At 47.6% G+C, this 288,358-nt stretch overlaps 2 protein-coding genes across 4 annotated transcripts; both read right to left on the bottom strand.

The window, feature by feature from the left end:
• Positions 1–58,184: 58,184 nt before the first annotated feature.
• On the bottom strand, positions 58,185–60,904 carry LOC125942564 (uncharacterized). The gene has a single exon (XM_049660747.1). It carries the CDS (start codon positions 60,487–60,489, stop codon positions 59,272–59,274), a length of 1,218 nt encoding a protein of 405 aa, XP_049516704.1. The 5' UTR covers positions 60,490–60,904; the 3' UTR covers positions 58,185–59,271.
• A 15,427-nt stretch (positions 60,905–76,331) lies between these two features.
• LOC119437625 (valine--tRNA ligase, mitochondrial-like) lies at positions 76,332–277,469 on the bottom strand. Of its 3 annotated transcripts, XM_037704619.2 has the most exons (25): positions 277,359–277,469; positions 273,191–273,230; positions 266,090–266,193; positions 264,926–265,032; positions 262,006–262,170; positions 254,493–254,574; positions 250,204–250,323; positions 236,086–236,194; positions 212,894–213,067; positions 203,158–203,282; positions 193,101–193,286; positions 177,596–177,672; positions 176,603–176,672; positions 170,324–170,426; positions 159,757–159,827; positions 159,335–159,460; positions 150,349–150,453; positions 146,045–146,204; positions 143,157–143,293; positions 130,796–130,951; positions 116,890–117,102; positions 114,074–114,182; positions 99,316–99,503; positions 89,806–89,943; positions 76,332–83,455 (listed from the first exon to the last, which is right to left on the bottom strand). In XM_037704619.2, the coding sequence occupies exons 1-25, from the start codon at positions 277,431–277,433 to the stop codon at positions 83,411–83,413; spliced, it is 2,985 nt and encodes a 994-aa protein (XP_037560547.1). In that variant the 5' UTR covers positions 277,434–277,469; the 3' UTR covers positions 76,332–83,410. The 3 variants fall into 3 exon arrangements, with proteins under 3 accessions (XP_037560547.1, XP_049516702.1, XP_049516703.1); XM_049660745.1 differs by lacking the exon at positions 130,796–130,951; XM_049660746.1 differs by lacking the exon at positions 266,090–266,193 and having other exon boundaries at positions 277,359–277,421.
• Between the last annotated feature and the right edge of the window lie 10,889 nt (positions 277,470–288,358).

Raw genomic sequence — 288,358 nt, 5'->3', positions numbered from 1 at the left:
TGTGCTTGCCGATTGCCTCTGCTGCTGAGCTAACAGCGATCGCAGATAGATATAGTAACGACAACGCAGCAATCGCATTTTGGCGGGTGATGGCTCCTGTGTGCAGTTAGGAAATTAAACTTCGAACGCAGGAAGGGGTTGCAACTATTTAGTGTGACGTGCTTGTGATGAAGAAATGCCATCGCACTGGGTTTAAAAAAGCGAGCGTTTCTCGGCGCTGACCGTGTTTGCGACACTGCAGATCCGATACATCACCTATGACAGAGCAGCCACCTCAAACAACAGCTGCGATACCTTTACGTTGACCCGCCGTGGTTGCTCAGTGGCTATGGTGTTGGGCTGCTGAGCACGAGGTCGCGGGATCGAATCCCGGCCACGGCGGCCGCATTTCGATGGGGGCGAAATGCGAAAACACCCGTGTACTTACATTTAGGTGCACGTTAAAGAACCCCAGGTGGTCCAAATTTCCGGAGTCTCCCACTACGGCGTGCCTCATAATCAGAACTGGTTTTGGCACGTAAAACCCCATAATTTAATTTAACCTTTACGTTGGAAAACACTACGCACTGCTCAGCACCGTCATCCACCACGGCGCATCGACGCCTTGCAAGCAGCTACAGTGTCGTTCCGATAATTATTTGCTCTGCGCTACGTCGCTACAATGCATACAATGAACCATGTTGTGGGGCCATCACAGCCTAAGAAGATAGATGCATGAGCCAGCGAAAGTCAATGCTTTGTTTTTGATAGTGCATGGTTCTGAGTTACAGTACATCGCTGATGACAGTGTGCTGTGTGTATTTTCTGTCGGCGGTCAAGATTGTTGATGCCTCTCAGTTCCGCACCAGGTCGCTGTTACCGGAAAATATGTTGGGCGTGGCCCAACCGTGGCGGGCGCACGCACAAGAGTTACATGCCTCGCGCGGGGCGTGACGTATGGTTTTGATTGACACGCGAACTCGGGCCAAACTCGTACATCACGAAACCCCCCTCGAGTTGAACTCGGGAACATGGTGGCGGCAGCAGCAGCCTATGTAAACGCATCCAGCGGCAGCAAGCGTCAATATGACCATCTGGACCCGTTCACCTACATGTCCGACGTAGAGTTTCAGCGTCATTTTTGCCTTTCCAAAACGTGATTGCGCTGGCTGTGTGACGAGATAGGCGAAGGCCGTCGTCTGCGGAGATAGGGTGGCGGGCAAATGATGCTTTCCCAGCGCAGACTGGTGTGACTAGGCTGTGGAGGAATAGTTCGTGCGATCGCTTCGGCTCTCTCCAGTTTCAAGCAAGCTCGTCCACCGCGCCCCAGCCCCAGGCCAGGTCCGGCGTCGTCATCGCAGTACTGGAGCACCTGCGAGCACCTGGGGCACCCGGACCAACCAACCTGCACAGGCGAAGTAGTCACATTATATTGGAAGACTCAGAATGGACGCCGGCTGCCTTCCGGTGCAACAGGTGCGGAAATCAGTTTTCGCAGGTACATGGTACCGCTGCACTGCACGGGCAGAGAGGCGAAGGAAGTTACTGCGCCAACACGGAGCGCCTCGGCCGTCCGAACGACCACTTCTCCAGGCGGCAAATTATTTGGCTCACGTACTGCGTGAGCAAAAGCGTAGACATATGGATGTTGAAAGAGACCGTAGACTTGTTTCTTCTATCGGAGCACGCCATCGCCGACTGGAGGAGCTACCCCCGTAAGGTCGCGAGGGACGAGCTGCTGGCGCGAGCTCCATTCGGTGGCCCCGGAAAGACAGCGCAAATTGACGAGTGCCTTCTTCGCGGCGAGCAAAAGTGCAATCGAGGCCGCCTAATGACGGGTGACAACGTTCCGCCGAGCCGCCAAAATTACGGTGGTGTTAAAGATGGTGGCCCATGGGACTTCGGCATGGTCTGCGCGACCTGAGGGGTGCTGCTACTTTTCAAGGTCGACCGACGAAAGGCGGCGACGCTAGGCGCCATTATTGCAGTCAATGTTCAACCGGGGACCATTATTCATAGTGACGAATTGGCCGCATACAACTGTATCCCAAATTCAGTGGATGCTAACGGGGCTATGCCTCAATCTGCATTGGGAGACAGTTAACCACAGCGTGCACTTTGTGGAAACCAACACGGGCGTTCACACGCAAAAAATAGAAAGTTATTGTCAAAAAGTGAAGCGCCACCTCGTCAGCACTGGGTACAGAGTAACTGCACTGATGCTGGAGTCCCACCTGGGATGAATGTGGTGGCACTCAACGGCCACGTGCGCTGCAAAGACCCTTTCTTGCGTTTGTTAGAAGCTACAGATCGCTGGGGCTACCCAGTATAAAACTCTTTCCTGCGGTTGTTAGAAGCCATCGCTCGGCGCTAGCCAGTATGAAGGTGCGTCACAATGTAAAAGAAAATAAAGCGTAGTTTTTTTACCCTTGCATGAGTGTTTTCCGACATTCCTGAGTGCTTACACGGTAAGCGCGCGGCAAACCACTTCTGCGCTAGCCGACGCTCCCTTCGTCTCGAAGCCTTACTTTAGCGCGAGCAACGAGCGATCTGTTGAAAGCCCAGTGTAAAAATCAGGCGCACAGGAAACTGTGCTCGGAAATGGGAGCGCAAGCACGTAGCGAGCCGCACCAATTCAATCCAGAGGAAGAAAGAGGAGGGCGAGCGTGCCCTCGTGGTATAACGCGAAACGATTAAACTACAAATTAGTCTAATACACATTCAGTGTACAATTTGTAAACTTTAAAACACCTATACCCTACGGTAATGTGACTAATATCATTGTACTAAATGCATTTATTTGATAACTTGCTTGTGCCTCTAATGCACTCGGTGGAATGACAAACAAGTGAAAGACTGCACGACCATGCACCGACCGTATGATCACGTGAGCCCCAGTTTGTCGACCGCCCATATGGCAACGCCCAAGGGATGATGGTCACTCAGAGTGAATCTAGATAAACCAAGGAAACTGGAGGTGTGCCGACGGATAAACTCTGTCTTCTTACCATTAGTTCTTTCATCTTGGGGCGTCGCCAGAGCTCGAGAAGATCCCGAGTTTCGCCAAACTCGGGGCATCCTGCATAGCACCCCAGCTTGCATAGACGCGTTCGCCACATTGCGCCCTCTTTTTGATATAACCGCCTATTTTACGGCACTTTGATCAGGACGCTCCCTTATAAATCCACACGGACGCTAGTGGAGTAGGCCTCGGCGCTATTCTTGCCCAGCGTAACTCTGGCTTCGAAGAGTACGTCGTCTCTTACGTCAGCCGCACTCTCACCAAAGCGGAAACGAACTATTCGGTCACCGAAAACGAATGCCTTGCAATCGTTTGGGCAATCACCAAATTTCGACCATGCGTATATGGCCGTCCATTTGACGTCGTGACCTCTGGTCGTCTAGCTCGTTGGGTGCTTCGTCTACAGGACTATGACATCCGTGTTGTCTACCGGTCAGGCCGGAAGCATTCGGATGCCGACGCTCTTTCGCGCTCACCACTCCTCGATGAGAATGGTGCTGCGTCTGTCTCCAGCTACGATTTTTCGTCTGTTACATACGCCGACATGCCATCTGAACAACGCCGGCATCCTTGGATAGCCTCTCCTCTGGAGTATTTATCTCAGCCGTCACCACGCACCACCGACCGCTCGCTTCGGCGCGCTGCTCGTCACATTACCATCCGTGATGGGGTTCTGTACCGTCGCAACTACCTATCTTATGGCCGTAAATGGTTGCTAGTGATTCCTCGCCTTTACGTTCAGACATCTGTGCCTCTTTTCATGCGGATCCGCAATGCCACCATGCTGGTGTACTAAAGACGTATGCATGCCTCCGGCTTCGATACTACTGGCGCGGAATGAACCGCTTCGTTCGGCAGTGCGTCCACTCGTGCTCCAAGTGCCAACGCCGCAAGAGCCCGCCTAACAAGATTACAGGGACGCTCGAACCATATTCTTGTCCCTACCGGCCTTTCGACCGTATCGACATTGATTTGTACGGCCCTCTACCGTACACCCCAGATGGCAACCGCTGGGTTATTGTCGCCATGGACCATCTCACGCGCTACGCCGAAACTTTAGCGCTTCCGGCGGCCACAGCACCTGAAGTCGGCTTGTTCATCCTTCGCAACCTTGTTCTTCGACACGGTGCGCCTCGCGAGCTACTGAGTGACCATGGTCGTTCATTCCTCTCCGAAGCGGTAGAAGCCCTCCTCCGCAAATGCAACATTGTCCATAGAACTACAAGCGCATATCATCCGCAAACCAATGGCATGACTGAACGCTTTAATCGTACTCTCGGCGACATGCTCGCCATGTGCGTTTCCGCTGACCACACTAACTGGGACCGCATCCTTCCCTTTGTTACGTATGCTTACAATAGCGCCACTCAGTCTACCACGGCATTCTCTCCCTTCTTTCTTCTTTATGGTCGCGAACCTTCGTCGTTCATGGACACGATTCTCTTGTATCGCCCCGACGCTTCAGAATTTACTTCTCTATCCGAAGCCGCCACTTATGCCGAAGAATGTCGTTAGATCGCCCGCTTACTTACCGCGCAAGATCAGGCCAGCCAGAAACATACTCGAGACGCAGGCTTGTCTTTTCCACCAAATTCACCTGGAACGCTGGTATGGCTCCGCCTTCCCTCCTCTACTCCCGGCCTTCCCACAAAGTTCAGCTCAAAGTACGACGGCATTTACCGGGTTCTACGACAGACGTCCCCGGTCAACTACGTCATTGAGCCTATTCACCCATCTACGGACCAACGGCGTCGCGGACGCGAAACTGTTCATATCGACCGACTGAAGCCGCACTACGACCAACCAGTGCTGCCTGTTCCATAGGTCGCCAGGATGGCTCCTTTTTCGCCGGGGAGTGATTGTAGTGACAAATACGGGTGCCAGCAGAAGACGAGGAAGACGTTTGGTGTTGTTGGTGCTCGCGCTCCCACCGTTTGGCCGTTGCCTGATTCTGCGCATTCATATAAACGCCGAGCGCATCTACCATTAAACGCGTACTACCACTACTACTAGTAACAATAATATTAGTAGTAGTATTAGTCGTAGTACGTGTGGGTTGACGAACATGGTGTCATTTGTGCTGGACAACATGCGACACGAAGTGAGAGCCACGCTACCTTTATTTGTGTTGGGCATTGTCATCGCTAATAATAATAATAATAATAATAATAATAATAATAATAATAATAATAATAATAATAATAATAATAAGCTCTTTTATTTTCTTTAAAGTAACGAGGACGTGGCTAGTGCCGCAGAGGTAAATAGAACTGAGATGCTAAATGAGAGGTACGTGGCGTTGGACACGGTGCGTGCGACGACCGCAGAAACATTTTCCGATTTCGTTTACACTTGCGTACAGTTCTGCATGGCGGATATGTTAGTTGGAAAGGACGCCGAAATTGGAGCGCGCGCCTACGAGTGGACTACGGGATTTGTGGGTGACCCCGTGCGTAATCTGTTTATGATTTTATTTGAACCGGATAGAACGTACCCTAACGATGACGGCTCCCATTCCCAAGACATGTCGATTATGGATTTACATCACCAGCGCGCCCTCACAACCACCTGAGCTATCTTCGGCAGCGTGGCTGACTGTACTGAAGAGAAGGACGCACTGAGGCTCGCGTGCTCGGACGGCGGGCGCGGACAAAGAGAAGCAAGACGACGAGGCAGAGTAAAACAGGCGTCCTGGCAGACGGCCGGCTGTCGGCTTCTCTCATTCATTACAATTTATAATAACACTTGTCATGGGGGCATTCCAGCAGAGAGATCAAGACCCCTTTGAGGACACAAAATAAACAAAACACGAACAGAAACACCACTGTTGTCTTTATTTTCATTTTTTGTGTACATGGGGGGCTGGTATCGTTATACCAGTCAATGACATCGGGGCCCCCTTTTTCAGAGCTTCTTTCTTGGTCTGCGTCCCCCCCCCCCAAAAAAAAAATCTTGTTTTCATTCATATAACAAATAACACTGCTAAAAAACAAATCATTATATCACATAGGCACTGATATGGCGATCAGTAGCAGCAGCAGCAGTAGTAGTAGTAGTAGTAGTAGTAGTAGTAGTAGTAGTAGTAGTAGTAGTAGTAGTAGTAGTAGAAGTAGTGGTAGTAGTTGCAGGTGTTAGAAGGACTTGCGAGGAGGAAATACATTTTGTTCATTTTGCAATACAATGAGGTTGTCATTGGGGGAGATATGGTGAATTAAAAAACCCCACTGTTCGAGAGCTCTCTAAGCTTAGAAAACAATAGATAACTCATATCAGTTAGATTAAACAAATAAATAATTATGAGTACGCGTGTGTACAAGGACATGTGGAAGATCACCTCCGCAGACGTCAAAGAGGTCGGCGGTAAGCTCGGAGAAATTGTTCAGCCCCCACTCGATGACGTAGCCTCCAAGACGGACTGTGGCAACAAGAGCACCTTTGATTTGATGCAAGAGGACGAGGACATTGCAATAGCTGTCCGCAATGTCATAATAATCAGAGCCAATATACACATACGTCGATCAAGTCAGACTCGATGATTGGGGACCTGTTGACCGAGCAGTGCGTCAAGACGTGCAAACACACCGCACACTCAGCGTATCCGGAACCATTACTCGACCCCAACCAAGAACGAAATGACGAAAAAATGGAACTCGTATCTTCAAACGATTACTTGGTAAACGCAGGGGGATGCCAATTGTGGGCTATCAATAGAGAAATGTACCATCGGCATATCAACACAGCACCCTTGTTCAAGGACGTGTACACACCTGAAGTTTTTACCGATGCCGTGAGTAAAACCATTCGTCCCTACGCCCCAACGCGATGCACGCTCATTATGGATCAGCTAGAAATGCTGCGTAGCAAGCACGCGCAGAAGTACGACACCGACGAGTTTGACGACGACCTTTACGAGTTCAACTATTACATGAACAACACCCGCACAAATCCATCTGGCTTTTAAAAGCGGCGTATTTCAAGACTGGCAAAAATAACAAGACTGTGGTGTATTTGTGGGACCTGGATATTCGTAGCGACGATAATTGTTACGAATATTCATATCAGAAACGCGTCGATCTCATGTCTTTCAACCACCACCAGCTTTAACATTTTTTTTCTGTCTTCGTTACAGCCGGTATACTTCTGTCGATGTACACACACACACACACACACACACACACACACACACACACACACACACACACACACACACACACACACACACACACACACACACACACACATATATATATATATATATATATATATATATATATATATATACATAGAATTTTGATTTTAGTGTTTATTTCTGTCAAACGAAAGGGGACGCGAAGGAAAAAGGCGATAGGCCTGACGGGGCGTTGGCTCCCTGTTACAGCGTGTTATATATAGTGCACTTCCCATCTATCACATATCTATGTGTCCCTGTAATACATATATCTACAAATATACATTACACAATAAAAAATATATGCACACATATTCCTACAAAAATGCACACATACATACACGCATATATACATATACTATATACAGATATATACAAGTGGAACAGCTTTTTATTTTTTTTCAAGGCTCATTCATGTCCTTCGGGAACGACACGTTGCCGAACTCGCTCGTTAACACGTCGCTCATCTTCAGGTACGGACGGATGAGTCGCCAACATTGGTGGCAACGATCGTCTCCGATGCAAGGAGCCTCGGGGTCCTGGCGAGTCACAACGGCGACACCAACTCCGGTAGCCACCATGTATTCATGCAACCCTATGTTTCGAATCGCCGACCTAGCCCTCCGCACAATGTTTGGACCGACGCCGTCGCCAAAGACATCGTGCGCGCGTTCAGACAGCGCATCGTGTTCTTGCATTCGTTCGAATGCGGCGACGATCTGCTGTCGATTGGAGAAGCCATCGATCGGGGACGTGAACACCCAGTGGCTGCCTCCGATCACGCAATCCGTGCCCTCACACACCGAACACAGAAACGTAAACGCCTGGTCCAACATAGAGCGGTTACACTTCGTTATGTAATTCAAGGTGTGCATGACTTCTCTCAAAGTGGGGGCCACGAACACGTGCGGCAGCGCCAAGTTGGTGTGCCACAAGCGTGCCACCAGCACAGGTAGCACCTGGACTCGTGCTCGAAGCACACGTACCTGAACTCGTACAATAAATCACGATCAAAGAAAGAGCGCGTTCCCCCTGGTTGAACACCTTCAGGTTCTCTTTCGGCCTCGGAAAAATACAACAAAGCCACTAAACCATACAACTCATAGGCGCCGACTATGGGGGGGGGGGGGGGCTCCGGGTCTCAAGCCCCCTCCGGAGATTTATGTTGGGAGAAAACTCAGCCCTCCTCCCCCCCCCCCCCCGCTCCTAAATTGTCATTACCAGGGTCCTGTTACCCAAATCGTTTGTGATTTCTTTTGAGTTGCCTCCACTTTTTCAATTAAAACGCTATTGTGGCTAAAAGCTAACTGCATCGTTGTTGACGCGGACGTGCACAGCTTATATTCATACTTTCGCTTTATATCTGAAGATCCTCACAATAGGAAAACAAGCCCATTAGAAGCACCAACGGCGGCTACCTCATCCCTATTCTTTCACCTCAACATGTTATTTTAATTTCCAGTATGAATACCATGCACAGGCCCATTATATTTCAATGTGTACACAGGAAAAGATTTAAAGAGAAAGAGTTGTCAACTAATAATTATTTCTAATGATATGGATAGCCTATGTCAAGACAATGAATATGTTGCTGTATGTTCAACTCGCTACAAATTGCTTAGCGCGCTTTTTTGACCCTGAAAAAGACCTGCAGACTTCAGTGACCCCTTCGGCAGAGTCTTTTATCAACGGTGTGTGAAATGAACGTGAATGATATGTGTCTCAGCATTGCTTCTCTTTCCAATGGGTAATGATAGCGACTCATTAAAAAAACTTATAATAATTTACAAAATTTATTGGGAATGGAAACATCGCAACGAGCCTGCAGAGGTCGTAAAAATATATAATTAACTTAGTAACCGAAGTGAGGCCAAGCCGGATTCACTCTAAATCAGAATAAATAGCAGTCATGCACAGCAGAGCTTTTACTAGGACTCAGAAAAAAAAAAAAGGAGGCTGCAGTTAGCAGTATTAGTGATAGCGAAGCATAAGACAATTACACATAGGAAAATTCTCCCCGTATAAATCCGTGTAAGAGCCGCACACCCAACATGAAAGCAAATATTTTTTTTTAAATCTAACCGAGAAGCAATCGCGTTCAGCGCTGATTCCGATCGCGAGCCACTGCGAATTTTCCCGCGCAGCGTACTTTCCACCCAGAGGTCGAAATTTAGTTCTGTTGCAGTTGTACACAAGTCTACAACGAACACGTAACCGCGAGAATTTTTCGAAATGGTGCCGTTATAGCGGAGTTACACGCGTTTGATGATCGAAAAACGGCCCTCGCTCGTTTCGCTCTTTCCATCGCTACTCTCCTCGTCGGCTGGTCTCTCCTCGTCGCCGAGTGCTCCTCCTAACGTGACGTGACATTCCTCGTTGCCAAGCAGCTTCTCAAAAGACTGTCTACTTCCGGGTAAGGCACGTCCGCTCTAGCGGCAAGTATAGCGACGGCGAACTGACTTCCAGTGCCGTAGAACGTCTGCCGCGCGAGAAGTGTCTAAAGTATACGGCAGTTCGGCCAGCGCACCGGTGCGCCCGCTTCACGATTCACGGGCCAATCGACGACGCGCGAAGCTGCGCGCCTCCGCCGCCGGCGACGAAAACAGCGGCTACAGCTTCTGTTTCAAGCAAAATTATTTCCGCTAGATAAAGCGATGCATAAATTGCACATTTTCTGAAAAACAATATCCGCTGTCAAACGTTTGACATCAACGAGAGCTCCGATACTTGTCGAGCTCAGCTGCCGTGCACGGCTACCGACGGGAGACGACCGGCTCGGCTGTGCTAGCATCGCAGCGGACGGCGCTCCTAATATGAGCGTATTTTAGCGGCGAAGCACCTTAGGGCCGAGCCTTGTCCCTCGTCGTCGTTCGTTGTCCGTAGCTCTGGTTTGCATGGAGACCGCTAGGGGTGCTGCGGTGCACAAAGGCGTTCGTTCCCGACGCGCGCTCTCTTTCTCTCTCGTCCGTCACTCTGGTTTGCATGGAGCACGCTACTGCGGTGCACAAGGGCGTTCGTTCCCTACGCGCGCTCTCTTTCTCTCTTCAGCCATGGATGATAACGGTCGCTTCTGATAACGGCGCGCCTGCTACGGATGAAAAGGCGAGATTGGCGGCTCAACTGCAAGCGGAGTCGAGGGCTCCCAAAGCTGCTGCAGCACGGCGACGCAGACAACAAGCGGACACGGAGTCTAGGGCGCGGGAGGCTGCAGAAAAACGGTAACTCCGGCAACAGGACCCGGAGCTGAGCGCTCGCGTCGCTGCAGCAGCACGGCAACGCCGGCAAGCGGACCCGGAGCTGAGGGCTCGCGAAGCTCGCGCTTGAATCGAGCATCGGTGCCACCAACCTCAAGTAGAGAACGCTTCCGGCGTTTTGCCGCCGCTTCCCGCGCTCTCACATGTACGGGCGATTCACGGTTACCCGAATGATCCCCCGGTGCTTCGCCCACTCATCATCATTCACTTCGCGGATATGCGGTGTTTTTTTTTTGTGTACAATTATTGCGGAGAGCGACAACAACGATAATATTGCGGCTCGTGAGCGTCGGTACTTCATTCCGAAGTGCCGTCCGCTTTAGCTCTGAAGGGAAGCGGAAAAGGCGTAGCGACGATATCGGCGCCGTCGAGCGATCAGCGGCGGTGAGGCTGCCGCGCAAATGAGTCCCGGTCTCATCCTCTCTATACGGCAAGGAAATCTCGCCGTTCGCGAGCAAAACCACTGTCGAACGGCGGCCCGCGAATGGCAAACGGTGTGCAGCGAGTTACCGTGCCGGTAACGTGGACTCAGCGCTTCTCGGCTACCCGCTGTTGCTGCGGTGCCAGCCCGTGTTCCTGCGAAGCGTGCCGCTACAGACCCTGTGTTGCGCGCTTGTCTAGAAAGGCCAACACTGTCGCACTCAGTTCGCACAGCTAATCAGACGCCAAGCACGACTGCGTTGGAACGCCAGCGATTTCGCACTTGCGTTGTGGGCTGTAATTACCCATTCGCAAGCGCGCACAAGCGAGCAACACGGCGAGGAAGAGCAGGGAGAGCGCGTACCTGCTAGCAGACTAACCGGAAGTCGTAGGTTCTTGCTCGACGAATCGACATCATCGACCCGGTTGACATCACCAGACGCACCCTGCTGACATCGTGACGGCCGCTGGGGATACCGGAAAGGCCAGGAAATGAGGACGGCATAGTTCTTTTATATTGTGGCGCTGCAGCGTTTGGCATCGTTGATGGTGACGGCATTCTGAACTCGATGCGCGTGTTTACTTGAAATGTTCAAAAAATATCTGAGGTGGTTTAGGGGTCCTTTAAGAAGACAGGAGAGGCGCCCCGCCCTGATCACTGAAGCGCAACAGCCTATTGCCACCGCGACTAAAGAAATAGTCCCGCAGACGCGACGCCGCCCTGCTCGAAGTGCGGCTGTCATGTCCTTCGTCGGCGGGGTCACCGGCCGTCCGGCTCATGACGTCAGTCTAGAGTGCACACCCATTGGCGGATGCTCGTGTGCATCCGCCTTTGAGGTGCAAATGCCGCTGCCTTCTAAAGTCTATAGATGGACTGTCCGATGGCGAGAGGAGGCGATTGCGGAGGTTTACGGCGGATTTGATGCTAGTAGTTGGAAAAATTAGATAAAATGGCCCGGTCCCATGTAAGGCTCGTCAAAATTGCGGCAAAAAAGTGTGACCATCACACGAGTCCCTACGTTGGTTATATCGCCTATATGAATTGCAGTGACATTTACTTACTAATTCAAATAACGACCATCCTGCAATGCACGGGTCATGTATACCTGTAAATATCTCGCTGGATTACCACGAGCAGTCGCTATCACAACGCTGGCATTATGAGGAACGCTGGCACTGGGGCCGAACGGTTCGTACAGGCATGCGATTCACCGCGACTCCGAAAATTAGATTCCTCATCATACCTGCATATATTTATGTCCACTACAGGACAGCCCAATTACTCCTGTCTCTTAACTTAGGCTATGCAATCTGCAACACTTGGGGCGCCGAAAAACAGCCTAAGAAGGAAGACAGTACGCATGAAGTTAGCAGCCATCCCTGCTCGCCCTTGATCATTGCACCCCCAATGATTACCAACAATTGGATACGGCACGCGGGCCGCGTAAGCGTCAACCGCGCACAGTCATTCGCAGCTGCGGCAGGGCTAGATGAGAAGACGCGTACGTGCTCTCCTCTTCACGCGCGCATTTGATCACGTGACCTCCAACTAACCCGAATATTGAGCGCGTGGGAAGATAATGTCCATCAAGCCGCCATCCTTTTCGGCTAAGTGTTACGGGCTTTTTCTCGCACCCACAGTGTATAGGTCGCTCACTCACATGACTTTTGGACTTAATACGGAATATCACGGCGACGTCGACAGCGAAAATTTGCCTGGAGGGTCATACAATTGCTGTCGCAGTAAAAGGTGAAATAGAAATCAGGCGTCGAGCTCGCTTCTACCACGGCTGCGGACGTTGCAATGTGCACCGGCTAGAAACACAGCATGAGCACTAACGACAAAACCAATAGTGGGCACCTCGCTTATCGGTACTTCGCCAGAACCCGCCTGACGCTCAAAAGGAAGCGTATTTTCCACCGTATAGGCACCAGCGGACGCATAACAGTAGGCGCGCGGGGAGACAGCGCATGCGAAGGGACCAGCAATCTCGGATGGCCCAAGCTTGAACTCGGCGCAGATTACCTCGAAAATAAAGTGCGTGACCCGCGTATGTATGGCAGAGAAAGGAAAAGTAGGAGTTGAGGACCCGTGTGTTCTCGCTGCTAGGTAAAAAAAGACTCCACGCCGCAATCAAGAAGGTTCCACAGCTCACGCGTTTCCATCAGCGAGTGACATGGACCGCCAGAGGTTCTATGAAGTATTTGGCACAGTGCTGTCTTTGTTAAACAACAGGTATCCACCTGATATGTGGCAGAATAAGTCCCACATTGAGCAGCTTGCCATAGGAAATTTTTGCGGTGATAGCGTCCTACGGTGACGACATTGAACCAGGACGCCTTATTTTGCACAGAGATATGTTTATTGACATTTTAAGCCAGCAAAGGTCGGCATGATTGCACACATCCGAGGACGTCGTACACATGCTTAAGGGGGAGGGGGGGGGAGTGCAAGGGCGAATACCTGCGAAACCTTTTGCCGGAAATGGCCAAGTTAAAAAAAAATGCGTTGACCATACCGGTCTTGTCGACCACATACGAGAGGTCCTTTTCTTGCCTTCGGCGACTAAACTGTATTTGCGGTCGATGACTGAACAAGCCCATTTGAACCATCTGGGAATTTTGCACGCCCACAAAGAACTCTCCCGCAAAATAAACTTGAATAATATTGCCGACGACTTCATTTGCCGATAAAATGCCCGAACGAACACTTTTTCAATGATGGTGAAATCATCGCATCAGACAACGAGCTGATGTATTTATTAGGAGAGAGAAAGGCACCAACTTACAAGTCAAAGCAAACCACCTGGCTTAGAAAACGACGCAAAAAGTTATGCAAAGGAACGAAAATGGGGTCCATAACAGCGCAAGCAGAGTGATCGCCATTTGGGTAAGAAAAGACGCGTGGTTGCGCTATTTATAAAACACCCTACTCTATCTATCCTTATTAATTTTTATTCATCATATGCTGCGTTTGCCGCTCAATAACACAATCCACGCTGTTCCTATATTCTTCCCGTATAAATTCGTGTAAAAGCCGCACCCCCAACTTGAAAGCAAATATGTATTAAAAATCCAACCGAGAAGCTTTTGCAAGGCCTTACATTGCTTTTTTCAGAGATGTATCCTTGTGCGACTTAATACGCACAAAACAAATATAACTCCGTAACGTGTTTAACTGAAGCCGCTTGTTGCATGGTTTAACCAAGAGACGATAGTCTCTCGGCGGTGTGAGGCGACTCAGGCGGTAAAACTGAATTCTCTCCTTCTCTGAGGTCTTGCAACTACTCATATAAGCTCGTCACTTCAGAGAACAATCTTTCGAGGTCACACGAAGTTTCCAGTGTAGCTGTTATTAAAGGTTGTATATATATATATATATATATATATATAGTGACTCTTCTACATATATAGTGACTCTTATACTATATATATATATATATATATATATATATAGTAGTAACTGGATTTTTCAATGGGCCAAGCGTATTTAGGGAAATCAGAAGCACAACTTCGCGGTTATCTAGGGTTTATTATTTTCCCAACAGTTTCGGTCGGTGGACCGACCTTTTTCAAGGGTCGGTGGAACTGTTGGGAAAATAATAAACCCTAGATAACCGCGAAGTTGTGCTTCTGATTTCCCCATATATATATATATATATATATATATATATATATATATATATATATATATATATATAGAAGAGTGACGGCAGCAACTACGTTGCTGCCGTCACTCTTCGTGTGAGCTGCCCGAGACTGGACTGGCCTTCCGAGACAAACTGCAATCAACCGCGATACAGCGCGCTTCAGAAGTGCCATCGAGTGTTCTGACTCATCTTTGTAATGTCATCATCATAATACCCGCCTTCTCCGTGTCCACCCCTCATGTAATGTCCTGTTGGGACCCTTGAGTTATTAATATATAAATAAAATAAATAAATAAAATAACAGTAACGGATTCTTTGTCATTGTGTTCAGCTCTCACTGCAAATGGTCGCTCACAAATTTCACGCACATTTCGATGTCATGTTCCTTCTAACTTAACACTAATAAGATTGGTATGGGTGCCTGGTCACAAAGGATTAGTTATTAAGGAATTAGCCGACAGCTTGGCGAGAGCTGCCCTTAGTGGTCCAATCCTTCCGATTCTTCCTGTATCAGCTTTCATAACCGCGGCTAGGTTCAGGAAACGGGCAGTCATGCAAGACTCCTCGGATCTGCCATTAACAAATTTAGCTGATTATCGACACCTCCCATTTCCTTGGAACAGACAATTCTGCCGTAATAGGAAACTTGAAGTCCATTTACCAAATTCGTATTCGAATTCCTACACTAAACTTTTATCTGCATTGATCTGGTCTGGCGCCCTCCTTCTTGTGTTCCTACTGTGGTGAAGACGAAACAATAGAACACTTCTTCCTGTCATGCTGCCGCTTTTCCTCATAAGAAAACACGATTTCGAAGAAAAATTTCACAGTGCTGGATTGAATATCACGATTCCCGATATTCTGTCTTTTGATGCCTCCTCTCTCGGACATTGTCATAGGGATGTTGGTGCAGCTGTTGTGGGGTATATCATTGAACCAGGACGATTTCCTTGCTAATTTTTAAATTTTTGTATGACTTCACTCCTTTAGCCATTCAAAATTTCTCAAAAGCGACCCTTTTTAGACTGCAAAATTTTTTCTTCAGTAACCCGATTATTGGCCAATCCCCCATAGTGGGTATATCAGCCACTCTCGAAGGCAAGCAAGCAACAACAAGGCGATCATGGCAACTGCAGCACTGCCTGACAGCTCCATGTGGAAGACCTGCGCGTCGCCTCCCGTCGTGACTAACCGCGATGAAGCGAGGACGTCGCGCAGAGGCGGCAGGAGTCGTCGATCGTCGCCGGTGAGCCGAGGAGACGCGCCCCGCAGCAGGCCTGGAGCTGGCCAGTCTCCCGTGCGCCGGGATCGGACCAGGCATCCCTCGGTTGCGACTACGCGGCTACAACACACCCGCGTACGGTGATGGGGTTCCGAAGGCTGCAGTAACCTGGGAGCTCCCTTGCGGACCTACGTACGACGCGAGCCCGGTGTTAGGGCACGGACCATGCTTTTACAATGACTGCGCCACGGCGAAAATGGCGACGACCGTGCCCTCGGATGACGCGGCTCCTGCGGAGGCTCGGCACGGACGCTCAAGTCCGTAACCAACCAGACTCCAACAGCGTGGCTACTGCCCAGGCAGATGTGACGCCGCGCTCAAGTATCGCGTTGCGTCGATTCCCGTTGCAGCGCATCATCGCGGCGTCGTAACGCCGGCTACACTGACGCGCAGTGTTAATTATGTAAATAAAGGTTGTACGTACACGCAGGTCGCCTCGTTTCCTTCACTCTGTAGACGAGGAGGAACGTATCCCACATTTTAAACTACGGTCGCAGGAATTGACCGAGTTCGCAGCGTAATTGCCGCGGTTGCAACAACCGCACTAATGGAGCGTGTAACGCTATCAGTCACGTCAGAGGCATCGCGAGTAGGCGCTCCCCGTTCCACTGCTAACATCAGAGGTGGCCCTTTAGCTCGATCGAAAGTACCAGCTTATTACCCCATTCGGAATTACCTATTACGTAATAACCTGTTGCTTCGCTCTAAATGATTGACACTAAGGCATAACACGAAGAACGCACATATGCAGTGTAAACTTTTTTTTTTTTTTTTTAGATTCTATCGGCTGCTCGCATATAACAGCGATGGAAGCGATGTCTCATGACGCCGCTGACGCGACCGATGGGGTACCACGTTCCGTTGAAAAAGAAACTGACTCGCCATCCTCGCCCTGCGAAAGTGGATGTCCAGCGAGCCCGTTCAAAACCACCAATACAAGTACTGAGGTAGGCTATGCAATGCTCTAGGGATTTAGAGTAATGCGAGTAATGGTAATTTAGAATAGCGGTGCTGCGACAACAACGAAAAGAGTCCCGGCGTCCAGGCCGCGGGAAGGACGCCTTCCCGCCTCCTCGGCGTAGCCAAGACCAGCTAAGCGCCATGTCGCCTTCGCGCGACGTCCTCGCCTCGCGCGTGGCCGTCTTGACTGTCTTGGCCATGTTTCGCGTCGAGCAGCCGTAGCCAGTTGCCATCGACGTACTCATTTTCTTCAGCTTCCTATTAGTCTGATTTGATCCCATGGACTGGCGCGCTGGCTCGCGGTGCGTGGTGATGATGATGATGCCTTACTTAATGGCCCAAACCCACTGCGGGAAATAGGCTACGAACCGGGTGGTAATATGGTTGATCTCTCTTTCATAGGTATCGGCAGAACATGACAGTGAAACGTGTCTTCACAGAATCTGTTTGTTGCATGTTTGCGTCGTGAACTCACGGTCCGCGGCAGCGAAATTCACACGATTTGCGGGTCGTCGACAGTGTTGTAGGTTTCCTTCGTGCCCGGCGTCCTGTTGGCGAGTCGCTTCGGCGAAGGTACTAGCATTTCAGTCCGGCTCCGTAGTGTCTTGGGCAGTCAGATGAGATGCGACTCGCTCAGCTTCCGGAATGCGAGTGGCAGAGTTCGCAGCGTGCGCCGCGAACACGCGAAGGCGTTCCGATTCACGCTGGCGTGTCTCTCGCCAGACCAAAGCGAGAATCGCTCGTCGACGTCGTTGCCTTTCAGAGCCGCTTAGCGCAGCAGTTTTCTTAGTTGATGCCATCACAATTAAGCGAAGCAGTAGGCGGCGTGTATATGAGCAGGCACTGCAGATGCATATTGAAGCTGCGCTCCGTAGGCGACGAGGCGTCGCAGGCTACTCGGACGCGAAAGACAAACAATATGCGGAAACTGCGTCGTCACCTCAGCAGAAGGCCTATACACAGCCTACACCAGGCTACACCTCGTTGGAGCCTGCGCTGCGCAGAGACTACCGAAGCGCTCACTGTCGGCGCTCGTTAGTGTCATGACGCAGTACTTCGCTTCACCGCTCCTATCATCGCTGTCATGAGAGAGCATATTTCGCGCCGACGTCACATACGTTACAGGAAGTTGATGGTGGACCCCGGCATAAAACACTTTCGTGTTAAGATCCGCGGAACCCATTTCACGATGAATGTCGACGCTAATACATTTAGCACTGAGTCAATACAACGACACAATGTATTGCCACCGTCGAAATGAGTTACGTGTTCGGTATTTACTGCAGCAGGATTCGTCTTTCGCGCTTCCTTAAGAACACTTGGCGCCATCTAGCGCCGCCGCCAAGAAGCCAGCACGTGACCTCCGGAAAGCATGGCGCGCAGGCGCGTGTGCACGCCGAGAATCGCGTCTTGCGGCAACCGCAAGCTCCTCTCTGGCGCTTCTTTCTAGACCCGCTGCGCTATCTATTGGCACTGCCGAGAAGTGCGCGCGCGGCCTCTTGGACAAGAAGCAAGGCGCACCGGAGCCTTCGAATGCTGATAATTGTTCCCTCGCTTTCCGTACAACCAGCGGCACCATACTCAGTGGCCCAAGTTGGCGAGAGGTTCATTGAAGAGGTGCACATTACGCAGTGCATTTGTGGTGCAGCCTGCTAATGCGTCGGGTTGCTGCTGTGCTTGAGGAACCCTTGCGACGTGAGTTCGACTCCACCCAGCGTCGAAGAAATTTAAGGGACATTTTTTCATCAATGTAAATCGCCACATTCCCACTGGCACATACGTAGTTACCCAAGTTGGCGTCAAAGACGTTCATTTAAGAGCGGCATACACCTGCTGGCACAAACCCAGGGAGCAAATTTGCACCAAAGAGAGCTTCATTTAAGACCTGCACATGTCCAGTGTTCTAAGTCAGCTTCCAAGAGTTTTTTCGAACAGCCGTGGCAACCAGTACCGCATCTAGAGTGACCCATGTCGGCTTGAAAGAGGGTCGTTTAAGAACGGCAGGTGTGTAATCAAATAACGTTAACGCATTAAAATAGCAAGGGAGGAAGCAAGCAAACAGACAAACTTGACACAGTGAGTGATGAGTGAGGCGAGCCGACCTTGTGCGAATGTATTACCTTTATTTACATATTTCACAAGAGCCTTCGTGCAGCCGGCACTAGAATGTCGTGGCGGTACGCGGCTATGGAGATCGCGCAGCGCTATGCAGGTCGTGGGGTAGACTTTTCCCGGTCTGCAACCAGGCGTCTAAGTCTCGTTGTTTGCGGATTTGAGTGCACGCCAACCGCGGCCACCACGTAGTCCGTGGACACGGGAGTGACCACGTCGGCCATGGCCAAGTTGTCGCGGCAGCATCGCCCCCTTGGCACCGGGGCAGCGTCGAACGCCGGTACGCACGGGAGGTCCCAGGATGCCGCCCTCAGACTCCCCGGATCGCGCGTGGTGGCCTTTGTGGCGGCGTTGTCGCAGCCGAGCCCTTACCGCTTCCGGCATCCGGAGCACTGGCCAGCTGCGGGAAGGACGCCCTCCCGCCTCCGCGCGACGTCCTCGCCTCGTCCGTGGCCGTCTTTGCCAAAGGCGACGCACCGATGTTCCGCGTCGAGCAGTCAGCTGCCGTTTCTTCAGCTTCCGATTAGTCTCCTCTGATTTCACGGACTGGCGCTCGGGCTCGCAGTGCGTGAAGAGCCGTCGTGGCGTCGAGCCTTCGGCGGCCGTGACTCTGTCATCCACTTTAATATTTCTTTATAAACTTCTCCTTCTGGATCACCGTAGACTGCGGAGCTTCGTATGCGAGGTTTCGATAGTACGACGGAATTAGTCCCCAGTGCTATACTCCGCCTTTTAACGCGATAGCGTGAAGGGCACCGTGTCGCAGAAAATACGGCGTCGGCAATGCCGCCCGCGGTCGACAAAATCAACCCCATCCACGCAGGCCCTCCAAATATGTTTTACCACTAAATTTGCTCACACTTTGTCCTGCATTCTTGACAAAGTTATTCCATGGAAGTTTGAGAGTGACAGCCCACAAACAATTGTCATGAAACAAAACACCGACAGCGCATGCCTTTTATGCTAAATCTTCTCAGGCTGAAATATTAAAGGTGCAAACAATAAAACAAGGCCGGCCCACGAGAGAGGCCGCGTTTCTACCAGAAAGCGCGCCTTCGTGCGTAGCGTCCACCACCAGCGTTTTCCGGTAAACATTAAAGCCCAGACCACACGTACGCTTGCGGACGCGCGTAAGCTCGCGTCTACGCGCCTTGCGGTTGCCGCGCCTAGCGAGGAATGGCGGTTTGCATCCACAAATACGCGCGACAGCGCGCGCTCACTGGCCTCACTTGTTTACACCTTGGCAGACGCCACTTCGTATTTCGTTGTTGGCAGTGCTTCAAAATGCTTCGATATTTATAAACGTAATTGTTATCTTTTTGTAGCTGTTAGATCAGCACGAGAAGTGAAGAAGAAGCACTTTCTAGCATGGTATATTTCTGCTTATCTGAGAGTTGAATGTACCGCGCCGTCGCTGCGTAGCCAGGCGCGCCGACGCGAGGCTAGGGTGGCTAGAAGGGGAGGTGTGAATACCGGCGGCGCTTTCCTGCAGGCGCGCGTGACCCCCTTGCGCACCGATGCCACCAGGGGAAATATGGCGCTACCGCTCGCGGCGCGGGAAGCATAGCCGCGCCGGCCTGCCGGCCTCGCCTCGCCTCCGTGCCTTCGCCGTCAGTTTTGGTCTCGTCGCCTGTTTTGTGGTGTTTCTCGCGATACATAGCGTGTTGCACAGCGTCGTCGTGGCATTGCCAATTGCCATCCTAGTATTATTCACGAGGCCTCTCACGCTAGCTCAATCTGATCACCACCGCCTTTTCTTCTTCTTCTTCTTTTTTTTTTTTTGTTTCCTTAGGTTTATCGTTCGTGACTTTATTAATGGAACTGTAGTCTTGATACCACGTCACATTCCTGCCCTCTCAGAAGATGCCGTGCCCACAGTACTTCCGAACTTGCCAAAATACATTAGAAGGACTCTGACGAAAGAAAGAAAAAGAAGAGATGTCTCACACGCTCCACGGGTCCCAGGTTCGGCACGCAAACCACTCCGGTATAGGCAGTTCCGCCTACTATGACCCTGTATGCCTGGACGACATATTCGACTCTCTGAGTACGAATAAAGTATTATTATTATTATCTTACAAAAGAAGCGGCGCTTGTCTATTGACAAGACGGTGGAATACATGCCCACCGGCAGACGTGGAGGCTGTAAATATACAGCGGGATGGAATGCCCAATCCAGTCGCAGAAGAATTGTTCATTATCGAGCTTAAGCGACCTTTGGAACTGTGGTCACTGCAAAAGTTTAAACAAAACATTGCTCGTTACTGGACTGCAGAGTTTGCATTGAACGAAATGCTGCGCCTGTTGTGTAACCAAAATGGTAGTGTTCTTCATTGGAGAAGGACTTGCCAGCTGTAGCATCTACTTGGCTGGGCAGCTTCACAACGAAACCTTTGTGGAATCTAAAGAACAAACAGAAGGGACCTTGGGGGCCTTTTATATCTATCAGTCTATCAGAACCATTCTACAAGCTGGTCAATTAATGCCCTTATTGAAAACAAACTCACTCGTTTAATTGCATGCCAAAGCTGTGGCAAAGTTTATGCAGTTGATCAATTGGTGATGTGCCGAAAATTGGTTGCCTAGAGCATTCTATCTGCTGCCCTGACAGCATCAGTTGTACGTTTTTATTAAGTAACAAGGATTCATTTTTTGCTTAAAGGTGTCATTCAGCAGGGCACTGAGAATAAACTAAAAGCACCGAAATATTGCGTGTTGTAGATCAAATTTTCCCATAGTTGTTTTCCTCACTTAAATAAACTATTTTATGACCACATCTGTTGCTGTCTGAAATCATAGTAAATTGCTTATTTGAGCGTCGAAAGGACATGCTACACGTCTTCAAGCGCTGGAACAAAGTGGTTTGTACGTCGAGAAGTAATCGGGTAATGACTGCAGTTTACAGGTCGTACGTACGGCACGCATAGGGTGATTACTGCTGACCTCGACGACGACGGTCGCATTTTGAGGGAGTCGAAATGCAAGGCACCTGTGTGCCGTAAGGTGTGAGTGCGCGTTAAAGAACCCGAAGTGGTCGAAATTATTCCAGAGCCCCCAGCCCCTATGATCCTGATCCGGAGGACAAAAAAAAAAAAAAAAAAAAAAAAAAAAAAAAAAAACCGCGTTTGAATCTATCGACGCAATGCGAACTGGGCCCGTAAAATCTCACAGGAGTAGTGATGTGGGCTGATAAAACGTTGATTTCATGGATAAAGACGTATATTCCATGACGCTGGCAGACAACGCGCGATACCCGAGGCTGGCGATGCGCTCATTTCGGTTGCGTGCCTTCCCGCGCCTCGGTCAACAGCGCCGCCCTGCGGCATCGGTGCGCTGAGGGGTCACGCTTGCGCCGCCGGTATTCACACCTCCCCTTCTAGCCACCCTAGCGAGGCAGCCCAGGCGCGCTATAATAGCTGATCAGCGAGATCGCGCCGCGTTTCGACGCGTACGAGCCGTGCAGCACCGTCTGCGCATGCGTGGGCGCGCGGACGCGAGCTCGCGCGCGTTTGCAAGCGTACGTGTGGTCTGGGCTTACATAAGCTGCAGTTGCCGGGAAGTTTGAGAAACAGCCAAGGATCTTTGAATGCTATTGCGCTATAGCGCAATAGCTATAGCGCTCCTTGCTTTTAAAGCCATGACTGACCGTAGGCATACGCAATGTCACAGCGACTGACGCCGAGGAGAACGACGGAGAGTCTAGTGTTGTTAATTGCGGCGTAACGCGGCATTCGCTCGCTAGCTTAATGAGACTAGTGCCACTAGGGCCCCCAACAACCCCGTCAGCGTAAGGAGCGGCTCTGCGGTTAACGAAATAGCGGATGTATAGGGTTTCCCTACTACTTTCTTAATGCTTTGCGCGATGAACTTCCAACTGGATTAGATGGGTTGGATTCTATTTGCCAATGTGGCCTGACCAAGCGCTGGACGCGGATAGAAACGGGACACAACTGAAATTTCCGGGAGATTTTGCTGTCAACCGTACAGCCGGAAGAAATGGTCCAAATCCGGGAGTCTCCCGGGTAATCCGGAAGACTTGGCAGGTATGATTGTTCCTCGGACAAGAACTAATTATGGCAGAGGGTAAAGACAGTATTATATTCCGAATTTGTTTAATGGACTCCCCACTTCAGTACTGGAGCAACGAAGTTTATCCGGCCTAAAGAACGCCTTAAAAAAAGGGTTACAAAAATAGATTACTCGTATGAAGCTAGCTTTTATTTGTGTCTGTGTGAGCATTGCGATTGGTTTAGACACTATACCTATATCTATTTCGTGCTTTTCCTTTAGAACATGTATTTGCTAATACAGTATATATTGCCGCCAGCATTGCGAGACAAAAGACGACCGCCACATCCTAACTGTGTTTCAAAGAGCCGCCACACCGCAAGCGTCAAGCAAAGCACCGCAAGACAACGCTGGGCCGGTGCCGACAGACCGGTGGCTCGTGCGCGCGACTCGTACGACTGGCACGCGACAGGAGGCGACAAAGAGGAAAACGAGGTTCGAAGACGTGAAGCTTACCCAAATGTGTTGCCAATAACATACTACACCAAGAAGTCAGGTTGCCCTCAATATTGTGTAGATTTCGTTTACTGACGGTGCAAACAATCTTAAAATTGTATGAATCACCTATTACAAGATTAGAATACATATTCATTTCCCAGCCTGCACTATTCTTCGGAATACACTGGCCTCGTTTTCATACACCCCAGGTGGTCTTCGTACAAACATTAATCAATCCCTTAAATGTACGTATCTGGGAGGTGCCGCCTATTTGTGATGTGCGAGAAAACCTACAAATCATATATGATGACATCTACCCAAACAACGCAAAACTCCTTTCTTATAATATATTAAACGGCCTATTACAAGACCATTTATTAAGTTTATCAATAAGTACGGTCATTGCGACAGACGCCTCACAGTGTGAAGAAAAATCTGGAATTGGCATTTTCTCTCCTGCTCTAAATTGGTCATTCGCAATCAGGATTCCGGACTTCTTTTCCGTATTTCTGGCTGAATTTCTAGCTGTAGTTCTAGCCCTACGCAAACTGAATTCATCAATATCAGCGGTAGTAATAATAACAGATTCTTTATCTTTATGCTCCTCGCTCACAGCAAATAGTGTCACTAACCTTTTACGTATATTTCATTTTCTAGTGCCTGCCCACATAAATTTAATTAGATTGCTTTGGGTGCCTGGACATAAAGGATTAGTCATGAACGAAATGGCTGACAGTCTCGCGAGAGCGGCCCTCAGTGGCCCTGTATTACGATTACTTCCTACAATAGCTTACCTAACGGCTACTAGATTCAGGAGATATTCAATTATTCAAGACTTCTTGAACCCGGCTGTAGCTAATTTCTCAGAATATCGACACCTCCTATTCCCTTGGCCCAAAAATTCCTTTCACACCAGAAAAACTGAAGTCATCTTTACCCGATTACGTTGTCGGATACCAATATTAAACTTCTATCGTCACAGGGCTGGTCTGGTGCCCTCCCCTCTGTGCCCATTCTGTGGAGAAGATGAAACAATAGATCATTTTTTCATATTCTGCCGACGTTTTTCTTCCTTAAGGAAAAATATTCTAGAATCAAAATTTACACAGCTTGGTTTAAGCTTTTCTATTCTAAACATCCTTTCTTTAGGAGCCTCCTCTCTTGGAAAGTGCCACAGGGATATTTGCTCAGCCGTGGAGGAATTTATAAATGCTTCAAATAGATTTTCTTGAATTCTTAAATATTTTATTTTGTTCATTTTCTCCATTTATCTTTAACGATTTTAATATTTAAAAAGATTGCCTAATCCCACCCAAATCTTGGCCAATCCCCCGCAGTGGGTATGCGCCATCAGATAAGGCATACCATACCATACCATGAAGCTCGAGGGACGCTTTTGTTGAGTGACAACCTTTAGTGGACGGGCACAAGTTCGCCCAGAATAAATTAGTTTTTATAGAAACGGCTGTCGAAACTGTTGGTTACAATATTCATGTAATAGTGCGACGCGTTTGACGATAACATGTAGCACCCTTTTCACTGTATTTTGTGCGTTTCTTGGTAATCTGTTTTGTACGTGTTATTGAAAATGGCGAAGAGCTTTAGTTTATATGTTGGAGCATTAGTTGTGCTCGAGAACCTGTTAATATGATTTTGCCGCGACTGTCAGGTCTCTGCCACACAAACCCTAGGAAGGCTTCGGCAGACCTCGCAAGAAATGCATGAACCTAAGAACTCGCAATAAAGGCTATTATTATTATTATTATTATTATTATTATTATTATTATTATTATTAGAGCGCCCTTTCACCTCCTCAACTCCTTGTTGCGGATATGCGACTTGCTTGGAGTAATAATAATAATAATAATAATAATAATAATAATAATAACAATAATTCAAGAAGAGAGAGGAACACACTGACCACACGGTCTGGAAAATTTTTCTCGTCTGCACGACGGCAATGAGGCCAAAGTTTCTACTTTGCTGGGATGGAGATTTAAATAACAATTAATTCTCCTCATATAAATTTTATATACGACAGAGCAGACTTTTCTGGGGGATCCAGGCAGTAAACCTTTTTTTGCGTTAAAGGCTACTTTCATTTTTTTTTCTTCTTGCGGAAAAATCTATTCCTCCGCTGCTATTGTCCGAGTGCATCACCATAATAGGGCAGGAAGGAGGATACACTTTTTATTTCCGCGTTTCGTTTAGTTCGTTTAGTTCCGCGTTTCATTTCCATCGAGGAACAAGTACCTCGAGCCCTGTATACCCCTGTTCGAAGCTATGTCGTGTTCCATCGCCTTCGTCCTCGTAAGCAAAATTCTTATTGCCATTTCTTTCTCTTAAATGCAACGAATGTCATATGATTTGGTTCAGTGGCTGTATAATGAAAGCGTGTCTGCGTTTTACATGTGTTTTGAACAGGGAATTGGAGTCGGCCCGTAGGCAAAACGTCTACAAGAGGTAAATAGTCCCCACCAGTTGCTTGGTACCTGTCGTAAGTTCCCGTGCCCCCCACCCCCCACGCGTCCCTGCTCAACATTCTTCCTTTGACAGCCGTCATGCATCGCCTTCGTGTTTGTGACTCACTTTGTCATCCGGCTCATTTGACGTCTGCATTTCGGCGGAGCTTGTGAGCGGTGCTGTGCATAAAGATAAACATTGCATGCCATCGAAGTTGGGAGCTTTGCATAAACATAAACACCGCACGCGACTCCACATTGTATTGGATGAAAATAAACACAATTTAATTAACAGCTTCTTTAAAGCTTCGCTCCCCATAGATGTCAGCATGCAAATTTCTTAACCGTCTCTGTCAGGTTCATAGTGGACTGCGGATCTTCGCATGCCAGGTCTCGATAGTGCGTCGGCCTTTGCCCCTCGCGCAGGTGATGTTGCCGTCTCTTCTCAATAAGTGTAGTCTTTCTCACACGGTCAGAGACACCCGGTAGGTGGCTATTTTTACAACCCAAGTTTAATACCGACTTTTACAACTACAGTTTAAGTATAGAAAGGTTATTGTAGAAGGTAATTTCATGCTGTGATTATGCGGCCTGCACACAAATCGCGGGTGGTACGGACACGTATTTTTGTGGAAGCATTACAGTAGACTGCCAAACTTAATAAATTCAAACACATAAAACGCACGCTAACTCTTTGTATCCCAGGTGCCACGTTTGTGGCAGTTTTGGTAATGTTTTTCTTATCTAGAAATTAAATCGCATAACCCTATAGTTCCTAGCTGCCACAAACGTGGAAGTCGATGCTTGCACTTGCGATTTGTAGATGTTGCTACGGGTACAACAGAAGGGCGTTTCTTGTCTCACAAACGTAGATTTCACTTGCGGCCGGCTGACACGGTTAGTGTGCGGCTTTTTCTTCCTTCTGTGTGTTTATTTCTTGTAATATAAAGTAGACAACACCGACATCTTCTATGAAGTCTGCGGAACACGCCCAGGTAGTTTTATTATTGTACCGCTGGTCGGTGCTTACTTTTCGTATAGTTTAAGCTTGCATACACGTTTGTGGCACTCAGGAGTCAGGACCATGAGGTCCCGTTTTGCGGATAAATAATAAGTGTAACGCTGTTTCCAGAGCTGTGCAATTATGTGTTTTTCATTCGTTTGCCGCAAAGTAACTTTCGCGCTTGTGATTAGCTGTCATTTTAGTTTACATTGATGTCTGAAAAAATATTTTTGATTATGCAGGCAGCGCTTAAAGATGAGCAAATCCTAGCAATTATCTTTGAGTTTGAATATGCAAGTTGGAAGCGACGACGAAAACTTGGAGGGAACTGATTGTGACGAAGGGTACTGTGATTGCGTCACTCTGTCGCAAAGACAGTAGCGCAGTGACAGCAAAAGCTCTACAGACCATGAGCAAGAAATGCAGGTAACATCGACTCGGAAGATAGGTAGGTAGGTAGTAAACTTCATTGAGGTCCTGAAGAAGTCCCCCCCCCCCCCCCCGTTTTTATGGAGGAAGGACCGCGGGCCACTCCCACGTCGGGACGGGACGGCCATGCCTCACCGCCGCACAAGCAAACCAAATATAGCACTTCGTAAAAACGGGCATCAGCATCAACTGCGGTGACGAATAGAGAATTCTAAGGCCAACAGATGTCTTGGAGAAACTTCTCAGTTTCTAGCATCCTAACATACGATTGGGATCCTCACTTTTGAGTCATACAGTTGCACTTGGTTTCACGGGCTCGCAAGACGGCATGCCAGAATCGCACACAGAATGTATTGATCGTTCACCCCCCATGGTTCCTTCAGCGGTATCTTCCCCAGAGGCGCCAGTCTCAGGTAACGCCGTAATGTCAAAGAGATGTCAACGCCGTAACCAGGTAGAGCTGTCTGTGAGGCATGATAAGTTGGCCCCTGGCCTGTAAAAGTGGCCCAAAAACAAAATCCACTACCCATGCGCAAGGAAGCTCATGCACAAGGCGCACCAAATTTGAAACTTTCGGTTTAGCTGTGCGTACATACTGAAAAGAGCAACTGCTTTGAAGTTTTCCACGCCTCCTGAGAGCCGCCAGATATCAAGAGCTGTTTTCATATTTTCATCTTCTCATATTCCTGGTTTCCACATATGTGGCAGTAATAAAACTTCTATAAGAGGTATATGCATTTTCGTGCGTTTTTTTTTTTTCTGGTTGATACTTGGACCAAAAACAGCAAAAAAGGGTTTTGGTGACGTGCACTGTGTTAACAAAGGGCTAAGCACGCTCCGCATCTGATCTGGCAAACAAATCTGGTAAACAAAACTTTTTATGCGACCCCGCGCCTCACTTCTTATTGAGCACGCCATAGTACACTCAGCATTCGCGATTTTTCAAGCTTACGGATAGCGGCAAGTGCGGTCGTCGCGAAGACTGGCTTTTGCGATTGATACCGAATGTCGCAGCACGTATACCTATAGTCCGTTGTCAATCACGGCGGCTAAACTTAGCGATAACTACATGGCGATAGCATGTCATATACGCAGAATGTGCCACGTAAGTTGGAAATCACTTACCGTAGAGGATTTGTTGTTCAATCCAACGAACAATGAACGGCTGTCCTCTTTTCGCGGTGGCGAAAGATAATTGACACACGCTCTCTTTTGCACGGTCTTGGGGCCTGCCGCCTGCCCGATCTCCGGTGCGATGCTGTTACGCGATGTTGTGCGGGCGCGCGGTAGGGCAACTCCAAATAAAAAAAAAAAAAAAGTAGTGCGCTGACCTCCGCACCCGTTTGTGCTCTGTATATCTGTTCTCTTACAAGAAAAACAGTGTGCTCTTTGCTCTGCGTGCATGAGCGATACATCACCATGTTCCGGACCAGCCACCTGCAGTTTAAGCAGCCGCATCAGCTCTCTGTTGCTGCAAGAGTAGTTCGGACATTCTCAAAAGGGCAGAGTGTAAGGAACATTTCACTCTCTCGCTGCGGACACAGTGAGCAATGCATTTCACTCCACCCGATATTTTGCCAGAGTACAAGAATGCCTTGAAGAGTAAATCGGTCTATTTACTCCTGCGATACTCTCCCTAGTTTTTAGAGTGTATGATACGGGTGCAACTGTTTTTGTGTAGCACATGCGAACGCCTTTATAAAAAATGGAGTCAACATTAACGTATTCAACAATTTTGAAAAGAAATATGTGCTTCACTCGATTAAGTGCTTTAGCTAAACTGGTCTCAAGCAGCGCGAAGTGGTCGCAATGGGAGGATCAATGCTCAATCAGTGCAATCAGATCAATGCAATCAGTGTAGGTGTAAGTTGGTTTGTATGGAACGGCATTTCAATCCGCACTTTCGGTGAGGCCCAATAAGTAATGCTATTGCATACTGGAATCGATTAGATAAGACTTTTGCATACATTTTGCCATCTATCGACGGAAAATTCGCCAGTGTACTGGGTCTATATCATTCTATAGTCCGTAAATTTTCGCTACCAGTGCCTTTCGGGATTAAGCTAATATGAATTTTGACAAATGATCGCCGTAAGCAATTTTCATGAAAAGAGGGCTTAATATAGACTTAAAGGCTCTATAATATTCTCCTCAAATTTCATCAGGAACTTTTGGACGCGGTAACTGATCAATGGCGAGTTCGATTTCTTGCTGGGTAAATGGTCCACTACTAACAGAACAATCCTCCTTTTAGAGAGGATTTACTACGGAGACGAAATGTATCAGAACATGGGAATTTCGCATATGAGTAGGGCTGGACAGCGTTGTAGAAAAACTTTGAATAATACCTGCCGTGTTTGTGACAAGCGCGCCATTAGAATAGATGTCGTTGAGATCATGTGAACGTGTGTGTGCTTCTCAGTTTCAGCGCCTTCCTCTAAATTTCGGGATCGGCTCACGTAAATGGCTACACGAAAATCCGTTAGGGGAAACTGGGTTGGATTCGCCAAGAATGCTTCGCATCAAATAGAACTGACGTGTTTCACAAACATATGTAAAACTTCTTGCGAGAAAAAATCACCGCCAATCCACTCCTGTGGAGGTGGTGGGTCAGTGAAGCTGTAGATATGTTGCGCCTAATGTAGGGCAACAGCTTGTCCAACACCAATCCCATGATGTGCGCCCATTAAGCACATTGTTTTTCAAAGTGTTACATGACACAAACACACGTTTCATTGCAGTTTGCAAAACCTTTATTTTAATTATTACCTTGAAATAACTGCTATAACTGCTTCGTGGTCGCTAAGACAAACACTGATGTTTTCCATTATTATTTGATAAATAGTTTTAGCCAAAGCTAAAACCATGCATGACGCGTGTACGGCAATAGGTTGACTTGTATCTCCGAGGCCAACCTCTTCCACAAAGTGGGTGAACCATTGCGTTGTTTCCGGTTTTGAGATGTCTACGTTAGTATCCGACGACGACCACCGGTGAGGGATTGGCGGCAACGTACGTTGATCAACACGGAAGTGCGCGCGCCTCGTCATCAATCACGTGGTTTGACGGCTTTTTTTATTTGTGTGTTTCGTATTGCAGCGAAAGTTGTGCTCTTTGTTCGCTTCACGCCTCTGCCTTTCGGGGGTATCAGCCATTGCTCCTGGCTTTGCACTGCTGGCGGGATCGGCCCACCTGGGATTTCCGTCAACGTGACGGACGCGAAAAAATCCCGAGATCCTAGCCATAGACACCTTCGCTATAAAAGCCGCCTTAGCACTACGCGAAACACCTGCTAGGTTTCTTGCCCTTTGAAGTGCGGATTTTCCTCTGTGTTTAGACTCGGTGCGTGATGACGACGCTTACTTTGTTTATTCTAAGGTGCCTTAAGTAAGTCCTGCCCATCCACACCGAACTACATTATTCTTCGGTCTTTCTCGTGACAAAACAGATTCCCATTTATGCACTCAAGCAGTAGCCTTTTAACCGCAAAATTGTTTAAGCATGCCGTAATTTGTGCCTGTGCCACGAAATTATCATCAGCATTGGCTCGAGCGTAGTCTTCTTCTTCCGCAGTGCAAGCCAGCCGTAATTTGTGCGTGTTCCACAAAGTTATCATCATCAGCATTGGCTCGAGCATGTCGTCTTCCGCAGTTTAAGCCAGCCGTAATTTGTGCGTGTGGCACGAAACTGCCGCGCAGTAGCCATTGCAACCAGGCGACGCCACACATGCAGACACGGCCGCCGAACTCCCGCCAGCTGCGCGCTACTGCGCATGCGCCGTGACGTCATCCTGGCTCGTCTGCGCTCGCGGCCCGAGATAAATAATTAAATAAAACAAAATGAACGTTCTTGACAAGGCAAGATCAGAGCTCGGGTACCCACGGTCCAAAGGAAAAAAAATTAAAAATTAGATTATGGGGTTTTACGTGCCAAAACCAGTTCTGATTATGAGGCACGCCGTAGTGGAGGACTCCGGAAATTTTGACCACCTGGGGTTCTTTAACGTGCACCTAAATCTAAGTACACGGGTGTTTTCGCATTTCGCCCCCATCGAAATGCGCGGTCCAAAGGAGAGCGTTATAACCACTGCGCTATACATCCACGCTTGCGGAACGTGCATTTATGGGAACCATGTGGTTGCATTGTATCGCCGATTGCAACACAACTTCCTTTGGGAGAGAGAAAGAGAAAATGAAAGCGAGAGAGAAAGAAAAAGAAAGAAGGAGAGCAAGAAAGGAAAAGAAAGCGAGAGAAAGAAAGAGAGAGAGATAACCTAGCACAACCAAGAGACGCAATCAATCGGCCAGCTTCCCTCAGTCGCTGTGTCTTGAGCTTTGCGCAGCCTAGTGCAAACTTTCGCCTTTTTTTTTAGTTCACCCCATCGTCTACTGTATTTAACAGCCATAACACCATACGAAGCGTTGCTGCGCGGAATGTCATAAACCTGAGCTGTTTCTTGCTAAGACCAAGACTTCATTCCTCCAGACATATGAACAATGCTCCACGCTCCGCTGACGAGCTTGGGGATCGGATTCCAGATTTTATCAGAGCAACCACGCCTTTTAAGCTAAGAAGCCAGCATACTCGCTGCCATAGTCGAACATGTCGGATACGTTGTTCCCGGCAGTGCTATGCCTGGCACTCCCCTCTCAACAAAGATGCTTCTTCAGCGAGCGTGCTGCTTGAACGACATTCGGCTCAACGCCTGTTCGACTTCTAAGCTGGTATAGGAGTCAAGCGCTGCAATCAAGATGGTTGACAGCACGTGTGTGGATGAATTTTACAGCTCGTAGGTGTGTGATGGTGCTTGGGTGTTTCCCTAGAAGGGGTGGCAAGTCCGCATTGCTGCAGCGGCTAAAAGCATGCCTGGCACCATGTTTGTCAAAGGTAAGCGCCCGAATAGACAACGGTGAGGAGGAGGAGGAGGAAAACATTTATTAAGAGATAAAAAAAAAGCAGGCGTCTTCCTGGTTGTGTTGGGAGGTGCCCTCAGTCCAGGGCTCCTGCGGCTCTTGCTGTCTCCCGGGCCCGCCGCACCAGTTGTTGCTGGTCACGAGGGTCCGAGCTAGTCAGCACGGCCTCCCACTGCTCGGGTGTGGGGTTGGCTATATGCGGGGCTACCTGTATATTGGGGCATGCCCATGTGGTGTGATATAGGGAAGCGTAGTCGTTACAAAGGGGGCATTTGTACGAGTACAGTGCAGGGTGTATTGCGTGTAATCTGCTTAAATGGGGGTATGTGTTGGTTTGTAATTGTCGCCATGCTACTGCGTCTTCGCGTGAGCGGGTCTTGTGCGGGGGTGGGTATTGTCGTCTGTTCAATCTGTGGTGTTCTAATATGGCATGGTATTGTAAAGGTACAGGCTTCATAGATGCGGCCGGAGGGTTCAGCGGAATCGCTGCGGCCCTGCTTCTGATGGGGAGGAATGCGGCACCTCCCATAGGTCAAGTGCCTGGCACCACCGCGGCGAGAGTTCAATGGAAGTTCACTGGCCCTGCTGCTGGCAATGAACGCTGTGAAGAAATTTCGGGAAAAGTTGCAGGATCTAGGGAACAAAGATGTTATCTAAACGCGGAGCATGGCGCTCACGCGGCTTTTTTCTTCGGTATCTTAAACATATAAATAAGGGCCATAAAATTCATTTTGTCGTGGCTCAGGACCTTTCTCTCGCCTGGATCCTGGCACAGAACTAGCCCTGACCTTTCGGACGCCGATTCTTTAACAGTAGCAAGTGATTGAGACGAGGCGGCCTGGGTCGTACGAACAACATGTATTTACATATTCCACAAGAGCGTCGGTGTAGCCGTAATTTTAGGTTGAGCGCTGCACGGCTATGGTGTTCCCAAAGAGCGATAAGTGGTCGTCTTGAATCTTCCTGCGCCGCAACGACAGTGCTTAGGTCTCCTCGGTTACGGACTTTAGACCATGAAGAGCGGCCGCCGCATAGTCCGAGAACATGCGGCGGCAAGTTCACCAGGGCCCAATTGTAGCCGCAGAATGACCCGAACCCTCCAGGCGCCGAGGCAGCATAATACGTTTGTTCACACGGGAGCTCCCAGGATGCAGCCGCCAGGAACACCGGAATACATGCCCACCGCGGGACTGTCACAGCCGAGGTCTTATTGGCGCGCTTCCACCGTCAGGAGGGCTAGCCAGTTCCAGACCAGCAGCTCCCAGGGTGCAGCCGTCAGAAGTGCCGGACTGCACGCGGTGGTCGTTGCGGTGGCGTAGTCGCAGGCGAGGCCTTCCTGGCGCGCTTCCCGTGTCGGGAGAACTGGTCAGTTCTAGACCGCCAGTCGCCAGTATGCAACCGTCAGGAGCCGCGGACTACATGTCCTCCGTGGGACTGTCGCAGCCGAGGCCTTCCTGGCGCGCTTCGGGAAGACTGGCCATTTCCAGACGGGGACCTCACAGAATGCAGCCGTGAAAAGCCCCGGAATACATGTTCTCCGTGGGACGTACTGTCGCAGCCGAGGCCTTCCTGGGGTGCTTCGGGAGGACTGGCCAGTTGCAGACCGGGACCTCCCGGGATGCAGCCGTGAAAAGCACCGGAATACATGCCCTCCGGGGGACTGTCGCAGCCGAGGCCTTCCTGGTGCGCTTCGGGCGTCGTGAAGACTGGCCAGTTCCAGACCGGGACCTCCCAGGATGCAGCCGTGAAAAGCCCCGGATAGCACGCGCTTGTCGTTGCGGTGGTATAGCCGCAGCCGAGGCCTTCCTGGCGCGCTTCGGGCGTCGTGAAGACTGGCCAGTTCCAGACCGGAACCTCACAGGATGCAGCCATGAAAAGCCCCGGAATACATGTCCTCCGTGGGACGTACTGTCGCAGCCGAGGCCTTCCTGGCGTGCTTCGGGAGGACTGGCCAGTTCCAGACCGGGACCTCCTGGGATGCAGCCGTGAAAAGCCCCAGAATACATGCCCTCGGTGGGACTGTCGCAGCCGAGGCCTTCCTGGCGCGCTTCGGGCGTCGTGAAGACTGCCCAGTTCCAGACCGGGACCTCCCAGGATGCATCCGTGAAAATCCCCGGACAGCACGCGGTTGTCGTTGCGGTGACGTAGACTCAGTCGAGGCTGTCGTAGGGTGCTCCCTGCGTCCGGAGGACTGGACCCTTCGAAGAACGGAGCTCCCAGGATGCAGCCGTCAGAAGTCCCAGACCGCACGCGGTGGTCGTTGCGGTGGCGTAGCCGCAGCCGATGCCTTCCTGGTGCGCAGCCGGCGTCGGGACGACTGACCAGTCCCAGGACGGGAGCTCCCACGGTGCAGCTGTCCAAACCCGGACTGCATGTGGTGGTCGTCGCGGTGGCATAATTACAGCAGAGGTCTCTCTGGGACGCTCCCGGCATCCGGGGGAATGGCCAATTCGAAGCCGGGAACTCGCAGGATGCAGCCGTCAAAACCCCCGGACTGCCCGTGGAAGTCACCGTGGCGGCATAGTCGCAGCTAAGGCCTTCCACAGGCGCTTCCGGCGCCCAGAGGACTGGCGAGAAGGACGCCAGCTGGGCTCCTCTGCGCACCCGTGACGAACGAGGGCCCCTGCCGCCTCTGCGTGACATCCTTGCTTTCTCCAAGGCAGTCTCGACGTGGGGCAAAGCGATGTTGTTCCGTGTTGAGACGAGACGCTGAGAGGCAGACGTGGGGTTCTTTTCTGAATCAACGCGACTGGTTCGAAAGCACGGACTCGCGCGCAAGCTCGTGGCGCATGAAGCTGATGATGATGATGCCTCAACACTTGGCACAACCCACTGAGGGAGATAGGCCACGAACCGGGTGGTATTGTGACAGAAGTTTAAAATAAGTTAATTTATAAATACATAAGTATAAGAATAAAAATAAATGACTAATTGAAAATGACAAATAAAGCAATAATAAAGGAATTAAGTAGTCTATACTAAGTTAGTCAGCCTTGCCTGAATAGGAATAGTAATATGAATTTAATAATAAATTAAATACAGCAAAGGAAATACGTAGATTTCGAATAATAATAATAATAATAATAATAATAATAATAATAATAATAATAATAATAATAATATAATTGTGGTTTTGTGACTTTATTTTTTGAATTTGCTAAAGCTATAATTTATTGAAGGATAAATAAATCAATTACGTAGAAATGGGAAACTATTAATAAGGCAATCTTTTTGTGTCACATAGAAAGTTATAAATGGCTCGGCAAACATTCCCGTGGCCATATCCTAACACCGTGGCTCCAAGTGGGAGTAAAACTCAACTGCTTAACGGCAGTCCTAGATTACGAAGTGGGATTTCTAAACATCGTTGTCGATGATTAGAAAACCGCCAACAGGATAATAAAAAGTGATCGATAGATTCTGGTTCATTGCAGAGGTAGCATAATGGTGATGCCGCCAGACTACATCTGTGCAAGTAAAAATTTAGTTGTGGAATACAGCAACGCAGTCTTGTAAATGTTACTTCGAATTGCCGGTTGGGACACCACTGTCGATTCCAAGAATAATTTAGATGTATAAAGTCTGTTGATTTTGCTAGTGCGAGGCTTTTCTTGTCTTCAGACAAAGAAAACTGCCTATATCTGGCTGCAGTGATATACGCAGTTGCCGGCAGCACAGATATCGCCGGACCCTTTAAAGAAGCTCGTGCTAAAGAATCAGCTATTTCATTAAGTTGGATGTCTCGGTGGCCTGGTACCCATAATAAATGAACTAACTTTAAGTGGGGAGGAGCTAATGTATAAAACGTGTTTAAAGCTGTCAAATTTGTAGATGCGTTAAGCGCGCTGCATACAGAAAGTGAATCTGTGACAATAATAACTTTTGTAACATGTAGCGGTAACTTTCGCAATGCAAGAATTATTGCCAGAAGTTCGGCCTGAAAAACTGATGTGTAATCTGGCAGGCGAAGTGAAAAAGACCAATCGAGGGATGGTGAGTATATTCCCACACCTGCCTTCTCTTTACATGAGGAAGCATCAGTCGCTATTACATTTATTGGGAAATGGGCCAAATAATCTTGCAAAAGGGCATTCAAATATGTTGCTGGCAGCAGTTTTGCGTTATTGGGGAAAATATCCGCAAATTCTAATTTAAAGGACAATGTGTACCTATCAAACGGAATGACTTCCCTAATGTGAACATTTAAAGGTGCTAATTCTGCCTGCACAAATACAACCTGTGGGGTATGTAACCGAGGCCACGTGATCTCAAAAAATGAATTTGGTTCACTAATGAATATATATTCTGTACGTCTAAGAGGCGATTCATAAGCCCTTAAGTAGGTTTGAACCGTAAGCATACAGAATCTCGTGTGAAGAGAAGGTAAGCGCGCTTCCTGGTATAACACATTATTAGCAGCGAATTTAGGCAGGCCTAAACAAATTCGAAGAGCTTCTCTCTCTAAAGGAACAAGTGGTCTTGTTTTATATTTTGCACCTCCGGAAAACAAAACACATCCAAATTCTATAATCGGTCATACATACATACGGTATATCATAATTAATGTGTCACTTCGCATACCAGAACGCCGGTTACTGATTCTACGTAATAAACCTACAGCTCGCGTTCCTTTCGTTGCAATATTTTCTATGTGAGAACGCCAGCTAAGTTTTTCATCATATGTGATACCCAGGTACTTAAGCGACTCTACTTGTGGAATTGTTCTCTGATCATATACTAGTGATAAATGTATCGGCCCGGAAAGCGGAAAGACAAGGACTGCACTTTTGTTTACGTTTAGAGACAGGTGAAGAGTGTGAAGCCACGTCTCTAGCATACTGAGGTACGTTTGCAAGGACAGGTAAAGGGAATTGATGTCTCTTGCTGTCGCGAAAAATGCGATGTCGTCTGCATAGACATAGAGATGAACTTCCCGGCTCAGTGGAATTGAACTCATCAAAAGGTTAAATAGGTCAGGAGACAGAACAGCCCCCTGGGGCACCCCTCTTGTCTGATCGAATTTTGTTGAAGAAACGCCGTTTTAAAAACAATAAAATTTTCTATTTCTTAAAAATGCAAAAATCCATGTCGTTATATATCTCGGAAAATTGTAGGACTGTAATCTGTCCAGTAGTAGTGGGTACTCGACACTGTCATAAGCTTTCGCCACGTCAAGAGTCACTAAAGCACTCAATTCTTTTCTATTTCTAGCAAGTTGGATACGGCTTTCCAAGTCTACATGCGCACACAAAATAGAGAGACCAGGCCGGAAACCTATTTGACTTGGGCTCAGTAACGAATTATTAGATATATGATCTATCATGCGATCATATAGAACTCTTTCAATAAGTTTTACCATATTTGAGGTAAGAGAAATAGGTCGAATATTGTCAAGATTGTAGCCAGCTCCTTGTTTTTTAAGTAGCGGAATTATTTTGGCTGTCCTCCATTCTTGAGGAATCCAAGCATTTTTTTAGAGAATAATTCACGGTGTTCAGAAGTTCCTCAGGAGACATTGCAAAAAAATTTTTAGCATGGCATTGGAAATGCCATCAGGACCTGGTGCTGAGTCAGGCAAAGATCTAACGATATTGGAAAGCTCCGACACTGTGACTTCCACAAAGTCATCCGCGATGGGAACGTGATGGATTAGTTCAACGCAAACGTGATGTTAAGCGTTGAGCTAATCCCTTTCTTATGAATTCTAATGAAGCAGATATCTCGCGTGGTGAAAGAATTATCGATGTAGTATTCGCTGATGTCGGTATGAACTTTCTATACCGAAGGAATCTGAACAGTGCTTTTTTGTTGTTAGGCTTAGAGAGGAATTCATGATGTTTTTTATCATATTCGTCTTTGGCATTCGATACAGTTCTCTTGAATGTGGCAGCTGCAAACTTATAATCACTCCAGTTACTCGGAGACTGATTGTAAAGTAGTTTTTTCCAAGCGGCTTTTCGTCTTCTATGATCCCGCGTGCACTCCGAATTCCACCAAGGAGAGTGAGTACGTTTATCTTTGTTAATATTGAACTGAGATCTTTTATATGAACTTTTTAATACTGCGCAAAGACTCATGGCTTTGATGTCATCCGGCACCGTTATCTGGGAGTTGAGGGTCGCTTTTAATACACTCTGAAATTTCTGGTAATTGACAAAAATTCGCGCCGGAGACTCTAAAGAAGTAAGAGGGCACAGAGTATCAAATCTAATGGGTAGATGGTCACTGTTTGAAGCAGAGTCGACTGTAGACCAGGAAGTGACGCACATCCCCGAACTGGCAAATGTTAGATCTAATGCTGATTTATAACGGCCTTGAATAAACGTAACTGTTTTCGTGTTTAAGCAACAAAAATTTTGATTAATTGCCCAGTCCGATAATTTTTTTCCACATGAGTCTGTTCGGAAACCCCAAGCCACATGGTGTGAATTAAAGTCTCCCGCTATCACAATTTCTTTCCTACAAGATTTGACAACGGTATTACGGTATCGAATATCTTGAACTCCTGCGGGAAAATATGTATTAACTAAAGAAAACGGAGAACAACCAGGAATAGTTACGTCTAATGCTAGTATCTCGCACTCCGTAGACATATACTGATAAGATATTGTTTCTTTGTGGCATATTTTATTTGTTATCAGGTAAGCGAGTCCTCCGCCTCTCGATGGACGGTCCAATCGAAATAAACGGTAGTTTCTTATGTGTCTCCTGCAAAAGAATAATGTCGGGAGAAAATTGAGAACAAAAATATGCTAAATCTGTGGATGCAGAAATAATGGAACGGCAGTTCCACTGTAATACTTTTAAAACACCTATGATGAATTAATGCCTACTGTAGAAATCACTTGCTCTAAGATAATGTCTTTTAAAAAATCTTTCTTCGAAAGACTGTCTTTACCGTGTTTAGCGGGTTTTGATTTATGGATAGAACTTGAAGAATTGGGGTTAGCATCGGATTTTGAAATGTTATCTTTAACAATTTTTTTTGGTTTTAGAGTGCGGAACAGAGGTGGATGAATTATCATTAGGTGATCTTGTGCGTTTAAGCGTCGGAAGATCCATTTCTACGTCCTGGTTGTTTTCCGACACTGATCCAGAGAAGCATCCGTTGTCGGTCTGCTGAGTTGAAGTTGATGGTCTTGTATTTTTAGTGCTTTCTGCAATGACTGGCGAGGGATATATTAGTTGCCCAGCGTTCGATGTAATGGGATTTGTAGGAATCTGTGAGCTAGTGTTAGGGCTCGCTACAGAACTGAAAAGCTGAATCATTTGTGATGTCATCACATGAGCTATAGTCTCCGATAGGTTTGAGGTATAGTCGTTCCATAGCTTTTGACAGCGCTTTTTCGACAGCTATCGCAATAGCATCGGAAAAGGTTGAGTCTGCAACCATTTGTTGACGGGCTGTCACTCCTGCATATCCCTTAGATCTTCCCTGGACCTCAGCAACAGCATCACGGCGTGAGCAACGTCTCCTTTCAATTACTTCCAGAATTTGAAGTTCCTGTGTTCTGGCAGGACAGTTCGAGTAGTTAGCGGGGTGACCACCACTACAGAGATAGGTTTGATGTTAGTCGTTCCATAGCTTTTGACAGCGCTTTTTCGACAGCTATCGCAATAGCATCGGAAAGGGTTGAGTCTGCAACCATTTGTTGACGGGCTGTCACTCCTGCATATCCCTTAGATCGTCCCTGGACCTCAGCAACAGCATCACGGCGTGAGCAACGTCTCCTTTCAATTACTTCCAGAATTTGAAGTTCCTGTGTTCTCGCAGGACAGTTCGAGTAGTTAGCGGGGTGACCACCACTACAGAGATAGGTTTGATGTTAGTCGTTCCATAGCTTTTGACAGCGCTTTTTCGACAGCTATCGCAATAGCATCGGAAAGGGTTGAGTCTGCAACGATTTGTTGACGGGCTGTCACTCCTGCATATCCCTTAGATCTTCCCTGGACCTCAGCAACAGCATCACGGCGTGAGCAACGTCTCCTTTCAATTACTTCCAGAATTTGAAGTTCCTGTGTTCTCGCAGGACACTTCGAGTAGTTAGCGGGGTGACCACCACTACGGAGACAGCATCTCTGCTTCGGATGAGCAATCAGTAAAATTGGGGTTGTCACCGCAATTACGGCAGCGTGGAGAAGATCTGCAGCCCCTCACGTTGTGACCAAATCGCCAACAGTTGGCGCATTGTAGAATACGTGGAGCCAGAGCTTCAACCTTATAAATTAGGGGCCAGACCTTTATCTCTGTTGGACGCATCGTCCCAGCACATGTAACTATCACTGACTCAGTCGGAATCTTCTTATTGTCAATTACTCAGCTACACCGGTAAACAGAGATGACACCAGCCACCGAAAACATCTCTAAAATTTCTTCAGGTGTCAAACTGACGTCTACACCGCAAACAATGCCTCTAGAGCATGCAAGATGCGGTGGGACAAACATCTCACCGGATGTGAAGCGAATGCTGAGCAATTCAGCAGTTCCTTGGCACAGTTGTGGTCTGGCGAGCAACATAATATACCTCCCCTGCCGAACTGGCGGACCTCAGTGATCTGTCGGAAGTGAGTTGACGCCTTCTGCAATTCCACCTGAATCGTCTTCGGGTTCTTCATATTGATTATGCCCCCGTCGCTAGGCACCATGGCCACGGGAACGTTGCCGGTTCCACTGCGGAGAAAAAACTCAAGCGGTAGCTCCTGGGGAGCTACCGGGGCTGACCACGGGGAAGCCCCGAGGCCAGGTGATGAGACAGACATCAAGTAGGGCTGACTGACTCAAAAACACATAAGAATAATTAACACGTAGAGAAAAATAGTAACGTAAAATAACAATGTGAACAAAGAAAATACCACCCGATACTTGACCCAAGCCCCCAAAGCAGGAGATGCTACTATAAACAGCGATCGAACGCAGGGGGACCGAACCCCGGAGCAAGCGTGCACTGGTTGCTCCAGGGCGCTCAAAACATGGCGGCCAATTTCAGTTTCGTTTAGTTTTCCTTCTACGATGGCGCATACCCACTGCGGGGGATTGGCCAAGATTCGGATGGTCTTGTTTTGTCTTGCCTCCAAATATTGGCTCATACCTACTACAGGGGTATTGGCCAACAAGCAGGTGGTTTCACGTATGTTTATTAAAATGTTTATTATTATTAGAAAGGAAAAACTAAATTTGTATAGCATAGCGTGGGTTAAAGTTACTGTATCGCGTCTTACTGTATCGTGGGTACGGCGGAACCGACAGTGGCATGTGGCTGACCACTCATCTGTTTTGCACTGCACAGGTTGGTGCCTGTACGGTTTTTACCGTTTCAATCCGTAGTGATGTTCGTGGTATTGTGGTTCTGCCGTGCCCCCAACAGTGCCTTGGTATCATGTACGACTGTTTTCTTGTCTGTAAACTGTTAATTTGTATTGACGTAGAAGAGAATCCAGGCCCTACTCAAAAGGAGATGTTCGAGGAATTGCTGGAAGGCCAAAAGGCCATCACTAAAGAATTACAAGAAATTAAAGCTTTGGTCACTAACAACGTAAAACTGATTAATGACCTTCAGAATACGACTGAGATTAGGAGTATACGCTAAATTCATCGCCTGCTAGTCAAGATGAGCAGGTTCAGACCGCTCTTAAGACATTTGAACATGTCGTAAAGTTTCAAGCAATGAAACTCACTGACCTAGCAGACAAAAATAGAAGGTCAAACCTAATTATACACGGATTGCCTGAAAGTCCTGAGGAAACAGAAGCTGATCTCAAGGAAAAAGTTGTTTCTGGCATTTTTAAAGATACACTGAGCGCGAGCTGCGGGACTCCCGATAGGACGCATTCATAGAATCGGTAGGCAGCGCGGTAAACGACCTGTAATTGTTTATCTGCAAGATTTCAATGAAAAAAAGGAAATATTCAATAATGTGAGGAAACTGAAAGGATGTTCTATATTTATTCAGAATGATTATTCGCAGGGTACGTTAAAAAAACGAAAGCTACTCTGGGAAAGTGCTAAGGATGAAAAAGCGCATGGCAAAAAAAGATAACTTTGCTCCATGATAGGCTTAAAGTGGATGGTGAAATCTTCCTGTGGGGACGAGACTAGCGGTAAACGTGTAAAAACAGCAAAACAAGGTAAAGGGTCGCAAACAGGCAATCAACGTAGCCAATCTCAAGCATGACAGGGATGCTCGGTATCAAATAGGCAACTGCGCATTATCAACATAAACGCACGTAGTATACGCAATAAAATTGATTCGTTAGAAATTGCTTTAGTTCAACATGATCCACATATCACATTCATTACCGAGACGTGGCTCCGCGATAAGATAGATGAAGACATTTTCCCTGTTGAGTACAAAGTATATCGTAAAGATAGAGCTTCAAGAGGAGGAGGTGTTGCTGTACTTATTAAAAACAACGTTGAATCTTCCTTATTGGGCGATATTACTGATATTGAGGGCTCATGTATCAAGCTCTCATGCTGGGGTCATCAATTTATCTTGTATGCGTTATATAGACCCCCTGATCTAGCTCCAGATTACTTCAGGAAATTAGAAGATCATATGTCGCAATATTTGAAATCTAAAATCTTAATCATTGGTGATCTTAACCTGCCCGGTGTTGAGTGGGACGGACTACAGGCCCTTGAAAGTTATAACAGACACGTTAACGTAGTTTCTAACATTATGCTAGCACACAACCTAATGCAAGTTGTTCGTGAGCCAACCCGAGAACAGGGAGCATGTAAATCGGTTTTAGATTTATTGTTTCTTCCGAGAAATTTTTCTAATTTTACTGTCTCTGTAGAGCAGGGACTGTTCGACCATCATCTTGTTAGTGTTTCTTGTCGCTTAACTCTCACAGTAAGCAAACGAAATCATTCTCCTTCGTTAAGGATTATTCACCTGCTGATGACGCAAGCATTTTAGAATACATGGATAGTTGCCTATTTAATTTCAATTACAGTGATGTCGATGTTCTTTGGTGTCAATTTAGAGATATGTGCCTTCGTTGTTTAGATTCATTTGTGCCGAATAAAGGAAAAAGAATTCATAAGCAGACGCCCTGGATGACGCATAACCTTTCAACTGAAACGCAAGCTTAAGCGATTAAATTTAAGGTGACATGCGCCGTCACCTTCAGTGATTGCACTGCGCGAGCAGGTAGCGCATGCTCTACGAGCATCTAAAGATAATTATTTTCAAACGTTATTGCCAAACTTCATAAAACATGACCCAACAAAGTTCTGGACTTTCATAAGTGAGCAAAAGAAACCTGTCACACAGCTTAAATTTCATGATCAGATGATTTCAGACTCAAGAAAAATTGCGCAACATTTTAACACATATTTTCATAGTGTGTTTTCACAAGCTATCATGTGCCAATCCACGACTTCTGCTTCAACATACGACGTATCATTTATTTCCTATCCAGGCATATTATCGCTTTTCATAAATCTGAATGTCAAAAAGTCTTCTGGTTGTGATAATATTCCTAACTCTTTTCTCAAGCGATATGCTGAAACTGTCGCGAAATTTCTTGTTATATTATTCAGTACGTCGCTGGCAACTGGCAAATTACCCGATGACTGGAAGACAGCCCGAATTGTTCCTGTATTTAAGAAAGGAGACCGTCTTCTGGTACAAAATTATCGTCCTATTTCCATAATATCGTCGTGTTGTAAATTAATTGAACATATTATCGCTAAACAAATTAATCAGTTTCTCGAGAAAAACTAAACTTTAACGCCTCACCAACATGCTTTCAGAAAAGGATGCTCAACAGTAAGCCAGCTAATTACGGTGATTCACTCACTAGCCTCTGCTCTTGACACTAACGGAAAAGTAGACATGATTCTTCTAGATTTTAGCAAAGCATTCGACCGTGTTCCTCATGATTTACTCGTAACAAAATTAAGTAATACAATGCTTCCACCTATCTTTATACATTGGATTACCGATTACTTGAGAAATCGTAAACAGTATGTGGTGATCGATGGGCAACAGTCGGACTGTCTACCGGTGACATCGGGAGTACCGCAAGGTAGTGTACTCGGACCGTTACTTTTCCTTTTGTACATTAATGATATTGTAAATGCAGTTGACTCCAGCATTAACATCAGACTATTTGCTGACGATTGTATTTTGTACAGAGATATAACTTCCCATAACGATCAACTTGAACTTAACAACTTAAAGAACATTTCAGATTGGTGCAACATGTGGGGTATGCTCCTGAATACGGAAAAAAGTGTCATCTTACGAATTACACGCAGAAAGAACCCACTAAAGCACACTTATAAACTAGGTTCGTCCGTCTTACAAGAGTTTACTCACTACAAATACTTGGGAGTCACCATTCCTAACAATTTGTCATGGAACATTCATATTGACAACGTATGTGCATCAGCCTTTTATTGCGATAGCAATTGTATGGACACTTCAACCGGATTTCTGCCGTCGGCGTCGCCGTTGTCGTCGCTGTCACCGTGAGGTTCCGTATAGATAAAATCTTCGCCGCGCGCCGTATGCCCGAGCGGAAGCGTGCGGGGACGCGCGCTATAACGGAGAGCGAACGCACTCAATCTCCCACGCGCAAGCAAGGAAGCGGAAAGCCAGCGCCGGAGGGAGCGGGGGGGGGGGGCACTTTTACTCTGCCAACAACCGCGTTCGTCGCTCGCCCGCACAGTCTCTTATCTCTCCCACGCGCAAGCAAGGAAGCGGGAAGCCAGCGCCGGAGGGAGCAGGGGGGGGGGCGCACTTCTACTCTGCCAACAACCGCGCTCGTCGCTCGACCGCACCGTCTCTTATCTCCCCACTGCTCTGACCTTTATGCACTGTGCATTCGCCGCTCAGTTTCCGTTGAAGCGATAGACCGCACGTACCTTTGCCCGCTGCGGCGTATATGCGCTTGCTGTCAGCGTTTTGACAGTCGTTGTCTGCAGTCATTCAGTGTGATCTATTCGTGTTTGTTTGCGCGCGCTCACACCACAGTTAGTAATAGTCGGGCCACATTTTGCAACGCACGCTACGCATGCAATGCTGCCCGGATCGGCAGTGCAGCGCTACAGGTGTGTCCCTTCGCACGCGCTGTCCACGGGAAGCGCTTCTCATCAACACCACCGTTTCATACGCGCCTTCTCGTGGTCATCGAGTCTCTCTTCATGTCGGTCTACTTACGCCGCAGCACACCTGCTTACTTAATCAGCTCATGTTTACTACAATTCATATTGCTACCAAAGCCGCTCACGTTACTTCGTATGACATTGCTGTGTTGCTATCGCATTCATTGCTTCGCCCTTAGGGCGAAACTGTGACATTTCGTAAACTATGTCTACTCCGACACAAATTAAGAAACGCCCCGGCTAGTGTAAAACTTTTGTGCTACATATCCTTTATTCGGCCCATACTTCAGTAGGCATGTGTAGTCTGGGATCCCTATACTGAAGTTAACATTAACAAGCTCGAAAGAATACAGAGAAAATCAGTTCGATTTATTTTATCCAAATTTTCGCAGTTTGATTCTCCCACGGAACTTATGCTAACAAATGATATAGTTACTAGCTTTACGAAGAAAAAAATTGCGCCTTGACTTTCTCTCGGCAATTATTAGCAATAAATTAATTATTGAGCCATCAATATATATATATATATATATATATATATATATATATATTAAACCTTTAACAACTAGACACACCCGGCACCACCAACCCCACACTTTAAACCCCTATTTTGCACGAACTGAGGTGTTCAAATATTCCTTTTTTCCACGAACTATTAATGACTGGAACTTGATGCCGTCCCCAATTGTACCTACTACTGATTGACATGTGCTTTTTCTTTTTCTTTTGTTTATTCAAATGCTTACGTACACACCCTGCTTTGACCTGTGCAAGGTCTGCAGTATTGTACAAATAATAATAATAGTATCGCGTCTTCGTCTTCGGTGTTCGCAGTTCAGGTCATTCGATACTCGGTTCTTGGCCAATCCCCCTGAGTGGGTATGCAGCACTACCATCAAGGCTCTACATCGACACGATGGCCATCTCTACTTGCGTACTCCCACTGAACATATTACAACTCAAGCAGACCGTGCCGTTGGTATGGTGCGCCGGATCAGTCACCGTCTGTCTGGAGCATAGGTCGGCGCACTCACTCAGGAGTGCACTCACTCACACTCACTCGCACTCATTTCAAAGGCGTGAGTGCGAGGGCGAGTGAGTACCCCTGAGTGTGAGTGCAGGTGAGTGCGAGTGCGAGTGAGTGCCAGTGAGTGTGAGTGCAGGTGAGTGCGAGTGCGAGTGAGTGCAGGTGAGTGCCTGTGAGTGTGAGTGGAGGTGATTGCGAGTGCGAGTGAGTGCCAGTGAGTGTGAGTGCAGGTTAGTGTGAGTGCGAGTGAGTGCAGGTGAGTGCCTGTGAGTGTGAGTGCAGGTGAGTGCGAGTGCGAGTGAGTGCCTGTGAGTGTGAGTGGAGGTGAGTGCGAGTGAGTGCCACTGAGTGTGAGTGCGAGTGAGTGCCAGTAAGTGTGAGTGCAGGTGAATGCGAGTGAGTACCAGTGATTGTGAGTGCAGGTGAGTGCGAGTGAGTGCAGGTGAGTGCCTGTGAATGTGAGTGCAGGTGAGTGCGAGTGAGTGCCTGTGAGTGTGAGTGGAGGTGAGTGCGAGTGAGTGCCACGGAGTGTGAGTGCAGGTGAGTGCGAGTGCGAGCGAGTGCCAGTGAGTGTGAGTGCAGGTGAGTGCCTGTGAGTGTGAGTGGAGGTTAGTGCGAGTGCGAGTGAGTGCCAGTGAGTGTGAGTGCAGGTGAGTGCGAGTGCGAGTGAGTGCCAGTAAGTGTGAGTGCAGGTGAGTGCGAGTGAGTACCAGTGATTGTGAGTGCAGGTGAGTGCGAGTGAGTGCAGGTGAGTGCCTGTGAGTGAGTGCAGGTGAGTGCGAGTGCGAGTGAGTGCAAGTGAGTTTGAGTGGAGGTGAGTGCGAGTGCGAGTGAGTGCCACTGAGTGTGAGTGCAGGTGAGTGCGAGTGCGAGCGAGTGCCAGTGAGTGTGAGCGCAGGTGAGTGCCTGTGAGTGTGAGTGGAGGTGAGTGCGAGTGAGTGCCAGTGAGTGTGAGTGCCAGTGAGTGTGAGTGCAGGTGAGTGCGAGTGCGAGTGAGTGCAGGTGAGTGCCTGTGAGTGTGAGTGCAGGTGAGTGCAAGTGAGTGCCTGTGAGTGGAGGTGAGTGCGAGTGCGAGTGAGTGCCACTGAGTGTGAGTGCAGGTGAGTGCGAGTGAGTGCCACTGAGTGTGAGTGCAGGTGAGTGCGAGTGCGAGCGAGTGCGAGTGAGTGCAGGTGAATGCCTGTGAGTGTGAGTGCAGGTGAGTGCGAGTGAGTGCCAGTGAGTGTGAGTGCAGGTGAGTGCGAGTGAGTGCAGGTGAGTGCCTGTGAGTGTGAGTGCAGGTGAGTGCGAGTGAGTGCAGGTGAGTGCCTGTGAGTGGAGGTGAGTGCGAGTGCGAGTGAGTGCCACTGAGTGTGAGTGCAGGTGAGTGCGAGTGCGAGCGAGTGCCAGTGAGTGTGAGTGCAGGTGAGTGCCTGTGAGTGTGAGTGGAGGTGAGTGCGAGTGCGAGTGAGTGCCAGTGAGTGTGAGTGCAGGTGAGTGCGAGTGCGAGTGAGTGCTTGTGAGTGTGAGTGGAGGTGAGTGCGAGTGCGAACGAGTGCCATTGAGTGTGAGTGCAGGTGAGTGTGAGTGAGTGTCAGTGAGTGTGAGTGGAGGTGAGTGCCAGTGAGTGCCAGTGAGTGCGAGTGTGAGTGAGTGCCAGTGAGTGTGAGTGCGAGTGAGTGCCGGTGAGTGTGAGTGAGTGCCAGTGAGTGTGAGTGAGTGAAGGTGAGTGCCAGTGAGTGTGAGTGGAGGTGAGAGCCAATGAGTGTGAGTGGAAGTGAGTGTGAACGTGGTGAGTGCTTGTGAGTGTGAGTGTAGATAAGTGTGAACGTGACTGAGTGCTGTGAGTGTGAACGGGGTGTGTGCTTCTGAGTGTGTAGAGGTGAGTGTGAACGTGAGTGTGAGTGCAGGTGAGTGTGAACATGAGTGAGTGGTTGTGAGTGGAAGTGAGTGTGAACGTGGTGAGTGCTTGAACGATAAGCAGAGGTGATGTCGGTTCACCTTGCTTGCGGAAAAATGGAGGCACGTTGTGTGTACAAGCTCATTAGCGGTGATGACTTATCGCACTAGCAGATTGTGCACGCCAACATAGAAACCACTCACTAAGGTCGTAATAATCCAAGGATCAGGCATGAGTGAGACAATACATAATGAGATAAGCGGATATATTATATTGCGATAGCAATTATATGGACACTCCAAGAGAACTGCCGTGGTCGTGGACGTCGTTGTGAGGTTACGTATAAAGTCCAAACACGGTAAAATCGTCGCAGCGTGCCGGCGGTACGCTGCGTGTGCAAGCTTGCGAGGGTCAGCCGACACTTGTTGCTCAATTTCGCGCGCGCGAGGGAAAAGGCGGGGCGGAAGCGCGCTGCTTCTGTCGCGCGTCAGGAATTGGGGGGGGGGGGGGGTCGTCTTGCTCCGGCGGCGGCCGCGTGGGTGTCGTATCTCGAAAGCAGTCTGCGACGTGGAAAAAGGGCGCGCGCGCGCGCCTCCTCTTCAAAGCGATTTGCGACGTGCACAATGTTTAACTAGAGCCGGTTACTTCGTATGCGCCGTGTTTTCGACGTTTAGTTCGCTTTGAAGCGAGAGGCGGCACGAAAGTCCATTCGCTCGTGGCTATTGACCCTTTTTGCGGAGCAGTTTGTTTTAGAGAAACGAGATGGCGCTCACCGCGGCGCGCCATACCTCTCCTCAGCGACCGCGCACGAATACGAAACCATTACCGCTTCTACCTTGCTTCTGTGCGATCAGCTGTCGGAAATGCAACTGAGTTTTCGCTAACACACTGTGCTCCAATCATGCTAGATTGAATCATGTGGATTGAAGACGTCTGCAGTAGTTGGCTGCAAAAATAGTGACTGGCATGTTAAGAAATAGAATGAATCTGTGTGGCCAAGTTCGCGGACCGCTGCTGCAACTGTCCGAACGTGTTACCGGCATTTCGTAATGTACGGCTTTCCTCGAGGATACAGAAATTTGCTCATCCGCCAGCCTTGTATCGCTAACCTTCAAAGAAAGGGCTTCATCCCCAGACCGTCGGCAAGAGTGAGTACCACTCGTTAAACAATGACAAAGGGTGTAGCGCAGCTTCCTGTCATAGTAAGTTTCGCGCACGTTATCTATACACATCTGTCCCAAATGGCAGGAAAACTTACGCCCACTCTATCGCGAACGTATCAAAAATAAGTGAATGGACGCACACTTGAATATATGCGCACTGTATACGCACAATAAATGACGGACTACACCTATGGCGCACGATTGGTGGAAGCTGTATGTTTCGTGACGGTCCACAAGAGTAAGCGAGTTACTAGCTGTAATATATACATTTGCTACAAGCTACCCAATGTACAAAACAGCTACGTTTCAAGCCTTTTGCGCAACAAGAACAAATATATCGGAACTGAGCACACCCGTGAGCAATTAGGCAGAAAATAATCAGACAGTGGCCGCACCGAGGAACTGCACTGAGTCAGAAACTGACAAGCCACTGCTTCAAAATATTTGCCGAATAAAGAACAAAACACACTAATCCTGAATGAATTCATAATCGGAAAGCTTGGATAGCTTGGAATACATATTTAGCCCCGCTTTTAGAGCAAGCACCATATATGCTTCTTGCGCCGTTTGGACATAGCTTAATCAGCTCCAAAACCACTTTTGCATGTTCTATGAAGCTGTGATCAAAGCTTCGCGTCGTCCACCTAGTCACCGTCTACGATATCTCTACGGCGTCACCACGTGATCAAACATGGCAGCGCCTACGGGATCGCCGCGAAAAGGGTCAATAGCTGCGCCTCCTTACTCCAGCGTTCTGACAGCGAGTTTCCGCGGTCATCGAGCGAGATGCGTTCATGCTTACCTGTTCGCGCGTGACACCGTGCTTGTCTATTTAGTTAGTAGGCGAATGTGTACAAGTTATTACAGCCCATTAAACTACTATCTTTGCTTCGTATAGCTCTCTACTAATTTGCTATCGCCATCGAAGCTTCGCCTTTCGGGCGAAACTGCGAAATTTGCTTTAATACACCAGGGAATATGTATGGGCTAAAGAGCTGATGGCACCCATATCCAAATCACGACCGGTAAATTTTGCCATGACTTCCACTGAGTGAAGACGTTTAATACCGTGTGATTTGCTACAGCTTCGCTGGTCATCCACCTTCAGATGGTGGAATGGCTCCTCATTTTCTTCCTGCTTCCCTCTTAAACGTACACGTACAGGCTCCTTATATAAACAGACAGAGCGGAAGAGGGACTAGCCAAGTTAGCACAGAGTAACAGACACGCACGCTCGCATACACGGAGAAAAAGCGAAGACGCAATGATAGATACCGCCTTGTTCTCCCTTTTGTGTTTGTTTCGGCGTTAAGTGGTTGACTAAGTATACGGACAGTCAATCTCTCCCTCTATTTCCCACTCTCTTGGCTCAATCCGACCGAAGGACCATGGGCGGCAAGCATGCACACGTCTAATGTCAATGACAGAGAGATGGACAGAGAGAGTTTGGGGCTGACGCCAATGTTTATGTCACCATGAATAAATTGAAACGAAAACTTCAGTCGGTGCTAGTTTTGCTCTACTTTGCAGTGTTAATAAACCAGCTCTCTTTAATAATTTAGTCAATGAATCCGTTAATTTGTATTTATTAAAACATAACCTTATTGCCTTCCTCTGCAGCCCTTCCATTCTTGCAATGAGTTATATTGTGTTTAGAAACCAAACAATACTGGCGTGCTCCAGCACTGTTCGAACAAGCATTTTGTAGGCCAGCAAATTTTATCTGGGGCCGCAAGACGAAGGTGTCTTCTCAGAAAGAAGAGTCGGTTTAGTGCTCAGCATGTACATTGATTTCCACTTGAGGTTATTTTGTAAACATGGCTTTCCCATCGGAGAGCGTATGTTAAAGTGACACCTAAATATTTACGCTGAAGTGCACAAGTGAGAGGCGTGCCTTTAATAATCTAAGTAAACTCAGATATCTGTTTCTTTCTTACTGTTAGCGTTACAGATTTTTGGATATTTAGAGTCATCTGCCACTACTGACACCAAGGCAGAATTTTGTATATGGTGATTATCACTTTGATTAATTTCACAGTACAAAATATAATAGTCAGCAAATAGATGGATGTTACCACGTAATCGGGAAGGCAAATCTTTTATGTATATAAAAAATAAAGCTGGGTCCAAAACACTGCCTTGGCGCACTTCCTATGCAACAGGTGCTAAATTGGAAGCTTCGGTATTAATATACACGAATTGTGAGCGGTATAGATCGGCACAGTGACTCATGAGTGCACTCACTCACACTCGCACTCATTTCAAAGGGGTGAGTGCGAGTGAGTGTGAGTGGAGGTGAGTGCCAGTGAGTGCCAGTGAATGTGAGTGCAAGTGAGTGCGAGCGAGTGCCAGTGAGTGTGAGTGCAGGTGAGTGCGAGTGAGTGCGAGTGCAGGTGAGTGCGAGTGAGTGCCAGTGAGTGTGAGTGCAAGTGAATGCGAGTGCGTGCGAGTGCCAGTGAGTGTGAGTGCAGGTGAGTGCGAGTGAGTGCTATAGTGATTGTGAGTGCAGGTGAGTGCGAGTGAGTGCCGGTGAGTGTGAGTGCAAGTGAATGCGAGTGCGTGCGAGTGCCAGTGAGTGTGAGTGCAGGTGAGTGCGAGTGAGTGCTATAGTGATTGTGAGTGCAGGTGAGTGCGAGTGAGTGCCGGTGAGTGTGAGTGCAAGTGAATGCGAGTGCGAGCGAGTACCAGTCAGTGTGAGTGCCAGTGAGTGTGAGTGCAGGTGAGTGCGAGTGAGTGCTAGTGATTGTGAGTGCAGGTGAGTGCCGGTGAGCGTGAGTGCAGGTGAGTGCCAGTGCGAGTGAGTGCGAGTGCGAGTGAGTGCCTGTGAGTGTGAGTGGAGATGAGTGCGAGTGAGTGTCTGAGTGTGAGTGGAGGTGAGTGCGAGTGCGAGTGAGCGCCAGTGAGTGTGAGTGGAAGTGAGTGCGAGTGAGTGCTGTGAGTGTGAGTGGAGGTGAGTGTGAACGTGAGTGAGTGCGGGGCCTGGAAAAAATTATGGTGAGTGAGTGTGAGTGAGTGTTCTCCCACACTGCCGACATATGGTCTGGAGTAGGCAGGGATACTTTACTGATCACATATCGGATGTATGTTCAGCCTATATTGGAATTCAGCTGCGTATTATTTCCCGGTGGCCCCACCTTTAAAATTACACCTAGTGTGCTGTTAGGAAGAGAAGCTCGCGCGTATGCCTCGGCCTACTTATATATTTTTTGCCAACACTGTTATCCACCCTAGATGGTAGAGTGTGCATCCGTTCCGTTCCAACATTTTACAAAAAGTTATGTTTTTTTGAAGCGAACTATAAAATAAGTTAGTGCAAGACGGGAAATTGGAGATCACAGGGAGAGGCCTTCATCATGCAGTGGACATAAATAGGCTGATGATGATAATAAAATAAGTACTTATCACTGAATCGTCGGCATTTTTTGACGTATCGTTTGTGACACAGCCCTTAGGTAATATCTGCGCAAACACAGTTACAACCCTTGAATGTGCGCAAACGTCAAGTTTCCCCCTTTAAATGATGGTTTACCGGACCTCAAAATTAAGCTCGAGGGTATCTTTCCAAATCATTCTAAAGCATTGCCGACTAATTAATGTATTACAAATCAACCTCAGCCAGCTAACTACTGATGTATAATAGCTACTGACGCTTCTCCGTGCAATGAGAAGGCAATAGTGGGAATCTTCTCTGAAGCTCTTGAATGGCCTTACTCCCCTCGCCTTCCCGCCTTCACACTTATATTTACAGCAGAATTACTATTAAATTAGCATTACGAGTACTTCTCCAAAGGGTCTCATTAGCACTTGTGATTACTGACTCGCTTTCTGTGTGCGCAAAACTTATTGCATCCTGAAATCCAAGAATTCTGCGAGAATTTGGTTCAACGGTTCGTCTGCACTTACGGCCGCGGGAAGTTCATGTGATTTGGTTACCAGGTCATCATTTGGACTTGAATAAAATGGCTGATTCACTTGCAGGAGCATCCGCAATATCTGTGCAATTTCTGTTCAGCCAACTTAGGATTACGTAAGCGCGGCTGGGTGCAGAAATTCCTCCGTATCTCAAAATTCCCCCAAATCCCCTCTAACATCGTTTCCTCACTTCTATCATCAGCGTTTCTTATCAAATAATAAGTGCTGCCCTTCAAACAATTTGAAGTTTCCTTAGAAAACTGAGATCCTGTATTCGGCAGTTAAATTTTGCTTCCGCAGGTCTGGCATATCCGCTGTATGTTATTTTTGTAATATACCTGTATCTATTGAGCATTTATTTTCTCTCCTGCCGATGAGTTTCAAGGCCGAAACACTTTTAGGAGTATCAATTCGACAGCCCGAGTTACCACTCACTTCGCCAGCCGTTCTCTCCCTTGGGGCGTCTTCGCTGGAATTCAGCTACAGGGATGCTTTCGCGCAATTAGCAATTTTATTTGGAGCACAAAACGATTAGCTTGTTCAATTTCTTAAATTACCAATAACGTCCGTTATTTCTTGATGCTAAAATATTTTATCTATCTCAGAATTCTTTACAGCCCTACTTCTCATTTCTAAATTATATTCATTTTTGTTTAACCCACGTTCTGATATACAGTTTTATTTCGGTTACAATTGTAATAAAAAAAACTCCGCAGAAACCATGCAACTAAAAATGTCTGAGCAAATGCGATTAGCAAGCAAAGCAGCGAAACAATTTATTGCCACCGCTGAAACGCGTCATGTATTAGGCGATTCCTGCAGCCGGGCTCATCTGTCGCGTATGTACTGAACACGCTGCGCTACGTAGCGGTGCCACCGTGAAGTGCGTGGCGCGCCTTCGAGATACGTTGCGCGCCGGTGCTTGCGAACGCCGAGACGCGTCATGTATGAAGCGTGTCCTGCAGCCGGGCTCATCTGTCGCGTATGTACTGAACACGCTGCGTTACCTAGCGGTGACGCCGCGAAGTGCGTGGCGCGCCGGTGCTTGCGAACGCTGAGAGACGCATCATGTATGAGGCGTGTCCTGCAGCCGGGCTCATCTGTCGCGTATGCACTGAACACGCTGCGCTACCTAGCGGTGACGCCGCGAAGTGCGTGGCGCGCCTTCGAGATGCGTGGCGCGCCGGTGCTTGCGAACGCTGAGAGACGCGTCATGTATGAGGCGTGTCCTGCAGCCGGGCTCATCTGTCGCCTATGTACTGAACACACTGCGTTACCTAGCGGTGACGCCGCGAAGTGCGTGGCGCGCCGGTGCTTGCGAACGCTGAGAGACGCATCATGTATGAGGCGTGTCCTGCAGCCGGGCTCATCTGTCGCCTATGTACTGAACACACTGCGTTACCTAGCGGTGACGCCGCGAAGTGCGTGGCGCGCCGGTGCTTGCGAACGCTGAGAGACGCGTCATGTATGAGGCGTGTCCTGCAGCCGGGCTCATCTGTCGCCTATGTACTGAACACGCTGCGCTACCTAGCGGTGCCGCAGCGAAGTGCGTGACGCGCCGGTGCTTGCAAACGCTGAGAGACGCGTCATGTATGAGGCGTGTCCTTCAGCCGGGCTCATCTGTCGCGTATGTACCCTAGCAAAAATTCTAATAGAAGTTTGTATTAGTCTAATACAGTTTTGTATTAGTTGTATCAGTTTTGTATTAGACCAATAGAAATTTCTATTAGTCGTACTGATTCACCTATAAGATCAATAGGCCCTGTATTAGTCTTATGCAAACAGTGTTGCGTGTCTACTAGTATCTCTGTTAGACTAATAGGTCCTATTAGTCTTATGCAGATTGTTGCTGGTCTGATACAACATGTATTGCTGGATTCCACAGATCGTGTTTGCTGGTGAAAGTTGATGAAAAAATAGACTAGCGGACCCCTTGCTTGCATGGAGAGGTGTTTCTATTTAATCACTGAATAATTAAAAATCAGGCCTGCTGTATAAATGTGCAGCAGACTGCGTTCGCACGTTTGCATTAGTTTCAGCGCACTAAGCTAGTGAAACTGGACATCTCTCGGCGACATACACAAAAGCGACGTGCGCCAACATGGTCTTGCCAATTTTGCTTCACTGAACCTCGTCGCGATGAGTCGTTGAGGAAACAGCTAGTGTTTACAGCACGGCGAATACTTCCCCATGAAAAAAAAAAACAAAAAAAAAACGAATTACCAGCTGTAATCTGCAAGGCAGAATCGCGCTGCCCGGTCAGCTTACGAACGACGGTTTACGAACACAGAACACCCATGGCAATAGCAGCAACCGTATTTGTTTGCGGCTGAAGTTTCGTTAGTGTCGTATTTTCTGTTGAAGTGCGCAAAAAGTACATGTAAAAACTTTTAACCTAAATTACTGACTTGATACCGCATATAAAAGGCCGTAATATTTATTGACATCAAAGAGCAGTATCGCAGAGAAGGGAACACGGCGGTTGGGAAGGACCGCCGTGTTCCCTGCGACCGTAGTCAGGCGTAGTTGCGCACAGCACGTTTGCAATGGCGGCCGCCATGTCAAGGCGAGGCGTCACGCGAGGCGTGCGTGTTAGTGAATGAACGATGTGTTTTTAAGGAACCCGTGGTGTTAGCGCCTGCGCAATCTCATTCGTGCAGTAATATATTTGGATAGTTTTATCTATGGCTGCTGTTGTGACTTCAAAACAACCCAAGGCAACTGTTTTACCCCTGTCCTTCGCGGCTTTGTGGATCTATCAGCGTGCATCGATGTGCAGCGTTTTCCCCGGCGCCGATTTGCCATTTCGAGGTAATTATACTTCTTATTTATGCCTCTGTAGTACAGTATAAAGCGTTTTCTTCTTTTTTTTAAAATCCTGACGGTGGACGTAAGTACAGTGCTGTCGGGCCGATAGCTGTGTGCGTTGCAGCAATAACATGCCTGTTTCCGACAACGCTGTGCAAGATTTCTGTCTAGAGTTCCTTATATCTGTCTACAGTTTCGATGGAACATACATCTTATGTTGATCTTGTGTGCTTTGTAATTGTCCTGTCACGTCAGGTAACGTCATTGTTTGTTATAAATATTTTGAGCTAGCATATATCAACTGTCCTAAAATATTGCCGAGCCGCATTTATTCTAATTTGGAAGCAAATATTGCCAGCTTAAACGTTTCGTGGTAGAACTAGCACCCCTGCTTTCAACTGTTTCTATATGTGTGTATTTTTGTACCCAGGTTTTTTTAACCACTTCATCAAAAGGACGTCCTCTGGTCGAAGTCAACGAAAAGCTCTCTCAATCAAGATTGCTGACCTGACGAAGGTCTCGAAAGAGGAATCTGTAAAAAGATATGCTGTGCTAATAAATGCTTCTAGAAATTTTACCTGTTTTATTGCGATAGCAATTATATGGACACTTCAACCGGATTTCTGCCGTCGCCGTCGCCGTGAGGTTCCGTATAGATAAAATCTTCGCCGCGCGCCGTATGCCCCAGCGGAAGCGTGCGGGGACGCGCGCTATCACGGAGAGCGAACGCACTCAATCTCCCACGCGCAAGCAAGGAAGCGGAAAGCCAGCGCCGGAGGGAGCAGGGGGGGGGGGGGGGGGGCACTTCTCTGCCAACAACCGCGCTCGTCGCTCGTCCGAACAGTCTCTTATCTCTCCCACGCGCAAGCAAGGAAGCGGGAAGCCAGCGCCGGAGGGAGCGGGGGGGGGGGGGGGGGGGCACTTCTACGCTGCCAACAACCGCGCTCGTCGTTCGTTCGACCGCACCGCCTCTTATCTCCACACGGCTCTGACCTTTATGCGCCGCTCAGTTTCCGTTGAAGCGATAGACCGTACGTACCTTCGCCCGCGCTGCCAGCGTTTTGACAGTCGTTGGCTGCAGTCATTCAGTGTGATCTATTCATGTTTGTTTGTGCGCGCTCACACCACGCTTGTTCATTCAGTTAGTAATAGTCGGGCCACATTTTCCAACGCACGCTACACATGCAATGCTGCCCAGATCGGCAGTGCAGCACTACAGCTGTGTCCCTTCGCACGCGCTGCCCACGGTAAGCGCTTCTCATCAACACCACCGTTTCACACGCGCCTTCTCGTGGTCATCGAGTCTCTCTTCATGTCGGTCTACTTACGCCGCAGCACACCTGCTTACTTAATCAGCTCATGTTTACTACAATTCACATTGCTACCAAGGCCGCTCACCTTACTTCCTATGACATTGCTGTGTTGCTATCGCATTCATTGCTTCACCCTTAAGGCGAAACTGTGACATTTTTCGTTATCTGGTGCATTGCAACATTTTCTTTCACAGCAATAGACTTATTAGACTAACACTAATAGGCCTATTAGACTAATACACTAATAGGCCTATTAGACTAATACACTAATAGACCTACTAGACTAATACACTAATAGACCTACTAGACTAATAGGCCTATTAGACTAATACACCAATGTCTATTAGACTAATACACTAATAGACTGTATTAGTGTCAATAACCTAATAGGCTATTAGTTTTTGTATTAGAATTTTTGCTAGGGTACTGAACACGCTGCGCTACCTAGCGGTGACGCCGCGAAGTGCGTGGCGCGCCTTCGAGATGCGTGGCGCGCCGGTGCTTGCGAACGCTGAGAGACGCGTCATGTATGAGGCGTGTCCTGCAGCCGGGCTCATCTGTCGCCTATCTACTGAACCATATATAGCCTCCTCGATAACTCTGTGCCTGTCAAGACGCCGAGACAACAATAGGGATGCGCCGTCGGCAGAGTTGCAAACCGTTGCCGCGCATTTCGCTGAGGGCGCCACCGACGTAGACTGCCGCCGCGGCTCCCGTCTGCACGGCGGCCGCGACTGTTTTGAATAACGTTCCACTGTGTGACCAGAGGCTTGTTTATAACGCTGCAGAGCACTATAGTAGTGTCTCGAATGCAGTCTGTGAAAGTTCGAGCGCGCTTGCAACGCTCGAACTTAGCGTCAATGCGGATTGCGCTTTGTACGTAGCATGAAAAAAAAAAAAAAACGCGAGTTTGTTCATTGCTGTTGCAGCGCATAGTACGCCATTGGTTATCGTAGTAAAGTGCAGAAAATACGGATGTCGGCAAGCGTTCTTACAGATATATCTTGCCAAGAACTGCTTGCGAGGCTGCTCTATTTAAGCTGGAATATTCTTATAGTGAGCCGTCCTTCAGGCCTCGGCACACGTTAGTAGCATACTATTCTTTATGACTTTCAGACAAGTTTTCCCCAGTTCTTTTGCATCAGATGAGCGCTGTGGCCGACGTGAGTATTCATACCCAGGAAAGTTTGCACCTTCTACCACGTCCGTGTGCCTTGGCGGCCAGGAAAAATAGAAACAAATATTTAAGGACCAAGAAAAAGCGCCGCATGCCTTGAATAACCAAGATGCGAGCAAATATTTTATTGCAAGCGCTTTGTTGGACAATGCATACAGTTCAGATGTACAAAATCCCAAGGGCTTCTTTACAATTTAACATATTTTCTATTTAGCGGTTTCGAAGAAAAACCCTTGTAGATGTCATTCTTGTCGGTGGCTGCACTAGCATAATTCACAAGCAGTGGTTTGATAAATTTAAAACACACAAACTCAACTAAGTCCTTGTGGTGCTGGCTGTCAGTGGTCCTGCACTGTAGAAGGCCTGACTTAATTACTGCCGGTACTGCCACATTCAGCAGAGTCTTCAAGGGCTTGTCCAATGTTGGATGTTCCCGCAAGGCAATATGCACGAACATTCTCAGCCCCTCGAGAACATATAATACTTCATCAGACGGATACAAAAGCCCACCTCTGTCCTGATGTCTTGTGAATTGCTGGAGAGGTTGGCCAGTGAGAGGCTTTGTCATCAGAGAGCAACAGTCCTGGCACTCCACGTGCTCTCTGACCACACGGGCTATATAGCCACCAACGTAGACAGTCGCAGACACTTGTAGGTTCGGATAGGTGGGCACTGCATTTCGCTTCAAGCGGTCCAGCTCTTTTAGAGCAACAGGTCATAACACCGAACAGTGCACGGGTAGTGCGGCTGGTAGTGTGGCTACTGGAGCTGACAGAGCGTCGACATGACCAGGCTCTTGCTTGTGCAAAACATTGCTGTTCTGTGAATGAGTAGCAATTCCAGTCTTGAGGAGTTTTTCTAGCCCTGAAATGGCTGAACGTACATCCAATTGGTCATTGCACCCAAGTGACCTTCTCAATGTCCCAAACAATGACTCAATAGGGTCACTGCTGAACTTTCGTGTAAGCACAAAGCAGAAATCCTCTGATTTAAGCAAGTAGCGTATGCATGCTACAGTGGAGTATGTGGTGAGGAGCAATGCTTCGCAAGTTTCTTTTGTTAGGAACCCACGGGGCGAAGTAGAATTTTTCTTGAGCTCCTCGATATACAATGGCAAAGTCACCTCCAACCATTCAAGACGACTATCATAAGCATCATCATAGTGCCTAATATCAGGGCAGTTCTGGTGAATGTACTGCTGTCTGTTGCTGTTGTCGTGTAGAAGAAACCATCGGTAAATGTTCTTCATAAATAAAATTGATGGCCCTGCAGCAGCGAAGTGAGGGTGGCAGCTGTGACCTGCTTGCTCCTTCAGGAATTCAAGTGCCGACGTCACATCTGGAGCCAGCACTTCAACAGCTCGCTTCACATTCATCTTTTCAATATTGCTAGGAAACACGTGTTTCCTGCTCAAATTTCTCACAGGCTTTACTATCCATGCCTTTTGCATCTCGTAGAGCTTCTTTAAATAAAATGATGAAATTTCACCATTCTTCCCAAAATCTCTTGTCAAAAACTGAGACCTTATGTTCTTCAACACGTGACAATAATCAAAGCTTAAAAACAGAAGCCTGTCAGTATCATTTGGATGTTCAATTCTGTATGTTAAAAAACCACCACACAAGTCTCTCATTGCACTCACATTAACCTTGTGGTTGTCAGTGACCAAACGGACAACTTTGAAACCTGTGTCTTCAACCTTCCTCATAACATAGCGAACCAATTCTGACAGCTGGAGGCCATTCAACCCTTTGGTAAAAAAATAAGAAACTGGTATTCTGTATGCTGTGGAGAGTCCATTGATCAAAAAACAAAGCAAGGAATTTGCCAGCACGGGCTCACTTGGACTCAGATCATTGGCTATTCCCATGTCTACTTGGCCAACAAAGCAGTCTCGCTGCTTATTATACTGCAGCTTTGGCTTAATCCTCATCTCGTCAACTATAAGAGAGCAAACCCTGGACTGTGGTGCTTCGAGCTTGTCACTTTCTGCCTTCAATCGTGCTTTTATCAAGTCATTGAAGCCGGCTTCTCCACAACTGCTACCAATGAAATTTTGCAGTGTGTTTCTGCTGGGTAATTTAAGTAGATGTTCCTGTCTAGCATGCTCGTAAGCTTTGCTTGACAGATGTCGAAGCACTATGCAATGTCTCACGACATCTTCTGTCCACGTTGGATTCTTCCGCTGAAAATTTGTAATTTGGTCCCATAGAAAGACAGCCGCCAGATCTTTTTGTTTTGCTTGCTCTCTGATGTAGGTGATGTCACCGAAATTGCAATCTTCCGTAACCTTTTTGAGTTCCTTTTTATAGGAGTCCACTGTCCTTTGCAGTCCTTCTATTCGCCTCTTCAAGTCCCTTTCTTTTCGTCGCCATTTTGCCCTCTCTGTTTAAGGAAACTAATACGAGCAACATCAACTTGTGTAGCCTGGTCTGCAACTGTTGCACGGTGACAAAATGCTTCGTTGTGGGGAGTGTGAGGGATCTGCAATGCACATCCTCGTTCAACCTCAAGAGGTGGGCTGCCTTCATTTTCGCTTGGTAGCTCTTCTGCTGACATCCGCTTCTCAGAATCAATAGTTGGAAATGTGCCCTTTCTACGTTTCTTGGGAGGTTCATTCTGGCTGTTCTGACTGGGTACACACGACCTTTTCCTTATGCTTACAGAGTTTCTTTCCTTGAGTATTGGCAGCTGCAGATAAGCCGGGTACTCAGGAAATACTGTCGGTACAGTACCCTTCTTGAGGCAACGCCGCTTGCCCTCTGTGAAGTCAGCCTCTTTGAAATGGCGGCTGCATACCCTTGAATAATTCGACGTACTGTTCGGTATCCAGTCATCCCTTCGGATTGCCTTAATCCACTTCTCTCGGAGAGCTTCATCCGCAGGGATTTCATGAAAGGATACGCCAGGTTCCTTGTTTTTTGAAGCTGATCGGCAGCACGGCACGCAGCAGTACGCCATTGAGTCCTGCAGGTAGAATATAGAGTTACAACCTCTTGCCAACACCCGCTGCCATAAAGTATTAATACCCACCGATAAAGATTAGCACTCAACTTATATTCGATGAAGAAAAGGTAGTGCACGCTGCTACAGACTATGTTTAACTAAAATCAACCTTCAACGAATAGTACTTACCGAGCGTTAACTAAGTAAACAGAACGACTGAACTTGGGAGCACGTGTGACGCGATTCGCATTTAACAGCAAAAGCGATACAGAGAGAAATTAAAGCCTGGCCAAGCAAAGTCCTGCTATTAATGAGCGGGATCAATTTCTGTCACTATATGCTTAGCGCACAGTTAAATGTATCCACGTGAACAATTTGACGGTACTTACCCGCACACGATGTCTGGAAACCGGCGTAGCCTCTTCGGAACTTTTTTTTTTTTTTCACTGAACTGCTTGCAGAAGGACGCACGTCAAAAGCATCGTGCAATCACGGTCACTCAACGTTCAGCTCAGGTCGACGATCGCAGCACCAAGCAGGCTTAAAATACGTGGGCCGTGCAGCACGACAAAAATCGACAAAAGCAACGCACACGACGACTTGCGATCTCAGCGAAGGCTACGGAGAGACGGAGACGCGGGCGCGCGGTAGGAGCTAGTCTACGTCGGTGGCGCCATCTCTCGGCGGAAACGACATTAGGGAGAGGAAAAAGCGACGGCCGCGCGAGCGCCGTTTGACAGGCACAGTTTATCGAGGAGGCTATGACTGAACACGCTGCGCTATCTAGCGGTGACGCCGCGAAGTGCGTGGCGCGCCGGTGCTTGCGAACGCTGAGATACGCATAATGTATGCATGAGGCGTGTCCTGCAGCCGGGCTCATCTGTCACGTATGTATTGAACACGCTGCGCTACCTAGCGGTGCCGCCGCGAAGTGCGTGACGCGCTGGTGCTTGCAAACGCTGAGAGACACGTCATGTATGAGGCGTGTCCTGCAGGCGGGCTCATCTATCGCATATGTACTGAACACGCTGCGCTACCTAGTGGAGCCACCGTGAAGTGCGTGGAGCGCCTTCGAGATGCGTGGCGCGCCGGTCCTTGCGAACGCTGGGACGCGTCATGTATGAGGCGTGTCCTGCAGCCGGGCTCATCTGTCGCGTATGTCTGGCTCCGCGTTCCCTCCTCTACCTGCCACCTTTTCGCCGTCCCGCACCGCCATGTACTATTCCTTGGCGCACCCTGGACAACAGTCCTATTTGCTACTTCTGTTGCCTACCTAGTCATGTAGCACGTTTCTACCGTCGTCGTGACTTGCGCCCTAATGCGGGCGAAGACAATCAGGACTACTTTCGTTCCTAGCCACCGCACCCGATCTCCTCCCACTCAACGATGGACACCTGCTCACCGAATCCCCGTGGCTACGACAGACGTCGGTTGCCCTCACCACGTCGCCGTTCACTTTCCCCAATGGTTCGTCTCTCCCCCCCCACCAGTCCAAGCGGAAAACTAGCCCTCGCGGTTCCGGAGGCAAGAACTGCGCTCGTGTTGAGAACTTCAAGGCCTCGATTTCTACCTGCGAACGAAATAACCGTGAATATCGAAGGTGTTACGGTGTAAGCACTCGTCGATACTGGAGCTGCTGTGTCTGTTCTTAGTGGAGAACTGTGCCGCAAGTTAAAGAGCCGGCAGACCCCACGCCCTGTGGGAATCGATGTTATGCGAAGCAGTGTGCAGGGAGCCTACCAAGTTAACGTAACGACCATGAGAGCACCAAGACGTAGGCTGCTCTTTCATGAACTACATGACACGAGTCCTTAGGAGTCTCTTTAACCACACCTAAGAGACCTTAGGGCGAAAGCCTTAGTCATACTCATGACTATGACTTCTACCACCATCATTTAGTGTTTCCTTCACTTAGTACCCCCATCCGAACCCATTCAGTGTTTTTGAGTGTTAATGTGTTTTCACTAAGTCATTGTCATTTTTGCTCAGTCATGACTATGACTTCGACCAACAACGTTAGCCTTTTCCTTCACCTAGTACCCCATCCGAACCCATTCCAGTGGTTTTTGAGGGTTAATATTTTTTTCGCTGTCATTGTCATTTTTGCTGAGTCATCCTCATAACTATGAGTTCAACCATCATCCTTTAGTGTTTCCTTCCCTTAGTACCCAGGGCCGAACCCATTTTAGTGATGTTTTAATGTTAATATTTTTTTCCTGAGTAATTGTCATTTTTGCTGAGTCATGCTCATGACTGACTTCTACCATCATGCTTTAGTGTTTCCTTCACTTAGTACCCTCGTCAGAACCCATTTCAGTGGCTTTTGGGTGTTATCTTTTTCGCTGGGTCATTGTCACGACCTCCTTGACATGCAAGTCATGACCTATCACTTGTTTTTCATACACTCCTGTCATACTATACCAATTTTGGTACCTACCAACTTAACCAAACGACCATGAGAGCACCAAGACGTAGGCGGCTGTTTCATGCCCTACATGACACGCATGTCATGACATATCATTTGTTCGTCATATACTCTTGTCATGGTATGCCAATTTTGGTACATACCAAGTTAACGAAAGGATCATGAGAGCACAAAGTCGTAGGCAACTAGATAGATAGATACTGTCAAAGTAGCAAATGTTCGCCAAGAAATGCTTTCATTTAAAAATATAACGATACCCGCTTTCCGACGTCTCCCTGCGTACCGCAACCCCGCACCACATTCAACGTTCAGTGGCATGCACAGCTCGCCTTGTCATTCAGGACATTTTGTACGTAGTCGAATTTGTCGTTTTTTCACCATGTTCTCGCGACATTATTTTGGGTTGGGACTTTCTCGCTACTAACCATGCCGTTGTTGACTGTGCGCGTGCCAAACTTGAGTTGTCGCCGATGTGTGACGCCGCATCTGACAAGCGGCCTTTTTCTCGAGTGGTCGTCGCCGCGGACACTGATATCCCTCCTTGTCTTCTGTTTTTGTGCCACTTTCTTGCGGCTCTGCTTCCTCTTCCACCATCCTGTTTGCACCTTCCGAAGCCTTCTCTCGCAAAACTTCCTGCTCCCTTTTGCAGTTTTCACGGTCGAAAACTCTTGCAGCGCCATTTATGTCACGAATCGGTTCTCTTCCATGGCCACGTTATTCCGTGGTGAATGTATAGGTCGGCTTGAGGATATTGATTCCGCATACTCTACTCAACTACCTGATGACATGATAGGTCTTCGCGTCGACAGCATTAGTCGTGCTACCACCGCCGATTCGTCCTCCTTAGAGGCATTCCTTCCGTCAATTGATTCCACACTCCCGCCTGCCCAGCGTACCTACCTAATTCTTGGAGCTGCTCGCCCGCTTTTGGACGTCGTTCGATCATAAGCACTCTTCCTTGGACCGCACATCCGCCATCGTTCACCACATTGACACTGGCACCCATGCACCGCTGTGCCAGCGTCCATACCGAGTTTCTCACGCTGAATGCCATGTCATTGACGAACAAGTCAACGACATGCTTCATCGTGACGTAATACAGCCCTCACATAGCCCTTGGGCCTCCCCAGTTGTGCTGGTGAAGAAAAAGGACGGTAGCATTAGATTTTGTGTTGATTATAGGCGCCTTAACAAGATCACATGAAAAGATGTTTATCTGCTGCCCAGAATCGACGTCGCTCTTGATTGCTCGCAAGGAGCAGAGTTCTCCTCTTTGGACCTTCAATCTGGGTACTGCCAGGTCCCTATGAATGAAACTGACCATCCCAAAACTGCGTTTGTAACCCCAGACGGTTTATACGAGTTTAACGTGATGCCAATCGGCCTTTGTAATGCGCCTGCCACCTTCGAACGTCTCATGGACAACATTCTTAGAGGCCTCAAATGGCACACGGAGGAGTACGCCGAGGAATTGGCCCGATAAAACTGGAACGAGGTGTGTGACCGGATCCAGGGCACCTTGAGCAACTGCCGGACGTGGGCGATCCTAAAGATGCTGCTAGCCAAGACGGAATTGAAGGACGTCACAGGACAACACATCCAGAGGTCGGATCACGGTACGGAGGAAAACGTCCTGGAAGGCGTCACCGAAAAGTACCTGTGCACTCAACACCAACAGCCCCCGGTCACCCTACCAGAGTACAGGGGCCAACCCAACCTGGAGCTGGACCACCCTTTCACCGAGGCGGAGATCCTGTCCGCGCTGGGAAAATTAATGAGGAGTACGACGCCATTGAAAGACAGAATAAATAATACGCTCCGAAACCTGGACGACGGGGCCCCAAAACAACTCCCAAAATACATAAACGAATGCTAGCAAAGCAGAAAGATCCCTGCTGCATGGAAACATACGCACGTGACCATGATACCGAAACATATTAAAACCATCAATCTACAAAACCTGCGCCCGATCTCCCTCAAGTCGTGTATAGGCAAGCTATTTGTACACATGGTTTACGACTTTCCCCGCACCTGGAGAGAAAGGGATTCCTGGCAAGCACCATGTACAGCTTTCGACCCCACCTGTCCCCCCGATGCAGTAACTCCTACAACTAAATACAACTGAAGGAATGCGTGAAAAACAACCTGAGCACAAAACACAAGAGCTCAATCCTGGCCCTGGACGTCAAGGGAGTGTTCGACAACTATCCTACTCTCATTTCCTTTACAGCCTGGACAAGACAAACTGCGGCCAGAAAACTTACAACTATGTCGGGAACTCCTGGCGGACCGGACGGCCATGGTGGGACTAACCTACCTGAGAATGGGAAAGCTCAGAGTCCCGCAGAAAGGAACCCCTCAGGCGCTGCTATTCAACCTTGCGATGAGGGACTTGCCGCTGCTCCTGAGGGAAATCAACTGCATGCGTTATACGCACACGACATAACCATCTGGACCAAGCCTTTCCCCAGGAGAGCAGCAAGACCCGCTGCAAGAGGTGAGCCACAAGACCGAGAGCTACCTGCGTGAGCGAGACCTCGCCTGCACCCCGGAGAAGTCCGAGATTGCTTGCTTGCCTTCAAGAGTGACTCATAGCCACTATGGGCCAAGAATCGGGTGATTTAAGAAAAACTTATTGGAGTCTAAAAATATTCACTTGAGAAATTTTGAATGGCTAACGGAATGAAGTCAGATAAAATTTAAAAATTTAGCAAGGAAATCGTGCTAATTCAATTATATACCCCACAACAGCTGCACCAACACCCCTATGACAATGGCCCAGAGAAGAGGCACCAAAAGATAGAATATCGTGAATCGTAATATTCAATCCAGCACTGTGAATTTTTTTCTTCCAGAGCGTGTTTTCTCAATGAGAAAAAAAAGGTGGCAAGACAGAAAGTGCTCTACTGTTTCGTCTTCACCACAGTATGAGCACAAGGAGGAGGGCGCCAGACCAGATCGATGCAGATAATAGTTTAATGTCGAAATTCGACATCTGAATTTGGTAAAGAGGACTTCAAGTTTTCTATTACAGCCAAATTTCTGTTCCAAGGAAATAGGAGGTGTCGATAATCAGTAAAATATATTAATGGCTAGGTTCCAGGAGTCATGCATGACTGCCCGTCTCCTGAACCTAGCAGCGGTAATGAAAGCCGATACAGGAAGAATTGGAAGGATTGGACCACTAAGGGCAGCTCTCGCCAAGCTGTCGGCTAATTCATTGATAACTAATCCTGTGTGACCAAGCACCCATACCAATTTAATTAGTGTTAAGTTGGAAGGTATAAGACATTGAAATGTACGTGAAATTTGTGAGCCATTATTTGCAGTGAGAGCTGAACATAATGACAAAGAATCTGTTACTATTACAACTTCCGAGATTGACGAGTGCACTTTTTGTAGAGCCAATGCAACCGCCAGAAACTCAGCTAGAAATACTGGTATGCAGTCTGGAAGTGTTAAAGAGAACGACCAGACAAAAGCGGAAGAGAACATTCCAATTCCAAATTTTTCTTCTGATTGTGATGCATCTGTCGCTATGACGGCTTTTATTTTTTACTCCAATAAGTCATTTTGTAATAGTCCATTCAATATATTGCAAAAGAGGAGTTTTGCGTTGTTTGGATAGATATCGTAAAAAATAATTTTTAGATTCTCTCTCTCAGTGCAAATAGGAGGGATCTCACGTAATCGTAGATCGTAGGAGGAGTGTGGAACCGAGGCCAGGAAGATTTTAAAAAATATTGCAGGCTGAGAAATTAAAATTATTTGTAATTTTATAGAGAATTCATACATCTTTAAGAATGTTTGGACCGTTTATAACCGAAATCTGCACAAAAGAGTCGGTAAATGCGTTTCTCGCTATAATAGGTTGGCAACTTAGGCAAACCAAGGCACAGGCGTAAAGCTTCCCGTTCCAGAAGACCAAGGGAATGTAATATGCCGGCGCACCTGAATATAGACTACATCTAAATTCCAAAATTGGCCGTATAAACATTTTATAAATTTTCACAAGAGAGTCTCTCCGCATTCCTGATCAACTGTTGCAAAGCCTTCATAGCATTCCAATCGCTCGCACTCCTTTATTTATGTTTCAATGTGCATGCGCCAACTTATATTATGCCCAAGTATTTTACCAAGTCCACCTGAGGTATGTTCTACAGGCAGTAGGTTAGGTTTATATGCATTGGATCTATTAAAGGAAAAACTACGGTATAATCGAGCATTTTCTGACGTTAACAGAGAGGCGAATATTCTGTGACCACTTTTCTATGGCACACAGGTAGGTTTACAAACGATTATTTAAAGAGTGGATGTCATTGTAAGATGCAAAAAACGCAATGTCATCTCCGTATACATATGTGTATATGTCAATGATTATGACAAGGTATATAGCTTAGTAATATATCAAATAGTAAAGGTGACGTGACAGCTCCTTGTGGAACCCCATGCGATTGTCGACGTCTATTTGACGAACATCCTTTGCTGGTGTTAAGGGGGAGGACGAGAGGACATCCTCCACTTCTTTCTGGGGTTTTAGCTCCCCTTAAGGGGAAGGAATTGTAGTATCAGCAAATGCCACGAGCGCATGCGTGGATGCCCGAGTGACATGACGTCACGCCACAGTTGACTACTTAAACGTCTAACTCAATAAAGCTGTGTTCATTCCTGTTTCGGCGTCTGTTACTTCAAAAACCAGTTCTGATTACGAGGCACGCTGTAGTGGAGAGCTCTGGATTAATTTTGACCACCTGGGGTTCTTGCAACAGTCGATCAGGAATGCGAAGAGACTCTCTTGTGATAATTTATGAAATGTCTATACGGCCAATTTTGGAATTTGGAAGTAGTCTATCTTCAGGTGTGCTGGCGTACACTACAATGCAAGCACACAGGCGTTGCATTTCGCCTCCATCTAAATGCAGCTGCCGCAGCCATGATTTGATCCCGCGACCTCGTGCTCAGCAGCGTAACGCCTTAGCTAAGTCACCACAGCAGGTCATCCTCCACTGGAGATGCTGGACCCCGAACTGGCGCTGAATGGCGTAAGAATACCCGAGATCCAAGTCCTATGGCTCACTTTGCAAAAGGACGGAGCGGTAATGGCTACAATCAAGCAACTCAACAAGACCGTCGCGCAGGTCGTCCAACTAATACAGATCGGTTGCGAACCGTAGACACGTCCTTAAGGAGCAGATACGCTGAGGATAGTGCAGGCCCTGGTTACCAGTAGGTTGACCTAAGCACGCCTTACATGAGGCTCATACCAGCGAGTGTGACAAGCTGGATGCCCTGATACGAAAAGCGCACAAGACCGCGTTAGGGTTACCCCAGACGGCGTCCACGGAAAAGCTACCGAGCCTCGGTATCCACACAGAACACGTGGGAAGAACTGGCGGAAGCTCATAAAACGAGCCAACTCGAGATACTCAAGCTGACCAAGCAGGGAAGAGACACCCTGAGAAGACTGGGATACCGAGTAGAAGACGATGACAAAGGCAAGAATATCGCTGCAGCTACGCTTCTAAAATGAAGAAAAGTGTGGAATTGGAATATTTTCTCATATTCTTGATTGGTCGTTCTCTCTTCACCTCCCAGACTTCGTACCTATTTTTCTAGCAGGATTCTTCGCTGTAGTTCTAGCCCTCCGTAAACTAAATACATCAACACGTTCCACAGTGGTCGTCACAGATTCTTTATCTCTGTGCTCCTCCCTCACGGCTTCCGATAATTCCACGGTATTGGGAGCTTTCAGATCGTTAGTGCCCCCTCACTTAGCTTTGTTTACATTGGTTTGGGTACCAGGGGATAAGGGCCTATTTCTAAACAAAATGGCAGATTCGTTGGCGAAAGCGTCTGAATGTCCCGGTCATTCAAATCCTACCGCTTTCAGCTTTCATCATAGGGGCTAGATATCGAAGACAAATGACGCTGCGTTAATTTCACGCCCCTTCTTTAACAAACTCCTCAGATTTTCAGCACTTGTCACATTATTGAAACTCTGTCACATTATTGGAACTCTGTAAACTCTGTCAAACGCGATCACATAAAGTCGCAATCACTAGAATACGCTGCCGAATTCCATTTCTAAATTTTTACCTACACAAACAGAGCTGGTCTGGTTCCCTCACCGAACGGTCCCTTTAGCGGGCAACATGAAACGTTAGATAATTTCCCCCTCATTGTCTGTCAAAGATATGCTCAATTGCAAAAAACCTTAAAAACACCGTTCCGACTTTTTAGGTTAGAATGAAATGTTCAAAATTTACTATCTTTGGGGGCCTCGACCCTTGAGCACAGCGACAGGAAGGTTGACAATGCCATCCAGGATTTCATTGCAGGGTCAGAAAGATTTATACTATAAAATCAGAGCTCAAGGTTCCGTTATGTTTTCACTAAATCAATGATCACCTGTTTATTTTTTAATTTTCATTTATTTCTTTATCCTATTAAAATCATGTTTTATAATCTACCTATTAATTCTCATATACGTACGTATTCCCAAATTTATGTTTGCAGCATTTTATAATTCTCCTTTCTCATTGTTATGTCGAACTACCGGTTCTTGTCCAAACCCCCAGAGTGGGTATGCGCCACTTCCATCCAGGCTCTACATCTACGAAACATCGAAGTCGCAACATGCATCCCGCGTAACACAAGGAAAAAAAAAGAATGAGAATCAGGACGCTCAGAAAAGCATACGAAAACGGTGAGCATGTCCGCCGCGCGGACGCTGCAAAAGTACCCTCTAGAGGGGTGGAAGTGCATGCAGTCAGCGTGACGAACGGCGGCGAATTGCTCGCGGCCGCGTTGGTTGCCACCTGGGACACGGACTCGGCCGAAGAGATGCCCTCGAGGCTACCACAGTGAGGGGAAAAGAACAAGTAGTGGTGATAACAGACTCGCAAGCGTCATGTGGGCACTACCAACTTGGAACGATAAGTGCTCCGGCTTTAGACGCACTCAACATAACCAAGGACCTCTCGGACATATACATAATCTGGACTCCGGGGCACGAGTTCCTGGCCGGGGAACACGGCAGCACACTCCGGGCTATCTTGCCATAGGTCCTCGCCACGGAGGACCCGGACGAAGGCGTACCCAGACGATACACCGAAATTGTGGCACATTACAGACTCGCCAGAAGAAGGTATCCTCCACCGCACCCCATATTGAAGAGAGAGCCCTCCATGCAATGGAAGATTGTAGCCCTCCATACATGTCGCATGTGGAAATGTGTTTGTTTGTAACCCTCCATGCAATGGAGAGTTGTAGCCTCTCCATACATTGTGTGGAACAGTACTGTTCCACGTGATGTATCCGACGTGCCATGACTACGCCTGCAAGAAATGTTCAGCGCCGTGCACTCTTCGCCATATGGTATGGGAGTGTGCGCACAACATGACACTGGCCCAGATCCCCAAAACCCCTACTCTGGCGCAGTGGGAGGACCTGCTGACCAGCTCGTGCCCTAAGGACCAGCTTCGACTGGTGGACAGAGCGCGACGGGCGGCGAGGGACCACGGCGTCCAGGACACCGCCCATCTGGGGACAACCTCGTCGTTTGCGCTTTCAATAAAGTTTATTCTCTCATGCTGCCTGAGTACCAAAAAAATCAAATCAATCTTGGTTTCGCGAGAAAAAAATATATATCTACACGAAAACAAATATAGAAGCACCCAGTCAGACACAAGTGCTTTTTGCGAATTTTGCCAAATCTGCATTTTGATTAGCTCCCAAAATAAAAGCGTTGTGGCTGCGGCTCTAAAAATATTTAGCGAAAAAATGTGTTAATAGCATTGATTCTAATTAGAGTATAACCGCTATAATGTGGAGAAAAAATTGCGAAAACGGATCGTTGCACAATATTGATCGAAGTACAGATTTTTTCCCTCCGTATTTGTGAGCAGCATTGATTACAAATTTTGTCAGCCTGTTGCCATGAAAGTAGTTGAAATTTAGACAAATATATCTGCCCTATGCGGCACTAAAATTTCACGAGAAGCACTGAAGTTTAATTAGGGAGCGGTAGCTTCACAATCTTTCGTTTTTAAAGGCCATGCACTATTTTTAAGATTTCCCAAATTAACTATATTAAGTTGAACTAATGTAATCTGGAAAAAAGTAAGTTGCAGATCTTTTTCCGGAATTACAATGCGAGAAATGTGTCCGACTCAATGTGACCGACATGCAGAGTTTGTGCGTGCTCGTGGTTGCAGATTGGATTTTTTTTCATGTTTTTTGGCGACCAGGAAATGCTGCAGCATGGTTTGAAAAGCGAGGATTTATAAAACAGAAAATTTGGGGGGTTAAACACTCATTGCATTCATGGAGGACAGGAATCGTGCACGGGCGCAGCGACAGAACGGTGCGGGGCATTGTCACATGGCTTGGAGTGCTTGCCCTGGATATTGGGCCGTTAGGAGCATGTCCTGCCTGACGTTCATTAAAACAGAATGAATAGGATGCCAGAACAAATTTTTAAGTTGTAAACAGAATAGTAACATGATCGATGAGCGAGCGCGCACTGAACTTGCAGTGAGCCAGGCACCACACTGGGGCGCGCATTGCGCACTATAGTGAGGAATAGTCCATTCGATGCAATGAAATTTTTAAGCTCTCAGTGCAGTATCGCCGTGAGATTGTGGGTACTGCACGAGGGGTGCACACGATTACATTACGTGAGCTCAAGGTAAAGCTATAAGTTACGTAGCGTCGTGCTTAACTTTCACTCTGCGAAAATATGTACTTTTGTCTGCCCAGAGAGTATCGCTGGCACAAAAAAAAGGAAGGCGATTTAACCTCTCATTGAAGTCGGTCTAAGACGATGTCTTACTGAGCGAGTTGGGGGTCCGAATGCGACGAAGTCACTGCGCACGGCACTCTATCGCGTCGCACCTCGCATGAAAAAAGTAGGAGTGTGAATTGTTTAATTTTTGTAGCGAGAGCTACATTGGCCACATTCTCGCCGTTTCGCTGTGGTCGGTGGCCGCATCACGAGCTGAGCCGTTGCCTAGCAATCGCTGCAGCTGGCAGCGCCGTGCCATCTGGCATGACGTCAGAGGAGCAGCCAGTGAAACCACGAGCTGAGCCGTTGCATCGCCTGAGGAGCCGGCATTGCATCGTATATATAGAAGGGGCGGCTTGGTGGGATTCGTCAGCAGATATGGAAAGTGAGTCGGAGAGATTGAAAGAAGCCAAGTTTCGTCGTCGGAACAAATCCAAGAGGAGGCAGCGAGTCGAGGAGATAGAGGAAGAACGAGCTGCGCGCTTTGAGAAGCATCGTAAGTACGAAGCGGCCAGGCGAGTGCATTCAGATGAGCATGGTTTGCCTAGTTAGGCATCTCGTGCCAGGACCGCGGATTAACGACGGAATGAAACACCAAGCTAAACAATAACATTAACCGTACTTCTCGCTACGCACACCCAGGCATAACTGAGTTAGGCCACAGCCAATTTTTTTTACTGCCATATCTTCGGGATCGGCCCACATCCTTGGACTGCACTAGTTTCTGGATTGGCCTACATTTTTAGACAGCACATACCAACGAGAATGGTCTGCATTTTAGAGCGCAGCTCTTAGGCGCCCGTTCCAGGGTTGAGCGTCGGCGTCCCTCAGCGTAACCATGCGAACGCGCTCGTGCCACTGCTTACGCATTCTTCCACAGCTGGCTCCGATGCCGCTCATCATGCCTGCGTTCTCATACTGCACCTCCCTCTGCGATGGCTCCGAGAGCATTGGCCCAAAGGGGATGCCAATCAATCATCATCATCACTGCGAGTCGGTGCGGTGATTTCAGTCTCAAATTATTTGCCTCAATAAATCGCGAAATGAAAACACGTATACAGCAGCGCTCAAATTTCACATTTGGGAATATCGTAATCGTCGGCCATTTTTTTTTAAACTGCACTATCTTCAGGATAGGCCCCCATTGTTAGGCTGTATAATCTCCGGGATAGGCCCACGAAAACGCCTAGAAACCCAGACACCCGATACGGAAAAGTGGAGGTAACTTGCTAAGAAAGAGTTGTTTTGAAAATGCAAATGTCGATACTCGTCTGTAGTGACAACTTCAAAAGAAATGTGTAGGTGCGCCCTCAGTGATGGCACTTACCAGAATCTGCCCATTGCGTTATGACATAGGAAGAAAAAAAAACTAACCAATCCTTCCCCTACCAGAAAATGGGGGTAAGCGACGCTTGTCCTGGGTGCACCTAAACTAACATGAAGCGATGCAGAGAACGACGTCAATGACGGTATGCCCGCAGTCCGCTTGCGTTCGATGTCTCGAGTTTGCTCGAGCAGCATTCACCCACCATTGCCACTTGCGATTCTTTGAAATTAAATTGCTTCAAAGTTAAAACTGTTCGTTACGTAAGACAATGAATACCCTCATACCCTCTTAAGCAATGGCTCATACTCCCGCAAACGCGGCCTCCCCATTACGACTACAGAAGCAAAATTCTATGCTGGAATGATGAGCGGCCACGCAGCCAGCTGTGGAAGACGACGACGAACACGGGAGAAGTGGCACGAGCACGTGCCGAGCACGAGCGCAAACGAGCCAGCTGCGGAAGACGACGACCATGCTCGAGCCAATGCTGATGATAATGGTTTTTGCGTACACGAACGCCACCTAAATATGTGCCTTACAACAAACTTTGCTTGAAAATCACTAGTGGCTGGAGGCATTGCTCCTATGCATGCACATGTCCCGTCCTTCGGTAACGGCACAGGAAACCATTTTATCAACATGTGTTCCATGAGGTTAGAAAAACAAGAATATTTCAGTGTGAAATGGTTCCTTTCTCCACTGCATGGGCGTTTGAAAAGTGTGTGCGCTAGAATTACAGGTGTTGCCAACAACAAGCAGCACGATAATCTCTGAGGTGGTGCCCCCTCAGTTAGTACACGTAAGTAGAAACCCTTAACACAAATCTGCTGAACTTTGATGTCTTCTTTCTGTGGTTTTGCATGTCAAAACCAGTTCTGATTATGAGGCACGTCGTAGTGGAGGGGTCTGGATTAATTCTGACCACCTGGCGTTCTTTAACTTGCAGTCGGCCAGCCCTCTGCCTGGAATACAATCTTCGAATTTCTGGTCGAATGGACGCCAATAAACTCACTGCGAGACGATCTTCTGGAAGTTCACAACAGCAATGTTTATAATATAGGCACCGGGAGGTTAATTTGATTGTATCGACAACAGTGCACAAACTATTCCTTTATACGTCGTTCACGATGCGCACCGCAACGTGGTGTTGGCTCACTGCAAGTTGTGCTGCGCACTCCCTCATTGATCAAGCTACGGCCGTGCGTTCGGCGCAGAAAATTTTTTAAATTATGTGCTTTTACGTGCCAATACCATGATCTGATTATGAGGCATGCCATAGTGGGGGACTCCGGAAATCTGGACCACCTGGGCTTCTTTATTGTGCACCTAAATGCAAGTACACGGGTGTTTTCGCATCTCGCCCCCATCGAAATGCGGCCGCCGTTCTCACATCTGCTCCACTTCGTTACTAATGAACTGCAGGCAGGATGTGTGCTTAGAGGCCCGATATGAAGAGCAAGCGCTCCACACAATGTGGCAATGCCCCCCTGTTCTTTTGCTGCGCCGATGCACAAATTTTGTGATTCCTCTCAAAAACGCGCAGAGTGTTTCCCCCCCAAATTTTCTCTTTCGTCAGTCGTTGCTTGTTGAACCATTCTGCAGCATTTTTGCGTCGAAAAAAAAAAAACGAATTACAACCACGAGCATGCGCAGACCCGTTATCGCAGTGGCGTTACCGTTTATTCGGTCACATTTATTGCTTTGTAATTACGAAACAAAAGAAATGATGTAACATGTTTGTTCCAGATTGCATTAGTTGAAGTCGAGACTTAATCTGGGAAATTTCAAATAAAACCGAACATTTTTAATGTACCGCTAAATTATTAAATAGACCTAAACTTAAGCGCTGCTCGTGAATTTTTGAATTTCTACTGCAGCCTGAGGGAAAGATATTTGCCTCAAATTTCAATGACTTTCATGGCAGAAGGCTGCCAAAAGTTTAAAACTGTGCTCTGCCCAGATAGGGAGAAAACAAAAATCAGGACTTTGGCCAATATTTTGCAATAATTTTTTTTTCTCCCCAACATTTCTTGCAGATAGTATGTGGCAAACATTTCTCATGTACACAGAACCAAATTATGGTCTAAACCCTCTAAACTTAAAAAAAATCCTGGCAAGTGCCAGAGCAGCCTAATTAATTTACCATAACACTTGTTTCTACGAACTAGGCTTGGTTTCAATACGCACAAGGTGGCTGTGTCATTACATCACGATGCACTGGCTTGCTCAGTCCGTGTGATCGCTGTGGCTCCCATACGCAAACCCAGTCAGAAAACACATGTCCAGCACTTTAAAATTTTTTTTAATGAGCAACACCATATCACACCTAGCCCTATAGATACATGAGGTCAGCCAAATTTGCTGTCTCTAGATGCCAAGATGATGTCAATGACACCAGGTCTGGCATTTTGAGAATCTGATTTGGACCAACCTCATTATCAAACTAAAGTATCTTTCACAACCTTCATACTTGCCAACTGCAATCCTTTTACGTGGTAGAAGCATGTCTACAACTTTGAAAATACCATGTAACACTACTCCTTTAATGAAGTAATTAACAATGGCAGAACAATTAAGGAATGTTGCTGAAGCCAACGTTTCAACAAGGAGACTTCGTCTTCCTGAGGGCTGTCATGACCAAGACAAGTCCACTTGTCGATACGTTGGCTTCAGCGACATTCCTTGTGCTACCAGTGTTAATCACTTCAAGCCTCCACCTTCCTATCAACCTCTGCCTTGTTTTGTGCTCCTTTAATGAAATGTTCCAGTCCAGGGTTTTTTTATAGCTTTGAGGACTTGGCGGTAGACCAAGGAGTCCCCTTCATGGGTCGGTAAGTGAGTCCACCATCTTTGTATAAGGGGGGCGCTGAACCAAGAACCTGAAAATTTGCTAAACAAATGGAACATCAACACGATGCCACTCTGTCATTTCTGCATCCTGGAGATGCTTTCCCGGTGCTTTGTGGGGCCTACAAATGGTGTCGAATTTTCTATTAATAATAATAAAAAAAGCAGAGAGTGTATTTTGTTATATGCAGTCACATGCCTTGTTTACAGCTCACCTAACACCATACTTAAGGTGTGGCATAAACAATTTGAAATAATTTCACTGTGCCTCATGGCAAATTTTATAATGCCACGTTGCAAATTAATTACAAAACAAAAGAAAACATCATACAGCCAGTATGCCCCCTTATAACCGTGCAAGAAAGCCTCTAGTGGACATTTCACAAAACTGCTGCGAGAAGTCTGTGATAACACAAGTGGCACAAATTACCGAGAGCGCAATAAGTGCTATCAGTAAATGTATTTCCTCACTTAAAAATAATTTCAGCTGTATCAGCAAATTACCCTCCTAAAATTACAAAAAAGAAACTCTTACAGTAAGGAGGCTCAGCAAGTCACAAAAAACGCAGAGACGGGTGGGGCCACCTCCTTGAAGTTCCCGCATCAGCTCGTCGTGATGTCATGGATCTTGACGCAGCCTGCCTAGTTAATTTTTCAGTAGTAAAGAAGAACCTAGATCGTATTCTAAAAGAGCCGAAAAATTGCCTTAGCAAGTTTCAAGAGCTTTTGCTAAGCTAAGACCCAAGTACCAGACGATACTTTGAAATATGTGATGTCACACAGATTTAGTGTTTCTCTTTAGTCTCTTTAACATCACAGAGGTGGACAGAGCTTCACTAGAACGCCGTTATCGCATTCTGCTGTCCACAACCAATGAACTACAAACATTCAAATGGACATATCTGAGAGCAATTAACAATCTTAATCTTGAACATTTAACAATAACGTACATATCACAGGTTCTTACAACATTTGGTACGTTTGCATACACAAACAATGTGTGCGTTTGACAAAAAGTACATGTGGGCAGCTTGTACTTACAAAAGCTGTCTCTGTACTAATCAAAGACACTGTTTAAAGAATTCTGCCAATGACTCCATGGGACTAATCACAGTATCTAATGAGGCAAGATTAATCAACCAACATCACAGCTCCCGAATCTAGTGGAAAAGTTCCAATTAGAAAGCCATAGAATTTTCTTGCAAACATGTGATGAGGTTTGATAAGTTCCCATCTATTGCGTTACATTTTTGCATTAAAAAAGTGTACGAGATATGGAAAAGCAAGAACATGACTATGCCATGACAATGACATGACCGCAGTGCTCTCAAGACATACAACCTGGCATGTTGCCGCTGCGAAAATGAACAGGCAGCGACGCAGATGCTCGCTGCGGCATTCACGGTGGCAATCGGTTTCTACTAGTGCAGTATAGACTTGTGTAAGGGACGCACCCATGTAAGGGCCACACCCGCAACTTAGCAGCCCAAAATGTGGGGGGGAAAAATTTCCAACGAAGAAGCAATCGTGTTTGGTGCTCCAATTCCGTGCGCACATCGGCAAACTTTCGTGCGGTGTGCACTTCCGTGTGCCACTAATAGATGGCTAGAGCCAGGGTGTGCACAAGTCACTGGCTGCACCCGCACCAGTTTGACCAAAAGGTTCGGTCCTGTGAAAGGGCTGCACCTCGTCAAAATTGCAAAAAAGAAAACCGTACACCTTACACGAGTCTATACAGTATACACTGCATATGACTTCATGCCATCGCTTTTTGTTGTATAAAATTAACACCAATTATGGCTGGCTGAAGTAAAGCATTGACTTTGAATGACTGTCGTGCTAACTGTTCTTGTAATCCTATCTGATAATTTAGGTTTTCATATTGCAATTCCCTAAGAAAAATATTCATAGTGTTAATAAGAATTGAATGGGGCATTTCACCAAATCTCTGGGGTCCCGGAGAGTGTATGCATGCGCTTTAGCTGGTGAGTGTCACTTCTATGTGCTCAATGGCGACTGATGCTGCCTGTTAGAGGAAGAGGGAAAGTCAAAGATACAAGAAAGGGAAGGTTCTCTGCAGATGTTGCAGACTGTAGAAGGTCGACACAACCCACTGCTCAACTGTGCATATTGGAGAAGGGAGTTGCTATTTTTTTTGCATAGATTGCAGCTACAGAGTGCACCACGTGACCAGCTTTGGCGCTCTTTAGTCTCGGTTCAAGAGGTGCTTCGGCACAAGTGGATGTCTTCAGAAGCTGTCGCGTGCAAACAGCTGAAATGAAGCGTGAAAACCTAAGCAACGTTAGAGTGTAACCAAGCCTGAGCCATTTACGGCAGTCAACGCATAATTCCTAGACAGCTTTGTCCCGTAATACCATAATACAATCTTAGTATTAGGCTGCCTGATCATTGCAGCTTGCTTTCTGGATCAGCCAATAAGCCTGCAGCTGATGCAGAATGTACTTGCTCCCATAGAGTCATCAGCAACATACTTTAATTTGAAAGGTAGCATAATTGCACCAACATATATTAAAACCATGGCTGAAGTTGTGTGGCACACCCTGTATGCACAGACACTGCACCAACTATGGTGAAATACAGTAGACCTCCTGTTTAGTGGCACCTCCCGAACCATTTGCAAATAAGATTTTAACAAGAGTGCAACAACCATGTTGCCAGCGAAGCAAGCAGTGACACTAAAGGCTCACATCGAGGCTTATGTGGCAGAAAGCACATCCCCCTGGGCACCTCCAAAGCCATGAGCAAAAGATGGCCGGTGGAAACACACTGGCCCCAAAGAGGTTGGTCATCAGTAGTGCCTTGGAAACATCCTTTCCTTTTTATAGCAACATTTCTTACAAGTTGCCCAAAGATTTCAATATGACATTCAGGGTTACTTTAAAACACAAAACAATTATACTATTATTCATAAAACCACAGACAATGGCCACATGGACAGACAGAAGATGATACACGAGCGCCAACTACCACCAAACGTTTTTCAACAACCTGTGTGGAGAAATCACTTGTTGCCATGTGATATGTAAATCACCCCCTCAGCAAGGTTGTGGAGTATAAATATTGGTTGGGGAAGAATAAAGAAAAGATACTTTTGCAGGTAGTGTGCATGCATGACCTTTTTTTCCCCATCTGTGTCTCCATGCACTATGGTTTCCTAAATATGCCTTACCATCAAGCTTGAGCATTGGACAATTCTGCAAGCAAAAGCATTACACCATGACTAAGCACTCTTCTCTACAAGTACTCCAGCAAAGAAATTCAACTGCCTTTGGCCAAAAGAAAGCAACATAAACATCTAGTATAGTGCAGTACAGTTAGGTATAATAGCAACACTGATAAAATATCTAGTACAGTGCAATACAGTTATAGTAACCACACTTATAACAATTATTAGTTGTAACAATGCCTTTATAGGTTTAGGCTGCATCATATACTGAGAGTGCATAATGTCAGCCCACATCATATAATTTTTGGTGGTGGATGTCAGGGTCCATGTGATAATCATTGATAGATTACTGAATGAAAATTCACTGAATAAAAACATGAACAGGCATGTTGTAATCGTAAAGTTCAAGGCTGTCACTACAAAAAGCTCGAGCACATTTGCTAGTACTAGTACCAGCTTAAAACATCAGTTTCATACAGAAAATCTGTGGTAAAATACTGCACTAGTGTTCCTGTTCAAATTGTTTCGCACTGGGAAATTGCAGTGTAAAACAATTTTAACTCAAATAGCTATGCATCTTGAGTGCATATTTCTAGAAATTGCTGTTTGTTGTGAAGCTTTCACCCAATGGGGTATGAATACAAACTGACTAGCTTCAATTTTAGAATTACACAATGAACTAATGCTGTTATTGAAAAAGTTCATTGCTGACTGGGTCTGGCAACGCCACAGCACTGAGTGCGCTCAGTGCATATAATGTACAGCACTACTTCACGAGGTGTGGCTTTTATGTGGACAGGGCCATAGAAACAACTGCAGTAAAGCAGAAGAGCCTGAAAAATCAGCAGAAGCCACTACCGACTGTGACATCCTCAATGAGGCAATGGGTGTGTTGGGTGCCATCGGAGTTACGTACGACGACTACATCTCCGTGGATGATGTCGTGACGTCAGAGCACTATAGCATGGCTGAGATTGCGGCAGGCTCCGTTGTTATTGACAATGCCCATACCAGTGATGGTAATGACAAATGCGCCTACAAGAGGATCTTGCAGATTCAGACTCTGGAGACAGCATGGGCTCTGGACTTCCTGTGGAGGTATGTTGCCCCTCAATGTGACACGGACAGCAACACGGCCGTCCAAGTGCTCGAGAAATACCAGGTGTTGACAAATGAACAAAGGAAACAGGCTTAGTTCTCAATTTTTTAGGCGTTGAAAGGAAAGTGTGAAGAAATACACAGCTTCAAGTTGATACTAGCCTCATTCATTTAGGAGCCCTCCTCACTGTTGCCGTTTTCCTGGCTGTTACATTTTTTTCTGCGCGCCCTTGAAAAACATCAATGGGGCTTGAATGTAATTAGGGTTGCTGGCACTAAGATTTCTCAAGTTAGTTCCGGCTTTTGTTCTTTTCCGTGTTGGCTATTCTTAGTGTGGTAATACGATTCTTACAGGAATCACTGGACCAGAATGGGTTCATTCATTCAAACAGTTCCAAGTTTACTAGTGAGACTACATGAATTTTCATTTTCTTCCATCAGACTGTAAATACCAATAAACATGTTTAAAAAAAACTTCATCGTTGTGATTTCAAGCGCTGAAACTACCGTAAATGATACAGCCTGTGGTTTATCATTAACACAATCCACAACATACCGTATTTACACGATTGTAGGTCGACCCATTTTTTCAAATTTGGCAATCCAATGTTGGGGGGTCGACTTAGAATCGAAACCGAACCGTGTACCGCTAGTAACAGCAAGAGAAACAAGAAATCAGGGGCGCTACGGCGTGGTTACAACTTTACACCTACGTTTTTATGGTTACGGTAGAAGCGTAGCGTAATAATTTACTGTATTGCATACATTTTGATTGCGCGCACCACAAGCGCACGGCTCTTGTGGGAGCATCGATCATGGAAGAGTCGCCGTTTAGGGGGTATTGGAAGATGGCGGAAGAGCCGCCGTTTGGGGGGTATTGGTAGCTGGCGGAAGAGCCGCCGCTGGGGGGTATTGGTAGTTGGTGGAAGAGCCGTCGTTTGGGGGGTATTAGTAGTTGGCGGAAGAGCTTTTTGTTGAGATAAGATTGTTTTCGACGGCCGCGCGCATCTGTCACTTCTGCTGTTGTACTGAATCGTCGCGCCTGTCATGAGTGCCAAGAACTTTCGGCGCTTGTTCTCGGCAGCGTTCAAACGGGCTGCTATCCTCCATGTTGAGGAAACTAACAACTGCGCAGCGGGACGCAAGTCTGGAGTCAGTGAACGTGTGGTGCGGCAGTGGCGGCTTCAGTGCGAGAAAATTTGGCCTCTCTGGCTACTGTGTGTGGGTGGGTGGGTCCTCTGCGTGGGAGCTGTACCGCGCGATGTCGTGGTGCGGTCGTTTGCGAAGTGTGGACTAACTTTTGATGACGACGTGCTGTGGGACCGCAGCAGCTATGACGGCAGCAGTACCAGTGAGGTCAACTCTAGTGATGATGAGTAGTCTTTGCAACCCCATCAATAAATTTCCCACTCGCGTGGTTTCCCCCCCCCCCCCCCATCCCCAATTTTTTTTTTGAGACATGCACATTTGGGGGGGGGTCGACCTACATTCGAGTCGACTTACAATCGTGTAAATACGGTAAACATGAAAATGTCCGTTGGGTTTCTGTGATTTAAGAGGCACGAATTTGGCCGTGTCTGATTAATTTATTTGCAACGATGATTAAAGCTCCATCTGCTCTGCTAATGTACATGCTTCCTCGTTTTTGTTTGTATAAGTTCTGCAACAAAAATGCAATGAAAAGCCCTACCTATTCCCTTCATTTTGCACAACTGTTCCATATTATTTTGCTGGTAACAGAGTCTTCAAGCAATGAAATCAGGACCACAAACTGGGTGCCTCTTTTCGACTTTTTTTTTTGCCAATAATCACTACCTTTTGATCTTTTCAGAGAGCACTACATTCAAACAAAGATTTTCGAAAGCAGACAAGAACAACAAGTAATGTCTGGCAATGTTTGCTGAAAATACACTCCTGGATATAAGAAGCCTAGTTATAACTGGCAGATTTGCTGAATCATTTTTTTTTCATGACCATCATCATACACAAACAGTATATTATGTTGAACACTCCCTGCAGAGCTTGTTCCCCTCTTCTGGGGAAAACTGACCTTATTTAATTAAACAGCCACCTTATGAGATCACATGGTTGTTGCGAAAGAAGGCAAAGGAGCACTTATGTTTATGGGGACACACTTAGGTGAACAAAGCACCGGGATCACATTTATCCGTAAGGATTGTCCGCCTTGCCATCCTTGGGCTTCATGAACACACAGAAGGACAGCTGCGTCGGTGGAATGTTAAGGTTCCTGCAGCCTTTTGATTTCTTTCTTCATGTCGGCAATCTGCAATAAAACAGAAAAGGCAAGTTCAAGCAAAGCAAAGATTATCACTCAGAGGAAAAACGTGAATGACTTTCTTCTTTTGCTTCCCGGACTGAAATATTCCGCAAACAATACTAAAGGCGCTTAAATTGTTGCAACATTTTGCACAAGTTGAGGAAATATTCAACTTTTGACCAGATTAGGCTTTGTGCAAAATGCGAAACGAAGTAATCGAATTATTAGTTTTTTTTGCTAAATAAAAGTATATTTGCACAATAACCATTTTCGAAGGGACCCATGCCTCTCTCCCGTCTCCCTTCCACCCTTCCGACTTCGGCCCAGTCGACATGTGTTTCAGAGGAGTGGAAAGGTGACAGGAGAGAGGCACGCGAGGCCGGCGATGCACAGCAACACAGGCATGCCAAGCGGTGTGCACGGCACCAAGGAGGGTGTGATGAAGATGTCAGACGGGTGCGGCAGTTTGCATCTTTTTTTTATTTTTAATAACATTCAATGCGTTAACATTCTTAGGGTACTTCACGCACGTTCTGGAGACAATCCATCCATGTAGACATGTATGTAGGTATGTGTATGTTTGTCTCTATTGTAATGAAGAAAAGGGAGCAAGCAGTAGTGGGGCGCTCTCATAGATGCAGGGCGTGAGCGCAGATCATGAGTTGTTGGCGCCGAGACTGTTGCTCTCTTGTGACTGTGCTGGTTTTTCGCCTGCCGCTTGCCATCAGTAAATCCCCTTGTCAAAGTGGCGGAGGTGCGGGGTACCCTCTTCAAACCTGGGGCGCTATAACGTAAAATGATTCCAAACTGTTTTGATCCCAAACTCCTGACGTCAAATTTACCTAACCACCGACACAAGCATCAGGCAGTGACCCGCAGTGTTGTCTGAACAACCCAATCAAACACTCTCGTCGTTTATAGGAGGCCACCTTTGTTTGCTTTCAAAACCAATAATACTGTCTACACTCAGCCGTTTTTCTTATCTAATTGGCTGACAAGAGGCGAGGAGCACGCTCTAGTGGAGAGGGTTTCGATGGGGCTGAGCCAGCACAATGAAAATAGATAACCGCATGAAGAGGGTGGTGCCGGATTCTCCGATTGGTCCGCTTCGCCTTCCTTTGCTTGCCGTGGCTGATCGAAAATCGCGGCGGCGTGCAATGGAAGGATAAGAATGCCGCTAAAATGGATCCTCAGCAAGGAAGATTTGGCAAAACGATGTCGTATGCATGCCAAAAGGGCTTGATAACGTTTTACTGCCACACAAAAAGGTTTATCGTGCGCAAATAAATACATGCTCACCGGCAGGTGCGAGTAGCGCGGGCCTGAGCGATCGGCGGGCAGCCATCTTCTATTCCCTTCGAAACGCGGCATTCTGTGACTATTCAGAAAAATTTACAGTTTTGTTCGGCATATTAATGCATTTTTTTCGCGTACATGTCACTTTGACGTGGTAAGTTTTCGCGGTTTCGTGAGGTCGCGTGACAGACAGGTGAAGTGGGCGTAGCCAGAAAACATTGGAATAATAGCAGAGGGCTAATGGTGAAAAGGCATCAAATCAGGAATGATTATTTTTCTTTTGTACAGTTTAATCATGCATAATCAGTGTGTACATGTTATATCAGATGGGGAGCTATCGCGGTTTTCGTGACGTCGCGTGACAAACAGGTAAAGTTGGGAGTGGTCCGAAAATGTTTTGACCAATCGTGGAGGCTGATTGCAGAAATTGGAATCAAAACAGTTTGAAATCATTTTTCGTTATAGCGCCCCTGGAACTCCAAAGCCAGACGTTGCCCACCGCCACTCCGACAATGCCTGATGACGCCACCCAGCAAGGCGCGGCCCAATCTCCGTCGGTCATCGTGTCAAGCGTGCTGTGCACCGCGATCCCGCTTTTAGCGGCACCAATGACCATGACGTTGAAGATTGGCTATCGTCATTTGAAAGGGTGAGTGCGCACAACAAGTGGGATGTCGCTACGAAACTACGCAACGTCCTGTTCTACCTAGCAAACGTCGCAAACCTCTGGTTTCGTAACCATGAGTCTTACTTCGCCACTTGGACTACTTTCAAGACGAGCTTCGCAGAAGTGTTCTGTCACCCCGCAGTGCGCAATCTTCGTGCTGAACAACGTCTACACGGGCGTGCGCAGCAGCAGGGCGAGAACTTCACAAGCTATATTGAAGACGTCAATGACTTGTGCAAGCACATGAATTTTTCTACGATTGAGCAAGACAGGATAAAGCACGTTTCATGTTTAGGAAAAAAATAACAGTGCTCGGTAGACAAAGAGCCAAAGAAGATACACGACACTGGCGCTGACTCACAACTGAATCTTATTTCAAGGAAAATTCACATTTATACACCATGGCCGACAGGGCGACGAAAAGTGATTGTACATGCGCGGCAGTAACCGTTCAAGTGACGTGTCGAACCACACGAGGCATAAACCACAGCATCATCAAAACAAATTAAAAAAAAACAAAAACAAAAAAAACAACAGAAGACTATCTTTGTCAAACTCGAGCTACCATGAAAAACTGACTCGCAAAAATCTTACTCTTTATTACTAAGAGCAACAGACGGCTCACTAATACATCTTTCCCCTTCCCTATTGATATGATAGGCTTCTATAAGCTCCCTAGTAGTTTGATCTTTATGCCAGAACAAACAATCTGTATTTCTTTCTATCGGTCAGCACACACACTCTACAATGAGCCTGCAAGTGCAAACCCCCCGTACTTTTTAATAATGACAAGTGCTCCGTTAATCTGATGTTCACACATTGGCCGGTCTGGCCCACATAAACCTTCCCGCATGACAGTGGTAAAATGTACAGGATAGCAGATCTGCATCGCACGTATATATTTCTTAACTTCTCAGAACAAAAACTACATTCTCTACCATGGCCCGACAATTTTTTATGCAAACGGGAACCTATCGTGACCAGTTTGTTGGGGGCGGACAAGACCACACGCACCCCATACCTACTAGCCATGTTCTTCAAGCAATGCGAAAACTTGTGCAAATATGGCACCACAACCGGTCTTTTCTCATTCCGCGCAGGATCTTTTGATTTGTTTTTCGCCCTATCACGTCACCAGAACGGTTACTGCCACGTGTGTACAATCGCTTTTCGTTGCCCTGTCGACCATGGTGTATAAATGTGAATTTTCCTTGAAATATAATTCAGTTGCGAGTCAGTGCCAGTGTCGTGTTTCTTCCTTGTGTCTTTGTTTACCGAGAGCTGTTATTTTTAACACGAAAGTGTTTTATGCCGGGGTCCACCAAGACTTCACTGACGTATTTCCGTCACGGAAATACATCATAGAACATAATACAAAGAAAGAAACCAGAAGAAAAAGTTCCACAAACATGCAAAATTTGGAAATCGAACCCACGACCTCTCGGTCCGCGACGATAGATCGCCGAGCGTTTAACCCATTGCGCCACAAACGCATTTGCAGAGAGCTACACAGACGCGCCTTATATATCTAACACTCCTCCGTGTACCCGCGCTCTTGCTCGGGGCGGTGCCGCCGCCTACGAGCAGAAAAGAGAAGTACTGCATTATGACACTAACGCGCACCGACAGTGAACGCTTCGGTGGTCTCAGCACTACGACGCCTCGATGCCAGCATTCGAAGGGACGCTGGCATCAAGAAGCACTACCAACGCCACCTAGGTGGCGTTCACCGTACTCAGCACAGCGGAGCGTGGCCTCCGCAATTAGCTCTGAAAATGTTTCTGAAGTTGATCGCAGAGGCTGCAATTACGACGCGCTGTACGCGCTGATTTGACTCGGTGACGATTCAGTTACGTGCTTTGTCTTGCGCGTTGTATTAGTGTGTCAGTTACGTGCTTCGTCTTTCGCGTTGTGCTAGCGTGTGCAGCGTAGTGCAGCTTCCATATGCACGACGGTTGCTCATGGTCATCGACGTTGGTAGTCGTGATGGAGGAGACGTGCCACCAGGCGTCAGCGTGGGTGCATCAACGCCTAAGGGCGCTTTAGCCACAAAACACCAATAGACATTATATATCAATGTGCAATAAACATTACACTACTTCTGTGAAGACACGTTTCACTTTCGTGTTCTATACCGATTCCTATATAAGAGGGATCAACCACATTTTTTTCCTAAACATGAATTCCCACCAACTCGCCTAAGTTTCTCTTCTAGTACAGGATAAAGCACATCATAGACGACAACGCCTTTCAGATGTTGCAGGCCAAGGACCCACGCACCGTGTCTGAATTCGTGAGCTTGTGCCAGAGCTTCGACAAACTACGTAAGCAGCACGTCCTAGCTATTAGAAGTTTGATGTCAACAGAAGATTCCCTCGCTGCGTTGACCATCGACGGCGGCCCCACAGATTAAAGAGCTTGTGCATGAGGAAGTCGCTCGAGAGCTTTACTTTTTTCCAACCGCGCAAGTGCCTACGCCCTGCCCTGTCTGACTCCAACCATCCAACAGGTGGTACAGGAGCAGGTCACCGAGGCATTGCCGTCTGCCTGTCAGCCGACTGCTGTCACCGCGCCGCTATCATTTTCGGTGCTGTCTGCTGCTCCGCCGACTCCTGTCGCCGCGCCTCTGATGTATGCGAATGCCGTCAATAAGCCACCTCCTCTGCCCGTACCGACTCCTCAACAACCAATTCGACCGCCAGCTACGCCGCTTTTCAGGGCGCTGCCACAGTATGCAAATCCTTGGCGCACTGCAGACAACCGCCTGATGTGCTACGCTTGCGGAATCCCGGGTCATGTTGCGCGCTTCTGTCGCCGACGCTTCGCGGCGACCACGGGTACACCGAGATGTCCTGACTACTCCTTCCGACCGCCCTATTGCATGCAGCGAGAACGAGAGCCTGAAGCATACGCCCATGATCCCCAGCCCACTCCCGATGCCCAACCTTTTGTTTCTCGTCGGTCACCCTCAACACGCCGCCGTTCTCTTTCGCCTATGCGCTGGTGGTGGTAGTGCTGGCGAGACAGAAATCGCCACACATCTCCGCTCGTTTACGCAGAATTCTACGCTGCCTTCCAAACGCAACCCTTCACTTTGGGGCTTGCCGGCTCACCACCCTCGGCCATGCCATCTCCAAAGATGGAATTCTCCCTGACCCGGACAAACTAATTGCTGTTGCCAAGTTTCCGAAGCCTTCTACCATCAAAGAACTTCGAAGCTTTATTGGCTTGGCCTCCTATTTTTATCGCTTCATCCGAAATTTCGCCTAAATCATAGCACTGCTTACGAAGCTCCTCACCGGCCCCAGCGACCTTTCCCACTGGACACTGGCCTGCGACGACGCATTTGCGACACTGCGCCGCCTACTTACTTCGGCCCCCGTGCTACTCCATTATGAGCCTGCTGCGCCAACCAAAATACATACTGACGCCAGTGGTATCGGTCTTGGTGCAGTTCTCGAGCAACGCAAGCCCGGCTTCCCTGAGTATGTTGTGGCCTATGCAAGTCGCGCCCTCAACCCCTCAAAAAAGGCTGGAGCGAATTATTCGGTCACCGGAAAAGAGTGCCTCGCGATTGTATGGGTGTTAGGAAAATTTCGCCCCTATTTGTACGGTAGACCTCTCGATGTTGTAACTGACCATCATGCACTCTGCTGGCTGGCTTCCCTCAAAGATCCCTCTGGTCGTCTCGGTCGATGGGTTTTTCGTATTCAAGAATTCGATATTTGCGTCGTTTACCGATCCGGGCACAAGCATTCCGACGCAGGTACACTCTCTCGTTCACCCGTGAAATCTGACGCAGGGCCCCCTTCCGGGGTCTACTTTTCCCTGGGTGCTCTCACCATCACCGACATGCCTTCGGAACAGCGCAAGGACCCATGGATCGCATCCCTCTTTAAAGTTCTCTGCGCCTCTTCATCTGCTAGCCAACCCAATGTCCTTCGTCGCCAAGCCATGCATTTTGCAATATGCTACGCACTTTTATACCGCCGCAACTACCAGGAGGATGGACGTAAATGGCTGCTGGTCATATCCAAGCACTTGCGACCTGATGTGTGCGCACATTTCGTGCTGATCTGCAACATGCCCACGCTAACCAATAACACGGCATGGGAGCATTGTAGTAAAAGGTTTATTTCACCACAGAACAAATGCAAAAGTTGGTGGTACATCGGCTGCTCATTGTTATATCCGATATATTGTTAAAACCAGAATCGTTGCAAGAGGGCTTGACTGTAGACGCTTTCAGCACCATACCTCGAAGAATAAAGATAAAAAAAATAAATGTTTGGTGTAAGGCACAATTCTCCTAAGGAGGTTCCGAGTTTCTGCTGTAGAGCCGTGAACTGGCTCGTACCATCTGACACTCAGGGAACAGCACCCGAGGGCTCACCTGCTCTGTGTGTCGGGCCTGCTCTGCAGTAGAGTTCTGGAACCTGTATCTCGGGTGCGACTGGCGCTGTTCCAAGGAGTTGAGCCTGTAGAGGAGCTGCTTGAGGCGCTGCTGCACCGCCGCCTGAACTGCTGCTCTCTGCACCCAAAAGAGGTCACACATTGCCCTTGTCACCACCATAGTTTTACTGATGTTTATTTTTATTATACCTGCTAGCTGCCCCACTTAACCCTTTTTCACTTCCGCATTGTTTTCCTGGAAAACTGCAAAGACTTGCTAAACTTTCTTTTACTTCCTCAAAGTTTTAACATGTACATATGCTCACCGAAAAAAAAAATGCTTCAGACAGAAAACATATCATACGGTCACAGTTTGGTGATGTACTGAACGTTAGTGCCGAAAGATTATGTTCTCCGGGAACATTTGAACCAATAAAAAAGATGTGTAACTGCATTGGGCCATTTATTTGTGTTCTCGATCGCGAACATTGTAGCCGGGAAATCACGCGTAAAGGGATCATATCAACAAGGTTCTACTGCCTTCGCTCAAAACATGACAGCAAAAAAAAAGTTTTATTGAAAAATAATAAGCATGAGTGCCCAATCTCAGCAGTAGGCAGTGGGATGAACAGACATGCACGGCTTGTTCACGGTGATTAAACCAATTAAAATTGTGGCACGGACAAGTAGGACTCATCCTCGGCATTATTGGTACAATTTGACAGGATGAGTACAGCTCGGGCTTGGGGGTTAATGGGTGAAGAGGAAACTTGTAGTACTTTACCTTATGAGAGCTCCTATCTAAATACATGGGTACAAAGAAGGAATTTTGTTCAGCATTCACTGCACCAATTTTGATGGTGTTTGTTGCATATAAAAGTAAAAGGCAAAATGCAGTGGCTGCAGGAAGCAAATTTTTAATTTGGCCATCAGTTTTTTCTTAAGCATTGTTGAAAAATAAAAAAGAAAACTCAAGTACCAACTCAGTAATACTAAATAACAATATCACACATCTGTCAAGTGCATCTATTGAGACATCTAAAGCAGACAAAATTGTGGTATTACACATTGCTCCAAATTGCACCACTACTTTGTATGACTTTTGCAAAACTCTTGTAAGAACTGTAAAAATTTCACATAAGCTGTAAATTTACATATCACATTTCTCTGCTTTAGCTCATCTAACGTCTTGCAGTTCAAAGAACTATGATATCTGTTTTCAAGGCAGAGATTTGTAAACTCTGTGGTTAAATTTTATAAACTTGTAAATTTCTGCCAATGTTTTTATAAAGTACGGTTTCCTAAATCAAAATATGCCTTCTTACAGTTGCTAGAATTTACCTTTCTCTTGAATGCGACAAATTTTATTCAAATCGATCCAGTGGTTGTGTAATGGGAGCATTTCTGCATTTAACACGAAATATTTGATACAGAAATCGGGGTTGGTACCAAGCTAAAGCTTTCAGTTTCTCTTAACCCTTTAGGGATGCTAAAAATATGAGAAAAGAAAAAGAATTTGCAAACTTGCAAAAAAGACGGCATTTATTTTTGCCTGAAAATGAGTCTGATGATCACATAAAGCTAGATCACGCAGAAAATATTTGTCAGAAAGCTGAAGTTCACTAAGAAAAAAAGAAATGTTTACACTGCAAGGAAGGTGAGCTTCACTGCACACAAGTGAGTCTATGCTTCTAACTTTACTCTTGAACCTTGCGTCATTTGATGTTATTTACAACAAGCACAAACTAAAGCATGCCATATGGAAGAGCAGAGCAACACGTGAGCTCTAATTGCCTTCAGGCCTGCTCAAAAAACTAAAAAAGCACTGGACAAGCTGGTGTGGTAATTAGTTTTTTTGTTTAAGTTTTCGCTTGACGAGCTGAGCCCGTCTTCTGACCTTAAAGGGTTAAGCCACAGCAGTGAGCTACTGACTGTAGCCTTTTGTATACTGTTTATAATGCCTGCTCTGTCACTTTACAATGCATGGGAGCCAGCGATCAAATGCAGGGGTGCCACAGTCCCGAAACATTTTATACCAGTTGCTGCTAGAGCACGGACAAATTATGCAATGCCTTGCTGCCACTGCCACTGATTGCCTTTCCATCTACTGGAAAGGCAATCAAGCGCAGTGACACACGACAAAGGAGTATCTCCCTCCTGGCAAAGTTCCATTGCGGGAAAGAAGATCGGGCATCTACTTTTCGAGCGGAAAGGTGTACTCTCGCATACAGCATGCACAACTCATCAATAGGAAAAAACCTGTTACATAACTAAGGTGCCCGGTAAGTATTTGTTTCACCTTGGAAAATGTTTTAAACTTTAGCGGTAATGCGATTTGTCGAAAAGAGGATTGACTCTAGCTATACTCTTAAACGCCCGCACCATGTCGCTAGCGTCGTCATGTTGAATTCCAAATACAGTGTAGACCGCTTATAACGTAAGTCACCGGAGTGGCGAATATCCACACTATAAGCGGTACCGGACTACAGTAAAAGCTCGATGATACGAATCTCACGGGGTCCCGAAAAATATTCGTATTAGCCGAAATTCGTATCATCGAAACACAATTAAAACTACTGTCGAATCTCGATAATTCGAACTCGAAGGGGCCCGAAAATTTGTTCGAATTAAAAGGACGTATTTTTGAAGTATTCGTGCACCATAGCACGATGCACGAACGGTGCGAGTCGTGAAATATCGCGGCGCGCAAGCGCATAGCAAGCGCGGGCCACGAAACTGCCCACGCCGACTAATGGTCGCTTCCCGATAACGACAGAAAACGAAGCTTCAGGGAGCGAGCGGGCGGCGCCGGCACACGGGTGCGCGCGGAGACCGTCGAAGGTGAGGGAGGAGGGCGGCAGGGAAGCGGATATGGCCGCGCCAACTCCGCCGCTTCGGTGGCTCCCCTCGCCCTTCCTCTCAACTCCCTCGTAGCTCTCTCACCTTCGACTCCGTGCGCACCACATCTCCGTGCGCGCCCGCCGCCGTGCTGGCGCCAGCTTAGTTTCGTTTTCTGCCGTTATCGGGAAGCGAGCGTTTGCACGCTTGGCAGTTTCGTTGGCCCGACTGTGCCTCCGCCGCTGCTTCCCTCTGCGCTGCTGCCGCAGCGTGCAAGGTCAACATGTGACTAGAAAATAGAGGAGAAGGGTTCACTGCCATTTTATCCGCGTGGCTGAGACGTCGGCGCTAGTGTGTGCTAGAATACGGTTGTCTAGAACACTCTAGTCGGCACGTACACGCTTGTTCCGGCGCGATGCAGAAACGGCGACCTTGCAATTTGAGAGAGGGGGAAATTTCCGCCACGGTTTTTTTTTTCCCTGTTCCTTCGCGCGCGGCATTGAGGGGTCTCTCCTGAGCTTTTGCTCTATGGCGGTGTCGGAGCAATGCCGGTCGGAGGCGCCGCCGTGTTATTTTGTTATTTGGCGCTGCTAACAGCATTGTCGGTACGCGGTATGTTCGAAGTAAGCGTGTTCGAATTAACGAGATTCGACTGTAGCTAAATTAAAGAGTCAGAGGTGAACTCACTCAGGCACATGTACGTAAAAAGCATTTATTTCTTGAAGCGCCACCGCTTCAAACTCTTCTCGCCCAGTCGCGGAGTCCGCGCTGTCCGGCGCCGTGCCTCCGCACCAAAAGAGAAGGAGAAAAAGCGCGTGACTGTGCGCTGTTCTCTTTCGCGGCCGTCGGTGGGGCGGCGTTAATTCGTATCAACCGACGCAGGCTGAAAATCGATTCGTAACAACCGTTCTCTAGCACGTTGCAAAGTAATGGGGCTCGGCCGGGACCACAGAAAAATTCGTATCATCCGGAAATTCGTATTAGCCGTGATCGTATCATCGAGCTTTTACTGTATAACCAAAGCAACAATTTTCAAGGCCCGCACATATGCAAAACGTATGCACCGAGCTGCCACGCATATGCGACAGTCGAGGAATGCGGCTAGAACGTTTGCATTCAATTTACAGTCGAATCTCATTAATTCGAACCAAATCACGCGGCGGCGCCTCCGACCGGCATTGCTCCGGCACCGCCATAGAGTAAAAGCTTAGGAGAGACCCCTCAATGTCGCACGCGAACGAAGAAAAAAAAAAAAAAAAAACGAGGCGGAAATTTCACCCTCTCTCAAATGGCAAGGTCGCCGGTTCAGCGTTGCGCCGGAACATGCGTGTACATGCCGACGTCTCAGCCACGCTACCGTAGCCACGTGTAGAAAATGACAGTGAACCCTTCTCCTTTATGCTTCCTTGGACGCTGCGGCTATGGCGCAGAGGGAAGCAGCGGCTACGGTGGCTACAGAGGCGCTGTCCCAGGCCAGCCAACGAAACTGCCCGCTTCCCGATAACGGCAGAAAACGAAACTTCGGCGAACTGGCGCCGGGCCGGTTGGAGAGACGGCGCGTGCACGGCGCCGGGCGTGCACGGTGACAGTCGAAAGCGAGGGAGCTACGAGGGAGGGCGAGGGGAGCCACCGAAGCGGCAGAGTTGTCGAGGCGAAATCCACTTCCCTGCCGCCATCCTCCCCACATTCCATGGTCTCCGCGTGCGCCCTTCCCCGTGATGCGCCGGCGCCGCCCGCTCCCTGAAGTTTCGTTTACTGCCGTTATCGTGAAGCGAGCGTTGGCAGTTTCGTGGTGCTCGCTCGCTATGCCGCGCCGTGATATTTCACGACTCGCACTCAAGATTCTGGTTTCAGCCTCCCTGGCTGTTTGTTCGCACCACGTGCCCTTCTCCACTTCGTCTCTCTTTCTTCCTCGAGCACTCCTTGGGGCACCCGTTTGAGGGAAGCGTTCGCCGTCTCCGCGGACTTCCGTACTCCCAGGCAGCCGCACTGTAACCAGTATTTTGTTTCCCGCATCTGCACTATAAGCGATACGTGTATACATGGAGTGCTATGGGAAAATTAACGGGAGTCTGAAAAGACCGCACTATATCCGGTCCTGCACTATAAGCGGTTATGTTATAAGTGGTCTATACTGTATGCGCATTATAAGCCATCAAAAATGGGAAAAATGTTTTTAGGTTCTACAATCACTAAATGTAATTTACATGCACAGCTTGTAAATGTTTTCTCTCTTGCTGCTTTAAAGGCACGTACATACTAGCAGCAAAGACGCGCGCGGCACAAATGCGTTGCGAAGGTCACACTGACCTGCGTTTTGCGGGACGCGGCAGTCACATGACACCACCCGACGTCCTGTTTTGCCACGTTCCCTTCCGAGACTTCTCGTGAAAGCACGCAGCTCCTTATCCTTAAAATCAACGTTGGATTTATCATACAAGCACGCATATGCGCGTACAGTTTCCAAAAATGCTTCCATTGTGATGCAACTTCTTTCTCGACATCTGGACAGTGGTATGGGAAGGCTTAAATAAAACGACCACATTGACTGGACATGGCCTCTGAGATTTTACGGCGTGCGCGCGGCACCACTGTTCAATCTCAGAGCCCATACATTATGATTCTTTGCTTGTGCGACAGGTGGCGCCACAACTGCGCGGCTCGCTTCTGATTGATGCTCATGTTCTTGCACCTATTCGAGCGTTTGGCGCGCGTTGCTGCCGCTTTTCGTGAATCTTGCCGCACATGACAGCATCGCTCACCGCGCGCGTTTTTGTCGCTTGTGCGGACGTACCTTAACAAGCCGCGCTTTTTCTTTCTTTTTTTTGTGGCATTCATTTGAGGAGCCACCTCAAGAAGTTAGTGCGCTGCAGTGTGTCATCGGCCCAACTCAGTAGCGCACCCAGGATCTCTGCCAGGGGGGGGTTGACAGTTTGCCAATACCATCTAAACAGCACTAATTTCGATTTCTTCACGGGAAATTGTCAAAAAATGCGCTTTTTGCGAGTGTGCAGACGATTGCGCGTCTTACATCTTAGTTGCAGTACTCAAATGCGTAAGGAAAGAAAAGTGGTTAAACAAAAGGGGGGGTTAAGTCGGCCTCAGGGGGGGGTTACAACCCCCGAATCCCCCCCCGTCGGTGCGCCACTGGCCCAACTCCATTCTGCAAAGGGTCCCACGAAGTTACAAAAGGGGTTTCCTGCAAAGGACTTTACTTTTGCCCGTGTGTCAGCAGTATTAATCGGGCCCCATAAGCTATGGTCAACTAGTACGGGGAAACTAGTGTCCTTTAAGTTATCTCCTGCTTTGGTGTCATTGGGCAGGCATTGAAGGAATAGAGGGGAGAATGTCCCCACCGATTTCAAGCACACGTGTTTTTTTTTGTGGTGAATCGTGACAAAAAACAGGAGCACTGCAATAGCGATCCCATCTGGGTGGGCCGCTTCAAGTAGTTTGAAAAGACCGGGGCAGTGGAAACACAGTCATAAATTGGTCCCGCTGTAACAGATTTGCTATGTCAAGAGCTGCTTATGGCAGCTCCAGCTGCCAAAAGAAATGATGTGGTTTTCATAACACCCTTTCCCTTGAGCTGTGCAACTGCTTGGACTGCACTGCTCTCAGTTCACAAATTAAAGTATTAGGTTCCCGAAGCAACATACAGGCTACAGGAGAAATGCCACAGTTGGGGTGTTCTGGATGAAATTTTACCACCCAGTGGTTCTTCGCATATGTTTTTGCACCACCTCCTGGAATACAGGAGTCAAACCCACATGGGTCCGTCCACAAGTTTTTGGAAGTATTGCGGGATAGGAATGCTGAATGACACTTTCTATCATCTTGTTCTCCCAGGCATTTTGATCTCAGTCTGCTCTTCCATGACCACCAGTGCTCTTGTTCCTTCATTAGAAATTGCCCAATAATGGATACCAAGATAAGAGCACACCAGCTTTTATGCATTTTTTATTGTCGTGCAGCTACAGTGGCTAGGAATAACTATTGTAACCTTGTGTTCAACACAACAACATCACGCCTGTTCAGCAGCAACGGCAGGTGTCACAGCTCTTGAGGACGCCTGCTACATCATTCATCATAGTACAGCCAAACATCATTATAAGTAGGCTGATATTGGCAACAAACATTTTAGATTTACTTCATTATATATCACATTATGTTATATATACGTGTTTGTTATACCGTGGTTCAACTGTAGTGCAAACCAGCAGTTTGTTTAAATCATTCACTGCCTCATCAAACACCCATTTTGCAGACTGTAAGAATAATCGAGTGACTTTTGACAATGACGGGATTCTTTTTTACCCCCTTACGAAATACATTTTGCATTGAAACATAACAGCTGCTGTACTGTTGACTTTCATTACATCAACCTCGGTTGTTTTTTTATTTAATTATTTATTTAAAAAGACCACACAGGCCTACGAAGTGGCATAGGGTGAGGGGGGCATATGCTACAATTTATCACAAAATACAATCGGTAAAAAGATATTGATGCATACATGGATTCAAAAATTGGCACAAAATGAAGAAATTTGTCCTGCTATTTAACTGGACTGTTTGAAGGTGCCGACAGGTTCCTGTACTTTTCTATTTGGAAAAAAGCTTGTTATTTCAAAATTTATATTTCAGACTTGAAACAAATCAGACTAGAAGAAACTACTCGGAACCAGAGCTCACCAATACAAATAAGCCCTTTCCAAGCAACCTTCCTTGCAGGTGACAGCTACAATATTATAATCCCTTCTGAGCCACATAACGTTAATCAAGCTATTAAAAAAAACTGGTATAATATACAATTATGAGCCCTACAGTGTTTGGCTGTTGGTTCTCTTCCTCTAGCTGGAAAATTTTATATACTAATCATGTGGATAATTAGAGAAGATTACTTAAACAAGTTTAAATAAGTTAGTAATTCTTCAATTCAAAGCGAGACTTCCAATGGGAGAGTTGTTATTGCATACTGGAACATCCCATTCAGTCATTTACAGTCAATTACAATTCCTATGTAATTATCTTCTGTAGCAATGAAGAAATGACCATAGCTACGATGGCTGAACAAGCCAAGGTTCGACAAAAAAAAAAGGCTTATCGCCATCATTATACTGCAGTCACGATAATAACGATCGAGAAACTCATAAAACGGTATTTTAAAAGGGCCAAGGCATGCTCATCTAACTATTCTCACTTTATGATTGCGACTGAGAGTAGAGGGGCTGATATCATTAAAAACACAGAAAAAAAACTGAGCTCTCAGTGCGCATTTTAATCTGAACCTTCAATTTGAAATCGCTACCTCTAAGCCCCTCCCACCGGCAGTAACCAACATTCTGGCATGCCTTGTGTGTCAAGAAGTCTGAGGCCTCCGCTGCCGTAGTCTGCTCCAAACATTTCAAAACCACATGCGCACCTTGCTAAACACTCTCCTTTTTCTGCATGCTCTGGCACTAAATAGAGCAGCAAGGCTGTCACCGTTGCAATGTGCCCACAATTTTTTCACTTCCATGGTAAGAAATGGCACAAACCTGAGAGCACGAACAGAAACAATATCTTGGGCCGACTGCAGAGATGGGGCCGTATTCTGTAACGCTTCGGTTTTCGAAGGATTCGGTTTGCGTGCAGCGATTGGTCGCCGCCTGGGTGACGCCATCGCCTCAGGGCGCGAACGCATTTTCTTATGACGTCACGCACATGTCAATCACGCGGAAACCGAATTTGTCGTCTGCTACGAAGCGAAGCCGCGCGCGCTGCTTCAGTCTGATCCGAAGTGCGGTGTGCCGTGTGCAGAGCCTGTGCATGCCGTGTGCACGGGCGAGATCGCGGCACTCGGAGCAAAATGACGGCGTGTGCGGTGCCTGTGGCGCCTGTTATCGTGCTTTTAGCTAGCCTCTGTGATATACAGCGACAACCTCGACGTCGACAAGACGCCTTTGAGATGACAGACGAGGGATTCCAGCGACAATTCAGATTCTCAAAAGAGACAGCGCTCCGACTGTGCGAGGAACTTGGATGTGTATTTTGGCCGCAACGCGAAGTTAGCGTACGACGTCCCTCCCACCTAGCGGCATAAATGGGTCAACCGAAGTAAACAAAATTCGTTAAGTCACTCACTGCCAGTACAACTCACACACGTTTCATGATGAAAAACGTAAACCTCATCAATACCATGAACAAATTATTTTTATTTACCAAGAAGCGCTCGTAAATTGCTATATTTTTACTCGGTTTGTGACGTTCACTGCCACAAAAAGAAACCTTCGCGCCAATTGGTCTCTGTCCTTTCACTTGTTTTCATTACGTCAACGGACCGCCCCAATGTGACGCCACCGCCAAACCGAATCCTTCGAAAACCGAAGCGTTACAGAATACGGCCCATGCTCGACGTATTTCCAGCTCCTGAAATTGCTTACGACGCATGTGGCCAGCATAAGCATGGCCTTCAAGATTGTTGCTTGTTACCCACCTGGAGCCCTCGCTGAGGCGGGGATTTCAAAGCTACCATTACAAATATGCTACTGCACCGAATGGGCCCACATTTTGCCAGCTTGCTGTAGGACACGTACAGTTTTAACAAGCAATGTATGACTCAGGCTCGGAAATTTGGTGCCACAGACCCTTTTAGCAACCGAATAGATCAAATGAAAAAAATTTTAACACTCACATCAGTCTCAATATAGATGTCCGCATTGGAGTCCACCATGGCCTGTGTCCAGTGGGCCTCACTCGGTGGCTCCCATGACAGAGTGGTACTGCTCAACACCGTGAGTTCTTGCAACTTTGCCAAGTGGCACACAGTTGGAGCTAGCTGACGCACAAAGTCAGCATTTTCATCCTCCATCTTCACAAGCGCTGTGTGCACAGAAAATGGAATGCATATAGCATGGAAAAACGAAAGGAGGATTTGTGGCACAGGCGGGGCATTGACTTTTGGTTAAACGCCAACATTTCCCCCAAAAGCCTTGTAATCTCAGAGTAGCCCGACAAAAATTGGGTAGCAAATGATCCTATCCAATGTGCACGCGCTACTATAATAATGGAGCGGAGTCTATCATGCTGCAAGGTTAGCAGAAAGTGGGTTACTTCCCAAATTAATATTTTGAGAAGCGTTGTGTCGTCCAGCTGAAGTGCCTTTTCTTTAAAGCCTAGGACACTATATAACCTCAACAAACCTTCGTGGTGTTTTCTATTTTCTCATGATATTTCATACTGCATCTTTAGATTTGACCAAAGAAACACCTTTAATTTTACCTTTGCAGTCAATTTTGGTGACTTGTAAACATAAGGCAAAAAAAAAAATCAAAAAATCCTTACTAGGCAAACCTAATGGTCCTATTACTTGCTTAACCTTAGCGGTCATTCCAGTCAGGAACTATTCCATGCATTTTGGACAAAACACAGGAAAGGCACTCGTGTGAACAAATGCATAGTAAATGCATCTGACAGTGTTCTTTATTTCTGAGGCTCTGGCAGAGTACAGTGCCCAGCCAGTATTGTGTTGTGGGTAGTGATCACAGGAACAGTTTTAGCTAGGGTCTTAATTATCACTTTCTTCTTCAATAATGTCATTTAGAGACCTTTGCTGGCCATCTTAAGGCAGAACACATTCCTCCTCAGCACTGAAATCACCTTCAGGGTCATTAAACTCGCATGAGTTCTTTCTGTAAAATGTGCCCAATGAAAATGTTGCTGTCAAACGAAAAGCGCGTATGAATTTCTCGAAGTGTACCGATAATTGCTGCAGTCATATGCAGATGCTGCTAAGAGCTTTCATCAATAGTTGAAAAAGTTCACAATAGCCCCTTCAATGACCACAAAGAAAAACACTAGCGCGTGCATTTTTTGGGCACTTTTTGAAATATGATCAAAACTGACAGTTTCACATCAGAAGGGGCCCCAACACATGATCAGAAAGGGTCAAAGGAGCCCACATGCAACATGCCTTAAAGAAACATATGTGACACCAATGACACTGTCACAGAGTGAGGCTGTCGCGACTGGACAAAAAATCTCCATAATGGTACAGTTTATGTTCGTGCGGTATCGAAAATTACTGGGTAAAAAGAACATGCCATTATGTTTGACAGTAATTTTCTTCCGGATGAACTATACTGAAATGAAACTATGATACAAAACAGGTTTTATTACTGGTTACACTAAGGATGCCAACTCCTTTTTCTATCATAACCAGCAGGTGACCGGGTGCAGGCGGCTGCTCGCACTAAATGAGCAGCAACAGGCTTACTGCACCAGGAAATGTTTAAGCTTGAAATCACTTCCCCGGACGACATAAGTTGAATGTCATTTCACTCAGGTAGGGGGCACAATGCTTGTCGCTACAGTGAGCCATTGTGACCAGTCATGACTGTCATAGTACCGAGAGGCATCGTTCAGTGTCGGTTATCAGAAACGGATAAGAAACCGCCAGCGCGTATAAGAAGATGCGCTGTTCCAAATAAAGAATTCTCTGTTCCTGAGCTTGCTGGTCTACTTGCTTGTCACACTGCCCGCCTGTGAGCATCCCCCTCCGCACGGTACACGACACATGGCGACAAGGATGGGATCGACGCAGGTGGTTTCCCAGGACGGCGGCGGCTGCTGACAACAAGCAGGGCAGGCAACCAGGCCAGGGCGGCGGAACCTCGAGGAAATGGCCAAACATATCAAAGGTGGGAAGAATCAATTGTTTCCGAAAGTTTTGACTCGTACGTGGAACGGTTCAAGTTGTATGTGGAGGCAAATGAAGTAGCCAACAGCAAGAAATTAGCCATATTCTTGATGGTCGTAGGACCGAAATCGTACAAAATACTGCAAAACCTGCTCGTAGCCTATGCGCCGTCCAGTAAAACGTACGATGAGGCAAAAGCAGTTCTGAAGAACCATTACAGCCCTCGGAAAGCCATCATAGCAGAAAGATGCAGAATCAACCACTGCGTACAGTTTGACCATGAAAGCGTGGCAGAATTCATACTCCAGCTGAAGAATTCAGCCAGAAGTTGCGCATTCGGTAATTTTCTTGACCAAGCCTTGAAGGACAGGCTCGTAGCGGGGCTGCAGTGCGCAGACACCCAGCGCGAGCTGTTTGCGGCAGATGCCGGGGTTCGGACCTTTGAAGGGGCTTGCAAAATTGCTCTGAACCGCGAAATGGCATCAAAGCAGTCGCAACAAATTAAGTACAACGAAGCAGGTCATCAGGCGGACCTCACAGCTGAAAACAGGCAAATAGGCAAGCTCTCAGGCCAACAACAACACCTCGTCACAGAGAACCGCAGGCGATGAGTCGGGACGGAACCGATAGAATGTTTCCAATGTGGAAAAAAAAAACACTCGGAAAGAATCTGTCGATACCGCAGGTACAAGTGCCACAACTGTGGCATGCAAGGTCATCTCAGGAGATGTGCAGGCGGGGAACCGAACTACGCAACGAATTACATTGGGTGGACGATTTCTAGATTTGTCTTATCGCCAGCAACAACTCGGCGTATTATGTTATCGTGGATGTAGAGAGCCACAACGTGACTATGCAAATAGACACTGGCGCCTCAGTGACGGTGAAGCCAAAGGCAATGTATCAGCAGAACTGGGCGCACCTGAAGGCGTTGAATTATCCGTTAAAAACATACACGGGCGAGGTCGTCCCAGTTCTTGGTTCGGTCGACATGCGAGTAAAATACAAGCAGACTTGCATCCTTCCCGTGATAATAGTCGATGATGAAGGAAAGCAGTGGTCGTGCCTGCTGGAATGAAACTGGCTGAGTCGACTAAGGTTAAATTGGAACGAAGTCGCTGTCATAGGCGAAGTAGACATGGTAACTGAGCTGAAACAGAAATTTGCATCTGTTTTTTCCAAGCAGCTAGGAGCAATTTCCGGGTTCTAAGCACAAATACTCAAAAACCGGACAGCAAACCCGTGTTCTGCAAAGCACGTAATGTAGCCTACCTTTCGTTCTTGTTGAACCAGTGCGAAATAAGCTGGATACTTAGGAGGAAGCCGGCGTCGTGAAGAGGGTAACATGGATATGACCACGGCTGGTACGAATTTCGGTGCGATACGAATTTGTAACATTCCCCGGCCGAAATACATTGCTCTCAATACGACAAAAATCGGCAGTTACGAGCGCGTTGCCGCGCCACTGCGGATGATACGAACACGTGAGCAACAGCGGCGGCAGCGGAGAGCCAGCGGAGCGACCAGCACAGACAAGCCGGCACAGCGGGATCTGGGCGGGATCCATATTCGCCAAGCAACCAGCCATGTCACGCGGCTGCGCAATCTCTCATTGGTCCCCATGTCGAGCGGGCCGGACCAAATCACAGTCTAGCTGATGCTTTCACCAGAGAGAAAGACGATGAGGACCGCTGCAGCAACCACGACCGTGGCAGCAGCCACCACGGCTAAAATGCTCCCGCCGCTCGACGTGCTGAGGCGTTCAGCGGGGTGCGAAAACATTCGTGAACTCACGTGCGCGCACTTTTACACCTTCCAGAAGGCGATCGTTGAAGATATGGGCAAGAAGAAAACACACACGGATAGTAGAACCCCGTTGATACGTTTTTCAAGAGACCGAACCCCCCCCCCCCCCAAAAAAAAACACCGTTTCGATCGAAAGGTGAAGCAACGATTGCGATAACAAATTAGTAAACAGCTGCATGAAGTAAGGAGATAGTAGTTTTATTGGCCGCATAAACTTGTAAGCAAAGGCGTATTAATTAAATTACGGGGTCCCGCGCGCACAGGTAAACATCAACCCATCTCGCTCGATGATAACGCTGGAGTAAAGGGCCATTTATAGTTCGACCTATAACGCGCGCGCACGCTACATCATGTTGGCGAAAACGAGGGCGCACCGGTGCAGCCAACGTTACTGGCGGCGTCCGACGCGACCAGCGCCAAGACAGCTCCTGACCCATTCACGCGTCGGGGGCGACGGCACCGTCAACCCACAATGCATCGCGTGCGAAGAAAGAAATGCGCCCACGCCGCTTCGCCGACGTTCGCAGACAGCTGTTCAAAGCGGCGCGCGGGTTGAGGATGGTTCTGCTCATGCTCCGAAGATAGCAGCCGACGGCACACGCGTTGAAGCGGGGATGGGATCTCGGCTGGCGCAGCGCAACTGGCGAAGCATGACTAACCGTAAATGCCGCTCGCCCGCGCGCCGATGTCATGGGCCTCAGCGCAGCAGCAGCACTGTCTCTCGCATCAACGCGAATTAAACGTCGAAAGCACAGAGCATATTAAGCTATCCGGCACTAGGCGCACTTTGTCGACATCGCAGATCATTTTGAAGATGAGGCTCGCGCGGGCTCGCACTTTGCGCACGTCGCAGATCGCTTTCAAGATACGGCCATGTGATGCGGTGGCCGCGCCGTATCGGCAATGTGCCGGCCGCTTGTTGCAACGTACAAGCTGGCTGCACTGCTAAATTTACATGACTGCCACATTCAAACGCAACGCAAGATACAGGAAAATTACAGATTGGCGACGTATAAAGGGGAACTTAATACATGGAAGTCAATGTAGGATTTAGGTCGGGACGGCGAAAACGTGACATAGCAGCCGCGAAAACGCAGCAGTGAGGAATGTATCAACAGGGTTCCATTATTAGGAATTTTTTCTGGTAAAGATTAATTCATTGTTTCTTGATTTTGTGTATGTTTTGACGATACGAATTTTGGGTGATACGAATATTTCACGCGACCCCGCGAGATTCGTATCACCAAGGTTCTACTGTATCTGGGTTAAAGAAGTTTCACCGATAGCTGAACAGCCGTCTTTTAATGATTTTCACGGATTACCAGCCGTTACTCGGCATTCTAGGTGCCTGCAAGCCGATACCATCTTTGGCCGCTGCGCGCATGCAACGATGGGCGCTTATTTTGGCGAAATATCGTTACCAGCTTAGGCATCGGAAAGGGTCCCAAATGGAAGTGCCCAATGCATTATCCGGATTGCCACTTCCGAGTCAAGCAAAGGATGAAGAAGCCGACTGTTTGGCAGTTTTTGAAACGACGCCGCTGTCGGCCAGAGATGTCGCCAAGGCTACCAGACAGGACAAAGTGCTGTGCAAGGTACGGAACTTACTCTTATCAGGTGGCCACTGCAAGTAGAAGCCAAGTTACGGCCATACCACACCAGACGAATGGAACTATCGCTAGAGCAAGGATGCGTGACATGGGGTAGCAGGGTAGTTGTTCCACCGAAACTGCCAAACTGCAAGAATCTGTGTTGGCCTTACTGCATGCTGCACACCCTGGTAAAGTGTGAATGAAGATGTTAGCTCGAGGCCTAGTGTGGTGGCCTGGGCTTGACGCGGCCATTAAAACCGTTGTGAAAAGTTGCAAAATCTGCCAGGCAACGCATAGTAGCGCGCCCCGCACCCTTTTGGAACCCTGGCCATTTTTCGCTCGCTGCTGGCAAAGAGTACACATGGATTTTTTCGAGTGCGAAGGCGCTTCATTCTTGTTTGTGTGTCGACTCCTATTCGAAGTGAATTGATGTCTTTCACACGAAATCGACCACCACCTTGAACACCATTGAACAGCTTCGTACCCTCTTTGCTGTGTACTGGTTGCCGGAACAACTAGTGTCAGATAATGATCTCCAGTTTGCGGTGCAAGAGTTGTACGATTTTCTCGAGTCATGGGCAGTGCGTCACACATACAGCCCACCTTATCACCTGCAGTCTAATGGAGCAGCTGAGAGGTGTGTGCAAACAGTAAAAAAAAAAAAAAATCTTGTGCATGCGACTCCTCCATGATAACGCTTCCGGCAGCCACAGGACGCTATGAGAACGCCTAGACCATTTTTTGCTTGCATATCGGACAACTCCATGTGCAGTAACGTGCCGGTCACCAGCCGAACTGTTTCTAAAAAGGGTGCCGCGTCCAAAGCTGTCGCTGCTAAAGTCATCATTTCACGAAGACATGCTAAAGGGGCAACAAAAGTCCAAGGCTCAATGTGACCGAGGTCGCTCTGTATTTCGCTCCTTCACGGGAGGGGACCGCGCGTCTACATTGAAACAGTCAGAGGGGAGAAAATAGTGTGGACTGAAGGCCGAATAGTGAAGGTCATTAGCCCTGTGACATACTTGGTGGAGACAATGGGCAAAGTGCATTTCGTTCATTTTGATTATCTGCGTCTTGCCAATTATTCCCAACATGCAGATACGTCTACCCCATGTCAGTCATCCCAGCCAGCCACTCCAGAGCACCTGCCGTACGCGGGCACCCAGACAGTCCCGGCGGGTGTACCCGGGAGCACGACGGGTATGCCCGAGTGGGACCAGCCCATGGAGGGAGACAGTCAGCCAACGGGTGAACGAGACCATCGTCAAATAAATCCTGAGAATGAGGCAACTGTTCAGCCCATGACCCCCACACCAGCACGGCCCCCATGCCAGGCACCCGTCCAGCCCACGCCACCCCAGTCCCCTGCCGTAGCACCGTATAGACCACTTATAATGCAACCGCTTATAGTGCAGGACCGGATATTGTACGGTCTTTTCTGACTGCCGTTAATTTTCCCATAGCACTCCATGTATATGCATACTACTTACAGTGCAGCCGCGTGAGACGAAATACTGGTTAGTATAATGCGGCTTCCGCGGGAAAATCTCGCCGACAAGGGCGGCAGCGAGCACGCTTCTCAACAAGGTGCGTACTCCTGGCCGGCGTATGCATTATTCAATGCAATAAAACTCTCATTAATTCGGACTTATTTGGCCGCACATCGGTTAATTCGGACAACTTTTGGAGCTTGCTGAGCGAGGAGCGCCGCAAATGTGCGACGCAAAAGAGCAAGAACGGCGCAACCGAAACGAAGCGGCGGAGTCTGCATCGCCGCAACCATCAGTTGAAATCGTACGTGAATAACAGCAACGCCAGAATGCTTCGAGCCTATTTGTGTCTCTAAAGCCTGTGTTCTGCGTTTACCGCCGCGCATAACACCGCGTTGGCCGCATGCTTTCGTAACTGCGTAGTCGTCATCCACGATCGTGACGATAGCGGCCGCGGTTTTCTCCGCAGCGGTTGTGGCGAACAGTAGTTTCGTTTTTACTCGGAACGCGCGACGGCCGCGTGCCCAAAAAACTGCGTAGTCGCCATCGATCGCATGGATAGCGACCGCGGTTTCGACGGCCAGTTGTTGCAGCGACTGGACGACTTGGTGCGTGCGTCGGGCGCATGACTTCAGCACCACAAAGTCGCCGTTCATAATTGCGTCGATAGCGGTCACGGTTTGTTCCGCAGCGGTTGCGGCAAGCAGTTTCGTTTTGCAAAGCTGTCGAGCTTGAAGAGCACCGACTACATCGAGGTTATGTTTTCACCAGCTTACTGGCGAAAACGTAATCACGATGTGCGTGCGATATTACAAAGCGTGTCTACATCCTTGGTCTACATGTTTTGCATACTTGAAAATTGTTGCTTTGGTTATAGTGCGATACCGTTTATAGTGCAGATATTCGCGACTCCGGCGACTTACGTTATAAGCGGTCTACACTGTATGTAGAAGTTCACGACAGCGGCAACAACCTGTTCGTTACGAGTCGGACGACTTTTGTGAAGGAACTTAACTTGTGAGGGAAGGAATGTGATAGCGCAGACAGGCGTTGTTCGGGGTCAGTTATCAGAAGCAGATAAGCAACCGCCAGCGTGTATAAGACAACGCACTGTTCCGAATAAAGCATTCTATGTTTCTGAGCTTGCTGGTCTACTTGCTCGTCACACTGTGCGCCTGCACGCCTCACCTTCCGCACAGTACATGACAATGACCATTTCCTGTTACTTTGCACAGTTCCCACGTAATCTCACACTAGATGCAAGCTACGACTGCTGGTCTACAGCACAGCTGCGCTGCCCGCTAGTAGCTACCATACCTAAATACACCAAACTGTGGTTGAAACTCTCCATAGAAAAGGTGATCTGTGTGAAAGTGGGCTGACTCAGGCTGGTTGGTACAAGTTGTAGCTATAGCAGTACATGAGACAGGATGAAGAGATGGATGGGTTTCAGTACTTTGTTTCCTTCCATTCACCCTGTCCCATGCACTGTTACTCTATTTAGCTACTTATCTCTGTGTTCTAATGTGAATGTGCCACATTGGTGCTACAGTTCATACCAATTGCTGTGTCTCACAACAGCCAGCTCTGCGAAACCATAGGCACCTTTGCACTGTAAGACATATACATGGCCTATGTGGCTTCCCCAGCTACTCCAGTGAGAAGCTTGGCTGTACAGTAAAACCCTGCTAACTCGAAGCTGTAAAAACCGGGGAAAATTCCGAGATAAACAGAGTTTCCAGACGAGCGAAATCCCAGAAGCAGAAGCCCGCTGTCCGCACATGAACCACATTGAAGCCTTTCCAATATGTCGTCAGTAATATTCTCGGTCACCTTCGCCTGCATTGGCCCCGGACACATCAGCGTCTACACACAATGGCGTTACTGGCAGTGTGCCAAGACAGCGTGCTTGGCACAGAGTAAAAACAGTTGATTCTAATGCAATATTTGAAGACAGTCATCCGAGCATAACTGCTTCCAGACATCCAAAAAGCTGATGCTGCTACTTTCTGCATCGTAATAAATTTCGAACAATTTCACTTCAAAAACAAAGTGGACTGTGGAAGAGCGCAAATGTCAGCAGACATTCACGAGTGATGCGGCATTTACACCTCACTGACACGCGAGCATGAAGCCAGCGTCCTTACCAAGCGGTGATCTTGTTGAAACACGGTGAACTCGCGTGCTGGCTCCTTTTGGGCGCAGTGCAAGGGTTAATCGCACCTGCTCAAAAGTGCCGATCATCTTGCTTTAGGTCACAATTAATACGCCCTGACCACACTCATGCGTCACAGAAAGCGTCCCAAATAAGAGGGAGAAAACAAAAAAACTTCGGCCCCCAGCTCACCACTGCCATGCAAGACCACAACAAAGTGGCAGCGATCAGTTGAGCAAGTGCGTGTGAGCAGTGATAGAGAGAAAGGGGAGAAGATAAACAGGGGAGCGTAGCGCGGCACCTAGAGCTGCAATGAGGTGAAAAGCAGGTGCAAGTGACATTGCTGACGCTGCCCCATTGCCTTTTCACTGGTATTTTCAAAGTCAAGATTTCAAGATATCCAGAGTTCGGTGCAAAACCTTTTCGAGATAAGGGGTGAAAAACACATTGGTTGATACTGCGGCGGGAAAAAAATTTCAACTTATTTTATCTCGACTATACTTCGAGATAACAGAGTTTGAGTTAATGAGGGCTTACTCTATGCCTATAATCATACACATTTTCTGACAGTTTGCAGAGAATGCACTCTGCAATGTACAGGGAGGCCACCCCTCTCACCTTGAGACCACGTCAGCCCCTGCAAGCTGGTGCTAGTTTCCAGTTTTTCTTGGGAAAAAGTAAAGGTGCTAATGCCTGCTGATGCCTGCAACATGCATCACCACCTTGAACAGGGAGAGGCACTACTACAGTTGCTGATCTAGAATTCAGACTTAGCGAGGGCCATTATTCTGACTGAGCCAAAAGTAGGAACAATCGGGAGTCCGAAATGATGATTCGCCAGACAGTTGCTTTATTCTACAAGTGACCAAAAAATCCGGAAAATCTGGCTATGTTCCACAAGTGGCTAAAAAATGAAAAGAGCAGGATTCACAAGAACATCCAACCCAAAATTCAGGGAAAATTCAAGCATTTCCAGGCTGCTGAAGGCCAAAATTCAAGGAGGTTGATACACATAAACTAAAAAAAAACATTCAAATCCCCTCCTTAGTTTCAATTTTTAACAGCTAAGCAGCCACTGAATTGCCCACACGCTTAAGCTCTTCAGGCGGCTTTTCAAAGTCGACTTTCCCATTGTAACGATGTCAATCATCTTGCGGCACATCACACACTTTGCTCAATGAGGGTTAGCAGTGTCTGGCTTCACCCAAAGATACTCATTATGTAAAGCCAAATGGCTGAAACTTACTTTCCTCTGGGCCTCAAAACCAGAGCCTTGATGGTTGCAAATGTAAAGCAACTAACAAAACAACAAAAATGATGGTATGGCTTGGTCGATTGAACTGGCAGCATCTAGCACCCCAATGGCAATGGCAATTTAAACAAGCCTGTCGCCAGTAGCTCTATACATGCTAGACTGCAATTGCTAAGCCAAAATTTCAAAAACGAATTGCAGTGCAGCCCACTTATAGCGAAATAGCTGTTTTCACTGCCTTTTCAGTCCAGTTTTAACGACGTAAATAAGTGCAACTCAGCAGATATAGCGAACCATTTTTTCGAGAAAAGCAAAAAATCCTTTCATCAAACATTCTTTTGAGCTTTCACGTGAATCAACAAGGCCGAAAAACCGTCAATTCTTGGATCATGGCAGCTTCCGCAAGCATCGCTTTGCCTTTCGCCAAACTTGGCTCCTTGCGAAAGCTTGCTTCATAGCATCACACAGCCGGCGTTGCACGGTTGCAGTCTTCAAACCAGCGCTTCCTTTTTTTCTTTTTTAATGCCAGGCAGGACGACCACTGGGTACATGAGCTGGTTTAACGCCCTCCAGAAAGGTTGCCAGTTTCGTCCCATTTCTCGTCGCACTGCGTAGTCCCCCGTTTGTTTGACAAGAAAACTCTCCTCAACTGACAGCCACCCCACACTTTGGGCTGCCCCAGCCCAGTTCCACTTGTGGTGCCTCATCGTGGTAGAAAAGCGAAGAAGCGCAAAGTGCTGCGGTTGCTCGACAGTTGTAGCGCACACCATGTCAACGCACATCTAAGCACTGTCGAGGTCCTTTTCCTGCCTCCCAACACAACCGCCAAGCTACAGCCGATGGACCAGGGAATGTTCGCCAACTTTAAAGTCTTATCACCGCCATGTCATCGAGCTCCTGCTCATTGACATCTAAACAGCTGACAACTCAGCTGACTTGAAGGTGCTGCTGAAGGCAATATTTTTTGCAAGTGGAGCCTGGAGGGACGTGAAGTCACAGACAATACTTCACTACTTCCAGAAAGCAGGTTTCTCGCGGGGCAGCAGCGCTGCCGGAGATGAAATAGCAGCAGTTGACATCGGTCCTGCAGCAGTTGGGGCAGCTTTGGGAGTCTGCGGGCAATGCAAACCTTGTAACATGCAGCTTGGATAATATGAACTTTGTCCTAGCGGATGAAGACCTTGTTGCAATTGAGGAGCTGACCACCGAAGAACTCACAAGTGTTCCTCAAAAGGAAACGATCGCCGATCACAGTGCCTCGGACCCCAAAGGTGATACTATTGGTGTACCTCAGCCAGTGACCTCTGGAGCAGCTGTCAATGCTGTCGACACGTTACATATGTACAGTCGACGTCCGATTTCCCGGACCCTCAAGGGACCGCGAAAACGTCCGGAAAATCAGGCAGTCCGGAAAAACGAATGCACGTGAAAACGCACCTTTTTGGTAGGTATTTTTCGCTGACGGAGAGGGTCACGGCCGGAGTACAAGATTCTCATTGCTATTCAGCCAATGCATCATTTAGGTGGCTCTGAAAAGAGCCGTTCATAAAAAAAAAAAAAGTACGACGTGGCCGGCGCTACCTCATAGGTCAGCACTTGGGCGCAAAGAAGTCGCTTATTTTCTTTTGCACGGTCCGCTTGCCCGCGATCATGTCTGCCTCAATTTCAGTCAACGTCATGTTGCCGCTGTACACCGATGACAGTGTCATCAGTGCTCGCGTCAACTCCGAGCTCGTTGGCTGTGTAGGAGCTGGCTCTTCGTTCTCGGTGTCGGAGTCGTCGGAATCCTCCGTAACTTGACGAATGATTTCGTTATCGGTCAACTCCGCACATAGCTCGAGGTCTTTGTCAGCGTCGGCGAAGCCCTCAAAGGTTATCCCGGCTGGAATCGACACGCCGGCAGCGCGCAGATCGTCGAAGGCAACGTCCGCGGATGGCAGTTCGTTCAAAGGCGCGGAACAAGACGAGGGAGCAGTCAGTGCCATCGCTGCAAACGGCGAATCCGCTCGACGAAAAGCGCAGCACGAAACAGCTAGGAACTCGGTGGATGCTGAAGGTCGGGAAACGTGATCACTGAAGATAGCGCGCAGCAGCAAACGATCAACCGCAGACACGACCGCAGAGCTGACAAAACAACACGTGAACGAACACAGTGAGGTTTGGCTTGGCTAAGCTACGGCTGGCAACGGATTGACACGTGCGGTTTCGAGGTTACGGCAGCCGCGGCGCGGTACGGCGGTGCTGCTGGCCACACCTGCGATGCGAGTATGGTGGGTTCGAGGATAAGAAAACAACCAAAATGGCGGCGTCGGTGGTGACTTTGGGTCGACGGCTAACAGTAAAAAGTCCGGGAAATCGGATGGCGAAGGCTATAAGCGTCCGGAATTTCGGACTTTTTAATACATTGACTCTATGGGGAACTTGACGGTGCCACAGATGAGTCCGGGAAATCAGGCATGTCCGGAATTTCGGGCGTCCGGGAAATCGGACGTCGACTGTACCTGATTTCTGAACTGGGCGTTTGCGCTCAGTTGGACAGTGTTGAGGCCACTGTTCTGAAATGCGTGCAGGGGACCCTCAACCACTTTGTTCAGAGGGTGTAAAATTTTCAACTTGGTCTACTTGATGCTTGAATTTTTTTAGAGCCCAGATATAGCGAAAAAGAGGTTATACCGTCAAACCTCGATATAACAAAGTTGTATTTGCAGCGAAAAACTTCGTTATATCAAGAATTTCAATATACAGTAACTGACGGATTTTTCGGACTCCAAAAATTCGGACTTCATAGATGTACCGTCAGGATTCCCATAGAGCTAACGCATTTTCGCGACCGATTTTTTGGACGAATCTAGGTGCCAATGTTTGATTTTCCGGACTAAATCGCTCGCTGCGAGCCACGCTCTCTGATCTTCAGGGCTGCCATGTTGGATTTTCCGCTGGCTTGGCCGGGCTTGGGTTCCAGTGCCCCCCTGTATAGCCTTGTATATGCCCCCCTGTATAGATTAGTAGACGCATGCTATCCTCCCGTCTCTGAGGCCATGCCCGCTCTTCCTTGGCTGACAAAACGTTCCAACAAGTGGCACTTGCTTTTTTTTAAATTTTTTTCGGTCAGCTCAGCACTATCGTCATAATCACTTAAGCGGAACCCAGTTTTTTTTTTTGTTGTTCTTTTTTAAGTTTCGGTTGCGCCGTACGCCATGTGCGGGTGAAAGCTTGCGAGGGTCAGCCGGCAACCGCAATTTAATCTCACGCACACGAGAGGAAGGCGGCCGGAGGCGCACGGACTTCGATCGCTCGCGGGGCACGGGGAGAAGGTGACGGAGACGGTGGGGAGTTGCACTCAGCTCTTGCGGCTGCTGCCGACGGAGCTGCTGCGCAGCCACCGTATCTTCAAAGCGATCTGCCACATGGCCGAAGTGTGCGCCCGCGGGGGACTCATCTTCAAAGCGATCTGCGATGGGTACAAATGGCGTGCGCCGAGTGCCAGTAGCTTCATATGCGCTGTTCTTTTTTCTCTTTTTTTCAACGTTCGCGTTGAAGCGAGAGAATAGACAGCGCGAAGGTCAGTTTGCCCGCGGTCATCGAGCGAGATGTGTTCATGTAACCTGTGCGCGCGTGACACCGTGCTTATTTAGTTAGTAAGCGAATATTTACAACTTTATACTGTCGATAAAACTAACATCCTTACTTCGTATGGCCATCTATTAATTTGCTAACGCAATCGATGCTCCACCTTTTGGGCGAAACTGCGACATTTTTCTTAAGCCGCTCTAAGCCTCATAATTTTTTCTCTGGGGCGGCCTCCCTGAGAGGGGGCAACGGAGCTTCTCAGGACCTTCATTAAAGTTCTTTTTCTGTCTGTCTGGGGGAGGGGGGGGGGTCGGGGGCGAGTTTTTCGGACTGGTCGGTTTTTCGGACTGCTCGATTTTTCGGACTGTTTTTCAGTCCCCGCAAAGTCCGGAAAATCGGTCGGCTACTCTATCGAGGTTTCGTTAATTCACTAGAACTAAAATGGGGAAATAAAAACAGTTCATTACATCGTGAATTTCGTTAAATCGAGGTTCGTTATACCGAGGTTTGACTGTAGCGAAGTAATTGCCGATTCCCGCCGACTTCGTTATAACAGGGCTACACTGTATATAGATCATTTCCCGATAGACACGGCATAGCACGGCAAAGGCAAACACACAGACGACACGGGCAGCACAGCATCCCATGTCATCGATGCGCCTACCTTTACATGCGTCTGTTATTTGCGGCAATTATGTCTTTGAGTACACACCAACTAGACCAAGACGCAGTTCTCTTGTGGGTGTGTGCATGCACACCGTTGTGTGTCTGTGTTGCCACAGGCAGATCTAGTTGTCAATGCAAACACAGCCTTTGTTTGGTACAGGACATAAGTTAGGACCAAGTTAGAAGAAGGTCACGCTGGTGCCCAAAAGCATCCCCTGCTTACCTCTGGGCTGTTTCAGCCCACATGTCAGCCTGGCACTGCGTAGTGACGAAACAATGGACAGGGCTCGCTGCATGCGACGCTCCAAGTCTTCGGCCCTCCACGAACACCACTGCACATAAAGAGAAGCAGGCAGCAGAACAGAGCAAGGCTTGACAGCGGGCTAGTTGATATTCCAGCAATAGTAGACTTGAGGCATAAAGAGAAAAAAAGTGGGAACAAAAAGACGGCACCTAAACCCCTTTGAGCTTGAAAATGTGTTGTGTAATGGCACCAGTGCGAGTTTTAAATGAACATACCACAGCAAGAATTTTCCAAAGTGATGCTTCAATAGCAAGGTTACAGGTGTTCGATAAATGACTACACGGCTGCTGTGATTTCTCACTCACCTTCACTGCCTTCAACATCGGTGCTCTCTCCTCCTCACCACGTACCCTCACCAGTGCAGGTAAAGCTACGCGTCACATCAACACACCACAAGAAAGGCTCTGCCCATGTTCACCCCTAATAGCCCTCGGCACAACACCGACAGAATGGAAGCTCCACAGAAGGATGAGTGGCACACAATGAGCGAGCCCTACTCCCTTCCCAGAACCCACAATCGGCTCCTCATGTTGGCACCATCGTCCCTCGTCAGTTGACCGATCAACAGCTTTCACCCTGGTGATGTCACGCACAGGACCTTGATGGTGTCATGACGTGAAAAAGGGACCAGAAAAGCCCAGCTCTTGCAGCTTTACAACATTTGCAAACCTTTATGGTCTCAAGAAAGTCAATCAACCATTAAGAAAGAAGTGGTCTCATTGCTTTAAAGGCAGACTCAAAGGGACTCTAAAGCGTATGTCATACCTCCACCTTTCAATGTGCACATTGAAGCAAGCTGCTGAAAAGGCTTCCACAGCCATCGGCAGATGACACTCCACAAGAGAACAGTTGGCCGAGTGTAAAAGGGACAGAAAAAAAAAATTGTGTGCAAAGGGGTCACCTGGAGAGAAAGGCATTAAAGGGAGAGAGCACCTGATGCTTGCATTTAACTATGTGCAAAGCGAATGCATTGCGCAGTGCCAAAGTCGGTGCGCCAGTCTATTTTACTCTGCGGATGTAACATTTTTCAATTGTTTGTTGCTGAATATCAGATCGTATATATGCACAGATATCTGGGCCTTATTTCCTAGAAGTCTACTGCAATATGAACAAATTAAAATTTTTTTATGAATGTGCGAACAAGCGTTGATCAGATGAAAGCAAGGAATCGGCTAACCTCCTAAGCCCATTAAAAATTCCCTTCTTGTTTTCACCAATGTGGAGACATTACATTTTAATTTGAATCCTAATATGAGTGCAGATTCTGATCAGCCCTTTAACGATCCCTAAGAACAGGGCTTCAATTGTGGCCCCTGAGGACTGCTCTTTGCAACCAAGTAAAACATCATTTGAAATTCTTATTCTGCATTTTTACATAAAAGGGTTCCACAGCGTTAGATCGGCTAATCAGGAAAATTGTGAGTAGCATGACATAAAGACCTGCCTTCTTGACCTTTCATGTTGTCAGATATTCTAAATAAACAGGAAAGTGCGCCGATAAAAACAGTACAAGAAAAAAATTGGCTGAGGTTTAACTCTTGCAAACCTAGTTATCGCGAGAGAAAGGTCTGTTTGGCTTGGTTTTGCAAAGACTATGCACACAGTGTTTCATTAGTGCATGCTTCCGTGCTGGCGGTCTAATCTGGCCTCCCTTTGCTCCGGTGTTTCAGCAGCCAACTTTGCCTTTGCTTGAGATTTTGCAGCCTGCCGTCTAGCTATATCTACTGGATGACTGGGTTCAGCCTGTCGCTTGCACTGAAGTGCACGCACTGACGGCCCAGCCGGCGCACCATACATGCTGAGACTAAGCGACCAAGTGCCAGCAAAGCAGCCGTTAACAGCAGCGGAGAGAATCCAAGCAAGCGCAGCTGTGACGCCTCTCCACAGCGGATCACATGGCGTGACGTCACACCTGCCACACTTGCGCTCCAGCGGCTCAAGGTCATAGCGACGCGATGAATGACCTTGCAAGACATAGCGTAGTACAGCTTTCGCTCTAAAAGACTTTGTTGACAGCAGACACAAACGGCAGCATACCCTCCATATCGTATCCTAGAGAGCACGTGAAACAAGTGTTTCACATGCTATAAATTTTTGTATATATCCGAGTTTGATATATCCGGGATCAACTGCAATATATTTAGTGTTTTCTAGAGCATGAGCTGGTTTTGATAACAGTCGATGAAACCAATCAGAAAGAAACTCTGTGTAATCCCTTGTTTTGAGCTGTACCACACCCTTCCAAAGCTCTCTTAGCCAAATAATGCACTGTTAGCATGCGTAGCTAATGTGACAAAGACAAAAAAAAAATTCTGTATATATTCCTTTATAATGTTTGTTGATTACTAGCACATTGATGCAATTATACTATGGTGCACAATAAACTTCAGTAACCTACTTTTATACTTTCTATGAGTCAGTTATTTTTTTTCTGCCTTGGAAACCTGCTTTTTATAAGGTTATTCACAATCAGTAATAAATAAATAAGCATTTTGGATAAGAAACGTCTTAATAAAACACGACGGCTAAGGGGATATAATTAAAAAATTATGCAGAAACCATCAGCGGTGAATGTCAACTAGCCCGGCGAACGCACGAACGAGTGACTGAGCAGTTCCCCCTCCCTCGCACCCCTTCTTGCAACTCTACGGTCTGTCTACAGCTGACATTAAAACAAAAGTATGGATAAGGACAGGCTTCTTTTTTCCCCTTATTTTCTAGCTCAGTGCACCTACCTGTTCACTTGTGGGGTAAGGAGCCGTGCAGATGCTGGGAAAGGGTCCCCCCTTGTCAAAGCGGGCAGACAGACGCTGGTGGACTTCTTCGCAGAGGAAGGGCGCCGCGGGGGCCATGAGGCGCAGTGTGGTGCTCAGAGCCACCCAGAGGACGCTGCACGTCCGCTCCAACTCTGCAGTGCGGCTCTCCCAAACCGCTGCCTTCATGCTCTCCTGCAAGTTGGGAGGTGGGGGGGGCCAGAGCTGACAAGGCAGAAGAACCGTCTCCGCACCACAGTTCGAAAAGGTCGATCAAGAAAGTGACAAGCTTCCCTGAGCAGCGTAGCTTGGAAAACAGTGGCACATTAGAACACCACAGGATAGCCAAATGTACAGATGTGTTACGATTAAATTGCGAGGTTTAATGTCTCAAAACAGCACAGCGGGTTATGAGGGACACCCTAGTGGAGGGCTCAGTAATTAATTTTGACCACCTGAGATTCTTTATTGTGCACCCAAATCACGGCACATGAGCGTTTTTGCATTCTGCCGCTATTGGAATGCGGGTGCAGTGGCCGGGAATTGAACCCATGACCTTGTGTTCGGCAGCGCAATGCCATGCGCTGCCGAACACAAGGTCATGATACTATAGATACTATAGTTACGTGCAAGGTATGCTCCTCCCCTTTGAAGAGCGAAATTTGGGGAAAAAGTTTCACAAGCGTACCTGCACGCTGGTTAATTTTTGCAAACCGCTATTAGATGGCACTAGTAACTGCCCTGCTGACAATGGCATCACCATCAACATCACAGTGTCCTGCTGGATCATGCAGCATAGATACAGCGCGCTTCAACATTCACGTGCTGTCCTGCGGCTCCTTGTTTAGCTGCACTGTGCTTTTGGGCATATGAAGAGTGAATCGCTGAAAAAAGTGTGCTCGTGGATACTCAAAAAGTATGCTCGCAGTTTGGTTCGAGATTGTCGTCAAGAGCTTCAAGGTGACCGAAATCTCAAACAGAATGAACAGCACAGAGGATGACCAACTTTGGGAGGGTGCAGAAGATGCGACTTTATCAAATGATGAGAGCAGCAGAAGCCACGAGGGTGATTGATTAAAAGTTGTCAAAGTCGGTCGCCAGCAATATTCGAGCATGCTTGCTGCAATATTTATATTTAAAGATTGTTCATTCAGTTTTAACACTTGGGAGTCAATTTTTCTAGAACTCGACTTGGGACGAACATGTTGAATATTGGTGCAAGAAGGCATCTTCTGCTGCTGGTATTGTTGCACAAATGTGATAATTTCTTCCTACTAAAATCAAAGTTTTGCTGTACAACTTGGTGTTCTCACTGTTTAAATACTGTAGCATTATCTGGAGCACCACGGATATTACAAATTTGTCTAGAGTGCATTTGGTTAAAATATAGCAGTTCACAGTATAGCAAATGTGCCTTTTTCTTGACCAACAAAATATATTTTTCTAAAATTTTGTATTTTTCCTGTGTCTGCATTGCATAACTACAGGTTAATATCGAATAATAAATCCTTTCCGAAGTGTAACCATTCCATTGCTATCTCGCTGGCACAAATAAAATACCTGCATCCAGGAAATAAGAAAAAGAAAAAATGGCATGTTCCCACCCCCCAGGTGTATTACAGCAAGGAATCCTTGGCTTACACAGTGCCCGCTCTCCTTAGCATACTAGTCAAACATTACGTTGATCCTTTATGCAGCACGAACACTGCAATTAAAATGATCTGCCAGAACATCAGTCCACCTCAATAAAGGTGCATGTGGCATTTGTATGGCAATGGTTGTCTAATATGCAACATAATGTATGTGCCTTCTATTGGTCACTCTTAAAAACATTTTATTATGGTTTTACGTGCCAAAACCACGATCTGATTATGAGGCATGCAGTAAAGAGGGTCTCTCCTCTTCCTACGATGATACGTGGTTCTCACCCCCACCTCGGCGTCCGGAACGCACCGTCAGAGACGGTCTGCACAGGTGGCTCAATGGGTGAGATCGGCTCGAAGAAGGCAGACGCTGATGTATCAACAACGAAAACTTGTATTTATAACGATTCTTCAAAGCTTGGTTGCAATGATACGTTGGTTACAGAGAGTTACTCAGGTTTGGACTACATAGGGCAACCCTATCTCGGCCGAGCCGATGGTGCTTAGCACCCGAAGTCAGGTCCACAACCACTCTAGTTGATTGGAGCGCTGCGGCCTCATTTTCTAGGCCCAACGCTCCGCCCCGAAATGTTTGCTGACAAATCGCTGTTGGTGTGTTTTGTGACTGGACAATCAGTTCACCAATCCTTGGGTTTGTTAGAATTTCCATACGTGATTGGCCGGTCCGTCAACCAACCATTTTAGAACACTTTTTTAGCACAGTTCACTGTGTAGAATCCTCACCCAAAGTATACAATATACAGCAACAAAGGGGAGAGGGTCACGCTGCCCACATTTGTCTAAAGTTCCAAGAAACTGCATGCCAGCGCAGCTGGTGCAACTAAGTAACAACAAGCAAAACACATGTACAAAACCTGGACGCGAGGAAGCACAGGAATCATGGCGCCAGTCCTCAAACACGTGCGCGAAGTGACCAGATTCCCAGGAGTCAAGGGCCATGTGGCATCATAAACAACTACTTGTTTTCGAGTAAAGTTGTCAGTGAGTTGTGCGGGATAACTGTTTTCCAGCCAAACGCCGACCCCGTGTCTCGACCTCAAGACGAAGTAAACATCTTCTCGGCGCCTACGGTCCAAGACACAACTGATAGGCTCTCCTGCCGCTCAGAAACCACACGCCGGTGTGCGCGGTAGCGCTCCCATAGAAAGTAAAGGTGGCCGCGCATCCGGTCGGCGTCGCGCAATTCAAACTGTCCGTGTCGAGACCCGAACCGCGCCTATTCCAAGGCTACGGCACCAGAACACCAGTGCGGAAGTCGGACACGAGACGGGGTTGTTTGTCGCCCTTTAGGGGAGGCCGCCCGTTTAACTAATCGGTGCAACCTCAAGTTGTGAATCTGTTAACAACCACGCGTTTACCGCGCGCGAGGAGCACGCCTGCGGCGGTTCCGAGAAAGCGCACCGCAAAAAAGGGGGTTCGAGGCCCCTCGTCACTGTAAAGCGCGACCGCTAATGTGGCGCCAGTGGTCTTCTCTGCTCCCCGAGCTCTGCGGTAGTTGGGAGTCAAACATGCGTGTTTCTTCCACTTGCCCGCAAGATAACGCTCTGTGTCAGCCTTCGACTCCCATTACTCAAGTGCCGTCGGTGCGCAATGTGCACGTCGAGACGAAAGCCCACTGCCCAGATGGCCCACGCTGCGCTTTTCAATTTGTTTTACTGCTGTTCGTGGCGGTCGGCCTACACATGCCGTAGTGGGGGACTCTGGAATAATTTGAACCACCAGGGGTTCTTTAACGTTCACCTAAATCAAAGTAAACAGGAGTGTTTGCATTCTGCCCCCATCGAAATGCGGCTGCCGTGGCCGGGATTCGATTTCGCAACCTCATGCTTAGCAGCCCAACACCACAGCCACTAAGCAACGACGACGAGTTCAGTCACTTTTGTTAGGATTTCTACTTTTCTAGTGTTCTTTTTATTGCACAAATACCATGTGTGCAGCACTCATGTACGTTTTGTAAATTTATTCGTTGATTTATACAATGCCAAGTAGGCTACTGTCGAATCTTGATAATTTGATTTCGAAGGGGCCCGAAAATTTGTTCGAATTAAAAGAAGGACTTATTCTTGGAAGTATTCATGCACCATAGCACAATGTGCGAACGGTGCGAGTCGTGAAATATTACAGTGCACAAGCACACAGTGAGCGAGGACCACGAAACTGTCCACGCCGGCCAACGCTCACTTCCTGATAACGGCAGAAAACGAAACTTCAGGGAGCGGGCTAAGCTGGCACCGGCATGGCGACGGACGCACGTGGAGACCGTCGAAGGTGTGGGTGGAGGGCGGCAGGGAAGCGGATTTGGCCTCGGCAACTCCGCCGCTTCACGCCTCCCCTTGTCCTCCCTCTCAACTCTCTTGTAGCTTCCACCGGTCCAGCGCCAGCTTAGCCTGCTCCCTGAAGTTTCGTTTTCTGCTGTTATCGGGAAGCGAGCGTTGGCCGGCGTGGGCAGTTTCGTTGGCTAGACTGAGCCCTCACCGCTGCTTCCCCCTGCGCTGCCGCCGCAGCGTTCAAGGTGAACACGTGACCAGGAAATAGAGGAAGCATAAAGGAGAAGGGTTCACTGCCATTTTCACCGCGTGGCGGAGACGTCGGCACGTATGGGCGTGTTCCGGCGCGACACAGAAACAGCGACCTTGAAATTTGAGAGGGTCAAATTTCCACCGCGGTCTTTTTTTTTTTTTTTTTTCATCGCGCGCAGCCTTGAGCGGTCTCTCTCCTAAGATTTTGCTCTGTGGTGGGGTCAGAGCAATGCTGGTCAGAGGCGCCGTGACGTGAATTGGCGTGCTGGTGGGAGCATTGCTAGAACGCAGCACATTCGAATTAACCGTCGCAAGCGCTTGCTCATTCGAATTACTGGGCATATTCGCCCATTTAAATACGCATAACTTTGACGGGACCACAGTATCAGTTCAAATAAACCAGACGTTCGAATTAACAAGTCGACTTTATTGCTATTTTTGGTGTTTCTTCGAATAACACAAAATATAGCAATAGCATACTTAGCAAAGTATAAATCAAAGAATAAGTTTACAAAACGTACATGAATACTGAACACATGTTATTCGTGCAATACAGTAGAACCCCGCTGTTGCGTTGTTCCCAGGACCGTAAAAAAAAACGTAAGAGCCAGGAAACGCAAGAGCCGGGAAACAGGAAAAATTGAGAAATGGGAGTATTGGTGAACTGCACACAATACAGTAGAACCCCGCTGTTACGTTGGAGTAGTGTTAAACTGCACACAATATTTTTCATTCTTACCTGTGAAAAAAAAGCAGTTTCGCCTGACAGTCGAAGTATCGATTGCGATCGTCCGTATAAACTTGTAAACATTCGCTTCTTAACTAATTAACAAGCATGGTGCGAGCGCCCACAGGCAAACATGAACACATCACACTCAATGATCGCAGACACGCGCTGTCAAACGCTGGCGTGAGGAATTTAAGCGCTGCCGCAGAAGCGAGCGAAGTGACTTTCGTGCTGTTGTCTATCACTTCAACGAAAACTGAGCACTGAGAACACGCAGCACGCACAAAGCTACGAGCCGCCGAAGCACCTACACTGTAGACTCTGCCCCCACGCAGATCGCTTTCAAGATACGGCCCGCACGACCGCGCGCCGCCGCGCACTACCAGAGCACAACGCTGCCCGCTATCCCTCCCCCCTCGCCGGTGCCTCGAGCGCAATGTATAAAGGCGCACTTCCTCCCTGCTTTTCTTTCTTTCGCGCGGGAGATTTAGACGCGGTCGTCGCCTCCCCTCACATGCTTTCACTCGCACATACAACATACGGCGTGCGGCGACGGCGTTAACGCCCTTGGACTTTATACGGAACATCTATGAGCCAAAACCCATCTTAGGGCTGCAACGCGTCATAGACACCATCTTTAGATAGCAAATGCGGATCTCAAGGGCCATACTTTTGCTGGCGGAAACCAAAAACACGTAATAAGTGTCGCCCCCGCCACTTTGGGCGGCCAATGCCATCGTCAAGTAACCAAGCTAAGCGACATGAAAAGTCAAAATGGCCACTCGGGCCGGCACAGGGGGGCAGTTCGCAACGTATGATGCGGGAACGCTCCCACAGTTGCGACGTAACAGTGGGGTTAGGGTGGCTAGAATGGGAGGGTGTGAATACCGGCGGGACTTTCCAGCGGGCGCGCGTGACCCCCTTGTGCACCGATGCCACCAGGGGAAATATGGCGCTACCGCTCGTGACGCAGTAAGCATAGCCGTGCCGGCCTGCCGGCCTCGCCTCGCCTCCGTGCCTTCGCCGTCAGTTTTGGTCTCGTCGCCTATTTTGGGGTGTTTCTAGCGATACATAGCGTGTTGCACAGCATCGTCGTGGCATTGCAAATTGCCATCCCAGTATTATTCACGCTAGCCTTTCACGCTAGCTCAATCTGATCACCACTGTCTCTTTTTTTTTTCCTTAGGTTTATCGTTCGCGACTTTATTAATAGAACTGCAGTCTTGATACCACATCGCATTCCTGCCCTCTCAGAAGATGCCGCACCCACAGCACTTCTGAACTTGCCAAAATACATTAGCAGGACTCTGACGAAAGAAAGAAAAAGAAGAGATGTCTCACACGCTCCACAGGTCCCAGGTTCAGCACGTTAACCACTCCGGTATAGACAGTTCCGCCTTCTGTGACGCTGTATGCCTGGACTACATATTGTTGAAGAGACCAGCCGCCGCGCAAAAGACGATGAAGTGTGTCGCTCTCGGTGCGAGCGTTGTGGGCCTGGCTGTCTGGCTTCAGTGTAAATAGCCTGTAAATAGCCTCTTTCGTCTGTGTCCTTTCACACGTAACATTCTGGTGGAGGTTAGCGGTCCCCGTCCTCACTACGGAACTCCGAAGTGGTCGGAAACATCAGGAAACAAGTGGATTGCCGTCGCTGCGGACTACACGACCCGCTACGCTGTAACACGCGCTCTTCCGACCAGTTGCGCTACTGACGTCGCGGACTTCCTCCTACACGATATCATTTTGATGTATGGTGCTCCGCGTCAAATGCTCACCGACCGTGGCCATACGTTCTTGTCCAAAGTCATTGACGACATCATGCGTGCCTGCTCAATACAGCACAAAATTACCACCTCCTACCACCCACAAACGAACGGCCTCACTGAGCGTTTGAACCGCACGCTTACAGTCATGCTATCGAAGTACGTTTCCGCCGACCACTGTGACTGGGACCTGGCTCTACCTTACATTACCTTTGCATACAACTCTTCCCGTCTCGAAACTGCTGGCTTTTCCCCGTTTTACCTCTTGTATGGCCGAGAACCGACGCTACCCCTGGACACTGTGCTTCCGTTCCCCACAGCTTCAACTAGTGATTATGCCCGTGATGCAATCGCCCATGCTGACCATGCTCGCCAACTTGCGCGTGCTCATCTGCAAGTGTCTCAAGACAAGCAGAAGCAACGCTACGACCTCCGTCACCGTGATGTGCATTTTACGCCCGGCACCCTCGTGTTGCTTTGGTCACCATCGCGTAAAGTTGGCCTTTGTGAAAAACTGCTCTCCTGTTACACAGGCCCATATCGCGTGCTCCGCCAAGTGACCGATGTCACCTACGAAATCGTTCTAGCCATGCCCACTACATCCTCCGCTGTGACAACCAGTGATATTGCCCACGTCGCCCGGCTCAAACCCTACACCTCTCCAAGCACCTTGGATATTTAACAGCACCGTGACGGCGCTTTTGCCGCCGGGGGGGTAGTATTACGATAGCATCAAAAGATGTTGAAGAGACGAGCCGCCGCGCAAAAGACGATGAAGTGTGTCTGTGCTCTCGGTGCGAGCGATTGTGGGCCTGGCTGTCTGGCTTCAGTGTAAATAGCCTGTAAATAGCCTCTTTCGTCTGTGTCCTTTCACACGTAACAATATTCGACTCTCTGAGTACGAATAGAGTATTATTATTATCTTACAGTTAAACCTGGATATAACGAAATTGACAAATTCCCGAAAAACTTCGTTATAAAGAGGATTTCGTTATATGCAGGTTCGGCGCGAAAATTCGAAAAGGAAACGCTTACCATATTTTACTCGATTCTAACGGGCCCTCGATTGTAACGCGCACCCGTTTTCCGTTTTCGTCGAAGCACTCATCCTTGGAATGTCACAATAGGTACTGGATGCGTGGACGCGTGTCGTTTCGCACAAGCGCGGGGCATCAGAAACCAAGAGCGAGCGTCACGATGGCATCATAGCGTCGTATAGTGTTACAGTAGAACCCCGCTGTTACGTCCTCGGGTGCTGCGTTTTCCCGGCTGTTACGTCGTTTTCGGCCGGTCCTGGCACAGCTCCCATAGAACCCAATGCATTCGTAACCCCGCTGTTGCGTCGCATCTGTGGGACCGTTCCCGCATCGTACGTTGCGAACTGCCACCCCGCGCCGGCCCGAGCAGCCATTTTGACTTTTCATATCGCTTGGCTTGGTGTCTTGACGATAGCACCGGCCGCCCGAACTGCCGGGGGCGACAACTATGACGTATTTTCGGTTTCTGCCAGCAAAAGTATGGACCTTGAGATCCGTATTTACTATCTAAAGATGGTGTCTATGACGCGTTGTGGCTCTAAAATTGGTTTTGGCTCATAGATGTTTCGTATAAAGTCCAAGGGCGATAACGCGGTCGCCACGCGCCGTATGCTGTATGTGCAAGTGAAAAAATGCGAGGGGAGCCGATGACCGCGTCTAAATCTCGCACGCGCCTTCTTCGGTTGCGCGAGGCACCGGCGAGAGAGCGAGGGGGGGGGGGGGTAGCAGGCGGCGTTGTACTGTATTCTGGCATCAACTGCGTACTGCGCGGCGGCAGGCGGTCGTGTGGGCCGTATCCTGAAAGCGATCTGCATTGGGGCAGAGTCTAGGCAGTGTAGGTGCGTCGGCGGCTCGTAGCTTTGTGCGTGCTGTGCGTTCTCGGCGCTCAGTTTGCGTTGAAGTGATAGACAACAGCACGAAGGTCACTTCGCTCGCTTCTGCAGCGGCGCTTCCACACGCCGCCAGCGTTTGACAGCGCGTGTCCGCGGTCATCGAGTGTGATGTGTCACAGCGTCTGCCAGCACGTCGGCAACATCAACTGGAAAAGGGGAGTACCGGCTTGGCAGGCGAGGCCAGCTGCAGCAAGCGGCAGGATCAGGTTTGAATGAAAGGAGGGGGAAAGGTCACGCCTGCGGCGGCGAGATCGCCGGGTCGAGGGATGCAGGCCCACCTCGCATACGCTCGCACGCACGCACATGTGCGCTCACTTCGCAGTCCGTCGCGGCGGTGAAGGTGCTTCCGGCTTTCCGGCTGTTGCTCAAGCAAAAATGACAAAATTTGGGGCGAAATCTCTAGGTTGTCGGCGGGGAACATTAGTTATATCGAGGGGGTCTCCCGCTGCCACTTCGTTACGTAGAGGTCTCAAATACATGTGCTTCTATGGAGTAACGACGGGGAATAGAAAAACTTCGTTATATCCAGGAATTCGTTATATGGAGGTTCGTTATAAGCAGGTTTAACTGTACAAGAGAAGCGGCGCATGTCTATTGACAAGACGGGGGAATGCATGCCCACCGGCAGACGTGGAGGCTGCAAATATACAGCGGGATGGAATGCCCAATCCAGTCACAGAAGAATTGTTCATTTTCCAGCTTAAACTACCTTTGGAACTGTGGTCAATGCAAAAGTTTAAACAAAACATTGCTCGTTACCGGACTGCAGAGTTTGCAATGAACGAAATGCCACGCCTGTTATGTTAACCAATATGGTAGTGTTCATCATTGGAGAAGGACTTGCCAGCTGAAGCATCTACTTGGCGGGGCAGCTTCACAACGAAACCATTGTGGAATCTAAAGAACAAACAGGAGGGACCATGGGGGCCTTTTATATCCATCATAACCATTCTACAAGCTGGTCAATGCCCTTGAAAACAAACTCACTCGTTTGCATGCCAAAGCTGTGGCAGAGTTTATGCAGTCGATCAATTGGTGATGTGCCAAAAATTGGTTGTCTAGAGCAGGGGTTCTCAAGTACGTTCATCCCAGGGAACCCTGCTAAGCTCCATAAAGTGACAAGGAACCCCCTCCCCCCCCCCCCCCCCCCCGAATTAACCGAATGTCGAATTATCGAGGGAGGGTATCAAGAAAACAATAAAGAAATGCTTAACTACGTCAACACCCTTTTATTACTCAATGAATCATCAAATCTTGTTTCTATTTAGCACAAGACCAGTGCGGAAGCTGAAATTCTCGTCATCTCACGACTGATTAGCACTAGCAGCAGCGAAGGCCTCGCGACATCCTTCATGGCGCGTCTTCAACTGAGACGCGCTTTGCACCAATGGGCGCACATCCCGATTATTTTTTCGCCACTCAGCGGCTCACCAACAAATTGTCCGTCCATCGCGATGTAGCCAGTGCTGCTCATCTTCAACAGCTTGGCACTGAGTCAAAGCGAAACTACTGCTTGCCGCAACTGCTGCGGACGAAACTGCGGCCGCTATCGGCGCGATCATGGACGGCGACCTTCAGGTTCAGAAAGCAAGCGGCCGACGCACGCACCAAGTCAAAACGAAACTACCGTTCGCTGCAAGAAGTGCGGATGAAACTGCGGTCGCTATCGATGCTGCCATGGGAGGCGACTACGCAGTTGAGAAGGCAGGCAGCCAACACGCGCACCGAGTGAAAACGAAACTACTATTTGCCGCAACCGCTGCGGACAAAACTGCGGTGGTTATCAACGCAATCATAGATGGCGACTACGCACTTATGGAGGCACGCGGCTAGCCACCAACGCGGTGTTACGCGCGGCGATAAACGCAAGAATAAAGGCTTGTTCTGTGATAAAGGCTTTAAAGGCACAATTAGGCCCGAATCGCTTCGGCGTTGCTGTGAGTCACGTGCCGCGTATGATTGCCGCTGAGGACCACGGCGATGCGGACTGCGCCGCTTTGTTTCGGTTGGACACTACGCCATTCTTGCTCTTCTGCGGTGCGCATTTTTTTTATTCCTCCAACGTATATGTCAGTGCGCACGCTACCAGCACCAACCCCATAGGAGAAAGGTGGTAAGCTACGGCCTCCGAGATTCAAGTGCGAAAGCTTAGGCGCGCTGCCCGTTCTCAGAGGTTGGGTGGCTAAAAGCTGTCTGCGTATTTATTGCACAGTTCACGCATTGCTGTTACGCACTGTGATGTGCTTTTTGACACTGAGGCATGGGTAATGGAGGTTCTATGGATTGAGCCCACCTCGTGTCCGCCGTTTTAGACACTTGTCGAGAGCGGGACCAGGGAAAATTTATCAGTGTCTCGCGGAACCCCGAGCAGGGGCCTGCGGAACCCGTAGGTTCCACGGAAGCCACTTTGAGAACCCATGGTCTAGAGCATTCTGCTGCTATGACAGCGTCAGTTGTATGTTTTTATTGTGTAAAAAGGATTCATTTTTTGCTTAAAGGTGTCATTCAGCAGGGCACTGAGAATAAACTAAAAGCACTGAAATCTTGAGTGTTGTAGATCAAATTTTTCTATAGTTGTTTTCCTCACTTAAATAAACAATTTTACGACCAGATATGTTGCTGTCTGCAATCATAGGAAATTGCTTATTTGAGCGTCTAAAGGACATGCTGCAAGCGCTGGCACAAAGTGGTTTGTACGTCGAGAAGTAATCAGGTAATGTTTACCTGATTTACAGGTCGTATGTACGGCACGCATTGGGCGATTACTGCTGACCTCGAGGACGACGGTCACATTTTGAGGGAGTCGAAATGCAAGGAACCCGTGTGCCGTAAGGTGTCAGTGCGCGTTAAAGAAACCGAAGTGGTCAAAATTGTTCCAGTCCCCAGCCCCTATGATCCTGATCCGGAGGAAAAAAAAAAGCGCCTGAATCTATTGACGCAATGCGACATGAGTCCGTAAAATCTCACAGGAGTAATGATGTGGGCTGATAAATCGTTGATTTCATAATAAAGACGTATTCCATGACGCTCACAGAAAGCGCGCGATACCCGAGGCTGGCGATGCACTCATTTTGGTTGCGTGCCTTCCCGCGCCTTAAGGTCCCTGTATTTTTATCGCGCCTTGGTTAACAGTGCCGCCCTGCGGCATCGGTGCACTGAGGGGTCATGCTTGCGCCGCCGGTATTCACACCTCCCCATTCTAGCCACCCTAGCGGGGTTACCAATGCATTGTGTTCTATGGGAGCTGTGCCTGAACCGGCCGAAAACAACGTAACAGCCAGAAAAACGCAGCACCTGGGAACGTAACGGCGGGGTTCTACTGTAAAAAAGAACACTGTAAAAGTTGAAAAATTTGCATAGCAAAGAAAAATCACAAGAAAAAACTTTTTTTTTGTAATTTTTCTTAGCTGTGAATATTTTTTGAACGTTTATTACGTTGTGTTAGGAAAGATGCTGTTTGCTGCACATGCTGTTGACTAAAAAAAGGGCAGAACCTTCATCAAGCTGTCTCACCTTTTTTTCCTTTCTCCTCTTTTCACATTGAAAATAAAAGTGATTTATTGAACTTTCTCTGTGTAATGCCGATAACCTGCTGCTTATCTACCAACATTATACGGTCACTTGTGCAGTGAAATAGGGTATTGAGAGCCGTGAAAATTTAAGCTGAATGGAGCTGCGTATTTCCCTGTATAGTGATTCTTCTGTGTTCTATCACCTACATTTGTGTGCATGAGATGTCATACAGTAGAGCCCACTTATAACAATATTCAAGCACCACGAAAATTCCATTGTTATAACCGGTTTGCTTGAAAAAAATCAGAATAGGGGAATGGCAGAGCTGTTGTGTTGACTCGTTTAACTCTGCTTCCGGCATGCTCCGATTGCGTGTAACAAGTCGTGGCTGTTGGCGTTCAAGAATGGCACTGCTATAACAACTGCAAAGGAGGGTCAAGGGTGGCAAGTGATATGCGAGCTCTGCCGAGGCACCCTTTTGGTGGCCTCAAAAGGGGCCTTTTAAAAAATGCGAGAAGGTTGTCGCAGCAGCCTCTCATCTTGAGAAATCCAGAAGAAATGTTGGGGCGAGATCGCCCTTTGCATCTCGCCACGTACTTCTCACTGGCTTGCACGAGAAAACTCCATGTCTGTCAGCTTTGCTTGGTTTACGCGAAGGTCCCTCGTGAAAATGAAGCCCCAGAGGAACAGAATTATCTGCAGGGGAGACGACAACGTTGAGGCAGTCTGCCCTACCGTGTCATCGCTGCCGTCGTCGCCATCACTGTTGCTGTCGCTATCCGATGCAAGCACGTTCGCGATGATTGCCTCATCGGTTAGAGGTACTTCGTTTCCCAAGTCTATAGCAGTGCGCACTTTCTTTTCACCGGCAACGTCGTGCATTGCTGATGATCAGCGGGCAGATCAGCCATCTTCCGTTTCAGTGGCGAAACTATGTGGCCCGGAATGACTTCGATGCAACCAACAAAGACGAGCACGCGCGACTCATTCCATCGGCAGAACTGCGGAGAATGAGGGGTAAGCGAGCAATCTGAAAGCAGCTCAGCGCTATCAGCGTAGCAGGCGTGGTCCATTCGTGTTTCAGAGGGTGGCGCAGCATAGAGCTATGCGTGCAGCCCATTCGAGTATAGAGGGGTGGAAAGGCGACGGGAGAAAGGCCCGGGAGACTGGTGATGCGGAGAAGGCTGGAAAACAGCACGCGGCGGTGTGCAGCGACTAGAATTTTTGTTTTTCTTTTCAAGGATTTTGCATTCTGTTCCCTTTCAGCACGGACACCAAGCAGCCAGACTTCATCGTTATAACTGATAATGAGGCATGGGGGCATTGTAGTAAGCATAAATTTCACCACAGAAAACATACAAAAGTTGACGGTGCAGCAGCTTCTCACTGTTATAACCGATATATTGTTAAAACCAGTATCCTTAAAAGTGGGTTTGACTGTAGTTCCTTCTGCTTCAATCTCTGTGACATGCAGAGAATTGATCTAGAGCGAGAATGGTGGCCTAAGTGTTACAGGCCCCTTTAAAGTACATCAGCGGAAGGGTGACCATGTGAGAAAGCACACGTCTCCTTTGAGATAAAACTGATCTCGGTTCAGAGGAGTGTGAAGTGCTCCTGCTACAGGAGCATCAACCGCAATCACCTCCTGTTACTCCTTGTTTTACGTGTATCATGCTTGAACTCTCATGTTTCCCATCTTTGCGGCAGTGCACATACACGCACTGTATTAGATGAAGAGACATGCCCGCACGAGGCTATGGGCCGAACCTCACCAGATATACATCGCAGAGCTGCTGAACAACAAAAGTCTGGATGGCCGCAGCGAAGTGGTGCAGTGTCCCGGTAGACAGAGAGTCGTTACAGGTGCCAACGAAACGTGAAAGGCAGCTCAGAAGCCAGCGGTCCGTCAGGCTCAGTTGAGACTCAATCTGAAATGGAAGGGCTTGCAGTTAACCACAATCCCTAGGGCATACTTAACACATCTTCCAAGATTCTATTCAAGGTTTGAGGCTTGCCCAATTGATTTGTGGCTATGAACACAACAGTGAGGAGATAGATACAATGCGACAGTTGTACTGGTCCCATCCTTCCCCAATGTCCTGTCTGTGCACTGCCTTCCTTTGTAAGAACCCCCTCCCATTGAAAAAAAAATGAAGAAAAAAAGGCTTTTTTGAATAAATACTATAACTGCAACCATACAAAGTGACCACAAACGTAATGTAAAGGGCAAACTTTGACAGCCCAGGAAAAAGAAAACTGGCACATGAAGAAAAGGATGCTTAGTTATTGACCCTTTTCACGGAGCAGTTTCTCCTTGAGAAACGAAATGGCGCTTTTGGTGGCGCGCCATATGTTGCCTCAGCAAAAGCGCACAAATACGAAATAACCGCTTCTGCCTTGTTTCTGTGCCATCAGCTGTCGGAAATGCAACTGCGTTTTCGCTCACGCACTGTGCTCCATTCATGCCGCAAAATGTGGAGCGGTAGATTGAAGACGTGTGCCGTAGTTTGCTGCAAAAATAGTGACTGGCATATTAAGGAATAGAATGAATATGTGTGACCAAGTTCACGGACCGTTGCTACATACGGACAGCCTCTGTTGCCAGCCCTTCTCATTGTACAACTTTCCTCATGCATAAAAAAAAATTCAGTTATCCGCCACCGTTGTATCGCTGACCTCCAAAGAAAAGACTTCAACCCCGGGACGTCGGCAAGAGTACAGCTCGTTAAACAAATTGAGTAGTGCTGCTTCCTGGTATATAGTAAGTTTCGTGCATGTTTTCTACACACATCTACCCCTACTTGCATGCAAACTTACGCACACTCTATCGCCAACGTATTAAGGATATGTAAAGGGGTGCACACTTGAAGCAGCGTGCCAGATCATGGGTGACAACGACTACACCGACATCACACCAATGGTTGAAGGTTAATGTTTCCTGGCGGTCCACAGGAGTAAGCGAGCTACTAGCGATACTACATATTTGCTATATGCTATTACAAAGTACAGAACAGCTACGTTCCAAGCCTTGCGTGCAGCAAGAACAAATCTATTTCAACTGAGCACACCGGCTAGCGATTAGGCAGAAAATAATCAGATAGAGACCGCACCGACAAACTTCACTGAGTCAGAAACGTCACAAGCCACTGCTTCAAAGTATTTGGTAAATAAAGAACGAAAAGCAAAACACACTGAGCCTGATTCAATTCTTAAGCAGAAAGCTGGGATAGCTTGGAATATTTTTGGCCTCGCTTTTAGAACAAGCACCATATACACTGTGCACACAGTTTGGACAAAGCTTAATGAGCTCTGAAAGGGCTTTTACATGTCCTCTGAAGCTCTGGCCAAAGCTTCGTGACGTCCACCCAGTCAGCGTCTACGATATCTCCCGAAACAGAGGTTTAGTGGGCCGCGCCAGGCGTCATGTAGATCCATTGTAAACACGGAGGCAACGGAGGCAGCTGAGGCAAGCAATGGAAGCGTCACCACGTGATCAACCATGGCAGCGCCCACGGGATCACCGCGAAAAGGGTCAATAAAACATGCACAGCAATTAACTTTTTTAAAACAATATTCATTGCACTGGCGTACTGCAACCTTAAAGGACAACTGCAACTAAATTTTGAACCATGTAATGCAAGATGACTAGTTTCAGATAGTGAATCCCAGAAGCAAATAAAATAGAATCAAATACCAAATAGTTTTCAAATGAAGAACAGCCTTTTTCATGATTAACATTAAACAATATTCACATCCTAGCAATCCCAACGTTAGCAAGTTTCTGTCATTGCTCAGTAAATAGTGCAGCATGCTTTATTAAAAGCACGAACGAAGCATTTGAAACGAATAAGCAGTTTGATTGCATACTCATGACACTTTGGACTGCACATGTACATGCCTATTATATACAGTTTAGAAAGACGGCCTTGTGAGCCCACAGGAATCTGTATATGCCTGCGAGTCAAAGCAGAAAATGTGCAGCTGCAGTGATGACAGAGCGAAAAATGTACCATTTCATTAGTTGAAATGATCACTACGGATGGCGAGAATACTAGTACTATATCAAATCATTTTACAATGAAGCAGACTCAAAATTTATTCCGAAGTGAGCACAGAGGTTCAGCATACATAAATAGCAACAAACAACACCCAATGCCAATGCCCAATGCCATGTCTAAAATGAGTACTGACACAACATCTTCTACTTTTTACTTCTAGCGTTAAATAAGGGTCCTTGGCCTAGAAACTCTAGAGAAAATACTGGCATGCCTTAGACCGTCCTAAACGCTACAATAGCTTTTCCATGAACCAGTTTCAGTTTCGTTTCATAGGAGGCAACTGTGTCGTGACATCCTGACGCAGGAGATGGTCACGTGGGAGTAGGACATAGCGGCGTTTCGGCACTCGCTTTGGCTCACTCAGTCGTCCGCTATGCTGCTACTTGTTCTGAGGCCTGACGCAGCCGAAAAGCAGATCACTGAGTGAGCCAGAACCATCACTGGTTTGCTTATAGGCCTCTACAGAAGCAGGCAAGTAAAGCTAGAAGACAGCAGAGAAACAGAGCGGGCCTCTCATGCTTGCACAGCTCCTCATCTGCTCACACTTGTCCGTACATTACTGAAAGAAATGCCCCACAGACTGTGCAAGTACCACATCTTCTATCTGCTGGAACTTTGCTCCCAAGCCATTGGCAACAGCCTACCATCAGAGCCTGCATCACTGCCATTATCGTCGTCACAAGGATACAGAACAAGTTGCCATCCATAGTTCTCCATACATAGTTCCATGCGGGCCGATGACAATGACGGGCTGCTTATATTACAAAAGCTTAAGCATAAGATGTGCGTTTGGCTCCCACTTGTGGCAAGTTGTCTTTTTGTCCCCTTTCGTTTCCTTTTTTTTTTTTCTTGATAATTCTGCATATAAATTAAAACCAACAGTTTTTTCTGCCTTTTACTTTCCCTGGCTTCATAAAAAAGATTTACAACACGTGGTTTTGGGGGGAACGTGTTTGGTGTGTCTTCATCTAGCTGCCCCCTTTGCCCCTGGTTCACGCTCAAGTATTCATGCAGTCTGGAGCTTTCTGCCCACAAGTGTGAGTTTGCACAGACAAACTTGGTATGCATGGTTGCCCGCAAACCCAAACATTACTTCACCAGCTGTCAGTCTAACCCGTACAGGATATTAAGCCTAATCGGTGCTGCTTTGTCAGGCATCAGCAACTAAAGTTATGGTTTGGATGATGCCTTGCATGAATTTACCATGACTCTCCCAATTTCAGAACCTTTCACGGGTGACAAATGACGCTGAACTCAACAAGGAAAAGGCCCCTGCTTTTTAAGCAGAAGGCACACGGTCCGATTCAGCGTCCAATACGATGTCCGACGTGCTGGAACCAAGGCGTTTTGAGGTGCTGACGTTCCCCCTCTCCAGAGGTGGCGGCAGCAAGCCGGTTTATTGTAGTTTTTTTTTTGCCAGCTGCAATTTGTTTCTGACACGAAATAGTTACCAATTCAGTAAAATATCTCAAATGTGTCTTGAAATCTCGAAAATATCTCGAAATCAGCGGTGCTTCATTGGCCGTCAGTGACTAAAGTTAGTTTGGTGCCATATAGACAGATCTATTTGCAACCGCCGTGCGACTGTAAGAAGCTGAAAAAGCTGCCTCTCAAGTGAAAGCAAGTGCATGGGATGGCAACAAAGTTGTTCACAGTCACCATCTTTGCGACACACCGTACGGCAGTGTCACAGTCCCGATGCTGTCCGTCGATGCAAACCACTCTCTTTTCTTTTTGGAGCTTCGAGCAACCCGTCACAGGACTACCTTTGGATGTACACGGCAGGCACGAAAGTGGCATGACCCGGTTGCATGAATTTGCGCGGACGGCGGATGACTGAAGAGAAGTGAGGGGGGGGGGGGGGGGGGAGTCATCGCGCGAACTTGCCGTGGCCCTCCAGATTTCAGAATCTTTTACAGATGGCAAATCACACCAAACCTGACAATGAAGTGGTGTGGCCAGTGCCTGCTCTTTACCGTCAGCCCCGACTACGCGCAGAACGGTGATCGAGTCACCTGATGCAACGGTCCTTTCGTCTGTCGCACAAATTGGCCTTCCAATAACGCACCTGCCATAAAGTTGGGATAGCCCGTCTGTATTTTGGCGAAAAACTGGAAAGCAAAGCTTTTTATGCAATAAATAAAGGACTGCCACAAAACACTGGTCCACTACTAAACTGAGAACCTCATTCGAATTCAGTACTTCAGAACGACACAAATATATTAGTTTCAGAGGAAGAAAGCACTTGATTCTATTTAAAAGAAATTATATTGATCCAAAAAATATATTTTCCAGACCTCCTTCACATACTATAACTGAGCTGCAATAAGTGCTGGCATACTAATTTGGCGTTCCCTTTAATAAAAGGTCGTTTTGTATATCTCGATTTGCACATACCTAAATTACTGATAGCTAGCTGCATTCTTGTTATGCAATGCTAAGATACTCCCAAGCATGTGCACCACCGAATTTTCTTGCCCAAAATTTTATAGCATTAAATTTTGTGAAACATTACCTGATATTTGATTCAATATTCAGCTTCTTTATCTTGATTTGATTCGAAATCTACTACAGTAAAACCTCGTTAATTCGGAAAATCGGTTAATTCGGACTCATACTCTGATCCTGGCCGGCGTATGCCTTATTCAATGCAATCAAACTCTTGTTAACTCGGACTTATTTGGCAGCACATCGGTTAATTCGGACAACTTTCAGAGCTCAGCGAGCGAGGAGCGCCGCAAAAGACCACAAACGGCGCTAGCGCCCAACTGAAACGAAACGGCTGAGTCCGCGTCGCCATAGTCATCAGCGGAAATCGTACGGGAATGACAGCAACGCCGGAACACTTCGTGTCTATTTGTGTCTTTAAAGCCTGCATTCTTGGGTTTACCGCCGCGCAGAACACCCCGATGGCCACGGGCTTTCATAATTGCGTAGTCGACTCGTCATCCATGATCGCGTCGATTGCGGCTGAGGTGTTCTCCGCAGCGGTTGCAGCAAACAGTAGTTTTTTTACCCGGTAAGCGTGTCGGCCGCGTGCCTAAAAAACTGCGTAGTCGCCATCGATTATGGCATAGATAGCGACCGCGGATTCGTCCGCAGTTGTTGCAGTGAATGGTAGTTAATTTGTCCAGACTCGGTGCCTGCGTCGGGTGCATGCCTTCAGCACCACGAATAGTTGCCAATCATAATCGCGTCGATAGTGGCCACGGTTTTCTCCGCAACGGTTGTGGCAAACAGTTGTTTCGTTTTGACTCGGTGCAAAGCTGTGGAGGTTGAAGAGCACTGGATACATCTTGATTATGTTTTCGCGAGCTCACTGGCAAAAACAGCAAGTGCACGCCGTGGCCGTGCTACGAAACTCGCGAGGCCTCGATCGCCGCTGCGAGAGCCAATCAGTCACGAGATGATGAGAATTTCAGCTTCCGCTCTGCTTTAGTGCAAAATACAGTAGAACCTCGCTGTTACGTTTTTCACGGGACCGTAAAAAAAGAACGTAAGAGCCGGGAAACGCAAGCGCCGGGAAACAGGAAAAATTGAGAAATGGGAGTAGTGTTGAACTACACAGAATATTATTTTAATTCTTACGTGTGAGAAAAAGTAGTTTCGCCCGACAGCCGAAGTATCGATTGCGATGAGCTATACAAAGTAAGAATAGTAGTTTTATCGTCCGTATAAACTTGTAAACATTCGCTTGTTAACTAATTAGCAAACATGGTGTCAGCGCCCACAGGCAAACATGAACACATCTCACTCGATGAGCGCGGACACATGCAGTTAAGCGCCGCTGCAGAAGCGAGCGAAGTGACCTTCGTGCTGTTTATCGCTTCAACGCAAACTGAGCGCCGAGAACACGCAGCACGCACAAAGCTACGAGCCGCGACGCACCTGCACTGCGTAGACTCTGCCCCCACGCAGATCGCTTTTAAGATACGGCCCGCGCGACCGTGCCATAGAATAAAGACCGCGCGCCGCCGCGCAGTACGATGCCAGAGCACAACGCTGCCCGCTATCCCGCCCCCCTCGCTCCCTCGCTGCTTTTCTTTCTTTCGTGCGCGAGACGCGGTCGTCGGCTCCCCTCGCACGCTTTCACTCGCACATACAGCATACGGCGCGCGCCGTATGCTGCATGGGCGAGTGAAAGCGTGCGAGGGGAGCTGACGACCGCGTCTAGCGCACGAAAGAAAGCATGCGGCGCGCGTCGGCGGCGTTATCGCCCTTGGACTTTATACGGAACATCTATGAGCCAAAACCAACTTTAGGGCCGCAACGCGTCATAGACACCATCTTTAGATAGCAAATGCGGATCTCAAAGGCCATACTTTTGCTGGCGGAAACCGAAAATACGTAATAACTGTCGCCCCCCACACTTTGGGCGGCCAATGCCATCGTCAAGCAACCAAGCCAAGCAACATGAAAAGTCAAAATGGCCGCTCGGGCCGGCGCGGTGTGGCAGTTCGCAACGTATGATGCGGGAACGGTCCCACAGTTGCGACGTAACAGCGGGGTTACCAGTGCATTGGGTTCTATGGGAGCTGTGCCGGGACCGGCCGAAAACGACGTAACAGCCGGGAAAACGCAGCACCCAGGAACGTAACAGCGGGGTTCTACTGTAGCAACAGGAGTTGCTCACCCATTCATTAAATAAAAGTGCGTTGACGTAGTAAGCATTTGCTTATTGTTTTCTGGATGCCCTCGATGATTTCGGTTAATTCGGACATTTTTTTTCGGTCCCGTGAAATCCAAATTAACGAGGTTTTACTGTATTCAGTATTCGCACACCCCTGCTTTCAGTATTAGGGGCGAGCTCCACCACTGAAAAAGCTGGTGCCACCACTGGCGTGACGTGGTATGAGGGATCACGTGGATATAGCGGTCACGTCATCTACTTCGGAAGCGCCAAAGCGAGCTGAAAACAAAAGTTTAGTCCCACCTGCACTATGGTTTCGATTCAGAGGGAATGTTTTCCCGCTTAGGGTGTCTGCTGGACAACACTTCAAAGCACTATAATAGGTAGTGGCTGCCTTTGAAGGTGTCTGACATGGCAGGCTACTGCTCAGTACCAAAGTGCCGGACCCGAACGCAACGGAGCCCGGTGTCAGCCTTCACACGTACCCGCAGGCCAAGAAGTTGCGTGTAGCTTGGATTGCAAAACTTAGAACCAGCAAGCAGCCATCAGCTACAACTCGGGTGTCTAGCAAGCACTTCCGCGAGGAAGATTTCTGCTACGGCGTTGAGGGAGCGATGTTCGGTGAGCAGCAGAAAGCGTGCAATGAGAAGCTCGCCCGCGCACACTGCCTGGTTAACGTGAAGATTTGGTCTATGAAGTTGTTGATGCTAGATACTGGCAAGTTCACCAGAAGGGAAAGGGAACTGTAAGAAGCACATTCAAAAAAGGCACGGCAAATGCTCATGTTTGTGTAAGCACCAAAACATGAATGTACAGTGCAGTCCACATATAACGATACCACATACAGTAGAACCCCGCTGTTACGTTCCTGGGTGCTGCGTTTTCCCGGCTGTTACGTCGTTTTCGGCCGGTCCCGGCACAGCTCCCATAGAACCCAATGCATTGGTAACCCCGCTGTTACGTCGCAACTGTGGGACCGTTCCCGCATCATACGTTGCGAACTGCCACACCGCGCCGGCCCGAGCGGCCATTTTGACTTTTCATGTCGCTTGGCTTGGTTGTTTGACGATGGCATTGGCCGCCCAAAGTGCTGGGGGCGACATTTATTACGTATTTTCGGTTTCCGCCAGCAAAAGTATGGCCTTTGATATCCGCTTTTGCTATCTAAAGATGATGTCTATGACGCGTTGCGGCCCTAAAATTGGTTTTGGCTCATAGATGTTCCGTATAAAGTCCAAGGGCGATAACGCCGTCGCCGCGCGCCGTATGCTTTCTTTCGCGCGCGAGACGCAGTCGTCGGCTCCCCTCGCACGCTTTCACTCGCACATACAGCATACGTCGCCGCGCGCCGTATGCTGTATGTGCGAGTGAAAGCGTGCGAGGGAAGCCGCGCGGCCGTATGCTGAATGTGCGAGTGAAAGCGTGCTAGGGGAGCCGACGACCGCGTCTCGCGCGCGAAAGAAAAGCAGAGAGGAAGCGCGCCTCCTTCCGTTGCGCTCGAGGCACCAGCGAGGGAGCGAGGGGGGGGGGGGGGGGGGGGGTAGCGGGCAGCGTTGTGCTCTGGCATCATACTGCGCGCCGGCGCGCGCGCGGTCCCGCGGGCCCTATCTTGAAAGCGATCTGCGTGGGGGTAGATTCTACGCAGTGTAGGTGCGTCGGCGGCTCGTGGCTTTGTGCGTGCTGCGTGTTCTCGGCGCTCAGTTAGGGTTGAAGCGATAGACAACAGCACGAAGGTCACTTCGCTCGCTTCTGCAGCGGCGCTTAACTGCGCGTGTCCGCGCTCATCGAGTGTGATGTGTTCATGTTTGCCTGTGGGCGCTGACACTATGTTTGTTAATTAGTTAATAACCGAATGTTTACAAGTTTATACAGACGATAAAACTACTATTCTTACTTTGTATAGCTCACCGCAATCGATACTTCGGCTGTCGGGCGAAACTACTTTTTGTCGCACGTAAGAATTAAAATAATATTGTGTGCAGTTCAATACTACTCCCATTTCTCAATTTTTCCTGTTTCCTGGCTCTTGCGTTTCCCGGCTCTTACGTTTTTTTTTTTACGGTCCCGTGAAAAACGTAACAGCGGGGTTCTACTGTATAACGATATATCGGTTATAACAATGAGCTGAACTAAGAGTATCAACTTATGCATTAGGGCTATGAGAAAAAAACCCATATATAACGATATGTTATTCACCGCATATCGGATATAACGATTGAAATTTTGCTTCTGGGCGGCGTTTTTCATGCAGAATAATCATGAAAATTGCGTTCCTACGTTCCCCTTAACCGAGACGGGGCGAAAAGTTTGCCTACGCGAGTTCGTATCTGCTGCCATTACCGCGCAGCGCATCCCTCCTGCGCGCAAATTGCGAAAGCCACGGAGAGCATCGCAAGTTGGTGCAGCGTGCACAAGATGGCGCCAGCTGCTTCACCCCCGCGTCACCGGCGATCGCGCAAGGAGAGGGCGGAAGAAAGGCGATAAGCGAAGGCGACGCCTCCTCTGGCGAGGGGCGCCTAGGCTCCCTGCCGCACTCTCTCTCAACGGAAGCAGCGGCAGGTGCGCCCCTTGAGACGAAACTGATTTTGCAAGAGGGGGGAGAATGCATGGATGGGAGAAAGTGATAAGCAAGCGGCGCCTGCGCGGCCTGCGCTCCCTTTACAATCTCCCTCTCTCAGCTAGCGTGGAAATGCACCGCGGAAGCAGCGGGAGGTGCACCGACAAAGCGCAAAGCTGCGTATCTCGAGACGAAGCTACGAATTTTGCAAGACTCGAAGTACGAGCTTGCGCAGTGGATGATATCGACGATTATGAAAACCGGGAGCGCCACGATGATGAAGGCTAGAAGCAGTGTCTATGCCGATCAACGGAAAAGGCGGGCTTCGTGCGCCACGACGAAACCCCTATGGGCGAAAGCAACACGGTACTGTCCGAACTCTGGGAGCAGGTCGCTACTGACGATGAAATAGGTGGTGCTTCGATGGAGGAGCTTCTGAGTGCAAATAGTGCTGCCTCGTTCAGCGAAGAAAACTCTGACGGGGCGATCGTTGTCGCGACAGACGGCAGCGTTGTTTGACAGAGGCGACGACAGCAGCAGCAGTGACGACGAGCTTGACAATGGCCCGTCTTTGACACCGACCTTGAGATTTAACCAAAGTGCAACGTCATCGATCGAGTCGCTCTTTGAATTCATGCACGCTAAATTATAGCCGCCAGTGTTCGCGCAGCAGATTTACGTGATGCACACGGCGGTTGCGAATCCGAAACTTCTGCGAAGGCAAGTGCAGATTTCTATTTCAGCGTGCCTAACGATTGAGACGCTATTTAGAGGTACAAATAAAAGTTTTATTTTTCACGGCCTACTTTCTACAACGTTAATTTTTTTTTAATCGCAAGTGGAAGTTTCGGTTTCGGGGCTGCAAAGTTATATTCGGAATTTTTTTTCTCGGCAGTCCAGATATAGCGATGATCGGTTATAACGATAGGATTACTCGTTTTTATCGATATCGTTATAAGTGGACTGCACTGTACAGGATTAACAAAAAGAAGCCGAAGGGAAACTCCTCGCTGAGAAGACCGATAAACATACAGTGCGACACAACTTGAGAAATAACAATATTCAAATGTCCAAGAATTTAGAAGAAAAAAAAAAATGAATCATCACGATAGCACATCACGAGTAGCCGTATAGCGTCGAAGCCCCTAGTTGTAACTAAATTATGTTTTAGCAGCTCTGATAGTGTCCACGCAACAATGGTGGCTTGTGTACTGCCAAAAGTTCATATGCTATGGCCTAAAGCTCCCGTTACGGTGCGCAAACGCACTCACATGCAGACGCGCAGTCGGTCGCTGCAAACCCGTGCGATCACTGCATTGAAGCTTCATTCTGTTTTACTCCATTTGGTTATACAGACAGCGCACTTTAAGAACATATTTCACATAGTCAGCTCTCAGCGACTGCCTATACCTTTCACCCAAGAAGCTGGTTCGGGAGACTCCATCATGGCGACCGCGTGCAATGGGCATTCACTGTACATATTCGGTAAAGAGATAGCGCCTGTGAGCTATACTGCACTTTCTGTTTGGCCGAGTTTATTATTTTGACAGTAAGAAACTTCCCTCTTTCGGAGAGTACTTACAGAAATGGCCAGGAGGGCTCCCATGTGCTGTTCTTATTGAGCGCTGACAGCCAAACCTATAAGGAACACGCCGTGTTTTCCCGCATATTACGCAAGCGAGGCGCTTCCAAAGATGCCGACTCCATAAGTCCTCGCTCCCAATATTCACACACCCCTAGTTTTACATCAGGGGTCGACGCAATTATTTCTACAAGATGCTTTTAATGACTATTTCAAATTTGGCAATGATGGAGTGGTGCATAGCATCGCTATAAAGACCATTCTAATCCGCTGAAGTCCGCACGAAGGATGATGACTGATGCACAGAAGAAGGCACTGAAGGAGGGTATATTGGCTTAAGGTTGTTGAAGCGACCTGAAGGATGATGGGCTGATGTTATGACAGGGGTTCGAGGTGCTGCGTGATAAAATTTATGAGAGAAAGGCGAAGACAAGCTACTTTGGGATGAGATGAAAGAGTGGGAAGGTTAGCACGTGATTTCATGGCAGTAACGCTTGAATGATAGGTAGGAATAATCACAGAAAATGAACCGAACGGCGTAGTTGTGAAGTGATTATAAGGATTTTATCAGGTTAGGTTACGAGGATGGCATCCTAAGCTAGCTGCAAGACTTGACGAGGTGGCTAGCCAAGGCAGAAATCCTCACAATTGCTGTGAAGATGCTAAAAGAATGCAGAATATTGAACAACATAGTGCACGGAGGATGATATGCTGTAGTTCACAGACCACGATAAAAGGCTGTCTGAAGTGACGATGATAGACATTAAGTGTGCATAAACTTATATATTCTGTGAAGGTAAATTCTATAAGTTTCCCCTTTCTTTTCTTTCTTTTCGAAATGTAAAACCCAGAAGCCCGCAAATTTCGGTATGAAATCGGGTGTGTGTTCAATTTGGGTAAACATTATTTCATTACTTTCAACCCATAAAAACTGGGTACACGTTAGATTTGCGGGGGAATATACATCCAGTTTTTATGGCCACCTTGTTCAAGGTGCACCCATTGCCAGAGTTTATCTCAAAGATTATTTATAAGCAGCATGCACAAACCAAAACATAAAACCAAGACTGCCAGATCAGACATACGTACAAGGACACCTGCTTTATCTGTATGGCATTCCTTTGGTCTTTCACATCATTTTCATTGTTTCCGTTTAAACTTAGACAACAGTAACTAAAATCTAATCACTTTTTAAATTAAGGACATTTTGGTACATCATAGCTCTTCAAAGACGGTGAGCAGCGTGCCATACGACAATAAATCTTTTATGACCTGCGAAAAATACCACACTGGCTCTCTCACATACCTCGGACAGGGGAATAAACTGCGGAGAGTTGCCAAGCTTCTCAGCTGCCGACAGGAAGAAACGCGTTGCTTGCCAGAACTTGTTGCAGAAGTGAAGCCAGTAGACAGCATCCTTCATTTGAAAGTTGACGTTGGTTGCTGCACGCAACAAGATAATCAGTTTCACAATCTTACACACACACAAGTTGAGAGCTTAGCTAGTTTACTACAACAAGGTTCACAGGACTGTGTGCCCCTGTCACTGGACACTGTCAGCACTCCATTTTCCATAGTGCTGATAAGTGTTAATTGCAACATAATGCATTTTTTCCATGATTTTGAAGACATTTCTCGAAAGTGGTGCAAAGCAAGAGATGTCTGCTAAACTACTGCTCGGCTTGAATTCTATAATTGGGACATCTGCTATAACGTGATTACTACTAAGTTCAATAAGTTTCCTAATTTACAAACATCACTCTGCAACTTGCCTTGCAAGTAGTGGCAGCCTCTTCAAGTCATCCAGCTGATGTAACAAAAATTTTAATACAATAGACATCCTTTGACCTTGAAAGGACCAATGAAATTGATCATATTATCCGCCGTATCAAATTAAAAGAAATGGCTGAAACACATTGAAACTCGCCGCTGATTAATTTAGCAATATAATCATACATAGTTAATTGCCATTTCCACTTGAAACGTGCTTGAAAAAGCTTGTTGCACAAGGGATGTGCTTCAACGGATCCTCAGGACTAGCCTCATTCGTACAGAAAAATGCCGTGGCGTTCAGCCTGGCCTCAACATCTGCTGTACTCACACACATGATAGTGTTATTCACGCAGTTATCACCACAGTCACCATCGCTCTTGGGTTGGTTGCTGTTGTGCCGCTGGTCACGGAGCACAATACAGCGGAACCCCATTGATATTGATACATTCCTCGCTGCTTCGTTTTCCCGGCTCCTACGTCGCGGTTTCGCGGTCCCGACCTAAATCCCATTGACTTCCATGTACAGTCGAATCCCCCTACAACGAAATTTCCGCCCCAACGAAGATTTTCCTATTTCCCTTCAGCTGCCCATAGACAGCAATACAAAAAAAGTCTCTTCATAACGAAGGTGTTTTATTTGGTATTTCCGCTTCAACAAACTTTTCTAGAACGAAACTCGGACTGAATTGAAATTGGAACTGCCAAGTAGTCAAATTAAAAGGCCCTTCCAAAGCTATGACAATCATATGTCTGCTTGAACGAGGTTTTCGGAACGAAATGAAATTCAAAGTACTGGTTTACGCCATTGCAATCCGTAGGCACGCGTGGTCATCACGCGCCTGCGTGAGACTGCACGGGATCACCACAATCGCTGCCGTTTTCTGTGGTGTATGTCGGGTCGAAATGGCTTCTCCAACGAAGAAGCGTAAAAGGAGAAGACACATATGATCGCCGAGGGCAGAAAGCAGGAAAAAATGTGGGCAGCTTGAACTAGTGGTGCAAGGCTAGAGCAAACAGCGGAGCTGGTGATCGACCTAGCTTCTTCCAGGTTTTACTAGGCTTGGCTAAGTTTCGGTAGGAAATGCTAAATGCATACGTGAATATCTTGGGAAATATCTACAAAGATTCCACAGCTACATTGGTTCTCCACAAGAAAAGCAGAAACTTACCTATCAAGAAAGGGGTCAGGCAAGGAGACACAATCTCTCCAATGCTATTCACTGCATGCTTAAAAGTAGTATTGAAGCTCTTAGACTGGGAAGGCATAGGAGTGAGGATCAACGGCGAATATCTCGGCAACCTTCGATTTGCAGATGACATTGTCCTGTTCAACAACAACTGGGACGAATTATAACAAATGACTGAGGACCTTAACCGAGAAAGTACAAGAGTGGGGTTGAAGATCAATATGCCGAAGACAAAGACAATGTTGAATAGCCTGGCAAGGGAAGAATTCAGGATCGCCAGTCAGCCTCTAGAGTCTGCAAAGGAGTACGTTTATCTAGGTCAATTACACACAGCGGACCCTGCTCATGAGAAGGAAACTTACAGAAGAATAAAATTGGGTTGGAGTGCATATGGCACGCATTGCCAAATCCTGACTGGGAGCTACCACTGTCGTTGAAAAGAAAAGTGTACAATCATTGCATTCTATCGGTGCTAACATATGGGGCTGAAACTTGGATGTTAACAAAGAAGCTCGAGAACAAGTTAACAACAGCACAAAGAGCGATGGAACAGAAAATGTTAGGCCTAACGTTAAGGGACAGGAAGAGAGCGGTGTGGATCAGAGAACAAACTGGGATAGCCGATATTGTAATGGACATTAGGAGAAAAAAATGAAGCTGGGCAGGCCATGTAATGCGTAGCATGGATAACCGGTGGACTATTAGAGTTACAGAATGGGTACCAAGTGAAGGAAAGTGCAGTCGAGGACAGCAGAAAACTTGGTGGGGTGATGAAGTTAGGAAATTTGCAGGCGCAAGTTGGAATCAGCTAGCGCAAGACAGGGTCAATTGGAGATTGCAGGGAAAGGCCTTCGTCTTGCAGTCGACATAAAAATAGGCTGATGATGCTGATGCTGATGAAGTTCGAATTATCCACCGAGGTTCAAGTTCAGAATCGAAATAACGAAAATTCTTGCCCATAAAAATGCATGCCGGCAGGGACCTTCAGTTGGGATTAAATTAACCAAACTATCGAATTATCCAGAGACAAATAAAGATAAGCATACTGTATTCACCATAGGAGCGCTAATAAGTCTGCTGTGCACAGCCCGTTATAGCTTTACGTTTGAATTGTTCTGAAATTCAAACAATACACTGAATCTCTCTTCTCTTTCATAACTTTAGTTCTAAGCTGTCATGAAAGGCAGCTAAACACAACTCTTCAACCAAATCAGTAACACTCAAATGGGCTTACCTGTGACGTCGTACAAGAGCAGAGCCAGGCGCAGCGCATCACTGCCACACTTAGTGATGCCATTGGGGAATGCCTGCCGCTGACTTTTTAATGCTGTGCGCAGTTCCTCTTCACCAATGTAGCCTTGCCGGTGCAGTTCATTAGTTGTTGCCTCCATGTCCTGCAAGCAGTGAATTATGTGCAGGACGTATCCATTAGAAATGCAAGCAAACGTCAAGAAACTGTTTTACAGTGCCAGAAAGTCCCTTTTAACAAAGCAGCAGCCCTAAATTTCGCAAAGTTACTTCTTTAAATATGAAGGAGTTCTTACAGGCAAATTTGACGTGTCAATACAGTCAAATCCCCTTACAACGAACGCCACTAGAATAAAATTTCCACAGCAATGAATATTTTCCGTTTCTCCGTCAGCTGCCCATAAAAAATAATACAAAAATAGTATCTTCATAACGAAAGCATTTTACTCGGTATTTCCACTTCAACGAACTTTTCGAGAACGAAACTGGGACTGAACTGAAATCGCAATTGCTGAGTAGTAAAATTAGAAAGCCCTTCCAAAGCTGTGATGATCACATGTCCGCTTGAACGAGGTTTTCGTGAACAAAATCAAATTCAAAGTACTGATTTACGCCACTGCAATCCATAGCCACGCGTGGTCATTACCCACCTGCGTGAGACTATGGCAACGAAGAAGCGTAAATTGCTATCTCACGAGGAGAAGGCACATATGATCGGCAAGGCAGAATGCGGCAGGAAAAAATTTAGCAGTTTCGCCTGAAAGGTGAAGCATCAATTGCGATAGCAGATTAGTAGACAGCTATACGAACTATGGACAGTAGTTTTATCAACCGTATAAACTTGTAAACATTCGCTTACTAAATAAATTACCAAGCACGGTGTCGCGCGTGCACAGGTAAACATGAACACATCCCGCTCGATGGCCACGCAAACTCGGTGTCAATGCACTGGAGTGAGAAGGCGCAGCAATAGCAGCGAGCGAATTGACCTAAAAGCCGTCTCTCGCTTCAACGCAAACTTAATGTCAAAAGCACCACGCACACGACTCTACCGGCACTAGTTGCAATTTGCCCACATCGCAGATCGCTTTGAAGATAAATCCCCCGCAGGCGCGCACTTTGTGCCCATCGCACATTGCTTTCAAGATACGGTGGTCGCACCACAGCCGCTGTTGTCAACATGATGCCAACGTCTCGTCGTCTGGGAAAAATGACAAGCCGCTAGACATACTGACTCTGGCGACTGCTTTGAAAGTAATGGATCCTTTTGACCTCATCTTAAATGCAATCGGAGCCCACGACAATGACATTGCGATGGCTCTTTTAACGGAGTGTGAGACTCGCTTAACGCCTTTGCTTGCCGTGAAGCGTAAGAAATCCAGGCTGACTGACTTCTGGAAATAAAACTTCCGGTAAGTGCAAGCTTGCCGACTTTGTCATAAATATGAAGTGAAATTCTAATAATTCCAACCGCTTCATTGCGGCGGTGCATGTGCCGCAAGCAAAATGATTGTTTCACGATCGGCCGGGTACGCGCATTGGGTTAGGCGTCGGCTGCAATGTACGAAAAATGCTGTAACAGCTGCGTGAAATGCATTCTCTCGTGTAGTTGACACTTTATTGACCGCCTACAGTAGATAAGATGTACTACATCCACTGCCATGGCTGTGAGTGGCGGCACTGGCTAACCCTCCCTGGGAGAGCTCTAGTAGGCATACATAAATGCCCCAGAAAGTGGATGGGCAAACAGCTCCATGGTAGCTCAACTGTAAGAGCCTCGCACATGTACTACGATAATTTGCACGCGAAAGCATTTGCTATGGTTAATTCAAACATACCGTGCATGGTAGCTCAACTGTAAGAGCCTCGCACATGTAATACGATAATTTGCATGCGAAAGCATTTGCTATGGTTAATTCAAACATACCGTGGACCGACAATGCTCTCACCAGCGCGCCAAATAACGCGGCACCGCCTCCAACCGGCATTGCTCAGACACCACCATAGAGCAAAAGCTTAGGAGAAACCCCTTAATGCAGCGGCGGAGGCCCATCCGCCAACGAAACTGCCCACGCCGGCAAACACTCGCTTCCCGATAACGGCAGAAAACACAACTTCAGGGAGCGGGCTAATCTGCGCCGGGCCGGCTGTATCGACGGTGCCAGCATGGCGGCGGGCGTGCACGAGACAGTCGAAGGTGAGGGAGCTGCGAGAGAGTTGAGAAAGAGGGTGAGGGGAGCCACCGAAGCCACTGCCACCAAAGCGGTGGAGTTGCCGAGGACAAATCCGCTTCCCTGCCGCCCTCCTCCCACACCTTCGACGGTCTCCATGCGCGCGCACCGTCGCCATGCGGGCACCGTCCGCTCTCAGAAGTTTCGTTTTGTGCCATTACCTGGAACCGAGCGTTGGCCGGCATCGGTGGTTGTGCTCGCTATGCGCTTGTGCACCGAGATATTTCATGACTCACACTGTTCGTGCATCGTGCTATGGTGCTCGAATACTTCAAAAATACCTCCTTCCTTTAATTCGAACTTCGTTTAATTTGAACAAATTTTCGGGCCCCTTTGAGTTCGAATTATCGAGATTCGACTGTACAAATAATTTCCCTTATGCTGTCCTTGGTGTCATTGCTTGTTGGCTTCTTTTGATAAGAATTCATGGATTTCCTCATTCGTACACTTACAATACCTCATTTGTACACATACATTTGAAAATAGTAAAATAGCCTTGTTCTTAGCTGCCATTTCTTGCAGCTAAGCAGTTGCTGAGTAGGACGCATGCTTCAAGCTCTGAGTGGCTTGTCAAAGTTGACTTTGCCATTGTAATGATGTCAACCAGCTTCTAGCATGATGGCTAGTAGTGTGCGACTTCAGCCAAAGATACTCGTCACATTTTAGCCAAATGGCTGAAACTTACTTTCTGCCAGGTATATCTAGAGCCTAGAGCCACGGGATGAACAAACTATCAAAACAACAAAAATAGTGGTATGGCTTGGTCGCTTGATCTGGTCGCAGAATCCGAAACTTTCGTTCGGGACTGGTGCAAACAGAAGGAGAGGATTTTTACCAGCAAAGCAATGTGGAACGGTTTCAGTGGACCGAAGCGGGACGTAATCTGCGATGATCCACTTCGGCGATACGATCGCCTTGGCCCTATCTTGAAAGCAATCTGCGATAGTGAAAGTCCGCCGCGCGCAGTGTTTTCGCCGCTTATAGGTCACGTTGAAGCGAGAGGCATGATAGCACGAAGGTCAATTCGCTCGCCGCGCTTCGTCACTCGAGTGTTTTGACAGTTCGTTTCCACGGTCAACGAGCGAGATGTGTTCATGTTTACTTGTGCGCGCGTGACACCGTGCTTGTTCATTTATTTAGTAAGCGAATACGGAACCTAGAGCACGGTGACAGCAACGGCAGAAATGTGCCTGGAGTGTCCATTATCGCAATAAAATAGTTGTATTGGTTATAGTGCAGTACCGCTTATAGTGCGGATATTCGCGACTGCGGCGACTTACGTTATAAGCGGTCTACACTGTAATCGGCGGAGCAAGCCGCGTGCGGTGCGGCGGGACGGAACGCAGACTGAGTGTGTGTGCGTGCGCCGAGGATTTTTTGTGAAATAAAGAACTTACTTGACAAGACATTTGGGGTGGTATTCTTGGGCGATCACTTTCAAGGATACAATTACTTTTGCAAGATTTCGCGTAACTAGCACCAGACACCAATGCACATACTAGACAAGCAAAATCTTGCGAAAGTAATAGCCCCCTCGAAAGTGATCGCCAAAGCATACCATTCCTGCCTAGCACACCAAGAGAAGCCCCTTGAGAGACGAACACTCAACGCCGGCATTTTTAAGTCCCAATGTCTGAGAGAGGCATCTAGAGGCCTTAACAAAGTAGTGATTCACCTGGTTTGTGATAAGGAGTGAAAACTGCACAGTTAAGACACAGTTACAAGCAAATGCACATTTTTCTCTGTCTCTAGCTACTGTAAGAAAGTAATAATGGCGCCCCTTCAGTCTTGCAGTGACAAAGTTTAACATACAATTATAGCCTTAAAAATTAAAGGATAAATGTAGCCCACAATATATAGAGATATCAGGCGGTACAAGTTGTTGCTAACCGTATTATACCACTTAGAAAGCACAACAAAATGTGCTAGCTCAGTAGCATGATTGTAGCAGTAGCGTGCCTGTCAAGAGAAACTGTGAGAGGACATTGCAGTGCAGACACTGCAACTCGCCATTCAACTCGTTAAGCAAACCTTGATCAAATGATAGCAAAACATGCACCTGCAGAGACTTTCCATGGATAATGTCTAGTGGATCAAGCACATTGCCAAGAGATTTGGACATCTTACGCCCTTCTGCGTCCCGGATCATGCCATGCAGCAGCACCTGTAAAAGAAAGAGAAATAACAATGCATAAATGTCCTGCAATTAACCTGTAAGTATGAATGATCTGCAAGCAGCAACTTAAACTCTCTCCCGGAACCAATGCATTTTGCCGGTTATAAATTTAGTTTAAAAAAATTTTAATGAAAATTAAATTCAGGGGTTCTACATGCCAAAAGCACTATGTATCTGATTATGAGGCACGCCACAGTGCAGGACACCGAATTAATTTTTATCACCTGGGATTCTTTAACGTGCACCTAAACCTAAGCACATCAGCGTTTAATTTCGCCCCGTCGAAATGCGGCTGGGATCGCAACTACGGCCATGAGCTCAGCCGCCCAGTGCCATAGGCCACTAAGCTACTGCAGCGGGTGGAAAAAAAAAATTCAGTTTTAAGACACTTCTTTCTCCTTCAGCAATGATTATAATCATGCAATACTGGTGCACGATAAGAGTGGCGTAGAATCAAGACGAAGGAATCACTACATTGTGCCAGCCCTGTATACATTTGCAAACTCCGTTGTACCTCTAGACATAAACTCTTGACTTGCACAGAAAAAAAAAAGCTCCAGATACAGGAACCCAAGTTAATCTGAAGCATCTCAAAGGTACTCTGAAACACTTTCTCTAGAAATTGAGCAATGTGTTAAAATGAGTGTGATGCCTTTGAAGGACATATAAATGAAAAATATTTTTCGAAAGGACCTTATAAGAGCGCAGATATAATGATCGCAACATTTACTTTCCTCGTTCCCCTCAACTTCCTCTCAGCTGGTGGAGAGCAGAAACAATTAACTGCCTATCACCTGCTTTTTTAACCTTCTTCTCACAGTATGCTTATGGTAAACCTACTAGCTTGGCATCTCACAAGTGCTAGAGGGTGATAAAGGAGCAGGGACAGGAAAGGCAGCACACTAAAGAGAAACAATAAATCAGTTGAGACTGACAAAGTATTCTTCCAAAACTCTATAATTGTTGATTTTGTGGTAATAGGTTGACTATTAAATGAGAAACTCAAGGTCAAAGCGCTATTTCTTGAGTTTCGCACCAAAACTACATTGTTACTGCATCACTGTGACACCATGTATTTCAAAGTAGTACAATGGTATCTCATTATTTCAAATCCACTTAATTAGAGCTTCCAATTTATCTGGACTGGTGCTGTGGTCCTGTCAAAATTATGTGTATTTCAATGTTGGAAAACATCCGGTGATTTCAACATGTAAGTGTTTGCGATGGTTATTTCAAACACAATGTACCACTGACCATGCTCTCCGCAGTGCAAACTCATGCAGTGGCACCTCCGACCCAGCAGATCAGCTGCATGCCGGCTGCTGCTGGTCTCTTAAAGCAAGTACACTCGAACCTTGTTATAACGAAGTTGAAGGGGAGCTGAAATTACTTCATTATATACGTTACTTTGTTATATTCATTACTGCCATTTACTGCAATACAGTATAGACCACTTATAACGTAACCGCTTATAGTGCAGGACCAGATATAGTAAGGTCTTTTCAGACTCCCGTTAACTTTCCCATAGCACTCCATGTATACACGTATCGCTTATAGTGCAGTTGTGGGAAAAGAAATACCGGTTACAGTGCGGCTGCCCGGGAGTACTGAAGTCAGCTGAGACGGCGAACGCTCCCCTCAAACGGGCGCCCCAAGGAGTGCTCGAGGAAGAGAGACGAAGTGGAGGAGAAGGACACGTGGTGCTAACGAACAGCCAGTGAGGCTGAAACGAGAATCTTGAGTGCGAGTCGAGAAATATCACGGTGCGCATAGCGAGCGAGGGCCACGAAACTGCCGCCACCCAACGCTCGCTTCACGATAACGGCAGTAAAGAAACTTCAGGGAGCGGGTGGCGCCGGCACAGCACGGCGAAGGGCGCACGCGGAGACTGTGGAATGTGAGGGAGGAGGGCGGCAGGGATGCGGATTTAGCCTCGGCAACTCCGCCGCTTCGGTGGTTCCCCTCGCCCTCCCTCGTAGCTCCCTCACTTTCAACTGTCACCATGCACGCCCGCCGCCGTGCAGGCGACGCCGCTCCAGCCGGCCAGGCGCCAGCTCCCCGAAGTTTCGTTTTCTGCCATTATCGCGAAGCGGGCGTTTGCCGGCGTGCAGTTTCGTTGGCCGGCCTGGGACAGTTTCGTTGACTGGCCTGCTTCCCTCTGCGCCGTAGCCGCAGCGTGCAAGGTCAACACGTGACTAGAAAGTAGAGGAAGCATAAAGGAGAAAGCAGGGTTCACTGCCATTTTCTACATGTGGCTACAGTAGCATGGCTGAGACGTCGGCACGTACACGCATGTTCCGGCGCAACGCAGAATCGGCGACCTTGCCATTTGAGAGAGGGTGAAATTTCCGCCGCGTTTCTTTTTCTTTCTTTTTTTTCTTTCTTTCGTGCACAACATTGAGGGGTGTCTCCTAAGCTTTTACTCTATGGTGGTGCCGGAGCAATGCCGGTCGGAGGCGCCGTCGCGTGATTTGGCTTAACGAGATTCGACTGTAAATTGAATGCAAACATTCTAGCCGCATTCCTCGACTGTCGCATACGCGTGGCGGCTCGGTGCACATGTTTTGCATATGTGCGGGCATTGAAAATTGTTGCTTTGGTTATAGTGCGGTACCGCTTATAGTGTGGATATTCGCGACTCCGGCGACTTACGTTATAAGCGGTCTACACTGCACATGGCCAATGGGGTGCACAAACGTAAACAAGGTAATAAGAAGATGGCTTTGCAGCCTACGGAACCGCTACACGGCCATGCATGCGATGAAATTTGAATTAAACTAATCTTCGGTGCATGCAACATGCGACTTTGCACCTTACGCGACAGCCTTTAAAGAGCTGCCTTCTGTTATGTTGTGATGGTCTTTCGTGTCCGCTTTAGACTTAGATCATCGCAGTCGAGCAGCACGTGGCACACAACACAGCGCTCCGCAATGTGATCGAGGAGGTAAGCAAACTTAGCCACACCGGCTTGGCACAACCAGCTCGTGACCTCTGAGATTGCACCGATGCCAATGTGACCTCGGAGGCCACGCCCAGCTGCCAGTCCGCGCAGCACACCACAGGGAAAGGTAGAAGCGAATGCACGGCCAGGGCGTGACCCACGAGATTGCGCCAGGGAGGTCCCCGAAGCAAGGCCCAGTTGCGGCTGCTTGTGCAGCGCACCGTAGAGCACTAACTTTTGCACCACAGCGTGTAGCCGCACAGCATGGTACAATTTGTGCAGGTTTGCGCGTGACCCCCCCGAGATTGTAGCCGGGTTGATCTCGGAGGCCACAGCCAGCTGCTGTGGCCTCCGAAGTGTGAGTACACTGATCTTTCGTATCTGTGGCCTGCTGTGGCCACCGAAGAAGTGAGTACACTGATCTTTCGTATCCCCGCGCATAGCCGTGCAGTGTGGCGCAGCTCACACAGCCAGGCACGCGCAACTGAGAGAGGTAAGTGGAGAAGTGTGATAGTGAGCTGCGGCTTGAGCGCAGCGGTGAGAACGACCAGTGTCGCTCGACGATCTATAGACAAACTGGCGCAGCGAATGAGTGCCGAACCCTGCGGAAAGCGATGTAACTTGCGTGCAATGGGTGGGTATTTTTTTGGTTTCAGAGTTGAATTTAGTTCGCTATACCATTGGCAGAACAATTTCACTTCGTTAAAACAAGGTTTTAAATACATGGATCTCTATGGGGATTTCAAGGGGAACTTCATTTACTTTGTTATATTGATTATTTTGGTATATCACGTTTCGTTATAACGAGGTCCGAGTGCACTGTATTTTGGTGCACCAAAAACTAAAAGAATTTAACAGTAAAGTCGGGGTGCAGGTTTTATTTCAATTTTGCTTTGAGGTGTGCCTTAGCAGCAGACAAAATATTGCTTATAAGGGTGGCTTCAGGGTACCGGCGGCAGCCGTAAAGCGACACTTTGAATCTTGTCACTCATGTGTTACAGTCGAATCTCGATAATTCGAACTCGAAGGAGCCCGAAAATTTGTTCGAATTAAAAGAAGTTCGAATTAACGGAAGGACGTATTTTTGAAGTATTCGAGCACCATAGCAAGATGAACGAACGGTGCGAGTCGTGAAATTTCGTACCGCGCAAGCGTATAGCGAGTTGCGCCCACACCGGCCAACGCTCGGTTCCCAATAACGGCAGAAAACGAAACTTCAGGGAGCGGACAGCGCCTACATGACGACGAGCACGCGCGCGAAGGTGAGGCAGGAGGGCGACAGGAAAGCGGATTTGGCCTCGGCAACTCCGCTGCTTCGGTGGCAGTGGCTTCGGTGGCTCCCCTCGCCCTCTCTCTCTTGATTGGTTCATCTCACGGCACGCGGCATTTGCCGCTGAAATGGGTCTAGAACCCATATCGCGCGGCACACCGCAAAACCTCCGATTCCTGCCGCTTTTGCCGCCCACGGCATGACGTGTTGCCGCTAGCGTGGCCGTACCCTTAGGCCGCTCCCTGAAGTTTCGTTTTCTGCTGTTATCGGGAAGCGAGTGTTTGCCGGCGTGGGCAGTTCGTTGGCCGGACTGGGCCTCCGCCGCTGCAAGAAGGGGTCTCTCTAAGCTTTTGCTCTATGATGGTGTCGGAGCAATGCCGGTCGGAGGCGCCGCCGCGTTATCCAGCGCGCTGCTGAGAGCATTGTCGGTGCACGGTATGTTCGAATTAACCGTCGCAAATGCTTTCGCGTTCGAATTACCGAGCGCTTTCGCCCATTGAAATACACATAACTTTGACGGGACAAGAGCGTCAGTTCGAATGAACCGGCAGTTCGAATTAAGCGTGTTCGAATTAACGAGATTCGACTGTAGCTCAGTGCACATGCGCCGCCTAACACAGTGCAGCACACAGTGCAGTCCTCCATTCAATGAGCTTCTTTTAATTTGAGCTCTGTTTCATTGGAACAAATTTCCGGGCCCCTTTGAGTTCAAATTTATAGAGTTTTGAGTATTTTCTCGTACTTGGGCTGTTGTGGCTCAGTAAAGGTTGTTCAAAACTGCCAAGTTCAGTGTTTGGCTCTTGTCGAACACACTGTAATCCATGTTTATCAGTAAAACACTAACCAGACATGAGCAGAAAAGCTGTGACGTCCCAGCAAGCTGGTGCGAGAAGTTCAAGGTGGTGTCGCAACCTGTCTTTTTTTGTTTCTGTGCTTACAAAATCTCTTCCCATGGCAAGAGTGGCTTTTTTTTTTTTTTTGCTATTGTGGAAGAGTAATTAATTTACCAATGCAGCTCAAATATTCTTTCACTTTAGTGACCCTCTAAAAGGGCCCTGAAAAACTTTGCTAACTACCGTATTTACACGATTGTAAGTCGACTCGAATGTAGGTCGACCCCCCCAAAATTGCATGTCTCAAAAAAAAAATGGGGGGGGGAGGGGGGTAGAAAAACCACGCGAGTGCATTTCACACAAGGGAAATTTATTGATAGGGTTGCTAAGACTACTCATCGTCACTAGAGTTGACCTCACTGGTACTGCTGCAGTCATAGCTGATGCGGTCCAAAAGCACATCGTCATCAAAAGTGAGTCCACACTTCGCGAACGACCGCACCACGACATCGCGCGGTACAGACCCCCACGCAGAGAGGACCCACCCGCACACAGTAGCCAGAGAGGCCAAATTTTCTCGCGCTGAAGCCGCCACTGCCGCACCACACGTTCACTGACTCCAGACTTGCGTCCCGCTGCGCAGTTGATAGTTTCCTCAACATGGAGGATAGCAGCCCGTTTGAACGCTGCTGAGAACGAGCGCCGAAAGTTCTTGGCACTCATGACAGGCGCGACGATTCAGCACAACAGCAGAAGTGACAGATGCGAGCGGCCGTCGAAAACAATCGTATCTCAAAGAAAAGCTCTTCCGCCAACTACTAATACCCCCCAAACGACGGCTCTTCCGCCAACTACCAATACCCCCTAACGGCGGCTCTTCCGCCAGCTACCAATACCCCCCAAACGGCGGCTCTTCCACCAACTACCAATACCCCCTAAACGGCAGCTCTTCCATGATCGATGCTCCCACAAGAGCCGTGCGCTCGTGGTGCGCGCAATCAAAATGTATGCAATACAGTAAATTATTACGCTACGCTTCTACCGTAACCATAAAAACGTAGGTGCAAAGTTGTAACCACGCCGTAGCGCCCCTGATTTCTCGTTTCTCTTGCCGTTACTAGCGGTAAACGGTTCGGTTTCGATTCTAAGTCGACCCCCCAATATTGGATTGCCAAATTTGAAAAAATGGGTCGACCTACAATCGTGTAAATACGGTAATAATAAACTGAGATCACTATTAAATTACGTCGCCTCACGAAATTGCTGCAGCAAGGTTATTTTGAATCCGTCAAGCACAGGCGAAGTTAGACGTAGTCATCGGAACAATCAGTGGTTTTTCCTCTTCGCACTAATGCGCTGGAAGCTTCAGAGGGGAGATGGCACGGGGGCACAAGGAAGCAATGCCCTGGTGGCCCTGCCCAAAGGTTGAATGCGAGACAGCTCGTGACGGCCCCCTGTGGCAGCTGCAGTATCTGTGCTACGCTTTTCATTGCAGAGGCCAAGCGCAGCAGACGCAGTAATGTGCAACTGCCATGTGTAGACCTGCAGTGCAAAGGTGAAATGGCTTTTCTGTCTTTTTGAGATCGCAGACATATATATTTCTCATTTATTTAACTCAAATCAGCAATAATTGTATTACTGAGAAATCAGCCAATAGCTGCTGTGGGTCCAGCTGCTTGCAATGACACTGCATGACGACAGCGCGAAGGAGAGAGCGATTTTTCACTGCTTTTGACATGATTGTAAATTCCCTGCTGCATGCAGTGCAATAATATTTGGCTCACATGTTCAAAGCAACCTCTACGACAGATCGGCAACATTTTCTTACTATGTTCAAAAAGTGTTTCAGGGCCCTTTAACAACCACCACTTCGCCATTTCACAAAACACCTGGAAGGGTGTGCATGCATGTGCCAAATAGCGTCTATGGGATGTCGTGCTAGCTAGAAAATTAGCACTGACATAGCCTATATTTTAAAAAACTAAGAAAGAGAGGTTTTAAAACCAGCACGAAAGAGCAAGCTATCTATAGCAGAACCTCGAGCATATTTTCCTGTTTATTGTTTTCCCAGCTCTTACAGCCTGAAACTCCGAACGCATTCGGTTGTTCCCATAGGGTCATATGTCCTAGCATCTTAGCCTCCCACTTGTTACGTTTCCCTTCCCGGTTGTTACATCCAAACACTGATGGTACACAACCAACCATAAGGTGCATTTCCTCACTACATCATGAAACCATATTTCTGGTGTAACTGTGCAACATCACTTTCCGACGTTGGAGAGGCAAGGACAAGCACTTGCAGCGTGCAATTCCAGCAGAAATAATGAAGTGTAATACAGTAATAGCTCGTTAATTTGCACCTCATTAATTCAACCTTTTCGATAATTCGAACCACTGTCGTGGTACGGCCACGCAGTATAGGCGTCTATGGGTAAACCAGCTCGTTATTTTGCACGCACATCGGTTCCTCCATCATTAATTCTAACTGCGCACCGCCGAACTGAGCACCGCCAATCAGTGATCAAAAAACAAAGGAACCCGTCCTCCATGGGAACCAGCAATAACTGGTTATGACGATAGTGCTGACCGAAAATAAAAAGAAAACAGAACAAGTGCCGTCCCCTGGAGCGTTTTGTCAGCCAAAGAAGGGCAGGCATGGCCTCCTAGACGAGAAAATAGCGTGCTCGCTCCCATTCTTGGAGGCCATAGAGCAGGCCACTGGAAGCCAAGCCTGGCCAAGCCAGCGAACAATCCAACATGGCGACCTCCACGATCGGGTAGCGTGGCAAGCGGGGCTCGGAACGAGCAATTTAATCTGGAAAATTGAACTTTGAGGCCCAAATTCGTCCGTAAAATCGGTTGCAAAATTGCATTAGCCCTATGGGAACCCTGACAGAGCATTTATGAAGTCCGGAATATCCATCAAATCTGAAAAATCCGTCGGTGACTGTAATGGAGGTGCTCGGTGTCAGGCACCTATTTAACTTCAAGGAGGGTGAAGATGAAGCTATGAGTCACGTTCGCGCTTTGGAAGACTGATGGCCAGCGCTTTCAAAAAAGAGACGCAAAAAATGATCACAGATTATTTTGGTCAACAAATATTGTGAGTTACAAGTGCTTTCTAGCAACCCGGTCTCAATTCTGGCTGTTTTTCAATGACTTTCGTTTGTTCGAATTCGTTTTAATTCAAACTCGTTAAGCATCCCTGTGAAATATGAATTAACGAGCTTTTACTGTACATTGAAAACGCCGCCGAGTCGGCCTAACAAGTGCAGAATGCTCGAAGATGTTACGGTACGTATAGGAGCCCATTTTTAAAAGTTGTAGATATATTTTTTAGTCTTCCATTTTTTTTTCATTAAAAAGAGTCCTACATGTCAAGCCCTAAAAAAATAAAAATACTAGCAAGCCTCAGAACAGCCTAAATATTTTAATATAGCAACTGTCAGTCTCTAAGTTGCCATATACACCCATCTAGTACCAATGCACTAAAATTCATCAATAGAACCACACAAACACATATACAAAAAAGGTGCTGAAGCAGCATACTAATAACAAAATGGCAGGACAACTCGCTGTCAACAGCACAGTCCATCATCCCGTCATTCGTGCAGTCATCCTGTTTCAATCCTCTTGTCTTCCAGTTCACATGCACCGATCGTCCCAAGTATACATGATCTTGAAGCATTACAAAAAAGGTACTGCTCATTGCGTAGTGTTCCCATGGAATTCTTATCTCAATTATTTTAGTGTTCTCGTTATTGTTTTACCAGTTTGAGTTGTGTAAAAGTACGGCGCCATGTTGTCATGAACAGTAAGCCTTACCTTCGTAAAGGGCAGCTGTCCGGTCAGTTCTTTGCCAAGCATGACCATGCGTGCCACCCAAAAGAACAGGATGTCTTGTCCGGTCTCCATCAGGGACAGCGGGTAGAAATTGCGCAGAGACCGAGTCTGTAATAATTGCCAAAATTGTATATATTTTTTTATTAAATGCCCAGTACCCATACCATGAAAATACTGAAGCATTAAGGCAACCCTTCCAGAAAAGGCTAAGCAGTTCATTTTTACAACACCCGATTTCCCTTTGATGAAGAATTTCTAAACGACATGGCATAATTTTATGGGCACAGTGGTTTATCTCAATACACAGTCGCATCTCCAGGGGTCCTAGCAGCCCATTTTAGGAGCTTTCGACCAACTCTTTCTAGGACCCATTCTCGTAGTACACCATTACGAGAGGTGCTTACGTTATGTGGCCATCCAAACACGGAGAAGGGAAAGAGGGCCGAAGAAAACCACGTATCCAGGACATCTTCATCTGAAAGACAGAGAGAGACAGAAGCAGTGAGCTACACATGAAGCTGCGGTGCAAAGTTTTTGTCAAAGTAATTGACAGTGGTCGAACTAGGCATGGCCTAGGCAGGAGGCAACGCTTCCCGGAGGGGACTTGTCTTTTTCAGGGCCTTGATAAAGTGCCCTTCTCAAAATTCCAGCTGCAGCCTCAGACATGGCTTGTTCGACTGCCTTCAAGTAGTCACTATCTTCCCATAAACTTCTGCCTTGCTTAGTTTTTGTGAAACCCAAGCAAGCCACACCCCACGTGTGACCTTGGCTGTCTATGATAGGTTCTGTGGAGCTCCTGTGGCACTCCTAGTGTTACAAACTTCCAGAGAGTAAGGGCAATGTTCCAATCACTATTCATAGTTTCTGAGCAATTAAGGACAAAACAGGAACCCAATATGTGGTACTGCTGATTAGCCCCACACAACCCTAAACATCCTTCTATATCAATGAAAATTAAAACAACTTGGATAAATCTTTACTTCTGGCCATGGAAAGTACAATCGTACCAAGAACATTAAAATATTGTTTGAGTTATTAATGCGAAGCCTTCTCTGCTTCATTCTAGGCACTTTGCAGTGGGTCGGTAAGTTCTTGTCTCCCCTCGTTTTAATAAAAAGAAAATTAATATGCGACCAATGGTGCAATCCAAACTCTGCCATCGAGCACAGCAGCACAGTGCTGTAACCATTAGGTCCCGATCACACGCATACATCTCTCATTCCAAAGCCAGCCAGCTCTTTGAAACTTTTGGCACTTGCGTCCCGTGCCACTTTCTCGTCTTCTTTCCTCGTGATAGCTCGCACATTGGTGCACTGTGTCAGACTGCACTGGCTTCGGGATTGGCCCACCTTCCCCAGTACTTTCCTCGTAGCAGCTAACGCTACACAGAAAATGTGCGACATTGTACCGCTTTCATGATCAACCCCCGTTGCTCACGTTTTAACAAATGTCATCGTCATGTCACCACATGACGTAGACATAGTATGTATGATTGTACACCATTACAGATCAGGTCCCAAACCGTGCGTCTCTAGCTAAATATTTATACAGAGCCCAACCATTGTCAAGTATAATTTTGCGTCAACAGCCGCAGCAAATATCATGCAGTTGCCATCATACGATTGTCATCAGCATGGTCGTCGTTGTAACTACCCGATTTACACAAACACGTTGGCTCACCTGGAAACCCTTTGCAGAACGAACCTCCCTATAACGAATTCCTGGATATAACGAAGTTTTTCTATTCCCCACCATTACTCCATAGAAGCACATGTATTTGAGACCTCTACGTAACGAAATGGCAGTGGGAGACCCCCTCGATATAACGAATTTTCCCCTCCAACAACCTAGAGATTTTGCCCCAAATTTTGTCAATTTTGCGCGAGCAGCAACCGGAAGCACCTTCTCCGCCGCGACGGAATGCGAAGCGCGCGTTCGTGTGCGTGCGTGTGCGAGGCGGGCCTGCATCCTTCGACCCGGCTATCTTGCCGCCGCGGGCGTGACCTTTCCCCCTCCCTTCATTCAAACCTGATCCTGCAGCTGGCCTAGCCCGCCAAGCCGGCACTCTCTCCTTTTCCAGTTGGTGTTGCCGACGCGCTGGTACACGCTGTGACACATCACACTCGATGAGCGCGTTGCTGTCACACGCTGGCGGCGTGTGGAAGCGCCGCTGGAGAAGCGAGCAAAGTGACCTTCGTGCTGTTGTCTATCGCTTCAACGCAAACTGAGCACTGAGAACACACAGCACGCACAAAGCTACGAGCCGGCAACGCACCTGCACTGCTAGACTCTGCCCCAACGCAGATCGCTCTCAAGATACGGCCCGCGCGACCGCGCACCGCCGCGCAGTACGCAGTTGATGCCAGAGTACAGTACAACGCCGCCTCGCTATCCCTACCCCCTTGCTCCCTCGCCGGTGCCTCGAGCGCAACGGAAGAAGGCGCGCTTCCCCCCTGCTTTTCTTGCGCACGCGAGATTTAGACGCGGTCGTCGGATCCCCTCGCACGTTTTTAATCGCACATACAGCATACGGCGCACAGCGACTGCGTTATCGTCCTTGGACTTTATGCGGAATGTCTATGAGCCAAAACCAATTTTAGGGCCACAACGCGTCATAGACACCATCTTTATATAGCAAATAGGGATCTCAAGGGCCATACTATTGCTGGCGGAAACCGAAAATACGTCATAGTTATCGCCCCCGGCACTTTGGGTGGCCAATGCCATCGTCAAGCCACCAAGCCAAGCGACATGAAAAGTCAAAATGGCCGCTCGGGCTGGCGCGGGGTGGCAGTTCGCAACGTATGATGCGGGAACGGTGACACGGTCCCACAGTTGCGACGTAACAGCGGGGTTAGCAATGCATTGGGTTCTATGGGAGCTGTGCTGTAACAGCCGGGAACGTTACAGCGGGGTTCTACTGTACCACGCTTCAATGAAGCGGCGCTGGTTTTGCTGAGTAATAGATCACTATACAAATACGCACTTACGCATCGGGGAAACCTGCACAACTAAACCGCACAGCCACCATGTCTGCCGCTGTGTTCCCTGTCAATGTTTTGAAAAAGTTTTGATTTGCCTTTTTGGTATTGCCATCGTGGTGCCTTTGGATCACCTTTGCAATCGCACGGTTGTGCGAGAGAGACGAAATATTTTTGACGCTTTAGAAAAAAGAAAGAAAACAGCTCATAGTGCATATTTTGGACAACTTTACTGCAGTATCACATTTATTTCTTTGTTGGTAGCAGCGGTGCACATCAGGAGACGCAAATTTGTACTTGGCGCTTAGCACGTACTACCGTTTAGTGTACAGTGAAATCTCGATATATCAACGAACTTCAGGGGACCGCAGTATATGGTTCGTTATTCTGAAAAGGCATTATAGTGAAAGCCCCGATATTAAACATTCCGCCCATTAACTCATCAGTTCATAAGTACCGAAGTACCACCGATAGTAGCACCGACATAAGTACCACCGAAGCACCGCGTAATAAGTGACGTGCTCAAAACAGACACTGACACCGAGAAAACTACCGACAAAAAGGAAGCTCCATGTCACCTCCAAAGCACAATGTTTCTTGTTTGTTTATTTTCACAATCCTTGCTGTGGGCACCGCAACTGTCTCGCTCATGGCGGGCACCTTAACTATATGAAAGCGCAAGCGCGCGTAACTGACACTGCCCGGAAAGTACAAAGTGTGACCGTATGGCAATCCCGCAAGTACAGAGGTTACATTTCTCTGCGCGCATAGCTACTGCAGCCGCAGAAGGAAGAGATGCGGCTCCGTTGCTAGGCGACACTTGTCTGGGCGGAACATGCGCTCGCAAAACCTGATGAGTCATCGCCTCAGCTAGTGTTCGAACGGTCCTGCGCGCGACAATCACCACTTCGGGACCTTCTCAGCAAGAACGGCTTCCCAGACTGTTCAGCTGACCCACTGTTAGCCTGTCTCGGAACGAAAAAGCGCAAGTCGAGAACGAAAGTATTTTGCAGTGATGCCCGACCCGATGTGTGCCTTCGGCCACGCTGGTCCCGCTGCTCTACTGAGCTGTGCTGTTGGAATATCCGTCCACGTGGGGCCTTCGGGCACACTGCGCCGCTGTAGAGCGCAAGGGCTCCGCTGGCATGGAATGTTCATGCACCTACTATTATAGGCACCGGGCGGCCGTTGTAAGGCGCCAGCGGCGCGCCAGCGATATGCTGGGGAGCAGCGCCGCGAGCGGCAGCTGTCGGAGCACTGGCATGTGAAGCAGACGACGGGACAAAGGCGCTCGGTGCTTCCAGTGATTTGGCACTGCGGGTTTTAAGGGCTGACGCACCGGAAAATGCATTTTCGTGTGTCTGCTTTTGAGAAAGGTCGTCACTTGTACGAGGCAGATCACATTCGTGGCATCAAGTAGTATATAAAGCAGAAAACGAGCGCAAATTGTGATGCAAATGCACCACGCGAACGGAGCTCCGCGGCGAGCTAAGACGTGGAACTCCAGCAGTTATATTGCAGATGTTATTTTGCTGTGCGCGTTAACATTCTCGCGTATTTAATCATGTAAATAGGCGAAGAACGCAAAAACTATGGACAGAAAAAAAAGGAGACATATGTCTTCCTTATTCTGTTTCTTGAGCTGCTTCGCCGATCGCACATGTGTCAGTAAGCTCCCGTTCTCTGTCCGTTGTAGTTCTTTTATCTTTGCAATGATTCCCCATTCTTAATTGCTTATAAACTAGCCCAATCTTCAGTCACGGCTCATTTTATATAGCTTAGCGCGACGGGAGCCGTCGGTGGCGGTGAGTGTGAACACGCCACTGCGTTGGCGTTCGCCGTTGATGCACAGCACAGTCATGTGCCGGACGCAACCAGAGTTGGGAATTGCTAGAAAGGAAAATGTACATTAAAAGGAAGACTGATACACTGATGCGACGGCAAAATGACTACAAATCTGAGTGTTCACCTTCGGTGCCAACACTCCGGAGCCGTTACACTGCGGAGGCGAAGACACGCAAGTGGGACACGAAGCTCTTGCGTATGAACGGCTCTTTTATTAACGTTAGAACTAGACCATAGCAAATCAGCATCGGAAATGTAGAGTGCCCAGCGATTGAAGCGCTGGGAGCGCGCGGCTGCCGCCGTTTTTTTTTTTTTTTTTTCTTTTCGCGCCACAGGTGAGCGCCGTGGGACCAAATGCAGTCATAATGCGTTACGAAGGTTCTCGCTTTCACTATACACCACAATGCATCAGTTTGGCGTCCCCAGCGCCTACAATCAGTGCAAAAAGCGCTGGCGACCATGCGATTCGAGTATCACGTTTCAATTGCTGAGCACTGTACACGCTGTTGCCTACACACCGCACATATACAGACTTTCCGCCTGAAAAACGCGATGTCGCAATGAACAACGTTGAATTGAATGGCCTAACCAGCTTCAGTCATGTTTCAGTAACAGTTGGTGCACCTAAAAACGCAACATGTTTGATCAGACTTGGTTTCACGGCAGCGCCTGCTGCGCGCGGCCCGGCCGCCACATGCCATTAATTCACGCGCCGTCGCACGAAGGCGCCACCGGTCCAAATTCATCCCGCGCCCGGTGCCTATATGCTTGTTGGTGCCACAAGGGATAAGTATGAAGAAATACACAACTCTCATCCAAAACAAAATACGACAAAATACGAACACGGATTCATGGGCGCACTAATATGGTCGCGCATTATTGCATGCGAATGCAGCGGTACGGAGGCTGGAAGGGTGTGAGGCTCGGCAACTGCAGGAACTCCCGATATCCTGAGGATGAAGTTTACGAAGCCCAGGCTACTTATTTAGCTGCCACTTTGCTCTGAAAGTGGCCTGAACACCAACCCTTCGTGGTTGTGCTCAGTGTGTTGGAGCAGCATGGGTGCAGTTTGAGGCATTTTTATGTTTTTACACAGCTTGGAACAGCAAGTCGCAAATGTAACACTTTGGGGCAATACCGTATTTACTAGGTTCTAATGCGCCCTCGATTGTAACGCGCACCTGTATTCCGTGACCAAAAAAAACAACAACAACAAAGATCCTTTGCAGTACCGCGCACCTCATGCTCTCATATAGAAATACAACTTTCTCTCATTTGGAAAAACCATGATTTACTCCCGGTGCACTAAAGTTGCAATGAATAAAAGAAGCCACAGTTTCGCCTGAATGGCAAAGCATCAATTGCGATAGCAGTTTTATCACTGTATAAAACTTGCAAACATTCACTTACTAAATAAATTAACAAGCACAGTGTCACGTGCGCACAAGCAAACATGAACACTTCTAGCTCGTTGACCGCGGAAACTTGCTGTCAAAACGCTGGAGTGACGAAACGCGGCAAGCGAATTGACCTTCGTGCTAGCATGCCTCTCGCTTCAACGCGACTCAGCGAAAACACAGCGCACGGCAGTCTCTCCAAGTCGCAGATCGCTTTCAAGATAGGGTCAAGGCGATCGTATCGCCGAAGTGGATCGTTGCAAAATACGTCCTGCTTCGGTGCAATGAAAACCTTCCACATCGCTTTGCTGGCGAAAATCCTCTCCTTTTTGCACCAGTCCCGCATGCAACTTTCCAATTCTCCGAACGCCCGTGATGAGGCCCACTTTCTGTCCATCTCCGCACACATGATCCCTTTCCTTCTAAATGCCGCATTATGATGAACTCAGCACTTTATAATAATAGAGCAGACGCGGAAAACGGGAAGACTAATGCCTAAGCACGTCTACTGCAGCACATGGAGGGAGCTACGGCAGCTAGGCTAGAGTGTAGCTAAGTTCGCTACACTCTAGCCAGGCTGTAGCTATATGGTAACGCAGATTTAGGGCCGTACTCGATTCTATTACGCACGCAATTTTTGGACCTGTATTATCGGAAAAAAAAAGTGCGCGCTAGATTCGAGTAAATACGGTAGGTCATGGGTTCTCAGTGGGTTCCGCAGGCCCTTGCTCGGGGTTCCGCGAGCCACTGATAAATTTTCCGTTGTTCCGCATCACCAAGTGGCTAAAACGGCGAAAACGAGGTGCGCTCGATCCGCAGAACCTCCATTACCCATGCCCGAGAGTCAAAAAGCACATCACAGCGTGCAATGGCAACGCGCGAACTGTGCAGTAAATCCGCAAGCAGCTTGTAGCCATCCAACCTCCGAAAACGGGGAGCGCGCCTAAGCTTTAGCACTTTAATCTTGGAGTCCGTAATTTACCAACATGTGCATCTCTCCCGTTTGTAAATAGCGTAGGTGCTGATTGCGTGCACACTGACGTATATGTTGGAGGAATTAAAAAATGAAGAAAAAAAAATGCGCGGAGCGTCGCAAATACGAGCCGCAGAAGAGCAAGAACGGCGCTAGCGTCCAACCGAAACGAAGCGGCGCAGTCCGCATCGCCATGGTCCTCAGCGGCAATCGGGCGCGGCACTTGATTGACAGCAACGCCGGAGCGCTTCGTGCCTAATTGTGCCCTTAGAGACTTTATTCTTGCGTTTATCGCCGCGTGTAACACCGCATTGGCGGCATGCCGCATGCCTTCATAAATGCATAGTCGCCATCCATAATCGCGTCGATAACCACCGCAGTTTCGTCCGCAGCAGTGGCGGCAAACAGTAGTTTCGTTTTCACTCGGTGCGCGCGTCGGCTGCGTGCCTTCACAAATGCGTAGTCGCCATCCATGGTAGCGTCGATAGCGACCGCGGTTTTGTCCGCACTTCTTGCAGCGAACAGTAGTTTCGTTTTGACTTGGTGCTCGAGTTGGCCGCCTACCTTCTGAACCGCAAGGTCGCCGTCCATGATCGCGCCGATAGCGGCCGCGGTTGCGTCCGCAGCGGTTGCGGCAAGAAGTAGTTTTGCTTCGACTCAGTGCAAAGCTGTCGAAGATTAAGAGCACCGGCTACATCGCGATGGACGGACAATCTGTTGGCGAGCAGCTGACTGGCGAAAAAATAATCGAGATGTACGTGCGCGAGGCCTTCGCCGCTGCTAGCGCTTATCAGTCATGAAATGAGAATTTCAGCTTCTGCACTGGTCTTGTAGTGGACGGGATTTGCTGATTCACTGCGTAAATAAAAGCGTGTTGACATAGTTAAGCATTTGTTTATTGTTTTCTTGATACCCACGATAATTCGACATTCGGTTATTTAGGACATTGTAATTCGGTTAATTCAAGGGGGGGGGGGGAGAGGTTCCTTGGCGCTTCATGAAGCTTAGCAGGGTTCCCTGGAGCGAACATGCTTGAGAACCCCTGCGGTAGGTGATACTTGAAATGATTCTAAAAAGTGATGCCATCATTTTTTCATAGTACTCGAATACTGTGCGAATATAAATTGCACATTACATTTTTAACCAATGATCATAGTGCCACACTTCGACATCACGTCCATGACACGAAGTGAACGAAATCACCACATCATATGCTGCTATCAGTGCTGTCCAACAAGCTTTCTCGGGAGCAACCCAGGGCCCCTTTAAGGCACGTGACTTCGCGGCAAATCATCTAATGCAGATTGTGCAAAGCTGCCGCTAGAAGTGTGCCATGCTGCGAACAAGGAAGATAAAGAAATAAAAAAATTAAGCAGAGTTCACAAAACATAAACTTGGCATGATAACTGGGCTTCGGTGTGGGAGAAGGCAGGGAAGGACTGTCACTTGTGGACGGTAGTCGAGGGAAAGTGACAGAGTGTCTATGTTGGCAATGAAGCTTGCCTCTTGGCAATGTGGCAGTGCGGTATTTCAATTTTTCTTATCTCTCTAACAATCCGAAAAATTCTTCTGGTAAAACGCTTCCCAGCCATAGACGGTGTTTTATACCTTCCAGTGTATAACCAACATTACCGATGGGGCCTGGTGAGGGGCCTTTTAATGCAAGCAAGTGATGGAGGTAACTCTTAATAAGCAGAGCAGTGAAGCAGTTGTAACCCTATGTGGCCTAAGCAAACTCTCTGCATGAACACAAGAACAAAATTCACAGGGTCCCTTATGTTATCCCTAAGACGACTTGAAGGCGAAAGCCCAAGTGCCGATGCATTAATTAGCCAGAGTAATTAGGTGCATTAATTAGCCACTTTAATCACAGAGTCAACCACCTTAACTCGCTGAGTCATCCACTTTAATCACTTTGTCATCCCTCTTAATTACTTTGATTCCACCTAATTCGCTATGCTGTGGTGCAACAGCCAAAATAGGATTTGGAGCAATTTTCGGAGCAGGAAAATCTTGCTTTTGGAGCAGGAAAATCCAAATTTGGAGCAGGTTAAGGAGAAAAAAACACAGTTTTGGAGCACTAAATCCCAAATTTGGAGCAGCTTCACAAACACTTACTCATAAGACGCCATAAAATTTGCCCCGCATAATAAACGCACCCCCCAACTTTGCACTGGATTTCTGGGGAAAAAAAAAGTGAGTTCATTACACAAGTATATATGGTAATTCACATTAGCAGTGTACGTGAGGGCAGGGGCGCGATCGGAAATCGTTGTTCGGAGCGCGCGTTCAGTTTCGCCGCGCACGGCTGACGTAGGCCGCGCCCGGCGAAATTGAACGTGCGCTCCGAACAACAACCTCGATCGCGCCCCAGCAGTGCACTGCACGCAACTTTTCCCGCCGAACACGTGGAAAGTACACATGTAGTTCTTGGCGAGTGGTTACCTTTTGTTTTTTTTTTTTGTTTTTTTTCTGACGATATGTCGCGATGTTTCGGCAGTAGTCGAAACATGCAGCGACTGCTTGACAATCTTTTGGCGATTCGGCGGTGTACAGCGAAAATCGGCACCGTTTCATTACCGCGGTGCCTGTTGCCACGTGGAACCGAACCCTTACTAGTTTTGTGCATTGCATCGCCTACAAAGCTCAAGCCGTCAGTGCCAGGTGGATTGCTGTACTGCACAAGTGAATTTCCCGTGGAGTATTCGCACCTGCTCCGCTCGTGACTGCGTGCACAGATACGGCGAGGATCTTGTTGAGCCAATGCGGCAATTGTGAACTACTTTCGTTGCTGCAAGCAACGCGCACTCCGCGTCTTCGCGAGATTTTACTTCATATACAACACACCGTACTGCAACCAGCAGCGAAAATATTCTTCGGCGCCCACCATCAAACACGCCAACGTCTCGTCTGGGCACTTTGAAACTCATCTGCGCTACTGGTACTGTAATGGTGTGTCAAGCTGCAAGTTGCCAACGCGGCCTTTATTTCCCGCTAAAACTAGTGTAACCGAGAAATTTTGTGGCCAGTTGGGCGTTTTGGCGCAGCGTGGCGCAAAAATACGAAATTGTATCAAAATGGTGCAATTGGCGCAGCTGTTGCACCCCTCTAACTTTGCTTTGATTCCTCTTAATTTGCTTCGTCCTCCTTCTTAATTCGTTTCGTCCTTCTTTTAATTGGTTTAGTAATGCACTTTAATTTGCTTTGATTCCTCATATTTCACTTTCATTCCACTTAAATTTCACTGATTCATCTAAATTAAGTTTCATTCCTCTTAAATCGCTTTGTCCTCCTTCCTAATTCGCTTTGATTCTGCTGAGTTTGCTTTCATTACTCTTTAATTTGTTTTGATTCCACTTAAGACACATTGAGCCATCTTAATTCATTTGAATTCCTCTTAAATCACTTTGTCCTCCTTCCTAACTCACTTCAATTCCTCTTAATTCACTTTGTCATTCTTCTTAACTCGCTTTGTCATTCACTCATGCCGAGTCATGCTTTGGCCCGTTTTAACTGCCTTTAACTCGCCCGAGTCATCCACTTAATTCACTTAGTCATCCCTCATAATTTGCTTAGTCATTCACTTAATTCACTTTATCATCCATCTTGCTTGCTTACTAGGGTATGAGTGCTTACGGGGGTATGAGCCATTAATCATGATAGTTTTTGTAGCTTTCATGTAGTTGACACGTTTTTGCTCAAGGATTTTGAAGGTCGACTGAACGCCGAGATATTAAGGCTTTCGCCTTAAATAACAGTCTCGTGAAGTAGCTACCTTGTCGCAGGTGGAGCACATCCTCCCGCTCAACTCCCAGCTTTACAGCTGCTTTGGCAGCTGCCTCCTGCGCAGTGGCCGCGCTCACCCACACGTCCTCGCTCTGCACAAGTGGAATGCCCGACACACTCTCAGATGACCAAAACCTCCTACAGTTTAAGGACAGGGTTCTCAGAGGCGTAATGTCATGCTGATACACTGACAACCCATGCAACCAAAGGCAGACATCAGCGAGAAAATGGCCACAATCACCTCATACATGCACAAAATGTTATCGCAGCGTGTGTGATGTGTTATGCACTATGTAGCACAAAGAGTCACATTCCATAAATAAATTGGGGAAAGCAGGCCTCCATCATTTCCACATTCCCCCAAGGAGCATGATGGACTAAGCAAGCTAAGCAAAGAATCCACAACTACAATAGAACCATGTTGATATGTTCTTTAGAAGAGCACACGAAAAGAAATTATGATCTGGGAAAACATCACATATGATAATACACTTGGAGCAGCACTACAGATATGGGAAAAGGCTACTCTCCCACAAAACCTTACTTGGAATTGAATAACTATTGACAACCTGTTCTGCAAAGTTCGTTATCGCTGTCTAACGGTTCAATTGCCAGCTGAACACTTTTATGGAGCGATTGTAACTAGGAATCATACTAGGTGAAGCTTATAATTTCCGTGTTTGTGCTCGGGTAGAACCGTCAATAACAACATCCTCTTTTTGAGCACTCGCAGCCTTTTTTCAGTTTTCACACAGTTTTGTATATCAAGTACTGGCAAACATTATTGAAGGTACGAGAGAATGTCCACAAACGTGGGTGCGGGATGATCCCTCATATCTTCATCTTTCTATCTCCTCTTAGCTTTCGGCTTTGTAAGACATGTTGAGATAGTAACTGGTCATGACCTTCTGCACTGCTTAGCAGTTTCTGCAAATCGACTGTTTTCAGTGGAGAAATGCAGTGATCATCGCAGGCACTGGCACCGGATGATGCTGCATTGGTGGTACACAGCCACAGTTTTCGAACATAACAATCGGAAAGAGAAACATAAAAAACAGAAACTTAATACACATGACCTTGTGAACACTAAATGAGACTTGTGCTTCAGAAGATAAGAGCTGGGAAAATGTAACAGAAACACATATCAACAACTTTCATTCACTACCTGCTGCATCATGAAAACAATGAAAACAAAATGCACATCAATTACAGTAGACTTCTGTTAATTCAACTCCTGTTAATTTGATTTTTCAGTTAATTTAGGTTCCGACCGAAGGCCCCAGCTCGCACCCATGCATTTCTATGGGCCCAAACTTTCATTATATCATCCTAAAATTGGCCTTCACTAGATAATTCAAACTTGACCAGTCAGCATGAATATGCCTGACCCCTATGGTGACCTCACTAACGACCCCTTGAGTGGCAGCATCGGCCTTGGCTGAGCCTAGGGGATAGTGAATGCATTGAACAAACGTTAAAAAATCCCCCGTCGAAAACGCCTCTTTTCAACCTGCCCTAGGATGATTTTCAATCAATAGCTATAGCTTACAATGTCTGATTATGGTATAGTTGCCCGATTCTAATGCTAAGCTTTTTCCCCCCAAGAAAATTTAACCAAAAATTGCCCTCGTGGCATTTGAAAGCTTTAGAGCATAACACAGAAGTACTGTGGCACAGGTGACTTTAAAAAAAACTGTGCGGCGAAGCTGACATAGGAAACCGGCCACCCTTGTGCAACACATATTAGACTCTAGCTCATTTTTTCTTGCTAAGATATTGCTTGCGCGTTTGATTTCTACTTTGTTTTGCTGCTTTAGAATCATTTCTATGTTAATTTTCTACTTTGGACACATAAAAAGTCGAGAATTTGATAAATCAGCACACATAAATCGACATTTGATTCGGGGGCGTGTTAGAATCTGGCAACTACTACTGATATAACGACCACTTTTCGCAGAACTATTGTATTTGTTATAAATGAGTTCGACTGTATTATTGAATATATGTAGGGATGGGCGAATATTGAAATTGAGGTTCGAAGCGAATAGCGATTTGGTCGAATAATTTCGAATCGAATAGCTTGAATAGTATATATCATATATTACAGTAAAACCTAGTTAATTCGAATTTCACGGGACCACAAAAAAATGTCCGAATTAACCGAATGCCGAATTATCAGGGTATCCAAAAAACAATAAGCAATTGCTTACTACATCAGCATGATTTTATTAGTGTAATAGATGAGCAAATCCTTTTGCTATTTTGCACAAAAACAGTGTGGAAGCTGCAATTCTCGTCATCTCGTGACTGATTGGCTCTCGCAGCGGCGATTGAGGCCTCGCGACTTCCTTCGCAGCACGGCCACAGTGCGCGCCATAATTTGCGACACGTTTTTCACTACCGCGCGCACATCCCGATCATTTTTTCGCCAGTACACTGACCACCAATAGATCGCACATTCATCGCAATGAAGCCAGTGCTCTTCATCCTCAACAGCTTTGCACTGAGTCAAACCGAAACAACTGTTTGTCGCAACCGCTATCGACGCGATTATAAACGGCGACTTTGCGGTGCTTAAGACACGCGGCCGACGCACGCACCGAGTCAAAACGAAACTACCTTTCGCTGAAACAACTGCAGACGAAGTCACGGTCGCTATCTATGCGATCATGGATGACCACTATGCAGCTTTTGGGCACACGGTCGACGTGCGTATTAAGTCAAAACGAAACTACTTTTTGCCGCGGAAGAAACCGCGGCAGCTATCGACGCGATCCATGGATGGCAACTATGAAATCCCGCGGCCAACGCAAGGTTATGCGCGGTGGTAAGCGCAATAAAGGCACGAGGCGTTCCGTCGCTGCTGTCACTCACATAAGATTTCTGCTGATGACTATGGCGATGCAGACTCCACCGCTTCGTTTTGGTTGTACGCTAACGCCGTTTCTGCTCTTTTGCATCGCACATTTTCGGCTCTTTAATGCAAAAATGTATAGCCTTCAAGATTTATGGTTGATGTATGGCTGCCATGACGTAAAGCATAGCCTCCGAGATGTGTACTGGCCATCCGCAGTTTCTGGCTACCTATTCGAGAGTGAGGAATAATTCGAAAATATCGAATGCCTGAATTCGAATCGAAGCGAATAACGAATATAGAATTATTCGATCGAATATTCGAAAATACTGAATATTCGCCCATCCCTAAATATATGTGAATGTTTCATTACAACACAAGTTGGTATGTTGCCCTGAGTCATATTTATGAGAACTTCTGGTAATTCAAAGAAAATATTGGGGTCCCCTCGAGTTTGAATTATCGAGAAACTACTGTATAAGCATACATTTGTTACACACTGATATCATTTAGAAACATTTCATCTTTACATTGCTACATCTGATAATTCGTTATATCCATGTTCATTTAAGGGGGGACGCGGGTTCTAGAATGGTAAAAAACCGCCGAAAAATTGATTTTTGGAAAAACGCATTTTAGGAATGTTTGGGCCTTCAAACAGCTGCCCTCAAATTATTAACCCTGATTTCGATCAGTAAATAGGAAAAGATCGGCTTTCAAAACGCCACGGGAGACGCGAAATGACCTGCGGCAGGCAAAATTTGGTCAAACTTCCCGCGCGCACCGCGGGCGCAGCCGCCAACCGACCGCCGCCATCTTGGGCTTGTTTTGTAGCTGTTTTCTTTGTGAGCATTTTGGGCCAGCTCAAAATGGTGCCGCTAAAGCTGAACGACCGCTCTCGCTGCTTTTCCGAAGGGTGGTTCCGGGCCTCTGATTGGGCGGAGCACGCGCGCACAAGGCGAGCCCCCCGTCTCGCGCCTCCCATTGGCTGGCGCGCCCACCGAGGTGGCCATTTTGCTTTTTTTTTTTTTGCATGCGCCGCCGTATCTCCCCGGTTTCTCGCGGTCGTCTGCTACGCTTGTGTTCACGCGGCTCGCGCACCGTCTTTTCGTCTCGCGCTCGCCTGAAGATAACGCGTTAATCCAATGCCTCCTATAAAGTCTTTATAGGAGGCGTTGGTTAATCTTACGGAAAGAAATGAAAGCGTCCATCGAACGCACGGCTGAAGATCGCGGACGAAGGCGCGCTACCCGAACGGCCGGAACCACCGTGTCCGAAGCGGCGCATCTAACATCGCCGTTCATTCTACTGGGCATAGCTCAGATGACATCAGATGACACCCATCTGATGTCATCGGATCGTCAGCCAGCGCGTCCAGCAGCACCCAAGACTGTGTTGATATGGCATACTATTCAGCGCAAGATCACGTTGATACGGCGTACTATTCAGCGCGCTGCCCGAACGGTTGGCACGAGCGGAACGGCCGGAACCACCTGTTGCGTCCGAAGCGGCACATAAACATCGCCGTTGATTCTACTGGGCATAGCTGTGGCCCATCTGATGTCATCGGATCGTCAACCAGCGTATCCAGCGGTACCCGGCTTACTATTCAGTGGGCGAGTAGGCTGAGCACGCGACAAGTGCGGCGATCTTGAAGGAATGTCTGGCATCATAGTGCGCAACGAAGCGGAGCGGAAATTCAAGCTGCTAGTCGCAAAAGCTTCGGAAGTCGCAAAATGAGCATCTAGACAGTAGTGATACCAAGGTTAGGCTTTCAAAACGGCACAAGCCAGCAAAGAACCCTGCATATACAGCCCTGGCATGCTGTAGAGCGAAGTGTTGTTGAATGACAGTAATCAATTTTGGTCATTCAATAAATATTCCATAAATGCGTGATTTTGACTTGAACATTGTGTAAGCTTATTTGTCTATGGAAAGGCTACTTTATTATACAATTTTTGTATTCATTTAGCTTGCAGGCCACTGGAATGGGCACATGAAGTGGTAAATGTAGTTTCTCATGCTGGTTTAGGGGCAGTACATGGCTTTATGACAAGCTCTTCCCAGTTTTCTGGCAGGGTACAGTCATATATTTAGTATAGTTATTCTCGTGAAGAATAGAGCTACGAAATGATGTCATTAATATTGCTGTAGCTGGATTCTATAAAAGGTTGCAGCTGTCTAAACTTCAAATGCGTTTTTCTCAGTTCGATGTTTTTACACACCGCACTCAGTCTTACGGGGCTTTTTTCTATGATGTTGTGGAGTGACAATAACAAGTTTTGTATCTGCGCATTCGTAATGAAATAATCTAGGGGGTGATGCTATTTATGTTACTCTAGCATCATTCTATAAATTACAATCAAAAGTAACAATGAGTGAAAATAAGAAAAATATATTCACAGTCAATGTTGGTCTCCTTTCTTACCTTTACAATGATTTCAAACAAATAAAAATAGCATCACCCCCTAGAGCAAGTCTTTGGCATTAAAGTCATGCTCTTACTTTTTGTCTTTGACAACGATAAATTGCCAAAAAGCCCCGTAAGAAGTACTCATGAATTAAAGAGAAACTGAGACATCCACCCAAATGTAGCAATTCGCTACTATGGAAACCCAACCGGGTTCCTCGAAAGAAAACCTCGCAGTTGAAGAAAAATTCGTCCTGGTCCGGGACTCGAACCCGGGACCACCGCCTTCAACTGCGAGGTTTTCTTTCGAGGAACCCGGTTGGGTTTCCATAGTAGCGAATTGCTACATTTGGGTGGATGTCTCAGTTTCTCTTTAATTACTTATCTCCACCTAGCGGATTTCCGCTGAACTATTACATCATATACTTGCCTTTGCTTCGAGTTCAGGCGGTGGTCCCGGGTTCGAGTCCCGGACCAGGACGAATTTTTCTTCAACTGCGAGGTTTTCTTTCGAGGAACCCGGTTGGGTTTCCATAGTAGCGAATTGCTACATTTGGGTGGATGTCTCAGTTTCTCTTTAATTACTTATCTCCACCTAGCGGATTTCCGCTGAACTATTACATCAAGTACTCATGAAATTTATTTTCAGATTTTAATACTTTCTGAACTAGTGTAGCTATCAAAAAACTAATTATAGATTTGAAATCAGTGCGAAAAATTGATCTAAACAGTGAAGTTTAGTTCAGATAAAACCAAAAGTAAAGAAAAGGTTTTTAGAACCCACGTCCCCCCTTAATCAAAGTTCGACTGTAGTACGTAAAGATAGACAGACTTCCATAAGAAGGCTTACATAATTTTGCACTGTGGCACGTGCATGGCTGCAAACTAATTCTAGCAGGTGGCAACAGCTATCACAGTGGCTTGTTCAATATATGTGGCTAGGCAACAAAAGTAAATGAAAATGAGAATGAAAAGCAGAACAGCATCCCCTTCCATGTGCTTACGTCAGCATTGAGCACTCTGTAGGCTGGAATCTGGTGGCCCCACCACAATTGACGAGAGATGCACCAGTCCCTGCAGTTGAAGCCAATAACACTGTCAAAACAGGACCAATACCCGTAACAGCAGCACAGCATCCATAGTTTAACAAACATTTTTTGGGCTAGGTGATTCATCTCTTGCTAAAGACAATTAAAAAGCATCAAGAAAAGAACAAAGACATGAAAGACCAGACATAAGACCAGCTCTGCAAGGAGCTCTCCTGCCCTCACATTTTCTTTTCTTTCTTTGTGCTCTTTCACCATTTATGTTGAAGTCAAGCACCATCACAAGAAAGAAGCTGTTTGTTCATCCAAACAAGACTGAGGTTCAAGATGAACACTTAAAGTGATGAACAGCAGTTAAACGAGGGATGTCAAAGGCTGAAGACGTTTCGACACAGGAGCTTCTCTTCGTCAAAGATGAGTCCTCTTGTCGAAAGCTTGGCTACAACTTGAGACATTCCTCGCTTGACAAGTGCTCATCACTGTACAGTCATGAAAGACAAAAACATGCACATAAAAGATCTCACACAATAAAAAGGAAAATTACAAGTTTGCTTTGACCCTGTAATGCCTGAAACCTCATTCCACATCAAGAAAGATGAGAACAATCTGTTCACCTTTATTTCTGGCCATGCAGAGTAAATTTGCCAAAAAACAATAAAATGTTACTTGAGTAAAATCTTTGTTCGACTATCCAGAACTAAAACCTCGCTCCCGTGTATCAAAAATCATACTAATGTCAGGTGTTAATTTTCCCCTGCTTAAATAGGAATTTATCAAACTCAGCGTAGCATAATTGATACACTTGGCATTACACGGTTAAATGGACAAAGGAAGCGTATGAAGGCCATAGTCTTACTTGATTACAAAAACATTAATTGAGTGTACTGACTCAATAACATGCCTGTGCTGATGACTGTATAAAGAGATACCTCGATGCAGAGGCCAACTCACTCGGTTCTTGTGAGCCACTCCACCCAGGCTTTCCGGCAGTGGTCAGGCTCAAAGACCAGCTCTCCACTCTCTACTGCCTGCAGTGTTTGATAACAACATTAGTTTGCAATCAGGCATTATTCTATAAATGGAAGGTACATGCATACCCTACCAAAGGATTTGGTGGTTTCAAATCTTTATCAACATTCAAAACTGACCAATCATTGCTTCTTGAAGTGCGAAACGTTGAAGAAAACCTACTGCAACAACAAGTATCAGAGAAAGAAAACAACTACCGAGGGAATTAACTTCTGCTTCACATAAATGATGGTGCACCAAAGTGCAGCTGCTGATAATTCTTCTGACACTAAGAGAACCATGAAAATGCAACTGTGCAATCAGGAAAAACAAATTTTATTAGTACCTCTGAAGCTCATTAGAGCGACACTAAAAAGAAAATTGCATTGAGCTGTATTAGTACAGTCGAACCCACTTATAACAATATTCAAGTGCGATGAAAATTCTGTTGTTATAACTGATAATTGTTGTAACCGGGTTGCACGAAAAAAATCAAAATCGGAGGATGGCAGAGCTGTTATGAGAAAACTATAATGGCAGGGAGTAGGTGACTGCCCCTCCCCACCACCTTCCTCCATCCGGTTGCTGATTGCATTGACTCGTTTAACTGTTTAACTCTGCTTTCTGCGCGCTCCAATCGCATGTAAGAAGCCACGGCTATCTGCATTCAAGAATGGCACTGTTATAAGAGCTGAAAAGCGGGGTCACGGGCGGCGACTGACATGCGAGCTCAGCCGAGGCATCGGTTTGATGGCGTCAAAAGGGGCCTTTTAAAAAATGCGAGAAGCAGCTTGAGAAATCCAGAAGAAACGCTGGGGCATAGATCAACACAAGCATCTCACCACTAACTTCTCACTGGCCTGCATAATAAAACCCCATGTCCGTTAGCTTTGCTTGCGCTACACGATGCTTGCCGACACCTTTCTCTATCCATGCGCTCCACGTAGTGCAGCAGAATGTCCCTCGCGAAAACGAAGCCCCGGAGCGACTGAATCATCTGCAGGGCCTGCGAGGACAACGAGCCTGCCCTACCGCGTCATTGCCGCCGTCGTCAATGTCGTTATCCGATGTAGGCACATTCGCAACGATCGCCGCATTGGTTAGAAGCAGTGCGCTTTTGTTTCACCGGCAACATCATGCAATGCTGGTGATCAGCGAGTGGCAGCGAGTCAAATGAGGCTAAGAAACCATGTGGCCAGGAACGACTTCGATGCAGCCAACAAAGGCGAGCATGAGCACCTTAAACCGTTGCCTACACTGCGCAGTATGACGGGCCAGCCGGCCATCGAGCTATCTGGGAGCAACGCCCAGCGCTATCAGCCCAATTAGAGTTGCTGTATATGCTCCCAGGATGTGGTAATGCCTGCATACGGCAGGCATTACCAAATCCTGACTGAGAGCTTACCACTGTCGTTGAAAAGGAAAGTGTACAATCATTGCATTCTACCAGTGCTAACATATGGGGCAGAAATTTGGAGGTTGACAAAGAAGCTCGAGAACAAGTTAAGGACTGCCCAAAGAGCGATGGATCGAAAAATGTTAGGCCTAACGTTACGAGACAGGAAGAGAGCGGTGTGGATCAGAGAGCAAACGGGGATAGCCGATATTCTAGTTGACATTAGGAGAAAAAAATGGAGCTGGGCAGGCCACGTAATGCATAGGATGGATAACCAGTGGCACGGGCGTAGCCAGAAATTTTTTTCGGGGGGGGGGGGGGGGGGGATTCACTGGTCCGACCGGGGGGGGGGGGGGGGGGCAAGCGTCTGCTTTCTTCTACGTGACGTGATCGATAATAAGTATTGGTAGTTTCAGCGGACTCTATACAGTCGCCGACCGTTTATTCGGACTCGACGGGAACCGCGAAAAAATCCGAATAATCGAGAGTCCGAAAAAAAGGATTCGCCAGAAAAAAGTACCTTTATGGTTCCAGTGGACGGAAAAAATTGTCAATGCGCGACTGTACAGATGCACGCTTACGCGCGATCAGGTCAGCCTTATTTCCGACAGTGTCTGGCTATCGCTATAGACAGTCTTGTAATTGCCGCGTCTCGTCGGCGCAGATGGCACGGGAGGCGTCGGAGCCATTTCGCACTACGCGACGACTGGACGAGATTGAACAAGCAAACCAGGCCTAACACACTAAGGCTTCCATGGGTTCTCAAAGTGGGTTCCGCAGGCCCCTGCTCGGGGTTTCGCGAGCCACTGATAAATTTTCCCTGGTCCCGCTCTCGACAAGTGTCTAAAACGGCGAACACGAGGTGCGCTTGATCCAAAGAACCTCCATTACCCATGCCTGAGTGTCAAAAAGCACATCTCAGTGCGTAACAGCAACGTGCGAACCGCGCAATTAATACGCAAGCAGCTTGTAGCCACCCAACCTCTCAGAACGGGCAGCGCGCCTAAGCTTTCGCACTTGAATCTCGGAGGCCGTAACTTACCACCATGCGCCTTTCTCCTATTTGTAGATAGGGTAGGTGCCGATAGCGTGCGCACTGACCTATACGTTGGAGGAAAAAAAAACGTGGAGCACCACAAATGCGCGCCGCAGAAGAGCAAGAACGGCGTAGCGTCCAACCGAAATGAAGCGGCGCAGTCCGCATCGCCGTGGTCCTCAGCGGCAATCGTACGCGGCACGTGACTGACAGCAACGCCGAAGTGCTTCGTGCTTAATTGTGCCTTTAAAGCTTTCTTGCGTTTATCGCCGCGAGTAACACCGCGTTGGCGGCTAGCCGCGTGCCTCCGTAAGTGCGTAGTCGCTATCTCTGATCGCGTCGATAACCACCACAGTTTCGTCCGCAGCGGTTGCGGCAAATAGTAGTTTCGTTTTCACTCGATGGGCGCATCAGCTGCGTGCCTTCACAACTGCGTAGTCGCCTCCCATGGCAGCGTCGACAGCGACCGCAGTTTCGTCCCCACTTCTTGCAGTGAAAAGTAGTTTCGTTTTGACTTGGTGCGTGCGTCAGCCGCCTGCCTTCTGAACCACAAGGTCGCCGTCCATGATCGCGTCGAAAGCGGCCGCGGTTTCGTCCGCAGCGGTTGCTGCAAGCAGTAGTTTCGCTTTGACTCAGTGCAAAGCTCTCGAAGATAAAAAGCACCGGCTACATCGTGATGGACGGACAATTTGTTGGCGAGCAGCTGAGTGGTGAAAAAATAATCGGGATGTGCGCCCGTTGGTGCAAAGAGCGTCTCAGATAATAACGCACGCCGCGAAGGATGTCGCGAGGCCTTCGCCGCTGCTAGTGCTAATCAGTCATGAGATAAAGAGAATTTCAGCTTCCGCACTGGTCTTGTGCTAAATAGAAACAAGATTTGACGATTCATTGAGTAAATAAAATCATGTTGACGTAGTGAAGCATTTGTTTGTTTTCTTGATACCCTCGATAATTCGACATTCGGTTAATTCGGGGGGGGGGGGGGGGGTTCCTTGGCACTTTATGGAGCTTAGCAGGGTTCCCTGGGATGAACGTACTTGAAAACCCCTGCACTGAGCAAAAGAGCGAGACTTGAAAGGTAGCTGTTGACAAGGCCTAGGTCACGTAACAACTGACAACGCAAAGGCCGAGCACCGACTTCCAAGCACACTGGCTTGGCTTGGCCTGGCCTGCTGTTTGGCCGCGGTATACAGTCAATGGATACTGGACTGGCTACATCCGAAACACGACAACCAATAGGTGCAGCCAACAAAAGTATAGCCTTCGAGATCGGCAACTGACACTTGTAGGTGCTGCGTGGATTTAGACACCAGCAATCCAACCATAGCAAGCGCGCCCTTTCAGTGCTGGCAACCTAGCAAAATGTAAACATCGCGGCCAGCTTGTCGTGACCGTATCGTGGCGTTCGACGTCGCATCTGACCGGCCGCCGGAGTCCGAAAAATCGAACGGCGCGCTGTAGAGCGTCCGAACTATCGGTCGTGGTTATACATTACTTCAATGGGACGAGTGGCGGTGCCGCGAAGGTGTCCGAATAAACGAGCATGTCCGAATTTTCAGCGTCCAAATAAACGGTCGGCGACTGTACATGTATATAAAACAACATGGGACCCACCCCCCCCCCTCACGTGTGCGTGTGAAGAAATTAAGCCAAAAGTAAAGTAAGCGCAGTAAAACACAGTAAGTACGACAGGTACAGTGGGCGTTTGGAGCAACGGCCTCTCGTCGCAGTATTGAATGGACCAGTCTTCGAAAACGCATCATTGAGATGACCCGCCCGATCGGAGAAGAAGTTGTGAATCGTTAATCTCCGTTAAGCGTAGATGGCATCGTCCTCGTCGGGGCGAAGTGCGTTTCACAAGTCAAGGACGGCTATATACGTGAAAATGCACATGTGACCAGGCTATACTTACTCCCATAGGAATAGCTTGTTCGCTGCATCTTTGCACTAGAAAACTTAGATACGTGCAAGAACGAGTAATGCTTTTTTAGATGCGAAGGAGCTTATGGTCGGGGCTATGTCACTCGCTCCCTCCCTCCCTCCATCCATCCGCCGTGCGGCGTCCACACCCGCACTGCGCACGCGCATCCTCTTCCCCTCCTCTCCTCTCGGCATTCCTCCTTTCCTCTCCAACGCTCCTCGCCTCTGCGCATACGCATCCTCCTCCCCCTCCTCTCCTTGTCTTATCTCCTCTCCGACGCTCCTCTCCTCTCCGGATTGCGCAACGAATGGCAACACTTGAGGCTCCGCGCGCGATAATGCGAAGCAGCTTAGGTTAGAGGTGCGACGGTAGGCGCTGCATACTCCGCTGGGGGGCGCCAGTATAGCTCGCGGTATAATGACGCGCATGTCCTTTGCGCGCAAAATCTTTTCCACGCATGTCCAAGTTGTTCACATTTGTTTGGTACCGCCGCGGCTGCCGCGGCCGCTTTTGTCCACATCCATCTAGTCTGCGCACGTTTGTCGGCTTGGTCGCGCTCATTATCGCATTATTTCGAGCGGTATGTTCATTCATTCACACACCCGTCATCAAAAGTGATCATTTTGCGCAATTTCGCATGTCATCTGCGACCTTCGGTAAATTCCTAGTTGGCGTTCCGTAATTCTCCTCACACGGGCGCGGTAGCGCTGAGTCACAGGTTTGTGCCTAGGCGTGATTATATTTCTTTAATAGCTTTTATTTACAAGTTGTAATAACATTTCATCATTTCGTATTATTGTCGGTGCCTCCAGGACACCAAAGCGGCAACGGCAACACCAAAGCTAAAACCCGGGCTGGCCCTTGAAAGGCTCACCGAAGCCTGCGCGTCCTAAGTGAGACCTACGCTCCCAATCTATCGTCGCAACGAGAAAAGCACCCCGCGACTTCTGCAACATATCCTGCACGTGCGAGGAGAATTATGGAGCGCCAACAAGTAATCCGTCTAACTATTACCTGCCATGGAAGGGGAAGAAGAAATGGCTTTTATACTTCTACCTACTTGTTTTCTAAAAATGGACAATGAATAAACGGAAGACGCGGACACCTCGGAAAACGGTGGTGATGGGTTCGCCTGGCTTTGCTAAAGTGTTATACCCCTGTCACACGGGCACTCGAAGTCTTTTGAGCAAAAAGACTTCTCCCAAAAAAGAGCTTCACCCGCAGACACACGACAGGGCACAATGTCTTTTTCAGAACTGGTCTTTTCTGGAAGAGGAGTTCGCCGATCTCCTCGTCGCAGTTTTGCCCAAAAGGCGGAGCATCGATTGCGATATCAAATTAATAGACAGCGATACGAAGTAAGGATGCTAGTTTTAACGGCCGTATAAAGTTGTAAATATGCGCTTACTAACTAATAAGCACGGTGTCATGCACGCACAAGTTACATGAACACATCTCGCTCGATGACCACGGGCAAATTGACCTTCGCGCTGTCTATTCTCTCGCTTCAACGCGAGTGTCGAAAAAAAAGGAAAAAAAACGGTGCATACGAAGCTACTGGCACTCTGCGCACGCCCTTTGTACCCATCGCAGATCGCGGGCGCACACTTCGGCCACATAGCAGATCTCTTTCAAGATACGGTGCCTGCGCGGCAGCTCCGTCAGCAACAGCCGCAAGAGCTGAATGCAACTCCCCACCGTCTCCGCCGCCTTCTCCCCGTGCCCCGCGAGCGAACGAACTCCGCGCGCGCCTCCGGCCGCCTTCCTCTCTCGCGTGCGTGAGATTAAATTGCAGTTGCCGGCTGACCCTCGCAAGCTTTCACCTGCACACAGCATACGGCGCAAACGAAACTTGAAAAACAAACCAAAAAAAACGGATTCCGCTTAAATGATATGATGATAGTGCCGAGCTGACCGAAAAAAAAAGCAAGTGCCGCTTTTTGGAACGTTTTGTCGGCCAAGGAAGAGCGGGCATGGCCTCGGAGACGAGAGGATAGTGTGCGTCTACAAATCTTGAAGGCTATACAGGGGGGCACTGGAAGCCAAGCCAGGCCAAGCCAGCGGAAAATCCAACATGGCGGCCTTCAACATCGGGTAGCGTGGCTCGGAGCGGGCGATTTAGTCCGGAAAATCGAACAATGGCACCTAGGATTCGTCCGAAAATTCGGTCGCGAAAATGCGTTAGCGCTATGGGAATCCTGCCGGTACATCTATGAAGTCCGGAATATCCAACAAGTCCGAAAAATCCGTCGGCTACTGTACTAAATAAATTAACAAGCACGGTGTCACGCGCGCACAAGCAAACATGAACACTTCTCGCTCGTTGACCGCGGAAACTCGCTGTCAAAACGCTGGAGTGACGAAGCGCGGCAAGCGAATTGACCTTCGTGCTAGCATGCCTCGCTTCAACACGACTCGGCGAAAACACAGCGCACGGCAGACTCTCCAAGTGGCAGATCGCTTTCATGATAGGGCCAAGGCGATCGTATCGCCGAAGTGGATCGTCGCAAAATGCACCCTGCTTCATTGCACTAAAACCCTTCCGCGTTGCTTTGTTGGTGAAAATACTCTCCTCTTTGTGCCAGTCCCGCACGCAAGTATCGGATTCTGCGAACGCCCGTGATGAGGCCCGATTTCCGTCCATCTACAAACACATGATCACTTTCCTTCTAAATGCGGCATTATGATGAACTCGGCACTTTATAGTGATAGAGCAGACGCGGAAAACGGGAAGGCTAATGCCTTAGCATGTGCACTGCAGCACATGGAGGATGCTACGGCAGCTAGGCTAGAGTGTAGCTAGGCACGTGCGAGGCGGCTATTTTGAAATACTGGCGGCTATATGGTAACGCAGATTTAGGGTCGTACTCGATTCTAATGTGCACGCAATTTGTGGACCTGTATTATCGGGAAAAAAAGTGCGCGTTAGATTCGAGGAAATACGGTATGCACAGCTGTAGCAGCCCTGAAATCGGCGCATGAAGTAGACGGTTCTGGCCACAGCAACCGCATTCAATGAAGGTTGCTGAATGCAAAAGCGCCTGTGTACAGTCAACTTTTGTTAATTAGACACTGATGGAACCGACAAAACTGATAAAAATATCCAGCGGGTTGAACTAAACAAGATGCAGAAATAATGCCAATACACACTGCCAATTCATTTAGCAGTATTTGCCCAAGTCTAACATGCCCCCAAATCAAACGTGCACCCGCTGTGTCCAAAGCAGAAAAACTAACGCAGAAATGAGATTAAAGCTCCTAAGAAATGTAGAAATCTAATGCATACACAAATTTTTAGCAGCAAAAATGGGCAAGCATCTAATATGTGTTGCACAATGGTAACCAGCTTTCTGAAGTCAGCTTTACCGCACAGTTTTTTAATGTCAGCTGTGCCGCAGTACACTTGTGTTATTCGGTAAAGCATACAAATGCCATGAGGGCGGTTTTGATTTCGTACCCGGTTGCACTGCATAGGCAATTTCTGGCCCAATTTTCTTGGTAAAAAAAAGAATAATAAGGTGCGCATTAGAATTGGTTAAATACTATAAGCAGGCGTTGTGAGCTACGGTTATTGCTTGAAAATCTTCCTGGGGTAGTCCTAAATTAGACGTTTTCGACAGGAGATGACGTGTGTTGAACACATTCACTGTCCCTTAAGCTACGCCGAGACCAATGCTGCCACTAAAGGGGTCGCTATTGGGGTCACCATAGGGAGCAGGCGTGTGCATGCTGACAGGTCAATGCTTGTAGATGCCAACACAACTGGTGCCAATCATGAAAAATCTTGCGAAACTTATCGCATGCCCAAAAATGACTGACCGAGAATACAGCCCGTGCAAATGAGTTTGAGGGGGGACGCGGGGATCAGACCGCGAAAATCGCGAGAAAAATGGATTTTTGGATACCACACATTTCGGTATCTGCAACGCCTAATCTACGCTGTATCAAAATAATTTGGATGAAAACGCACTAAAAGTGTCCAAAAAAAATTAATTTGTCAGTGCGCAGGGTGAGAAAACAGCTTTAAATCGCGCAAAATCACCACAGTTCACGGAGCCATATTTCATACTTCCTACCCCCGAGTGCCGCCTTCTTGGTATCGTTCGAAAGCTCAAAGTTTCGCCGTTCCGCTTTTCAATTCGTCGGCCGTTGCGATCTTGTAACAAACACCAAATACGCATTTGGTGCCATAGCACAGCGTCGCCCCGCCACCCTCCCTCCCTCCCTCCCTCCCTCCCTCCCTCCCATATCCCCAGGGCCTTTCGCGCGACGGTCGCATTTGCTTTCCGCCGTGCGTTCGCTCTCCGCGATAGCGCGCGTCCCCCACGCGCTTTCACTCATGCATACGGCGCATGGCGACGATTTTATCGCCCTTGGAATCTATACAGAACCTCACGGCGACGACGACGGCAGAAATCCGGTTGAAGTATCCATATAATTGCTATCGCAATAAAAAAAAAAGTTCCCAAAACCCAATGAATGCTCTCAACAGCTACTCTGACTTCTCCAGTATTATCTGGGCGAGTTTACCGAACATTTCCAAACCATTCGGTGTAGTCTTGCTACACATCCATTAAATTATAACAAATAGATGTATATTGCAATTTTGTAAAACATGCATTGTCTTTATCATTTCTCAAGTCTGCAATATTAAAAGTTAACACAGCGAACACTCACAACAGCTGCTCAGGCTTCTGCAGTATTAGCTGCGTTGATTCATCTAACATCTCCAAAACATTCAGCATACCGTATTTTCCGGTGCATAAGACGCATTTTTTTTTCATTTTTCGTTGGTGCGTCTGATAGAACGGCGCGACCTATGTATGTACTTTTTTTTCCAGAAAAACTGTCGTCAAAATCGGATCCGATGTTATGGCCACGCGAACTGCGCTGGTTGAATTTTTTTGCTACGGGGTCTGTGCGCGCTATCAAGGTGCCTGGTTCTTGTGATCGAGTTCCCGAGCGCCGTTCGAGAAGGATGGAGCAGCAATGCAAGCGGCGGTAGGCAGACCGCGAGTCGATCGACCGCAAAGTCGTCACAGCTGCAGATCACTGTCAAGATACGGCGCGCGCCGCTGCGCAAACTACGCAGTTGCTACGAGAGTACAGGCAGCCCCTCCTCCCTCCCTTGTGCGCGATTCGGCTCACCGTCGCACGCTTTCACTCGCACATACAGCACACAGTGCGCGGGGACGATGTTATCACCATTGGACTTTATATGGAACATCGCGGCAACCACAACGGCAGAAATGCCCCTGGAGTGGAAATACATGGCACCCATACGCTTGCGCGTGACCCACGTTCACACAGCGAAATGTCACTGTAACTTTTTTAAATCGCTTACCGAAAGAACAGGTGCGTCTTATATACCGGTGCGACTTATAGAACGGAAAATACAGTAATGTTATTGCACTTATATTATCATAAATATATTACAACAAACCTCCACCCAAAGGCACTGAGCATCAGTGGTAAAGTTGCTTGACTGTAGCTCTCTTTAGCTTCACTAACTTCACCTCGCGCAAGAGTGAAAGCGGGACAAGGCAGACCGACGGGCAAGGAGTGAAACGAATGATAGGGTGAGGAAAGCAGCGTAAACACAGCCAGCCAAGCCAGCACCGAAGCGCGGCACAGGGTCTCTCGCTCCGTTTGCGGTTTGACGCAGTGAAGCCTTTTATTTTTTCTGTACGGTTACCGAACCATATGTGTGCTCGCGACAGCGTATTTTTTCTGAAATGGGGAGTTTGTCAGATCGACGCCCATCTACCACAGAAAGGAGGTCGCAATGTCGATATTAGAGTGCATTGCTCACGAAATTCAAGGATTTTCAAGGAAGGAAAAAAATTCCAGTACTTTCAAGGGCCTTGACAACGCACTTTTCAATTTCAAGGGTTTTCAAGGATTTCAAGGACCTGTACGCACCCTGTACTTCAGTGTTTGTCGAGTGCGTTGAGTGTACGCAGCGTGAGCGGAGTCACCCCTGGTTTACTGTCACCTGCACATCGTCTGCGCTGCTGCCCCAGCCTACGAAAGAGCCACCCCTGGCAATAAAGATGCCTGTGGCCAGTGCGGCGAAGCGACTTCGGTGGCCGCCTATGTCCGGCTCGCAACGCTTGGCGGCTGGGAAAAAAGCCGGCAGTCACCAACGGCTACTGCGGCTCTCCTCAGCAGGGCGCGTCGGCGTGAGCGACGCTTGCTCGTGCAGACTTCTGCTTCGCCGTTTCCGGAGTCCTGGGCAGGAGTCGTGCCGTCGAATCTGCAGAGCTGGTGCTGTGACCAACGGAAGGCATCGGTGAACCCCAGAGACAATGTCGGCTTGCATGTTATGGAAAGCGTGTGGACATTTCCTCGGTGTGGCCCCTACTGCATGTACTACCTCTTGTTCGCGAAGCACGCGTTGACGTTAGACAGTGCTGACATGTTTCGCCAGAGTATGCAGTGACTTAAGGTTGGGGGGATGTGGGGATGCGCGACTCTCATGCGTCCCCTGATGTTGTTTTCCCCGCATGGCTCCCGTAATCCGGCTTCGTCGCGTAACTTTACGGCGGCGGAGTTACAGCGTATTACGAGAGATGGCGCTAGTGTTGCGCTGCTAACGCCACCTGGCGGCGGGGGGTTAGGCGGGCGCAAAAGAGAGAACGCGGTTCCTCTTCGGGTTGGGATCGGTGGGCGATGCGGTCGTCCCGCGCGTGGCTAGGAGCACGGCACCGGTATGGACGAAGACGGATCGTTCGAACTCGCCAGCGTTCGCGTGATCAAACACAAGTACGACTAGGCGATGGTGTCACAGCATGGGGCGAACATATTCAATCGCTATCCGGTCGCGGTGAGTTGGACTTCCTTGATTTGTCGCACACATGTGAATGCTCTATTCGTAGTAATTCGGCTAGCATGCATTAGTGTATGAAAGGTGCAATAAATGCCCGTTTCATTGTCATGAGTAAGACGCCGGCGGCGACATAAAAGAAGAAAAGGACGAAGTAAACGGAGCGTTCTGAACGGCGCGAGCGCGCGAGGCGCGTGACCCGAGGTATGGTCGAGGGAGAAGCGGCACTGAGCGAGCATTATCGACGTGGCTCCGGGCCAGGAAGGTCGCATCGCCAGCTCCGCTCTGGCGACGGGAGACTTGGGGGTCTGGCCGAGTCCGTGACGCGGGCGGTCCAAGGTGTGGCCGTCGACCTCGGCAAGTTCGAGTGAGGCTCCTGGACTGGCTGCAGCCTCTCACGGCAGGACCGGGCACCCCAGAGAGTATCCCTCTTCCGCGGCAGACCGGCACGTTCGATGATCCCCGGAACGCCACGTCGGCACTCGGGAAAGGAGCTGGACGGAAGCGGTGGCCGAGCACGTCGCTAGGCCTAACCCGTCAAGCCTTCCTGCCATGTCAGCAACAGCGACCGGGTTACCCAGGCTCCCGAGACGAGCGAGTTGAAGGACCGACTTCTATGCAGCAACGTTTATGCGAAGATCGGCGAAACGACCACATGGAAAAAGATTCTACGAGATTCCGGCCGGGAAGATACGAGCAACCACAGCGACGAACCGAGTGAGAGGTCCATGCTTGTATGGAGATATCAGTAGGCCAGAGTTGCCAGACTTTGATGTAGAAAACTGCCCAGAACTATCGTGGATAGGAATTTAGGGCATGTTTATCGCTTTATCAAGTTGTATATTTGTTGGTAGTTTTTCATTTAGTGTGTGTTAGTTTGAGTGAGCTTTATGTCGAGTTTTGAGTTTCCGTGTAATTAAAGCCTGCTTGCTGTGTTGCCATGCGTTTCCCAATCTCATCCCTCATAACACCCGCACGCCCCCGAGATCAGTGACACAACAAAAAACACCACACACAGCATGGGTCGAACATATTCGCTCGCTATCCGGTCGCGGTGAGTTGGAGTTCCTTGATTTGTCGCACACATGTGAATGTTCTATACGTAGTAATTTGGCTAGCATGCATTAGTGTATGAAAGCTGCAATAAATGCCCTTTTGATTGTTTACACTACTGTGTTGTCGTTCCTTTGTGCTAAGAGCCCGAGTGAGACCCCACAGCGATTATGTTCGAATTAACCGTCGCAAATGTCTTCCCCGTTCAAATTACCGAGCGTTCTCGCAGATTGGAATACACATACGAGGGCGGTCCAATAAGTACTTAGCCTCACCGTGACAGCACGACGCTATCGCATAAGACATATACTGACGTTGAGTACGCTCTCTTACAGGGGACACATGCAAAGGTCCAGTCGAATCGGGTTCGCGGTTTTGTTTTTGGCCGCTTGAGAAAGAGGGAGCGGGTGATTTTTCATGTGTCCGTTAAAAAAATGGAAAAAGAGCAATATCGGTCGGTGATTCGATTCTTGTTTTTGGAAGGGAAATTGCGCAGCGAAATCAAAGAGTGACTGGATGCCGTCTACGGTGAGTCTTCTCCTTCGATGGCAACCGTCAAAAATCGGTTCAACGAGTTTAAACGTGGTCGCACGTCAGTTTTTGATGAGCCTCGCCCAGGGGCCCCGCAAACGGCTACCACGGCCGATAACGTGGCAAAAATCCACGACCTCATATTGGCAGACCGCCGACTGAGGGTGCGCGAGATAGCTGAGACAGAAGGCATCTCAAAAGACCGCGTGGGTCATATCCTGCATGACATTTTGGGCATGAGAAAGCTGTCGGCGCGATGGGTGCCGCGTTTGCTCACTCCGGACAACAAGCGCGTCCGTGTTTGAAGCTGTTTAAGGGGGGACACGGGTTGTGGCGACCAAAAATCGCGAAAAAACTCAATTTTTTTTAATTGCATTGTTGGAATGTACAGCTATTATTGCACCTATATTGTTAATTTCATACCGATAATGTCAATATTTTAGCCGCAATGATGCCTTACACGACATGTACTAGCTGAATTTCAGGCTAAACTGACGCTGTAACGGCACATTTTCCGAAACGCGCGCCTGCTCTTCCACGTGTGCTAGCGCGGCCATCTTGGTCTCATTTGAAAGAGCCGCTTTTTGCCTTCAAATTCCCGCCAGAACGGGCCCCATTCAGATATTGGCCACTTAAAAACTGCGCGCCAAAAAAAGGTACTAAAACGCTCTCCTATTCGGCACTTGGCGCACGTGACTTGAGCTTGCCTCCCAATTGGCGGAACGGCATGGTCATCGTCTGCTGCGCGCTTGGAGACGCGCATTGAGACGCGCCATCTTGCCCCAGTGTCAGCGAGAAAGCGTGCCGCGTTGTCGAAAATGGTGCGCAAATTTCGCACGCGGCACAAGTTTGGTGCTAAAAAAGTGCGACGGACGCTCATCGAAAACTGCAAAATGCGCTGCTCGATGCCTCAAAACGACCAGGACGCCACAACCTCAGCGTTTGATGCCCAAATCGTCGATGCAGCAACGGTAGGCCTAACAGCCGCAGCGGCTGCTGCGATTCAGAGTCCGTCTGCCGCCAAGCCTTCGACCTTCACTCGCGGCAAGATACGATCTACCGGCAACCCTCCGAGCTGAAGGAGGAAGCGGCGAAAGCCAAAGCGAATCTATCGGCGTTATCTTCCGCTCCAGCGACGGAGAGGAAACGCGAGTTCGTGGGTGACAGTACCGACGATGCACTTCGCCCGGCTGATGGGACTACGTTTACGATTGTGGATTTGAGTGCAGTGAACACTTTATTAACGTTTGCGACGTGCAAAAACTGCAGTGGTGCTTTCGAAATCATCCGAGACGAGCGGGAATACGAACTCGCTGTGAAGCTGCGTTTTATGTGAGCAAACTGTGGAGAGACTCGGTGTGGAGCTCGCCGCGCGTTGATAGTGCCGAGCGAATGAACCCCTTTGCTGTGAACGTTTTGGCTACGCGTGCCATGCAGACAACGGGCAACCGACAGACCGCGTTCAATGACATTTTCTCGTTGATGGACATCAGCCGTCGGGCTCTTCACACGAAACCGTGGCAGAGCTACGTGAAGGCGAAGCTGACGCCCGCGGCCGATCGCGCGGCACGTAATCTGACGAGCGACTGCGCGCGGTCGATTCGCGAACTTTACGCCGAACTGAACGTGGGCAAAGCAACGGAAACTTGCGCCAGTCCCCGAAAAAGCGGCACACAGGGGCTGGAAGTCAGCAGGACTACATGTCTGGTGCCTACTGAGCTGTTCCAGCTGTAAATTTGCAAATAAAAAGGTTTTGCATGTTTTCTCACTTTTCTCAAAACTTGTTTTTGGGTGACTTCACCAGATTGTCGGAGTGATATCTCATGATCTAGAACAGCTAGAGCAATAATTCTTTCCTTAGCAGAAAGCCTAATCTGCATATTACAAAGTGCTGAGAGCAGAATTTCAAATTTCTGCACATGTATATTTTTATTTTATTAATTTTCTTTTGTTGTGGTAGCCATAGGACAAGGAAATAAATTTGATCACCTGCAGAATGGCTAATTATTATTTAATTTGAAAACTTTTTTGCAGCATTGCATTTATTGCATATTATAGTATCTAGCTATGAAATAATATTCACTTTCTACTGAGCAGTTTTTTTTTCATTGTCTCCGGAAACAATAGAGCGACAGATTTGTGTATCTTCTGAACAAATGGACCTACAAGAAAAATTATTGCATATTTGAAATCAGCACGAAAAACTAAGCAAGCCTGATTATTTTCATCAGAATTGGCCATAAGATGCAGGACATAATCTCCCCAACCCATGTCCCCCCTTAAACGGGAAGTTATAGGTTCTTGTTCGACCAATGGGCATCATCGACCCGGTTGACATCACCAGATGCACCCTGGTGACATAGTGACGACCGCTGGGGATACCGGAAAGGCCAAGAGAGGAGGACGGCATTGCTTTTTTTATTTTGTGGCGCGCCCTGCGATGCGTAGCACTGCCACGTTCGGCATCGTTGATCGTGACGGCATTCTGAACTTTATGCGCGTGTTTACTTTAAACGCTCAAAAAATATCTGAGGTGGTTTAGGGGCCCTTTAACACCACAAAGCCAGTAAGAGTCAATTTCGCCTGCACCTACTGCTTGGATAGGAGGGCACCACAACTGTTCCCAGTAGACATTGTGTTAAACAAGGGCATGTCTCTCTCCAGCATGCCTCAAAGTTTAGTCACCTGCAGCGCCTCCTGTGCGAGCCGTTCAAATCTGAGGAAGAACTGTGGCTTGAGCCGGAAGTCGAGCAGGTCCCCCGAGCGGCTGCAGACAGGCACTGCAGTTGCGTGCGGCAGGCGACTGCGGTGTGCCCCAATCTGCTGCAGTCGTTCACGGATGGCATCTCGCACTTCAAACCGCGACAGGCCCTGTGCACAAGTCAGAGAAAGAGGGAGGCCATTGGTTTTGGCCCACTTGGACAACTACAAGGAGGAACTTCACACGAGCTGAAGATGGCAAAACACAATAGATAGAGAAACAGTAAATATAGTGACTGCAGGCCAGAATGCATAATCGCAATACAAATGCACAATCTAACAAAAAGAAGATTCAGATACCCAAATCTCATGATGTCCTTGTACATCTTGCAAGTAGCATGATGGTTCAATTATAAAAGCAGGAATGACACAATATGGTTATATGAGTTTACGCAGTAATACATGTAACTGCAAACTCAAGCAACATTGCTTGTGTACTGTTGGGCATGGTTTATGCCTCGTGATATGTCTGCACACTTGAATAGCTGCGGACGTGCAAAAACTGCAGTAAGGATACAAAGTCTGCAACATATTGAACGTTTATTGGCTTCTGTGCAGGAAAAATTATACATCAGAAAAAGGAGATAAAACAGTTTAAATGATGCTTATTGCCCATTAACACTTTGATCAGAAATTGATGATGCTGTTTATTCCTAGTAAAAGCATTAAATATGCTACTCTAGAAAATTAATTATGATACAGTGTAGACCGCGTATAACGTAAGTCGCCGGAGTCGCGAATATCCGCACTATAACCAAAGCAACAATTTTCAAGGCCCGCACATATGCAAAACATGTGCACCGAGCCGCCACGCGTATGCGACAGTCGAGGAATGCGGCTAGAACGTTTGCATTCAATTGACAGTCGAATCTCGTTAATTCGAAATAATTCACGCGGCGGCACCTCCTACCGACATTGCAAGAACTTAGGAAAGACCCCTCGATGTCGCGCGCGAACATAAAAAAAAAAAACGCGGCGGAAATTTCACCCTCTTTCAAATGGCAAGCTCACCGATTCTGCGTTGCGCCGGAACATGCGTGTACGTGCCGACGTCTCAGCCACGCTACCGTAGCCACGCGTAGAAAATGGCAGTGAACCCTTCTTTCTCCTTTATGCTTCCTCTACTTTCTAGTCACGTGTTGACCTTGCACGCTGCGGCTACGGTGCCGAGGGAAGCAGCGGCGCTGTCCCAGGCCGGCCCAACGAAATTCCCCCACGCCGGCAAACGCCCGCTTCCCGATAACGGCAGACAACAAAACTTCGAGGAGCTGGCGCCGGACCGGCTGGAGTGGCGGCGCCTGCATAGCGGCGGGCGCACACGGTGACAGTCGAAAGTGAGGGAGCTACGAGGGAGGGCGAGGGCAGCCACTGAAGCGGCGGAGTTGCCGAGGCGAAATCTGCATCCCTACCGCCCTCCTCCCTCACATTCCACGGTCTCCGCGTGCGCCCTTTGCCGTGCTGTGCCGGCGCCGCCCGCTCCCTGAAGTTTCTTTACTGCCGTTATCGTGAAGCGAGCGTTGGGTTGCGTTGGCAGTTTCGTGGCCCTCGCTCGCTATGCGCGCCGTGATATTTCACGACTCGCACTCAAGATTCTGGTTTCAGCCTCACTGGCTGTACGTTTGCACCACGTGCTCTTCTCCTCCACTTCGTCTCTCTTTATTCTTCGAGCACTCCCTGGGGTGCCCATTTGAGGGGAGCGTTCGCCGTCTCCGATGACTTCCGTACTCCCAGGCAGCGGCACTGTAACCGGTATTTCGTTTCCCGCAACTGCACTATAAGCGATACATGTATACATGGAGTGCTATGGGAGAACTAATGGGAGTCCGAAAAGACCGCACTATATCCGGTCCTGCACTATAAGCGGTTACGTTACAAGTGGTCTATACTGTATATAGATTGCACGTTCACTTTCCAAGCTTGATAAGCAATAGCATCTCCCAGCAGAAGTAATAAAATTTTGAAATGAGACGCATAATTCCCCGGGAAAAATATACATGAAAGCCGGCATGAACAGACTGCAAATAAATAGTTGCATGTATATCCTGGGGTTGAAACGTCAGATACTATGCTGTCATGCTACTTCCCCCCGATACAGCATTTGACCGTAGTTGCATACCGTATATACTCGTGTAAGGGCCTCACCCCTACTTTGAAAGGAGAAATTTCAAAAAAAATGTTCGAAAAGTCCCGCCAGAACGGTGTAGTTAGTTCAATCGAAGCTAGATGGCGCTGCCAGTTTTCTGCTTCCGCCGGTCAAGCCGTTGAGCTGGTTGAGCCAATGCCTCCTAGGAGGCGTTGGTTAAGCGTTGGCGTACGGCGCCATGATTGCTTTGTGTGGTGCATCATTCGCATCGTGTCGCCGGCGAACTGGTGTCACTCCGTCAGTAGTAGTGAGCCCTGTTTGAGCCAGCGCAGGTGACGGAAGATTGGCCAGCATTTGAGATCGTTCACTGCTTCATTTAAACTGCAAGTGACTGAATATGCCGAGGAGCACGGCAAGCGAGAAGCTGGACGCAAGTACGACGTAGACGAGAAGCGCGTGCGTTACTGGATAAAGCAGAAAGATGCCCTCGCCGCTACCAACAGGAGCCGAAAGGCGTTTCGTGGCAAGAAGTGCAAATACCCGGAACTCGAAGGCGAACTCGTCAAATATGTCATCGACACTCGAAATGACGGCTACACTGTATCAACTGACATGGTACGCGTGAAAGCCCTGAACATCGCTCGCCACATGGAAATACCCAAGGCACAATTCAAGGCAAGTCGGGGGTGGGCTACGCGGTTTATGAACCGGAACCAGCTCTCTATCCGCCGCAGAACGACGATTTGTCAAAAACTTCCAAGTGAATACGAAAGCCATGTGGTTAAATTCCATCGCTTTGTGAATGCTCTCAGGAAGGTATATGAGTACGACCTCTACCAAATTGGAAATGCGGACCAGACTCCTGTGTGGTTCGAGGCACCTGAAAGCACCACAGTGGATTTAAGGGGCGCGAAAAGTGTGTCTGTGCGCACGAACGGCGCAGAACGTCAAAGATGCACTGTGATGCTGTGCATCATGGCAGATGGCAGAAAACTTCCGCCGTATGTCGTGTTTAAAAGAAAGACTCTCCCAAAAGAAAAGTTCCCTCAGGGAATCATCGTACGTGCCCAGGAAAAAGGTTGGATGGGTGAGGAACTCGTCGTAGACTGGATCAAGACCGTATGGGCAAACAGACCTGGAAGTCTGTTACAACGGAAAGCCCTCCTTGTTCTGGACAGTTTCAGGGGCCACTTGACTGACCGCGTCAAGGACCGACTCGCCACGACTCGCACGGACTTGGCCGTTATTCCTGGAGGGCTAACGAGTGTGCTGCAGCCGCTTGACGTCTGCATTAACCGTCCTTTCAAAACGGAATTTCGCCGATGCTACTCGGAATGGATGGCTGGAGGCCATCATGAGAAGACCCCTACAGGACGGCTGAAGCGGGCATCACTCCAACAAGTGTGTGCGTGGAGTTTGAGTGCGTGGCGTGCCGTGTCATTGGAAACAGTTGCGAAAAGCTTCAAGGTGAGTGGAATTTTGAACAGCATGGACGGTACTGAGGATGATCGTCTCTGGGGGGATGCAGACGCCGAGGCAAGCTCTTCAGAGGGTGTGGACAGCGATAGCGACATGGAATCGTAATAAAAACATTCCTGGCATATCATTTGTGACTCTCTTGCACACTTCTACTGCTGTGGAAACAGTATAGACCTTTGGCGAGCTGTCGTCGGCTTGATTCGTGTAAGGGCCGCACCAAGCAAAAATTTTGAGAAAAAAAAGTGTGGCCCTTACACGAGTATATACGGTATTCTTTAAATTGCTCCGTAAGCATGAGACATAGTCATGATACATATGGCCGTAAAAGCATACTGCGCTGCAACTGTGGAATTTTTGTATATCGCAAGTAGCATTTACACAACAAGCCAGAAAATTGGGACGACATCCGAAGGCCATGTCTTCTCGTGAAGGATGACCTCATGGCATTTACAACTTGCATCGCATGACTAACCAAAGGCACACAGAAGTACGTACTATCAGCACCCGAAGCCAACGTGAAAGAAATATCGCTTGATTAGCAAAATAGCGTGTCAACAAATGCATAGAAATCACAGAACTAAATGTGAACTAATAGTTTTTATCTGGCTTGTTCACATGTCTGTGCTGATGGTAAGTACCACTTGCGCAATCCCCCGCACCACTCAAATAGTTGCAGTTTTCAGGATTTGTTAAATGACTGACGTTTCCAACCAACTATAAGCAAAACAAAATGTGAAATAGCTCTCAGCACAATTTTAACGGATCTTCTTCCTTTCCTTTCTCTTTATTTTTTTATGTTGGCAAGCCAAAATCAATCGGTATGACGTGCAACCAATTGGTCGGTCGCAGTCGCAGAGCGGGTGGGTTCGATGTCTGCGATTGCAATTTCCATCGCATACCAGAAATTCCCCTTTCGGAACGACGAAAATCGCACCATGTGAAACGGGTGTTACAGTCCTCAACTTTGAGAGCTCCTTCTGTATATGGTATTTCACACCTGAATGTACATATGGTATCTGTAAAAAATAAATTGTGTTGACTGTTCGTAAGCAATTGCATTTTAGAGCTGGAATATCACAGTACAGCTGCCAACCAATAATTCGGAGACGCCTGATTATTTGAACAGCTCCACAGCACCACCACTGGCCCCATAGACTATAAAGATGATCGAAAGTGCAGACGCCTTACAGTGTGTCATGCGATAATTCGAACTCCGATTGCACGACCGGGTGCTAATTTGGCCACCATGTCCAGCAAAAATAGCAATATTTTGGTACTGATAGGTCGGTGGTCATTTCGTCGGTGCCTCCTTGAAACCGAAAGTAGTGAAACCCACTTGATCTAGTAGCCGCTCACCGCGCCCACACCACAGGACAAGCCAGGCCAAGCAACTAAGTTGTAAAGGCTACACTTGTGATTTGTCGTGCGAATTCCGTTCAGCGCATCCAGTGTTAAATAGCAACGTGTTAAATAGCAACAGTCCCAGGCAACTTTTTCAAGCAGTTTCAAGTGGCACCAATCCCACCCTCGATGGCTGTGCCAACAAGGCCAGAGAGGAAAAGTGCCGGACAATGACTGTTGCGATGAAATACAGTCAACAGCCGATTTTTCGGATATGCTTGATAATTCGGACGATTTCGTGGCACCGCATGTATCCCATAGAGCCAATGTATAAGCACGTCTGAAATTTCGTACACTGAAACCATTTGCCGCCCCATTTTCCAGACCTTTTGCAGTGACCGCGAGTCTAAAACGACATTAATCATAGCCACCACCACCACCACCATTTTAATGATCTCACAACTTCAAACCAGCGCTCTCCCCTGCCGATCCACTGCAGCCGCAGCAACCTTAGACCTAGCTGCTTAGACGTTCGCTGTTGTGTTCTTCACTGAAACAATTCGCTGTTATCAGCAATGATGCTGACTCCGCCTTTGTCATCTTGGCGGACGACTTTGAAGCCAGGGGATCAAGATTTGGTCAATGCATTGACTACACTTTCGTCCTTTTGTAGCAACAGTACGACAATGGTCAAGATACGGGCCACGATCTTGTAGCAATGCCTTCCACTCGATTTTATGTCCCTCTTATCATCTGCTGATATCATCTTATCATATGCTAACAGGATGATCCCATTGATAATGCGGGCAGAGCACCGCTCTGACCACTGATTGACGAAGAGCAAAAACTGTGAAAAAGAACAGCATAGGAAAAGGCACCAGAACAAAATCGCGGCTACAGACTGTCTAGGCCAAAGGCAAGTGTAAATAAGTGCAGCAAAGCGTTGAAAACTTTGGCTGTATTATCGCCTAATCATTTTCGAAAGTAATTTCACTTTTGAATATTTTCCCATGATTAGTAATGGACAAGTCGACGAACGACATCGTTTCCGGCACTGTAATAAGGCAGCGAGCTTGGCCTTGTGCCAAGAATGCCGTCGCTTATAAACGCTGATGCATCTTGTGCTAGTCACACGAAATTGCCAGTATCCCCGAAAGTGATAGGGCACACCTTTTTGTCCAGTTGTGAAATAAAGTCACTTATTTTCTGGTGAATACAGCATTTTGGACTCAAGATTATTCAGAATTTTCGGAGGAAGTCCTAATTATTGGTCAGCGACTGTAATGTCTACTTCACAGAGCTTCATGACCTGGATCTAGAATTTTTGAATCGTATGAAAATACCATTGCAAAAGTTTGCTTCCGATTCTTGGCACTGCTCTGTTAACAAATACACCCCGTAGCTTGCAACCTACAGGTCAATTTCGCTACCCAATGCTTTCACTGCTGCTCCTATTCAGCTTTGTGTGAACTGCACCATTGTTTCTTTGCTTCACATTATTATTATTTTTTTCCTATGGCCTCCCATTCTAGACACAGTGAATGAATGCATGTCAGCATACTGTCATTTCTAGTCACGTGATTAAGTGCTGCTCAATGCTAAGGCCTAAGGTTGATCAAGCCAACCTGACCAATAGATACACTCATGGATGTACAACAAGGTACCTTGACAAGAAGCACACTAACAGTTTGGCTGTAGTGTGCATTCACATGAGGCTGGTGGGGCGTACATAACAGGCAACTCCCAGCCCTGCCACCTTTCTATTAGATGTAGTTTGAGGAATGTTGTATGTTAGCTTGCCAAAGTTACTATAGTCATGCCACGGGTTCCTCAAGTCCAGAGGATAAGAAGCCAGTCTAAAGCAGATGACAAAACAAAGAGCCCATGCCTCACTTCACCCCTCCCCCCCTTCCCCCGGTCCCTAACTTTTGCATCTGCACAGACTAGATAATCAAGCCACAATATGTATGCCATGATGATGCTGAGTCATGCGACATCTGGCTTGTCTGTCAATTTAAATGGCCCCCTAAAGAACCTCTGACAATTCAAAAAAAATTGCATGCTCCTCTTCGGGCCCTTCCGGTTCCTTCTTCGCACGTGACTGCAACAGGGACACCCACAATGATGTTGCCAGAGCAAGAACTGTTGACTGATTCATATTGGAGGGACATCAGTTTTGACTGATTTGCTAGCACACCTTGGAAATGCAGTCGCAAGCCTGCTTTTCCTTGTTATCTCCCTTCCCTGCCATGCACAGACAAGTGATTTCTCTTCGTGTAGAGTGTTTCGCGCTGCGGGTGTGGTGGCAACAGTGTGAGGCTGAAAAGTGCAGAGCAAGGTCATGGTAACTGGAAATGTTTTCAAACAAGAGCACTAATGTGGTGTTTGATACTGACATAATGTCCATGTGCCTCCTAGAGAAGCACGTAGCAATGAGGAGGGGGTGCCCACAAGGAAACTAGCGAAAACAAACGAGAAACTGCTTGCTCACTTTCAAGCTCAGAGTGGTTTAGGAGCTGACAATAACTGGCAGAACCCACCTGGTGTAAAGATGACCCTTTGAATTTCTGGACCGAAACAGGAAAGGTAAATTTCCAGAGGCTCTACAATTAGTCCATAAAGTATATGGCCATTCCAGCAATGCAACTAACCAATGTTTTTGAAGGCTGGCAACATTCTCACAGTCAAATGATGGAAGGAGACCCCTGTGCAGGTGCAGAAGCTGCTTTCCTTGCGCAAAATTTGCGAGTATGTAATCTTACATTAAACTTTACAGCAGATTCAGTATTTTACATGCGAACTACTCTTGAATTTGAGAACTAATCCATCAATTGCTCGTCTTTTTGAAGCTCACAATTTCAAACTAACTTGCTGCATTGACTACAGTAACCTCACGCAGTGTTTATTGCTATTAAAGATGTACAGTGGAATCTCGATGATACGATCACGGCTAATACGAATTTCCGGATCATACGTTTTTCTGTGGTCCCAGCCGAGCCCCATTACTTTGCAACATACTAGAGAATGGTTATTACGAATCGATTTTCGACCTGCGTCGGTTGATACGAATAAACGCCATCCGACCGCCAGCCACGAAAGAGAACAGCGCGCAGTCATGCACTTTCTCCCGTTCTCTTTTGGTGCGGAGGAGCTTCTCCCGTTCTCTTTTGGTGCGGAGGCGCTTCTCCCGTTCTCTTTTGGTGCGGAGGCGCTTCTCCCGTTCTCTTTTGGTGCGGAGGCGCAGATGCGGGGCTGGACGACGCAGCGCTGGACAGCGTGGAGGCCGCGATTGGGCGCGAAGAGGTTGAAGCGGTCGCGGTTTGTTGCTTTTCCTCCTTTTACGCGTGCCATCGGCTGGACGGAGTGGCTGCTGTGCTTCGGGCTGCGTTCTTTGTGTTTGCGCCATTTTGTCTAGTCGCAGTGAGCTATGTCTACCGAGATACGATCTCGGCCGATTCGCGCGGCCGTACGCCGAGGTGCGGGAGCCTCCGTTGGCGGATATTCCGTCGACTGCGTTATCGGTGCCGATGGCACAGGGCGACTGTGGGTTTCGCTACTGGAGTCACATGGTGCAAGATAGCGCGGCACGTAATCCAAGGTGCAAGGTAGCGCGGCACGTTCAGTCGGGTGCTCCTCCGCTTCTCCCGCTTATCGCCATATTTTTCTTGCCATAGGAGGCTTGCGCTTCCGTATTCCGAAAGCGTGCTTCGTCCAAAATTTCTTCTCCGAGCGACGATCCATCACTAACCTGGGAGCTCTCAGTAATCCGAATTCTGCATGTCAAGTGAAGACGCCGGCGTGGTTTACGAAGCAGACAACTGCGGTTGCCATCTTGCCCCTGTCGCAGCAGCAACCAATGGAGAGACGCCTTTCAGCATGGCAGCCAATCGGAAGCCCGCTTTCATCGGAGGGCCCGTGTGACTACCTATCGCAGACCCGCGCTTCTTTTGTGTTTGTGCATTAGTTACAAAATGGCGACTATGGACGAATTGAGAAGCAGAACTACAGTGGCTTGAATTATAGCGGAACGGCGAAACTTTGAGCTTTCGAACGATACCAAGATGGCTGCACTCGGTGGCAGGAAATACGAGATATGTCTCCGTGAACTGCAGTGGTTTTGCGCGATTTAAAGCTGTTTTCTCGCCCTGCGCACTGACAAATTATTCTTTTTCGGGCACTTATAATGCGTTTTCAGCCAAACCATTTTGATACAGCGTAGATTAGGCATTGCAGACACCGAAATGCCTGGTTTTCAAAATTAGATTTTTCTTGCGATTTTCGCGATCTGATCCCCGCGTCGATCGATCCCCGCTAGTTTTAATTGCGTTTCGTTGATACAAATTTCGGCTAATACGAATATTTTTCGTGACCCCGTGAGATTCGTATCATCGTGATTCCACTGCACACGGCACACCTGCTATGAAAATAATGGCAATATGAAACTACTGAATACTGAATGTTCTTTACATTACTCACGTGATATGGTTATTAGAGATGCCACTTTGTGAGTTAAAAGCTAGCGAAGTACCCCAGAGAGCTCCACACAAGCGTAACGAAAAGTGAGACAACAGACCACCTTTTTTTGTGAACTAGTTTTGAAGGACTAGTTTGGTTGTTTAAGGCAATCTGTAGTCCAATCAATGGGCAAACAGGTGCCATGCAGCCATATGTCGTACTGTATCTGGCCAGATCTTAAGCACATTCAATAGATTATGTACGCTAGACAATACTCATGTTATAAGTAAACATCAATTTGTCATAAGTGTTGTCATTACAAGTGGATGGCACTGTATCAATATCTGGCTCTGATAATGCAACACAGTGAACAATCTGGGGCCTATAGTGACAAAACTTATCTAATGTGTGTCCGGTCTGCGAGTGGCATTCGCTACAACAACCCTCCTATCCTGCCAATCACCACAATGAGTGACAGATGCCCTGACTGCTGGCTAAACACAAATCTCTTATGTCACAAAAGTTCACAGAACACTGGCCCTAAAATAAGTTTAACAAGTAATGCAGTGCAGAAAGAGTTTGCAGGTCCCTATCTAGTAACAATTGGGTGGGCTGGCCGCTTACACTGAATGCTTCGTAGCCTTCGATGACCCTACCCTCATCATCAAAGCACTCCAGGATAGGTAGGGAGTGCTTCTTGGACAGCGCATAGTCCACCTTGCTGTAGCCGGGTGTCACTTTCATAGCCCCTGCAAATATTGGAGGGAATTCATCACTTGGACTGTCACTATTTAGTAAAGTTATTAATGAAAGGGCAAGTTGACATCCACCTAAAAGGGACAGAGTAGAGCAATACTAATCAAGTCAGTCAATGTTGGTGAAGTATCCTTTCACAACCCTAATTACCACTGCGCATCAAGTATAGCAGCAATGAAACAAAGTCGGTCTTTACCAAACCTATAACTATGCCGTCAGTTTTACGGCCTATGCCTTTGTTGCAAGGTCTACCACCAATCTTCATTGCGTACTGAACCATTCACGCTTCCAACTTATCGCTCATCTCAGACTTAACGACAATACAAAGTTAGGTGCAAACACTTTTTAGGAGCAAAGCTCCTTAGGCTCTCACGATGTTTGTTGTCGCCATAGTCGTCGTAGCTCGCTGTCATGCATGCAGCGCGCATACCGACCGCGCACAGGTGATGCGCTGCGCGGGCGCCGCTCCGAAACCCCTCTCCGAGCAAGCACACGACGTCATGCGCAGAACCATTCTCAAAGCGCACGCAGCGTGCATACCGACTGCACGCAGGTGTTGCGCCGGCGCCATGCCGCTGTCGGTATACACTTAGCACTGCAGTATGGAGGAGCACAAACATAAGCGTTAACATCGTGACTCTGATCCTACACTTCGAGAACGAGACGTGGCAGCCCAACGCCAATGCTGCGAAGCTAACGCCGAGCTTCGAGCACAAGAAGAAGCAGCACGCCGGCAACGGCAGCAAGACCCCGAAGCGAAAGCTCGAGCAGCAGCCGTAATCGTCCAAGGAGCTTCGCTCCATCATCAGCATTCACTTCGTGGATCAGCTGCAAATTTTTTTTCTTACTTCTTTATAAAGCAAACGTCTAATGACTGTCGACATTGTATCTACATATATATCTGATCACGCTCTCTTTTGTCACACAGTCGAACTCACAACAATCTCGGATATGGCGATCTATCGATTATAACGACCCCACTGCAGTGGATTTACGATTTTCCGTCCTTGCCCATTGAAACTGCTTCGAAATATAACGAATATTTTTAAATAGCAGTACTGTTACAACGAACGCTTCAAACCCGGTCACGGTAAAAAGAGGATGCACGCGAAGTACCAAAGCATGGATGCACGACCAAACTGGGCACACGGCAATGCACCCCCTGCTCCAGTTCAACAGCGACGATGATACGGCCTTCGAGATGAGCGAGCAACTGCCGCGGGCAGATTTTGGAAGCTGCAATGAAGGCGACTTGCTTTCAAGGCATGCCTCCAGGGGAGGATGCGTACAGCAAGAACAGCATGACATGTAGCGTGCAGTGGTGTAATTGGCGCGTGTGCCATAGTGATATTGAAGGCCATGGCAGCAGCACTCTCGTTATTGCGCAATTATCCGTGCCGCACCTCGTGCATTTTGCCTATTTCAACGGTTTCGAATGACCATCTATGTCCTTCTACTATCGTAACAACGGCCACTCAAGCGTTCCTGTCGTTACTGTCAATATTAGACAGTTTTAGCAGAGCATCACTGTATATCGCGCAGATGTCACCATATACCGGCTGCGATGAGTGCGCCATGTGCGGAGTTTACCAGGTACTGGTATAAGTTTACCGGAATGCTCCACCATATAAGCATAGACCGCTACGTAAGTCGTTAGTTAGTTAGTTATGTAAGGTTTTGTGGCGCAAAAGCAACTAAGGCTATGATGCGCCATGCACAGGTTGAAAATATATAATTTGATAAAAGTGCTTCAAGCAACAAAGATCATTTACTTTAAAATTTGTTTAAGAACCCAGTTTCATCTAAAAAGTTAAAAACATCGTCTAGAGATACAAGTGAATTTTCAGCTAGGATCAGGGATGGATGAAGTGGTGTTAGTGTTTTGTAAAGTTCATAAAAATATTTCTGTCTTTTTTCCTCCAACGCCGGACATGTTATTAAAATGTGATTCACAGTTAGGGATTCTTGGCAGTGATCACAAACCGTTTGTTGTTCACTTTTCAATAAAAAGTTATGTGTGAGATGTGTGTGTCCGATGCGAATGCGACATAGAATGACTTCCATGAAACGTTCCTGGTGATAAGATGTCTTCCACTCCTGTAGTATGGGTTTTACTATTTGTAGTTTGTTATTTACTTGGCAGCCCCACTCGTGTTGCCACTTTGAGGTGATCGCAGCACGGACCACCCGGACACAGTCCTTGAATGGAAGATTTATTTGTCTAATTTTGTTACAGGCTGTGAGTGCTGCACATTTGTCCGCCTTTTCATTTCTCGGGATTCCCACGTGACTTGGAACCCAACAGAGACGAATTATTTTACCATGCTTTTCACATTTGCCGAGCATTCTCAGGATGCAGCCGAGAAAAGGTTCGCACTCTGATTTTCTATGGAGAGAATTAAGTGAACTAAGGGAATCTGTGTAGACAACCGCTTTTTTATAATCTTCTGTTACTATTTTTTCTAAGGCCATAAGCAGGGCATATACTTCGGCTGTAAAAACTGAAGCAGACTGTGGCAACCTAAGACAATTTTCCCAGCATTCCGATACAACTGCGCTTCCAACATGTTCATTTGTCTTGGAACCGTCAGTGTAAAACTCGGTGTAGTCATTGTATTTATTTTGTAATTCTAAGAAATCTTGCATTATGTGTTCAAGCGGTGTTTCTTTTTTCTTGTGGCATGTTAGGGTAAAATCGCAAAAATGTGCGAAATCATACCACGGGGGCCGTCTATTCGGTGTTTCGGCGACCTTGAGAGCCTCGCTCGGAACATTGTAGTTTTGGCACATATCTTCAAATCGAAGGATAAGTGGTCTCACGCTGTGTGGTTTGTTGGCATAGTGTATTCTGTTTGTGGTGTAGGTAGCAATAGTGTGGCATATATGATTGGGTAGAGCTGTGATTCTAAGCACGTATGAGATTGTGAGCAAAGCTCTTCGGTGCTCCAAACAGGGTTCGTTACTCTCGGCATACAGGCTTTCTATTGGGGAGGTCCTGTATGCGCCAGTTGCTAAGCGTAGTCCGTGGTTGTGTGTGGGATCAAGACGTTTGATGTATGACTGCCTTGCTGACCCATAAACTATGCAACCGTAGTCAAGAATGCTGCGCACGACAGAGCGGTAAATACGTAACAGGCACGTTCGATCGGCGCCCCAATGTTTACGTGATAGGACCTTCAGGATGTTAAGCGCTTTGTTTGCCTTAGTTTTTACGCTGTTAATGTGAGCGATGAAGTTTAATTTGCTATCAAAAATGATTCCTAAGAACTTTTGTTCGTGCTTAACCGGTAATGGGCTTTGGTTTATTTTGAGAACTGGGTCCGGGTATAGCCCCCTTTTTTGTGAAAACACGACTGCCACAGTTTTTTGTGTAGAAAAGCGAAATCCATTTTTATCGGCCCATTGCGTCAGCTTGTTTATTGTTATCTGGGTTTGCCTTTCGCATGTAGACATTCCCGAGGCACGGCATGCAATCTGAAGGTCGTCGACGTATAAAGAGTGCATAATGTTGGATGGTATAACCGAATTTATGGAATTCATCTTCACCACGAAAAGAGTGGTGCTTAATACGCAACCCTGTGGGACGCCATTTTCTTGAACAAAGACTCGGGACAGTGTTGCGCCCAGACGAACTTGAAATGTTCGGTTTGACAGAAAATCGGCCAGACAGTTCAGCATCCTGCCACGTATTCCTAGTGTAGCTAGATCTTGTAAAATGCCATACCTCCATGTGGTGTCGTAAGCTTTTTCCAGGTCGAAAAACACCGCTAGGCAGTGCTGTTTGTAAAGGAATGCCTCACGTATGGTATGTTCAAGACGGACAAGATGGTCAGTTGTTGAGCAGCCTTTCTTGTAACCACACTGGTGAGTATCGAGTAAGTTATCTGTTTCAAGAACGTATGTTAGCCTTATATTTATTATGCTTTCGTACGATTTTGCGAGACAACTTGTTAGTGCTATAGGTCTATAGCTGCTGGGAGTATTTGGTGACTTTCCCGCTTTTAAGAAGGGAACAATAATGGCCTTTTTCCACTCTGCAGGCATTTTACCGGTTTCCCAGATCATGTTGAAAAAACGCAACAAGGCCTCCACGGCTTTCTGGGACAGGTGGGCCAGCATAGTGTAATGTATTTTGTCAGGACCCGGTGCTGTTTTCTTACCCGAACAGATCACTATGTTTATTTCATGGAGCGTTAAAGGGACATTAAACGGTCTGTCTGAACTTCCCGTTGTCGGGAGCTTTTGCTTTTCTGCGGACTGTTTGTGTTTAAGAAATGTTGCGGAATAGTTTGCCGAGCTAGATATAGTGTAGAAGTGTTGGCCTAATATGTCTGCTTGTTCCTGTAGACTTGTTTGCGTGCCTGGAGTTGAGAGTACGGGGATCGTGCAGGAAGCATAGTCGCCCCTAAACTTGTGAACCTGATCCCACATTCTCTTGGATGTTATTGAACTGTTAATCGATGAGATATAGTTTTTCCATGAATTTCGTTCTGCTTGCCTACGGATATACCTCGCCTTTGCTTTCGCTTTTTTGAATGATAACAGATTATCTTGGGTTGGGTACCTTCGGAAAATACCCCACGCTTTGTTTTGCAATTTTTTAGCTTCTGTGCATTCGTTTGTCCACCAGGGTTTTAGTTTTTTTCTTAAGAATCCTGAAGATTTGGGAATAGCCCCTTCCGCCGCAGCAACTATGCAAGTAGTAATCCTCTCATTCGCTTCATCTATGCTTAGGTCATCTAAGATCAGTTTGTCTAGACTAGCTTTTTCGGTGAAGAGAGGCCAATTTGCAAGATGAAGTTTCCAACGGGGTGGTCTAGAAGGTAGGATAGGTAGCTTGGATGTTGGTTTTATGATTGCAGGCATATGGTCACTACCATAGGGATTATCTATAATACTCCAGTGGAAATCACTATAGAGAGACGGAGAGCACAGTGCTAGATCCAGACAGCTCATAGCTCCTGTGCTTGGAGAGCAGTAGGTTGCAGCACCGGTGTTTAAAAGGCATACGTCATTTGCAAGGATAAAATCTTCAAGTGTTTGTCCCCTGGTGTCGTTTGTTTTACTACCCCATAGCGTGTTATGTGCGTTAAAATCACCCGCGATTAAAAAAGGTTGAGGTAGCTGGTTTAAAATTAACTCTAGGTCTTTTACGGTAAAATGTGATTGTGGTGGAATGTATAGCGAACAAATGGTGATGGTTTTGTGCGCTAAAATGGTGACAGCAACAGCTTCTATGTGACTGTTAATGGTAACTTCTCTAGCTGCGATACCTGCCTGCAGAACAATGGCTACACCACCCGAAAGCCGGCTCGCCTGGGTACGGTCGCGCCGTACCACAGTGAAGCCTTTTAAAAAATTTTTATGTTTTTCGCCAAGGTTTGTTTCCTGCAAGCACAAGGCCGCAGGAGAGAAGTTACTTAGCATGTCTTTGATGTCACCTAAGTTGCGTAATAGACCTCTGCAGTTCCAGTGGATAATAAAAGCCATTGTGAAACTGAAAGATAAAAAATTTCATTACGATTGAATAAGATATAAGGTGTTAGGTGACATGGATGTGGAGAAGGCTAATACAAAGGAGCAATAACCCTTAGGGTATCACTTTCTTAAATAGTGTGGTTATTGGGACTTTGTCCCTCTTTGCGCGCTCGAGAGAGCGCTTGTCCTTCGGCGTCAATGACACCGTGGTTTTTGCGTCGACCTCCATCGCTCTCTCAGAGGCGCTGGAGGATCGAGAGGTGGGCGCCGGGACACGTGTCTCGGGCCGTGGAGTTCGATTGAGTTTAGGGCCCAGCGGGACTGGCGTCTGCGGGCCCTTCGAAGAGGATGGAGCAGCACTGGCTGCTGCCACCACGGGGGCAGGAGGGGTCACTGCGGTACCACTGTGCGTGGGCTCGGAGGACTCCCGAGGCCTCTGTGACGCTGCCCCCACCTGCGTCACTTCGGCATAACTTCTTCTAGAAAGATAAGACAGTCGCTTTCTTGCTTCATAGAACGAGATTTTTTCTTTCACAGTTAGTGCAATTACTTCCTTTTCTTTTTTCCAGCAAGGGCAGGACCGCGAGTAGGCTGGATGGTCCCCTTTGCAGTTGACACAGTGTAGAGAAGAAGTGCAATTGTCAGATTGATGGTCATTGGAACTGCATTTAGCACAGGTTGTTTGTCCTCGGCATGCGTGTGAAGCATGTCCAAACCTTTGACACTTGAAACATCGTCGGGGGTTCGGGATATATGGTCTGACATTTACTTTTACGTACCCTGCGTTTAGAGAGGTAGGCATTTCGCTTGTTCCAAAGGTGAGTATGACATGTTTTGTCGGAATTTCTTGATCATTTCTGCGGATGACAATCCTTTGTACTTTGGTCACGTTTTGTTCCTGGAAACCCTCCAGCAGTTCCTCATCGCTCAAACCAAGGAAGTCCTCCTCGGATATCACACCCCTGCTTGTATTTAGAGTTCTGTGGGCTGAAATTGTAACTGTGGCATCGCCAATACTGGTAAGTTCCGAGAGCTTTTGTACTTGGTCTTTGTCATTTAGTTCTAGGAGGAGGTCCCCGCTAGACATTTTTGAGGCTTTGTATGTCGGTCCAATTTTGTCTTTTAGGCACTTGGCCACCAGGAAAGGAGACAGTTTTCTCACGGGTGTGTTGTTCTCACTATGGACTACATGGTACTTGGGGAATGCTGGGGTGTTGCTCCGAAAGGAGAACTGGAATGTTGCTTCGGTGCGGCCTCTTTTCAGAGGCCGATCATAGACGACAGAGGTTTGCGCTGCCATAAGAAGGTGTATGTGTTCGGCAACAGCGCCGACCGCCCACCACGGAGCCCAACGAGGGGACGCGGCAGAGCTTGTACACAAGTCTGCACGACGCCAGTCGTACGCCGCTACTATAACCTAATATGGTGTACCCAAGGTAGGATAGCCACACAAGGTTAACCCTTGCCGCCAGCGAAAAAGGAAGTAAGTGGAAGAGAGTAGAAGACAGGAAAGACCAAAAGTGTGAGAGAGAGACGCAGATTTGAGGAGAGAGAGACAGGAAAAGGCGACTGCCGATTTCCTCCAGGAGGGTCAGTCTGGAGGTGCCGTCTATGTGAAGCAGAGGCCGAAGAGGTGTGTTGCCTCCGCCGGGGGGCCTTAAAGGTCCAATCACCCGGCATTGGCTCAACCCCCAGGATCCCCCTTTCCCCAGACACGGCTAAGCCGCGCACGGCTACACGCGGGAGGGTCCAACCCTCGTGTGCTCGGGTCCGTGGTGTCGCAACACACCAAACGCCTGCTGACGCAGACGCCCCTGCGGGGCTACGTAAGTCGGCGGAGTTGCGATTTACGCACTAAAAGCGGTACTACACTATAACCAAAACAACATTTATAAAGGCTGTGCACAAGCAAAACATGTAGCAAGCAGCCATGTGTGTCCAGGAATCGAAGAATACAACCGGGATGTGCTTTCACTTTCGTTGCTGAGGTGGTTCCTCCGCTTTCCAAGTGCCGTCCAGCCACTGCGAAGCATTCCGTTTGACTCTGCACCAAACCGCAACTTTGGCCACCGACTCCCGATGAGACAGCGCTGGTTAGGCCTAGCTGGCAGGGGTGTCAGAAGCTCGCCCTTGATAAACGTTCGTGTCGATAGACTAATACAAAGAGATCTAGTGCGACATCACGTGCACAGGCTGAACTGATGGCAGCATGCATGAAGTGGAGTTCGTTACCGATCAGCCAGAAACTACTGCAAACGCATATATAGCAAACGTTTTTATGCAACAAAAGTCTTCTCTGTTGCTTAGGCAGCCCCCACACACCCGCTGAGCCAACACACGTCTGCTAAATTTTTTTCTCCGTTTTTCGTTCATTCGTTCGCTCTGCATCTCCTCCTCCTCACCCTCGTCACTCTCCCCTCGGCTGGCGCACCTCATTGAGAAGCGCACTCGCTGCCTTGTTTGTCTGCGGGATTTTCCAGCAACCGCATTATATTCAGTATTTCATCTTGTGTGGCTCTGAGACAGCTGAGATAATAAGGGTTAGACTGTATTGTGTAACCCACTACCCTCTACAATGTATTGGCACTTGAGGGTATGTGAAATAAATAAATATTACTTTCATTCATTTGGCTGTAAAAGGTTGTTACTGAAGGTAAGGAAGTGCAAACTTCCTTTTCATAATTTCACGCTGATTCCACTGCGCTGGTATGTCAGAGTAACATAATGAATTTTAAAGTATTTTCTGATATTTGGGGCGTTTTGGTACAGAGAGCTCCAAAAACTTGTTAGGGTGAGTGTTTGGATCATTTTATGTGAAATATACTAGTACTTGACTAGACCCAGGCAGATGCTTTTAAAGGTAATGACATCACGGCAAGTTGGCATAGGAACACCAAGGCAGTGTTGTTGCCCATCTTTTGTTTTTGCACCTCTTCTGGCTCAGCAAGCTTCCTCTTGCGGTAACAGTGACCGTCTTTCTACTGCTGAAGCACAACATACTACTGCAGCTAAACTTAATACAGTAAGTAGGCTTCAAATAACTCGACTTAAGCTCATTAGATTTTTTGTTAATTTGATAATGACTAAAGGTCTATACAAATGCCCATACATTTCAATGGGTCCAAACTTCAGTTACTTCGATCATGAAATTGCCCTTCACGGAATAATTTGAACTCGACTAGTCAGAACGCACACACCTGACCCCAATTGTAACCCCAATAGCGCCCCCTCCTGTGGCAGCATCTGCCTTAGCTGAGCTTAGGGGACAGTGAATGCGTATAAACGTCATCCCCCACTAAAAACGATTCTAACGCTTTCAGATTTTCCCCCCAAGAAAATCGGTCCATAAGTTGTCTGCGCAGTCCATTCTGGGGCGCGATCTTGTACGCGTTCCAAAATGGAACGGAGGCGTTCCGTTCCATCGAGCCGCACACGATTGGTCAATTTCAACCGCGACGTTCAAATTGACCAATCGTGTGCGGCTCGATGGAACGGAACGCCTCCGTTCCATTTTGGAACACGTACAAGATTGCGCCCCAGATATAAAACCAAAACCGCATTCACAGCTTTTGCAACAGCGTACCGTCGGAGCAAGCTTAGCCAGCGTCATTGCCATTGCCATCACAAGATGGCAACAGAAGTAGTTCTCGCCATGGTACGCCCGTAGCATGATCGTGCCATTTTCTGCCTTTGATTTACATGCTAAATTTGCGGCAATAAGTCACATCACATGTTTTTGTCATTATGAAGAACTGCATGCACCACAGGCGAAACTAGTTCTTCTTTCTGGGGTTTTACATGCCAAAACCAGTTCCGATTATGAGGAACGCCGTAGTGGAGGGCTCCGGATTAATTTTGACCACCTGGGGTTCTTTAACGTGCACTACAACGTAAGCACACGGGCGTTTTTGCATTTCGCCTCGATCGAAATGCGGCTGCTCGGGCCGGGATTCGATCCCGCGACCTTATGCTCAGCGGCGTAACACCTTAGCTGACTGAGCCACCTCGTCGGGTGCGTAACTAGTGAAGAGGTTAGTATAGGCATCGGCCACCATCCAATTTGTGCTTGTTGTGGAGTCATTTAAAAAATGCAGAATTTGCAGACCCTATATATCGGCCTTCTCACCTGTTCCAAAACTTCTGTCTACTAGGCTGTCAGCCACAACAGGCAGCTCTCGGCCAGTTATTGGGTGCCTTGCTCGACGACCGATGAAGTGAGCGTGACGTGGGTCTTCAGGGTGGACGGCCACAGCTGTGTCTGCAAGCATTGTCTCTAGTCGGGTTGTTGCAACCTCGATTTCTGCAATAGCAAAGGAGAGAGGGAGAAAGAGTTTCATTATTACACAGTAGCCTAGCCAGTATCAATGAGTACAAATTAATGCATGAGGAAGGAGACTTCTGTCTTGAGGTAAACATCCTAAAATTGAACTACCGTGGTGCTTTCACAAAGTGTGAAAGATGTGTCTGAAGAACAGAATGAAACCAAATCCTAGGAGGAAAAAATGAAATCGGGAAAAACATTTTATGATAACTCAAAGGGGTGCTCTTTAGTTTTCGAAGCGAGATCAGGATGCCTCAGAATGCGTAATTATGGAGAGAGGTACAAGGAAGAAGAAGCTTGCTGCAGTAAAGCTATCTCTATGATAGAACATGTTTTATTAGAATGTGAAGATATCTGCCCAGCGGTTGGTTTAGGCTCCTCTGGCCTCCTTGAAGCCCTTGGGTTCAGTGATAGCAGGGGGAAAGCAAACATGTCCGTAAGAGATTAGTAAGAGGTGATTAGAAATTTGTTGGCAGAAAAGTAGGGAGATCACAAACAACGAAGGAGTACAAAAACAAAGTTCCCAATAGTGGTTCAGAAAATTTTATGCTGGGAATTCTGTGTTTTTATTTTTAACAGAATTAGGCAGAATAATAGGACGCTATAGCATCCATCTATCCACGTAAAGTCCCTGGAGAAACAAGTTTTCAGGTAGCGGCATTCTTTCACCTAGCCATTGCGAGGTGGGAGCATCGCAGCAGGCAGTGCGCAGCATTGAGCGTAGCAGTAATTCATGATGATTGATGGCGCTAGCGGCCTTAGATGCCTGTTTTAGGATGGCACCATAGTAGCTGGCTGTTGTGACGCGGTGTCTCTTGTTTGCTCGGTGCCTTCCATCGTGTCAATTTCTTTACAACTGCGATGCAACCACAAGACAGAAGCGATAATGGATCAACCTTCTAAACTCCAAACTCATTGCTTTTCAGCTGGGTGTATGGCAGGGTACGTCTCCGTGAGGAAGAAAGGTAGAAGAAAAACAATGCACTACTTGAAGCTTCGTCATATGACATAAGCTCCAATGTGGTGCTTTGTTTCCTTATTTTGTTTTCATGTATCATGTTTGCTGAGCTTTATAAAAGAGCTATGAAACTAAATTCTTAATCCATGATGTTGTGTTTTTGTATCTTGTCCTGGCTACAAGAATAATAAAAGAGTTCATGCACCTTGTAACCAACCAGGGGCCATATTTTTAAACGATAAACTTCAGCGATGCCATCCCCTTAGCCACGCCTCCACCAACGGCACGCATTGATTGGCTGTTTTAGCGAAACCGGAAAATAAATGGTGTCATCTAAGAGTTCCGGTCTATGTCAATTTGACGTCATGGTGTTGTTGAGTGCTCCCGTGAATAAACGAACACGTCTGCGTCGTACTGTGGCCGGTACACTCGAAAACAACACACTCGAGCCATTCTGCTCTTGCCCGGTGTGTTCTCTCATGTGTTGTGAAGCGTTTGAGAGCCTGTGTTGATAGTGCATGCTGACGTCACGGGTAAGCAGCAGGTTGACTTACTGAACATGACTATCGGCGAGGCGATAGTATCGCCGAAGTGGATCGTTTCAGAATATGGCCCCAGTTTTCTTTTATATGTATACAAGCCATACAGAGTTGGACAAGGCTTTCGATAGATTATCCGTCCTGAGAGAACAGGACTAATAATCTGCATTTGCAGATTATCTGCAGAGTCTGTATTCCGAGCAGACGTTCATTACTCAGTGTTACACACACCTTGCGAATTGAGAAGTTAAGGAAGGGCAAATCATTTATTAAATCCAACTTGTGGGTTGATATCGCGGCACAAAGAGGATGAAGTGAATAGCTCTAAGTAAAATGAGTGTCAGTTGACTGAGCATCAGGGAGCAAATATGTCAAAAACATTAAAAATTTGGAAAGCTCGTCTCTTGACAGCGTGAAAGTGGATGTGACAGCATGCTATGTACTTCTTTCGGCTGCTTTTTTTTCTTGGCACTTTATGGGCTCTCTATAGATCATTCAATGTACAAAAAAATCAGCTCTTGGGCTGTCTAAGTAAAGTAGAACCTTGTTGATGCTAACCCATCTTGCACAATTTCCCAGCACCAATGTTTGCAATCGAGAACACAAAAAATGATCCACAGTGGTTACTCTTTTTTTTACCTCTTAATATGCTCCCGGAAAATACAATCTTTCGGCACCAACATTCAGTATATTGTCAAACTGCAATTGTACGACACGTTTTCTGGCCGCTAGATCCCATATGAACAAAAAAATGTGCGAGGCACGCGCGATCAAGAACAGCAGACACCAGTCATGGCAGCTTCCCCGCAGTACTGCCAGCACGCACTCACTTCCCTCTTCCGGCACCAGCAAATCTTCTCGATGGTAGTCGCACTTCACATTCACAACTATCGCCAACAAACCTATTGCGATAAGCATCTTCACCTATCTGTTTTGCAGCAGGTTTGGTGTAGTGCCGTTGGAAGTGTACCGCACTGCATAAAGGTTAACCCAAACGCATCGCCATTCCTTGCTGCAGGCGGTGCAAAGTGAGCGTCATGTTTCACTCTGGCAGCATCATATCCTGGCATAGTCCACGAGCTCGATTTTGTATCAGTTTCCTGCCACCGTCTTAAAACAAATACGCAATAGGAAAACAACAAAGCACGTCTCGGGCTGCTTGTGCCTTAAAATCTTGACACTCACCGGTGCCTTGAGCCGCAATGATTCTTGCAGGGTGGGCACATGAAAAATTCCCACAAAAATGCTCCACGCAAAGAAGCTGTTGACCCAGGTCGAATTCAAGGAACGAAAATGTACACTTGCCGAAACCGCAATATCGACAATGTGTGTCTCGGGCAGCTCGGGCCCCACCCGCTTGGCATGCGTTGATGTCTAATGCTGTAACAATGCGGGCAACGCTTCGCATCAAGTAGATGTTAACTACAGTCGAGTCTACCAAATGTTTTAGTGACTTAAGGTCATACATTTACACAGTTATTATGTTTTTTTCTTGTGTGTGTGTTTTTTCCAAAACGTGTAAACGAGGTTCTACTGTAATCCCAATGCATCTCTTGCATGTTGTACCTGCATTTGTACTTGCCCTGTAAATATTGCTTTATCTTTCTTGTAGAGCTTGATTTATTATTTTGATCTGGTCGTTAAGCACTGCTTTTGAAAGTTACAAGCAAGTGCCTCACAAACACCATAAGTGAAACGGCGATGAGTGCAGCGATGCTACTGGCACATACCATTTCGGAGCAGCTTTTGGAGCAGCCAAAATTGCGTTTCGGAGCAGTAAATTGGAATTTTGGAGTAGAATTAAAGAAAGCAATTGTAAGCGCTCCACATTTTAAAGTCCTCTAAAGTTCGAATACCAGTAATTTTGATAAACCTAATGCCAGCTATAGACGCAAACATTTGCTTTCATAGGTCGCTTATTTGCTTGGCATACAATTTTTGCGAAGTAAAGCAGGCAAACAAAAATATTTTTTTTATTTGACGAATTATGGTACACATGTTTTAATTCAGACCATGAGTGATCAATTCTAAGACAACTTTATTTTGTTTGATTCTTCAAGAACACTTCCATTCCGAAATAGGCCTACCATATTTACTCGATTGTAACGCGCCCTCGATTGTAACGCGCACCCGTTTTCCGTGACCAAAAGAGAGGGAAAAAAAATCCTTTACAGTACCGCGCATCTCATGCTTTCATACAGAAATACAACTATCGCTCAAGATTTACTCCCAATACACTAAAGTTGCGATTAACAAAAAAGTTCCAGTTTCACCCGAAAGGCGAAGCATTGATTGCGACAGGAAATTAGCAGACAGCTATTACGAAGTAAGAACAGTAGTTTTATCGGCCGTATAAACTTGTGAACATTCACTGTTTAACTAAATTGGTAGACTAATGCCTAAGCACATGTACTACAGCACATGGTCGAAGCTACGGGAGCTAGGCTCGAAGTGCGTAGGAGGCGGCCATATTGAAATGCCAATGGGGATATGGTAGCACAAATTTAGGGTCGTACTCGATTCTAACGCGCAGGCAATTTTTGGACCCGTTTTATCGGAAAAAAGTGCGCGTTAGATTCGAGTAAATACGGTAATCAAATTTTACACTCACTAAGAATTTTGCATTCATAGGCGGAAGTCTATACACAGGCCCTCTCCCCATAGGCGTCCGGAAGGGGGGAGGGGGGCAAGGGGGCGCGCGGCTGCCCTCCCTCCCCACTGGAAATTCGGCCAACTTTTTTTTCATGCACTAGCAAAACCACACAGCTTGATTAACCCATTCACGTCTTGCATATCCGTATAAAACGCCGTTCAGGATTGCGAGCCAACTTTGCACGTTACACACTATGACTAATCTTGCCGGTCAGGTCACGGCAGTGAAAGAAAGACTACCTGTGGTGGCTTGAAGATAGCAAACAATTCTGAGAGAAAAGTTTCACGTTATATTTTAAAGCAAAGCTTTCTTTGCCTTTGACTTTCTGCTGCTGTTCACTTGCACGCCGCGTCGGGGGGTGGTTCAGAGTGTGTATATACATGGCAGCAGCGTGGCAGAGAGGATAGGCAACGTGAGAAACTTGTTTGGACCTTTCCATCGTGTAGCATGTGTACAATGTCCTCTGGCGATCCCTGGGTGTTGCCACATTATCCGCTAAACAGCTGTAATTATCTGTGACCCCTCACATAAGCATTGCAGAAACTGCAGCACTTACCTTTCTACTAACGTGCAAGTCCAGAGGAGACGTACATAGAACTGTAGATAGGAGGGAGGGAGAGGAGGCAGAGAATGGGTAGAACCGACGAAGTCGCGAAACGAGTGAATAACGGCCTTGCCACTCTTGCTGTTTCTATACAGAGGGAAAATATGACATTAGACGGCAAGGAAACAGCGGTTACGAGCAAACTGAAGTTACGCTAATGTACGTTTCCACTATTTCTGAAAAATAAACACCATGCAGATTTGTCAAGCGGACAACTGATGCAGGGCGTGCAGAGGCAAAGCCACGCATTAAGGCATCGTAGTGTCGTCTAGACACTACGAAAGCGGGCGCACGTCAAATCAACAGTTCTGTGTCCGCTACAGTAGCTTTTCAACTATGCATTGCTCGAGGTCGCGGGTTCGATCCCAACCGCGGCAGTCGTATTTCGACGGTGGTGAAATACAAAACCACTCGTGCAATTAGATTAAGGTGCACGTTAAAGAACCCCAGGGAGTCAAAATTAATCTGGATACCGCCACTACAGCATGCCTGATAATCCAATTGTGGTTTTGGCAAGTACAGCCCCATAATTCAATTAAAGTTTAAAGCAGGAGACACACGGTACGATTCGGCGTCCGATCCGATGTGCAGCACCGCATGCTCCGGCATGCGGCATATGACTATTCGGGGCACACGGGACGGGCATCCGAGCGAGCCTCGGCGCCTAAGCTCCGCCGAGATCTTGCGCCCCAGCTTGTACGCTCGGAAGACTTCGTATCCTCATCGAGAAATACAAAATAAGCAACTTTGCGCAATGCAGCTTCGCTTTACGCGAACACTGTCACTAAAATTACGTCTTTGCGAGCGACAGAACACTTTGCAGCGGTGTGTTCTCCACTGGCGGCTCCACCGACAGCCAGCGACAGGGCCGGCAGGCCTAGCTCGGCGGACGCCACGGCCGGCGGCTCTTGCGATCCAGTCCGAGCTCGTCGAAGTGCACTTATTTTTGCCAACATGATTAACACTGTACACACAGGTTACCCATAATTAAATACAATTGGATTACTCGACGCCGTCGATGCAAAGGGTAAGCGTGCAAGCTAAGTGAGTAGCCTCGCTCAGACAGTCGGTGTGTGCTGTCTACCTGCGAAATGCTGTTGCATCGCGGCTCCCGGCCTTCGCAAGTAGCCGAGTGCTAGTACTAGGCGCTACTTTGCAGAACAGGCACAGGTTCGCGATGATTTTACCGAACTGGTAACTATTTCGGGTCAGAAACGAATTGTAGCAATGCTGTTGCAGCCGGCATCAAAAAAAAAAAAAGAGGCGACGAGAGACCGACCCGCCACGTCACCGACGCGTCAGAGAACGTCACATGCCACGCGCGCTGTCATTGGCTGCTGCCAAACGACAGTGCGATTGTCGGATGCATCGGACGGTGAAAATCTGTCCAGTTTGTCGTACGCCGGGCATCCGATCCGGCGCTTCGGCACGGCAAAACACCTCGGTTCCGGCTGCCGTTCTGGCGCGTCGGATGCTAGATCGGACACCGAATCGGACCGTGTGTCTCCTGCTTAACACTTCGGCCACGATGGTATGAGCCGTGCGAGGCAATGACAATGCAAACTTTCGGGGAAGTTATGAACAATGGCGCACAACAACGTCACAAGCAAGCACGTCTTGTTTCGTGTTCTGTGTACTACGCAGACAAACAACAGTGGTGCATGCAAGGGAGCGTTTAACATCAACTCACCTCTCTCGTATTGCACTAAACACTGAATAACTTAAACATTCGCCATCAACATCATCGCTATATATTGTTAATCAAAGCAAACGGCAAAGAAAGCTTCGCTTCCATCAATTTCCACAGTGCGTGCGATCCGCGAATTTTTCTGAACTCAAGGAGATTTATGCAGTCTTATGACGAAAACTTCAGTTTTCACATAAATTGCTGGCTACATCTAGGAAGAAATCTTGACCGCTCCATTTAGTAGGGAGAGTGTAAAACACCCTTCCGTCGCGCACATCTCCTTTAAGACTCTCCTTGCCGAAATGTCGCGAGGGGAGAGTATGATCGGCCGGGTCAACACGTCAGCACCACACGTTGAAGTCTGTGATGAAGTTCTGTGACTCAAAAATTCCTTGATTCAAAGAACCCATTTGTGCACCATTTACATACAGGCGCGAGCTGTGGGAAGCTCCATCCATCAACACGTGGCAGGTCTGCACATTCCTTTTATGTACACCCACGTGTCAGTGCGGCCAGCTGTGCAAAGTAGAATCGTAACACGCATTTCCTTGAAAGTAAGCGCCTGCACGTATGCGTGTCTCCTCTGTGTGCTTGTGTGATTGGGTGTTTTTAAGTGCCCGGCTGACAACACAGCTGGAAACGACCAGGACAGCAGATGAGAAAGCGATGAACGGCAAGCAGGGCCGGTATTTTGTAGCGATGCCTTTCCGGTAATAATGCCTTTTCGCGCTTATCGTGCTTTGTAGTCACTTATCGCGCTTTGTAGTGGTCAGAGCGACGATCCGCTCGCGGTATCAACAAAATCAGCCGGCCGTGAGCGGTGGATGATAAGACTAGTATAGAATGAGTCATAAGGCATCGCTACAAAATCGCGGCCCAGGATGCATGCGGTTGCACAACAGTGCGGGTGCGCAAGCGAGATGTATGAAGTTGTGAGCGTGTATTTTAGCCTGTAAGTAAGTTTCGCTTGTAAATATAGCCCATTTGTGTTTTCAACGTGTGCCTTTAATTGTCCTTCCAATCAATGTGCGTATATTTTCTAACGCTATCAACCACGAGGAACTCCTTAATCAGCGTTGCCTTGCGCGGTCCCAAATGATGGACATCCGATGCTTCTTCAAGGGTCAGCGGGTGTCTGACGGAGTGTTATCCAGCTGCCCGGCCGAATATTCTGGTGTGCGATTGCATTGCAGCATTTGACCAGAGTGATGCAAACTTTCATCAGCGAACAGTAGCTGAGGTTGTTCGCTCCATGGAAGGGACTCGACCAACAGTGAGCTCCCATGATGTAGTAAGCACGGTGTAAGAATATTTAGGTGTTGACACCGCGCGCGAGCGTCCATAGTATGTTGGGTAACTCCCAAGCGCACCGAGTATCTCTGCTGCAAGCAGATAGATGGCGCCACGGTCAGCGGTCCCAGCTTAGCAGTGGGCTTGACATTTCTCTGCCTCCCCTAAATTTTCGTTCATAGTGGAGTAAGTAAAACTCAAAGCGCAAATGAAACTCGTTATTTCAGATTAAAGTGATCAGTGTACGAGGCTTAATGCTTCGCTAACATGAAAGTATCTTGTGCAGGGCGTGAATGATGTGAACACAGATCGATCGGGCAGCAATCAAAGCCCACTGAAGTTACGCTCGCACGCACAATTTGTTTCGTCCGGTCTAGCCGTTCATCTAAGCATAAAAAAATAAAAGCGTTTGCCCACGTGCTACCCCTCGATCAAAAGAAAATAGTGACTGCATCGAAAAATGTTGGTTTTTATGCTTATCGCTGCTTCCATTCCCACTCAGAAAACCGTTCAAGCATCGTTGCGTGAATTCAGTGTGGCCTCGATATATATTAAGAAATGAAACGGCGCAAGCTTGTGATATGCAACGCACTAGAGAAAAGTGGCTGTTCATGGCTAGAACTTATGATGAGAATGCACCATAGCTATGTCAAAACTCTTTCAAATGGGAATTTATTCAGCGGGACGAAGGCAGGGGTCTTATCTTGGATTACAGCATCACTGATACCGTTTCCTGGTGAAAACCTGAACAAATGCCTTTTTTATTCCAATTTCATTTAATGTAGACCGTGTACAGTCGACGTCCGATTTCCCGGACGCCCGAAATTCCGGACATGCCTGATTTCCCGGACTCATCTGTGGCACCGTCAAGTTCCCCATAGAGTCAATGTATTAAAAAGTCCGAAATTCCGGACGCTTATAGCCTTCGCCATCCGATTTCCCGGACTTTTTACTGTTAACCGCCGACCCAAAGTCACCACCGACGCCGCCATTTTGGTTGTTTTCATATCCTCGAATCCACCATACTCGCATCGCAGGTGTGGCCAGCAGCACCGCCGCACCGCGCCGCGGCTGCCGTAACCTCGAAACCGCACGTGTCAATACGTTGCCAGCCGTAGCTTAGCCAAGCCAAACCTCACTGTGTTCGTTCACGTGTTTTTTGTCAGCTCTGCCAGCTCTGCGGTCGTGTCTGCGGTTGATCGTTTGCTGCTGCGCGCTATCTTCAGTGATCACGTTTCCCGACCTTCAGCATCCACCGAGTTCCTAGCTGTTTCGTGCTGCGCTTTTCGTCGAGCGGATTCGCCGTTTACAGTGATGGCACCGACTGCTCCTTCGTCTTCGTCCGCGAACGAGCTCGGAGTTGACGCAAGCACTGATGACACTGTCATCGGTGTACAGCGGCAACATGACGTTGACTGAAATTGAGGCAGACATGATCGCGGGCAAGCGGACCGTGCAAAAGAAAATAAGCGACTTCTTTGCGCCCAAGTGCTGACCTATGAGGTAGCGCCGGCCACGTCGTACTTTTTTTTTTTTTATAAACGGCTCTTTTCAGAGCCACCTAAACGATGCATTGGCTGAATAGCAATGGGAATTTTGTACTCCGGCCGTGGACCCTCTTCGTCAGCGAAAAATACCTACCAAAAAGGTGCGTTTTCACGTGCATTCATTTTTCCGGACTGCCCGATTTTCCGGACGTTTTCGCGGTCCCTTGAGGGTCCGGGAAATCGGACGTCGACTGTATATTATTTCTTTGGCTTTCGTTCATTGAGGACTGAGTGACTCGTGCAGAATCCAAAAAAAGAGGTGATTTTATTTTTTCTTAAATTGTATATGAGATGTGCCAATGTAAGCATATTTTACAATGCATGCCTGTCCACAAATACACTTACAACCACCATGCAATAATGTCATAGCCTTTTTTAATTTGCAAAGACACAAGAAAAAAATTGCGCATGAAGCAGCTCGATAATTTTAATACGAGACAACCATCCCAGACGCGTACGCTCTCATCCACTCCCACAATGTAAAAATGTTGAATAAAAACATCCAAGTGTGTAATATACACCACACATGCATTGTAAATAATTCAGTAGCTATAATGGAACAAATATGAATATCAAGCACACATTTGCACAGACAACAGCAGTATTATAGTGTCCTAACTATCATTCACCAATATTTAAAAATATGCAAATGTCGCATAGCTGGACAGAACCAAGGTACTGTTGTTTGCCGTTCCTTGGACAATTTTTTACATTCTGCCTAATTATACAATTAGTCTTAATTAATTATTCAACTTCTCAAATACTATAATTAAATGAAAAGTGTCAATGAGATAATTGTCGAACAACATGAAAAACTTCTGATACAGCTTTCTGTTGCTCAATACGTGATACATAAAAGTGTTTTTCAGAGCGTGAAAGCAGTCTGCGAATACACGCAAAGTGCCTCAAGCGGCCAGTCATGTGGCAATTTTGCGTGTGTTCGCGCTTCTTTCACGCTCACAAAAGACTTTTATGTAGCACGTATTGAGCAACAGAAAGCTGTATCGGGAGCTTTTCATGTCTACAATTTTCTAATTGACACCTTTTATATAATTGTAGTATTTGAAAAGTTCATTATTCAATTATGAATATAATTATGTAATTAGGCAGAATGCAAAAAATCTGAGTATCTTCAAGCAACGGCAAACAACATTAGCTTGGTTCTGTTCAGCTACGTGACATTTGCGTATTTTTAAATCTTGGTACATGATAGTTGGGACCCCTTGTATATATCTAATACATGCAGCAAAATTTGCATGAACTGCTGTGGCACACAGCAGTTTCTCACACAGCGATTTTGCTGGCACGTAGGAGGTTCTCTCTTCCGGAGTGGCTTTCGAGGTTTATTGGAACGAGTGAGGTACTTTGGACAGTTCGTAAATAAGGTGGGAACTGCATTTGCAGACAGAACAGGGCTCTTTGGTGCGTCAAGTAGCATCCTTTCATCGAGCTCCGCATAATATGCCGTCAATATCATATCCTCTAAAAAATGCATGGCGGCCGTTAGGCATTAGAGTTCAGTCTGGAATCGGAATTGCATGGCGCCAATGCTCTAGACCATGGGTTCTCAAAGTGGGTTCCGCGGAACCTACGGGTTCCGCAGGCCCCTGCTCGGGGTTCCGCGAGCCACTGATAAATTTTCCCTGGTCCCGCTCTCGACAAGTGTCTAAAACGGCGAACACGAGGTGCACTTGATCCAAAGGACCACCATTACCCATGCCCGAGTGTCAAAAAGCACATCACAGTGCGTAACAGCAACGCGCGAATTGCGCAATAAATACGCAAGCCGCTTGTAGCCACCCAACCTCTCGGAACGGGCAGCGAGCCTAAGCTTTCACACTTGAATCTCGGAGGCCGCAACTTACCACCATGCGCCTTTCTCCTATTTGTAGATAGGGTAGGTGCCGATAGCGTGTGCATTGGCCTATACGTTGGAGGAAAAATTAAAAAAAAAAAAAAATGCGGAGCACCGCAAATGCGCGCCGCAGAAGAGCAAGAACGGCGTAGCGTCCAACCGAAACGAAGCGGCGCAGTCCGCATCGCCGTGGCCCTCAGCGGCAATCGTACGCGGCACGTGACTACAGCAACGCCGAAGCGCTTCGTGCTTAATTGTGCCTTTAAAGCCTTTATTCTTGCGTTTATCGCCGCGCGTAACGCCGCTTTGGCGGCTAGCCGCGTGTCTCCGTAAGTGCGTAGTCGCTATCTCTGATCGCGTCGATAACCACCGCAGTTTCGTCTGCAGCGGTTGCGGCAAATAGTAGTTTCTTTTTCACTCGATGCGCGCGTCGGCTGCGTGCCTTCACAACTGCGTAGTCGCCTCCCATGGCAGCGTCGATAGCGACCGCAGTTACGTCCGCACTTCTTGCAGTGAAAGGTAGTTTCGTTTTGACTTGGTGCGTGTGTCAGCCGCCTGCCTTCTGAACCGTAAAGTGGCCGTCCATGATCGCGTCAATAGCGGCCGCGGTTTCGTCCACACTTCTTGCAGCGAACGGTAGTTTCGTTTTGACTTGGTGCGTGCGTCAGCCGCCTGCCTTCTGAACCGCAAGGTCGCCGTCCATGATCGCGTCGATAGCGGCCGTGGTTTCGTCGACAGCCGTTGCGGCAAGCAGTAGTTTAGCTTTTACTCAGTGCCAAGCTGTCGAAGATAAAAAGCACCGGCTACATCGCGATGGACGGACAATTTGTTGGCGAGCAGCTGAGTGGCGAAAAAATAATCGGGATGTGCGCCCGTTGGTGCAAAGCGCGTCTCGGATGAAAACGCGCGCCGCGAAGGATGTCGCGAGGCCTTCGCCGCTGCTAGCGCCAATCAGTCATGAGATGAAGAGAATTTCAGCTTCCGCACTGGTCTTGTGCTAAATAGAAACAAGATTTGACGATTCATTGAGTAAACAAAAGCTTGTTGACGTAGTGCAGCATTTGTTTGTTTTCTTGATACCCTCGATTCGGTTAAATCGGGGGGGGTTCCTTGGCACTTTATGAAGCTTAGCAGGGTTTCCTGGGATGAACGTACTTGAGAACCCTTGCTCTAGACAAGGGGTTCTCAAGCACGTACGTTCCAGAGAACCCTGCTAAGCTTCATGAAGTGCCAAGGAACCCCCCCCCCATCAAATTAATTGAATTAAAATGTCCTAATTACCCAAATATCGAATTATCAAGGGTCTATCAAGAAAACTAACAAATGCTTACTAAGTCAACACGCTTTTATTTACTGAATGAATCGGCAAATTGTGTTTCTATTTTGCAAAAATAGCAGTGCGGAAGCTGAATTCTCGTTATCTTATGAATTAGCACTAGCAGCGGGGAAGGCCTTGTGACGCCTTCGCAGCGTGGCCGCGGCGCGCATCTTCATCTGAGACGCGCTTTTTACTACCGCGCGCACATCCCGATAATTTTTTCACCAGTGAGCTGGACGCCAACAAATTGTCTGTCCATGGTGATGTAGCCGGTGCTCTTCATCTTAGAAAGCTTTGCACTGAGTCAAGGCGAAACTACTGCTTGCCGCAACCACTGCGAATTAAAACGCGGCCGATATCGACACGATCATGGACGGCAACCTTGCGGTTCACAAGGCAGGTGGCTGACGCACGCACCAAGTCAAAACGAAACTACCGTTCGCTGCAACAAGTGCGGACGAAACCGCGGTCGCTATCGACGTGATCATGGATGGCGACTACGCACTTATGAAGGCACACGGCTAGCCGCCAATGCGGTGTTACACGCAGCGAGCTAAACATGATACCCGCATTGCGCCGTCTGCAGCAGAAAACGGCGGCGCGTTTGGATTACCGCCTACTAAAAGCGTGCAGTACGCTACCAATGGCACCACGCACCACATGTAAAACAGATAGTTGAAGATGCTTATCGCAATAGGTTTGGCAGCGATAGCTGTGAATGCGACAAGCGACGACCCTCGTGGAGATTTACTGGTACCAGAATAAGAAACTGTGTGCACCGGCTTTTTAACATGAGATAGGTGGCTCTATAGTGTTCTCGATTGCGCACTCCTTGTGCCTTTTCTTGTTCAGATGGGGTATAGCGGGCGGAAAACGTACATAATCACAGTATGCAACAGGGAATGGCGGCCCGGTTATCGCCTATTAAAAGCGTGCACTACGCTTCCGACGGCACCACACGCTGTGAAACAGATAGGCGAAGATGCTTATCGCAATAGGATTGGCGGAGATAGCTGTGAATGTGGCGTGCGACAACCCCGGAAAAGATTTGTGGGGACCGAAATGAAAAACTGAGTGTGCGATAGCGTTCTTACGCGAGACAAGCGGGTGAGTATTGCGGTGAAGCTGCCACGGCCGGCAGCTATATACTGTTCTAGATTAAACACACCTCGCGCATTTTCTTGTTTACATGGGATCTAGCGGCCGGAAAACGTATTATACCATCACTGTTTGGCGACGTACTGAATGTTGGTGCCAAAAAACCATGTTTTCCGAGAATGTATGAACCGGTAAAAAATTGGCATAACTCCATTGGGCCATTTTTTGTATTCTCAATTGCGAACGTTGACGCCAGGAAAACGTACGCAACGGGAACGTATCAACAAGCTTCAACTGTACCTCGTGGAACCAAATCCAAACAATTAGGTTGCATTTTTGTGTGGACGACCAGTTACGTAAACACGAGTTGACGAAGCATTTTCATCGGTTTTCACCGCGGCCTCAGACGGCCTGGATATACAGTGAAATTTCGATACAACAAAATTCAGGGGACTGAGGGCAAATTGTTTGTTATTCTGAATAGTCATTATAGTGAAAACCATAAAATTAACCATTCCACCCATCAACCCATCAGTTGATAAGTTGTCACCATATGAGCTGTCCACAAAAACGTAGCTGCTGGCCCTCGGCCAGCTCTGTTGCTATTTTCCGTAGGTTCTGCCACCACGCACCATCGGAGCACCGTATAACAAAAGTGGCGCAAGCAGAAGAGAAGCCAACGCCGAGTAAACTACTGACAAAATGTGAGCTCAGTGTCGCCTCCAATGTTTTTTGCCATGGACACCACACTGTCTCGCTCGAGGCAGACAGCTGAGCTATTCCCAAGTGCAAGCGCACGTAAACGACACCGTCCAGAAAGTGCAAAATGATACCGTGCGGCATCCCCGCGATACGGAGGTTACATTTCTTCGCGGCGCACAGCTAGAATGGCCGCAGAAAGAAGCGTGAAAGAAAGAGGCATGAGCAGAAAGAAGGGCGAAAGAAGGAAGAGATGCACCTCCATTGCTAGGCGACATTTGTCTGGGCAGAGCATGTGCTCGCAAAACCTGATGCGTCATCGCCACCACAGAAGGAAAAAATAAAAATAATAAATAAATAATAATTTTTTTAATTATCTCGTGTTTGTTTTCACGGGCGCAGGCTCTGTTTTTCCAAACCCATGTGCTGCAGCTTCCGCTTTCTGCGCCTTGTCTGCTAGCCTACTGTTTCGGCTGCCGTAAAGGGTACACGGAAATCTAAGAATGCCCAGTTTATTTAACATTAGTTCGTAGTACTGAGGCATTGTTAACATGACACAAAAACTCAATAACGATCGTTTTTCTGAAATGTTCACATTGTATTTTTACATTGAAACTATAAGCAGTCAGCACGGGATTTCGGAAAAGTTTGTTAAAGGGCCCCTAAACCACCCCGAGGTCGGAATTTAGTTGTGGTGTTGCAGTTGTGCATGAGTCTTCAACGAACACGTAGCCGCGAGAATTTTTCGAAATGGTGCCGTAATAACGAAGTTACACGCGTTTGATGATCAAAACATGGCCCTCTCTCGCTTTGCTCTTTCCTTCCGTACTCTCCTTGTCGGCTGGTCTCTCCTCCTCTCCGAGTGCTCCTCCAAATGTCACGTCACATACGTCATCGCCAACGCGCTTCTCAAAACACTGTCCACTTCTGGTTAAAGGCACGTCCGCGCTAGCGGCAAGTATACCGACGGCGAACCAACCTCTAGTGCCGTAGAACGTCTGCCGCACGAGAGGTGTCCAAAGTACACGACAGTTCGGTCGGCGCACCGCCCGCTGCACGATCGACGGGCCAATCGACGATACGCGAAGCTGCACGCCTCTGCCGCCGGCGACGAAAACATCCCCTGCAGCTTCTGTTCCAAGCAAAATTATTTCTGCTAGATAAAATGATGCATAAATTGTACATTTTATGAAAAACAATATCCGCTGTCAAACGTTTAACATGAACGAGAGCTCCGATACTTTTTGAGCTCAGCTGCACCGCACGGCTACCGACGGGAGACGACTGGCTCGGCTGTGCTCGCATCACAGCGGACGGCGCTCGTAATATCTGCATATTTTTCTTGTTTGTGTACAATTATTGCGAAGAGTGACAACAACGATAAGAAAATATTGCGGCTTGTGAGCACCGGTAATTCATTCCGTAGAGCCGTCCACTTTAGCTTTGAAGGGAACCGGAAAAGGCCTAGCAATGATATCGGCGCTGTCGAGCGATCAGCGGCGGTGAGGCTGCTGCATAAATGAGTCCCGGTCTCATCCTCTATGTACTGTAAGGAAATCTCGCCGTTCGCGAGCAAAACCGCTGTCGAATGGCAGCCCGCGATTGGCAAATGGCGTGCAGCGAGTTATCGTGCCGGTAACGTGGACGGGCCTTAGCCATGACTCAGCGCTTCTAGGCTACCCGCTGTTGCTTCCGCGCTAGCCTGTGCTCATGCGAAGCGTGCTGCTATGGACCCTGTGTTGCACGCATGCCTAGAAAGATCCACAATGTCGCATTCTCTTTGCGCAGCTAATCAGACCGCTAAGCACGACTGTGTTGGAACGAGAGCGATTTGACACTTGCGTTGCGGGCTGTAATTACCAATTTGCAAGCAAGCACAAGCGAGCAACACGGCGAGGAAGAGCAGGGAGTGCACGTACCTGCTAGCAATTAACCGGAAGTCGTAGGTTCTTGCTCGACCAATCGACATCGTCGACCCGGTTGACATCACCAGATGCACCCTGCTGACATCGTGACGACCACTGGGGATACCGGAAAGGCCAGGAAAGGAGGACGCATTGTTTTTTTTTTTTTTTTCATTTTGTGGCGCGTCCACGGCGCGGAGCGCTGCAGCGTTTGGCATCGTTGATCGTGGCGGCATTCTCAACTCGATGCGCGTGTTTACTTGAAATGTTCAAAAAATATCTGAGGTGGTTTAGGCACCCTTTAATGTGGTGTTCGTAGTAAAAAGATTTTACTGTACACGGTTCTTCGGCAAATTGCACATAGATTTCCGACGCTGCTTTGCTTTTGACTAGTTGTTCTAACATAAATAATGGAGCCGTTTATTCGCAGGAGCTTTGTGTTCCATGTACAGTAGCCGACGGATTTTTCGGACTCCAAAAATTCGGACTTGTTGGATATTCCGGACTTCATAGATGTACCATTAGGGTTCCTATAGAGCTAATGCATTTTCGCGACCAATTTTTCAGACGAATCTCGGTGCCAATGTTCGATTTTCCGGACTAAATCGCTTGCTCCGAGCCATGCTACCCGATTTTGGGGGCCGCCATACTGGATTTTCCGGTGGCTTGGCCGGGCTTGGCTTCCAGTGGCCCCCTGTACAGTTTTCAAGATTAGTACACGCACGCTATCCTCCCGTCTCTGAGGCCATGCCCGCTCTTCCTTGGCGGACAAAACATTCCAAAAAGGGGCACTTGCTTTTTTTTCGGTCAGCTCAGCACTATTGTCATGATCACCTAAGCGGAATACGTTTTTTTTTGCTTTTCTTAAGTTTTGTTTGTGCTAGAGACAGTAGCGTACCCAGGATCTCTGCCAGGGGGGGGGGGGGGGGTTGACAGTTTGCAAATATCATCTAAATCGCACTAATTTCAATTTTTGACGGGAAATTGTCAAAAAATGCGCTTTTTGTGAGTGTGCAGACGATTGCGCATCTTACATCTTAGTTGCAGTACTCAAATGCGCAAGGAAAGAAAAAGGGTTAAAGAAAAGAGGGGGGGTTAAGTCGGCCTCAGGGGGGGGTTACAACCCCCGAAACCCCCCCCCCCCCCCCGTCAGTGCGCCACTGGCTAGAGAGTACTAGAATATGGTCGAGTGAGACGAGCGGCTGGGGCGGCGCAAACTTTGCAGTGAGGCGCCCAACGAGGAAAAATACTGTGGCGGTGCTGCGGTGGAAGTGGATTGGGCCGCATCAAGGTCGCGCCGTTGGAAACTGCTGGTGATGCTGCTCGACAGGGTCATTCGTACTACTTCGTGCGCTGGTATTTGCGTTGAGACCGCTCAAATGGGGTTCATAATTTCATATAACATGTATTTATGCCTTAAGAGTAAATTCCTTGCTTTCTCTTATTTTACTTTTTAATACCGCTCGGTGATGCGCGTGCACTGCGGCTGCAGTGTCGCCTTTCATTCTACTACGTCATTGTACGGTTCCCTTTGGCTAAAAAATATTTTTCTCGTTCTTCAAGTAGCATGTATCTCTCGTGCGTATTGTTGCACATATAGTTTTCCATCAGCAGGCCTTGTGAAACGCAGACAGAGAAACACATGTAACCTTCCTGCTTGCCGCTTCAAACAAGTTTACAGCATATCTGCTTCATCCGTTGCCTTGTACTCAGATATACGGGAAGCATTGTTATAAATTAAAAAAACTGCGCCTTCCTCGCATAACAGAATGCGGAGTAATTGGTACGGGGTCATTTACTGCGGTAGGACCTCGAGCGTCGAAAACAGTTTTAGTTATTTTTAGATTTTATTATATATGCGCATATTTGGCCATATAAGCCGTACGTGGAAATTTTTTCCCCTGTCAATACTTTAAAAAAAGAAAAAAAAGAAGGAAAGAGAAAGCTGGCACGGTAGCCTAATTAGTGGCTATATAGTGGATACGGCGTTGGGCTGCTAAACTCCACTCCCGGGTTCATCAGGTTCACTCGCGGGTTCAATCAGGTCGCGGAATTCGACGGGAGCGAAATGGAAAAACACTTGTGTACTTCTATTTAGGTGCACGTTAAAGAACCCCAGGTGGCGAAAACTAAACCGGGTGCCTCATAATCATATTGTGGTTTTGCCACGTAAAACCGAAGAATTTGCTTATATTAAAAAAAAAAGAAAGAAAAGCAGGTGGCTGCGTTCTTCGGCTTATTTCTGGGGGTGTAAACAACAAATTATTCTCGAGTCTGATTTCCGAGGAAAACATGTTATGCTTATCCTATATTTCATACATAAATGTAATGCCGTTCCCAAATGTATGACCGCTCAACTCAGCAACTCGTATATTATAAACGGCTGCTTTCAGTTATCCGGTGCACTATCATAACGACCATAATGAAACAAAGGAACGGCATGTCTCAAATACACGTAGAGATATGTGCAGATCTGTTGCGTTCATTGAAGAAGATAAGTGTGGTACCAAATGGGGCACTCAATTTTAATGGGTTGCAAACATGGTGAGACTGGCAAAAATCCTTGTCTCAATCAAGTTAGCAGATTTACAGGCTGCCCCAAAACAGGGCGTTTATATTCAATGACAGCTAGGAACTTGTTAAGCAGGACTTATTGACATTAATTCTCTCAGGAACTGCGCCTCTTCGCAACAGCCACGACTCTCCGGCAGCACAAACATTCGGAATAATAGTCCTCACTTCCATGCAGTCGCTCACCTTTGAGACTTCAATAGTGCTGTTATGCGTTACATTCGAATGGAAATGACTATTCGGCGCCGTACAGTATATCAATAACGCTTGCACACACACACACATATAAGATGGTTTTGCCTGCTATGAATATTACTTCTGCGAGTGAGACATTTATTTGCATTATTCACTAATAAGGATGTTTGTTACTGCAAACACGTGCGGTTATTCCATTCGGGAGTTCTCACTTTTTTAATTATTGGATTTAGAATATTTTAATTTTTTCCCTTACGTATATATCACGAATATGCGTGTCTATGTAGCCTTTGATTTAATTACCTAGAAATACATTGCTCATTCTTCGCGCCACGCAGTTAATAAACCTGGTTTATTTCACTCTAATATCATTTTCTTCGATCACTGTCCCTGATCAATTTCCACCAACAAGAAGCGCACGTAAAATGACACGATATCAATAATAAACTTTTTCTTACGTAGCCTTTGTGGTGCAGAGATACCAGTTACTTTTAGAGGACAGTGGTAAAAACAACAGTTCACCTGGCTAAAGCTACATTTGGTACCGGCCGGCAAGAGTCATGGGCGCACCAAAGCAACTAAAACATTTAAAAAATGTACTGCAGAGAGGTTCTGCGAGAAAAACTGGGCGTCCGCCGGGATCCGCGTAGCGAACGCACGCTTGCTAGCAGACGCCGCACTTGACAACGACAGCAAAATTGAAGACGTGGCATTGTAAAATCCATGCCTCAAATATATATGTTTGGCAAAATGATATAAACATAAATTTGCTGTTGAAATAAAACACTATTTTAAGAGCGTACTATGCGCAATCGGCCTCGGCGCCCGCAGCGAAAGTACGTTGAATATGCTGCGGAGCGCGTCTCCGCCCCAATCTAGTTCGCTCGCAGCGCCCTCGCACACGCGGTGCCTCAGCGGCAGAGCGCCGTTCGGCCCACTCAACCATTGTCTAGTACACTCTACTTGCGCCGTACGCTGCGTGCGGGTGAAAGCTTGCAAGGGTAAGCCGGCAACGCACACGGAAAGAGGAAGGCGGCCGGAAGCGCGCGGACTTCGTTCGCACGGTGCTGGGCTACGTAGCTGAGCCGTGCTCCCTCAAGGGCTGCAGAAGATACCGCTAACCTTTCCTTTCCCAAATGAACCACTTAGTAGTTCGTTCGCTCGCGGTGCACAGGGAGGGAAAAGGCGACGGAGACAGTGGGGTGTTGCGTTCAACTCTTGCAGCTGCCGCCGACGGAGCTGCTGCGCAGGCACCTTATCTTGAAAGCGATTTGCTATGCGGCCGAAGTGTGCGCCCGCGGGAGCCTCATTTTCAAAGCGATCTGCGAGGGGTACAAAGGGCGTGCACCGAGTGCCAGTAGCTTCACATTCTCTCTTTTGTTTTTTTGAGTTCCCATTGAAGCGAGAGAATAGACAGCACGAAGGTCAATTTAGCTGCTGCTTCGGGCGCACTTTCCAAATCCAGCGTTTTAACGGGTTTCCACGGTCATCGAGCGAGATGTGTTCATGTAACCTGTGCGAGCGTGACACTGTGCTTATTTAGTTAGTAAGCGCATGTTTACAACTTTATACGGCCAATAAAACTAACATCCTTAATTCGTATAGCTGTCTTATTAATCTGCTATCGCAATTGATGCTCCGCCTTTTGGGCGAAACTGCGCCATTTTCCTTAAGCCGCTCTAAGCCTAAATTTTTTTTCTCTTGGGGAGGGGGATGCAAGATTTTTTCGGACTGTTCAGTTTTTCGGACTTAAATTTTTGGGATTTTTCAGTCCCCGTAAAGTCCGGAAAATCGGTCGGCTACTGTAAATTGTGTGTCTTCACCTCCACAGATGTAACAACTCCAGAGCTTTGGGCGCCGAAGGAAAAATAAGGATTTGCAGTCGTCATATTGCTGTCCTCTCAGTGGCTCAATCCGTTTAAGGTATACAGTCGAATCTCGTTAATTCGAACACACTTAATTGGAACTGCCGGTTTATTTGAACTGACGCTGTGGTCCCGTCAAAGTTATGTGTATTTCAATAAGCGAAAACGCTCGGTAATTCGAACGCAAAAGCATTTGCGACTGTTAATTCGAACATACCGCGGACCGACAATGCTCTCAGCAGCGCACCAAATAACGTGGCGGCGCCTCCGACCGGCATTGCTCCGACACCGCCATAGAGCAAAAGCTTAGGGCCTCCGCCGCTGCCCTTAATGCAGCGGCGGAGGCCTGGTCCGGCCAACGAAACTGCCCCCCCCGCCGGCAAACGCTCGCTTCCCGATAATGGCAGAAACAAAACTTCAGGGAGTGGGCTAATCTGCGCCGGCCGGCTGTACCGAAGGCACCGGCATGGCAGCGGGCGCGCACGGAGATAGTCGCACAGAGACAGTCGAAGGGGATGTAGCTGCGAGGGAACTGAGAGAGAGGGTGAGGGGAGCCACCGACGCGGCGAAGTTGCCAAGGCCAAATCCGCTTTCTTGCCGGCCTCCTCCCTCACCTTCGACGGTCTCCGCGTGCGCGCGCGCGTCGCACTCTGGCGCCGTCCGCTCCCTGAAGTTTCGTTTGCTGCCGTTATTAGGAACCGAGCGTTGACCGGCGTTAGCGGTTGCGCGCCGCGATATTTCACGACACGCACCGTTCATGCATCGTGCATTGGTGCTCCAATAGTTCAAAATACGTCCCTTCTTTAATTCGAACTTCTTTTAATTAGAACAAATTTCCGGGCCCCTTCGAGTTTGAATTATCGAGATTCGACTGTATTTTCCTTCCTCGTGCTTCCAAGCACTGGCTGTTTCTGGTACACAACTCTTTCTGTTCTGCATGGATTATGAACGCCAACACAGCACTGCCCGCCGCCACCGGTTCTCATCGCGTCAAGCTATGTGAAATAGACGAAGACTGAACATTGGGCTAAGTTTTAAGACATAAAATTGGCAAAGCATCGCAAAAAAAAGCAAGGAAATGGACCGAGAACGGGAACGCACGGACACAAGTGCAATCGGCGAAGCAGCGCAAAAAAATATAAATACTAAATAAATTGTTAAAAAGACATATGCTATTTTGCACAAAAGCAGTGCGGAAGCAGCAATTCTCGTCATCACGTGAGTCATTGGCTCTAGCAGGAGCCATCGAGGCCTCGCAACTTCCTTCGCAGCATGGCCGCGGCACGCGAATTCATTTGCGACACGCCTTGCACTACCGCACGCACATCCCGATTAGCCAGTGAGCCGATCGTAAACAGATAGTCCGTCCATCGCAAGGTAGCCGGTGCTCTTCATACCCGACAGCTTTGCACCAAGTCAAAACTAAACAACTGTTGGCCGCAACTGTCGTGGAGGAAACCGCGGCCTCTATCGACGTGGTTATGAACGCCGACGTTGCGGTGCTGAAGAAACTCGGCCGACACACGCACCGAGTCGTCGAAACTACCATTCGCTGCAACATCTGCAGACAAAACCGCGGTCGCTCTCGATGCGATCATGGATGGCGACTACGCATTTTTTTAGGCAGACGGGCAATACGCATACAGAGTCCAAACAAAAGTACCGTTGGTTGTAACCGCGACCACTATCGACGCGATCATGGATGGCAACTACGCAATTATGAAATCCCGCAGCCAACGCAGTGTTTTATGCGAGGCTGTAAACGCAAGAATAAAGGTACAAAGAGACACTAAGCGTTCCCTCGTTGCATTCACGTACGATTTCCGCTAATGACTATCGCGATGTGGACCACGCGGACTCTGCCGTTTTGTTTCGGTTAGATGCTAGCATCAGTTTAGCTCTCCTGCAACGCACACTTGCCCCACTCCTTGCTCGCTACACTTCGATAGTTGTGTCCGAATTAACCGATGTGCGGCCAAATACATCCGAATTAAAGAGAGTTTGATTGCACTGAATAATGCATACGCCAGCTGGGAATAGAGGACAAGTCCAAGCTACCCGATTTTCCGAATTAACGAGGGTCAAATTAACTATCTTTTACTGTACTACAGTGCAATTAAGTACACATCCCATCACAACTGTGCAGCCCAGAACTTTAAAAAGCAAGATTTACAAGAACAGAAAAGAGGGGGAGGATGAAAGGAAATATCCCACCAGTGTTGTCAATAGGAAGGGCAACTCTTTCGAGGAAGCCAACTTCAACTCCAGTGTCTGATCCGGGCACCTTTAGAATCTCGCCAGGGGATATGGCGACATGCTTGACCTAAACGAGCAAAAATAACTCCACATCAAGTTGGCTCTTTCAACTGACAATTGATATTAAATCAACAGACTTCAATATCCTTACAGAGAGAGGATTTGAATAAAGGTGGAGAGGTCAACCTGAGCTAGTGCACTCTAGCCTAATACGGTGAACAGGGGGAAGGGTTGTAAAGACATGATGAGGGATGATGATGACATAGAAAAGGGGTGCATAATGGTGGAGCATGCCAGTTTACCAGTATTGCAATGATAATCCAAAAAGTTCAAAAATAGTATCGTCCAATAACATCACTCAAAGAGCCCCAAGAGGGGTTCCACATCTTGGCTGAGACTACTGACTCGGGTGAAATTCAATGAAAAGGCATTAAGAGGAGGCTGATGCCTGGCCTTTTGGTGCACGAGCAGCACCGGCACCACGAAAGAGCTTTACAGTCTGTTAAGTGCTAGAATAAGCAGCTCCTAGATGGGAAAGCCAATGGCTATCAACATGTTTCAACTATTTACCACAAAGTGCTCATGGTGCCACCTTCACTAGCATCAGTTTTGCATCAAAAGCAACCAGCCCTGACATTAAAAAAAAACATTTATTATTACTGCAGAATGTTCATGAAGGGGCCTTGAACCACACCGTGAGCCTTGTGAATAAACACACTCCATAGGTGAGGCATAGAGCTGTGAATGTGTCAGGTTTGGAAGTTACCGCATTTGCTCGCTTAATGAACACACTAGCATAACGAATGCACCCCCCCCCCCCTTTTCCAATCAAGAAGTGCATTTTTTCTTTTCCTTGCATAATGAACGCACCCTGAACTTGCTGCCGTGAAGTAGGAGAGACACGGTACAATTAGGCGTCCGATACGGCATCCGATACAATCGTACCCGCCTGACGCAATATCTGTCTCCTACTTTTATTGCGACAGCAATCGCAAGGACACTAAAGGCGCATCTTTGCCGTCAGCGCAGACGATTGTGGCTCAATCTGCCGCGTTCGAGGGAGGAAAGCGGGCAGGAAACATGCCGTATTCCGTCATGCGCATGGCGCCGGGGGGAAGGGAGGGGGGCGGTGCAGCTACTGGGCATTGCGCGGCCGCATGCGCCCTATCTTGAAAGCAATCTGCGTTGGGGGCTGAGTCTAGGTGCGACGGCGGCTTTTACCTTTGTGCGTGCTCCGTTCTCGCCACTCAGTTTGCGTTGAAGAGATACACGGCAGGAAGGTCACTTCGCTCACTGTTGCCGCCGCGCTTGCTCATGCCAGCATTTTGACAGCGAGTGTCTGCGGTTATCGAATATGATCTGTCATGTTTGCCTGTGCACGCTGACACCATGCTTGTTAATTTACATAGTTAGTGAATGTTAGCAAGTTTATACGGCCGATAAAACTGCTATCCTCACTTTGTATAGCAGTCTACACATTTTCTATCGCAATCAATGATTTGCCTTTCCGACGAAACTACGACTTCTTTAGGGGCAGCAGCGGAAAAAACATCACTCAAAATTTTACCCCGCATAATGAACTCCAACTTTGCGCATATTTTTCAGGAAAAAAAGTGCGTTCACCATGCTAGTAAATACGGCATGGTGTGTGGAGTGCACAAGTGCAGTGTAAATTTAGGATTATTTTCTTTGAACAGCTTCCCCTGGCCTGCTCTGGACCTGCTGTATGGCTGCCTCCTGGAGCGGTATTCTCATAATCACTTATGGGGACTCTTGCTTTTGAATGACATGTCATTCAGCATGATGCCTCACTGAAGCTTTGGAGGTGATGTGGGCTGGCTCGACCAAGCAACGCACTCTGAAAATAACATGATTCCAAAAATGGTTGATCGATATTACAGTCTCTAATGTCAGCTGGCAGCAACTTATTGACATTGGCCAAATTGTAGAGATAATAACAGCATGAAACTGCAGTGAATATCTTTATGAAATGTGTTTCATCGTACAATTGCTCAAATACAGAACCTTGTTACAGTCAAATCGCGTCAATTCGAACCCGCTTAATTTGAACTGTCAATGTGGTCCTGTCACAAGTTATGTGTATTCCAATGGGCAAAAACGCCCGGTAATTCGAACGTGCAAGCATTTGCGACGAATAATTCGAACATTAATGCGCTCCGACAATGCTCTCAAAAGCGCACCAAATCACGCGGCAGTGCCTCCGACCAGCCTTTGCTCCGACCCTGCCATAAAGCAAAAGCTTAGGAGAGGCCTTTCAACGCCACGCACGATGAAAAAAAAAAAGAGACCACGGTGGAAATTGCACCTTCTCGCCGTTTCTGGGTCACGCCGGAACATGCCCGTACGTGCCGACGTCTCAGCCACATGGAGAAAATGGCAGTGAACCCGTCTTCTTTATGCTTCCTCTACTTTCTCGTCACGTGTTGACCTTGAACGCTGCGGCACAGAGGGAAGCAGTGGCGGAGGCCCAGTTCCATTTTCGGGCCCCTTCGAGTTCGAATTATCGAGATTCAACTGTATTAACTACCTACTTAGGACATACTAACAGATAAGATGCGGTTGCAATGAGTCCCCGACCCAGTCTCCTAGAGTCTATTGTTAGTGGCTGCCCACTGAAGCTGAAGCCATAATGGCTTGTTGTATCACTACTGGTTACTGTATACAGTCAAACCTCATTAATACGTATCCGCTTAATGTGTAACTGCGCTTAAAACGTAGTCGCGAAGATTCCCCTACCCAGCCCCCATATATGTGCTGACCGCTTAAGGGGGGACGTGGCGTTCGATACCAACTTTCTTATTTCTTTGTGGATTTTTATGAAAATTGGCAGGCTTATCACCAACGTTTTTGTGATACTACTGTATAAATTTCATAAAGATATCTTTAGAACTTTCTTATGTACAATATTTTTCTCCTTCTGGCCTTGTTCCAAGCCTGAATCAATTATAAAATATGATAGAACACTTGTTCAAAGCACTGTGCAATGTACGATGAATGGTTGAGGTCGTGGCATTCTTAGATTTTTTTATTCGCAATGCAATTTTTTTTAGTTCTCATTTTTTATGAGGTGACTGTACCACATGCATTTAGGCTGTGTGCAAGTAGTCGAATCGTTAATTGTAGTAAAGTAAAACTGCAAAAGCAAGAGTGTCATGCCATGGACAGTACATCCAGGAATACAGTAGCCGACCGATCTTCCGGACTTCGCGGGGACTGAAAAATAGTCCGAAAAATCGAGCAGTCCGAAAAAAACGAACATTCCGAAAAACTCGCCTCCCCACCCCCCCAAGAGAAAAAAAGTTATATGTTGCAGTTTCGCCCAAAAGGCGGAGCACCGATTGCGATAGCAAATAGACAGCGATACGAAGTAAGGATGTTAGTTTTATCGGCCGTATAAAGTTGTAATTAAATATGCGCTTACTAACTAAATAAGCACGGTGTCACGCACGCACAGGTTACATGAACACATCTCGCTCGATGACCACGGGTAAATTGACCTTCGCGCTGTCTATTCTCTCGCTTCGACGCGAACGTCGAAAAAAAAGAAAAAAACAGCGCATACGAAGCTACCGGCACTCGGCGCACGCCCTTTTTGCCCATCGCAGATCGCGGGCGCACACTTTCGGCCACATAGCAGATCGCTTTCAAGATACGGTGCCCGTGGCAGCTCCGTCGGCAGCAGCTGCAAGAGCTGAATGCAACCGTCTCCGCCGCCTTCTTCCCGTGCCCCGCGAGTGAAAAGTCCGCGCGCGCCTCTCCGGCCGCCTTCCTCTCTCGCGTGCGTGAGATTAATTGCGGTTGCCGGCTGACCCTCGCAAGCTTTCACCCGCACACAGCGTACGGCGCAACCGAAACTTAAAGAACAAAAAGAAACAAAAAAAAAAAAAAAAACGGATTCCGCTTAAGGTGGAGGTATCACTGTCGCCATCTTGCGTGTAGTTCAGATTCTCCCACCAGGCAACGCCACTCAGTCATGTTTGCGAAAAAGCGAAAAAAAAAAAAATCTGCTCTTCGCTGCTGCAGCATGCCTCGGGATGGCCCTCTTGCGACGCGGCGACGGGTGATTCCTCCCCCCTTTTCACGAGTTGTCCCTCGCACCACTGTTCTGTTGCTGCGCATGGTGGCTTTCTCCCCACTGATACTTTCAACAATAGCTCGCTCAAACTTTGTAAAATTGTCAATGCCGATGATGGTGGCAATTAGTGGTTCGCCACTGCCACTTTTGACGTAGCCGTCAAGTGAGCGCGGGTCACTGCTTCGAAAGCCGTCCTGGCAGATGGCCTGCAGACCAGTGCTACAGTGAACTAGAAGAGGGCAGTGGAGCGAATGGAGCGGCTGCGCCTTCAAAACGCGCGTCAGTGCAGGTGTCGCCCGTAGCGGCGGCGCTGCCGTCGCTGACTACGCTGCGCCGGCTGTGCTCAGCTTGCTTTTGGCATGCTCCTCCCGCCGTCTCCGGCACGTTTGGGTAGCGCGATGTGTAGCAGCTTGTTTTGTGCGTGTTAAGTTATTTTAGTTGTGCTGGTGTCGTGAACGGTGATTGTGTGATTCTCCTCAGCGATGGGGAAGCAACGCCTGAACCATTGTTACGCTCCCGGGTGCAGCAGCGGGTATGACAGAACCAAAGGTGCTAAGCAACCCTCATTGTTCAAGGCGCCTGCTGACCCTGCACGACGAAGCCTGTGGGAGCGAAATCTGCACAGAGCGGACAAGCCACTCACCGCGGATTGCGCAGTGTGTGAACTCCACTTTCAGCCGCACTTCATCGTTCGAGACTATGTGCACCAAATTAATGGTGAAGAAGTTCGCCTACTGCGGGGAAAGCCTACGCTTACGCCCAACGCCGTACCGACGATTTTACCAAACGTCCCGGCGTATTTAAGCAAGCATGTGACTCCCGCAAGAAAGCAGAGGAAGCGGAAAGCAAGTGAAGCTGCCATTCTACCGAAAAAGGCTCGGGTATCGAGTGCCGGCGAAGATCACAGTGTGGATGAACCTGCCAGTAACGGCGAAGCTGGCGAGGCCGATACTACTGATACTGTTGGTGGGTGCGAACCTGCCGAGGCTGATGCATCCCTAACTGTCGATGCACTGAAGCACGCAACTGTGCCGAATAAGCGCTGGACGCTGCACGAGATGCAAGACAACGAAGGAGTATGTTTTACTTTGTGCGCACTGAACTCCGTCACGGGTGAGGTAAAAGTAGAAAGGGCTATATTTTTCACTGCGGATAGCTCCGGCGGTTTCCGCTCGAAGACGTTCTTGCAAGGCAAGCTGGCTGCAGAGTCTTCGCTGCTTCGAGTACAGGACGCCACGACTGTATTGCAAAAGGCGAACCAAATGCTTCTCTGCTGCGGAGCAGTTGCGAGTAATGAAAGCTCTTTAACAAGCAGCCTTACAGATCACTTGCGCGGCCAGATGGAAATGAAATCGGGAATTGCTTTCAGCATCAACTGCCATGGGAAAACAACAAAGGAGGGAACGCCATGCGTCGCATGCAAGTACTTAAGGAGAGCGCTTGTTACACGGCAGTCGCGCGTCAGACGTCGGAAGATGTCAAAACGTCCCTCAAGGATTAGTTCGCAGAAGCTGCTAGCGAGCAACCGCCGAAACAAGCGGCTTCTATCGAAGATATATAAGCTTGCTGAAGATCTCAACAAGACAAAGGCGGAAAGTGCTTCAACGAGTGAGGAAGTGCTTGCTGAAAAGATTAGGACTCTTTCACCTAAGCAGCAACTAGCTGTCCGGCAGTGTTTCGAGGCATCAAAGAGAAAAAGTCCCCGTGGAATGACGTACGACAGGGAGTGGACTCTAGAATGCATTCTGCTTAGAATCAGAAGTCCTAAGCTCTACCGATATATGCGGAAGCAGGGAATTTTGGCTGTCCCAAGTGAGACCACAATCAGGAAGTACACAGCTCAGTATAGGTCTGGGTTTGGATTTAACGAAAAAATGTTGAGCGCTCTGAAAGGGAAAACCGCGCAACTAGATGAGCTTCATCGGCACGGGGGAATCATTATCGACGAAATGAAGTTGTCCGAACATCTTTCAGTGACGTCAGGAGCAAAGATCGAAGGATTTGTAGATCTTGGTGCATACACACCGAAAGGACAAGAATCCTTGCCATGTAATCACGGTCTAGTTGTAATGTTTGTGCCACTTGTTGGCAGTTGGACCCAAGTTCTTGGTTCGTTTGCCAGCCACGAGAATGTTAAGGGTGAGTTGTTAGCCAAAATTGTTGTTGAAGCCACAATTCTTGCGGAGAAAGCTGGTCTTCTCGTTGATTTTGTTATGTGTGATGCAGCCTCGTGGAACAGAAAAATGTGGAGGGTGCTCAATATAAGAGCATCAGTGAAAGAAGTGGTCTGCAAGAGGCAACATCCAGTAGACAGCAGCCGCTCACTCTATTTTTTTTCTGATTTCCCTCACCTAGTGAAGAATGTATGGAACAGACTCCTCAACACAACTTTAAACACGCCGGATGGACAAGTGTCCTTACAGTTCGTCAAAGAAGCTCTCAAGCTTGACACAAGTGCAATTGCTTTAAGGGCGATGCCAGGCATAAATAATGTTCACGTTGCACCTAACAATTTCGAGAAGATGAGAGCCAGTTATGCCTTTCAAATCTTCGGGCAAGGTCCTTTGCAGGCATTCTTCCTTTATCGGGCGCAACTAGAGAGGAAGTGTGGAAACATAGGTGCAACAGAGAAGTTCTTTACAAGAATGAAATCACTCATCAGCATAATGACTGCTAGGTACCCAGCAGAAGCTCTAAGACCGAACTCTTCTGGTGCGGAACGGATAAAAGAAATGCTTGATTTTCTGAACAAATGGGAGCACCAGACCGATAAAGGACATTTCCTGAGTGATTCCACTGCAGAAGGGCTTAGAGTAACACTGACAAGTACGCTGGAGATGCTTGAGTACTTACGCAAAGAGGTTGGATTCATATACCTGCTGACGTCACGCCTCAGCCAGGATAGAGAACTTCTTCGGCATAGTGAGAATGTCATCAGGCTGCAACACCCACCCAACACCGCAGCAGTTCTTGCTAACAGTGAATTGTCTCTCTTTCTACAATCTCGCTCAGAGTGTTCTTGGTGGAAATGCTGATGGGTGCGTCATCAGCTCTCTTCTTGACACTACAAAGAGGAAACTTCCAACGGAAAGCTTTTAAGAACAGTGGAGTCATCCATAGGTGACCATGCAGTGTCTCCAACGGTGCCTGTGTTAACTGCAATCAATGAACACGAGTACCACGTGGAAAGAAGTGATTCAAGGATCACTTACTACATTTCAGGCTATGTGGCAAGAAAGTACGTGCTGCCAAGCAAATGCTCCCGTTGTATAAGCGAGCTCTTGCTTCCAGCAGAGCAGGGGCGCCTGTTGAATGCCTCTGTGTTTGTGCAGCACAAGGATGAGGGGGGCCTCTTGTACCCTTCACTTCAGCTGTTCCGCTTCATCACACACCTGGAGAGCATCTTTACAAGTTGTTTCTCGGCTCATAAGGTTCATCGGGAAAGTGTGATGGACGTGTTACAGATGATTGATGGTACTTCGTCTCTAAAAATGATTGGTTGTGCACAACACAGTGAAAGGCTGACACCTCGCATTATTGGGTTTTACATAACCATGAGGCTTCACTTTTTTGTTAAAGGGATAAATAAGTCAAACGCTGCCAAGCGGAAGTCAGCAAAGCATCTCAAGCTCAGCAGGCTTAATTAATTGTTTGCATTTATGTGAGATAGTCAACCATGTTTAACCTGCTTACTACTTTGTATGTGATGAGCTTTTATTGTGTATCTTGCACTCCTGTACAGCAGTTGTTTTTCATTTGTAGTGTGAATTTGAATGTTCTATCTATAATGTCATTATATGTAACTGGAAATAAAAAATTTTCAGAGCTGTGACATTGTTTGCCATATTATTTATCATAGCAGTAATTAACGATACAGAGGCGCAGATGCCTTAAAGAAACAGCCGCAGGTAATGGCGTTATAGGGCTATGTAAACCGCCTATTTGTTTAGCAGGTCTAAGTATCTAATCATTCTTTTGCTACTATAAGGCGAATAAAATACCTAATCTGGTCTTTATGGCAACTACTACAATAAGCCGTCAGCAAAAAGCTTTAATGCATAACAGTAGGCGAGTGGAAATAAAGCCTAGTTATGGGTGTGGGACAGGCGTGATGAAAATTATACCCCAAACGCGTGTAAGAGAACACGAAACGAAGCCCGAGTTTCAGGCCGCCGCATCGGTGCAAAATACCGGCCCAGCTTTTGCAAGAGGCCCACCAAGAAGGCACATAGAAGCGACTGTGTTACAGCGAAGCTGTTACATATGCTAGGTTCCGCGTCCGTGTACACCGGAAGTAGGCAACTATTTTGTGGCGTCTCGTTCACTTGGTATATACCAAAATTGGCAAGGAAAGAAAGAAGGAAGGTATGAAAGAAATCACGTGTGGCTCATACCCGCGTTGGATATGTTGGTATGAGCCTCCGAGAGCAGGAGCGGCAGAGATCTCGTCGGCGTCACGCCAAGGCCTCGGCAGATGATCGGGCCCGCGATGCGGAGCGTATCGTGGGCGGACTTGGCACAGCAAATGCACTACTTGACCATCGCGCCGGGCGAAAACGAGATGCTGGTTTACTTGCTTTTTGACGAAAATGCCAAGGACGCTCGATATTGTCAATAATGATAATATGTGAATTCAATATAGCAACATTCACTACAGCAGATCCACCATTGTCACAGCTTCACGGGCTTCCATCTTCACAGTAGTGGAAGGGCTCTGAATTTTTTTGTACTAGTTTAGAATTTCTTCCTCACAGGATGCATTGACAAAGAAGCGCAACGTGATGTGCAGAAGCTAAGTATTTAGTTCTGGTGCAGAACTCGATGAATGCTTGTACTTTCAGTGCCGCACAAGATTTCCCGTTGCGTCTATATAAAAGCAGCTATAAATTTGTAAGTTGCAAGTGCACAGTGGAGATAAGTTTTCCGGAAAGGAAATACTAGTAGGGGTGTGCGAATATTCATTACTTTGGACGAATCAAATGATGTACTGTTCAACTCGGTTTTCGAATCGCATAGTCATTATTCGATTCGATTTTTCTTTGACAGTATTCGATTCGGTGACGAAAGTTATTATTCCAGGGCCCCTATCAAATAGACAGCATAGTACACGTGGCTAGGCTGCTTTATTGGGGTAGAAATTATGCGCATAATCGCGCGGTCACGGGTTCGGTGGCGCACCCGCTAGATTCCGCGCGAATAGTTTTGGAGATCATGTCATTCGAGTTCCAGAGCCGCAGTACAGTGGAATGGTAAATGAAGCGGTTGCACGGAACGTTTGCTTTAGGAAATTCACACGCGCTCACCGCTGCTAGCGCGTTATGCTTTATGCATTATGATTACGATGGCCATCGCAAGCACTCACGCACAGCCTTGCGCGCAGCCCTCAGAAGTTGTGCATGTTTCGCCGACAGCCGTTTTCGTGACACAGGCGTTCAATACCAAGTCCTCACATTAGCCTATGGCATAATAAGATCACATGATCTACACAAGCAGGGACTGCATAAACAAATTATTTGCGAGAAGTACTTCTTATAATAGTCATCAATCTATATAGTGTAAATTGTGCACGTGTTGTCTGCCTTTTTCGCGCTGTCCATGCTTTCATTTATCTCTCTCTCTCAACTTTTGTCTGCTGAATTCGGAGACTTTCGAGCGCATGTGAGATTGTATTCTGTTGTGCAAACTGTTGTGCATGCAATGGAGGAAAACTCTGCTTGGTCGGCTGCCATGCACCACAACAAGCAAACTGCAGTCACTACAGTGATTTTCAAGGGTACGATGATCACTCAAAAAAGTAAGTGGGGGTGGGACCACTATGCGAGTGCGATGATTACGCAGATAAATACGATATATCTTTCAACGAGAAAAGCACCTACTGGAAATCACATGTTTCAAAACTTCACTGGGCGTCGGAACACGTGACATTTGTTTAGTAGCACGCGGCTTGGAATGCAGCAGGTCACGCACCCATCAGCACTTTTCGCTGCTGTCTGTAAGGCTCGCTCATTGTTTGCTGCTAATCCTATCGTTCCACCGGCGTCGCGTACAATAGTCAAACACAGTACCCTGCCACTCACGTCGCACCTCGCCCACGTGGGGAAAGCAAGTTTCCCGATATTGTCCAACGAGCCTGCAAAATAGAGGGGGCGAGGGCAATTTGCAATTCTCCTTGGCACAATGGCCTAACCTGCTAGCGATCTAGCATGCACTCATGATCTACCGTGCACGGCGCTTTCTTTCTTTATTTATTTATTTTTCTCCCCGCAGCCACAAGTTAGTGAACTCGTGTAGGACTACATTGAAGGCGTGGTTGCCGACACGTGTGCTTGAAGGAAGTGGGGAGGCGCCGTGACTAGACTGAGCCAAACACTCAAACCTGGAGAAAGAATTCCCTCTGCGTTTTGCCCGCTTTGTAATGTTTAGTGGCACCACATTTGACAAACGTTGGAACTGACGTGAAACAGCTTGATATGTTTTTGCACAGATGGCGCCACCACCGAAAATCGCCTGTGAGATTTATTATTTATTTAAAATCTTCTGTTTCAAGCACTGCTTAGTAAAACTCGTGAGTGCTAGTAATTGCACGACACTGTATGGTTATAGTAATGCACAACAACTGTTGTGAATTAGCGTTTACATGAAAAAGAATGTCAATTTGCACGGACCTGGTAAGCAGATAAATAAGCTAAATTCACTACTCCCCTCTAGATTCCCTAATTAACATAAGCAAATTTTCTCTTCATAGACATGGAGATAAGGGCTTGCTGCTTGATTATTGAAAATTTCAGAGTTTCAGCTCGAATAGTTTTGTCCCGTCGCCGGTAATGCGTGACCAAGTATAGTCATAAATTGCCAAATGTAAGTAATAATACCTCACAAACTGTTCATTAGAACACAAAACAACTTTGCATAGATGATAAGTACACTGTAGCCTAGAAAACCACTAAATATTGTTGTCCTGAGTTTAAAAGGAAAAAAGATATTCATTCATAAACTTTTGTAGTTTTGCCCATTTTTATTGGCGCCTATATAAATTTCTAATTGCTTTACACGCAATTTCTTTTCATAGAAACCTTGTATAACATTTCATTTAAAGACACAGCAAATTTCATTTTGTTACGTTGAACAGTTTAGTCGGAATGGCAGTACAGCGGAGACTAGTACAGCAAGAATGCCGTTTTTTGCTCCCACTGTTTTGACTGCCGTTAGGTGACGCTTCAGGCTAGGCGATAATACTAGGTATCATTGGAAAGCGCAGAAACTAAGCTTTCTAACGCAATAAAGTTCACATTTGTCCAATGAGCGCAGGAAGCACAGTGCGTCCGCAAACAATGACTAAAATGCCGAGCGCGTGCCGCCGGAGTGGGACCGCCACCTTAAGTGATATGACGATAGTGCCGAGCTGACCAAACAAAAAAAAGGCAAAAAAAAAAGGCAAGTGCCGCTTTTTTGGGAGTTTTGTCGGCCAAGGAAGCGCGGGCATGGCCTCGGAGACGAGAGGATAGCATGCGTCTACTAATCTTGAAGGCTATACAGGGGGGCACTGGAAGCCAAGCCCGGCCAAGCCAGCGGAAAATCCAACATGGCGGCTTTCAAGATCGGGTAGCGCGGCTCGGACCAAGCAATTTAGTCCGGGAAATCGAACATTGGCACCTAGATTCGTCCGAAAAATCGGTCGCGAAAATGCATTAGCTCTATGGGAATCCTGCCGGTACATCTATGAAGTCCGGAATATCCAACAAGTCCGAATTTTTAGAGTCCGAAAAATCCGTCGGCTACTGTACAGAGAAAAAAATGGAACTGAAAAAAACCTAGTGGTCACGAAGAAATCAGTGGAACAAGCAAAGCAGGAAGCAAGAAAAGTCATTTTGAGAAAAAGGATTTCAAACTCAAACTCAGCCTTCAGATGTTTCTAAAATGTTGTGTGATGCAACCCTCTATGTGAGACATCTATAATTGACCAGAAATCGGTCTACACTGTTGCCCCTTTGCCAATACAGCTTGTACAGCTCTCACTTTTACATCGAAAATTTCGCGACCTTCTTTTCGCGGTGATGACTCCTTCGCGACACCACCGCAAAACGCGCATGTCAGTATTATTTGCGTTGCTAATCCATGTCATGTTCCCAGCTGAACTGAAAGTCCCGGTTGGGAGCACTGCTGGCACTTGGATTTGCCAAGAAGCGAGTTCAGGGCCATCATTTGAACGATAAGAAACTCCCCCGCTTCTTCCGTACTGGCAAGCACCTCGCCTTCACCCGTCAGTCCTATTTTCCGCGCAGTCGCAGACACCGAACTTTGTTTTGCCTTGCACTTTCACGGCGACCTCTCGGGATGCTTCGACCGATGCAAAATGCGGCTCCAGGCGTGCCTGAACGATGTCGCCCATACTTGTCGACGGCGTAGCAACATCGTGCGAAGTGCCGAAACGAGAACCGGAAACATCCGAGGCGCGATCGCTCGATGCATCCAACGATGTGGAACGCGCACGACAAGCTCAACGATGCCACTGCTGCTCGCACGAGATGTGTCGCCCGCATATGAAGTGCCAAAGAGCGACTCCTCAACATCATCGACACAAGTAGGCATTCCGCCCGCATGTGAAGTGCTCGGCGGTGGCTCCTGCACGGCATCATCGGCACGCGTATGCATCCTGCCCCCGTGTGGAGTCCTCGGCTAAGTGTCTGTGACTTCTGTGCTGTCCTGCACAGTACTGCCAGGCGACCTTGAAGCAGTTTTTTTCACCGTCGGCGATTTTCACTTATGAGTCCCGTTAACATGAGCCGTCTTGTACTTCAGCGGTCGCCGACCCATGGTCACCGGTAAACTCCCGAAACTACGCCCTGCAAGCACTGATGAATGCGTCGAGCCGTATGTCCAGAGTAGCATATCACAACACAAACCAGCTTCCGAAACTACGCTCCGCACGCACTGACAGCGACCCGACATGTCCAGAGGCGCATATCACAACACAAATCAGCTACGTTTCGCACGTGCTGGCGATCTGGCGAGCCGAGATGCCAAGAGGTGCGTATCAAGTCCGCTGCCGAAACTACGCTCCGTACGTGTTCACGAAGATGGTGAGGAGATTGTCAGACGCGAGAGTCACGGGCGATATCAGATGTAAGCTTCTGAAACACCGCACATACAGACGAACATCGCGTGCCGAGAGACGTGGCAGGCGTGGCGGACTGCCACCGCCAACGAGACCAATGGCGAAGCTCCAATTGGCCACGTGATGGCCATGGCCAATCGGAGGCCTCGGAATGGCCTTGAATCATTTGCTTTTTGTGCGCTTGCTTTTGAATGGAGGAAATGGCCGGAGCGAAAAATTTAAAGACGGAGAATTGCGCTTTCCAATAAGGGCAAAATGGCGGCGCTCGGTTGCGCCGTTGTGGAGATATCGCGGAGTTTGAAACAGCTTGAAAAACGCCGTTTTTTCTCGATTTCCGCGGAGTTTTTTCGCCACGTTGGCTGATACAAAATTTTTTTGAGCACTTCTGCGCGGTTTTCAGCGTTCATATTTCGAAATCAGATAAAAAAAAGTTATAGAAACGGAATATGTTCTTTTCAAAAAATTGATTTTTTGGTCATTTCTCGCGATACGAAAGCCGTGTCCCCCCTTAAGCCGTAGTCGCTCATTGCCCACCACTTGACTTTCCACCAATTCCACTTGACTCACGTCCACTCATTGCCCACCACTTGACTTCCACCAATTCCACTTGACTCATGTCCACTTGGCTTGCATGCGCGGCAAGCACAAGCTGCCAGATACTCGCGTGCATCAGCAAGCATACGTGTGCTCTGGGCTTTAGACTTTCATCAGTCTCAATGTGGTTTTCATTAAAATTTCTAGGACACCATTATGAAATTCAAATTAATTAACTCTTACAGTTGTCACATTTACGCCTCGGAGACAAAATAAACAGCTAATTCAGCACAGCATAAATGAATGAAAAACTAGCCCACATGATGCTTACCTCACTGTCCGAGATGGCCGACTGTAGCCAGTAGCACCAGTTCACCATCTTCTTTTCCCGGTAGATAAGACCCGCGTCGAAGAGCCGCACAAACGCTGTCGTGACCGCTTCACTCATCGGCTGCGCCATTTTCAAAAAGTAACGTGAGATTTTTTCTCTATATTCTTTGAACACTAAACCAGCATAAGCGTTTCGTTACATTATGTCATGTGGCCCAGCATGAACACATGTAACACAACAGCCTTGGCTTGAAGATACTACCTGATGCAACACACCAGGCCCACTATAATGTTTGCAAAGCATAGCTTGAAAAGCAAAACAAGACAGTTTTAAGCTTGTCACATCCCCAAATGATGAATAAGTGGCCACCATGGCAAAAGTGAAGTGTCACAAGCCAGAAATTCAATAGCCTTTATGAATCATCCTCAATATATGATGCTACGCTTCAGTTTCCTATCAACTGCTATTTATACTGCTATCAACTGCTATTAAATGAACCTACCTGATTATTATTATTAATTTATAGAATCACTAACCCCAACGGTAGTAGTAATGACAGGTTGGCACAAAGCCCACTTCAAGAAGACAAGAGAAAAGCGCACAATAAGCAAGATCAACTAAGAGAAACATATTACAATGTACATATTTGTGCTAAGCATCAAGACAGATAAATTTGAGACAAAATAAATTTGACAGTCTTCGCAGCTCAGGGAGACCCTCAAATTGATACAAATCATTCTGCCCTGCTATACCTGTATCAGGATTGTTTCATTTGATCAAAGAATATTGTTGCTTAAGAATATTCATATTCTTGCTACAGTATTTTAAGAGGAACTAGACTCATGTGGAACTAGAACCAGACCTGGTGGTATAACCAGAATAAAATTGAACACACTGATGTGTTTGCTTGGTTGATCGTTCATTATTTCAAACGTTCAGCTCAAGTGACACATTCTGCCTATCTTCACCACTTCAAACCTGCTTGAAAACTAGTTTTCCCCAGTAAATGATAAACTGTGACCATTATGTAACTACAGTAAAACCCCGGTGATACGAACCCGGCTGGTACAAATTTCGGTGTGATACGAATTCGTAACATTCCCCGGCCGAAATACATCGCTTACAATACGAAAAAAATCGGCTGTTCCTAACGTGTTGCCGCACCGCTACGGATCATACAAACGCGTGAGCAACAGCGGCGGCGGCCGAGCCAGCGGGGCCACCGGCACAGACAAGCCGGCACAGCGAGATCTGGGCGGGATCCATAGTCGCCAAGCACCCGACTACGTCAAGCGGCTGCGCAATCTCTCATCGGTCCCCACGTCGAGCGGACCGGACCACATCACAGCCTAGCCGATGCTTAGCGAGAAATTAGATGAGGACCAATGCTGCGACGACGGCCAAAACGCTCCCTGCACTCGACTTGCTCAGGCGTTCAGTGGCGTGCGAAAACATTTCCAAGATCACGTGCGCGCACTTATACGCCTTTCAGAAGGCGATCGTTGACGATTTGGACACGAAGAACACGTCCCATTGATACGTTTTTCAAGGGACCATGAAAAAAAAATAGAAAAAAAAAGCCGAAGTTTCGCCCGAAAGGTGAAGCAACGGAAACGAAGCAGCAGCAGCAGCAGCAGCAAGCGAATTGACCCTTGCACTGTCTCTCGCTTCAACACGAACTAAACGTTGAAGGCACAGCGCATACGAAGCTACTGGCACTAGGCGCACTTTGTCAACATCGCAGATCATTTTTGACGATAAGGTCCGCGCAGGCGCGCACTTTGCGCACGTCGCAGATCGCTTTCAGGATACGGCAGTAACGGCACTCGCGTGGGTGCGTCGTATCTGCAACGTGCCAGTCGCAACGCATCGGTCGATTGTTGCAATGTACAAGCTGGCTGCACCGATAAATTTACGTGACCGCCCCATTCCAACCCAACGTAACATGCCGGTACATTATAGATTGGCGAAGTATCACGGGGAACGCCCGGTTATGTGAACGCGAAAGCATTTGCGATGGTTAATTCGAACATACCGCGCACCGACAATGCTCTCAGCAGCGCACGTGGCGGTGCCTCTGACCGGCATTGCTCCGACACCACCAGAGAGCAAAACCTTAGGCGAGACCCCTCAACGGCGTGCGGAGAAGAAAAAAAAAAAAAAAGAACCACGGCGTCACGCCAAGGTCGCCGTTTCTGCATGGAGCTGGAACACGCGTGTACGTGCCGATGTCTCAGTCAACGCTGCGGCTGCAGCGCAGATGGAAGCGACGGCGGAAGCCCAGCTCGGCCAACACTCACTTCAACGGCAGAAACCGAAACTTCAGGGAGCGGTCTAAGCGGCGCCGGGCCAGCGGGAGCGGCGGACGCGCATGGATACAGTCGAAGGTGAGGGGGCCACGAGGGTGTTGAGAGGAAGGGCGAGGGGAGCCACCGAAGCGACAGAGTTGCCGAGGCCAAATCCGCTTCCCTGCCGCCCTCCTCCCTCACCTGCGACGGTCTCCGCGCGCACCCGTCACCGTGTCACCTTTTCCTCTTCACAACCACAATCTCTCTCTCGCTGTGCCTGCGCCGCCCGCTCCCTGAAGTTTCGTTTTCTGCCGTTATAGCGAAACGAGCACCGGCGGTTTCGTGGCCCTCGCTCAATTATGTGCTTGCGCGCCGTGATATTTCACGAATCGCACCGTTCGTACGTCGTGCTATGGTGCACAAATATTTCAAAAATAAGTCCTTCTTTTAATTCGAACTAATTTTTGGGCCCCTTCGAGTTCGAATTATCCAGATTCGACTATACGTGGAAGTCAATGGGATTTAGGTCAGGACCGCGAAAACGCGACGTAGCAGCCGGGAAAACGCAGCAGCGAGGAAGGTATCAATGGTATTCTACTATTAGAAATCTTTTCTGGTAAAAATAAATTCATTTTTCTTGATATTGTGTATGTTTTGATGATACGAATTTCGGATAATACGAATATTTCACGCGACCCCGCGAGATTCGTATCACCGAGGTTTTACTGTATATTAACTATTAAACTACATCACACTGCATGGAAATATGCACTATGCAGTTATCGAACAAAAGCTGGGTATTTTACAGCATGCATTTCAGTCATGAGAAGGAGCACAGCATGAAATGAATGCGCTTACAGCAGCAAACATTGCGCCAAATACGATGTGCCAACGCCTATACCACTTGCCTGTACTGTCCTAAGTACGATAACAAGTTATGTGTTTCATAGGTACAGTCCATGCACATTACAACCGATCCGCATATAACATAGTTTTGGATATAACAGACTATCCTTCTCACTTAGTTTGGTCTGCATGTTATCAATGCAACAAATTCTGCTTTTAAAGCACTCGCCAACAAAGCACTATAGGCTACAACAGACAAATTTTGTCCATGTGGCGTAAATATGTCTTTTATTATGGCAATGGATGCAAGCAGCAGTGCATGGCATGTAACTATTCCCGGCCACTTGCAGAATTTGCAAAAATGCACATTTTTTAAAGAAACAAATAGTATCCAGCTTCCCACAATGTCAGACCACACAACGCCACCGCTGGCGGAGAGTGTTCATGTCGACCATGCAAGCCTCCATCCGCCACCCACTGCTGTCGGCTCAGTGCCGAGCAAGTGCCCATGGTGCCACTAACCCTAACCAACTTCCTATAGCTACGGTGCTTCATAAAGAACCGAACGATTACAAAATGCATTGCTTCGAGAACGCTTTTTCTCATCCCATCAATTTGCACAAAAAAAGAAGGTGGGCTGCTATTCTCAGCATCCAGACTGCGAGGCGCCTGATGCAGCAAAGCTGTCTCGAATGCAGTGCACCGGTGGCCATACGCGGGCTCCAAGTTGAACTTGCCTTGTACCGCGGCTCTCATTCGCGCTACAGATCTGACAGTAGTCGTTGCTTGTCGCAAAAAATAAAATGAAGACATCAGTTTATTTTACCGGCCACTATTTCACATGAAAAACAAACTGTAGCCAATGGCTGTGTCAACGGCAATGGCCAGCTAGTCCTTTGGCGTTGTGTGGAAAACGGCAGACAAGAAGATGGACAGGAACTGCTGTCAAGTCCCAACCACCCACTAAGTTCGGAGAACAGTGTTCTTGATATGCGATTACAAACTAAACATTTTTTTACCAGTTCTATCCCTAATGTGCTCAGGTGCAGCAATTTAATGCAACAAAGATTGCACATTTATCTTTGTTATTATCTGAGTGACTGAAGTGATGTCCTCACTCCATGCAATCAGTATTACTGACACAACAAAGCTTACCTCATCCATAGTGAACAAGAAGCGTGAGTAATCAAGGGATGCACCAAGCCTCTTCAGCTGCCTGAGAATGTTGGCCTCTTTCCTGCATGGTCACCAAGGCGGGATCTTTAGGTAGCAAAAAGCGCATGTTAAGCACTGAAAATAGGCACTTAAAACTCCTTTCTAGGAACTAAGCAGGAAAAAACAAGCACTGTAATACAGTCAAACCTTGATAATACGCACCCGCTTAATGTGTAATTGCTGTTTAAATGTAGTCGCGAAGATTCCCCCACCAAGCCCCCATTGAAACCCACGAATTGGCTGACCGCTTAAGCCGTAGTTGCTCAATGCCCACCAAACAGTTAGTGCACACTATTTTCCTTTCTTGTTCTACACACACAGGCACAAAACCGGCAAAATCTCATGTGCGCAGACGTTCGATTCGCGAGCTGCGACGCCCTGACGACGGTCGCCAGCGATAGTGAACTTAAAACATGGCCACCATGAATTTGTCCATGTGGCGTAAATGCCTATTTCCTGCTCATACAGCTGTTGCCGATTGCTGGGCACAAAAGCATGGCCTTCGAGATTAGCTCCTGGTAACTCGAAGAAGCCGCCGGTAGGGGCTGCGAATTCACTGTGGCCGTCGAATCCAATTCAAGTAGTGATCGCGCAGAAGCACACTTATTGCGAAGCGCACTTCTGCCGTCACTGTGGACGTTGCTTTGAGGTTCCGTATAAAGTCCAAACACGACAACATCGTCGCCGCACGCCCTACGCTGTATGTGCAAGCGAAAGCTTGCGAGGGTCAGCCAACTCAATCTCGCGCACGCAAGGAAGAAAGGGGAAGCAAAAGTGCGCTGCTCTGTTGCGTGCGAGGCACGGCAGGGGATGCGAGAAAGGGAGGAGTTTACTTCGGCGGCGGCCGCGCAAGCGCCGTATGCTGTATCTTGAAAGCGATCTGTGACGTGGAAGAAGCGCGCGCCCGTGCGGGTCTTAACTTCAAAGCAATCTGCAGACAAAGTGCAACTAGCACCGGTAGCTTTGTATGCGCTGTGCTTTCGACATCCAGTTTGCGTTGAAGCGAGCGACGGCACGCTTGCTGCTGCTGCCGCGCATCCTCACTCAGCATTCTGACAGCGAGTTTCTGCAGTCATCGAGCGAGATGTGTTCATGTTTACCTGTGCATGCGTTACACTGTGCTTGTTAATTTAGTTAGAAGCGGAGCCTCATGGACAAACTTGCTCGCGGCCTTATCGAATTCAAAGATTCCGTCGTCGCGGCAAGGCCACCACGACGACAAGATCACCGATCTTTTTGCTGTCGACCCACAAATAAAGCCTCTCTGAGTGTGTGTGTTTGAGAGCATCGCGACGTAGTTCTTTTCTGGCCGGTAAGTAGCCATTAAACTGGCATTGGCGGTCAATTCATACATTGTTTATTGTGTACCTAAACGTCGTTCCCGGCCAACTACGTATTAACGAGGTTTGACTGTATGACAAAGCTGAGCAAGTTGATAGCAGGTTTGAAAGGGTATGTGTATCAAATGCCTCAAGCTTTTGTTGTGTTGTCCTTCGTCTTCCTTGTGTATCAGTGTTTTAGTATATGCCTAACTTTTCAAACCACGAAGCCCAATCAATTTTGGCTCATTTGAAATACATGCAAGCTGTTTCGCATCAGGGAAACCAAAATGCTGATTTGCAGGAGTGATTGGATTGGTTTTTGGACACAAAGCAAATAGTGATGACAATAAACAGAATAGTTTTCATTATTTTAAAGAAGGTTCTAAATTCAAAAGCTTCATAAAATGCTATCAAGCCTTTATACAGTCGCCGACCGTTTATGCTGACGCTGAAAATTCGGACATGCTCGTTTATTCAGACACCTTCGCGGCACCGCCACTCGTCCCATTGAAGTATTGTATAACCCCGACCGATAGTTCGGACGCTCTACAGCGCGCCGTTCGATTTTTCGGTCTCTGGCGGCCTGGTCAGATGTGACGTCGAAAGCCACGATACGGTCACGACAAGCTGGCCGCGATGTTTACATTTTGCTAGGTTGCCAGCACTGAAAGGGCGCGCTTGCTATGGTTGGATTGCTGGTGTCTAAATCCACGCAGCACCTACAAGTGTCAGTTGCCGATCTCGAAGGCTACACTTTTGTTGGCTGCACCTATTGGTTGTCGTGTTTCGGATTTAGCCAGTCCAGTATCCATTAACTGTATACCGCGACCAAACAGCAGGCCAGGCCAAGCCAAGCCAGTGTGCTTGGAAGTCGGTGCTCAACCTTTGCGTTGTCAGTTGTTACGTGGCCTAGGCCTTGTCAACAGCTACCTTTCAAGTCTCGCTCTTTAGCTTAGTGCAGGGGTTCTCAAGTGTGTTCATCCCAGGGAACCCTGCTAAGCTCCATAAAGTGCCAAGGAACCCCCCCCCCCTGAATTAACCGAATGTCGAATTATCGAGGGTATCAAGAAAAACAAATGCTTCACTACGTCAACACGATTTTATTTACTCAATGAATCGTCAAATCTTGTTTCTATTTAGCACAAGACCAGTGCAGAAGCTGAAATTCTCTTCATCTCATGACTGATTAGCGCTAGCAGCGGCGAAGGCCTCGCGACATCCTTCGCGGCGCGCGTTTTCATCTGAGACGCGCTTTGCAACAACGGGCGCACATCCCGATTATTTTTTCGCCACTCAGCTGCTCGCCAACAAATTGTCCGTCCATCCCGATGTAGCCGGTGCTTTTTATTTTCGACAGCTTTGCACTGAGCCAAAGCGAAACTACTGCTTGCCGCAACCGCTGCGGATGAAACCGCGGCCGCTATCGACGCGATCATGGACGGCGACCTTGCGGTTCAGAAGGCAGGCGGCTGACGCACGCACCAAGTCAAAACGAAACTACCTTTCGCTGCAAGAAGTGCGGACAAAACTGCGGTCACTATCGACGCTGCCATGGGAGGCGACTACGCAGTTGTGAAGGCACGCAGCCGACGCGCGCATCGAATGAAAACGAAACTACTATTTGCCGCAACCACTACGGACGAAACTGCGGTGGTTATCGACGCAATCAGAGATAGCAAATGCGCACTTACGGAGGCACGCGGCTAGCCGCTAAGGCGGTGTTACTCGCGGCGATAAATGCAAGAATAAAGGCTTTAAAGGCACAGGGTAGGGCAAAATTTTTTAAAAATTCGATTTTGGGTTTTTCACTTTTTTCGAATGCTCAGGCCTTCCTCAACAATATCCAGTGCCCCACATGTTTTTCTGCGTTTTTATTGAGCCAAAAAGACCCGGTTTTCAAAACCAAGTGACGAGCGGCCACGCCCCCTTTTTTCACCTAGCACAACCTAGCAATCGCTCATGTTTCTTCCAAACGTAAATTTTGTGGAAATCACGAAAGAAGAGTGCATTGGGCACGTACAAAAGAGAATGGGTGCCAGGCTCAGAAAGTTGAAGAAAGCAAGGGCACAAAGCTATCTGTTGGCAAATGCCTGTCAGGACGGGGGCGGTTGACTGACACTTGCATTGACAAAAGATAAACCTAATGTGGCTTAGCCATAAGAAGAACACTGGAGACTTGGAAATCATGCGGAAAGCTGTTTGGGCAAAATATTTTCACATGTTGGCTACGGATATCGACCCAAGTCACGGGCTCTGCCCAAAAGATGCCGGCACTTGGAGCGTTACAACAAGGCTCAATTGACACAGGAGCCTTTTGTGCACAAAGAATACTTGCCTGCACCACTCCTTCATGCCATTAAGTGAGTATTCCAACACTAAGCTCACCCACACCCGCTGAAAAAGTGCTTACACGGCCAGACACAAATTGCTAATGAGTCATTTAACCATGTCGTGTGAGAGCGCGCACCGAAAATGTGTTCCTCGGAATGAAGATGCTCAAAAGTGCCACCTTTGATGGTGTGCTCACATTCAATGAAGGTTGCATGGCAAGAGTTAATGTCCTGAAGGCATTTGGCATATCACCAGTGCGTAACACTGTGATGTGGTTGGGTGAAGTGGACCGTTGTGGACTGTATTTTGCCAAAAGAGAGGCCGAACACATGACAAAACAAGCCAGGGAAACCAGAAAACAAGCAAAGAAGCGAAACGCTGACTCTGGCAGTGACTATGTGGCTGGTGGCTATTAGGCAAATGGTTCAGTGCATCTTGTTTTTGAAAGAAAATGAAGTGAACATGTTTTTTGTCTTTGACCCTCAATATCTCGAAATAGTTTTTTTTTTTTTGTTACGTTTTACCCATTTTTATAAAAACTTCAAATGACAGCAGGTTGATTTTCAGCCACCGTAAAGTAGACACCTATGCACAGCTACTGAACTAGAATGGTACACATGCACTCAACAATTAATTTTCTCTGAAATGTTTTCTTTGGAAAAAACAACAAAAACTGCCTGTGTTAGTAAAAAAATTGCGGAACTGTTGATATTCGACAAATAATCTTAGTTCTAGTTCCACTGCAAGACGACATGATCGCGACTCAAATGAAACAAACCCGAACGCGCTACACACAGTAGTTGCTGAGAAAATGGGTCTCAAATAAGGCTCAAAATACATGGGAGGTATAGGACCTACCCTGTGCCCTTAAAGGCACAATTAGGCACGAAGCGCTTCGGCGTTGCTGTCAGTAACGTGCCGTGTACGATTGCCGCTGAGGACCACGGCGATGCGGACTGCGCCGCTTCGTTTCGGTTGGACGCTACACCGTTCTTGCTCTTCTGCGGCGTGCATTTGCGATGCTCTGCTTTTATTATTTTTTTTTTCCTCCAACATATAGGTCAGTGCGCACGCTATCGGCACCTACCCTATCTACAGATAGGAGAAAGGCGCATGGTGGTAAGCTACGGCCTCCGCTTAGGCGCACTGCCCGTTCCGAGAGTTTGGGTGGCTACAAGCTGCTTGCGTATTTATTGCGCAGTTCACGCGTTGCTGTTACGCACTGTGATGTGCTTTTTGACACTCGGGCATGGGTAATGGAGGTTCTTTGGATCAAGCGCACCTTGTGTTCGCCGTTTTAGACACTTGTCAAGAGCGGGACCAGGGAAAATTTATCAGTGGCTCGCGAAACCCCGAGCAGGGGCCTGCGGAACCCGTAGGTTCCGCGGAACCCACTTTGAGAACCCATGGCTTAGTGTGTTAGGCCTGATTTGCTTGTTTGATCTCGTCCAGTCATCGCGTAGTGCGAAATGACTCCGACGCCTCCCGTGCCATCTGCGCCGACGAGACGCGGCAATTACAAGACTGTCTATAGCGATAGCCAGACACTGTCGGAAATAAGGCTGACCTGATCGCGCGTAAGCGTCCATCTGTACAGTCGCGCATTGACAATTTTTTCCGTCCACTGGGACCATAAAGGTACTTTTTTCTGGCGAATCCTTTTTTTCAGACTCTCGATTATTCGGATTTTTTCGCGGTTCCCGTCGAGTCCAAATAAACGGTCGGTGACTGTATTCCCAGATTACCAATTCAAGATTCAGCAAAGTAATGAAGTTTAGTTCTTTCAAATCCACTTGTAAATCCTTCCCACATCAGTGCAGACTATTTACAAAGTATATTTTTTATTATCTAAAAATTTTCACAGCACTCTATTCCAATGTTTCAAATATTTTAACAACCCCACATATTTGTTATTTGAAAAAGACAGCTCTTTACATACTCTTCCAGAATATTGCTAAGACATGAGGCACAACAGTAAGGTCAATCAGTGAATGAGAGAGACGTTAGCCATATTTTTCAGTGAACTGCACAAATGTAGCATCCCCTTTCAGCCCCAGCTTTTTTTTTAGGAGAGAAACCTCTGGTTCCTGTTGGTAACATTATAGCATTTCTGAAGGCATTGTGTGAAGAACACAAAACACTGACAAGTAATTTTATTCGAACCTACACACTATTTTATTTTCTTCAGCAACAAGTTCAGCTTTACAAAACGTGTGTATGGTGCACTACAGTATACAGTATAGACTACTTATAACGTGACTGCTTATAGTGCAGGACCGGATATAGTGCGGTCTTTTCAGACTCCCATTAATTTTCCCATAGCACTCCATGTATACACGTATCGCCTATAGTGCAGTTGCGGGAAACGAAATACCGGTTACAGTGCGGCTGCCTGGGAGTACAGAAGTCATCGGAGACGGCGAACGCTCCCCTCAAACGGGCGCCCCAAGGAGTGCTCGAGGAAGAAAGAGAGATGAAGTGGAGGAGAAGGGCACGTGGTGCGAACGAACAGCCAGTGAGGCTGAAACCAGAATCTAGAGTGTGAGTCGTGAAATATCACGGCGCGCATAGCGAGCGAGGGCTGCGAAACTGCCAACGCCATCCAACGCTCGCTTCACGATAACGGCAGTAACGAAACTTCAGGGAGCGGGCGCGCTGGCACAGCATGGCGAAGGGCGCACACAGAGACCGTGGAATGTGAGGGAGGAGGGCGGCAGAGAAGCGGATTTCGCCTCGGCAACTCCGCCGCTTCGATGGCTCCCCTCACCCTTCCTCGTAGCTCCCTCACTTTCGACTGTCACCGTGCGCGCCCGCCGCCGCCCCAGCCGGCCCGGCACCAGCTCCCCGAAGTTTCGTTTTCTGCCACTATCGGGAAGCGGGCGTTTGCCGGCATGGGCAGTTTCGTTGGATGGCCTGGCTTCCCTCTGCGCCGTAGCCGCAGCGTGCAAGGTCAACACGTGACTAGAAAGTAGAAGAAGCATAAAGGAGAAAGAAGGGTTCACTGCCATTTTCTACGCGTGGCTGCGGTAGCGTGGCTGAGACGTCAGCACGTACACGCATGTTCCGGTGCAACGCAGAATCGGCGACTTTGCCATTTGAGAGGGTGAATATTCTGGCGCGACTTTTTTTTTTCTTTCTTTTTTTTTTTTTTGTTCGCGCGCGAAATTGAGCATTGAGGGATCTCTCCTAAGCTTTTACTCTATGGCGGTGCTGGAGCAATGCCGGTCGGAGCCGCCGCGTGATTTGGTTCGAATTAACGAGATTCGATTGTAAATTGAATGCAAACGTTCTAGCTGCATTCCTCGACTGTCGCATACGCGTGGTGGCTCGGTGCACATGTTTTGCATATGTGCGGGCCTTGAAAATTGTTGCTTTGGTTATAGTGCGTACCGCTTATAGTGCAGATATTCGCGACTCCGGCGACTTACATTATAAGCGGTCTATAAAAAAAAACGCACTAAAACCGCATTAAAAAAATGCAGTTTTACGTGCCAAAACCACATTCTGATTATGAGGCACGCCGTAGTGGCGGACTCCGGAATAATTTTGACCACCTGGAGTTCTTTACCTTGCACCAAAATCTAAGTACACGGGTGTTTTCGCATTTTGCCACCATTGAAATGCGGCCACCGTGGCCGAGATTTGATCCCACGACCTCGTGCTTAGCAGCCCAACACCAGTCCACTACAGTCACCACGGTTGACGTGCCAAAAAAAATTCAGCGTATCAGGCATCTGGCATATCAGGAAGTCAAGCGATCAGGGGGCCACAAAGGGACCTGCAACAAGCGGTCACTCAACTGCTTCTTCCACGTGTGAGCTGCCTCTAAGAATGGCTGACGTCCCAGTTGCTGCCGTGTGATCCCCTGGTCAGCCCAGATCTTCTTCTCCACCACCATCTGGGTGGCAATCCCCGCATGGTCGCAGCCGGGTACCCACACCACTCGCTTGCCGCACATGCGATGCCTGCACAAGAGAGAAGTGAGAACCTCAAAATTGGCTAGAAACTTGCTGCAAAGCATATAGTGGTGTTTTTGCTATGCTGCAGTGAAGCTTCTGTTCTGGATAGTTCAGAAAACTTACCGTTAATTAATTACTTAATATGTTATAACTTACCCGCCGTGGTTGCTCAGTGGCTATGGTGTTGGGCTGCTGAGCACGAGGTCGCGGGATCGAATCCCGGCCACGGCGGCCGCATTTCGATGGGGGCGAAATGCGAAAACACCCGTGTACTTAGATTTAGGTGCACGTTAAAGAACCCCAGGTGGTCCAAATTTCCGGAGTCCCCCACTACGGCGTGCCTCATAATCAGATCATGGTTTTGGCACGTAAAACCCCATAATTTCAATGTTATAACTCAAATAACATTTCGTTATTATTTCATACACAAATGTGCTCTTCATGGCCAAAAATAAAGGTGAACAGTTGTTCTAATTATCCTGCAAGTAGAATGGTGCTTGGGCTTTCAGGCGTTCAGAAGAAGTTGTTGCCCCTTCAACACGATGTGACATAATCTTGGAGGCCATGGTTTTGGCATGCTGTGGTCAGCAGAGAAGCGGATCGTTTTGTTCGCTAGCTCAAATGCATTGCAAAAGCAGAGCTTTCACTGCTCCATAAAATTTTTCCTGTCAAATGTTGTGGCTCAGCACAAACAAGCCCAAAAACAAAAGACACCAGTTGGTACTTGCATACAAATGGAACAATACGTGGGAAAAATGTGTGCTTGGCAAGAGTGTGTGGAAGCAGGTGCAGTAAAACACCTGAGAAGCCTTTAATGGTGTTCAGTGGCATCATGCGGGGACACGCCCTGCCAGAAGAAAAAAATGAAGCCCAAACTTGTTTTACTCCATGCTCAAACTGCCACACCCGTGGTGTCAATGCTACATCATGAATTTTCCAGTAATCTCACGTGTTTGGACCCATTCTTTCCGGCAGGTTAATGTGCCTAAAAGTTTCCTAGTTGAGTTATGGGTCACCTTCAAATGCAATACCATGCTTCTAGACTGATAAATAATTAACCATATCCAAAAAGTGTAAAGTCTTGTGTAAAGTCATGGGGTGCAGAAAAAGGTGGCGTCAATACACGTCTTTCTTTGCACATTTTTTTGTGGCTAACTATGCTTCCACTCACAGTGAGATTGACCTAATTTGTATTCAAGCGTAATCTTCCAACCAAGCCCAACTTGGCACTTCTATTTGGCATGCCCTTAAGCAGTTGGATATAAACCTGGAAGGTCACTTGTGACTGCCCATCCACACCGCTCAAAGGAAATTAAAGGAGTCAGAACACTGACCAGGAGGCAGGGTCACTCAACATGCGGGTTTTCGCAGGACCTGCTATGCTTGGATGCAGTGGCGTAACAGTGCATGCAGATAACACAAACACTCAGCACCACTGCCCTCATAAATCCCGCTGTGTACACACAGCAAAAAATGTTTCTAGAGCATAGCAGTCGTGCAAAAATAAAATTTCCTGTTGTGGCTTTAGCACCCAGCCTTGGAAATCTGTTTACTTGTTTTTCTTTTTTTGTGTGTTACAAGTTCCATGCTTTAAAATTTTTTGTGGCCAAGGGTCCATCTGGCAGCACAACACCAGTGGCCAAGGGGCTAAGTGTTGGCACAAAGCACCGGTGCTCGTCACTCATTGTTCCACAGCAAGGAAGTGCATACAGTCAAACACCTCTACAACAAAAGTACTTGTGTAACAGAAGATTAATTACGTCCCGGCTAAATTCCTATCTTTCATAGGTATTGTGAACGTCTCTACAACGAAGACCACTACAACGAATTTGCCTATACAACGAAGCAATTTAGGCGTCCCCGACAGCTAAACCGTTGTTTTTCATCGAACACCACGTAGAAGTGGCGCCACAGCCACACACAGACGCCAATAAGCTACGCTCTGCGTAATCACTAACAGCAGCACCAGTAACGCACTTGGAGAGCGTGCCGATGTCAGTGAGTGTTACAGTTCCGCTGCACTGTTCCAGGAGTCGCTTAACTCATGCACTGCTCACTGTAAAACAGCAGCGGTATGGCTGACAAATACATCGGAGTTGATGATGCAAACGGAACCGATTACCAACATCAACAAAGCCATCGAGGGCAGAAAGGATGAAAACGTCAACAAAGGCAACAGTGATGACTGAGCCTGTAAAACCAACCAATAACTTTTACATAAAGGAAGATGGTAGTGGCATTTGACAATGTGCCAGCTTTACCTTGCAAAGTTCCCACATTTTGCCACGGAGCATGCCCTGAACCTCAGCACAGCAAGGTCAGTTGCAGTCACACATTCTGTCAAACGAAGTGTTCACAACAACAAAAAAACTACATCCAGACTCGTACAAATGTACTTATCCAAGTTTAAAAAGCAACTAATTTTTCATCTTCCTAATTGAATGAGCCAAACATAGATGACCTCCTGAGCTGAGTTGTTATAAATGAGATTTAACATTATTTAATGCCGCTCATTCCCATAAAATGGTTAAGGTGGCATTGGGGTGTACGCTTATCATTTGAAGAAACACTTTGGAACAATCCACTTCCATTTTCTATTCTTTTCAACCTTTAGCATTTTCCCACATGTTGCCGTTATCGGCAGCACTGACCCCCCTGTTGTGACAGATGATCAGAAAAGAAAAATGGAAACTGAAGCGGATTGTTACAAAATGAAGCTCTTGTTGCCGGCAGTCCCAAAGATCAGAGATGCAGCTCGTACCAGCGCACCAGTGTGTCTTGTATGGTGACGGTCAGTGCGTGGCCAAGATGCAAATCACCGGTGATGTTTGGTGGGGGCAGCACCATGCTGAATGTGCCTTCTTCCTTCTGTATGAAAAAAAAAGTCAAAATAAACCAAGCAGCAAAATAGCAGTGTTCAACACCAAAAACATCTCGTTCATAACAACTCAGTCATAGCTCCCTTTCACTTAAAGAGTTTCACTGGCACAATGATATATTATTCATGTCATGAACCCTTCAGTGGCCCTATTTCTAATGCACATTGTGACGCACAGCCTGTGCATTACAAAAAGGGGGGGGGGAGGAAAAAAACAAGAAAAATAAACAAGGCATGCTGCTGATATACACTACAGCCACCTTCCTATGTGACTGTCCTTGTTACAATACAAGGCGGCAAGAAAAGCACTCGTGACTGCACTTGACAAACTGGACTATCACCCATTGACAACCAAGTGAATCCTAGCACACTGGTCCAGACCGAGTTTTACACAGAAGGCTTTAAATTTAAACCCTTTGCTCTGACACTTGACTTCTGCAGTGTGTGACCGACTCTAAAATTGAAGCGCACGGCAACGTGTCACTTTGGGGAATGTTTGTTTTCTTCTCTCCTTCTAACAATTTTCATTCCATTCTCCAGAACAGGGTAGCCACTTGGTATTTACATTGCTAAACTCCCTGTCTTCACCTCTCTTTTTCCTCCTCCTGATATTTCAACATTCTATTACCTTCGCGAATGCCTGACTTACAATGACTTTTCAAGTGTAGACCGACGCTACAGTCAAGAGTAGCTCTTTCACTTTTAGGGAATAATCAGGGCCCATATTTTGTACCATTATTTTCCTTCTTTCATTTTATTTGCCTTAGGTGGGACGGATAAGAAAATGATAGAATCCAAGGAAAAGAACCTGCATAAATTACAGGCCCAAGACTACTGAGCCTCATGAGGAAAGCCTAGCTTTTCAGCCAACTCATTCAGTCAGTGACTTATAAGAACAAAACCTAAGAAAGCAAGAAATTGCCGAGTTTTCATAGACGCAAAGCCAATATTAGTGCGAGCTGGAATTTCTAATGTGGGTAAACAGTTGCAGCCACCATATTTCCATCGATGGTTTAGTGTAGTGGAGTGTGTAATCTCGCAACTCACCGCCTCTTTGCAAGGGCCATGATTGCCACTAGCCTCCCACCAATCGAACCAGCCAGCCTCCACATCTTCTGAGTTGTACACTTTCGGGAACTCGCCAGAAACATCTGCAAAGACAATCAACGGCACTATTCTAAGACGTGCCCTGTATGGCATCAGTTTTTCAAGCCTCAAATAAACTTTTTTCTTCTTGCAGGTGTAGGTCTCAAAGCCGCAATAGGGCTAGTGGAAGGGCTCCAGATTAATTTCGTCAGCCTGGTGTTCTTTAATGTGCACCCAAAGCTCAGCTCAAGAGTGTTTTCACATTTCATCCCCATTGGAAAGCAGCCACTGTGGCTGAAAATCAAACCCATCACCTTGTGCTCCACAGTATACTGAGTCTGACATAACCATTGAGCACCCACATTGGGTCATTCTGAAGCTGAATTCCAATGGCAGATCTGAAGTGCTGCCAGATCAAAAGTTCCTGCTCTGTTTTGAGCAAGTCTGTTCCAATGGCAGATGAGGAGGACAGATCTATTCCAATGGCAGCTCGAGAGCAGATCTCAATCTGGGATCACCCCGCCGAGCAGTCCAAAACACTCTGCCAACATTGGCAAATTCAACCGGAAGTCTGTGACATAGTTCCTCCCACCGCCGTTGAGTGGATCGTCTGTGTAGCAGATGACACAAAGAAGACAGCGCAAACAATACCAGACAGCAAGCAAGCAATGTCTTGTTTTTCCGTAGCAAGAGAGGGAAGGGCAATTAAGCTGCTTAGGAAAAAGAAAATACTTCTTCGGTACTATTGACATACTTTTCCTTCTTGAGAAAACTGCATCTCACAAAGCAGCTTCTCAGTTTCAAGGGCTGAGGAAATTGACTCGCAAAACGACAAAGTAGTGCTTGCACATACGCACATTAGACTTAGTTGAAAAGGTAAGAGATACATAGCTCGAATGTTCTCAGAGTTCGCATTTGAGTACTTATGCACCAAAATAACAAGTTCCACACACAAACTTGCCTCGAGAGTGCAGCAGAAACCTTTGTCGTTCATAAAAGCAGAAAGGTGTTGCTTCGATCAAGCAATGGCGATACTTCCGCATGTTGTTGTGCCCCTGCTTGCTCTGGTTAAAGTGCGAGTGTTCCAAACACAGATTCAGAGCGAGTACTTTCTGCTGGAGCATGGTGATCTGTGGTAGAGCTTGCGGACAGTTTTGGATCTTCCATTGGAATTGAGCTTACCTGCAGCTAAGTGCCCACTTACCACAGTTTGGCTCCAAAATAAGGGGTTGCATTTTTTTTTTCAAGCAAACATTCGCTTTTAAAGGTGCCCTAAACCACTTGGGGAATAAACAGATTGCCCAGTAAGAGCGTTTAACTGTGAACACCTCAGCCAAATTTTGTATTTATACATACAAGGTGCGTGAAGCTAACAAGCAGAATGTCAATACAGCCCCCAGTCTTTTCAAAAAGATTACTCTTCCCTGCCATCCTTGGAACTGCCAGCCAGCTGCAAGCAGATATCAGGTCCCAGCCACCCACAGATGCCATCAATTGGCGGATTGTTTTTGACCATGAATTATTCACTAACACAAGCCTGCACATGCACGCCCTCTCTTCCAGGTCTGTCACAGATGACAGACCTGGAAATGGGAAGGTGGCTGCTGCTAACACATTCCACCTGCCCCACTGCAGCTTCTTTGTCACACTTGGACAGCTTTGCCAGAGGCCCACCTCAAACACTTACCATATGTGTCCGCACAAAGAGGAAAAGACAAAGAAAGAAAGGCAAGGCATAAGAGGCTCGGCATGGCTATTGGCACTGCCCCAGCTGAGGAGAACAAATAGGTTGAGGGTTACTGAAAAGAGCAAGTACTATTTTCTTCCCAATATCTCCATCCATATTAGGTGCTTCTAAAAAATTCCTTGTACAGTACATTCATTAAAAAAACGTCTCACTCATCCCAACATGTTCCTCAGGTTTCAGGGAAAGATGTTAGTTACAGTGTGCCCTTCACTTTCAGCCCAGATATTTCTGTACAAAAAGGCCATCAGGAACAGAAAACAGTGTCAATGGCCTGTGCTTTCTAATAAATCACATCCGTCAGTAATGCTTACAGTAAGAGTTCAACTGTAACGCTGTTGCATTACTCCCCTCCACACATTTTTTTCAGGTATAATAGGAATGTTTCCATCTTTTACACAGCAATACAACAATGAAACATCTTTTACCACTGAAGAAACTACTGCTGCGATATCACCGTAAGGTGTTCGCGTGCTTGAAAAGCAAAATTACTTAAGTGTTAACAAGAGCCCTATAATCCCTCAGGCTTACAAAATTTGCATTCTTGAATCTTATCAGTGATATAACCGATAACTGAAATGGAGGGAGTTATCTGCAAGGTTCAGACAGAAGACGGTCATTCAATCAGTTAAAGCAGGCAGCATCACAGAAATTATGCAGAATTTTCTTTAGCAGCTCAAAGCCCCTAGCAGACTAAAAACAATAAAAACCAACAACCACCACTGCATTACTGAGATTACAGGATAATTTCAAACAGCCAAAAATTTTGGCAGTTTCTCCCAAAGGCAAGGCCTTGAAAGCAATAGCAAGGTTTACCATTGCACTGAAGCTCTTAAGATGGTATGCTAAGAATACGCGGGAGAGGTGTCTTGGCACAACACAGCATGCTAGGCAACTTCTGGCAGCATAGACAGCATAAACAGCACCCTGCCATCAGGTGCCTTGCAAAGCTGGTCTGATGAGTGCCACTGCTGGCATTGCAGGTGTCGGACCTCAATGGCGTGAGAGATGAGACAGAAGGAAAACCGTGAGCATTTGCATCCTGAAGTGTACTGTCTGTTTCACTGAGACCCCTCTATGCTCAACAGTGGTGCTGTGCACCCGTGTATGCACACCGCTGCACAGCAGCAACACTAGTGCTTGTGCGCAAAACGCTCATGCAAGCAGCGGAAAGAACACTGCCCTGGCTCCGCCACTGAGGTGACTGAGCAGAGCGTGATGGTGCATCCACAACTTGGCTTTGTCATTTTTGCAAGCAAACGCACTGCAGGTCTTACCTCTCTGGTGACCTTCTATCCTTCTACATGCGAGCCATGCATGCCCTGTCGACGCCTAGACAGCACGGCAGCACTGATGGTGCAAACATGCCTGAAGTGTTAACATAACTGCTAACACAATAAAAAAATGCCATAAAACACTAGTTTCAATCAACCATGAATGACTGAGAGAGGAAAGTATAGTGGCTTTAAAAGGCATGCAATTTAGTGAAGCAGCTTTAAATTATGGGGTTTAATGTCTTGAAACCGCACAGTGGGTTACAAGAGACGCCGTAGTGGAGGGCTTCAGATTAATTTTAATTTTGAGGACTTGGGATTCTGTAACGTGCGCTCGAAGCATGGTGCATGAGCATTTTTGTGTTTCACCTCCAGTGGTATGCCACCACTTCGAATTGAACCTGCAACCTTGTGCTCGGCAACGCAATGTATTGAAACAGCTACCCATTTTCAAAATGCCCGCACAGGAAGCAGCGCCTGTAATCACGTGTCGCTCAATGCCACATTTCGCATGTCATGCCACGGTTGTCTCTGGCATTTTCCCTATCTTCGAGCATGTTAGGCTTCCTGATCTACCCCACCATAGCAGCCTTTAGTGCCATAGTGCCAGTCATCTACAAATATGTAGGAAGAACGTGACGGCGGCGAACGAGCCGTGCCGTCGTTCCTACTTAGAAGGCGGCAAGCCGAGCGGAGGCCGCCACGACCAGCGTCTCAAGCTCCTGGAACAACACTGCGCGTGCCGAGCTTGCGCTTCGAGCACGCGCTGCGCTTCTTTATTATTTAGTTCCTTGACAGTCGGCGCCAAGGCACTGGTTGGGAGTGCCGACCAAAGCGCCCCGCGTTGCAGCGTCGGTGGGCGCTACAGGGCTCCCCGCCCAGACGGAACGTCGATGAAGGAAGTGAGAGAAGCCAAGTTGGATCTTTGTACTCCAGCCTGCATCTTAGGTGCACCTGTGGCTGGCGCACGCACAGACGTCCTTGAGGCAAGCGGCTCCGGTAGTGTGGCGTTCGCTGTTGGCCTTGTAGGGCTGTCCAATACGTTTCCGGCGGTGGTGTGTAGCTTGTCGCCGGTCTTGCCGTCCAGCGAGCGGACAAACTCGAGAGCACAGTCACCGATCAGATGGTCCGTGCAGACGCCGTTCAGCTGGGCGAAGACGCACTGCTCGGAGTAGTCGCAGGGCTAGCCGAGACCGGTGTCGGTGCGGCAGGTCAGGTGCTTGGATTTAGGCTCACGGGCTCGAATGGCTTGTAGAGGTAAAGGCCCTCGCTGCACGAGGCCCCGCGAGGATCGCACTGGGCGTTGCTCGTACAGGTGTCCTCGAAGATGGAACCAAGCGCGATGGTTGCCTAGGTGACTTGCGCGTCGATAGGGCCGTGCATTGAAAGACCAACTCGCCGTTGTCGGAGGGGAAGCCTCTCCAGCTGGTTGATGGCGATCTTGGAGACCTTAACGGAGACGTCGTTCTTCACGGTGCTTAGGGTGGAGCGGTCGATGAGGTTCTTCAGGAGATGACCGTTGACGGTCCAGGTGATTCTCGCGTAGTCCTTGTACAGGCGCGAGAGCTGTGGGCCCCTCGGTGGGGGTTACCAGTGTGCGGGAATGAGCGCGCAGTGAGCTGCACATCGATGCATCACTCGAGTTTGAGCCGCGCAGGCCGGGTTGTATGTAACCACCTTTGCAGGCTGAAGGGTTGTTCGAAAGTAATCCCCTGAGGGGGATGGCGGGGTTAGCGGAGCTTCTTCCAAGCGAGCACCCCTGAAGAAAGCCGGGCGTCTGGCCGGGGGTCGCTTGTGCTCGATTTGTATTCCGGTGGGTAACCGGCGGCCGCCTGGTTTCGAACCCGCGAACTCCCGCAGCCGAGGTGGACACTCAACGACGAGGACACGGCTGCGGTGACTTACGGCGCTGCAGCTTTCCAATATCGAACACGGCGCTGGATCGTTGGTAGGACAAGTGAGGCTTAGCTGCTGCACGGGCGCCCGATGGAACGGTCCCTCGAGCAGAGCCCGCTGACGGTCCGCATCGTAAGGGGCCGCGGGTCGTAGGCTGTTGGCGTTCCCGAGCCGCAACTGGTCCTCGTAGAAGTCGCCTGAACCATCAGGGCTAGGGTCAGGCCAGTCAGCGCTAGGCGCAGGGACATGATCCGAGGAGTGAGAGTAGCTGACGTGTCACCGCTCCGCATGGCCGGCGTGCTGGTACCGTGACCGGCGTGCTCGCACCGTGGCCGGCGTGCTCGTACCGTGGCCGGTGTTCTGGTACCGTGGCCGGCGTTCTCCTACCGTGGCCTGGTGAGCGCCGTGGCCGGTGAGCGCCGTGGCCTGGTGAGCGTCGTGGCTTGGTGAGCGCCGTGGCCGGTGCACGTCGTGGCCGATCACGTCCGGGTCACCATTGTAGGAAGAACGTGACAGCGGCGAACGAGCCGTGCCGTAGTTCCTACTTAGAAGGCGGCAAGCCGAGCGGAGGCCGCCACGACCAGCGTCTCAAGCTCCTGGAACAACACTGCGCGTGCCGAGCTTGCGCTTCGAGCACGCGCTGCGCTTCTTTATTATTTAGTTCCTTGACAGTCGGCGCCAAGGCACTGGTTGGGAGTGCCGACCAAAGCGCCCCGCGTTGCAGCGTCGGTGGGCGCTACAAATACATATGACACGTCACCTGGGCCACAATTTTGTAGCAACGCCTTTTCCCGACGTCAATGCCTGTCAGTGCTTTCAGAGTTCGTGAGTGGTCAAGTGACGCTCACGCGAGAAGCGCCAAAAGTCATTAGCATCAAAAAAGGCATCGCTACAATGTATCCACCTTGTGCTAGTATATGTGCTAGCAAAGCCATTTTATAAAAAGTGTTCCATGCAAAAAAAAGTTTTTTTCTTCATTGTCTATGCATAATAAAATGCATGAATAATTCAATCTATGAAGAAATTAAAAGGAAAGTAATACAAAAATGCCTGCCAGTTCCTTTCAATGCACAACAGAACACACTCACAATCTTGAAATGTTCATGGCCCGATCTATCAGAAATGCACTTGTGAAAAATGCACTTCTTCATCTACACAAAAATTGCTAGTGTGGATATACAAGTGCAGTCTTGACGATTCGATTTAATATTCAATGGCGCTGCTGAGCTCGAGGGTTCAGTCCCAGCCGAATTCCAATGGGGGCAGAATGCAAAAACGCTTTCGTACATAGTTCACATTAAAGAACCCCAGGTGGCCAAAATTAATCAGGAGCCCTCCACTACAGCGTGCCTCATAATCAGATCGAGGTTTTGGCATGTAAAACCCCAGAATTTAATCTCGTGTAACTTTCATGCTGCAGAAGAATGCCAACAACTTGCCCAACTTTTCATTCTTTTTCAGAAGTGTGCCTGAACTTGTTTTTAGACAGAGGGCGTGTATCTTAGTATTGTGACCTTGATCAAATGCGCTGAATACAACTGCCACAGTAAAAATGGAAGGCACATCAGCATACCTGCCAACTTGTGATGGGGTAGCATGTATTTTTTTTTAAAAGCTGTCCCTGAGCCCATGCTTTATCTGTAGATGCAGCACACAAGCAGCGACAAACCTGGCACAGCGAATAATACTGACAAGCAAGAAATCATTTGCAGACCACACATACTTTTCCAGTACCTTTGGTATTGATTTTGTTTGCTTCAGGAACTTGTCTGTACAAACTTGCTGGAAGCAGGTACCCCTGCTGCATCCTTTCACCATCAGAAGACTTTCAACAGAAGGTTTGAGGAAGAACGAGTGAAGTTTTTTTGCAAACAGAACTGTTCTGTAAAACTTGACTCAATGTTCATAAAATAGTAAAACAAGATAAAGTTTGCAAACTTCACGGTAAGTTTGGGAGAGTTCGCAGGTATGCACCAAGCAGACGCACAGTAGAATGAAGCATAGGAAACAAGTAGAGGCAGCGATACTGAGGTTCTGGAAGTTTAAACAAGAGCAGTATGCCATGTCTTTTCCCCCCAGCTAGGTGACAGAATTACGAGAACCTTTGCTAAGTAAAACTGCCATGAGATAAACAATGTCTTCAATTACCTTTAGGAAGTGCACTGCTAGAAACAGTTGCAGAGAGCCTCTGAAATACAGAAAAACAACATAGGAGAGGTCAGAGGAAAACAGTGATGAAATATGAGCACAGGCCATCATGAAAAACCTCTCAATTTGTGCATCCATAATTGAAGAAGTTAGCATATAACAAAGAAAAAGCTCCCCTGTCTCCATTGACGTTTGTGTACAGAATGCCAGTCACACAACTGGAACATGTACATTGGAGTCTGACTTGGAAAGCACATATGCTTCACAAAACACATTAATAGCGAAGCTGTCACATGACTGTGCCACTGTGCCACTGGCCAGTGAGGTTGTGCCTCTCACCAGCGCAACTTGTGAGACTTGCAGGCGCTGCCACGCATTTTACTGCGAGTGCGCGTGGGCCTTCTGGTTCTAATTTAGAGGAGGTCCTGTCCATCCATGCCGACGCTGTCTATTTAGCATGACAAAAATACATTGGCTTCTAACGCCTTGTCCGTTTCCACCCTGTCCATTGCCCAGGCAGCAAGTTTCGACATAGGTCAAGTCGTCCCTGTTAATGAGGGTCATGATAACGAGGCATGACAGTATTATTAAACTTATCACAGCGTAAAGCCTTCGACGATAAGCCATCATGGCAATCATTTTTGTTAACTAAATTTATTCACTGTGGTAAGTCAAAAAACTGCCTTCTCTTTTTCCCCTTAGTTTTTATTTCATCATACTTTGTGCCAAATCAACAATCACTGTAACCATGACCACATGTATCTTGCAGCATTGAAAACTGAGCAGTTTCTGCAATCCCAGTGCATTCAAATCTGCACAGGGCCATGGCCATCACCGTGGCACAGATAAACTAGTGCAAAATAGAATACACCTCTCTAGCTTCCATCTAGACAGAATGTCCATTTGCTGCTCCTCGAGTGCTTACATGGCTAAGCACAACTGAGAGAATTATTGTACACAGTGGCACTGGAAGTTTACTGGGACCAGTCGTCCATGCAACAAGAACCGCAGCAAAAAAATAAATAAATAAGAGTTGGCACAGTTGAGACAAACCTATTCTGCATTGCTTCAATAAAGTTGTTCGATGCTATCCTGAAGGTGAAGTGAAGAGGAGTAGTTAAGAATTCGATCAATATATCAATTTACTGTTACAGCAAAATTTGAGGAAGACAATAGCCCTTCATAGGTACCCTACAATGTATTTCCTGGATTTTACACACTTTAGTGACATCACGCCTTGCTCAGCGTGCATGTTTCCAAGCAGTTTGGCTCAGGGCCATGACATTCCAATAGGCATGCCTACTTGCGCTGATGACATTGCTCTGTGAATAAACGACCCTACACACAAGGGTGCACGCAAGCAGAGAGCTCTAAATGCGACAGAGCACTTGGGTGAAGTTGGTCTGCAGATGTCACCTGCTCAGTCAGCTGTAGTTGCATATCATCCTAGCCAACGCGCTCATCAAACCTTGAGCTGACTGTACCTCAGTGAGACACCAACACAGTGCGTGCAACAACACTGTTACTAAAGCATAACTATCAATGATCCCATCTCTTAGCAAGTCGCCATTAAATTTTTTTAGTGCAAGTTGCAAACCTTTCCCATGTATGTGGCTGCCTTGACTGCTAGGAGTGCCAGCTGCTGCCAAACAACTGCGTTGCAGATGCATCAATCATCTGTGCACTGTCTTGTGATGAATGCAATGCCAGTCCTGAATGTGCCACATGGTTTGATGGCCCAATGGAAATGTGACCTTCATGTTGCCCTCTGGTTAATGCTTTGATTTCCTTGTGAGATGCAGCCTATGCCTCTGCTTAGGGAAGCACCTACTATTGCCTCTGAGGCTGCAAGTGGACCAGAGAGCTCTAAATAATATTGAGCAGTTGCATCGCACATCGGATTGGAAAATGTTCCTGAATTGTTTGATGGACCAGCCTTTCTCTTGCAATGAAAAAAAAAAGTGGTGGCATTTTTTATAACCATTGTCAGCAGTTCTGAAAGTGCTGTTCTTGCTAGGCCCCCAAAAGAGCCTAGCACGTGTATCCCCCATTTGGCTCGCAATGGCTGAAATACAGATAATGTCTGAAACTTCCTGTTTAACACTGTACAAATTGCTCCAGGCACACTTGTCGAAAAAAACTTTGTAATTACCCTCAAGTGTTCACAGACACACAAATACACAGTGACGGCAAAGGTGCTTCTACAGCTTTCTTCTGCCCTTCATCAAATTGATATGGAATGGGCGTTCCACATACCACTGCAACCTTACCAACTGTGGAGCTGGCAATGATAAGTACATACAAAACCAGGGAAAACACTGGGTATGCTGGAGATGGAAATTCAAGACGATGAGTATCAGGAGAACAAGGTGAGAGCAGGAGGCTCCTGCTCTCACCTTGTTCTCGTGATACTCAAGTACATACAAATAGAGCTTACCACACCTTAAGATTGCCATTTTTACTGACTCCCAGACTGCCATCAGTAGACAGCACAGAAGTGGCACTAGTAATAATAACAATATAAAAGAAGGCATTGCTCAGTGACAAGATGGAAACATAGTGGCGTTAAGGTGCATAAACAATGCCCACAAGGTACAGGGCTCAGCACTTTTTGCATTGCCGGTGAGCACTGGGTGAATGCATACCTCAATGCATCACAAACACTCTCTCCTTCATTTGATACAAAAATTCATCAGCTCTGTGTCTGCAGTGCTCATCGGCGGTGCAAAAAGTGCCAGGCAGCCTCGTGCTCCTAGTATCGCATTTCAATTGCTGAGCACTATGCAAGTGATTAGATCTGTGCCTTCAGGAGAACCATTTGATGAATGCGTAACGAACATCAAACGAACACAATGTGCAAAAATAAAGTGCACCTCTGATAAAAGCTTGCTAAATTTAACACGCCCATGCATCTTGAGTAATGAATGAAATCTCCACACCTGACAAATGACTGCAGAACATCTGGACTTCAATCCGCTGGCACAACCCACAGAGGGATGGCAGGGCGTGAGCTTTGTTTCTTGTTGCATAATGGTTGCAGGGTTGAGTTAAACTCATAACAGGAGGGTCCAAGATGGTATAACATGCTGAATTTCTACACGATTGAGTTTTCCTGTCCGTGCAGAGTCTTCGTTTTTGCAGTTTATGCCGCCGTCTTTGCACTACTATGTACAAAAAGCAATACCAACTAGCTCTCAGTCTGCCTTTTTCGAGTGCTCCTCGTCTATCCTTAAAAAAGTGAGTAACGAATACTGCGCACTTTCGTCTTTGACGCATCGGCAAAGGTACTTTGGCGGTAAGTACGCAGCCCTGTGTTGAATAACCTCACTCAAGCAGTTCAGATGCAATGAATTCAGTGCACTGAACTGCAGGCGATCTAGGTTTAACCGTCGCTTAGACAGGCCTATGACTATCGTTACATATGCGAATCGGCATTTCATAGCGATAATGTTCGGCTGCCTGCTGAGCTAACTTCTACGTCAGACTCCGCAGTAGCAGTCGCCACCACTTGCTAGCCCCATGTAAAGTGAATAATGCAATGGGAATCAATGAAATTCGATAATCCGAAGTAGCGACTCGAGGTTCATTGCGTAGTGCCAATTGGAAACGTTCACATCGTGGATGGTTACACGTGAAATCCCTGTCAATGCGCGTGCTACTGGCATGATACTGATCATTTATCGAAGCGCGCACGCTTCACCCCAACGCCGAATGTACCGAAGGCCACGCGCTCGCTTTATCGCGTTTCATTCGTTCGTGAGAGGACACAGACACGGGCAGTTACGAACAACCTGCAATTGGCACCAAACTGAGTTAAACTCAACGTTAGAAGAATAGAAGTTCATTCTTTTAACGTTAAGTTCAAATAAACAACTTGCGGTTATGCCGAGGCCGCAGATATTGGTGCAAAGGTAAATGACCCACACATGCTATATGAGGAGCACAAAAGTAAGAGCCAAGGTCATCAAAAAGCTACTAGCATGCGTCCTAATGAATGTTTGTTACGTACCCCAGGGCAGCAATCACAAAAATACAGTGGATAAAACACGTGTTTCACCTTGCTATCATAATGCAAACGAACGATAAGTCACATCTGATCCGACAAGGACGAATGAAAAGTACGAAATTCTTAGTGATCCTGTGTAAGAACAAGTGTTTGAAACATCACCTGAACAAGTTTCACGGGGAAGCGCTTCTGGCAAGCACAGAGAACACAGAAAGCTGCTCGGGGATAACTCCACATGGTTATAACATGGTCGGCAGCAAGAAATGTTTACAAAACTTAAGGATTGGATTGTTCTGGATTGAATGGTGTTCTGTGGATTGAATGCAATTGCGCGTTGGCTTTCAGTTTCGCTTTTGACATGAGTTGTGTCAAACGCCCACTGTGTGGTTTTCACACGTAATGCATACTCCCGGCACGTAGAATGAAAACTATTGAAAACAAATGTAGAAGTGGCTATGAGCTACGCCTTCTTTCGGAGAACTTGCTGTTATCAAGCTCTTTCCACTTTTTTAACACTCTCATCGCGCGTCGTCTCGAGTGGGAGCACCCAGCGCCTGCCGTTCACTTGGTGCTCGTCCGAGACGTTGCTGCGCTCAGAGACGAAAGGACACTGCACGTAAGAATATCGCCTCCTGCGAAGCGATGTGTGCTCAGTCGATGTAAATGAGGCATTTTACTCTGACGGATCGGGAAGTGTTTTACTGCGCACGAGGACTGAACAAGGTCATCCTGGAGACTAACATCGCTACACCAGGGGCGAGCTCACAGCTGCTTGTTTCTACCGTGTCGCATCGCCGATGACGACGTCGTAGACGCCGTACGACGCACAAAGGGGCGCGCGGAGCGGACGCAGATGCATAGGTCGCATAGGTCGGCGCACTCACTCACACTCACTCGCACTCATTTCGAAGGCGTGAGTGCGAGTGCGAGTGAGTGCCACTGAGTGTGAGTGCAGGTGAGTGCCAGTGAGTGTGAGTGCGAGTGAGTGCCACTGAGTGTGAGTGCAGGTGAGTGCGAGTGAGTGCCACTGAGTGTGAGTGCAGGTGATCAAGTGCGAGTGAGTGCCAGTGAGTGTGAGTGCAGGTGAGTGCGAGTGAGTGGAGGTGAGTGCGAGTGAGTGCAGAGGCGTACCAACTATTTCTCGAGGGGGGGGGGGGGGGGGGGGGCTAACCGCAGATCTGACTCTCTCTCTCTCTCTCTCTCTCTATATATATATATATATATATATATATATATATATATATTAGTTACTACTATAATGAGTGAAAAAGCGTGGAAATGCATCTATCAGGTATTTGTATTTGTAACAATAGACCTATTTCTCAATAACACATGGTGAACCATCGCGGCCCGAAAATTTATTTGAATTTGCATTTATTTCTTGTCACTAAAATCTATATGTGAAATAGGGACAAATGGCATTGAGTGCCCAGAGGTCCCTGATCCAACCGAGTAGCAGCAGTGCAGCTCACAAAAAAATGCACATTTATTGCAGTAAATTTTACTAATACCCGTGTCACACGGGCGTTTCGAAGGCCTTCCAACCGATGGTCAGTTGACTCAAAGGTCAAGTTCGAGCTGCTACACGAGCGGTTTCGAAGGCCGTCGAGTCAATAGTCTATCGAGTCAACGGAGCACTCTACAACTCTACCGAAATCTCGATGGCCTTTGAGCTACGGAAGCGGAAACAGCGCGAACATGCATTCTCGTTCACAATGTGCTCGTACTCATGGTTAGAAAGAACAAATCAAACGAAAATGCTCTAAAAATTCTGTGAGTGTTATTAATTATTCAATAAAGTATTTTTGCTACTTGATATGTGCGAACTGCACGTACTCTCGACAACAGCGACGTGCTTGTGTTTATTCCTTCCTCCATGTACACTCTCCCTCTACTTCATGTGCTGCCGGCTGCCGTCCTATCGCCGCCATTTCGCCGTATAAACAAACATAAAAGAAATTATAGCGCTTTTAAGTGGTTTTAATGTTGTTTAACCTTTGGTGACATGAAAACGAAAATAAAGATCCGCAGCGCCACACAATTTTGCGAGAAACGCCTGAACCACTCAACGGCCTTTCAAATGTGCCGTGTAGCAGCGCGACAACTCCTTTGAGTCGATAGAGTTGTGGCGTTTCGAAGGCCGTCGACTCGAAGGCCTTCCAAACGTGCCCGTGTGACACGGGTATAATTAAACAAAGAATTTTACTTGGTGTTTAAGTCTACAGCATAAATGCATAAATGCAGCATATCGCTAGTTAAGGTAATAGTACTGTCGAGGTTATACAGAACGAAGTACAATCAACATAAACTACTCTCAATACTAAAAAGAAAAAGACGGCAGAGGTGGGCAAACTTGGTGACTTACAACCCGATTTTTAGTGAAGCAGTTTTTTTTTTCGAACAGTTGCACTAAATGTTTGTTTCCTGTAATTACATCACATACTTTGTAAAGTTACCCATATGTTAGTGTTCCGTTTTAAACCTTGTGCCCGTGCAATGCCTTGAAACACTTCTTGCTGGAAACTTAAAAAAAAACAGCAATTCATAAATACGCATCTTACTTCGTCAGAAAATTTAATTATCCCCAGATATAAACAAGATGCCTTGTTTAGCTCACCAAGGACATCGGAGAAGCAACCTATACGCATCCCGTATGGTGCACGGGAACAAATGGGAAAACAAGGGTTTAGTAATTATCTGCAACACTTGCATAAAAGCAGGAAAGTAAGATTTTCGCAACGCATTGCGCTTAAAATTCTCCCTATTTTCATGGAATTTCAAGTCCATATCTCATGCAATTTTTTTAGGAGTCGGGGGAAGCTGTGGTATGGCACCCTGGAACACTTCAATATGCAACTTTCTACAAAGGCTTGCAATGAACCTACACAGAAAGAATGTTTATCGCTCGTCACTCAGGATATTGTTTCGTACTTCGAATAAATATTAACACCGTGCCCCGCATAGTTTACTGAGGATACCGGGATCAACAACTAAATGGCGCGTATAAAACATAAAAACTGGGGGAAAGCGAGTATTCAGTAGCGGTTTTTCGAGTACGTAAGCAACCACGCAGTTCAAATTTTCGGAACACGTCACAATAAGATGGTCTTCATTTCTTCAAAATATAAAATATGTGCTGTTCTTGCTCCTGCCGGCAAACAAGTAGTAGGGTAGCCCTTATTCAGAAACGGCCTGAAAATTAAATCGATAAAAGCAGAAGTGACATAGCTGCCTTTAGAAAAATTCAGTTAAGTGTTCTGTTGGCACTTAAATGGCTCTGCACATTCGACCGAGGTCAATTTCACGAACATATAACCTCGCAGACCTTCATGTAATGTCCCGTTCTGGGATCTTTGAGGTATCATGAATAAATGAACTTGCATATAAAACCTTAATCCATTCTAAACTAGAATATGCCAGTGCTATCTGTGATAACCAACCAGGTTAATATGATTAATTCCCTTGAATCGGTTCAGAACCGTGCTGTCAGTCTCATTCTTTCTGACTACTCCTATAATACAAGTGTCTCAGCCTTAAAATCCCGGTTGTGTCTTCCCTCGCTCACCTCCTGCCGCAAAAGTGCTCATATTTTTTTTAGGTTCTTTCATTCGCTGCCCACAGGTAACCAAATCATCATTCTAGCGCATCATTTCTCCTGCCATATGCATCCCAATGCTGTGTATATACCACGCGCCCATTCCACTATGTATAAGCTTTCTTTTATTCTGCACACAGCCTGAGAATGGAAAACCCTTCTGACATCGCCCTCATCACAGACATTTCCCATTTCAAAACTGATAATGAAGAACATCTTTGAAGTCACGCCACCTAACCTGTCCCGCCATTTTTCTACGTGCCCACCCCTCATGTAATGTCCCGTTCTGGGACCTTTGAGGTATCATGAATAACTGAATAAATGAATAAATATACGACAAGTCGTGATTACACAAAGAAAATCGGCAGTTAGACCTGTAAGTGATTTGATTAGATTTTTGATGGTGATAAGATATATATTTATACTGCAACACTACGTAGACTATTTCTGGACGGAGATTCAACAGTTCCAGCATTTGATAATCCAACCATTTCATGCAGTAAGGCACACCCATCATTGGGAGCGGCTGATTAAAACTTTATCCGGACCTCTACCCTCGCCCGAAGGTTAAATATATCAAGCCCATTGTTTTGTTTTTTCAAGTATGGTTAGGCGGTAATATGTAACTGCGGTAACTGTCCAGCGCCAGGACTTCTGCGCAATGCAAGCGTGTATGGCGAATCTCGCACGTCTCTCGCTACAGCGCGTCACGAGGAGGCACAATACTCGCTGCCATAACCGGGGATACGTAGTAAAGAAAAGCATTATTAACGTGGTGACTCCATTAAGATATAAAATTTAGCTTCTGCTGTAGTTTTGTTGGACTTTCCATTGTGTAGCCGAAAGTGCCCGCTTTCGAAAGTGGGGGGGCAAATGGCATACTTTGCCCCCCCACTTTTGGCAGTGGGGGGGCAAGTGCCCCCCCTGCCCCTCCGGTAGATACGCCTATGAGTGAGTGTCAGTGAGTGCGAGTGAGAGTGAGTGCTAGTGAGAGTGAGTGCCGGTGAGTGTGAGTGAGTGGAGGTGAGTGCCAGTGAGTGGAGGTGAGTGCCAGTGAGTCTGAGTGGAGGTGAGAGCCAATGAGTGTGAGTGGAAGTGAGTGTGAACGTGGTGAGTGCCTGTGAGTGTGAGTAGAGATGAGTATGAACGTGACTGAGTGCTGTGTGAGTGGAGCTGAGTGTGAACGTGACTGAGTGCTGCGAGTGTGAACGGGGTGAGTGCTTCTGGGTGTGTAGAGGTGAGTGTGAATGTGAGTGTGAGTGCAGGTGAATGTGAACATAAGTGAGTGGTTGTGAGTGGAAGTGAGTGTGAACGTGGTGAGTGCTTGAACGATAAGCAGAGGTGATATCAGTTCACCTTGCTTGCGGAAAAATGGAGGCGCGTTGTGTGCACAAGCTCACTCGCGGTGAAGACTTATCGCACTAGCAGATTGTGCACTCCAAGATGGAAACAACTCACTAAGGTCTTAATAATCCAAGGATCAGGCATGAGTGAGACAATGTATAATGAGACGAGCGGATATATTATATTGCGATAGCAATTATATGGACACTCCAAGCGAATTTCTGCCGTGGTCATGGACGTCGTTGTGAGGTTCCGTATAAAGTCCAAACACGCTAAAATCGTCGCAGCGTGCCGGCGGTACGCTGCGTGTGCGAGTGCAAGCTTGCACACTTGCTGCTCAATCTCGCGCGCGCGAGAGAAATGGCGGGGCGGAAGCGCCCTGCTTCTGTCGCGCGTCAGGCCACGGTGTAAGAGCACTGTGGCGTCAGGCATTGGGGAAGGGATGAGGGGGGGAGGGGGGGGTCGTCTTGCTTTGGCGGCGGCCGCGTGGGTGTCGTATCTCGAAAGCGATCTCCGACGTGGAAAAAGGGCGAGCGCGCGCGCCTCCTCTTCAAAGCGATTTGCGACGTCAATTATGTTCAACTAGAGCCAGTAACTTCGTATGCGCCGTGTTTTCGACGTTTAGTTCACTTTGAAGCGAGAGGGGGCACGAAGGTCAATTCGCTCGCGGCTATAGCTGCGCCTCCTTACTCCAGCGTTCTGACAGCGAGTTTCCGCGGTCATCGAGCGAGATGCGTTCATGTTTACATGATCGTGCGTGACACCGTGCTTGTCTATTTAGTTAGTAGGCGAATGTTTACAAGTTTATACGGCCCATTAAACTACTATCCTTGCATCGTATAGCTCTCTACTAATTTGCTATCGCAATCGAAGCTTCGCCTTTCGGGCAAAACTGCGACATTTTCTTTAATACACCAGGGAATATGTATGGGCTGGAGCGCTGATGGCAGACATATTCAAATCATGACCGGCAAATTTTGCCATGACTTCCACTGAGTGAAGATGTTTTATACCGTGTGATTTGCTACAGCTTCCCTGGTAATCCGCCTTTAGAGGGTGGAATGGTGCCTAATTTTCTTCCTGCTTCGCTCTTAAACGTACACATACAGGCTCCTTATATAAACAGGCAGAGCGGAAGAGGGACTAGCCAAGTTAGCACAAAGTAACAGACACGCACGCTCGCATACATGGGGAAAAAGCGAAGATGCAATGATAGATACCGCTTTGTTCTCCCTTTTGTGTTTGTTTCAGCGTTAAGTGGTTGACTAAGTATACGGACAGTCAATCTCTCCCTCTATTTCCCGCTCTCTTGGCTCAATCGGACCGAAGGGGAGCTTAGCGAGCATGGGCGGTAAGCATGCACACGTCTAATGTCAATGACAGAGAGAGTTTGGGGCTGACGTCAATGTTTATGTCACCATGAATAAATTGAAACGTAAACTTTAGTCGTGCTAGTTTTGCTCTACTTTGCAGTGTTAATAAACCAGCTCTCGTTAATAGTTTAGTCAATGAATCCGTTAATTTGTATTTATTAAAACATAACCTTATTGCCTTCCTCTGCACCCCTTCCATTCTTGCAATGAGTTATTTTGTGTACGGAAACCAAACAATATTGGCGTGCTCCAGCACTGTTCGAACAAGCATTTTGTAGGCCAGCAAATTTTATCTGAGGGCGCAAGACGAAGGTGTCTTCTTAGAAAGAAGAGTCGGTTTAGTGCTCAGCATGTACATTGATTTCTATTTGAGGTTATTTTGTTCACATGGCTTTCCCATCGGAGAGCGTATGTTAAAGTGACACCTAAATATTTACGCTGAAATGCACAAGTGAGAGGCGTGCCATTAATAATCTAAGTAAACTCAGATATCTGTTTCTTTCTTACTGTTAGCGTTACAGATTTTTGGGTATTTAGAGTCATCTGCCACTACTGACACTAAGGCAGAATTTTGTATATGGTGATTATCACTTTGATTAATTTCGCAGTACAAAATATAATAGTCGGCAAATAGATGGATGTTACCACGTAATCGGGAAGGCAAATCTTTTATGTATATTAAAAATAAAACTGGGTCCAAAACACTGCCTTGGCGCACTCCCGATGCAACAGGTAAATTGGAAGCTTCGTTATGAATATACATGGATTGTGAGCGGTATAGATCGGCACAGTGACTCATGAGTGCACTCACTCACACTCGTACTCATTTCAAAGGGGTGAGTGCGAGTGAGTGCCAGTGAGTGTGAGTGGAGGTGAGTGCGAATGAGTGCCAGTAAGTGTGAGTAGAGGTGAGCGCAAGTGAGTGCCAGTGATTGTGAGTGCAGTTGAGTGCCAGTGAGTGTGAGTGCAGGTGAGTGCGAGTGTGAGTGAGTACCAGTGATTGTGAGTGCAAGTGCGAGTGCGTGCCTGTGAGTGTGAGGGGAGGTGAGTGCGAGTGAGTGCCAGTGAGTGTGAGTGGAGATGAGCGCGAGTGCAAGTGAGTACCAGTGAGTGTGAGTGCCAGTGAGTGTGAGTGCAGGTGAGTGCGAGTGAGTGCCTATGAGTGTGAGTGGAGATGAGTGCGAGTGAGTGTCTGTGAGTGTGAGTGGAGGTGAGTACGAGTGAGCACCAGTGAGTGTGAGTAAGTGCTGTGAGGGTTAGTGGAGGTGAGTGTGAACGTGAGTGAGTGCGGGGCATGGGAAAAATTATGGTGAGTGAGTGTGAGTGAGTATTCTCCCGCACTGCCAACCTATGCGCAGATGTAATCATGCCAAGCTGAGAGTTGGGCAGGAACATTTTAGGCGATGACTGCTGCGCCGTGCGGCACTCTAGACGAGTCCGCACAGAAACAACTCCTGCAATGCACAGAAGTGACGTCACTGAAAGACAACGTCTCACGCATGCGTATTTCCGGTTTCTTGTGGGCGCGTAGTTTGATTTCTTGTTGTTTGCACGTGACATACTGTTGATGTATGCATCCCATCAGCCGTGCTTGTAAGCCGTGCTTTTCTGCTGCCACTGGTGCTGGTCCCAAGGCCTGGTTCTGCTGCCTCACAAGCCTTTAACATCAGCCTTTTATTTGCGCGAAAGCTGCATTGCAGCATTATTTTATACTTGCTAATATTATAATAATCTTTTCTAATTACTATATTGATTGTATTTATCGCGTATCTGCCGATCTTACTGCTCTTGTTCGTGACCGCTTGCTTTATTCATCCCTAGCGCGGATTTCTCGAATTTGTAAACATGTATACTGCTGACTAGAAGGTAGCCTGCTTTCGTTCGTGAAAAAGCTCAGATTTATTTTCTCGCTTTTCTTTTTTCTTTTCTTCTCGGTGTCATTTTATATTGTACTGCTTGCAAAATGACACGTGTTTTGGTTGCCGGCGACTCGATGTTGAAATACGTGGACCAGTATTTCCCATCGCGTCGTAGTTTGTCAGTCAGTGTTGCCGCGCATAGAGGAATAAGGATTGAGTATTTGCTGTCAATGATTGCTGACAAGGTAGCTGGTTTTGATGTTGTCATCGTGCACGTTGGCACTAACAACACTGTTGACAGTGTCAGCGTGTGCATCGACAAGTATCGCCAGCTTGCTCAGGGGCTCACTGAAAGGAATCCCATGGTGCATGTAGCTTTTTCTGCCATTCTTCCTCGGGGGCAGAATCAGTACTGCCCATGGGAAGCTCAGCCCTCTTGGTTGAATGACAACTACATAAAGGTTAATGCAGCCCTGATGCAGTACAGCCACGAGTGTGGCTTCACTTTCCTGGGTGGTCTCGTGGATGACTGGCCCAGCTACCTGAACAGAGATGGTGTCCACTCGAGCCGCTTTGGTAACAAGGTGCTGGCAGACTACCTGTACCAGGAGGCCTGCACCCTGTCCATCCATCTGGAGAGAAGCTGCATCCAGCAGTGCTAGAAGGAGACCCAGGCACCTTCTTCATGGACCAGCTGGACTCGGCAGGACAGCATCCCTGCCATCTCTGAGGCTGACTTTTCCCCACTTGGTTTGCATATTTTCATTTCTTCTCATGCAGCAAGTGGACATTCCACAGCACCAGCTCCTGTCTGTGTTATGTATAGTTGCTAGCGCCACCTACCCATGTTTCGGTATTATGAAAAGGCTAGGCAAGCCAAGCCAGTGCTTGTTCGACACTCATGGCGGTATTTCACTTGCGGCTCCGTGCTGTGTCATCGTAACCCGAGTCGTACCATAACCGTACGACCCCCAAACAACATAACACAATGTCAGAAGATTGACTGACTCTTCGCCCGCAACCAGCAAGCATGGCCAGCACATTTATCCAGCCACCACTGCACTTCGAACCAGGTGACGACCCACCGTCCGCATGGGAAGAATGGCAGGAAGCATACACGATATATGAACTGGCTTGTGAATACGACACTAAGCCTAAGTCAGCACGGAAGGCATTGTTGCTTCATGTACTGGGACCGTATGCTCGTCGCATCGCACAGACTTTTCCTGCGGATCCTGCTGCTGACAGCGACGACGCAGACCCAGTGAAGTACATTTTTGACAAGTTTGATGAGCTGTATTGCCCGTACAAGAACGTCATACAGGCAGCGGCCCTGTTCAACTCTATGGTGCAAAAGCCAGGGGCCGTATTCTGAAATGTTCCACTTCGGCGAAATTTCTTTTTTCGCTTTCAGGCGCGCACTGACTGGCTGGTTGAGCAAAATTGAATGACGTTGGGCTCAACCAGCCAATCAACTCATCCAATTTTGCTAAAACAGCCAATCATCGTGCGCCTGAAAAGCGAAAAAGAAATTGCGCCAAGTAGAACATTTCAGAATACGGCCCCAGGTCAGTCAATTGACGATCTTGTAACTGATCTTCGACGACAGGCGCAGAAATGTGACTTTGGCGACAAGCGCGATAGACTCATTGGTGACCGCATAGTGGTTGGCATTCGTGACGGAGCTCTCCGTGAATGTCTCTTACGAGAGCACGATGTTACACTTGAAAAAATTGTGTCTGCATGCAAGGCAGCTGAAATCTCGAAGAGGCATGTACAGGAAATCGCAACAAGCGACCAACAGCCAGAGGTTAATGCCGTTCATGAGCATAAAATACCCACGAAGCGATCGGATCACCCGGTAAGTGCCAACAGGCCCCAGCAGCCTCATCGCCCGTTTGAAAATTCTAATCGTAAGTGTTCTCGATGCGGAACCTCTCATATCCCTCGACAGTGCCCAGCTTATGGCAAAAGTTGTCACAACTGCGGAAAACCTGGCCATTTCGTGCATCTGTGCAAATAGCCACGTCGGCAGCCAGCAGCGTACGGACCGCAAGTTGGATTGCTAAACGAGCATCTACAGCAAGACTTACAGGAGGAATTACACTTGGGCTGTTTGACTGCGTGCAGTGTCACTGTCGACACAGCTGACTGGAGTGAGACTGTTAGTGTGACTGGGCATGAAGTGACATTCAAGCCAGACACCGGGTCAGATGTCAACATAATTCCTGTACAGATGTTCACACAGTGGCCGTGCAGACCAGCAACAAAGCCAACAACAGCAAAAGTCACTACCTACAGTGGGCAACAGGTTCTGATAGCGAATGTGAACTCACTTGTGCAGCAGTGGCGCACCGACGAGGGGGGATTCGGGGGTTGTAACCCCCCCCCTGAGGCCGACTTAACCCCCCCTTTTGTTTAACCCCTTTTCTTTCCTTACGCATTTGAGTGCTGCAACTAAGATGTAAAACGCGCAATCGTCTGCACACTCGCAAAAAGCGCATTTTTTGACAATTTCCCGCAAAGAAATCGAAATTAGTGCTGTATAGATGGTATTGGCAAACTGTCAACCCCCCCCTGGCAGAGATCCTGGGTGCGCTACTGTTGTGCAGTAAACAGCAGGGTGTGCCAACTCAGATTTCTGTTGGTGAAGGAGCCACTAAAACCAATACTGGGAGCCACTGCATGTACAACTTTGGGATTGCTCTCCCGTGTGAATATTCTTCATGCAGTAACAAACTCGGCCAACACACCGCCCCAAGAGCAGTACCAGCAAGTGCTGGATGAATTTCCTGACATCTTTGAAGGCATTGGTCAATTTCCAGGACTGTACAGCATTCACCTGTGTGAAGGTGCCGTTCTAGCAGTTTGTGCGCCTCGCATAATACCATGCGCGCTCGAGGACAAGGTGAAAATGGAGCTCAAACGAATGGAGGAGAATGGCGTGATAGTGCCAGTGACTGAACATAGTGAGTGGGTTCATTCAATTGT

Source organism: Dermacentor silvarum, chromosome 1, assembly GCF_013339745.2.
Source record: "Dermacentor silvarum isolate Dsil-2018 chromosome 1, BIME_Dsil_1.4, whole genome shotgun sequence".
In the NCBI taxonomy this organism is placed as follows: domain Eukaryota; kingdom Metazoa; phylum Arthropoda; class Arachnida; order Ixodida; family Ixodidae; genus Dermacentor; species Dermacentor silvarum.
The sequence above is the reverse complement of the archived record's forward strand: the minus strand, read 5'-3'. Positions and strand labels throughout refer to the sequence as shown.

Coding starts and splice junctions, on each gene's coding strand:
- LOC125942564 (XM_049660747.1), bottom strand. CDS start 60,489: ATGAGGATTAAGCCAAAGCTGCAGTATAATAAGCAGCGAGACTGCTTT.
- LOC119437625 (XM_037704619.2), bottom strand. CDS start 277,433: ATGTGGAGTTATCCCCGAGCAGCTTTCTGTGTTCTCTGTGCTTGCCAG. Junction 262,171..264,925: donor CAAGACACACTGGTGCGCTG/GTACGAGCTGCA, acceptor TCTCTTGTGCAG/GCATCGCATGTGCGGCAAGC. Junction 130,952..143,156: donor AGTTTATTCCCCTGTCCGAG/GTATGTGAGAGA, acceptor CTTCCATTTCAG/ATTGAGTCTCAACTGAGCCT.